Genomic DNA, 239,453 nt, shown 5'->3' with positions numbered 1-239,453 from the left:
TTTTCTGGGGCAAATAAACAAGATCTGCACAGTGTTGCAGCTCAGAGGGATAGGACGTGCAAATACAGAATTGAAAACTCTTGATTTTTCTTTAGAATATTTATGTACCACCTGTACAGAGAGCTGCTTCAGGTGGCTCACAAACAAAAAAACAACAGTTTTTAAGAAGTTAGGATGACAGAAGGAAACATTTCCAGAATATTTCTATCTATCATCATTAGGATACTCTAAAACTGGGCCCATCAGCAGGTTGCAAGCCAATTAACATGAACAGGATCAAAACTTAAACCCCTGGAATTGGCCAGTAACCGCTGGTTCTGGACAAAGTGAAAAAGGAGACTTTGTGTCACCAAAAAAGTTTCGATTTGGTAGCCGTCTTGGTCTGCAGTAGAACAGCAGCATTGGAGTCCAGTAGCACCTTAGGGACCAACAAAATTTTCAGGGTATAAGCTTTTGAGAATGAAAGTTCCCTTTTTCTTTGTATCTCAAGAAGAGAGCTTTAACTCTGGAAAGCTCATATCCTGAAAATCTTGTTGGTCTCTTAAGGTGCCACTGGACTCAAACCTTGCAAAATCTTCAAGGCTTCCTGTTTAATTCTGCACCTACAGGCTCCTCTGTGAACAAGGAGGCCTTCCCTCAGTTTCTGCTGCAGGAAAGAAGACAAGTCAGGCACAGCTGCCCTTGGAGGTGCACTTTAGCTTCAGATCCAGATTTGGGGTGGGGAGGGGCAAAGAAAGGCTGTGAGCCTGTGAGCCTGCAAAGAAGAAGGCAGCTTAAAAAAAGAAAATGAGAGAGCCAAGCTGGAGCCAAAATGGCTGCACTAAAATAAACCCCCAACAGCGCGATCCTATGCAGAGTCTCTGGTCTGTGTCCATTGATTTCATTTTAGATGGAAATGCTCGGCTTGCCAAGACAGAGCAGCCAGATCCAGTTCTTGGCTGAGTCTGCATTTCAGGCTGTAAAAGCCACTTTGGAAGAGCCTTCGAAAAGGAGGCCTCATCAACGGTAAAGTCCAACCAGCCTCCTTCAGCACCACAATGGTCTTCTCCTCCTCATCTGGCTGTCAGCAGGCATGATGAGCACCTGGTCCAGCTCTCCTGCTCATCCTTCTTCTTTCCAGCCTCCTATTGCACCAAGGCCAAGTTAAACAACACCTTCACCATGGCAGCGGGTAAGGTGCCACCTCCTCTCCTCTGCTCTTTGGGGCTGAGGGGATCTCAGTGGGGTCAGGCTGGGCCCCATCACTCGGCTCTGCTCTGTTCCCCAGCTAGACAACTGCCGGCAACTGGAGTTGCTCTCTAGCTCCACCCTGAGGGCTAAGCCAGCCACAGCCAGGAAGGAAGGAGAGAAGCAGGACAAGGCTCCATCCCTATTGGGCCCGCCAGCCGGTGCCAGCTGAGTGAGAGGGCGGGGCCACCTGAGAGTTAATACTTGTGAGCTACAGCTGAGAATCTGTGAGCAATTGCTCACGTGCTCACATTAGAGGGAACACTGATCCCATGCCTGATTCCCACCAGTGCATGCACTCACCGCACCCATCCTTCATAATAATAAAATATGACTATTGGATAGGATTGCCAACTGCCTGGAGAAAAAATTGTCCTGACCCTTTAAACAGGTTTAATAGTATGTTATTTACCAGATGATGTCTCCTCCACACATTAGGTCTCTATTAAAAGGACAGGACCTTTTTCTCCAGGCCTGTTGGTAATCCCACTATTGGACTAAGGATCCCTGTAATTCAGTATCCTGTTTCTCATAGAGACTAACAGATACCTCTAGAAAGCTCACTAACAAGGCATGAAGGTGCCCAGAACTGTCTGCCTTGTAACTGGAACTAAAGTGGCTAACTGCTTCTGAACATGAAGGTTTAATTTAGCCATCTTGGCTAATAGCCTTTGATAGACCTAACCATCTCAGGGAGAAAGTATTATCACATTATTTATCTGTGAGGAATAATCTCCTTTTATTTCTTTTGAATTTGTTGCCCATTAATATCACTGGGTGACCCAGTTTCCAATATTATTGGATGAGAAGAAAACATTCTGTTTACTTTTTCTACACCATGCATAATTGTATAAACCTTGTTTCCCCCCTCGGAACCTTTTTCTATACTACAAAGCCACAGACGAATTGGCCTTTCTGTTAGCCTGCTGATTTTGTCCTGAAATTTATTTCCCACATAAATTATTTTGAGAGGGAGGCATGAGGGGGCAAGTTCTACACTTTGCTCTGCTTACAATAGCATTTACTATATCCTTCGATCTTCTTAATAAGTAATACTTATACTAAAACATATACTTCCTTATACCTCTTACATGGTGGCTAATTTCATCATTGTTGTTTACATTTGTTATCTTTCGTGCTATAAAGTAATTTCTACCGTCTAGCTATTTCCTCTATCTCTCTTAGTCTTTATAATCTTCATTTGGGGGGATACATCAATAACCAGTGGATCTGTCTTAGGAAGTATAGGAGTCTATGTAGCATGGAATAATATATATATGAACTAATATTAACTATTCTTTATATATACCTTAAAAAAAATTGTCTGGAGCTTAGTATAATTGCTCTTTTTGCTGTCTAAATTTTATTTTTTCTTGACATTTATTTAAGATATTCTTACCCTTTTCACCTCCATTTATTTAGTCACCTAGTTGCATCTGTCTAATCTGTTTTCTTTTAATTTCTTTTTATCATTTCATCTCGAGCATATCACACAGACTATTATGTTCTTACATCTTTCCAGCATATACTAATGGTATTATTTTTCTATATCAATAGTATGTGATTTTTACAATTAATTTTCTAAGTTTTTATGACTTCCCATATCTTCAATTATCTATTACATCATTATTTCAGTTAATTTATTGTTTGCAAAGATGGGTGCCATAACTACATTTGTATATCTAATAGTTTTTAAGTCTTGGTCTTTATATCCATCATCCTCGTTCTAACGAACTTGTTGTTTATCGGGATGGGCACCTTACTTGTATTTCCTTCTTCTTCTTTTTCCAGTTTGCTTTCCATTTAATTTTCATTTTTTTCTTTTGTAATTGAAGAATGCAGTTGAATTATTCAAATCTTTGAGACAGTATTGGTTGGTGTAGCTTGAAGAAACTTGAAGTTGTGGTATAAGGTCTGGCCGAGTATCTTGTCATTTACCTTTCTTCATATCATCCCAGAGTTCCTTTGTCCTCTTCTTTATCCCTCTTCTTTTGTTTCCAGGCCCTTTAGTTAGTATAGATTTTTGCTGAGGGGCTTTCATTCCATGTCCCTGCATATCAGTTTCCAGCTCCTCGTCTACTAGCTTTTGATTTTCCTTGAATTGTCGTTGTGTATTTTTCATTATATCCTTCATCTCGATCAGTTCGACCCCCACATTAATCATTTGGTTTAAAACTTCTTCCATAGAGGTGTTTATCTGTCCCATATCTAAGTATATGATTCACTGTAGGGACTTCCCCATCTCCATCTCTCCCACAAGTGTCAGTATATGAACTGGCAAAAATCCCAAAGGTTTCCTTCGGTCAGGCTTCAGTGGTGCAGACAGTTTTTCAGTGTGCGTGGGCGGCGGGAATCTGACTGCTTTCCAAGACACACAGGCAGCAGAAATTCTCTCCTTTGTTTTCCCTTCTAGTAGATTTTAACACCATATTTAAAGCTCACATCCCCAACAAGTCTAAGACGTTAGTCTCACTCCCTCTCCTGCATCAACATTTGCAAATTCAGTATGTAGCATCACTGGCATAGCCAAATTATGTAGATACACACAGACAAGATGAGCCACAATGTCTTAAATCATAGTATGCACCAGCAATTTTCAATTAACTGTTATCTTGCAAAGTATTCCATCTTATCAAATTTCCATACGTAATTTTTCTCCGACACTTCTAAACGAAAAAAAGCTTTTAGTTAATGATATAAAGTCTCCAGTATCTTCTTTTTTCTAATCATTAAGGTTAGGATGTCTAATTCTTAAACCAAAGAGTCAGTATCCAAAACAATTCAGAGTTAATTGGAGAAATTCAGACTTACAAAGAGGAGGTTATCTAAAGCAGTTGTAAGCAGAAGATTATTGCAGTTTGAAGTAAAAATGCTTAGACCAGTGGCTAGAAGCTGATTACCAAAATGGTTCTGGGTCGTCTTGAGCGAAAGGATTTTGTTTGGAGTGATCCCTCTCAGCTGCATCCAAGAGTCTCTCTCCAACTCGCATCCCAGGCTTGGGGGGTCATCTCCAATGTCCCCCGTGGGAGTCCAAAAGCCTCTGGACCTCCCCCCCCGACAATTAGGAACAGATTATGTCTTGAGGAGTTTCTCCAGACACAACTGACTCTCGCTACTGTCGTACTGGAAGTCCCTTATTTCATGCATTTCCTCCACTTATTAACTAATATGCCAGAACTAAATTCACTTCTTCCTTATATGGATCCCCACAATCACTATTCCTTTCCATAATACATAAAACACACACAAAAATGATACATGGAATATTTATCATTACTGGTTGTCTCTCTTCTACCATCAGCCCTGGAATCTCACAGTATCTTATTTGTTCATAAGAAAAAATTTCTCCACTCAGAAAAACCTCCAGTAACATTCCTGCTAGCTAGGTTCACAAACATTTATCTAACAGTGCAATCCCTAAACAGTTACTTCAGTGAACTTAGAAGGTTATAACACTACTTAGAATTGCACTGTAAGATTTATAAGGTCTTGTGAAGTATATCTTTAAAGTCACACTGAACTTTCTGTATTATGTGGGAGAATAGTGATTTTCACCACTAATTTTCTGGTTTGGCAACACAGTCAGGTGCTGTCTCCTGAAAAGACACAAGGATCAGGAATTCCAGTTGTGAGGCACTGACCCTAATTCCACCTTAGCAATTTCTCCCCTTCAGAATGAGATAACATCACAGCAGAAGAAGAGGCAAAAGCATCTAGTGCTGGTTTCTGTCAGAAAAAAGCTTCACAAGACAAAGGGGGAGGGGTATCACACTTTTGTTTAGCTCATGACATTAAGTAACTATTGCAGTGAATAGAAACATACCTGAGGGGAAAGATAACAGGAGATCAAGGGTTAGTTGACAGAACTACAGACCTTCCAAGGATGATCGAAGCACTAGTACTAGGGTTGCCAAGAGGCCTGGAGGAAAATGTTCTGTCCCTTTTATAGATGTTTAACATGTGTAAAAGGGCAGCTGAAACTTTTCATGGCATGGAGGTAAATAACATAGCATTAAACCTATGTGAAAGGAACAGGACATTTCTTTTTTAGGTAGCTGACAACCATAGTTAGTCCTTGTCTTCAGAACCCTTCACAGTCTGGGAATTCTGTATTCGAGGACTGTCTTTTTCTCTGTGAGTCTCCCGACTAACTGTCCACATACTGGATCTCACACCTGTGTTCTGAGTGAAGCAAAAATATCAGCAGTGGGGAGGAGGGGTGTTATGACCTTTACTTTCTTTAGGGTAGATTTTTCTTTTAATCTATCCCTTAACCCTCTGGGTAGTCTGCTGCCACCAGGAATATTTTATTCCAAGATATTTCATTTAAATTTTCCCTTTGGTAACTTTCCTAAGCGTCAGGATCCTTCGTGGTTCTACGTGGCCCTGAAGATAGGAATGGGATATAGCAATGACAGCTACACTGGGATATAACAAAACAAAAATAAACTTTTATTTAGTCAAGAAGCGTATCGGTTTCATAAACGTAGTTCTCGGTTCTTAAAGTTACTTCATTTACTCTCATTCACACAGCTAGCCTCTCTATCCCTGACTGAGTGTCCTTTCACAAACATGCTCAGTTCAGGTTCCACACAGGTTATATTTCTCTCATAAACACTTCAACATATTCAGGCAGCGCACAGCTAGCCTGCTTTTTTCTGACTAAAATTTTTTCTCTGTACTCTCAGTCTCAAACTACATTCACTCCGCCCACCCTCTCAGTCCTCAACCAATCATATCACTCACTCATCCATCTCCTTCACCCCCCACTCTTCACCTATCTCATCAAGCATTTAAAGATACATGCACACATTTACTTGGAATCATTACAAGGGGGTTTAATCAATTTCTTTTTTCAGCTATTGTGACATGGGAGCCTGGAGTTGCTCTTCTCTCTCTTCTTTAGGGGGCAACAAAATAATCAGTTTGATTAATATTATCAGTGTGGCATAGTGGTTAGAATGCCAGACTAGGATCTGAGAGACTCAGTTTCACATCCCCACTCTACTATGGAAACTTGCTGGGTGACCTTGAGCCGGTCACATACACTCAGCCTATTCTACCACACAGGGTGGTTGTGATTATAAAATGGAGGAGAGGAGAACAAATGTTTTCCTGGAGAGAAATCCATGGAGTAAATGAAATAAATAAATCAAATAAAAATATTAACAAGGTTTTAACACAAACAGTTGAAAATACCAGGACACACAATTGTGTGTGTCTGTATATGGTAGCAATTCCACTTTAATGTTCAGCAGTGGACGGTAATGGCAACTATTTGACAGACCTGTTAAAATTAAAAGCTTTACTCAGATGTTATGGGTAGCCTTTACTGGGTATAAAATTCCCTCAATGAATCCCAAAGCATGTTCATGTGTACCTGATATCAGAAAATAAAAAATACAACAGTTTGCAAATTTCTGCAGCAAATGAGTCTTCATCTTGCAATTTTCCTGAGCAGCATGTGAATTCCCTGGAGTAACAAAGGCCATTTACTACACTGTAAAGTTCTTGTGAGAACTTGAACAAAGGTTATAATCTTTATAGCTTCATCCCTAGTTGCTAGCCTGTAAAGGAAATGGGGTTGTCACTAGCCCTGCTGTTCTCAGCTTGAGACAATCAAGAGATGGAATAGGACTCAGAACCCTTTGATCTTCTCAGTGAGTGATCAGAGAGAGGAAAACTTCTCAGGACCTGGAGACTAGTTTCTTTAATAGTTTTAGCAGCCCCTTGTAAAGTGTCCTCAAGAAGGAGACTGCAATGCCAGGTCTCTTTAACAGGCTAAAACTGAGCATGCAGGTGTGACATTAGTGTAACCATAACTGAAATATTAGCATACATTGTGTATATTGCTAATAGATAGCAATAGACTTGTTGATCTCAGAGAATACACAAGGCAAAATGAGCAAGAAGGGGAAAAAATAGCTCCCACTATGCCACTTTAGGGACTAGCAAGTTTACTAAGGCAGAAACTTCCTCAGGTAACTGATTGAGCTGTCTATGGCATTAGAAATAATAATCTAATTATGGTGATATGTTGACATTTACAAACTGTTCCTCAGGCAGAACAGAACTGTGTACAACAGAAGATTCTGCCTTACCATATTTTCTTCATGATTGGTTAAAATAAAAGAGTATGGAGCAGGAGACTACTGTCAGGATTTGGGGTAGGTCAAGGCATCTGGTAAGGCACTTACTAGGATGACTGAGAGGAAATGAAAATCTCTTTATTACTTCCCGGAGGGCTTATAGTTTCCTTCCCCAAGGAAGCTGCTTTCATTAACTCTGCCCACAAACTTGAGCCAAACTTCTCTTTTGTTCTTCTGAGTCAGACTGCTTTAAAGACACAATGGTGACACGTTGGACCCAAGGCACCTACCAACAAAGGGAAACTGACAGTGCAATATTAAAAACACTTTTCTGGGAGTAAACTCCATTGAGTAGACCTGAGAAGGCTTCACAGTAGACTTGTTTCAGATTGTTTTCTTAGGTACTTCTTCCCCCCATCAAGAAGACAACGTCTGGTGAAATCGAGCAAGGGTATCTCTCCAATGTTGTTTCCAGATAACAAGATTCGGAGAGGGGGAAATAGGACTCATGGCAAAAGGTGGAATGGGGTGCGCTCTGAAACAAATAGTCCAGTGGGTGTAGGATCCATTTTAAAGAGGCCTGTATGCCAGCTATCTCTAGTTTTGCTCCTCTTTGGAACCAATTCACATCACTAGGTTGGTGCAGGCATGTAGCTTCAGTTCATCTGAGGCTGCGTTTGGCAAACCGCGAAGCAGTTGAGGGATTTACCTCAGCAGCCAACAATCCAGCTTTCAACTGACTCACCCTATATTTACTCCAAATTGCGCAACTGCCTTTTGGCAGTTGTACAACAGTGGTAAATAGGGTCGTTGAGAGTTGGGCATTTGATGGAAACAGAACACAACCACTTTTTAATCTTTCACGCATGAACGCATAAATTTACGGTAATCGCATGAGAAGCCTACACCGGCGGGCTGCTATTGTCGGGTCCTCAGAATCGGCAGAGCAGAAAAGCTTTCAGCATGCACCGGCAACCCTGGTTTTGCAGGTATCCGGAATGCTGTGCCAAGAGCCGCTTCTCCCTGTGGTGGCTGACGGGCACAACTGGTGCACAACAAGTTGAAGTGATTAGGACTGAGGCCACTATGGGCAAGACTTTCCCTGCTGCCTTGTAAGGAAATCCTGAATTGGACCCCCGAAGAGAAGGGAGCCGAGGCTTAAAGTCAAGTCATAAAAGTCGGGCCCGTTCCTGAAGCAAGAGGCCGCCTCAGCTCTCCTTTCCGAAAGCCCCCCCTCTCCACCTCCAGGAGGGGTCGCTCGCCAGCCGGGCCAGGCCTGTGGAAGGAGGGGAGACAGGTAAGTGGACGAAGAGGTTCCGGCTCGCCAGGCTCAGAGAAGGGAGGGCGCTCTCGGCCGGAAGCTCCTCCTGGTCCCGGGGGTGCAAGGGGCGGAGCGGGGATGGGTTAGGTGGCTGGGCTGCGGTGAGTGAAGAGATTTACCGAGGAGCATGGAGTGAGGAGTGGCTGGGAGCTGGAGGCTGCGGGAGAGAGAGCGGGCAGAGCCGAGATGGCGGTGGCGCGGGCTTTCGGGGTCCTGCTGCTGCTTGGTGAGTCACTGGGGCGGGGAGAGGGGCGCTGAGGGGAGGGAGCTGCTCTCCTGTGCCTGCCTCGCCGACGCTGAGGCCGGGGGCGCCTCGCTTTGCCCCGCGCTGGCTTCTTTCACCCCCGCTTTCGCCCCGCGCCGCTAGGTTTATATGCATGTGTGTGTGAGAAATGCAGTGAGTGCGTCGAGGCGCTTCAAAACTTGTTCAAGGGACGAGGCAGGCTCTCCGGTGAGCGAGTGAGGAGGACAGGAGGAGTGCCTGTTTGAAGGAGCGGCTAACCCGTTCAGGGACTTCTTTGTGTCCGCCAGAGTTGTTGGAGTAGGCAAGGAAGTGGCCCCGCGGGGGCTCACCCTCACCAGCCGTTTGGTGCCAAGTGCCAATCAAGTCTCTCTGCATGCAAAAAGGGTTTGCGTCCCTCTGGGCTTCGCACCCGCCGCCGCTACAACAGTTGACCCCTCCCCCCGCCTCGCTCGTTACAAGCCCTGCAATTGCTTGGTGCCATTCAGACTGAACAGCGGGATCCTTCTCGAGCAGGCAGTCGGGCAACGTTGCTGCTTCTCGTTGCCTCTAACGTGCTGGTTTGAAAGTGCTCCAAGGAGGGCGGTGTGTGTTTAGACTGGCTGGAGCAACGACGGGAATACACGCGCCAGTACCTTTTTCTTTAAAAAGGAAAAAAAAAGTAGTTTCCAGTTGCCTTTTTATAGAAACTTACATTCCTATCCTGTCAGCGACCTTCACTTTTTGCTAGCCTCTTATTTGCCGCCCAAGGAAAGGTGCTTGCCGCCCACATGAAATTATCTGTATGAAGACAGTTTGCATAGATCTTTCACAGAGGAGGAAAGTAACAGAGGCAACGCCATTAGTTTTGTTAATCTCCCCCATTTACGGGCTTCCATGCTTTGCCAAAATCTTGCCCCCTTCTTTCATTATTGAACATTTAAAATATTAGAGACTTTCTGATCAACTTCATCCTAATCATACAAGCTATATTCAGAAATCCTTTTTAGGGCAGATCTGTTGAAATCAACTGGCATTGTAGATGTTTAGGAATGCATTCTGACTTGATGTCTATGGATTAAGTTCTACTAGTAGCAAATCTAGTCCCATTGAAATTGCTGATAATTCCTTGATTAGCTTAAATGCAGTGTGACTGCATTGTGGATCATACTGTACACTGAGCGGTGAAGAGGTTACTGACTTTAATTTGATAATGTTTAACTGAAACTTTCATCAGGCTAATGTGGGCAATAGTTTAGCTACTCACTAGTATTGCAAATATGAGACTCACTTGCCTATCCTGCATCCCTGGTTGACAGTCTAATGTCCAAATAGTTGCCATGCAGATCTGAGCTGTCGTTGATCTAGTGTTAACATCAGATGGCTACCCTGACTGTGATTGGAATCTGTACTTGGGTTCTTGTACGAATATAATTGACAAATGTGAAATAAATTATAATTTGTTTACATGTTGTGCAACTTTTGAGATGTTGCCCTCTTGCAGTTTTTCAGTATTAAGAATGAAAGGCATAGTTTCCATCTTGAGATAGTAATATTAACTGAGGGCCATTTCACACTCTAAAGAATTAATCATAACAGTACTTTTATCTTTTTTGGAGGTCTTTCATTCAAAGCGTCACCATAGGTCAGAGGCGACTTGACAGCACATCACACACACGCACACACACTTTTATCCGATAAAATGCAAGGTGAGGCAGCCTTCTCCACCTTTTTAACATTTTCTACCTAGTGCAGTATCTTGTGAGAAAAAGGATTTTTGTGTGTGACAGTGATGATTACATGCATATAAATGCTGCCTTTACTGTAAGGTTGTGATTAATGTTGTGCAAAGGAAAAATGACTGGATGTCTGTGTGCAACTTCTTTTATAAACTACATTTCTGATGAATGTCAATTGGTAAATTTCTTTGTTCTTAGTTTTTTAAAGCAAAGGTATCTGCTACATGGCCACTGGAGTGAAAAATTGATACTAGTCTAAATAATTCTGTTATTTCTTATTACTTCTAGCCTGTAATCCTTTGCTAGCAGTGTCTTTTTACAGAGTTGCTGCTCCCTAAGTAATATATCTTGTAACTATCTAAAGCTAAGGTTCCTCAGGCTTATTTCAGATGTATTTCTAAGAAGTGTATAACAACATTCTTTAATCTGTCCAGTACTAGGAAAATCAGAGACTGAGATGGAGTTCAGTATCCCTTCAAAACTCTTGTGGTTGGATGAAGGTGTTTTTTCATTTTTCTTTTGTTAGAATATTTTCTTATTCTTATTCTTAAAAGCATTTCTGATTAATGAAGGGCATGCAGAAATGTTTTAAGTGCTAATGGTGTCTAGGAAAACTTGGTTTCAGGTTACTAAGAATTTTAATAAAAGCATTATAGAGCTTGTAGTTTTGATGCCTAGTATAGCTTACTTAGGGCAGAAACATTATTTGTTCTGGAGGTAGGGAGTGGAGCATCTCAGCAAGTGTTGGTAATGGAGTGAGTACTTATGTTTAGGTAATTATGCAAGAAAAGTTTAGCCCTGTAGAATCCTTGGTCTAAAGAAGTTTTTGTTTTTAAAAAAATCTGTGAAATGTAAATTTATCATACTGTTACTGCTTGTTTTGAACTCCTAGTCTTGTTAGTTTGGTCCACAAAAAATGACAAGCTAGGTTTTGCTCGTTAATTAACATTGCTGCTGCCACAAAGGGATTGACCTGTTCTCAGGTGCAAGAGTGTTCTGTTTTTATCTGTTTGACAGATTTAGAAATAATGTTATTCCTATAGTGCGCTGATGGTGAGAGTGCTGTCAAGTCATAGCTCACTTATGGTGACCCCCTGGTGGGGTTTTCATAACAAAAGACTAACAGAGGTGGTTTGCCATTGCCTGTCTTTGCAACCCTGGCCTTCCTTGGAGGTCTCCCATCCAATTACTAACCAAGGCCAACCCCATTTAGCTTCTGAGATCTGATAAGATTGGGTTTACCAGGCCAAGGCTCCTATACTGTACAGCATAATATTTTCTTGTTGACAGTCTTTGTTGCAGGTCAAATAAATGGTTTTCATATGGCATTTAATGAAGTTTAAATGTGAAATATGAGAAGCTTAAATTTATATCAACTCAGTTTATATACTTTTTAAAATTTCTAGTTAGCAGATTATCCTCAGTTATACTTGTGGAATTTTCTAGCATATCATGGCTTAAATTTGGGCAAATTGACCAATGGGCGAAGCTTTTAAAAAGCACTACGATTTTTATTGCTCTCTGTTCTAGAGTTTTCAATATTTAACGTAGTGCTATTATCAGAGTGTACGACTGGTAATGAAGGACTGCATTGGCCAAAGAAACTTAGTAGGCTTCAATATGAGAAATGATATAGTTTACCATATTAGAAATTGAAGGGGCAGCCTTCAGTAAATAATGTATGCGGCATTATTAGCACTGTATTTAGCTAAATACGGTGTCATTAAAGAACGTAGGCATATCTGTATAATACACTGTAATATTTATATGGATTTCTAAATTATTTCCTATTTGTATATGTTATGTGTTGTCAAATCACTTCTGACTTACGGCAATCCTATGAATTAATGACCTCCACAATATCCAGTAATAGCTTTGCTCAGGACTTGCAAACTGAAGGCTGTGGCTTCCTTTACTGAGTCAATCCATTTTATGATCTTCCTCTTTTCCTGCTGTATTCAACTTTTCCTAGCAATATTGTCTTTTCCAGTGAGGCTTAACTTCTCATAATGTGACCAAAGTACAATAGTCTCAGTATTGTCATTTTATCTTCTAGGGAGAATGCAGCCTTGATTTGATCTAGAACCAACTTATTTGTCTTTTTGGCAAATAGCTCCGTTAATGTGCTATAAGAGAAGGAGTTAAATAGTTTAATCTTTGGGAAGAATGGCTTTAATTCTTGGTCTTCACAAGGGTTTGAGAGATGAGTGACAATTAGCATCTGTAAAGGTGTCTGTATGGATGGACCCTAGTACACTAGAAAGGCTGTATTCTCTTCCCCCTCCCACCCATGTGACAGAAGAGAGAACCAGCTGAATGTAACAGCAATTCATTGGAAACTGATTGCTCTCCTTCATATACAGTACATAGTGCCCATAGCAATCTCTTCCCTGAAGTGTGTTTTATCTTTCAAGAATTCTAAACTTTAAAAAATATTGTTGATGGTGGTTGCCTGCTTGTTTCAGATGCTGCTTTCGGTGCTCATATTTGCATTATTTCCACAAAATATAAAAAAATGTGGTTGAATGCACCTGAGTATTAAGTTCCTCAAAATAAATGCCAAAGGCAAGTAGGCACAGGTACAAGAATAACCCATGTAAGAAGGGTGGAAATGCATGAAAATGAAGCTGGTGTGATTAGTTAAATTATAGGGCAGCAGTGTGGGCATAGTGGATGGAATGGCAGAAGACTTTGAAGTAAGGTAGCAGTTAAGTTGTAAAAGCAGCCCTTATACTACCCTTTCACCGGAGGTAACGTCTACAGGGTGGTGCAAGGCTAAGGCTTGGCTAAGGTTCCTTGGCAGTAGCATTTGTGTAGCATTTTCTTTGTTGGTATAGGTGAGAATTCCAAAAGTGCTTGGAACATCTGCTGTATCTTATTTGAACTACATAATATAATAGCATTCCACAGGGACCTATAACATAGTTTTTATGTAAAAAAATTGGCACTTTCTCTTATGGAGAGAGTATGTCCCCCCATTGTTTGCTGTTTTGCATTGCCGTTTGCATGAATGCTATAAAAACATTAGCTTCTAATATTTTTGGGAAAGGACTTTGTGGTCCAGGTGAACACCAGCTTAAGTAAGTTAAAGGAATATTCTCACTTTTGCAGCATCTACTAAGAACAGCATTCTAGCTGCTGTACAGAATATGGAAGTTGCCATCTCTGTTTAGAGAATTTAGTTTAAAATGTTTGAATAATAAATGGCTAACCTATGGATTTGTACAGGAATGTACAAGGAAATGGTTAAGGCTTTGTTACCTTAATGGTGGGAGTTCATGTTGAATCCTGATGAGAAAGGCAGACAAATAAATAAAATAAAATATTGATTAATGTAGTGTAAGCAATTAAAACTACTGTAGGGCTTTAAACAGGTATATTTTGGAACACAGACTTGTGAGAAACAGGCCATGTTAGGGTAGTCCTACAAATAATTGTGGAAAAGGCTATAAACTGAGAGTTAGCTGAGACATAGCTTACTTAGTTCATGCATTCTTGAAACCAAATCTCCCTGTGATCCTTTGAGTAAAGAGATGTCATGATGACACACAGTGGCTCATTTCTTGCTGCTAAAATGGTATTTAAAAAAGGAAGATGTGACTTGCTATGCATACATTCACATATACAATGTGGTGAATCTATGTATTATGTATCTATGAGCGATGGAACAGAAATCAAAAGGAAATCAATTAACACTTGTTTCAGTAGGTTTTGTCACGTTAACACACTTAGCATGCTTTCTTAAATAAAGAAGGAAATGTGATCTGAGAGTAAGGAGTTGAAATGTTTTGTTTTAAGTTGATTTCATGTTTTCTGCCACACAGTTCCTGATCTGCTGTCCTGTACTATGCTGGCAGGCAGAGGCTAGGCTCTTCTGGAGTAAGGCTTGGCTGGCTAGACTGGAGTTGGGGTTTGGGGCTGAAGGTAGAGAGCTTGGAGCTTTTGCCTAGTGGACCAGTTGATCCAGTGATCTAGCCTTCCCAAGCTTCAGCCTAAATAGGTTGGGAGTTCATATGGCCCAGCTGCACTTGCTCTTGAAGCTGTCCTGTGCTTTGGTTAGGATCCTGCAAAGAAGTATTGCTCACAGAGCCCTATTTTGGATCCAGGCTTGGAGTGCTGCCAGTTTGGCACTTTACCTTCTCTGTGCTGTTTTGGCCTGGTCTACTGACACAGTTGTTGTGGTGTAGGAGCAGGTCCTGAGGGGCTCTGGGCTAGAGTTTGTGTCCTGCTTGGTGGAGGCATACTGGCTATCTCAGAAACCAGTTTGCAAGGACTCTCTTTCCGGCTCTGGCAGGGTTGCCTCTGGAGCAGGTCAGCAGGTGCCTTGGCAGCATCCGGTCCTCTGTGGTACTGGTTCCCTGGCCATGGCTTCTCAGGCTGTTCCTCTGTCAGTCACTGGGCTGGTCAGAGGGGGGGTCATCATGACAACTACAGGGGCTCTTGACTGTAAAATTCTGTGGAAGGAAGGGGGTAGTTCTGCATGGAAACCACTAATATTGAATGCAGGTATCTTGAACTTTAAACTTTAAAAATATCTAGGTATTCCTTATCTTATTGGTCAGCATCTTTGTCTGCAAAGTGTAAAACCAGTTAACAATCGACTTTCTATTCTTGCCTTTTAAAGTTCCTTCCTCAGTTGTGTTGAGCTTCCTGTTTTCCTTTTGCGAAGCCTGCTTTCTCTCTGTACTGCATTCCAGGTACTGCTCTCTCTCTCTCTCTGTACTGCATACCCCTCTTGACACCAATACTCCTACTCCATTCCATTCTTTATGCGCTTAGATGATCAAAGCATCCTTGTCTTTGCAAGCTAGTACCCCAGCAAGAATAATAGAGGCAGAAGGGGGAGGGTCATTTTCATAACAACCGAAGCCATGGACAATTTAGAAATTAATTCCTTTGTCATATCCAAAGGCCTACAGTATTCTTCATTGCCCAAGTACTTCTAGCATGCAGCTTTTAATAACTTTGCAACCAAATACAAGAGCCACATGTCCTTGGAATATCAGAGCACTGAGCATGAATAGCAACACTGAAGAACAGTGTTCCCATTGGCTGATGTACAGTGTGGAATTCCTTTCTCTTAAAGATTCATCAGTGTTTAAGCTTAAGTATTTTGCAGAGTGCTGTAGAACTTGCACCATGTCCTTAACACACACACCCCGCCCACTAACGGCCAACAAAGTAGACAAAACAGTTTCTCTTCCAGTATTTACTATAGGTATAAAATAATGTTGTGCTCTGAATCATTGATTGAAACAACTCGTTTATTTGGGTCATTTTCAGAGGCCCTGCTTTGGGTGCCTCCATCATATGAGGTGAGATGGTTGGCAACCCGAGGAAGGGACTTCTTAATCATGGCACCAATACTTTGGAACTCCTTTCCCAGGGAGATTAATCTGTCTCCCTTCGTTGCTGACATCGACCAGTGGGTAAAGATGTTTGCTTTGTTCAGCATATCCCCAATAACTGTTATTGGCCCTCCTCTGTGTTCTTTGTGTCATGTTTGTGTGTGTGTTTACCTAATTTTGTGTGTGTGTGTGTGTCTCTCTCTCTCTCTCTCTCTCTCTCTCTCTCTCTCTCTCTCTCTCTCTCTCTCTCTCTCTCTCTCTCTCTCTCTCTCTCTCTCTATATATATATATAGTGTTTTAATGTTTGCTTCCTTGGGTACCCTATTTGGGTAGAAAGCCAGCATATAAATATTTTAAATAACTTGAATAAATTAAATTGAATAAATTAAATTTTAAAAAATCCTTCAAAATGTGCATATGACCTTCATATTTGTTAGTATGCTTTGTAACTTTGCTTATGGCTATATGTGATGCCTACCACTTTGTTGTGCTAAGTACAAGAAATGAGGAGTGCACATTTATTAACAGTGTTTTAATTGGCAGGTTGTTTTGTCTGGTTTTGAACTCTAGTTTCTTAACATTTGCTAGCAGTTATTGTGGTTTGTATTTGCAGGCACTTCTGCCCATCACAATTAATCTTTTCTACTTTCCCAGATGTAGAAAAGTTTAAGTGATGGATTACAGAATTCATTGACAATTTAGTATAGTGTTTTTTTAAAAATCCAATTAAAGCTGATATGACTAGAGTTGTCATTTTTAATACAGTTTTTCTGTGTTACCTTACATTTCAATATTTGTCCTACCTACTTCCTCTTTTCAGCATACCTTTTTCTTATGAGTGTTTTACCATCTCTTTTTTCTGTGGCACTCTTCTTATTAAGTATGGGAGGGGAAGGAATGTTGGAAACATGACTCTTTAAGTGCATTTTCAGATTAGTTACCCTATGGGCACTTAACCAAAACGTGGGTGTTGCTCTCATGCCCAGTTACATAAATAATATTCAATGCTTCTGCTGGTTAGATGCCACAGGTTAGATACTCCCCTCTTCCTGCATCTTGCTAACAGTTCCAGACACCTCTTTTTTTTTAGTCACGATATAATGAGAGTCTGTCATATCTGCCAGTAGTACCTGGGCAGGGCAAGGATTCAATCCAAGCTTCAGATGGCTTTCAGGTTCACTTGTATTCATAAATATTTCTTTACGCAGTCTGCCTTGCATCGTATTACATTTTTGGCACTCCAGTGAACGCTTAGAAAATTTGGGTTTGGAAAGCATTCAGTCTAAGTGTGCATTCTTGTCCATTCGATTAAGTGAAAATATTGTTGCCTTTCATCTCTGTTTATACCACAAAACCAGACATCACCAGTAACACTGAATGTGTCTGTGGGAATGACCTTGAGGCCCTACTCTATAGATGGAATAATATTTAGAACTGTAGCTTTGCTTCTTTCTACATCCAAGAAGTGGGTCTTGGGTACTGCTTGTTATCTGACTGAAAAACCCGTCTAGTTAAGCAACAGTGTGCAGAAATGCAGCTTTTGTTTGTCCTAATTAGCAGTGTCACTGTTGACTGCCTCAGCAGAGTCATGGGAAAAAGAACTTGATGTGGGAGGAACAATGATTTCTCTGCAATGTACTCTTTAGTGACTTTTGCTCACCTATAATAGCATTCCCATCTTGTTTCTTAATTTACAGAATGTGGAAAAAGCCATAATCAAATCTCTTGCTCTATATAGCTATCAAGTAAAACCACTTCCAAGCAGTCTGTCTCCATCTTATGCATCTTAAAACAAGCCATGACAAATTTTTTTTGGCTGTAGGAGCCAGACCAAAAGCTTAGAAGCCACTCTTATTTTCCAGCTTTCATATTTTTGTATTTTAATGTCCATATTTTCTAATTATTGTTACTACAAACCATAATCTTTACCTCTTCATAGATCAAACCATTTGTATTGCTGCTGAGAGATGCTACAAGAAAATCATTAGTGAAAATACTGGGGCTGCACAGTGATATTTCTAGGTGCCTTGGTGTACTGATGCTTGGGATTTGTCAAGCCCTGTCATAGCAATCCTCCCCCCTTGCATTTTTTTGTGCCACAAGCAGAAAATTATATCTTTTTCTTAATTTTAAAAAATCCATTATAGCTATTATGTATGTTCATGGACAAAACCAGTATTTCATCCTTTAAATGTTTCTTTAGGTGATGTTGGAGAATGAAGGCTGCATTCATGAACACGTACTGTAACTCTGGGTTGTGATCAGTGTGATTCCAGCATGAAGTATGTCTGTGACCATCCATATAATTTTTCTTGCGCAGTGTTGGGAGCGGGAGACGAGGAATGTCTATACATCTACTTTGTAGCACAGCCCTCCTGTCTCTTCCCAAACATTGCCGAAACACTGGTGTTTAGTTGTATAATTAAGGTGTAAATCGCTTTCCTGTAGGCACAATGAAGTACTCTGGGTATTTCCTGCCCTAGTGTTCAGGACCAATTTGGGGACAGGGTGGGTGGGAGCCCAGTGTGCCCTTTCTTTATTAACCAGCCGCTTGGTCTCAGGATACATGTTCAAGGACAGTGAGAGAGGATAGAATTATGCATTTGTCTTTGCTTTGTATAGGAGAAGGCTATATATAGAAGTTAGAAGTAGGAATTCTCTAGTTGGTGTCTGTGAAGTGGATGCAAGAAATGACACTCGAACAGATGAGAAAGCAAGTATACCTAGTCTAGAAATTCATTGCAACTGCAAGTCCTTGGATGCTCAGTTATTCTCCATGCTAGCTCAGATGTAGGAATGACAGGGTGTGTGTGTGTCCATTAAATAGGCCTAGGATGCTTACAGACTTGCTTTTTATGGCTACTTAAGAAGTGATTCAAAAATTATGCTAAGACTAGTCAGTTGATCACCACTGGGAGAGCTACAAGGTATGAGATGTAGTACATTGCCGTGGTAGCTCATGACCAGAGACCTTCTCTTCTTTTAAACTATAACCAAATTAAAGTAAAATAAATGTGTAGTCCTCTACTTTCAGTGCTGGTGGATGCTTCATTTAATGTGATACCACATTTTCTCATTCTGTGAACAATGGCAATCTTAGATTAATGAACAATAAATAATATTGTTAATCTTCTTCATCCCAGACTTATGGCTTAAATACAATTTTAAGAAGATTTGTCTCTTCTGCTTACAAAAAGATCTCTTTTTAGTCATTTACTTGATCTTTTGACTCAGGCCTTGTCATGAATGCTTTAATAATGCATTGCCCAAATCTGAATTTTTGTGGCTGAGATACTAGCCCATTTCTCTTCCACGTCTCCTATTGAAGTTGTGCTTTCAATTACACATTCAGTTTGGATGAACTGCTAATCTCCGGGAATTGCATTCTCTGCCAAGGGCATATCATTAATCTAACATTTTGCATTTAAAACCACAATTGCCTTTTTTTTCTCATGGTCATACGAGATGTTATGGCAGCTGACTCATGTGCTAACTTTGGTTTGCCACTGAATTCTTGTAAAGAAGAGTGGCCACAAGCATAGGTGTCTTTTAGTGAACTGGACAGATTCAGGGAGGAGAGGTCTATCAGTGGCTAGTAGCCATGGTGACTAAGGATCCTCCACATTCAGAGGCAGTAAACCTCTGAATTCCAGTGCCAGGAGGCAACAGCAGGGAGAGGAATTGGTCTCTGTGCTCTTTTTGGTGTTCCTCCAGGGCAGGGGTGGGCAAATTGCAGCCCGTGGGCCACATGCGGCCCGCTAAAGAGTTTTTTGTGGCCCGCCAAGACAGCCCGCTCTTGCGCTTCGCTCTGGCCTGAAGTCTGGCCTGCCAGCTCTCCCTGGGACACGCGGGGGTGAGAGGCTTCCCCTGCGGAGCACGTGTGAACACCGCCGGCGCTTGGACCCAGGCGCACAGGCAGGCCAGGCGGGCAGGTGGCAGCTAATGGGTGCTGGCCAGGCAGGCAGGTGGCAGCCAAGTGGAGGTGCTGCCCCTGGGCGGCCTCGTGCAGCGCCTGCGAGGCGGGGCGCGGGGCCGGCCGGAGCCGCTGGTGCAGAACTGGGACCCCCGTGCTACCGCTGCCTGGTCAGCTGGTGCGCGGTGGGGCTGCCGGCCAGCTGCAAAGCGCCCCCGGAGCAGCTCTCTTTCCAGCAAGTAGGGGGGCTCGGCAGAGAAGGGCTCTCTGGGCAGTGCCGTGCAATGGTTAGGATGTGGGGCTGCGAAGGAGATGCTAGCTCGGGTGGCCGCTCGCCATGCGCCATGCGAGTTACCCCAGTCTAAGCCCATTGAAATCAATTCTTCTTTGGGCTGCCAGCTCCAGGTTGTGAAATTCCTGGAGATTTGGAGCGTGGAGCGTGGAGAGGGCAGGGTTTGGGGAGGGGAGGGACCTTAACAGGATGTAGTGCCAAGTGATCACACCCCAAATCAGCCATTTTCTCCAGGGGAACTGATTTCTGTTGCCTGGAGATCAGTTGTAATTCCGGGAGATCTCCAGCCATCACCTGGAGGCTGGCAACCCACCTTGGGCCAGCCAGGAATGAAGAGGAGCCTTGCAGCACCTTAAAGATGACCAAACTTCTTATTACAAGGGAGGAGAGCCCACTTCTTCCCATGCAGTTCTCTTTCAGCCTAGCCTACCTCTCAGGGCTGTTGTGAGGACAACAATGAAGTAGGGAAGAGCTGCGTGAAGTGGGGTGGAATCAAAATAACGTTAATCATTTTTAATGTAAGTTGGTTAACTAATGAATGCAATCATTTTAAAAGGTGCGGCCCTCCGCTAACCTCCGCTCCCACAAAGTGCCCCCCTGAGCCAAAACAATTGCCCACCCCTGCTCCAGGGCAATTGGTTGACCGTTGTGTGAAAAAGGATGCTGGACTTGAGGGACTGGTGGGATCCAGCAGGGCTGCTGTTATGCAAATAGGGATTTTGAATGCAGCATGGGCCAGGGGTCCGCCCTGCTTCTTACAGTTAAATTTTGTCTGGCACAGGCCCAAAAAGAATAACAGCTAGGAGAAAATGCAAGTATTTCTAAGAGGAAAAGCATTCAACTTGCTCAGGTCCACAATGTTCTTTAAGTTTCCAGTGGAATAAACTCAGCAAGACTTGAGGTAGTTCATCTTTTTAGTTCCACATTCAGATAGTGTTTATGCCATAAAAGAGAGGAGCAGGGATGTAATTGTTCTACCCTAGCTTTTAATTTCTTCTGTATTTGGCTAGGCCTATTTGCAGAAGAATTACTGGTTCCTAGTAAGTAGAGGCACATTCATTAAAGTAATGGATTAATTGTACTGGTTCTATTTCAATTTGTGTGAATAGGTCAATCTGATAAGTACTAACTAAATGTTAGTAATGACAATGGACAGTGAATAGCTTGTGATGAATAGGATGGGGTCTGTGATTCAGCATTTGCAAGTTGTAGACAGTTTGCTTTCTCTACACCCCAACAGTCAATTGTGTTGCATGACTTCACCTATCCTTAATTTGCCTGTCTGCAAAGCAATCTTTTGAGTGCTCTTTGAATCTACACCCAAAGTTGAAGCTATACATTGATGAAAGGCCAAGGAAACAATAAAAGTATATTTGGATTACCTTATGACTTCAGATGTAAGGACAAAGGACTCCAGCTTTAAAATTGTGACATATTTGTGGCAGAAATACCAATGTTATGGGCATTCTGCATCGGAACACTTGGAAACAGAGCCATCTCAATTTTGATTCAGTTGAAGCATATTCTACTGTGGGATCTTTCATTATATATAGTTTCTCATTAGCTTTCAAGTATTTGAAGTTTGGGCACAATAGTCACACTTATAGCTCTGCAGCTGGAAGTGATCTAATATTCAAAGTCCAAGAAATGTCCTAAGGGCTGTAAATTGTGCACTCGGATTAGTCATACCAAAAAACAAAATATAACTCCCAAGGGGGGCCTTGTCTAACCATGGTCCAAGACTTTTTTGTCCCCAGCTGTATTTTGCCTCTTAATTAATAAATTATTCCACTGGTGTTGTTTAGATACATGCCATCTGCTTCCTAAATTACAATAAGGCAACATTTTCTGAAGTGTTAAATGCAATAAATAAATTATATTCACATAAATTTTTGGCAGACATGCATCATAGACGTCTCTTAGTTAATAAGACAATGCACTGAAGAGAGGACAGCTGACATCTTTCAGGCAACTTGGAATATTTTCCCGTGTATGTAGCACATAAGAAGCACAGTAAAAGGGCAGTCAGAGGGGCATCTTCTCTTCCCGTAAAAAAAAAAATTGGTGTCCAGTGTACTTTGTTAGGATTGTTTCTATATTGTCTTAAGTGGTCAATTTTTTTCTGTTCTGAGCTGTATCTCTGGGCTGATACAAATAGCAGCACTAGGCTATCTGCTACTTGCTGTTTCCATTGAGCATCTTTGGGACTGTGCATTAAATCTGCTATATTATTTGATTTATTTACATCCTCCTGTGAGTAAGGTGCTAATGTGCTGAAGTTGCCATGTTGTAGTTTTAACACAAGGGAGTGCTTCATTTTGCTCTTGCATCTGAAAATATCTTGTCATAATACTTAGTTCAGTGTCATATGTATGTGTTGCTGAATTGGTTTTGGAGTTTACTTATCTGCCTTGTACATGTGTGAAACATTTTGACATTGCAAGGATGTATGAAAAATCCTCAAGGATTATCAAATTAATTCAAAAAGCAGCCTGAAGTTTTATCTAATGAAGGGCATGTCCTGTGGATTACTACCTACTTGAATGATAACTTGGTAGCCAAAGATGTTTCTTGAATTGTTGTAACTCAACTTCGTAGAAACTTTATGTGGATCACAGTAAAATACTTAACTTGCATAAAGTGTTAATCAGTGTTTAGGGCCCCAGGTGTTGTTACCAGAACTGCTTTTTATAATGGGGAAATTAGCTTTAGCAGTCTGTAACTAAAATTAGCGCGGATCTAACCAACGTTTACGGAGGTCCCGATTCCAGACACTCTAGTGACAAAGAGGCAGACTACAAATAGGTTCAATAAACACGTGTATTTACTAATAGTGTGGCGTAAGCCTGAACTTGCACATACACACAAGAAAGCATACAAGGACTAGGAAATACAGAGTAAGAAATATAGAGACTGTCGGATTAGCGGGTTCCCAACTATGGTAAGGGAAATACTCACTTATCCTGAAGCGGAGCAGAGACACAACAGCGAGGTGGTCCAATGCCAGCAATGGATCCACGAACAGACAGCAAGGGGTCTGGATAGGGATGGCCTGAGCACCATGTGGTCTGAGAGGCCGGCTTAAATACCCCAAAACGGACCCTGGGGCTGGTGCTGTACTTGGTGGTTCTCACAGATTAAAACAAAGGCTCTAATGGGTTACTGAATGGCTTGGATGGGCCACTTTGGTAATCTGATTGTGATAAATGACACCTCAGGAAGAAGGGACAAAGGCGGGAGGGGGAAATCCGAGTGGGCTGAATGGATGTTCCAGCGGACAGGGCTTGTCCTGATGTCATCAGCTCTGGAATGCGGAGGTTTCTTTGAGATGCATTCTCTAAGTGCTTGGGATGGTCGGCACTTAGTTCCTTCTCCGGGGCGGCTCCTAAGATATGCAGAGCGGGGCGAGGTACTCTCGCTGCGGACGTGGTGTGCCCGCTTCGCCGAAATGGCTTCTCAAAGCAGTCTTCTTCACTTGGTCTTCTGGCTGCCTAAGAACATGGATGCCGGCTGGGCATGGCAGGGGCTGGATAGCAGGCTGCCCGGTAGCGAGGGCAAGCTCGGCGACCGACCCGCGGGAGGCTCCAGGCGGGGACTGACCAGGGAGCGCCTAGCCAGGCTCGCTGGAGGTTTTCCCGGCAGGCGCCCGGCTGCTAGCAGCGGCTTGGGCCCAGATGAGGCAGGCTTCCATGGAGGCAGGGGGACAGCACATAAAACACAGTCCAGAGCAGGGAACTGGCACGGTCCGTGGCAGATGGCAATGCAGGCACGGGGCACACTTGTAATAAAGTCCAAACACACACTGGGAAGTCCAGATGCAGGTCTAGGCAGGGCTGCCCAGGAATAAGGTCCTTTGTGCAGTTTACCCAGGCATGGTGTCAGGAAACTAACACAGTCTATTGTAGCAGCAAGGTAATGAGCAAGCAGGCAGGAAACTGACACGTGTATTGGAACACACACACGTGCAGGGCAATCTTTGTGCAGCAGTAAAACAGTGATGCAGGAAACTTTAACACAGTCCATGGCAGGCCTTAAAGCAGGAGAGGGGGCCTACTTGGCAACAGTGTAATACCCAGCATTTCTAATTCAGAGGGTCTTAATAATCAGATCTAGAATAATCAGAATTGGTTTTGGCATTTGGCATTCTGTTTAGTTGTAAACTTGAAGAAGAAAACTGTTCATGCAGGTGGTCTTCTTACACAAAATGCTGTGCTCCCCTTTGGTGAAAGTAAAACTTGCAAGTTGAAAAAATAACTTAGTTGTTAAGGGAGCTACAATCTTGTTTTCTGACCCACTTTATGCTGCTCATATAAGTAGTTAAGTAGATCACTTATGCAAGATACTCCAATTTTTGGATGCCCACATAAGGTTAGGTACCAACCTTGTTGTATAAGTGTAAGTTGTATAAATGTTTTAGAACCTTGGGACCGGCATATCTTTGCGACCACCTCTCCCTGTACGTTCCCTGGAGACCGCTTCGATCAGCGGATAAATGTTTACTGGAGGTCCCCAGCCCTAAGGAAACCTGCCTCGCTTCAACCAGGGCCAGGGCCTTTTCAGTCCTGGCCCCAGCCTGGTGGAATGCTCTGTCAATGGAGACCCGGGCCCAGCGGGACATATTATTGTTCCGCTGGGCCTGTAAGACAGAGCTGTTCCGCCAGGCGTTCGGTGGTTGAAGGGGGTGGTGCCATGTCGGCCTCCCACCTTCGGGGGGGGGGGGTTCCCAACCATTGCACTTGGTTAATTTATTTCATTATTGTTTTGTATATTGATTTTAGTATTGTTGTTTTCTTGTTTTTATTGATTTTAAACTGTTCACCGCCCAGAGCCCCTGGGGACGGGCGGTATATAAATTGAAATATAAATATAAATATAAAACCTTGGGAGTACCAGTACCTGGTATTTTTTCAAGTCCTGGACATATCCAAAGGGATAGCCTTCAGTTTTGAAGCATAGAGGTGAACATCTTTTCTGGAAACACTTTTATTACACCATTAGCCATTTCTGGTATCACAAGGAACATTAAACATTTATACAAATATCACTAAGTGTTTTGTTTCAGTTGGCATTATTCCTTGTCAGTAATTTCCACAAGTTAGTAGCATAGTATGCAACTTTAAAACCACCCCAAACTGGCATCTTTTTGATTTAAAACTTTGGTGCTGTTCTTGTACTCAGTTAAATATTTTCTAACAGGTTACCAATACTACTTATGTATCCTTCATTGTATCCAAGTAATAGTGGTCTTTCTAAAGTTCTTCCCCCCTCCCCCCAATGTATCTGATAATTTCAAAATACATTTTAATTCTGCAGCGCACTCTGAGTAGGGTATTTGCCCAGTTTAAAGGAATCTTAATATGTAGGTTTTATGTTATAGGGGAAAGAAATCATTCTGTAGAGAACTTTTTCGCATTGTTTGAAAGGTTTAGAATATTGTGCTGTTGATTCTTTCAGAATTGTCTGGAGAAGATAGTAAATGGGAAATAGCCTTTTTGCTTTTTGTTAATATCAAGGATGATTGGGCAAATGCGAATATAAGTTGTTGGATCATCTCATAATCATAATGAACAGTCCACTTTTATGAAGTAGTAAATGTTCTGCTTGTGATGTGTTTCTTTTTATTAAAAAAAAAACACTTGTCACCCCTTGCTTCCTGAAAAGTTCTCTCCACTATCTTCATCCATTAGTGAACTGTAAGTGAATATGCTAAGTTTGCTTTTTTGGGCCTTCAACAGGAACTATTAAAATAAAGTTTCCTTCCTTCACATTGGACATGTTTTTCATTTTCATTATCTGGTAAACGCTCCTTTGCATTTGGCTGAAATTCTATTTTATTATGCTTCCAAATTCTCAGAGTATAAACTTTGGAAAAGTACTTGTAAATATTTTTAAAACTAGCCTATTATAGAATTGTGAGAATATATAGGATAATAATGCTTATTGCTTTTTGAACAGTAGGATAGAATGATAGAAGCTGCGTAGTTTCAGCTACAATATCTTATTTCGGCCCAAAGAAGCAACCTTTCATTGAGGTGTAGGTAACCAAGGAGTATTAGATACGTTTCCTTGGTTCCTTGCAATTCAGATTCCTAGGATCAAAGCTCAGACTTATCAGATATAGGCTGCCATAACCTAGTTAATAGCTACTGAGTAAACATTTTCACATCTCTGGAAGCTCACGGGTGGACTTTCTTCCATATTTGCTACAAAGTTGGAGCTAATACAACTTTGTTTTTTCAGAAAAACAGATGTGGAATCAATGTTACCATTGGTATCTGCAGAGAGATTCTGTAGATACTGCAAGACAGAGTGATTTAACTGCTGTTTGTGTAAAGAAGCTTTCTTTTATAAGATTAGGCATGAGAAGGCAAGATGTACCTTGGCCATTAGTGTTTTGAGAAACTTTTATTACTAAATCCCTGCAAGTAACTTTTATGTCCCTAACATGGATGGCCTAGGCTAGCCGGATCTTGGAAACTAAACAGGGGGATTGACCCTTGTTAGTACTTGGATGGGAGACCACCAAGGACATCTGGGTCATTATGCAGCAGCAGGCAATGGAAAACCACCTCTCTGTTCATCTTTTGCCATGAAAACTCTAGGAGTTGCCATAAATTGGCTGCAGCTTGATAGTGCTTTACACACAAAACTTTATGTAGCTTTTAATCTGAGGATTAAAGCTTTGAGCGAGTTTGCACATTCTAGTTTGGAGTGTTTGTCACCCACCCACTGTAAGATAGTAAACACTTAAAGACTTTTTCTTTTGTTCATGATGAAGAGATCCAACTGAAGATTAAAGTTAATATTTCAACCCTACTAGCAAGTGCAGCAGTCAAACTTAAAAGCCATTGCCTAGGAAAAAGGCTAATGGGTATATTAGAATTTTTTCTTTCTCCTCACAGTGTGCAAGAGAGTTGCTTTCTCTTTGTTTTACTGTAATTTTACAGCAAGATTCTAACAAAATGTACAACAAAGATTTTTATATTATAACTATGATTACATCAAAGAAGAGTAGTTATAAAAATCAATAGCTATACCAGTAGTTTGTTATCACAAAACAAGAAAAGGTTGCCAACTTGTAAAGAAACATAACTACAATTTCGTAATCATACCTATTCTGGTAACAGCAAGAGTTTAGCTTGAATCTGCAGTGTAATTGTAATTAGTCATTCCCCCCCGCCCATTTCTAGTGGTTAACTGTTTCACCACTGTCAGTAAATCATGAAGCATATGTTTGTTCACTATGGGTATTTGATCTCCCAACATTCTTTTTAGGAGTTTTGGGTAAAGGCTAATCTAGATGAGGTAAGGCATTTAACTTCTTGCAACTGCCTTTACTCAAAAGATCTTTGCTTTCAATTACATAAGGACCTCACGGAACCAAACCTAGAGTGAAGAATTCTCCTTTCTCAGTTATCTATAATTGGATTCCCATTATACTGCAGACAATATTTTTTCCCCTCTTCCAGGTGACCATGTGGCTCCAGAGCATTGGGCAGCACATTGCATTATAACATGTATTATTCTTTGATATAACTTGGGTGTGAGAGAACAGGGAAGCTTCTCACACTGCCTGAAAGACTCCTGCAGTGTGCTCAGAAACCTTTGCTCAAGGGTAAAACTAAATGCCTCTTTGAAAGAGAGCTGTGTTTAATAGGCATGAAAGATATGATTATTTTATAGTATATTTGCCATACTTTGTTATTGTTTACATCATAACATTTTGTATATTCATCAAATTCCTGGTCTTTTCAGAATAAACCCAAAGACAGAATAAACCCGAAGACCTGGTCGTCCTGCTTTTAGTTACCAGGAGAGAATTCTTCTCCTTTACTCGGTTGTATTGCATCTGTAGGGTTGGATCCAGATTAATGTTTCTGGGAGTTCAAGGATTTCTGGCCACAGTGATTTTTTTTTTTTTGCATCTCCCCACAGCATCCCAAACTGGCCATCAAAATATTGTTCCTGGGGGCGGGGGTCCCTTGTACCCCCAGAAATATTTAGGCTGGACCTAAGCCTTAGTCCACAAACTAGATCTTTTTAGCAGTTGCCGATTGTGTTTCAAAGGCTCTTGAGTTCTTCATGTAAATAACTTTCAGGCAGTTCCTATGCATAGCTATTTCACCTATATATCCCGAGTCCTATGCCTGTCCTTCATTACTTCACCTTTATGCTCTTGTTGGCAATTTATTTTATGAATGCACAACTACTGTAGCAAAGTTTTGTTCAGTTGCACAGTATTTTGAGAACCCTATTTTAATTTTTTCGGAATTTGTTTACATTCTTAATTCCTGTCATTTTGAACTATTTATCATACTAATTACTAAATTAGAGAGAGAGCTGATCTGTTGGCATATAGAGACTGAGATACATAAAAAGTGAACTTGTCTTGTATTAGGCTTGATTATCTATTTAAATTGCAGCCTGATTCCTTTGATGAAGCTGAAAAAGGTGTGTCCCTTGTGGAACGAGCTGTACAGGGTCTATGCTGACCCTGTACAGCTGACTGAATATTTATGGAACAATCTGCTATGGTCCAGCACTTGCAACTCTGGCTCAAGTATTTTTTCTTACAGAAATGTAAGACACGTATTCTTTGAAATTCTACAAATATGCCAAACAGTATAATTGTAAATGCTACCTGAGTCATAAATGATGTTTTTAGAAACTGTTTTCCCTGAAGAAAACACAAGGGGAAAAGTTTCCCCATGAATTAAATGTTTTTGGATATCTTATATCTTTAGGCTGCATACATGTGCAGCCCACTACATGTTTAGAGTTCTTATATAAGAACTTTTATCTTTTTTATACAAGAAGCATTATTGTCTATATGCCGTCAAATTGCAGCTGACTCATGGTGATCCCTGCTGGGAGTTCCAAGGCAAGAGACTTCAGAGGTGGTTTGCCATTGTTTGCCTTTGCATGGAGACCTTGGCCTTCCTTGGTTGTCTCTTAGCCAACCTTGCTTAGCTTTTGAGACTTGATGAGATCAGGCTACCTGGACCATTTAGGTCAGGGCAATATTGTCAGGGAGAAAACTTGTGAGCTCACAAATTTGGACCAGCTTATAGTATAGTATTGATAGATACATAAACTCACAGGCCATTGATGATCTATTCTAAATCTGACACTGATGATCCAAAAGGAGACATTAGTTCTCAACATACTTGAGTAGAACTCAACGTATTGGTGAAATTCAGTTTTAATTGGCGCTTTTCATAGATGACTGCTGGCGCTGTTGGTCAGACTCCATTGCTTTTATTACTTTATGCCGCTTTATCGATTTAGATTAAAAAGTGCTTTAGAAAATGCTTGGGTTGTTCTTTTCTGTTGTGCAAATGGCTTTTAGCCATTTTTAGTGGGGAGGAAATGACGGAGTAGGATATTACAATGAATAATACATTAATGTGGTCTAACCTGGCATCTCTTCTGGAGTTGTTCACCAATTTTGTGGCTTTTAATGTAGATTTACACATTTATATAACCCGGCACAAATCTAAAGCAGCAGGCACTCTATTCGGCCTGTATACTTGCTGTGTCCTTATAAATAGTTGATGGGGCCAAGCCTTTGTCTTGCAACCATACTTACCTCATTGTTGCTATTTTTGGAAGATGAATTTGTAGGAGCAGAAAATCTTTCCCAGGAGCTATGATTTACTTGATTCCTTGTTAGAACAATGCTGTATTAAAATTCCAAGTGCCCTTGATGATCTTGCCACAGATTTGCTAAGAAACCTTTATTGTCTCAATAAAGGGGAAATCCTGTATTAATGTCAGTAGGTGTTCTTTGTTAAAGTGTAAGCTTTCCCAGAAGTTTCCCAGACACCTTGAACCTATCTTTACTTCAAGCCAAGGAAAAGACAGATTGTATACAGGAGTGTTGTTTTGTTTTTTCAGTTTAAATGAGGAATGGATTCAAAGAAAGTTCTGGTGCCAGTCTGCGTTTAGCTCATCATCTAAGAAATAGAATGACTCTGATGTACTTCATATGGTAGTAAGATGCATGAAGAGATTAATATTGCAAAGCTCTTTAAATGCTAGAAGTACTATACAAATAATAGCAGGGACTGTATAGCTTATACTTAAGCAAGTCTTACTTAATAAGCAATTATTGTTATGTTCCCCATATCATATACTTATTGATGTGTATCTTTTAGGGAAGATAAGAGTGGACAATAATTTGAAGGGCCAAATGGTGGCATGAAAGGGCAAAGGTCAAGGTTTTAAGGAACGTGGAAGGTAGAACAGAGAAGTATATATGCCAAGATCAGATTTGTGCCATCCCATTTGGAATTTTGTCTGCCCTATTCACTCCTTCTGCCTGGATTTTGAAGGGAGAACATGTGCGAGTTTATGCTGTCACTCAGCAAGCCCAGCTGAGCCCAGCTAGCACAAGGACATTTTGCCGTATTTATCCATTAGATTTTAAATGACTCAGGGAGAAAATAGATAATTCATGTTCTTTTTTGGTAACTTTCATGAGACTGTGGCTTCCTGTTCTGAGATCAGAGGTGATCTTGTTGCCATTAAGTATTCCAAATCAATTCAGTAAAATTTGGGTTTTTATTTCAGCTGTAAATTCCTTTGATCAGACTTAAGAGACAAAAGATTCAAGATGTGGACAGGATCCGTAGGCTTGTGAAGGTCAGCACTTATATATTTGATTCTAACCCTTCCTTGCTGATTTACGTCTTGAATGAAATATGGTTCTGCTTATGAAGACTCTGACAACCTCTTTGGTTGATGGAAATTTTGTTAAAGAGTTTTGAAGGATGCAGTGTAAAAGCCACTTAAGAAAAATGAAAACCCTTCACTGGTGATGTAATAAGAACAATTATAGTCCTTGTTTTGGGACAGGTGATTTAGTGGGTAGTATTTCAAATTGGCTTCAAACCTTATTTTGATACTAAGACAGAAATGGTCATTTCTTACAAAGGGAATCCTAGCAGGCCCTCTGAGGCAGCTAGAAAGGAGACCTATACCAGAAAAAGAAAGGGAAACAAACTTATGCAGATAGTGAAGTTTTTTCTCCCTGTTGGTTCTATATATGCCTACACACCCTTTTTTCCTCTAGGGAATGGGGCCTGCTCTCCCCAGGGTTCTCAATCTCTTTTAATCAGCACAGAGTAACTTTATTCTGTAGAGACAAAGAAGAGAGCACAAGGCCTGGCAGGCCTTCAGCCAGCTCATGTAGACATGAGTAAACCCTGGACTGAGTGGAACTGCTCCAGTTTTTAATATCATGGGACCAACATAAATCATGAAACAGACTCCACAGCATTATAATTGCCTGTGCTGAGAGAGTTCTTGCCCCAAATGTGTTCATCCTATCTCTGGAATCCTTCCTGTATGACACCATTTTTAACAAGAGACAGTTTGGTGTTATGGCTGGAGTGCTGGGCTGGGATCTGGGAGATCCAGATTCTCATGCCATTCTCTTTGGGAGACCTGCCTGTTTTCCATTTGGCCTCTCTAGGGCACCGAGGGCCTTCACAAAGAATTTGATCAACCCAGTGTAAAGCTAAGGGAGGAAAAGCATTAATCTACACACTTACCTGGATGACCTGCTGATCAGGTTAAGCTCTGCATGCCTACAAGCTTACAGTTCCTGATCAATTTACAGAGAAGTTCTTTATAATCCAGACAGTGACTAGAACATCTGGAAGCCCTATTAGAACAACACACAATTGTTTGTTCCTAACTGAAGCAGTGGCAAAGAAGAGAAAGGAGATGTCAGAAGGGATCATCAAGGCCAGGTATTTATTGATAACATTGGCGAAACTGATGGGTCTACCGATTCCGAGTATCGACGCCATCCAGTGATGTTGACTACATACAAGACCTTTACAGACTTCTGAGACCCTTCCAACTACAAATTATGAACAAGAAAGGTCTTTCCATTCAGTTCCCCCTCACAGTAAAAATAAATAAAATAATATATATTTTTTTTAAAAGGCTTGTATGGTGGACAACTATGAGCAGCCTTCTGCAAGGAAAGCAACAGTGCATTCTAGTAATGGAACAGGTTCCACAGACACTGGTCTGTCCAGATGGGGAGCTGCACTAGAAGATCCACCAGTGCAAGGTTGATAGTCCAGCAGTGAGCGACCCTCTGTCAACCTACTGGAGCTTTGGGCAATTTATCTAGCCCTACTGCACTTCAGACCACAAATAACAGACAAACATGTTCTAATCAGAACAGACAGCATGTCGACCAATTTCACCAGGTGCTTCCATCCTGAGGGCAAAGTAACTGATGCGTTGATATCACAGTGGCCAAGCATTCTGCTGTTTGCGTTCCAACCACTCCGATTCTCCTGAAGCCAATCAGGAAGATAAGAGAACAAAAACAAACAAACAAAAAAAGCAGAAATCATATTGGTAGCACCCTACTGCCCTCAGCTCCCACAGCTCTCTGCTCCTCAACAGCTGTCACCACTGACTTCTCCAATATCTCTGGATATGCTCCAGTGATGCCAAGTTCCACATCTACACCTGGAATAGCTACATTTAACTGCATGAAGAGTGAGCGAGACTCTCTCGGCTAGGTTATTCTCAAGGAGTAACCAACATGCAACTGGCCTCTAGGAGACAGTCCACTAACAGGATATATTAAAAGCCTTCACAGGAGATGCAAAAGAAAAAGGGGTTAATGTCATGAAACCCAAAACCAGATCCATTCTATATGTCCTACAGGTCGGTCGTGCAAGCGGTCTCAGAGCCTCAGTCTTAAGATGTCAGGTCATAGTCTTAACAAAAGTACTGCCACGGTACTAGAGTCTGAGTCTGTTCAGACACCTCCCCATATGTAGCTCCCTCTAGTGTGATACTCTGAAGGATTCGCCACAGGTTCACCAATTTCTGACTTGGAAAATGCATACAGTTCTGTATGCTGTTACCGGACACCCCTTCGAGATCCTGTCAAGGAAATTCCTCTTAAGAGCTTGAGGACTTTGTTCCTCTCCACAGTTAGATCTGCAAGAAGAGTATTGGAACCGGGTACCTTGTTAATTAGCTTGAGCTACGTATCTTACACAAGGACAAAGTGGTCCTGAGAACAGATCCTACCTTCATACCAAAAGTGATCTCTCCCACAGATCACTGGAATTATGTCTACTATCAGTTGACCAAATATTTTTCATCCCAAAGAAGAAATGTGGCATGCTCTGGACATAAGACTTATTCTAAAAGCATTTCTTTATAGAACAGAGCAAATCTGGAAAACTGCTTCCTTGTTTATATCCTCACTGAATAAAGGGATGAGGTTGTCTAAATCTACCATTAGCAGTAACTTCAAGGCATGCATTATCGAAGCACACAAAACTAAAAAACTAGACATACCAGCTAAGATTACTACTCACTCAATATGAAGTGCGGCACCAGCGCAGCATTTGCCAGACATGCTACAGTTAAGAGATTTGCAAGGCAGCTACTTGGTCGTCTGTATCTACCTTTATTAAATACTATAAGCTGAACACTTATAACTCAGCTGATGCAGTGTTTGGCAGAAGAGTATTACAACATATTTTATGATCAGATGACACTGACCCATCCAGAAAATAGGGACACTGCTCTGAGAGGTCCCATCAAGATGTCTTCCGTTTCAGAGGGAGAACGGACCATTGGATACTCACCGTGAAGGGTCCTTCTCCTCTGAGGAAAGGAGGACATCTTGCCCCTCCCGAAGTCATTGTCTTTTCACTCTCTTCTGCCTGACAAATTTACTTCCTGTTCTGATGTTTTCCCTTAACATGGTCTCACCTTTCTCCTCGTTATTCAATTCTAGAGTGCTGTATTCATAATTATGACGCTATAACTGCTTTCAGGGTTGCCAAAACTGAAAGAAAGGATGACTTCCACTAGGAAGTCAGGAAGTAGAAAACTCGTTCCTGTCTCCCTGACTAGAAAGATGGGAATCACCCATCAAGTTGTCCTCCTTTCCTCAGAGAAGGACCCTTCATGGTGAGTATCCAATGGTCAGTTCTCTATGAATTCAAAATGGTTCTTCTAATAAGAGTGCTTAACCCCAAACCTTTTACTGGAGTGTCTGGTAAACAACTTTTAATATTTTCAGAAGATTTTCAGAAACTCCCTGCAGAAATTCTTGTACTTTCTGCTGGAGCAGGAGACAACAAGAGAGAGTTGTTTATCTGTATAGGAAATATATATGCCACCTTTTCAGACAGTCTGCTCAAGGCAGTTCACAAAAAATGATAAAATGGTATAAAATCATTAGTATTAACAAACTGTTAAAAACCCATCCATAGATAAGTCTGTTGCATTTAATGATGGTTCTTAAAACATCTGGAGTCTGGCAGAGAGGCAAATACCAACCGGAACATGTCAGTTTGGCTGCGTCTTCTGACTGATTATTGTAGCAGACATTGGATTGGATCCAGTATTTCTGTAAGTGGAATTAATTCACAGAAGTGATTTTAAAAAAATTGGCTTCCTATTTCCACACAAGCATCCCGTGTATTGGTTGTTGTGGGTTCTCCCTCTGAGTCGGAGGACATCCTGGGTGTTTCCACTGTCCAATCAGGGAGGCAGGAAAGTTGATCTTTCTTCCACTTCCTGGCTGTGCATGGGAACACCCCCTGTGCTTCCAGTTCCGGAGGTATCCCCCTTTCCTGCCTCCAGGGAGAGCAGTTTGTCTTAGGCTAGCTATGCACTGCCTTTTTGAATTTTCTACCCTTTACTTTCTCTTTCTCTTCCTTTCTTCCTTTATCTACTACAACTTCTTTATTTTCTATTCTTATTGTACCTACACTGCTTCTCCTTTACCTCCACTGAGGGGACAACCTAGGAGAAGATTGGAGGCCGAAGACCAGGATGGCCTCGGCAGCTTCGTCAGACTCGGAGGAGAGCTTTATGGAGAGGGCGAGCCACCCCCCAGGAGCTGTCTTACCGATGGCGGGGGTGTGCTCAGCCGGCGCCGGCTCACCTTGCGAGGCTGAGCGGCTCCCCGGCGAGAAGATGGCTCCCTGCGAAGATCAGCCCTCAAAGAAACGGGCCCGTCTCCAGCAGAGGGCGCCGTGAAGCTCCTCAGCCAAGCAGCAAGAGCCTCCGAAAGACTGCGATGGAGGAGGCTTCCTTTTGGCGGCAAACGACAGCGCGGCTAGCGTTTTCCCGCCTAAGCCTACCAACGCGCTTCCCAACCTCCCGGCGGGAGAAATGGGGAAAAATCGTGGATCGGGAGCCCAGGATGCCCAAGTAAGTGCCGCCCATCTATCTATGCCCCCAGAAGTGATGGGTTTTTTATGCCACACTATGAGAGAAGAGATCCTGGCCTTAAGGAGGTCCGAAGAAGCCCAGTCTTCACAGCCTTCATGCCCCAGGGGATGCCAGGATTCCCAAGGGAGAGCCAGTCTTGCAACGCCTTGGCCCACCAAGGCAGCTAGAAAGACTCAAACCAATGCCACAATGAGGGGAAGGGGCTGGATTGAGGAGATCCCTTCCCCTAGCGAGGAATCTGATGGCGGGGATTTCCTCTCGGAGGAAGAGCAGGATGAGGAGTCTTCTAACAGTGAACACTCAAACAGGCTGTTCCAGGCAGAGGAGTATCAATACCTTCTTGCAAAGACTCTATCTGCCCTCGAGCTCCAGGAGCCATCCAGGGGGGAGGAAGAGCCCTCTCCTAGGGACTCTGGGAACAGACCCAAGGGGAGTAGAGAGTTCTTCCCTAGATCAGAGGAGAAGTCCAAAGTGTTCCCCTTTCCTGAATTCTATGAAAGACAGTTAAAGGCTGAGTGGGCCACTCCAGCTTCTTGCAAGCATTTCTCTAATAACGTTAAGAAGTTGTATTCTCTGCCTAATTTTGCCACCGAGCTCTTGCAGGTTCCCGCTGTGGACGCTCCAGTAGCCGCACTGCAATCCCACGGCCTCCTGTCAGAAGATGGACAAGGGGCGATTAAAGACAGTCTGGATAAGAAGGGCGACATAGCCCTGAAGCGAACTCACGAGGCGCTTGCTATGGCAATCAAAGCGACGGCCATCGCTTCTACAGTTTCACGAGCCTCAGTGGTCTGGGCCAGGAGACTGATTCAATTGTTACCCGACAACAGCAAGCGTCTCCTGGAGGGAGCTAACAGGATGTTGAAGGCCAGCACCTTCACAGCTGACGCCACTCTAGACGCGATGTCCTTCTGTTCCAGGGCCATGGCATCTACCACCGTCACCAGACGCCTGTTATGGCTCAGAGCCTGGCAGGCCGACATTCAGTCCAAGGTCATACTATCATCCTATCCTTTCCAGGGGAAGAAGTTATTTGGAGACCCACTAGAAAAAATACTTGTGGAGACCAAGGACAAGAAGAAAGCCTTACCCCGATCTATCAGAGGAAATGAGAGACGCTCCTTTCGCTTTCAGCCTTTCAGGACAAGCCATACCTTGCCCAGATCCCGACAAGAGGCCAAGAGGAACTGGTCCTTTCCGAAGTCACAGCCCCGCAGAGGGGCCTTCTCCTCCAGATTTCACAAACCATCTACAGCCCGCGGCTTCAGATCGGAAGTGGAGGACAGGGGTCAGAAGCCCTGACTCGAGAGAGGCCCCGGTGGGAGGGAGACTGCTTCTGTTTCGCCAACAATGGGAGGATTCTCAGGCGGACGCCTGGGCCATGGAAGTGGTATCAGTTGGCTACTCAATCGAATTCTCCTCTCTTCCACCGGACCGCTTCCTCATTTCTCCACTCAAGAAGGATCCGAGCAGAAGGGCGATCACAATCCAAGCGGTGAATCATCTGTTGGACATCAAGGCCGTAGAACCGGTACCTCCACACCAGACGGGAGCCGGGGTGTACGCCATCTTTTTCACCGTCCCCAAAAGGAATGGAGACTGGAGATCCATCCTGGATTTGAAGTTTGTGAACCGGTTCATCAAACTTCGTCACTTCAGGATGGAGACCCTGCGGTCCATCGCGGAGGCGTTGAGACAGGGAGAGTACCTGACGTCCGTGGATCTGACGGAGGCTTATCTTCACGTGCCCATTACTCCACCTCACCAACGCTTCTTGAGATTCTGTGTCAAGGGCCTTCACTTCCAGTTTTGCGCCATGCCTTTTGGCCTAGCAACAGCTCCAAGGGTCTTCTCAAAACTGTTACTAGTTCCTGTTGTCCGGTTACGGGAGATGGGCATCCACCTGCATCCATATCTGGACGACATTCTAATACGGTCCAGCTCCCGAGAACAGTCTATCAAGGACACTCGCCTGACAATACAGGTGCTAGAACAGCATGGCTTCCTAATCAACAGGTCCAAGTGCTCCCTAGAACCGTCTCAACGTCTGGAACACCTGGGACTGGTTATCAACACACAAAAATGTTCCTTCTTCCTCCCAGCAGAGAAGATCAAGAAGACCAAACAACGAGTGACGGCCGTCGTCCAACATCACCAGTCTTGCATCATGGAGCTAACCAAAGTGCTAGGTCTGCTTGTGGCCAACTCAGAAGCGCTGTTCTGGGGACGCTTTCACACCAGATCCCTGCAGTCTCTACTGCGACCCTACCAACACCAGATAGCTCAAAAAAGATCCATCAAGGTACAAGTGCCCCTGTGGGTCAAGAACAGCCTTCGTTGGTGGACCATCGATGCCAACCTCAGACAAGGCAAGGGTTTCTTGACTCCCCAGCCCATACAGTTGTTCACGGATGCGAGCCTCTCAGGCTGGGGAGCATCGCTGGACGGCCTGCCCGGTCAGGGCCGGTGGTCGACGACAGAACGGAAGCTTCCCATCAATGTCCTAGAATTGAGGGCAATCCGTCTGGCTCTCATTCACTTCAAGAGCCATCTGTATCATCAGCACGTTCTCATTCGCACGGACAATGTGGCAGCCAAAGCCTACATCAACAGGCAAGGAGGCTCCAAATCGTCTCGTCTTCAGAAGGAAGCGCACAGGATTATCAGCTGGGCGGAGGACAATCTTCTATCCCTGCAGGCGGAACACATCAAGGGAGTGCTCAACGTGGAAGCAGATTGGCTGAGCAGGGAATCTCTACACCCAGGGGAATGGTCTCTCAACAGGGAGACGTTCAGATGGCTGACAGACCACTTCGGCACTCCGGCGGTGGATCTATTCGCAACACCTCAGAATCATCAAGTGCCGAGGTTTTTCTCCAGATACTTTCATCCGGAGGCGGAGGACACAGATGCCATGACATCACAGTGGCCCACGGGCCTGCTGTATGCATTTCCTCCCCTTCCAGTTCTACCAAGGTTACTGAGAAGGATCCAGGATCTAGCGGCACCGGTGATCCTGGTGGCTCCCTACTGGCCCAGAAGACCCTGGTTTTCGACTCTCCTGTCGCTGTCGACCCACTCGCCACTCCACTTGCTGGTACGTCCGGATCTGCTACAACAGGGACCATTCTGGCATCCTCACCCGGAATGGTGGTCCTTGACCGCATGGAGATTGAGAGGCGGTCTCTACTTAGAGTAGGATATCCAGCGAGTATTGTGGAGACGATGGTAACATCGAGAAAGAAATCTACAAATAGGATCTACAACTCCTCGTGGAAGGCCTTTGTATGATGGGGAAAACGTAAAAAGATCGACCCGATGTCCCCGTCCATATGTGACGTCTTGGGTTTCCTGCAAGAAGGTTTGGACAGAGGCCTGAAACCACCTACCCTGAAGAAGCAGATGGCGGCGATCGGCTCTGTACTCCCGAGATTTGAGTCATATCTGATATCCACTCATCCTCACGTTAAGAAGTTCCTTAGGGGAGCCACCTTACTGAACCCACCTACGGTACATCGTTTTCCAACCTGGCGCCTACACATTGTTCTCAAGGTCCTTACCAAACCCCCTTTTGAGCCTGTGCGAGACATTCCTCTCAAGTGGCTAAAATTAAAAACTGTATTCTTAGTGGCCATTACTTCGGCACGGCGTATCTCCGAGCTGAGCGCATTGTCTGTTAGGCCAGATCTCTGCATATTTCATAAAGAGAAAGTGGTCCTCAGGATGGATCCTTCCTTCCTCCCCAAGGCTTATACTCGATTCCATCGTACGCAAGAGATCGTTCTCCCCTCCTTCTGTCCGGATCCTAAACATCCAAGGGAAAGAGAGTGGCACACCTTGGACGTACGCAGAACTCTCAAGGCGTATATTATTAGAACAGAGCAGATTCGTAAGTTGGATTCACTGTTCGTTAATATTGCTGCGTCTAGAATAGGACAGAGGACGTCTGCATCTTCTATCGCGTATAGTATCAGGTCATGTATCAGCGAGGCGTACAGGGCTCTCAAGATGGAAGTCCCATCCGGAATTACGGCTCACTCCACCAGGAGTACAGCAGCTAACGCAGCCCTGAGACGGAACGCCTCCATAGAAGAAGTCTGCAAGGCGGCCACCTGGTCGTCTGTGTCGACCTTTATCAGACATTATCAGCTGCACACGTACTCGTCAGCGGATGCAGCGTTTGGTAGAAGAATCCTGCAACATGTCGTGGAGGACGAAGAGCATGTCCCACCCGAATCCTGAAGTGACTGCTTTGGGAGCACCCAGGATGTCCTCTGACTCAGAGGGAGAACGGCCCCTTGGATACTCACCGTGAAGGGTCCTTCTCCTCTGAGGTAAGGAGGACATCCTGCCCTCCCGAGCTCTTCATCCCCTGTGTACTACTACTGTTCTTCTTCTACCGCTGCACTAACAACCTTATCTTCTGAGCTTATTCTCCTGTTATGACAGTTATTAGTTATAAAGGGTCTTGGTTAATAGTAGCCCTTTGACAGTTTCTTTGTTTGAAGTCCCTCTCGTTTCAGGGATATTTACCTTATATAGTGTCTGGCACGTTGACTGTTGTGGGGATACCTCCGGAACTGGAAGCACAGGGGGTGTTCCCATGCACAGCCAGGAAGTGGAAGAAAGATCAACTTTCCTGCCTCCCTGATTGGACAGTGGAAACACCCAGGATGTCCTCCTTACCTCAGAGGAGAAGGACCCTTCACGGTGAGTATCCAAGGGGCCGTTTTCCGGGCTGTATTGCCGTGGTCTTGGCATTGTAGTTCCTGACGTTTCGCCAGCAGCTGTGGCTGGCATCTTCAGAGGTGTATCACCAAAAGGCAGAGATCTCTCAGTGTCACAGTGTGGAAAAGATGTTGGCAGGTCATTTGTATCTACTCAGGAGGGGTGGGGTTGAGCTGAGTCATCCTGTAAGAGTTTCCCAGGGTGTGGAATGCTAATGGCGGGAGGCTTCACTGTATCCTGAGGAGGTTCTTTTGCATATGGATTGGGGCTTGATGTGCTAATCTTCTCTGCAGGGCTGTTGTCGAGTATAGAGTGTGTTGTTAGCCTGGTGTTTTTCAGAACTGGAAACCATGCTCTGTTCATTCTTAACACCAGGCTAACAAAACACTCTATACTCGACAATAGCCCTGCAGAGAAGATTAGCACATCAAGCACCAATCCATATGCAAAAGAACCTCCTCAGGATACAGTGAAGCCTCCCACCATTAGCATTCCACACCCTGGGAAACTCTTACAGGATGACTCAGCTCAACCCCACCCCTCCTGAGTAGATACAAATGACCTGCCAACATCTTCTCCACACTGTGACACTGAGAGATCGATCTCTGTCTTTTGGTGCTACACCTCTGAAGATGCCAGCCACAGCTGCTGGCGAAACGTCAGGAACTACAATGCCAAGACCACGGCAATACAGCCTGGAAAACCCACAACAACCATCGTTCTCCAGCCGTGAAAGCCTTCGACAATACATCCCGTGTATTGTGATGGTATTTAGAAGGATCTTCCAGGTTCCCCAAAGAACTGATCCCAACCTTTTATGAAGGAAACCGAAGTGTGTGTTTGTTTTACGTATTGCATTCCTTGGGCCCAGAGGCCCTAACTGCAACCATTCCAGCAACCGTCTTATAAACTGTACTTCTGGTTTATTCTTTGAAATGGCCCTGTCTCCAAATATCAGTTCTTTACTATCTGTATAAAAAAATTTTTGTGCTCTTCCCCACTATGCACCCTGTAAAGCCACTGCTGAGTAGAGGTGGGCACGAATCACAATACAAAGCAAAAAAATGCACGAACCAGGCCGATTTGTGGTTCATGAAAACGCAGTTTGTGGGACCGCGTTTTCCACAAACTCCACGACTATTTTGACCTGGTTTGTGCGCATCATCAGCGGTTTGTATAGCCAGATAGGCTGGTGCTGCTGATCGTATGTGAAACTGACTGCCCCGTTCTTCTTCTGCTCAGGCGGCGGGAGAATGGGGCTGTCAGTTTCACAGACCCCGCGCTGAGTTCAGCCAATGGGCTGAAGCTGGTGCAGGGTGAGTGAAACTGACAGCCTTGTTCTCCTGTCCCCCAAGTGGCAGCCCGCAACAGGTTCAGCCCAGGCTTCAACCCCTGATCGGATGAAGCCTGCGCGGGGTGTTTTGAAACTGACAGACTTCTCCTGCCGCTTTGGAACAACAGGAGAAGGAGGCTGAGAGTTTCAGACACCCTGCACCGGTTTCAGAAGCCGGCGCCAGGTGTTTGAATTCCATGAACTACGAACCACAAGCTGGGTGTTTGAATTCCATAAACTATGAACCACGAACTGGTAAAAGTTCGTGGTTCCTGGTTCATGGAATAGCAACGAACAACTAATCAGGCGGTTCGGGATTTTTTCGTTTCATTCCCATGTCTACTGCTGAGCACTGGGGGACCTTCTAGAACTACCAGACATGCAGCAAGATAATGGGCACAACTTGTCCTCCATCTTTCTTGCAGGAGTGGTATGAGTTCTGCCATTTCCTTTCAGGAGCTCAAATTGCAGATCAGCCTCTGGTGTCCACAAGATTTCAAACACTCAAGAATTATTTGTGTTATTTTCTTTGTGCACTGGCTTTTTGCTGTTTTTGTTTAGCTACTTATGGCACCTGCAGTGACATCACAAGGTCTTGTAGATGGGAAAAGTCTGTTTTCCTCATGCAGGCATCTCAACTTTCTGCTGAATGGACTGGGTTATGGGGACATGTTTGGCAGGGGTTGAAAATAACGTCATTTACCCTACGCAGCCTTGCTGTGGCAAAATCAACTGTTTTGTGGACTGTGAGGCACCCTTGGCTGTGAAGCTATTTTGAGAAACCTGTATCTTAAATGAGCATTCTTCACAAGGTTTTTTTTAAAATGAAACTTTGATTACTCTGAATTCTTTTGACTTCTTTGGAATTTTGACGTCGCACAACACAGATACCTTTTTCAGATGTAGTGTTATTTGAGGGAGGGAATTCTTATCTTTGAACTTCAAAAGCAGGTAACTGTTACTCAAGTGCATCAATCTTGAAGTATTGCACAAATCTTGATATAACTGCTTTTGATTTACAGATAATGATATTTAAAAAGAGCCTTTCTAGTGTGTTTGTTCCTTCCTTGTGTTGCTGTCTGAGCACAAACAGGAGGCTGTCACATAATCGTGGTCTTTTCTAGCATCATTCAGCTTTATTTTCTGTTTGTTCATTGTGTCTATATCAGAAAAATGAAACACACAAGTGATTAGGATTTTAAAAAATACGTCACAGACCTTATTTCATATTCTTTCTCTGCCAGTGACCTGAAAATTGTTCAGAAGATACAGAAATGTTAAGTGTGAAAAATCTGGGGATAGGTGAGCAGGAGGAATTCATTTCAAATTGTATTTCTTTCATGGGAAGAGGAGGAGTTATGATAATACATGCACACTATAATCTTTATATCTAATTGCCATGTGGCCCCCATGTGTTTTTTTTTAAAAATGTAGAATGGAGCCACCCAGGGTTAAATAATGGGTTTTGCAAACTTGGGAACTGAGAGATTTGCGGGAAAACTTAAAGTTTGATTTTTTTTAAAGAAAAACCAGCGGAAAGGAATACAGCCACCTCCTCACAGTTGCCCCTAACAACTGACATTCAAATATGTGCTGCCTCTGAATGTGGAGGTTCTATTTAGCCATCATAGTTAATGGCTACTGATGAACATATGTCTGTACAAATCTGTTTAATCCACTTTTAAAATTTTCTGTCCCAATGGGTGTCATATCTTATAGTAGCTGATTAAAAAAATTAGTTCTGAGCATGTGCTCCAGATCCGTTTGGCTGTCTTGAACATACTGCCTATCAAGTTCACTATGGATGAACAGTAGCAGTCAGCAGTCAGGCAGGGGGAAAAAACCTTACAGTTTTCTTCGTATCATTCATTAGTTTATAAGCTTTTGTATTTATATAGCTCATCTCTCTCTATAAGCCTTCATAATTGTGTAAAAGAAGCAGAGAGAGCCTTCCTCGCCTCTTTCCAGCCAAAAATGCTCTCCTTTTTTGTCTGTGAAAGATTCTGGAAATTCCTCTGTTTTCTGTCAGCCCCTCATGATTCCCACTATATCATCTACTTAGTTTGTTCTGCCTGGACCTCTGAAAACTTCTCTATAGCCATGTGTCTAACACAAGCAGGGTGCACTTCTAACATGTGATAATGTGGGCTCTAGTTCACAAAAACTTCTTGTCACAAGAATGTTCAGTAAGTAAATCAGTAAGGAAGCAATCTCAGTTTACCCTCATACTGTTAACCTAGCACAAAACTGTATTGTACCATTACATAGCACAGAGGAGCAAAATAAAGGTGGTGCTTATATAGGGGATCAGCCCGAATAGCCCCTTTTGGCTCAAGCTTATCAGAGCTTGGGAGCTAAGCAGGGTTGACCACAGATAATACTTGCATGGGAGACCACAAAGGAAGACGGGGTTGCTATGCAGAGGAATGGTAATGGTAAACCGCCTCTGCTCATCTCTTACCTTGAACTCCATGGTTGGGTTTGTCATGGGTCAGGGTAGATACAGGCATTCTTTTTGATTACTAGTACTATAGTGGTGCTAAATGAGAAGCACTGCGGTTGATTATAGTGATTTACCTTTTTTTTTTTTTAAATGTCATATAACATGAGGCTTAATGCCTGTTGTAGCAAAGTTCCATTTACAAAAGGCCAAGAATCAGGTATCCAACCAGTACAATAATAATAAAAACAAATTACTTGAACAGTATTTAAAATGTAATTAAATTACTTCTAAATATTGTGGAAAGTAGTTCTAATCTCAGGTTTAATATATAAAACTGTCTAAACAAGCAAGATCTATTAAAAACTATGAATTATAGTTATATGCTTTAGCTATAGTGTTTTTGTGTTGTTTTTAATCTGGAAAGATATTCATTGTTCCATATTTATAATCACTAATACAGATCACCATATATGGAAAGGAGGGAGGGAAAAATCACCCTTTCTCTACTCTGATAGGTTATCTGCCTTGGCTTCAATGTTGTTGTAAAGCCATTTTCCCCCTGCCCTCCACAGCATTGCAGTGCATTTGTGCACCTCCTGGGGAGTTTGCGGCTGGCTTTTCTCCTATCTTTCTCAAACCTGTTTTGCTCAGAATTTTTAAGATCTCAGTAAAGCCTGGATGATTGCTGTGGGGTTATGAAACCCAGATTTTTCCCACTCATGTGACAGCCATTTTCCCTCAGATTGTCCATACAGCAGGATTTCTTCCCCATATCACAGGAGGCTTTAATTTTTTTAAAAAAATTAGCACTACGGTATCATTATATTGGTACCATGTTATAATAAATATGTATAGCAGATTCTCTGAATTCCCAGCTTTCTTTTTAAAAAAGATATGTCTCTAGCTCCTTCTTTTGTGGGGAGATATCTCCGCAATGGTAAAGGTAGAGACTTCATTTTTTAATGAAAGGTGGGGATCCAGAGAACCTAATAGACACAGGGCCCTGGAATTTTGTCTCCCTGCCCCCCCCCCCATCAGTGGCCTTGGAGGGAAGGCAGAAGCAGAAGTAGAGATATTAAGCAACTGAGGATAATGGAACAAGCATCTGTGTGGAGGCAGGAAGAGAGTGGGAGTGGAGGGGTAGAATAGGAAAGTTGACATTAGAAAGCTCTACAGGGGCAAATAGAGAAAGAGACAGTGGGGGGGAATAGAACTAAGGAGAAGAAAATGGGGAAATAGAGGCAGCTGGGAGAGTGGAGCTGATGTCTGTGGGAGATGGAATTTCCACTCTCCGTGAGCCCCTGTAGGCTTCCACTTGTAAGAATCTATATTACAGCAAATAAAATGATATGAAATTGCTTTCTGGTGGTTGTCGATCTGATGTTTAGTGCTGTAAAAAAGAATGGGTGAACAATTGAAAAATCATTATCAGGGGAAATGTGTATCTGAATTGCACTCTTTTATAGCCAGAGAAGTGTGCAGTTTTCAAGATAAGAAAATGTATATTATGAAGATACACTGGTAGACAGGGTTCTTTAAAAAAAAAAAAAAAGTTAAGGGGGAAAATACGCATTCAAGAGTCCAGGCAAGAGGAGGCCTACCTAGAAAAGTGTAGTCTCAGACTAAACTCCTGGCCTGAATTCAAATCTGCCTGTAGATCTGCCAGAGGCTTTTTATTCACCCAAACAGGAATGGAGAATCCAAGTGGGACACAACTGTCAGTTAGATAACGAAGTTCTGCCGTCATACACATGTTAACTGTGAACCAGTCATTCTGAGTAGGAGCCATGGTTACCATATCCAGATTTGTTAGCTATCAGATGCTGAATGTGGAGCCCTGGCAGGACATTTGAAAGTTTTTGTATACAACCCCCCTCTTCTCCTAATCTTCTGCTTACTTAGAATAACACAGTTTTAGGCCGCATGAGGGAATATTTTGAACCCATTCACATATTTGCCTTTATTAGTGTCTTTATAGTAGGGCATGTTTCCGTTCTCCTCAGTTTTCATGTATTGGTGGTAAATGCTGTACAGTTTTACTCTGTTGGCTATAATATTTTCATTGTAATCCTTCCATTCCTAGGTTAGGGTGAGAATGTGTGAATGGTCCAAGGTCATGCATCAAGCGTCTTTTTATTTCAAGTTACTGGGATTTTAACTAATGTTAACATTTAACATGGGTGGTCAGGGCCTATTGGATTCTGACCTACTGGAGAACTGCTCAGCAGTCTGCTGTGAACATTTTGCTAAGCACTTTATGGATAAAATGCTCACATCCATTTTGACTTGGATTCTGCATTAGCACTGGCAGGATTGTATGGTCCCAGGGTCAAGTTGTGTAGGGTACTTTTCACCTTGTTCAGACTGAGGAAGCTTGAGACCTACCACCTGCTTGTTCCCTCCTGTTTAAATCTGCCAGATGCAGTGGTGGACTTGGTGGACTGGGCACGGGAGATGGTACATGCTTCCCTGAGAGAGGGGATGGTCACTGCTGCCTTGAAGCAGGCAGTGGTTCCTCCATTTCTAAAGAAACCTACTCTGGACCCAGGAGAATTGAATAAACTACTGTCTGGTTTCAAATGTACCATTCTTGAGTGAGATGACTGCATGTGTGGGGACTGGCCAGCGTCTGGGATTTCTGAATGAAGCAGATTGTTTGAATCTGTTTCACTCTGGTCATGGGACTGAAACAGCCTTGGTCACTTTGGTGGATGACGTACAATGGGAAATAGACAGGGGGGTATGACCCTGTTAATTTTTCCTGGACTTCTTGGTGGCTTCTGATACCAATCATGGTATCCTTCTAGATTGCCTTTGGGGATTGGGACCAGGAGGCACTGTTCTGTGGTGTCTCCTGTCCTACCTTGAAGGTCAATTTCAGTGTAGTGCTGGGGGACTGCTGCTCTGCCCCTTGAGCTCTGGTTTACAGGGTCCCACAGGGTCCCATCTTGTCCTCCATGGTTTTCAACATCTATGTAAAGCCAGAGATTTGGGCTGAGTTGCCACCAGTATGCAGATGACATTCAGCTCTGTCTTCTGTTTCCTGCAGATCCCAGCGGGAAGGTTGTGGAAACTGTGAACAGGTACCTGGAGGCAGTTTTGGAAGAGATAAGAGCTAACAAGCTGAAACTTAATCTTAACAAATAGGGACTCTTGATGGGGGATGGCCTGATCTGGGAACTGGGATATCTCCTGTTTTGGATGAGGTTGCTGTCCCCCTGAAGGAGCTTGTTCATAGCTTGGGGGTGTTCCTGGCCCTGGGCCTCCTGTTGGATAGACATGTGGTCAGGGGTCAGGTGATCAGGGGTGCCTTTCACCAGTTTCAGCTGGTGAGCCCTTCTTGGACAGGAAAGCTCTTCCACTGTGGTGCATGCCCTGGTGATATCTAGATTTCTGCAGTGCACTCTACATGGGGCTGCCTTTGAAGACTGTCTGGAAGATATACTTGGTACAGAATGCTGAAGCCAGAATGTTGACTGGAGTGAGTTGTAGAAATCATATCACTCCAGTCTTGTTCCATCTACACTGGTTCCAATTTGTTTCCAGGCCGAAGTCAAGGTGCTGGCATTGAATTTAATGCTCTATATGGCTTGGGGCCAGCATTCCTTCAAGACCACCTTCTTCCATATGAACCTACCCAACCGCTCCGGTCATTTTTGGAGGCCCTGCTTCTGGTGCTCCTGCTATCTGAGGTTAGATGGGTAGCAACTCAAGAAAGGGCCTTCTTGGTTGTGATGCCAAAACTTTGGAACTCTCTCCCCAAGATGATTTATCTGTCTCCCTCTACTGTTGTCTTCCACCAGCAAGTGAAGACTTTGTTTCATTTGGCATACCCCTAATAACTGTTATTGGTCTCCTCCTGGGTTTTAGGTGTTATGACTGTGTATATAGTTTTACTGAAGTATTGTATCAATACTTTATTTTAAATATTTTAAAGTTTGAAATGTTTTAATGTTTAGTATCTGCTGCCTTTGGGACCGTATTTGGCTGGAAAGACAGCACAGAAATTTTTTAAACGCAAATAAATAAGCAGCAGCTTTGTAGACCTATATTCATCAAATGTGGACCTGAAATATAAGAAATAAATAAAATAATTGGATCTGGACCTTCAAGACTGCAAGCTATCCAGCTGGGTGGGAGCCAGTAAAAGGTCCCCAAAACTACATTTAATAGGCAGATTAAATTTAATGCCTATTAAATGCATACATTTAAGTAGTGTAGTCCAGGCAGGCGAACTGGTTTCCTAGGCAGCAACAGTTTTGAAGAAGATGAGGCACTTAGTCTGGGTAGAGGCGTCTTATTAGGAAACAAGCAGCTTAGACTGAAAAGTTGGCCTCAGGAGGACTGAGTCTTGAGTTGAGTGAGAAGGAATTCCAGTTGTTTCCCTGGGTGACTTGATCAAGCACCTGAGTCAGCTGTTGAAGCCTGTGATCACTGAGTGGCACCTCTGAGAAATACATTTCAGTCTCTAGCTCCTTCAGCAGATGTGTTGCTTTTGTGCTACAAGAGGTGATGTTTTGTAGTCTGGCCACCTAAAATCCAGGTTAGAGGTCAGTGGCACCTTAAACAGTAAACCAGTTCATTATATTAAAAAGTGTGGTGATAGTTGCAGTGTCTTTTAAAGCTCTAGAAAGATAGAAAGGTGTCCCCGTAAGTACACAGGCAGCTGCATTCTGGATCACTTGCAGTTTCCAGGTGAGGCCCAGGGGTGGCCCTGCGTAGAGCAAGTTACAGCCTGAAGGTGACCATTGCGTGGATCACTGTGGCTAAGTCACAGGAGGAAAGATCGGGAGCAAGCTGCCTGGCCTTTCGAAGATGGGAAAAAGGCAATTCTGGCATCTGTCTCAACAGTGGGCCTCCATAGAAAGTATGGCATCCAAGGTCATGCCCAGACTCTTCACCGCTGGCAAAGGCATCAACTGTACTCCGTCAACGTTTGGGAGCTGGATCCCCCTACCCATCGCCCCACAGCCCAGGTGCAGGACCTCTGTCTTCAGAGGATTCCGCTTCAAGTGAATCTGCTTCAGCCAGGTCACCATGGCCTCCAGCTCCCTGGGCAAGGCAACCGGCGCAGTGTCTAGATGGCCTTCGATCAACAGATAAAGCTGTGTGTCATCAGCGTACTGATGGCTCTCCAACCCAAAGCTACAGACTACCTGGGCGAGGGGTTGCATGTAGATGTTAACATAGGGGATGGACCCCTGAGGAACACTGCACACCAAGGAATGGCGTGACAACATCTCCTCCCCAAGCGCCATCCTCTGTCCCAGACCATGAAGAAAAGAGAACAGCCACTGTAAGGCTGTCCCACGAATTCCCATTTTGGCAAAGCAGTGGGTTAGAAGATCATAATCAACCGTATTGAACTCCGCCATAAGATCCAATAATATCAGCAGTGCCAACCCTCCTCGATCCAGGTACCGGCTCATATCATCTGTGAGGGTGACCAATGCTGTTTTCGTCCCACAGCGAGGGTGGAAGCCAGGCTGAAATGGATCCAGGAAAGAGGAATTCTCCAAGAATACCTGGAGCTGTATAACTATTTAGCATAATCTACAGTGGGGATTCTTTTGAGTTTAAAGGCAAGGTGGAAAGGAGAGAGCACTGACTTGCAGCTAGGCTTTTTACTGTGCAGCATTATTTGCTTTATCTTGCTTTTATTTCTACGAGCACTTACACAAAAACAGAGGCAAAGAAATAATTGTGCACTTTGACCTTGGCTTGTTGCAAGTGTTGGAACTGGGATGTAGATACAGATAATAATAGATGGCTTCAAAGAAACTACAGAGGTGAGAAGTTTTGCTTAACGTCAGACATTTGACTAGTTAAAGAAAATTTAGTCAAATATTAAGCCAATGTTTTTAAAAGCATTAACTGTATCAGAATTGCAAAAAGATATTTTAATCAACAGGTTTGTTGGTTATGTTAGTTACAAAACCAAATTATTTCTTTGTTTATAAACAAATTAACATTTTTAAAAACTGTAATGAGTTGTTAAAATTTTTAAATGTGAACAATTCATTGAAAATTTGTTCACTGTTGTCCTAAACCAGAACGCTAGGGTCTGCTTAAAGTTGAAAATGTAAAAAAACCAAAGAAGCAATCATATATAATAACAGTAGTTACAAATCAAAAGGCAGCTAGCAAAATGACATCAAAATTAAATAACAAAGGTGAGCTTCCATGTACTTCTTGGTTTCAAAGAATGTATGACAAAATGTTTGATTGTAATAAAATATTACAGTGATATGACCTGGCAAGCCAGCCCTAGTTTTGCTAGCCACATGATCAGAAATTGAGTACAAAGACTTATTTCATCTTGGAGGAATTTCAAATAACATTGTTGATTGGAATTTTTGGCTTATGAGTACCCCAACAAGGACCTCATGTCATGGGCTGCCTTAGAATATGCAGATACTATATTATTCAGATACAGTTAAGTTTATTCGTCTCATAGCTGTGATCAACATTTCTGGATATTCTCTGTTCCTTAGCAATTAGGCATTTTCTAGAAAATTAGTTCTCATCTTGGCAAACTTGTTGTCGTCGTGTTCCCTTGGTAACCTGAGATCTTCTACTGGAAGAGAGTTGTTCAGCAACTGTGTTAGTAATGAGGAAAAGGGAAATAGGGGAAGGGACAGCTGGTAGGATTAAATGAGTCCAAAATCAATCAACAGTTTAATGAAATTTTGATATAATTCAGATTAGTACATTCTCCACTCGGGTTAAAGAAAACGAGAAGACTGTGTATCTTTATGTTAAACATTTTAACATGTTTGAATTTCTGTTACTTGTGATAAAGTAGGAATACCCCTTTGGGCTTAATTTTTACTTGTATGAGTAAAACAACATGAAGTTGCGTGACTGCAAGGTGGAAAGAATCTTGAAATCCTTTGGTTTTGAAGTTTTTCCTTGGAGATTTTATAAAACATGAAAACAAATAAGATTTTACTTTTTTAAAGTAACTGAAGTGGAACATGAAAAGATAGAAAACCTTGGAGAGTTTCACATTGAAGTTTTGTGCATTTTTGAAGAACTGTACTGTAGACCAGTTTGAAGCGAAGTAGAAGAGAAGTTACAGTCTGTGCATTGTGATGGAACCATGCACAATGGAGCTCACATGCTGAGCAAAGCATTGAAGTAATTCTTGTAGGAATGTTTCCCGGGGCCAGTTATTCTTATGTATGCTATTGTGATGGCTGTTTCAACACTTTCTCAAGTGATCAATTTACACTGTAATCCCTTTATATGCTGCCTTTTAAGAACTGTAGTGGCTGATTAGAAACTCCAGATGGCTTATTTCACTTACAGTCTCCTTAGCATTCAAAGTACAACGCGAGCTGTGGAAAGCATTTGGAAAAGGAATGAAGCTTGGAAGCGTAGAAAAGGAGCTACCTCTAATGGGTCTAGCCTGTATATTGTACTTCTTGAGAGTTAAATGAGCTTGAAAGATAGCTGTGAAATGTTTTACATTTGAAGATATGGGGAGGGGGATATTTTCTCCATTTCCCCAGGAAAAAATAAATAAGCCTGGTATATTTATCTGTATCGTTTTCATTACCAGTAGTAGCTGAAGAATTCAGAATTTTGGATTTACATTTTTCCAGTGATCTCTGAGAACTTTAAAAATTAAAATACATTTCTCATATCTTTCACAACAAACTAATTTTTGGTGTATACATTGTCAAATGCTGGTTAGTCTATGGGGTACAGCTAAATGTGCTTAAAATGCCAGTGACTTCATTGTTAACAATGCACAGCCCTTTGTCCTTTGCATAAGTTTGCTGAAGGGTTTGCTTACCATACAACGATGACTTCTGCACAGCACTAACATAAGAAGATGGATGGAAGCATATTTTACCACATTTCACCAGCAGCAGCTTGAGAATCTCAAAAGACAATGCCAAAAAGGTGGGGGGGGGTCGGGGTCAGAGGGAGGCACACCTTGTAGATGAAAAGCCGTAATGCGTAGGCTACTGAAAATGGGAAATAAAAGTGAATGAATTGGCCCTCTTTCACTAGCAGCTCTCCTAACTCAAAAAGGCAGAGAAGGCCAATTTTGTTCACTTCACTTCCTGAATGCAACCATCCATGTTGCATTGCTTTTCATCCATGTAAGCATTCCAATAACTGGCACCATCTTTTTGAGGCTTAGGCTGATGAGCGAGACTGGGAAGATCCACTTCCACCATTCCTCATATATGTAGAATAACACACAAAATAACCAGACCGTATACGGAGAGCCATTGGATCAATGGGGGAAAAAGCAAATTCATACTGCATTTGATTAAATCTTACTCACAAAAATTAATTTAAATTATGTGTAGTAAATGTTTTGTTTCAGCGGTTCAATGTGCTTGTAAATCTCAGGAAAGTGAGTTGCTTCATGGGATAATAAACTAGCAAAACCAAGTGAATAAGGCTAAATCAGTTATGGTCTGCTTAGCATTAAAAGTAATTCATATGCATGGCTTGAGCTGGAATGTAACTTGTGCAAAATGGGTCAAGACTGGTAGCCATAATGTAACTCCAAAAATGAGGGACCTCTTTGTCTGCCATGTAGTGACTGAATCTGTTGAGAAAGTTTTTTCTTTCATTAGTGTAACATAGTCTTGCTCTGCCAGCATGAGATAGACGAGTGATTTGTTTGGTTCCATTTTGCTGCAGTGTCATCTTCGTAGCTTTCAGGAAATATAAAATTCCTCTTTTGTGTGGGCAACATGAATCATCATTATATTTTAGCAGCCATGTTTTTTCTCAGTCCAGAGTAGCACCTGTAGTGTCTCAGATAGTATTGATTACATCTGCTCAAAAATCTTTATCTCAAGAGGTTATCCAGTCTGTGTGTGACTGTAAGCATCTTGGTGGCAGAAGCCCTTCTAGCTGTCCATTTCCTTTTTTGTAAATGTGTTTTATGGTGTTACTATAACATGTGTATTACAGACATTTTTATAAGCAGTGCAAAGAGGTTAATCTTGTATTTTTCTATAGTTCTGCATCTGTTTTTAAAATAATGAGTAGTTACCAAAAACATTTTGATACTGGAGGAGCCACTGGCTGTATTCTTTCAGATATTAATCTGAAAGAGAAATATCCAACTCTTTTGTTTCTGGCCACCTTTCTGTTTTCCAGATGGGGGCCTGCAGACCAGAAGCATGTAATGGACTGCATATGCTCAGTATTGTATGCAAATATGTACTTTCACATATTATGTATAAAATCCAAATCACAAATGTTACTTTAAAAATCTAGAACAACTCCCCTCCCCCCCAATTGCCCACAGTTTACCCAGGCCAAATGTCGCCCACAAGCTAAGAGTTAGTATCCACTCTTACTCTAAAATTTGTTCTTGTTCGTTTTTAGTCAATGTTTTGGTGCTGGGAAAGCAATGTACCTTCTCGGTCATTCATGATCCCTAAAATAGAAATTCTCTTCCCTTTCAGAATGCTACTAATGCTTGCGTTTTGTGCCATTAGAATTTCTTTCCAGAAAAAGAAGCAGGCACTGGCTGTAACTTCTTACAGTTTATTAAGGGAGGCTCTCATCTTGGGTTTGCATAGAACACAGCTCCATTCTAAACTACGGTATATTCAGATTTTCAACATCCAAAGATATTTCTGTTTGAATCCTGGTGAAAACATGTCTTTGAATGCATAAATACACTATTTCATTGCAAGTTCTAGCTTATCATATAATTTACTTTTCAAAGTTCATCTTGGTGGGCTTCAGGAAGAATTTCCAGATGTTAAATTTGATTAGAACAGGTCAGCTGTATATACAGAAAACCTTCCTATGTTTAAAGTATTTCCATATGATCTAGATGTTTAAAACATTTTATTGCAAGCTTACATAGTTCTGGAGAGTTTTGTAAATGAGACAAACTTACACAAACAGTGCTTTTGAAAAGAAAACACATCAGGCTTTGGTTCCAGTTCTTTCCATTGAGTATATAGAATTTGAGATTCAGGTCCAAACTTGTATCTGATCAGATGCGGGTAACTAATATTACAGATATTACTAATATTGCAGATAGAGCAAGTGATTATTCCGTAGAGTTGTGTATTGTTAGACTTGATGGCTAGGATCCAAAGAGCTGCTTCATACACGTCAAATACCTTGGGCAGGTCCAGTGGAATAACTTCTTTCTTTTGAATGATAGAACCCCATGCTATCTTGCGTGGTGTTTATGAAAAATTCCTTTCATGTCAAAAGAAGTTTGATGTGCAAGTTCAAGGTGTTTAGAAACACAGCTTCAGCTTTCTTTTGGGTGCATGGAACTAGTCGTGGTTTGTTTGTTAGATCAAGGCCACTGTTGTCACACAGTAGAAATAATACCTGTTCAAAGCTGGGAGCAAAACCTTGTGGCATTAAGTGAAATTTTAGTAACTATGGAACTTCCAATTATCCTTGTTGTGTGTATGTATTTGGTACTATTTTAATATTCTACCTAATGAGTAGAAGCCTTCAGCCAAAGACTTGATGATTGTTTCAGATCACTATGTAAAGTCCAGCCTCCCTTGTTTCTACACATCATGGTGGTGTATATTGCCCATTATGTGTACCGGTTTTCTTTCACTTTTTTGGTATTATCCCTCTTCATCTCTGTCACTCTCTTCCTCTTCCACCCCTTCTTTGCTATACCTCCCAGCTGCCCATGACTTTTGCAGCCTTCTTTAGGCCCCTTTTGGATCCCCTGCTGCTTCTACTGTTTGTTCATTAAACTTTTCTGCCTTCCTTTGTCCCTCTTTGAACTGCTCCGAATATAATCAAGACTTTGTCTGCTATCTAGAACCAACCACTGCAAAAAATATCATCTCTTGTCCTAAAGATATTTAGTGAATTATAAATTAGATTTAATTAAATCTAAGTATTTAATTAGTTGGCATTTTGTAGCTAAACAGAGCAGCAAATGGAAATCTTGTTTTTGCAGGCAATACACCAGCATTATGGCTTCAGCAATCAGACTGAAAGCGTTCATGAAGTTTTGTAGTTCTCCCTCTGAGGCGGAGGACATCTTGGGTATTTCCCTTCGCCCAATCAGGGAGGCAGGAAGTAGAAAAAACTTTCTTCCTCTTCCTATTGGCATCTGGAACACCCTCTCTCCAGTTCTTTCCTGCCTCCAGGGAGAGCAGTCGCTCCGGCAGTTTCTCTCTCTGCCTTTTCTTTCATGTTCTTCTTCATTCTCTTTTTCTTCCTCTCCAAACCCTTCCTTACTTGTGCTAACCCCCTCGCCTTGTTAGCCTTCTTTCTGTTCCCTGCTTCCCCCCCTTTTTTCTCTTTGGCTACAATTCTCCCGTGTCCCATCTGCGATGGAATCCAGGGACTCAGACGGGAGCTTCATGGAAGCCGAAGAAGAGAGCGCGGCATCAGCGATCCCTCCAGAGAGCCTGGGCGACCTTCCCGGTACCGTCCTGCCCCTGGGGCTGGTACGGAATCTTGGCACCTTTCCGGCTAGCCAGCCGCGTATTCCATCTAAAAAGCAGCAAAAAAGAGCCCAGGAGCCGGGATTGTCGGAGAGCGGTTGCCCGGAAGAGAAAAAAGGCGCCAAAACAACGGCCGTGAAAAAGGCGGGAAAAAGCAGCGACGCCCGCGAGTTTACCCGCGCGGCGATGGACAACGCGCTTGCCATTCTCCCACCGGGAGAATTGGCCGAGAATAACGCTGGACCTCCCTCCCTCGCTCCTGCAGCTGAGAACTTCGCAGAGCCAGGTATTGTTCCCAACGATCTCGGGCTGACGCAAGATTACAGAGAGCCCCAAGCAGGGGACTTCCTCCCACTACTGAGGCAGATGATTAGGGAGGAAGTTGGAAGGATTCGCCAGCCTACCTCCAGGCCTCCTAGCGACCGGCCCCCCTGCCCCTGTTTCTCCCCCCAGCAAGCAGAGAAGAACTGAGTCCCTCTGGCCAACTAAAGCTGCCCAAAAGTCTACCCCAGCGTATGTTAGGGATGATGGGGGCCCCTGGGGGGACGCATCATCCTCTGATAGTGAGGATGGGGAACAAGGGGACTTCCTGTCTGAGGAGGAGGAGGAAGAAGAGACTTCCATCCCTGAACAAGCTTATAGACTGTTCAAAGCAGAAGATTATCAATACCTACTAACCAAAACCCTGGCAGCCTTAGAACTCCAAGAGTCTATGGCAAAGGGGGGGAGGAGGAGGATCCCAAGGGAAACAAGGGGCCCTCTAGACCAAAAGGCTGTAGGGAGTTCTTCCCTAGGGATAGTAACCCAGAAAGGATCTTCCCCTTTCCTGAATACTTTGAAAGGCAACTGAGGGCAGAATGGTTGAAACCAGCAGCTCCCAGACAGTACCAAAGCTTGGTTAAAAAACTTTATGCCTTACCTTCTTTCACAAATGAGTTCTTGTAGGTGCCCAAGATCGACGCTCCAGTGGCGGCACTCCAGTCCTCTGGCCTGCTGACCGAAGATGGCCAAGGAGCTGTTAGAGACAATCTGGACCGGAAGGCAGAGACTGCGCTCAGACGGGCGCACGAGGCGTCGGCGATGGCGATCCGAGCAGCATCATCTGCTTCCATCGTTTCCAGGGCGGCGATTGTGTGGATACGCAAGCTTATTCAACTTCTTCCAGGTAACCGTAGGCGTCTGCTAGAAGGAGCTAACAGAGTGCTGAAAGCCAACACCTTCGCAGCTGACGCGACCTTGGACGCATTGACCTTCTGTTCCAGGGCTATAGCCTCCATGACTGCAGCTAGGAGGCTACTCTGGTTTAGGGCCTGGCCCGCGGACCTTCACTCAAAGTTTATCCTAATGGCCTATCCATTCCAAGGTGACATGCGAGCCCCTGGATAAGATCCTAGTCAAGACTCGGGATAAGAAAAGAGCACTCCCTAGGACACTCAGAAGGTCGGACAGACGCAGCTACTCCTCTCAATCCTTTCATTCTCAACACGTGCTACCCAGGTTTCGTCAAGACAATAAACGATCATCCTGGAACTCATCTAAGTCCACACATAGGAAAGGATCGTTTGGTTCCAAGCCCTACAAGGCGGCCCAACACAGAGGGGACCGACAGGGATTCGAGCCCAAGGCCCCAAAGTCCTGACTCAGAGCGATTCCCGGTGGGGGGGAGACTACAGCACTTCAGTCAAGTATGGCAAGAGGCTCATTCGGACGAGTGGGCCACCAAGGTAGTCTCCCAAGGGTACGTCATCGAGTTCAAGTCCCTCCCACCGGATCGCTTTCTCAGATCACCTCTTCGCAAGGGCCTACTCAGAAAACAAATTACTATGAGAGCGTTACAACATCTTCTGGACATCGAGGCAATAGAGCCTGTGGCACTGCACGAGTGCGGACTGGGAGTCTACTCCATCTTCTTCACTGTGCCGAAGAAAAACGGAGATTGGAGAGCAATTTTGGATTTAAAATTCGTGAACCAATTCATTCATCTGAAACACTTCAGAATGGAAACATTGCGTTCCATCTCCGAAGCTCTGAGGCCAGGGGACTTTATGACTTCAATTGATTTGACGGAGGCCTACCTGCACATACCCATTCACCCTTCCCACAGACGCTTTCTGAGGTTCTGCGTTGGTGGACAGCATTTTCAGTTCAGAGTACTACCCTTCGGCCTGGCCACGGCACCCAGGGTGTTCTCCAAAGTCCTCATCAACCCCATCGCTCGGCTTCGGGAGTCGGGGATTCACGCCCATCCTTATCTGGACGACATCCTCTTACGGGCACACTCGAGAGAGAGGGCGGCGCAGGACACGTGGACAGCTGTTCGCTGCCTCCAGGATCACGGTTTCCTAATAAACACAAGAAAGTGCTCCTTGGTTCCTTCTCAAAGGCTTCAGCATTTGGGGATGATAATAGACACCAGAAAGGGTCTCATCCTCTTGCCCCAGGACAAGATTCTCAAGACCAAGACTTTGATCAAGTCTGTGATACAAGACAGATTCACGCCCCTTCTAAAGTTGGCCAAAGTCATGGGCACGCTGGTAGTGGCGTGCGAGGCCGTCTACTGGGGTCGCTTCCATTCCCGCGTCTTACTCAACTTTCTCCGTCCGTTCCAATTCTGGATCATGTCCAAAATCGACGGTCCTGTGGCAGTTCCCTGGAAAGTCAAGGAGACCCTCAAGTGGTGGACCAGAGAGTCGAACCTACGCCAGGGGAAGTCCTTTCTGAACCACCAGCAGACGCAGCTCTTCACGGACACGAGCCTTTCGGGATGGGGAGCGACCTTGGATGGACTACCAGCTCAAGGCTTATGGTCCGAGGGAGAAGCACGATTGCCCATCAACCTTCTGGAGATCAGAGCGATCCGCCTGGCCCTGGCTCACTTCTCCAACTCAATACGAGGAAAACACATCTTGGTGAGGACAGACAACGTTTCTGCCAAATCTTATATAAACAAACAGGGGGGCACCAAGTCCTCCAGAATGCACAAGGAAGCAATGAAAATCATCGCGTGGGCGGAATCGCATTTACTCTCCATTCAAGCGGAGCACATCAGGGGGACTGCCAACCTCCAAGCAGATTGGCTGAGCCGGCAGTCCATCCTTCCGGGGGAGTGGTCCTTGAACCGGGAGATATTCAACCTAGTCGCAAACGAATTTGGGACACCCAGCATAGACCTGTTTGCAACACACCTGAATCGTCAAACCCCACACTTCGTGTCGAGATACTTTCACCCACTGGCGGAAGGAACCGACGCCCTATCGGCTCCTTGGCCGGGGGGCCTCCTATATGCATTCCCCCCTCTTCCGGTTCCTCCGAAACTGCTATGGCGGATAGCGGACTCGGACAGGGAAGTAATTCTTGTCGCCCCTTGGTGGCCGAGGAGACCTTGGTTTTCGTCCCTCCAGTCCCTAGCGGCGTCACCACCGTTCCAGCTGCCCACCGTTCCAGATTTACTGCATCAGGGGCCGATTCTTCGTCCAGACCCGGAATGGATGTGTCTGACCGCCTGGATATTGAGAGGTTATCACTGTCCAACTTAGGATACTCTGCACAGGTGGTCCATACTATGCTGTCTTCCAGAAAGAAGTCAACCACGAGGATTTACGACACCGCCTGGAAGGCCTTCATCAGATGGGCAAAAAGGAAAAAGGCGGACTATATGCACCCCCATCTAAACTCAGTATTAGCCTTTTTGCAGGAGGGACTGGATTCAGGGCTGAAACCGGCCACCTTATGCAGACAGGTGGCAGCGCTGTCGTCAGTACTATTCTTGCAAAATGGACTCCGTCTATCTAAACATCCTCACATTCATCGCTTCCTGAGAGGAGCCGCCCTGCTGAGTCCTTCCACAGTCCACCGGTTCCCTACGTGGAGGCTGCATGTTGTTCTGTCAGCGCTGACTAAAACACCATTCGAACTCTTACGAGAGGCACCTATGAAATGGCTGAAACTCAAGACGATCTTCCTAGTGGCTGTCACATCTGCCAGGAGGATCTCTGAACTCGGGGCCCTCTCTGTTAAGCCTGGACACTGTGAATATCATAGAGACAAGGTGGTCTTGCGCACAGACCCCACTTTCCTGCCCAAGAGCATTTCGACATTCCATAGATCGCAGGAAATTAATCTTCCCTCGTTCTGTCCCAACCCTTCTCATCCGAAGGAGAAGGAATGGCACACCCTGGACGTGAAATGCACCATTAAAATTTATTTGGCCAGGACTGAACCGATAAGGAAATCAGATTTCCTCTTTATCAATACGTCCCCTCCGAATGTAGGTATGAAGATGTCCAAGCCAACTATCGGCAGGTGCATCCGTACCTGCATTGCTGAGGCCTACAAAGCGTGCAAACGGGACGTTCCACAGGGAATTACAGCACACTCGATCAGGAGCGCAGCAACTAATGCGGCTCTACATAACAACGCTTCAGTGGAAGAAATCTGCAAGGCGGCCACGTGGTCCTCCATCTCCACCTTCGTCAGGCATTACAAGCTGAATACCTACGACTCTGTGGACGCCGCATTCGGCAGAAGAGTGCTGCAGTATGTGATGCAAGACGAGAACCTCAACCCACCCAGTGCAAACTAACTGCTTTGGGAGCACCCAAGATGTCCTCCGCCTCAGAGGGAGAACGGACCTTTGGACACTTACCGTGAAGGGTCCTTCTCCTCTGAGGACAGGAGGACATCTTGCCCTCCCAAGGTTCTCGTACTCTGTTCCTTTATTTTTCTGCCTATATCACCTTGCTTACTACGCCTGGCAGCACGTTTGTCCTGTATGTCTGAGTTGTTGGTTTATTAACCACGTTTTTTATTGTTGTTCTAGTTCTTCATGTCCCCATTTGTTAGGGGTATGTCTTCTATTCTGTTACGAGGGCTACATTTTCTGTGAAGTCCTTACTGCTGTTGGAGTCACCCGAACTGGAGAGAGGGTGTTCCAGACGCCAATAGGAAGAGGAAGAAAGTTTTTTCTACTTCCTGCCTCCCTGATTGGGCGAAGGGAAACACCCAAGATGTCCTCCTGTCCTCAGAGGAGAAGGACCCTTCACAGTAAGTGTCCAAAGGTCCGTTACATCAGATCAGGTTTTACAGTGTGGCAGGATATGAATCTACAGATTGTGCATAGGCAGATATGAGAGGCCCTTTGGTCAGATGTACTCACAGTGTTCAATTAACTGCTTTATTATGCCACATTCAAATCCTTCTAATCTTGTCTTACTGCTGCCCTTACGTGCAGTGAAGCTGCAGAATTCCATATAGCGATGAAGCTGCCAAGCCTCTACTCTTTGTCATCTGGTCTGAGCGTAAAAGAGTGAAGGGAGCCAAAGGCTGGTGCCAGCACAAATCTCCCATTCAGAGTCAATCAAACTCTGTATTTCTTGGCTCCATTCAGGAGATCGTTTTGAATATACTAATTCTAATTTTCAGTGTGATGTGTATTGGAACAGCATATGACTGGAGGGAGAGGTATTTCCCCATAAAACTAAGAATGAAAGAATGTAAAACTTTTCTTTTTTTTCTTTTAAACTGCATACTATCAAAATATGTTTTTAAATTAAAATATTAATAAAACACAATCCTACCTGGTGTTCCAGCAGGAACTCTGCATGCATAATTTGAAATGTGTGTTATGATGTGTTGGATTTCCCGATCCTTGGAGGCATATGTGCAAAAGTCCCAGCCAAGTCTGAATCAAGCTAAAAGATACCAGATGAACATTCATTTCCATTGTTTATCAGTACTAAGAAGTTCATTTTGCTTTATGGTTTTCATTGCAGAAATTTGGAATTTGGTTTCTACTAAATTTTACAGCTCCACCATCTTCAAATTTAATTTCAGTTTCTGATTCTATGGGGTTTTCCAAACAGGTTTTTTCCTGTCACTTCTGGCCCCAGGTGTGTGTTTATGCTGTAACATCACCGATACCGCTGCTAATGACAACACCATCCCATGAAAATCCTGATTATTCAAAGCATGTTCAGAACAAAATAAACCAATTCTACAATTGTAAAACTAAAAAGGGAAGGCAGACATGTGGAAGAACCCATACCCAAACCAATTCCGGTGCTTGGGGATCAAATGCTAAGAAAATAGGAATAAGTCGAGTATGAAGGAAAGCCCGTTCTCCCTCTGAGGTGGAGGACATCTCTGGGTGTTTCCTGCCATCCATTCGGGGAGGCAGGAAGTAGAATTTTTCCTCTTTCCTTGGGTGTATGGGTCCACCCCTTTCCAGTTGTGTTTATGCCTCTGGGGAGAGCAGTTCTTCAGCAGACTAGCTCTGCTGCTTCCTTTTCTAGTTTCACACTTACAACCTCAGCTCTTCCTTTCAATCTCTCTCAGTCTCTCTCTTTTTCAACCTTCCTTCCTCCAGACTTACCTCCCTTCTATACAGAAGAAGAATGAAGAGGATGACATGGCCTCTAGAGATGCCTCAGATTCTGAGGGAAGCTTCATGGAGGAAGGCCATGGCTGTTCCCCTGGTGCTATCCTTCTCAAGGTGGGAACTAGCTTAGCTGGCAGTGGCATGCCCCAAGGGCTTGTGCAGGTCCCTGGCATGGAATCGGCATCGAAACGGCTCCAGGCCTCTCAATGGCCCTGTCTTTCCCAGTGGGATCCTGTTGAGCCAGTGCACCTCAGCCAGCTGGAGGAAAATGCAGCTGCAACGTGTTTTCCCGCGCAAAAGCAAAGACATACTTGCCAACCTCCCGGCGGGAGAAGTGCAACCCAGTTTCTAAATAGATGTTCAGAGTTCCAGCCTTCAAGCCCAAAGGGGCCACGTGAGTGTTACTGTACCCTCACTTCCTCCAGAGTTCCTGTCCCTTCTAAGACAAAACATGAGGGAGGAGATCCTCTCCCTGTGCCAGCCAGAGGCCCCAGAGCCCAGCACGGTTTCCCTCTCCTCAGCTCCCAGGACTTCTTCAAAGAACCAACTCGCAGGGCAAGTCCCTAGAAATCAGAGCAACCCATGGCCCACTAAAGCAGCCAGGAAAGTTCCACAGACAAAGGCCGTGGGAAAAACCCCAAGATGGGAGGAGGAGGAGTCCTTCAATAGCGAGGACCTAAAAGAAGGGGAATTTCTATCAGAGGAGGAGGCGTTCACAATCCCAGAACAGTCCAGCAGACTGTTCCAGTCCAATATCTATTGTCAAAAACCTTGTCAGCTCTTGAGTTACAAGAGGTCTGCCCGGGGGAGGAGGAGAATTCAAAGACAATGGGATCTAATACCAGACCCAAAGGAAACAAGGAGTTGCCAATTAAGGGCAGAATGGGCCATGCTGGCAGCATGCAAACAATTTCCTAACTCATTTTAAAAAACTATACACTCTGCCTAACTTTGCAAATGAGTTATTGCAGCTACCGGCCATTGACGCCCCACAATCCCAAGGCTTACTCTCTGAAGACAGGAAGGGGAATATAAGAGAGAGCCTGGATAAAAAAGGTGAATTCCCGCTTAAAAGAGCCCACGAGGCCATGGCAATTAAAGCATCGGCCATAGCATCAATCGTATCCAAAGCTTCAATAGTGTGGGTCAGAAGACTAACACAGCTCCTACCAGGAAATAACAAATGACTCCTGGGGGGAGGGGGCTAACAATTCTGAAGGCAAGTGCATTCACAATGGATGCCACCCTAGGTGCTCTATCATTCTCATTCAGAGCCATAGCCTCTGCAGCGCTTGCCAGACAACAGCTCTGGCTCAAGACTTGGCCGGCGGACATTCAAGACCATGCTGATGTCTTACCCTCTCCAGGGTGACAAGCTTTTTGGTGAGCCACTAGAGAGAATACTAGTGAAGACCAAGGACAAGAAAAAAGCCCTTCCAAAGTCACTGAAGAGAACAGAGAGACGTACGTTTGGATTCCAATCTCACCCCTCAGGAAGGATCAATGCAGATGCTCCCTAACACACCAAGCTGTCCACCACCTCTTAGACACCAGAGGAGTGGAACCAGTACCAGCTCAAGAAAAGGGCAGAGGCGTTTATTCCATTTTGTTCACGGTGCCCAAGAAGAATGGACATTGGAGGTCCATGTCTGGCTGAGTGAGTTGAGTTTGGTTTCTCCTTGCTGTGGTTGAGACGGTATGTTAGAAGTTGTTTTAGTTCTAGCTCCCGCTGCTTGTTATATTGGAGTAGAATGGGAAGCTCACAATTATGGGTAGTTCAGATGTTAGTCTGGATATAATGAGCAGTGTTATACACACAGACATGTACTACACCGATATCTTCTGGCTCCAATCTAGAGGCAGATCTTGTTGAATCTCGTTAGTCCAGCCCTGGGGGAAATGAATCACTTGTGAAGTGAAGCTAACATCGTTATTGCAGAGTAACTGCAACTACTCTACCAAATTTGTTGATTTGAAATGTCTGCAGGAAATGTGGTCCCAGGAGTCCAGTCCTCCTACTCATCAGAGGTACTGTACCTTTGCAGTACCAGCTGTCACAACTTGTACCAAGAGAAGAGGAAGTGAGGGTCTAGTAGTGTTTGTATTTCTCAACCTTAATGCAAATGTATGGACCCTGGAAGGTGGGTCTCAGGACTATATTCAGGTCCTTCCGAATATAGCTCTCTCCTTTGCATTAAAATCTGTGTTCCATCTAAATTCCTAAATCCCCACAGTATGAAAAGCTTTTGGGATCTTCTGCTCTTGATACCTTAGTTTTATGATTTTCTAACTCACCTTGTGCAATACAGAGATTTTAACATCAGTACAGGACCTGGCTTCTCTGATTTCTCAGTCCACATTAATAACCAAGATTCCCAACAAGCCCACTTTCTGGACTGGTCATCACAAGACCTAGTTATAAGTACAGCAGGTTTAGGATTACTAGAATTGCTGTTTCTCAATCAGTTGCATACCCTCCATGGCTCACAGTTTGATGTCTCTGGTGGTATATTTGCTTTCCTAGCCAATCCAATCATGGAGCTAGCAGAGTTGACTACATAGCAGTTTCATCCTCACTCCTGTTCCAGAGCCTTTTTTTTTGGAGGTTGGTAACAGAACCAGAGTGATCTCTGCCCATTAAGGCTTTTACTTGGATTAGAGGGTAACATCATGCTTAGTTGTGCCCATGATCCCTAAGATGGTTCTCAGCCTGATATCAGGAGAATCAAATGGTCTACATTTCAGCTTAGCTTAGTCTATGTTGAAGGATGAGCTTTGGTCTCTGTGCCAAGAACTAATGCAGGTTGGCTCTAATGTCATCAAGTGCTTTGAAGGCATAACCCAACTCCTCAAACTTCTGCTGTCTGACAACAGGCCTTCAAAAATTGCAACTCATCTTGGTAGAGGGTGGTTTGATCAGGAATGTAGAATTGCCAAAAAAGAGCTAGTACACTATACCCGACAGATTTGTCACCATAAGAAAGGAAAATCTATCGGTCATCTCATTTCTTTAAGGTCAGTTTATGAAAAGCTCCTCAGGCAGAAGAAGTTTGACTATGCTCAAGAAAAGAGGGAGTCCTGGTTTTGGGAACTCGTTTCCTTCTGTTTAGGCAGACCCCTCCCCTTATTGGAAGCTCAGATATCTGCAAAAGACAGACATGCTCACTACAGCCAGGTATTCAGGGCCATCTCTATTCTGGAGAAGGAGGCAGTGTGGCAGATGCCACTTTTAGATATGTCTACTGTACCCCAGTGGCCTTTCATCATGGTGTCTGAAATAAGAGGCCGCCTCTCCTCTGGCAAGTCCCCTGGTAACGGCCTGGTCCTATTAGCCTGTGCGCTAGGCAAAAAGAGTTTCCCCAAAAGGATCTTCTAAGGCTTAGGCAGGAAAACAGTACTTCCAGGGAGAAAAGAACTGGTCATGAAACAGTATGTACGTTTTATGATATTTTATTGGTGCATAAGCTTAACAAGAGTTTCTTCCCACCAATCACATTAAAAGCTTCCATAATTCACTAGTTTCCCCATTACAGAAAGAAATTTAAAAAATGTATCAAGTTTCTGTTAGCTACTAATCCTATGCAAATACATATGACTAGAACACCACACAATACTCAGTTATGATGCCATGATCTTACTAGTCACAAAGAGAGGAAGAGAGAGAGTAGCCTTGCAAGGAAATGGCCTGGCTACATGGAGAGTCCTTAAAGCAGCAAGTTCCTGGATTCCTCAGGATGGGTTGAAGAAGGTACCTGCACGAGGAGGTGAGGTGAACATATACTACACACAAGAATGAAGTGCGTATGCACACACCATAATCTCTGTGATCAGACCCCTTTATTCTTATACTCTAAATTGTGGATCTGCGTCTATGGCATTAGGATCAGTGGACCAATCACAAAATTCCAAATCTCTCTGTGTCAAAGCTACATGGTTATGGCATCATTTTTGGATTCTCACCAATTTCTTCTTTGGGAGTTCTCCAAGAGACACGCCAGCACTTGGCATAAATTCTTTACATGGATATCCCCTTTTTTCAGAAAACACGCAAGTCCCTTGAGCCTTCAAAAGTCCCATTTTTTAATGCCAGGTCAAGCCAGAAAGTTCTGATCTTATGTCAGGTTAAAGAAATAGCTGATTCAAGATGATTTCTGAACCCTTGATCTAATATAAGCCCAAAATAGGGTCTCTTAACTAGACTCACTAAATAGTGAAGCAGACATTGGCAGAGGCTGTAATCATAGAAAGGATGATCACAGTGAAGTATGAAGATCTTTCAGGAACGAAAGGAAGCGTGTGTTCTCTTGTACAATTTCAGATGCCATTAGAAAAAAGTTACTAACCCACACAGCTTTTGACTACTTACCACTATCCATGTGGATTTCTTTCTGAAATCTCAGACATCAAAAGGAGAAACCTCTGTTACTTCTATTATTCAGTTCTTCTTACTCTTAGCTCTATCCCAGTGCACCAGTATCACATTACCTTTAGTCCTAGAACCTTACAGAATAGGATTTTATTACTTTAAAGATAGTATTCAGTGTAAATGGGATTTCACCCCCCTTTTCCAAATTTTGAGGCTTGAATTTTAGAAGTGTCTCTGTGTGATTACAAAATATTCCTTCCGTAGGCCTCCTGGCCTTTCCCTCTGCTCAAACCTTATCATTAATGATGTGAATTACTGAACCTTCTGATTCTCCAGCTTTCTCCTAAAGCTGCTTAAACATCCATATGTGTGTCAGATTATCAGAATTAATCTCCCTTTTCTGGTTTGCTTGCTTTCCTTCTTTTCAAACTCAGAGAAAATAAATGTTCAAACTAAAAGAGAAAACAAAGCATTTTCATTACTCCAAGAACTCCCCATCTTAGGTTGGTTTGATTCTAAATCAATATTTCAGCTCAGTGTTGCTTCTCTAGACAATAATTCAGAGCAAATATTCTGCCTTAGTCAAACAATCCCCCAATCAATTGACTTCTGGAAGTTAGATGCAGCATTGTCCTCTGAATCCCATACCAATTTTGCTTTTGGGCCTAGGAGGGCCTGCTCTCTTTGAGAGCCTGCAGTTGAAGGCCTTCAAAAGCTAACACTCAGTTATGTCCTGAAAAACTGAATTTGTCGATATGTCGGCCCATACTCTGTTGTCTAACAATCCCTCATGAGATGTTTAAATTCTTTTCTGACTGGTGGGCACCCATTCTGGCTAAGCTGCCTTCTCACATTAACCTAACTGGTGTTTTTCCCTTACAGTGAAAACTAAGTGTTGTAGTTTCAGTACCCAAAAGGGAAGCAAGCCAACCCCTCATAAATAGCTCTGGCAGAAGTTGGCAGATAGAAACATCAACAACACACCTACTGTTTCTATTACAAGAACTTCACACCAACATCTTTGCTAAAATAAGGGTGGGCACCTCAGGCTCACTAACTGAGGGAATCCCAATTACCAGAGAAGAAAAACAGGAGTTTGTATTGCCCCACTGCTTTTCAATTTAAATTTAAATGACATTATTCTGAGGCTATCAGGACCTGGGTTCATTCCACCTTTCTTAGGCCCCTACAAAATATCAATTATTTTACATGCTGATGATATAGTTCTAGTATTTCTTAAAAGTATTGGCCTCAAAAGGTTGCTATGAGAGCTAGGCAGCTTTTCTAGAGAAGAGGCCTTAAATGTCAACTATTTTAAGACCAAAGTGATGGTCTTTAGGAAAAGGCTTTGTAAATTTAAGTGGACTGGGTGGCCTCCCAATAGACCAGTGCAGCAACTTCAGATATGTTGGGGTGATCATTAGTGAAACCTTTACCTTGGAGGCCTCACTTGGTAGACAAAAGATCCATAGTTTTAAGAACTGAAATTTTACAGTACTAATTCTTGATTGTTCTAGCTCTGAAAATGCACCAAAGTAAGGCTGCCCCGCAGCTTTTGTATGGAGTAGAGGTATGGGGCTAGAATGATCACCTAGTTACAAAATTGAAATCCATTCAATATCTCTTTTAAAAGAGAATTTTAGCCCTACCCAGAGGCACCCTAGCAGCCCTGATGAGGGCAGAACTCTACTTGCCTTCAGTCAGGGTGCGCATACATGTAGCCAAGCTCAGACGTTTGGAAAAAATCAAGGCTGGCACTGCCAGTCTACTCTGCACGTAATGTCTCATGAAGATGCAGAAAGATGTTGCCTGGGCAGCCTGTTACAACATTTTCCATCGATACTCGTATCTTGGATGATGGCTAGCACCAATATTCATGACTGAATGTTAAAGTATGATGCTGTCTCAAATAGACATTTAATCTCCGGCTCCAAATTTTTACCCTGGTATAAACTATTTAAAAGGGACCATGCCAAAGCTTCCTAGTTAATTTCAAAACAGCAGTTACATCTGTCTAGTTTCAGATCCAGCCAACAACTCTACTTGATGGTCACCATTTCCTGAAACTGTTTGCATTGTGCTTTTGTATATGCAGTGCTCTGGTTCCGGAGGATTTACCCCATTACATTCTGTCCATTCTACGCCAGAGCCCAGAACCAAATTTCTGGCAGGGCTTTTGAAGGGCTTAATCTTTTCCTCGGAAGCAGAGAAGCTGATTTTCTTTCTTTCAGATGTCAGCCTGTTTGTATCACACAGAGTGACACTATTTGCTTTGGCAGCTAAGAAAAAAGGAGCGAAAGTCACTTCTGAAGGGTATCATGTTTTAATATGAGAATTTTTAGACCTGGTTATTTTAATGTTGATATCTATAATTTTTTTTGCCTTTTCTTTTAACTCACTGTTTTTGTTTGTGATGATCTTTTGTACTCTACCAGGTTGGTATAGATCAGGGGTGGCCACACTTGCTTAATGCAAGAGCCACACAGAATAAACCTGAGATGTTTGAGAGCCACAAGACATGATGCATTGAAGTGACTTCAGAGGAAGAGGCGGGTTTGGGGGGAGTGCCATGAAATGACATCACAGGAAGGGGTGGGGGTTTGGCACAGTATGCTGGGAGTGACATCATCAGAAGGGGTGGAGCTTGGGAAGGACTACCACCTAACCTTTGACCTGGAAGTGACATCACAAAAAGTGATGTCATCCTTGCAAGGCACCACCTCTAGAGTATTCTGGCTAAAGACTCCAGGGTTTTTTTTAGTTGGAATTGGCAACCCTCATGTTTTATTGAAAATAGGAAATACATGGAAAGAAAGAAGGAAGGAAAAAAGGAAAGGGAGGAAGGGAAAGACATGGAAAGATGGAAAGGAAGAAAAAGACAGACATGGAAAGAAGGAAGGAAAAGACAAAAAAGAAAAGATATGGAAAGAAGGGATAAAAAAGGAAAGAAAGAAATATAAGGAAAGAAGGCATGGAAAGAAGGAAGGAAAGGAAGGCATAGAAAGATATGGAAAGAAGTAAAGAGGAAGGAAGAAGGGAAGGGAAAGAAGGAAAGAAATACACGAAAGGAAAGAAGGAAGACATGGAAAGATATGGAAAAATATTAAAAGAAGTAAAGAGAAAGGAAGGGAAAGATTTTGAAAGGTATGAAAAGATGGAAAGAAGAGGAAGGAAGGAAGGAAAGAAAGGAAGGGAAGGAAGGAAGATATGGAAAGGGAAGGAAGGAAGATATGGAAAGGTATGGAAATATATGGAAGGAAGGAAGGAAAGAAGAGGAAGGAAAGAAAAAGAAAGAAATGGAAAGAAGGAAAGAGAAAGGAAGGAAGGAGGGAAGAAAGAAAAATCAAGGAAGGAAGGATCACAAAAGCAGAGCCACACAATCTTAAAGCAAGCACATGTCCTCTGAAGCAAACACATTCCCTGCTCCTCCATCTCAGCTGTCCTGCACACACTTATGGGTGCGCCAGTCCTCCGTGCAACTAACGAGGCTTCCACCCATGCAAAAGCCCCCCCCGGCGCAGGCTGTGCTTCATGCCATGAGCGGCTCTCGGCAGCTGCGCACTTGCCTTCTCGGGAGTAAGCCGGAAAGCAGGAAGTCCTGGGCCACCTCTGCCTTGGCGCTTCCTCGTCGAGTCTTCACTCCTCTCTTTCCCCTTCCCCCCAACTGCCCTTCCCGGGCGCTCGCTGAGAGCGTGGGGCCGGCAAAACTCAGTGCTTGCAGAGGAGTGCCCAGCAAAGCGAGGAGGGGTGGGCTGTCCTCAGCCCTGGCCCGCCCCTTCGTTGCTCCAGCGTTGGGAAAGGGGAAGCATGCTGGGTGCATAGATGGGGTGAGCGGCTGGTCGGCTCTGCCCCTTAAAGGAGCCTGGGGGAGGAGTGAACTTGCAAGCCTCCGGGAGCCGCCAAATAAGACTTGAAGAGCCGCATGCGGCTCGTGAGCCGCCATTTGGCCACATACTGGGCCAAAGATTTGAAATTGATGATTGTGAGGAAGGAAAGATGTTTCTCAGAAGCTGACTGAAATCTATCAAGAAACACCTGCAAATAATGAACAGAGAATAAAAAAGAAGGCTGACAGAGTAATCTGTCACTTTAGGAAGGTTTCTGTTCAAAATGTGGTTGTAAATACAGATGATATGGCAGAATGTATCCCATCTTCATTCCATTAAACTTTCTTTTTCATATGGTTTCAATTGTTCATCTTCAATATCAAACATTACTTCAAATGCTACTATACTGTATTCAGTCATTCAGCACTCCTAGATTTAGCTTTTTAGATATTTATACCTTGTTTTTCTTGCCATGGGGTCCTTTTTTTTAAAAAAATACAATTTTTATTGGATGGGTTAACATACAATCAAGATGATAACAATTACATTTTCCTTTGTTTCCCATGGTTATATGCTTCCCACCCCCTCCCCTCCCCCTTTTCTGCATTGACTTCCAACAGCACTCCAACCCCCCGTTTTCTAATCTTATTTCTAAATCCTAGTTGTCACTTTTTTTGTTACTGGTAAAGATCTAAACTATATCTTATTTAATAACTTTTAAAAGACCATAATTGTCCTTTAACATCCCATTTTTTCTCTAAATATTTTCTCAATTTCCCCCAATCCTCAAAGTATCCCTTTGGATCTTGATCCCTCAGTTTTCTTGTTAATTTGTCCATTTCCGCCATGTACAACAATTTTTGTGTCCATTCTTCAATTTCTGGTATTTCTTCTCTCTTCCAATATTGTGCATATAACGTTCTTGCCGCTGTTACCATATAATACAATAATACTCTATCTTTTCTATTAACATCCTCTAAATACAAAGATAATAATAACGTTTCTGGATTCTTATTAACATTATATTGGAGTATTGAAGACATTTCAGCACATATTTTAGACCAAAAGTCTCTAGCCTTGCCACAAGTCCACCACATATGAAATAGAGAACCTTCATGCTCCTTACATTTCCAACACTTGTTAGATAGCTGTTTGGTCACAATGGCTAACTTCTTCGGTGTTAAATACCATCTATATATCATTTTATAGCCATTTTCTTTAATACTGGTACAAGTTGAAATTTTTAATGTATTTTTCCACAGTTGCTCCCAAGCTTCCATCATAATTTCATTATTACAATTTATCGCCCACTTTACCATTTGAACTTTCACTGTCTCATCTTCTGTATACCATTTTAATAACAATTTATACATTTTAGAAATTGCTTTGTTATCATCCCCCAGCAAAAGTTCTTCTAGCTCTGAATTTTTAGTTCTAAAACCTGTCCTCCTTTGATCTGACTCAAATAAATCTTTGATCTGTCAGTATTGTATCCAGCCATATTTGAATGGTAATTCCTCATTTAACCTAAGTTTCAACTCATTATTTTCTATTTCTACAAGCTCTTTAAAGGTAAGCCATTCTTTTCCCTTATACTCTTAAGTTCGGGTTGATTACTTCAGCTTGAACAATCCATAGTGGTTTGTCTTGATCAATGAACTTTTTATATTTTAGCCAGGTTAGAAATAAATTCCTTCCTAAATAGTGGTGCTGGAACATTGCGTCCATTTTATGTTTATCGTACCACAAATATGCATGCCATCCAAAAAGCTTGTTCTATCCTTCCAACGTTAACAATTTATGATTGGATAAAGACACCCATTCTTTTAGCCATACTAGACATATTGCTTCATGGTATAATCAAAGATCAGGTAACTGCATTCCTCCTCTTTCCTTCGCATCACAGAGCACTTTCATTTTAACTCTGGGTTTCTTTCCTGCCCACACAAATTCCGATATCTTCCTCTGCCATTTTTCAAATTGTTTTTTGTCCTTAATAATTGGTATCGTTTGCATCAGAAACATAATTCTAGGCAGCACATTCATTTTAACTGTGGCAATCCAACCTAACCATGATAAATTTAATTTGTTCCATTTCATCATATCCCTTTCGATTTGTGTCCAAAGCTTTTCATAATTATTCTTAAACAAGTCACTATTTTTAGCTGTCAGCTCTATTCCCAGATATTTGGTTTTGTGTACCACCTCACAGTCTGTTACTTCCCCCAATTCTTGTTGCTTCTTCTTGGTCATATTTTTGGTTATTATTTTTGACTTTTTTTTATTTATATAAAAACCTGCCAAGTCTCCAAATTCTTTAAGCTTGTCTAGTAATCCTGGCAGAATTTGTATTGGGTCTTCTACTATAAACATCACATCATCTGCAAAAGCTCTCAACTTGTATGAAGATCCCTTTATTTTAATTCCTTTTGTATTTTCATCATCTCTAATCTGCCTTAACAATATTTTTTTCTAAATAAAGTTTTATTAAAACTGTAAAACACAACTATAAATTGTTAAACAATAAGCACACAAAATTTAAAAACATGCATAAAGTCAAAGCAAGTAATAAGTAACAATTAAATATACAAAGATTTATAACTCACAAGAAGTCTGTTAATAATGAGTAGTAATTATACTAAGTAATGCTTATTACAATATAAGGAGTTATAGTTGATCTAGTAAAGAGAGGGAATTCTTACAAAGTACACCAGATATTCTATGAAACTAAGAGGTATTTTATATATTTGCATATGTATGAAAAACTTTTAGGCCGGGCACGGAGCTGTTATATTCCAGATATTCAAAAAATGGAAACCATTTCTCCATAAAATTAGTTGTTCTTGGGAAGTGTTCTACTTGGTAGATTTTATCATACAACTTTTCCGATATATAATGGTCCCAATTTTTTTTTTTTGCCAGTTGTCAATTGAGGGGGTAGCCTTAAATTTCCAAAGTGTAGCTATTGCACTCTTTGCAGCTACCAGTAAGGTGGTTATTAGGTTTCTCCTTAATGTGGGAATATGGGTCTGCCAATTATCCCATTGATCTAACAGGATAATTTCTGGTGCCAGAGGAATTTCATATCCAGTTATTTTCCAGATTTCCTTTAGCACTTCTTTCCAAAATGTTTCTATATTATTATGTTAAATGTTTCTATATTATTGTTGAAGTCTGCTACAGACCACCTGACCAGCGAGAAGAAACGGATGCTGCCCTCTTTGAACAGATTGGTAGAGTATCCAGACATCAGAACCTTGTAATTATGGGTGACTTCAGCTTCCCTGATGTGTGCTGGGAGACAGGCTCAGCAAAGCGTCATGAATCATGCAATTTCCTGACCTGCCTGGCCGATAACTTCCTTTTTCAAAAGGTGGAGGAAGCTACAAGGGGCTCGGCCATACTGGACTTGATATTAACCAACAGGGAAGAAGTGGTAGATGAGATGAAGTTGGTGGGGACCTTAGGGGGAAGTGACCATGTCCTCCTTGAATTCCAGTTGCTGTGGGGAGCCAAGGAAGTTTGTAGCCAGACTCGTAGGTTAGATTTTCGTAGGGCCAACTTCGATGAACTCAGAGGCTTGATGAGAGTCATTCCATGGAGGAGTGTGCTGGAAGGGAAAGGAGCGAGTGAAGGGTGGGCCCTTCTCAAACACGAGCTTTTGCAAGCTCAAGCCCTCACTATCCCAGCAAGACGGAAACATGGTAAGGGCTCCAAGAAACCGATGTGGATGTACAGAGAGCTCCAGAATAAGCTAAGAGAGAAAAAGGAAATGTTCAGGAAATGGAGAGAAGGACAGACCTCTAAAGAGGAGTATATGAGGGTTAGTAGGCACTGCAGATCAGCCATCAGAAAGGCCAAAGCTCAGTACGAGCTGGGTCTGGCCAGGAGGGCTCACTACAATAAGAAAAACTTCTACAGATATGTAAGAAGCAAACGCAAGGTAAAAGGCAATTGGACCGCTGTTGGGAGTCGATGGAGAAACTCTGATGCAGGACAGAGAAAAAGCAGACAGGCTTAATGACTTTTTTGCCTCTGTTTTCTCCCTGAAGAACTCAGGCACATCTAGAGATAGTAGAAAATGTGGCAGGACACCTGAGTGGCTAATTGACATTGACAGAGAGGTTGTGGAGAGGCATCTGGCTGAACTGGATGAATACAAATCCCCTGGGCCGGATGGGGTGCACCCAAGAGTGCTGAAAGAACTTTCTAGAGAATGTGCAGAACCCCTGTCCATCATCTTCAAGGCCTCCTGGAGGACTGGGGATGTGCCACAAGATTGGAGAAGTGCAAATATTATCCCAATCTTTAAGAAAGGGAAGAAGGATGACCCGGAAAACTACAGGCCGGTCAGTCTGACTTCTATTGCTGGGAAGATATTAGAGCAGATTTTAAAGGGATCAATCTGTAAGCATCTGAAGGACCGCTCAGTGATCCAGGGAAGTCAGCATGGTTTTGTTCCTAACAGATCTTGCCAGACCAACCTGGTTTCCTTCTTTGATCGAGTGACCAGCTTACTGGATCAGAGGAACTCTGTTGACGTGATTTATCTGGATTTCAGTAAAGCTTTTGATAAGGTCCCCCATGACATTCTGATGGGCAAACTGGAAGACTGTGGACTGGACTATAGGACAGTTCGGTGGATAGGGAACTGGTTAGAGGACTGCACTCAAAGAGTGGTGGTCAACGGCATTTCATCAGATTGGAGGGAGGTATCCAGTGGGGTGCCGCAGGGCTCAGTTTTGGGCCCAGTACTTTTCAATATTTTTATCAATGATCTGGATGAAGGAGTGGAAGGGCTGCTCATTAAATTTGCTGATGATACCAAATTGGGAGGAGTAGCAAACACCCAAGAAGATAGAATTAAAATTCAACAAGACCTGAATACTCTGGAGAAGTGGGCAGCTGTGAATAGGATTCAATTCAACAAAGACAAGTGCACAGTATTACATCTGGGCCACAAAAATGGGAAGCACAAATACTGGATGGGGGATACACTTCTGGGCAGTAGTATATGCGAAAGGGATCTTGGGGTAAGAGTGGACTGTAAACTAAATATGAGCAGTCAGTGTGATGCGGTGGCAAAAAAGGCTAATTCAATCTTGGGTTGTATCAAAGGGGTCATAGCGTCGAAATCGCAGGAGGTCATAGCCCCTCTCTATACAGCCTTGGTCAGGCCACACCTGGAGTATTGTGTGCAGTTTTGGAGGCCTCACTTCAAAAAGGATGTGGTCAAAATCGAGAGGGTGCAGAGGAGGGCAAGGAGGATGATCAGGGGTCTGGAGACTAAGCCCTACAATGAAAGGCTAAGGGCCTTGGGAATGTTTAGTTTGGAGAAGAGGAGGTTGAGGGGGGACATGATTGCTCTCTTTAAATATTTGAAAGGCTGTCATTTGGAGGAGGGCAAGGAGCTGTTCCAGTTGGCAGCAGCGGGTAGGACGCGAAGCAATGGGATTAAATTACATGCACAAAGGTACCGGCTGGATATTAGGAAAAACTTTTTCACGGTCAGAGTAGTTCAAAAGTGGAATCAGCTGCCTAGGGAGGTGGTGAGCTCCCCTTCACTGGCAGTTTTCAAGAAGAGACTGGATGAATACTTGTCAGAGATGCTTTAGGCTGATCCTGCACTGGGCAGGGGGTTGGACTAGATGGTCTGTATGGCCCCTTCCAACTCTATGATTCTATGATATACTTGCACCTCCACCAACAGTTGGCAAAATCTCCTTCTTCTCCACAATATTTCCAGCAATTAGGGGAGGATGAGGAAGAGATCAGGGATATTTTCTTTGGAGTTATATACCATCTGTTAACTATTTTGTAGGTTTGCATCTTAGTGACAATTGACTTTGAGGTATAGGCATTGGAAGACCAAATTTCCCCCCATCTGTCTGTAGACTGTTCTGTTTGACAATCCTTGTTCCATTGGGCTTGAAATTTCCATAATTTATGTTTTTGGATGGGCAGCCTTAACAATATTTCTAAGACCATAACAAACAGTAACGGTGATAGTGGACAGCCTTGTCTTGTTCCTTTTCTTATTTCAAATTTCTCTGTCGAGTCGTCATTGACACAGATTGTCGCTCTCTGTTTCTTATAAATTGACTTTACTGCTTCTATAAATTCTTTTCCTAAATCCATCTTCTCCATCGATGCAAACATGAAGTCCCAATTCAAGTTGTCAAAGGCCTTCTCTGCATCTGCAAAGAAGAACCCAACTTCTTTATCTGGACGTTTATCAAAGTACTCAATGGCGTTTATGACCTCCCTCAGGTTATCTTTTAGTTGTCTATTAGGCAAAAATCCAGCCTGTTCTTCTCCTACAAAATCCATTAGCCATATTTTAAGTCTGTCTGCTAGTATTCTTGCAAATATTTTGTAGTCATTATTTATCAACGAAATTGATCTATAGTTTTTAACATCAGTCAGTTCCTGTCTTTTGGTATCAAGGCAATACTCGCTTCATTCCACGTACCTGGAAGTCCTTTTCCTTGCAATATATCATTCATTACGATTTTTAATACTGGTACAAGGTCCTCCTTCATTACTTTGTAGAATTTAGCTGTAATTCCATCCGGTCCTGGTGCTTTACCAATCTTTGTCACGTCTATAGCTTGTTTGATTTCTTCTTCTGTTATTGGAGCATTTAACCTCTCCTTCATATTCGTTGGTATAATTGGTAAATCTGTTCCCTGTAGATTTTTCTTGCCATGGGGTCCTGAAGCAGCTTACATCTCTCTCCCTTCCTTCATTTTATCATCACAAGAACCACCACCCTGTAAGTTAGTTTAGGTTGAGAGAGAGTGACTGACGTAAAGTCACCCAGTGTGTACTAGTCTCTCTAACCACTATGACATACTGGCTCTTACAGGTTGGTTAAAGAACAAACCATCCATTCCTGCAACCCCTTCTGAACCCCAGGAAGATAATTCCATGGGTTCTGTGTTCCGTGTGGTGGAACAGTCATGCATATTGGTGGGCTGGAGTGAGGAGGGACAAAGGGATGAAATTGGCCCCTTTCCTCAGCAGAACTGTATTTGCAAAGGAGGCACAAATGGTTTTATCTTCTTGCCCTTCTTTGCTCCTTCTCAGATGTTCATAGTCAAATTTATGGTGCTTATGCTGTAAGAAGTTGCCACAGTAATTAACTACTATTTGGTTAACTGGAGCATATGAAATAACCAGATGCAAATATTCATTGGGGTATTTCTAACTTTAGTGATTAGTAGAGGTGGGCACGAATCGAATTACGGAACAAAAAAACCGCATGGAACTGGCTGATTACCGCCATTTGAGGGGCAGGGAGGCCCTTTTTGGCCTCCACCGCTGCCCTGTGGGCCCACGCAGTGGCGGAGGAGGTGAAAAACGCCCTTCCTGCCCCTTGCTGGAGGAGGCTGCAGGCCTGCAGGGTGGCAGAGAAGGCCAGAGCCAGTGCTACTGGGCCGCGGCCTCCACCACCCCAGCAGCAGAGCCAAGGTAAGTGGGGGCTGGGGCTGGGGTTTGTGGGCTTTGGGCTTTTTAAAAGGGCTCTACCGCTTGCAAGTGGCAGGAAAGGGCTCTTTAAACTATCAAATGCCCTTTTCCTGCTGCTGTTAAGCAGCTGGAAAGGGGCATTTAAACCCTATGAACTGGTTTGTGAACTTGCCCCAGTTCGTGGGGGTTCATGGTTCCTGGTTCGTGAAAACACACTACGAACCCCATGGTTTGGGTTTTTTGTGGTTCGTGCCCATGTCTAGTGATTAGCCTTGAATATATTTGGTTTCATATCACATTATTTCAGGGAGTAGTGGGTTCTGTAATGATGTCACAGTTTCCAGAATAAGTAGACCAAACGAGGACTGAAGTTAATGACATATTTGGACCACTGAAATCGTTATCGGGGGGCATATTATTTTTTGCAAAAAGGCACAAGATTTGGTTTGGTTTGGCTATTTGGCTCTGCTAGATTTTTTTTTCTTTTTTAGAAGATGAGTAAACCTCAACATGACTTCCTGGTCCTTGTTCTGTGGGTTTTGCATAGCATTAAAATAGTGACCAGGCTTTTCTTTACTCAATTATTTAAATTTTCTCTTCCGCTACTGATGTGTTGTTAGGGTTATTTAGTTCTGTGTGGCGGTGGGGGCCTCAAGTCAGTGTTGACTTATGGGTGACCCCAGGTGGGGTTTCATGGCAAGAAACTATCAGAGGTGGTTTGCCATTGACCTGTCTCTGCAATCCTGGTCTTCATTGGAGGTCTCCCATCCAATTACTAACCAAGGCTGACCCTGCTTAGCTTCTGAGATCTGACGAGCTCAGGCTTACCTGGGCTATCCAGGTCCAGGGCATTTAGTTCTTTAGGCATTGTTAAGCTGGAGACAATAAAACTGGCTAATAGTAGGGTTGCCAGGTCCAGGTTGGGAAATTCCTGGAGATTTGAGGAGTGGAGCCTGGAGAAGGCAGACTTTGGGAAGAGGAGGGGCCTCAGAATGTTATAATGCCATAGAGCCCCCCCCCAACTACAAGCAGCTGTCTTCTCCAGGGGAACTGATCTCTGTTGCCTCGAGATCAGTTGTAATTCTGGGAGATCTCCACGACCTGGAGGCTGGCAACCCTAGGAAGCAGGGATGTCTTTTTAAGAATATAAAGCAGAAGAAATCTGTGTTGATAATTTTAAAATGTGATTGTATTTGCTGATAGGGGAGAATCCATGTTTTGTTTGCATACAGATTAAATGTTTAAATGTATTTGCCTATAAAACTGGAGTACTGCTTGCAATCTTTTCCTTATAACCCATTCTAAAGTAATTCAAGTAATTTCTTATAATCCAGGCTAAAGTAATCCCTTTACTAAATAGAATTGCTTTTGAATGCGTAGCAGTGGAGTACTGAATAAAATGTGTGTGTGTTTGTTGGGAAAAACTATGTACTTTGCTTAGTGGTATGAGGAAACTCATGAAATACACAGTTCCCTCAATACAAGAATTAATTGTGAAGATTCATCATAAGGAATGCTTATGTAAGCTATTTTACAAAAGAAACTGCATGAATATGTGTCAGCAGCTGGAACGTTTCCTGGAGACAAGGAATTGTATTGGCTCCCTTATTTTCCTTGCTTAGGGAAATATACCAGTAGTATTAAGATGCTGATTCTAGATTACCTATAGTCCAGTGATAGGTTAGTGGCATTAACTTTCCAAGTTTGCAAGTTCTTTTAAAAATAATTCCATAAACTATAAAAAGGAATTCCACAAACGTATTCTATGATAAACTGGTGCCCTGACCTCCATAGCCCAGGCAAGCCTGATCTTGGAAGCTTCGCCAGGTTAGCCTTGGTTAGTAATTGGATAGGAGACCTCCACCGAAGACCCGGGTTGCAGAGGCAGGCAATGGCAAACCACCTCTGTTAGTCTCTTGCCTTGAAAACCCCATCAGGGGTCTCCATAAATCAGCTATGACTGGATGGTAATCTCCACTACCACCATGTCAACTTCTATAGTGCAATGGTCACTTCCTAATGTATCACATTTTTTTCTCTAGTTTTTTTAACCTGGTCTAGAATGATGCTTTGCTAGTTGGGGAGCTGAGGAGCAGCATGTGTTCTTTAAACTTCCCTCCAAATAGGACAGGATCAAACTGAAGAAGGGCTGAAGGCATTGGGTGAAACTGTTTTCCATTTGTTAGTCTGTGAAGGAATTCTTTACATGAACTTGAACTGTTGTCTCCTCTTCTTCCTATCAAATGCTTGCTTACTTTGGGCACAATTCCCATGAACTAATAAAACTAAAAACAGATTTTAAAAAGTTATAAATGCTGTTTTGTGTAGATTATTAAGGGAATAAAAATATCTTTTTTATATCTTATACTTACCCTACACATTGCCAATTTAAGTGACTGTGTACTCTTGAGTAACAAGGTAATATATGGTGATAAAGTAGAAATAGAATTGTCAAGTGTTCTGTACATTAATTAATAAATGCCATATTATGTATTTGTACATGATTAGTGTTTTGTACACTAATTAATAATTGCCATATTATGTATTTGTACATGATTAATACTCATGTGTAAAGAGACTCCCTCTGCCAAGGAATAGTTGATGATTTGAGTAAATTTTAAAATTGATAGTACATTGTTAAAGCTATATGAATTGCCATTCTGTATTGCCCATTAAATGTAGCGTAAGTGATATCTAATTTCCAGAGAACTGTTTTTGTTCTGTTCATTGGTCTTGCTAGCCCTGTTATAAATTGTTTTTCATCAGAGCACAATCTTGTTTTCACCAGAAATTCAAACTGAAACGTCTAATCTCCAGAGATTAATATGATGTAAACCATGCAATGTGTGTTATATGCTGTAAAGTCACTTCCGATTTATGCAGCAATACTTTTTAACTATAGGGAGCCTGCTGAGACCCCCACTGAATGTTTTAGGTGACTCTAGGGGGTCCCTGTGGAGTGTGTGAAACAACTACTGGGATTCCTATAGGAGCTGCTCTCCAACAGATGCAAAGTGTTATGGATGTACCAACGATAGTTAAGACCCAACTGCCCCGATAAAAAGATGGCCCTCTTCCTTCATTTCCTCTCCTCCTAAGATTTGTATTTCGTTATTTATCTTGGATATCTAACTCCTAAGATATAAAAGGCAAACCGTATTGCTGATGACTCACTTTTTATCCTGGCGCAGTGACTTGTCACCGACACTGCGCCTGCACCAGGGTAAGGCTGGAGAAGCAGTGGCCAAGGCCTCCATGGCACAGCCCTCCCAAGGAGGTCTCTGGAGGGCTGTGCCAGCATGGCAGCCTTCTCTGTTGCTGCAGGGCCTTGGGTGGGGTGCTCCAAGGCCTCCCTGCTGCCGCTGCAGCCACGGAGGTGGCGGGGAAGACTGGCACATTGGTATGACCCTCCAAAGGCCCAGGAAGGTCCAGTGCGGTGACAGGAATGGGGCCTTCCTGGGCCTTCGGGGCCTTGGGAGGGCTGTGCCACCACGCCAGGCCTCCCTGCTACCTGTGTCAGGCCTCTGAGGGGCTGCATTAATTATGTCAAGGGGAGGTTCAAGGCTGGGGCCAGAAAGGATGATGGCAGACTGGCTGGTGGGTGAGTGGCGAGGCGAGGTGAGGCAGAGTGGCTGCTGGCTGAGGCGATTTGGTCTACGTATGCACCTGAGGGAGTGAGGGAGAAAGAGGAAGGCCAGCCTAGGCCTGTGAGGGGAGGCAGCCTCGCTGGGCTTGGGGCTTTGGGGCGAGGCTTGCTCCAAAGTAGAACTGGAGCAGGGCGGGATTTACTCTGGAGTAACACTGGGTGTCAAGGTTGAGAACTCCGAGCTGTGGTTCACGCCTACTCCAAAGTAGCATTGGGTTTGAGGTTAAGGGGCTGCAGCATGTGGCAACACTGGCTCTGAAGTAAAGTGGGAGTTGGGCTGCTGGCACCAACCTGGGGCATTGCATACTCCAAGGGTAAAGATAGAGTGGTCTTATGTTCGAGTAGATGATCAACAGCCGATTAGATCCTGTTGTTTTTATAACGGACCTGGTTGCTAGTTCTTTTTATATTGTGGTAGGATGATAAGCCTCTGTTCTGGATTAGTGTTTTGAGAACCATGCACTGACCCTTCCCCCTCAAATACGAATGCCAAGAAATTTGTTTCATGTTGCTGTTGATTAGATTAATACATACCAAAATCATAAGAATAAGCTTTTGTGCAGGTTGGGGAATCATTGACTCAGCTGGAACTGATGCTGCTGCTCAATTGCAGGAGTGACCTTAATCCTCAAAGGGACAGGTTTTTGTTTTTTTTTTAAGTAGAAGTTTTTAGAACTCGGTAGAAATTTTTCACAGATAATAGATTTTTTTTAAAAAGTGTCTTGAGTTTGACAGGCCAGTGAACATACTACGCTAATCCACCAGAGTGTTTTGTAACATTACTCTGCCCTCTTGTAGTCTCTTCATCATTTGTTGAAACTTTTTTGATAACACCCGATGTTCATTGCACAGTTAAGGCTTGTAAGCATATGCATGCTTAGCTGAATAGCTCTCTGTGAGCTTTTCTTCTAAATAAACATACACCAGCTTTAAGATGCAGTTCTGCTGGTGACTTTGTCTGGTGTCACTAATATGAGGGCAGTATAATCTCGGCCAACCATGCTTTCACAGAAGGAGACTCTGTTCCATTCTTCTAGCCTCTTCCCAGATCTGTGCCTCTCCCTTTCCCCAAAGTTAAGGCAACATTTGGAATTAATGTGTAGTATGTAGGCAAGCTTTTATTTTACTTGCCACACAAGTTTTAGTATACTTGATCACATTTTATGCAGTCCTGAGTATAGGAAAGGATATGTAAATACATTTGTGAGGATTTGGGAGTTAAAATTTCCTTCCTGAAGTGTTTACCTGTGAAGACTTGAGTAGTTTCAGTGTTTTAATTCTTTGTTAGTCTGGCTCCAATCACATCTTGAAATACCAGTACTTGGAGTTCCCACAGAAGTTTAATGCAACAATAATGTTTTTATTTGGCAATTGATTCTTCTCTTCAGGATTGCCTCATTCCAAACTGTCTCCTCCTAAGTAACATTATAGATAAGAGAGGTCACTGCAAAGACAATGAAAAGCCCAAGTGGCCTGTCTTGTGGTAAAGGTTGCATTCTCCAGCTATGTCTGTAAGGAAGCCGTTGAGATAAAAAATTTTCCAATTGCTTCAAGATGTGAATGATTTGGTCTTAACCAAAACTGGAGCTGTACCACTTTGGCTTCTCCTTCTGAAAAAGATGGTTAGCTGTAACTGTTCATGAAGTTGCTAACAAAATGGAATATATTGCTTGGTCAGCCAAAATGAAGAAATTATCTGCAAACAACATGAAGGAAGACTTGATTTACCATTTAAATTTTGGACATAAGGTATTCCTAAATCATTTATGCTTAAACTTTGGTTATGTCATAATACATTTGTCATCCAACTATTTGTGAACCTTTGTTTTTCAAGCTAGGGATCACTGAATGAGTCACTGTGAAGAAGCAGCACTCCTGGGAACACAGTGAAACAATTGTCTGTACAACTGATATTTAAATGTTCTTATATTGCATGGTTTTCCTTCCCATCCTTGTCTTTAGTAAGCACCCACAACAGCTAAGAAAGGATACAGTGAGAGAGGGTGTGGCTAATTAAAATCTTTTGTGTGATTCTAGTCACGCTTAATGCTGTTAGCCTAGGTCAGTCTGTCAACAGCCACCTTGGTGTTCATTTATCATGTAACTCTACCAGATTTTCTGTACTACAGAATCTATCAAAGGACAGGAGCGATGATTGTGGGTGTGAGGCATAGGTACAGCTTGATAATGAAGTGTGCGGAAAGATTAGAAGGTTTGTTCTCCCAGCTTATCCAGAGTAGCTTCAAATATTTGTGGAAATACAAATGGCAGGCAGTGACAACATTGAAGGTAGAAAATAAGGCCAACATACCTCATTTGTGTGTGACAGAGTATCCTGTAAGGGAAGAGTGGCTATCTCTATGAGTAAAAAGAGGCATGGGACTAGAGGTAAAATTTCTGGAAATTTTGAAGCCATTGAACACCGCCTCCCACCCCCCAGTTGACACTTGGGGAAAATTGAAATCCATGCAATACTTGCTATCCTATCAAACCAAAACTTTTTAATTGATTGACCAGTATCAAATACATCATTTATAACTTAGTCAACATAAATGATTGTACTATTTATGGAATTTAAAGTATAAATATACACAGGACCTGAAGAGTTGCAAACTGCTGCATCCTATGCTATTCTAGCACATATATTAATTTCTGCCATTTGAGAGGTAGGAAACACTAAAGGTAGAAAACCAATTATGTTGTAAACAATAGAAAGTATTATTTGGACAGAGGCTCTCTCATATTCATAATAGTCTGGGGAAGAGATTGTGGCTCAGGAGTAAAGATGGCTAATAGATTAAAACATAGTAAAACATGTCTTAAAACTATTAAAATGAAACAAAAACATTATTGAAACAACTCTGGTGGCAGAAAATGGTAACAGAAGGGAGCAAGTGCATCTCCCTTGGGGGAGAGTTCCAGAGATTGGGTGTCATGATCGAGAGGGCCCTCTCTTGGGTTACCATCCATCTAATCACCAAAAGCGGAGGCACCTAAATACTGGGCCTTGGAAGATGACCGTAGCAGTCAGGTAGCCACTTAACATTTACACTTTAAAAATACTGTATACATTTAGAGGATTCTGGGAAGTATTGAAAGATACACATTTCATCAATGCAGCATATTAAGCAAGCCCCCCCCCCCCCCCCGCTACAGATGTGATACTCAAGAATAGTGGTTATCAAGCCATGTTCTGGAGAATCTGTAGCTTCTTGGAAACTTTTCAAGGGCTTATCAGTGGGCAAATGGGTAACAATGGACAAGCTGCTTTAAAAGACAGCTTGTCCACCATTACTAATATTCCTCTAAAGTGAGAATATTATAGGGTAGTGGTTCCCAAACTTTCCAAGTATGAGGACCCTTTTTTATCATTAAAAAATTTAAAATCTCCCATGTAATGGTAGTTATATTATTAATATGCATTGACTGAGAAAATAATGACAAAAAGATCAAAATGACAATGCTTAGTGCACACACAGATTCATGGACCCCTTGCATTAACTATGTAGCCCCTCCCATGATCCCTGGCTCCCAGGTTAGGAGAACCACTGTTCTAGGGTGCACTGCCTGATCTAGTTTGTAGAAATACCGGCCTTGACATATATACTGCTATTGTGGCTCTGGGATAAAACTGCTGCAAAACCAAAGTATGTTCCTCCCCTTTTCTCACATTTAATTTTCATAGTAAAATGTATTCTTGTTTTAGGGCATTTAATCACAGCTATCATAAGTTGCTAGAATTATTGCAGGAATGACAAGTAGGAGCTGCACCTAGCTTGGTTCTCTTTATCTGTCTTTTGACATCTACATTCATTTAGGGGTTTTTTGTTCAATGCAAAGATTACATTTTCTTCTTCAGGGGTAAGGGGCGGTATATCGAGTGGCCAAGAACATCTGGTGGGGTATGTTCTTTAAATTCTTGCCATCTTCTTTTTGCCAAGTTAAAAGAGGGCTTAGAATTATTCAAATGGCACAGAAATGCTAATGGGCAAGACTGTTAATAAAATTAGAATGATAAAATATGAATATGCACAATAATAATATATTGCAGGTCTAGGTTACTATTTATTTATTTGTTTATTTATAGTCCACTTTTCTCACTGATACCCAAGAAAGATTACACAGTACAAGTGAATACAATATAATCAATAGCTAGGACATTCACTGATCAAAATACAGTATAATCCAACAGTTAAAACATTCTGTGAACAGATACAATAGTGTACGGTAGCAGAAAATAAGCATAAAGCCGAACGCAGAGATGAAACCTTTCTGAAACAAAGCATGACTGATAAACATGACATCTTTAATAACATGGAAACTACCCAGTAGGAGCATACCTACATAATCAGACAGTACTCAATGCATAGTCTATAGTCTCTGTCCTTTACTAAGGTATTTCTTTAAGCTATTTTTTTATAACACAGCCATATAATGTGAGTCAAAGGCCCTCATGAATAATTCAGTTTTGTGTAGTTTGTGGAAAGCCCAGCGAATGGGGACTTTCCTGACTTCAAGGATGAACAAGACTAATACGGGGTTTCTCTAATGGGTTAGAATTGAATCTAGTGTATGTTTCTGAGGAGAAAAGTCAAGGGCACCACTGAGAAGTTCCTGCTCCCCAGAACAAGATTCAGAACACTGCCTCCCATATAAAAAAGCCTTATGTAGCAAGAATCGTACCGTTCAGATTCCCAGAAAGTGTGGGAGTCCACAACTTTTGTGATGAATCCCCTTCCCCGCCACCCTGCCCTTTAATCCTTCCTTATGGCTGCTAAAAAGTTAGTTGAAAAATCCCATAAGAGAAAAATCTCATAAGAGAATATGCTTAAGAGTTTAAGGGTAGATTAAAAAGTTCAAATTCAGCATTTGAAATAGCTAGGTTTTTAAATAATTCTGGTAAAGGCCTTTTTACCCTGGACATTTTGCTGGAATAGAACAATCTGTAGAACAGAGAGCTGCATATATGTAGGGGCCAGGAGACATCAAAGTAGTCTGCTGCAGCAAGAAGCAAGCCGGGAGTAGAAGTGTTGGTTTAAACTGGCTTTGTTTGGTGCATAGTCACTGCTGTGGAATGCCCTTGGCACATTGGCTGCACTCATGTATTAAAGGTTCCTTCCTTTGACAAAATAAGGCAAAAAGTTAGGTTGCACAGTTTTTAAAGCTTATGTGTATATACTTCTCTTTAAAGCCTAAAATCTCAGCACTTATGATGTGATGGTGAAAATACCAGCTCTAAATATGCTAAATGCTAAGCTGTTATCGAATAGGACTGCATTTGCTTTTTGTCTTAGCCTGGAACAAAAAGCTAAAATAACCCAAGCTTTTAAAGGCTTTCATTATAAAGTGAATATTTGAGAATTCTGGGATGCGATTCATTTTGACAGGTTATTCACAATAACCCAAATTACTATAACATTGAAAATTGAACCTAATGTATAGAAATAGAAAGTAACAATTAGGAAAAGGGACATCAGTCCCTGAAAGAGATTGCTTTTGATGTGCTGATAAGCGCAAATATGGCGCAAATAAACTCTACTGATATTGTACTCTGGAATGTCTCTTGGCCAAAATACAGAAATGCTTTCTATATTCAAAATCATTGAGGGATGGGATTTATTTTACTTCATTTATCTTCCACCTTTCTCATTCAAACTCAAGGCAAGTTACTAAATTATAGCAGTGTCATAAAGACCAGTATACATACAACAAACAATACAATAAAACTGAAGCTTCATTCTTCCCAGAAAAGTCTGCTGCCAGTACTGTCATGTCTAATGCATGTTTGTCATCATGGTTTCTGGGCAGGCATACATGGGATCTGCACATGTGTAGCCCAGCTGTGGACATTCCAAAACTCCTGGAAGTGTGAGATGCTTTCCCATCCTTTGTGTTTGCTGCCCCCTACCCTGGAGCACCTATAAAAGGGTGGGTGAGAAACTCCCTTCTTCTTTTGCCTCCTCTAAAGAAGGACATTCTTTCTCCTCTTTTCAGTTCCAGTGCACCTTTTGGATGTGAACTGATGCCTTTGGCTTCATGATGCTGAAGGAACTTTTTAAGAAATGCTCCTGCTACGGGATGAAGGTGGCCCAATCTGATAGCCAGGATAAGTGCCTGATGTGTTAGGCAAGGTACACGATACCATGAGGTGTATACAATCAATTCATGCAAAAAGCATGTCATGAAAGGCTGTCACGGCTTAAAGCAGCATTTTGGGAGTCGGCCCTCAAAGATTCTATCCCATCAGATCCAGCAGCCACCAATGAGAAACCAGAGCACCCTGAACACACTTCCTCTGTTCACTGACAGCCCTAGTACCTGAGACTGGTTCTAAAGGTGCCTCAGTTCCATCAACGCCATCCTTGGTTCCAACCAGTTGACTGAAGCCATCTGCAAAGAAAGCAAAAATGAAAATGAAACATCTCAAGAAGCCTCATTCATCCATTGCAGGCCCAGCCCTCGAGAAAAGTCCTCTTCTTCCTCAGCTCTGGCTGTCCCATTGGATCCAACTGCAGTTCTGAAGACACCATCTCCAACTAAAAGACATTGGCATCACCACCCTCTCTATCTGAAGATGAGATCACCAAACTCATAGAGATGTCAACGGCCATATTTTCACAGCCTCCATCTCCAGTTCCCACCTTGGGTGTCCAGAAAGAGTCAATAGTGCTGGCAAGCACTGACAAATACAATGCCAAGACCACGGCAATACAGCCTGGAAAACCCACAACAACCATCGTTCTCCGGCCGTGAAAGCCTTCGACAATACACTGACAAATAGTTGGAACTGTTGCACTCTTGCAGACACCATAATCAGTTCAGGTATTTGCCATATGCCTCGTCCTACTGTCACTACTATGCCAGTTCGGTGTAATGGTTAAGAGTGCGAGACTCTAATCTGGAGAACTAGGTTTGATTCCTCACTCCTCCACTTGAAGCCAGCTGGGTAACCTTGGGTCAGTCACAGCTTCTAGCTCTCTCAGCCTCACCCATCTCACAGGGTGTTTTGTTGTGGGGATAATAACATACTTTGTAAACTGCTCTGAGTGGGTGTTAAGTCATCTTGAATGTTGTTGTTGTTATTATATAGGTATGAAGGATCACTCCATATTTATCCACATCATCATTACTTTTATCACGAGGAAGTTCCTTATACACCTTCCTGCACAAATCTGAGACAAAAATCAAAGTCTGCAACCATTCCCTCTGCAGCATCCATACCATTGCCATCCATAACCTGCCATTAGAACCATTGGGCCAGTCTGATGATGATTCTGGTATCAGTTCTTCTATATTCTCTGAACCATAACCACTTGACATGTTCACTGAGAAATCTGCTGTCTCATGTAGTGAAGATTTTTGCATGTATATAGAACAGATGGTAAGGATGACAAGGTCCGTGGAGATCCAAGTCACCTATTTGGCTTCAGCATTGTCAGATCTGTTGTTTAGATAGCTGGAATGCTTCCATGCTGGAAGCAAAGAAACTTTTTGAACTCTGTATTTATTGTAAAATGAAAACAGGCATCTATTAAATCTATAGAAGTGAACCAAACTTGAACTTTTAATAACAGTAGAACATCTCTCAGGGACAACATGCAGAACTTTTTTGCAACAATAAACTGATTTAACAAACAGAGGTCAAAATAAGATGAGAACTACCAACCTTTTTGTTTATCAGAAAGCAATAGGATAAGACCCCATCTGAAATGGTGGGTGGAATTTCTTCTATGGTCCCTTAGCAATAGGGTCACAACTTCTATCAGAAGTGAGGGAGGGTGGCTTGGTCAAGGGGAGAAGCAGGGATTTTCTTGAATTCCAGACAGTAAACCTGACTCATGATGGATAGCTAGACCAGGGCCTAGCTAACTCCTCCATTTCTGCCTGCCCACTGGGAGGAAAGTCTATTTTTTGCCCAACCAAAGTGTAAATCTTTCCTTAATTGGTTTGGCTAATTGTTACCCTCCAGCCTCTGCATGCACTCCCCAGTGTGCCCTCTCGCTGTTGGTTTCAACACTTATGTACAAACATTTTGAACTCCTAGCCATATGTCTTCATTTCTAGTAGCTTTTCTAGTAGCTGTTACATCTGGCAGAAGTGTGAGTGAACTGCAAGCCCTCAGATCTGTTTAGAGGTAAAGAGATTAAAACAGTTTCTTGGTGTTTACATCAGTCCATGCATGTAGGACATCCTTTCACATAAGTAGGCCTTGCATTTTTGCCATGCTTTTTGCTTTCTAAATTCCTGTTAAATTTCAAATTTGTTGCAATTCTGTAAGTGGGTATTGAGTTTCACAGTACTGGTTTTTGACCTACTGGATTAAACTCTGTGGTTGAGGAGCTCATCTTTGGTTTTTCGTGTGATAAGGGGCCTAGATAAGATTTTGTGGGCCGTTTAAAAGAGGCAGGTCCCTTTAAACTATCCTGCCACTTTAAAGGGACCTGCCGCTTGCAAGCTGTAGGAAAAGTTTAAATGGCCATTTCCTCGGGGAAATGGTTACTGGTTTGGGTTTGTTTGGGTCGTATTGGGAAAGGGACAGTTTAAATGGCCATTTCCAAACGAACCTGAACCAGTAATGAGTTCGTGGAAGTTTGTAGAAAGGAGCTTCCACAATCTGTGGTTCGCAAACCACGAACTGGCCTGGTCCGTGCATTTTTGGGGTGGTAATTGGATTCATGCCCACCTCTAAACACTAATAAAGAAATGGTTGTTGTGGGTTTTCCGGGCTGTATTGCCGTGGTCTTGGCATTGTAGTTCCTGACGTTTCGCCAGCAGCTGTGGCTGGCATCTTCAGAGGTGTAGCACCAAAAGACAGAGATCTCTCAGTGTCACAGTGTGGAAAAGATGTGGGTCATTTGTATCTACTCAGGAGGGGTGGGGTTGAGCTGAGTCATCCTGTGAGAGTTTCCCCGGGTGTGGAATGCTAATGGCGGGAGGCTTCACTGTATCCTGAGGAGGTTCTTTTGCATATGGATTGGTACTTGATGTGCTAATCTTCTCTGCAGGGCTATTGTCGGGGATAGAATGTTTTGTTAGCCTGGTGTTTTTCAGAACTGGAAACCATGCTCTGCTCATTCTTAAGGTTTCTTCTTTCCTGTTGAAGTTTTGCTTATGCTTGTGAATTTCAATGGCTTCCCTGTGCAGTCTGACAAAGTAGTTGGAAGTGTTGTCCAGTATTTTGGTGTCCTGGAATAAGATACTGTGCCCTGTTTGAGTTAGGCTATGTTCAGCCACTGCTGATTTTTCAGGTTGTCCAAGTCTGCAGTGTCTTTCATGTTCTTTTATTCTTGTCTGGATGCTACGCTTTGTGGTCCCGATGTAAACTTGTCCACAGCTGCAGGGTATACGGTATACTCCTGCAGAGGTGAGGGGGTCCCTCACCCCCCCCCCAGTATCTTATTCCAGGACACCAAAATACTGGACAACACTTCCAACTACTTTGTCAGACTGCACAGGGAAGCCATTGAAATTCACAAGCATAAGCAAAACTTCAACAGGAAAGAAGAAACCTTAAGAATGAACAGAGCATGGTTTCCAGTTCTGAAAAACACCAGGCTAACAAAACATTCTATCCCCGACAATAGCCCTGTAGAGAAGATTAGCACATCAAGTACCAATCCATATGCAAAAGAACCTCCTCAGGATACAGTGAAGCCTCCCGCCATTAGCATTCCACACCCGGGGAAACTCTCACAGGATGACTCAGCTCAACCCCACCCCTCCTGAGTAGATACAAATGACCCACATCTTTTCCACACTGTGACACTGAGAGATCTCTGTCTTTTGGTGCTACACCTCTGAAGATGCCAGCCACAGCTGCTGGCGAAACGTCAGGAACTACAATGCCAAGACCATGGCAATACAGCCCGGAAAACCCACAACAACCATCGTTCTCCGGCCGTGAAAGCCTTCGACAATACTAATAAAGAAAATTGGGAAGAAATACTTCTATTTCTAAAGCTACAACCAAATAAATATTCTAGTTTACTTCCACGTGTAATTTCTTGAGCAGATAGATTTACTCTAGGATGAACTCTACCTAAAGTTAAGGCTGTTTGCTTGGGTTTCTTTGTTTTACCTGATGTCAACTTTTGCAGAGTTTATGGTATAGTTGAATATACACATATTCTGAGAGCCATTTCAGAACATGCCAAAATAGCTTAGGATGTATGGTACAGTCCTTCTTGCAGAAATGGCACAGTCTGACTGAAAGTAGATGATCATATATTCATATGTCCTTCCTCCCATATGAAAAATTCTAAATGTAAAAAGCTACAATGTTATGGAAATGGCTTTAGACAAGTTCTCCCTGGTGTACTAATTTTAATCTTATAGGAAGGTTTTTTAACATAGAGAAGACAAATGTGTCTTCAGCAGGAAATGGCAGTTTCTAAAAGAGCTGCATACCATGTATTTTGTTATGATCAGTTGTTAGGTTGCTGCTTGTTGGGTAATGGTGGCAATACTAGGCTTGTTAACTTAACTGTATTCCTTGATAAATAAATGCAGATAACGCACATACACACCAGTCTGTTACATCATTTGAAAACTTTACAACCCTGGGAAATCATTGTTCTTAATTCTAGAGCCACCACAGCCAGAATTTGGAGAGTGCAGGATATAAATCTTAAATTTTTAACAAGGATTTGAAAACTAAATTGCTCATTGTCATGGCTTCATGCAGTCCCACATGGGAATCTGTGCGTGCTCAGGCCAGTTATGGACATTCTAAAGCTCCTAGAGGCACAAGATGTGCACCTGAATTTTTTGCCTGCTTTCACCCCCCTCCCCCCAGCACAGCTATAAAAGGGTGGGTGAGCAGCTTCTTTTACTTTTTCAGAACAAGGACATCTCTCAGTCTGCTCCCCAGATCCTTCCCTGAATGCGAACTATGGTCTTCAGTTCCATGGCTTTGAAGGTTCTCTTCAAGAAAAGTCCCCAATGAGGGACAAAGGTGGCTCAATCTAATGACCATGAAAAATGCCTTTTCTTTTTAGGGATTTGAAGTGTGTGGTCTGTAACCAGTTTACGCCAAAAGCATACTATGAAAGGACATCATGGCTGAAAGTGGAACTTTAGGAGTTGGCCCTTAAGGCTTCTTTCCCTTCGGATCAGACAGCCTCTGAACCCCTGGCATCAAAGAATGAACCGCAGTGCCCTGAGTGGACCTCCTTGGTTTTGCCATCATCGTCTGCACCTGAGTCTGGTTCTAAAGACCAGTCAATTCAGTCTGTATCATAATCGGTTCCTCCTCAGTGCTAGTCGAGATTGATGATTAGACATATGGAGAAACCCACTTCATCCAAGTCTCATAAGAAATTTTTGGTTCAGTCACCTCATATCCTTCGAGTTTGACCATGGTTCCAAGAACTCCACCTCCAAGATGACATTCTTCCTTACTGCCATTTTTTTCAGGTGCTTTGTTTCTCCCATTGCTTTGAGTGCAGCTTTTACTTCACTTCACTTTTTACTTCACTTGCTAAGATTTCGCCAAAAGATTCTTCTTTGAAGGTATCCGTCATCCTTTCATCTCTTCTATATAGTTCTTCAGTGTATTGTTTCCATCTTTCCTTTATTTTGTCCTGGCCAGATACTGTATTTCTGACCTGATCTTTCAGCATTCCGAGCTGTGGCTTGAATTTTCCTTTGATTTCCTGGATCTTGTGGAACAGATATCTTGTTTTTTGTTCTGTTTCTTTGCCCTGGTTATTATAATAGATTTCATGTAAGTTGCTGAGAAGCTGCATTTAGAATTCTGACTATTTCTGTCACCTTTTGCTTTTGCCTCTTGTCTGTCTTTAGCAATTTTAAGAGTTTCTTCAGTCATTTATTTAAGCATCTCCTTTCTTTTGGCTACAGGAATAGTCTTTACACATTCTTCCTTGATAATTTCTCTGGTTTCAGTGCAAAGTTATGGTTCACAATAAATTAACTGAGCATTGCAAATCTGTTCTTTACATGGTATTTAAATTCTTCAGGAGTATTATATGGTATTTGGCACTATGCTTATTTTAGTGTTTCTCTTCAGCTTTATTCAGCTTTTATGAGTTGATATTAGCAATTCATGATCTGTATCACAATCAGCCCCTGGTCTTGTTTTAGCAGAGAAAATGGAGCTTCTCTACCTTCTGCTTCCAACTATTTGGTTCCTATATTGGTCACCCGGTGATTTCTGCGTATACAATTGTCTTTTTGGTTGTCTGAAGCATGTGTTAGCAATGAACAGGTTGTTGACTTCACAAAATTCTTTGAATCACTCTCCTGCTTCATTTCGTGATCCTAGTCCAAATTTTCCAACTATGTTTGATTCTGCTTTGTCTCCTTCTTTTGGTTCCAGTCACCTATGATTATCAGCATATTTGTTTAGGTGTATGATCCATTTCTTTTTGGACAGTTGCATAAAAGATTCTGATTTCTTCCTGCTCAGCACCTGTAGTTGGAGAATAAACTTGAACAGTGGTTACGTTAACAGGCCTTCCATGAAGTCTAATTAATATTAATTGGTCAGACTTTGTAGCTCTTGACTGTTTGTGCTATGTCTCACCTCACTATTAGAGCAACACCGTTTCTTTTGAATTTGTCATTTCCGCAGTAAAACCCTTTGTTGTTTTCTGACTAAAAATGTCCTGAGTCAGTCCACATTAGTTTCACTCACACCCAGGATTGCAATGTTTAAACATTTCATTTCTTGTTTTACAATTTCTAGCTTACCTGGCTTCATACTTCTCACATTCCGTGTTCTTATTATATGTGTCACACAGCTTTGGATGTTCCTTTTGCATCTATTCACATCCACAACTGGATGTCCTTTTGGCTTTAATCCAGTCCCATCATCAAGAATAGCGCAATTTGTACTTGTCCTCAGCTCCTCCCCAGTAGCCAATTGAGTGCAATCTGACATGGGGATCCTGTCTTCCAGTACTAGATCTTCTTTCAGTTTGGATTGTCTCATCATAGGGTTTTCAAGGTAAGAAATTAGCAGAAGTGGTTTTCCATTGCCTTCCTCTGTGCAGTACTAACCAGAGTTAGCTGAAATGACGCTACTGTTGCTGGCCAGTAGCTAGCCTTTAAAAAATTCCTCTGCTCCCATCACCATTGAAACAGTCGGTTCTCTTCTGCTGATGTGACTATTGATTCCTGAAGGGGTGGATGAATCTTAGTCTGGTGTCTCAGCTTTGACCATTCTGCCTTGAGTGACTCTTCCAGGAGTTTAGACTCTTGACCAAGCCTGCACTTCTGACAGTGTTGCTCTCAGCTGCACTTACACACTCAGACCCCCTCACCACTTTATGGTGTGTGTCCAAAAGGGAGATACTTGAGGTTAGGAGCACAGAAAGTTAAGACTTTTAGCCATATTCTTAATTTCTTGTCTATCTTGCAGATGTACTGTTGAGATTTTCCTCTGAGCAATTCTATAAATGTCTGTTGCACACTGTGTTTTCTTCATAACACACTGTAGAACAGTTGCTGTTCAATGTAAAGAATTTGAGTAGAGTTGATTGTTAGGAACGGCGTGAGTCCACCTTATGCTTCAGCTTTGCTGGTTTAGTAGTGGTGCCTGTATGTGTTTATTTTATATAATCAGTTTAAGCTGCATGTAAGTTGCCTCCACAGATTCTTATCATGTAGTCATTTTTAATGTCTGACTAGTTGGTTATACCAAACTTGAGCTTTTTTTTCTTCTCACACAAAAATACACAACTTTTATACACACACACATTGTTCTGGCAAGGCTGTATGTAGAAAAAAATGGAGCAGACAGCCCCCTGCCCCAAGAAACTGGAGCACAAGGGGCAATGGTGTACTTGAGAGATGGACTGAGGCAGAAAACTGTTTATATTAGAAGGTTGCACACTTGGTTGCTTATGTAAGCAGTGTGAACACAAGCGGTACTCTGTCTTGCTGAACTTGGTATGATTTGTTGTAGGTCAGGAAATGGGTTCTTGTAATTTGCTTCCACAAGTAGACAGAAAGCTGTTCCCTCTCCCTGTCCAGGAAAAGTTGTGTATGCAAGGACTGTTGTTTTTGGTAGTATTCTCCCTTTTCTGCTATTCCATCCTTCATCTTCTACTCATTGTCCCTGGGCAATACTTCAAAATAGTCCGCATTGCTTGTCTGAGAAGCCTAAAAGGATATGTTGTAACCTAATGATATTTCCTGTGAGGCTCATAGTCTATATATCAGCCATGGGAATCTGGTGTCTTTGTGAGTCTCTTTGCAATTGCTACTTGAGCTGGCATTACCTCTACAGTTATTCTGATGGTTGCAAAGTAGTCTTGGTTTTGTTTTCTCTTTCTTTGTAAAAGTCTTTCAGGTTTGTTGTTATTTTTACCTTCAGGAAACACTTTTATATTGTCTCATCTGCTTAGGAGCTTCCCACATATCTGTCGAAGATTCTGGGGCATGTTCTAAGGTAAATGTCCAGTTTGTTTGGGGTTCTTGTCAGGACTGATGGGTCCCCCTATTGCTTGAAATGAGAGCCTATTGAAAGCCCAGTATGGTGCCCAAGACTCTTGTAGTGCACATGGCTATACATTGCAGAAAATCAGTTGTGATATGCAAGCTCGTTTGGAATTTCTCAGTGAGACAATCCGTAATGGCAGAATTCCTTGGAACACCGTTTCAAAACCACTGCCATATATTGTGATCTTAAGCGGTATAGCAGAGGTAGGCAATATTTTAGATCCCAGTGAGTTTTCTCTGAAAACTTTTGGATTGTTGTGCCAAGTTTTTAGCTCTTGTTCTTATGGGGATACAACTAAAAATATGACTCAAAGATGTTTCACAGCTCAGAAGAACAGAGTGGGAACCTCTCAAAACTTATTTTCAAATCTAATTATTTCCAAATCTGTCTTATGATTTTAAAGTTGAAATAAATTTAGCTCTCAATTCCACCAATAAAATGAAATGCTACTGTATAAGATTTTTCTGGACAATTGCTCTCTACTGTGTATAGTCAGGGCAAAAACGTAACCATGATACTTTTCCGTTCTAACACACATCTGAATGGAACTTGGTCCAGAAAATCCAGCTGATTAATGGAAAATATATTTTTTAAATAATGAGTTAACTGGTTAAGAGAGGTGAAAAATATGGCTCTTATCTGTGGCAAACAAGTCTCACAAGATATCTGTATGTTTAAAATTGTAGCCAGTGAGCTTTAGTACTAGTAGTTAAAGGGTACATGAACCAACACTTACTGCAGTGTTTCTGTAAGTTTAACATCCTTTATTTTTAATCTTTTACTGTATTAGATGGCTAACATAACATTTGGCATGTGACAATTTGTGGTGAAACTGATATGCTGCATTGCTAATTTCACAGATGAATCTTAATATGGGAACATGTGTTTCTGTTTGCTGTCTAGCCTTGAGATACTTAAGCAGCCTTTGTTGTTTAGATAGCAGCTGTTCTGAATTGATGGATAAACAGGGGCATCATTGTAAGTCATCATAACAGTATTGCAAGTGATGATGGAAACTGCCTTTGGCATTCCTCTGTCAAGAAGATGAGAGAAGTAGACCCATGTAGGTTGGGGGGAAAATTGACTTTTTTGGAACACTTAGCAACCTGGGATTGCAGGGGAAGGGGGCTGTCATGTGGCTCAGCTCTCTTTTCTTGTACAGTTTAGATGGTTTTGCTAAAATACTCTTTGCCAGATTTGCCTGTCAATGGTACTTTACTCAGTTTTCTCAGTGTGGCATGCTGTAACTGGGATTGGTACATGGCAAGATTTGCCACAGGCAAGGGTTTACTTTTTTTAATGTAGCTTTTTTTTTAGTTTAAAGTGGTTTTACGCAACAAAATCCATCCAATAATAACACAGGAAATGTTCAGGTCCCTCTTACTTGCTTGATAACTGTTTAAAGAAAGTATACTAAAAGGTAAAAGCTTAAATTGCAGTCCACTCCAGTTCTGAGCAACACTTGTTATGTGGTGAGCTAGGAAGAGATGTCCGGTGACTGAGAGCCTGCCTGTTATCTTGGCTTTTAAATATGTTACAACCTCTGTTTAATTCTCGGTTTCTCACACGTTGTGAAGTTTCTGTTTGGGTATTACAACTTGTGCAGTCTATTTGGGTATTACAACTGTTGTGCAGTCAGTAATGGGTGTGTAACTCAACTGGTGTTTCAGAAGTGTGAGGACTGCCTCATTTAATAGATCCTTTTGTTGCTGAAGTAACTTTCAGTTGCTGTTTCTTACCAATGAGGGTGGCATACATGAGGCAAATATTTGACTTGTATTGCTGTAAAGAATACTTGATATAAACAGATACTATCTGGAAGTTTTTGTGATATTTGGCCCTGTTGAGAGCCTGTCTGCCATCTTGAATTTTTTATAACATGCGTCTCTGGTACATGTATTTGACATACCCAGATAAGTGCATTTTTGAAACTTGCAGAAAATTTCCAGAATTCCTTTAAACTGTTAAAGAGATTGGACATGCTCTTTCTAATATGGTATACTTTTCCTAATTTGCTACCCTGTATGGGAAGTGATATAAATTTATGCAAGGAAGTATGCAGCTTAATAAATTCGAAACATGAAAGTGAGGTGAATTTCCTTCAACATATCCAATAGTTCAGCTAAACAGTGGATTTTCCATTTAAACACTATCACATCAGCAAAAGTGTCATTCCATTTTTCACATTTCTAAAGCTTTGACTGTAAAGCAGTGTGTCCTTCAGATAGTAAGGCTGGTAAAATTTCACTAGGGAACTGATCTGTGTGCCAGCACCCCCTCTTGATGAACTAATGGCAGGAGCACTCTGAGATCAGCTATATAGTAAGCTAACATGTACTGAACTCTGGTTCACAGGCGTTTCAGAACTGGCAGCTGTGACTGGCATTGTTAAGGAAGCATTAACAGTAAAGCCACATCTCATGAGTACCTGTCATGGTTACGTATTTGTGGCTCCCAGTCAGTTACCTTTCAGCATCTATATTGTAATGCACTAAGAGATCTTGTGGTTAAAGTTCTGTCAGCGGTTGTCTGAACTTCAGTGATGTTGTTAGATGTGCTAGGGAGAGAGGGAAGTAGGCTTAAGAAAAGAGAAGACAGAGGCCTCCAAAGATCCCCATTCTGTCATGAAGCTACTTGGGCCAGTCATTCTCTCTCAGCTTCACCCACCTCACAGGGTGATTGTGAGGATAAAATAGGAAAGAAAGAATCAGGTATGCCACCCTAACCTCCTAGGAGGAAAGGCAGAATAAAAATATACTAGAAAGAGAACAAGTAGTGAAGGAAGAAGTCCAAGGGAAGAATTTCAGAGGGCATTTGTTGGAGGATTATTATTTATTTATAGTCTGCCTTTCTCACTGAAATCCAAGGTGGATTACACAGTGCAAGTGAAAATACAATATAACCAACAGATAGGACATTTACTGGGGAAAGTACAATAATGAACAACAGTTAGGACGTTCAGTGAAAGAGACCTCATAGGGTATGATAGCAGAAAATTTGGGGGGCGGGAAGCATAAAGCCAAGCACAGAGATGAAATCTTTCTGGTAACAAAGCATAACCAATTTACATGGCATGTTTAGCAATGTGGAAACTCCCCAGTAGACGCATATCTCTGTCAGCAGACTGCACCCAAAAGAGTATCATATAGTCCCTGTCCCTACCAATGCATCTCTCTAAGCTATAAACTGCTTTAGAAAATTTGGCTGGAGTTTTAATTTCTGTATTTTTACTCTGTGCAGTTTCTAATCTTTGTTTCTAATTTGTATTGGTGTGTAATTTTTGTTTTTACCTTGCATGTTTGTTTTTATCTTGTTAACAGACTTACATTTTAGTGTCCTTGCAATATGTTGTGCCTTAAGTCCAAGTAGAAAAGTTGGGATATAAATGTAGTAAATAATCTGTCTTAAATTGTGGGCTGTAATTTCTAGTCTGTGTGACTCCTAAAGAAATGTGCAATTGATAACATTATTTGGGTCCTGCCAAGTCCATTACCACATGTGGGAACTGAAAGGCATTTGCACTGTGTATTATTCACCTTAAGAACATCTGCATTTTAGAACTTACCCAGAATAAAATACCTCCAGTTGGAATACAAAGAGACCTTGATCCTCCTTATTTTGTAGATAGATCCTCCAGAATTTTAAAAAAGCAAAGTATGTACTATGGGATAAGTAACACTGAGAGATTTTATTCTTGACTACATTAACTTCATTTTATGCAAGCAGACTCTTTGCTTCATTATTCATCTGTTCATGGGAGCATCTTGCTTCGTTGTCCTGGGAGAGCTAAACAAAAACTAGAGATGCCACTTCTGAGTACAATTCATATGGAATGAAACCATGCTCAAACTAACAAATATGTAACAGGAAGTTTAATTGTACATTGGGAAGACAGAAAAACCTACAATATAAAATTTAGGGATATGGTTGCATCATAGAATACAAATTGGTCCCAGAATGGCCTTTAGTGTCTGGCAGATGCGGATATTGTGGGAATGGGACACAAAAGACTCATATAAAAGTTCTTTTAATTGCAGAGTGGCAACTATGATAGCCAAAGAAATATTACTGAATGGAATCTGGTAGCATGCTAAACAGTTTAAGAGCAACTGATTGGAGATAGAAGTTGTTTTGGGAGTTCCTCGTGCAATTCAATAGTAGAAGAATAGGCATCATTTAGTAAGTTGTTTACTTTCTTGTATGCATGCGTGAGCTGCTGTAGCATAGTGGTTAAATGTTTGGGCTGCGAGTCTGTGTTCTGCTGGTTCGACTCACACTGGTGCCATGAGCTCTGCAGGTGGCCTTGGGTAAGCCACTCCTTTCAGCCCTAGCTCCTCAGTTGTATTGTGTTGTAATAATAACACTGAGTTTGTTCACCACTCTGCGTTGACACTAATCTGTCCAGAAAAGTGATATATAAGTACATTGTTATTGTTGTTATGTCTATGCACATGAAGCTTGGGCTGTCAAAGGGAGACGTTTTTCACAATTTTGGCATTGACAAAGCTCCCCTTCTCCTGGTGGTTTGTGTGATTTGAGATGATAGTGCTCAAAGTATCAGCCATTGTCCTCAACCTGAATTGAGTTAGTTTGTCCGTCACCACATAGCCATGATTGTGACATCATTCTGTTTGCTACATCTCCCTGATTGGCTTGGAGTAACCTTTGTGACTATTCACAGGAAGTAGAGCATAAGGAAAAATGGCTCTGAAATGCTGGCAAATCAGGAAAGTTAAGGTAGTGAACAGAACCCAACAAAACTAACATTCACACTTCTTCAAGGCTTTATCTTGGATGTATTCAAAGACAAATTGTGTGGAAAGGTTTTTTGAAGTATTTGTTGTGATTATTTCTTTATAAAAGCTATAGCAGAATTGTCAAGTTACTGTGCATACACTGCTCCCCTCTACATTTTTAAAAGGAAGATTTCTGCCTGTAATGTATATTTGGTACCAGGGTGGATTTGATTTAAATCAAACTGATTTAAATCACGATTTAAATCACTAGTCAGTAAGGCTTGATTTAAATCATAGTTTTCTACATAAAGACTAATTCTTGCTGGTATAACTTTAATATGCAAGTAGATGAAGATTTTTAGAATAACAACTTTTCATATAGTTTTACAGTTGTATAAAATATTGATTTTAATACTATTAGAAACACATTATAGTTAATTTATTGTGAGATGAATTATCCCTAGTTTAGGTTAATCATTCATATTTGGACAACTGTTGTACTTTATTGGAAGGAGAAAAATAATCATTACCTTAATAATAACAATTTAAATAGTTTTATTTATTCAACTGAAACAATAACATTACGCATATGTTATTTGCTTAAACAAACATCCATGTTTGTTAACTAATTTGGCTAAACAAAATATATATATTTTAAGAAACTTAGACTGTCAGCCCAGCCTACACATGAAAAACTTAAATACTGTCCTCTGTAGCTCACTCGTCATCTTCATCTTCTTCTTTGTTCATAATCTGGAAAAGAAAAACAAGCTTTCCTGCTTTATCGGGTCCCAAACGATTTCTCAATTTAGAATGAATGAGTCCAGAGGAAGAGAATATTCTTTCAACGCCTGCAGAAGAAGCTACTGCTGTTAAAAGTGAAATCATTACTTGAACAGTCTCTAAATCCAAGTGCTTAAGTGACTTCCACCAGTTCACTGGTGTGACTTTCTTTAAAATATCTTCAGATATTTTAGGGTTCCCCCTTAGCTCTGAAGTTTATTATAGTTGGCATTACAGATGGATAATTGCTGGATACCCATGTCATAGCTAACTCCTCTTCCTCAGCACTTAAGTTTTGACCCTGGTACTGGATATTGACAATATTTGCCAAAAAATGAGCTGGAGACAGTGCTTGTCCCATTTGTTTTTTTAATGCTTGTAATTTAATTCTGTCCATGTGTAGTTCTGTTTTTAAGTGTTCACTCGGTTCCTTCCAAATTTCAACAGCATCAGCAATAAAACAGCTATTTTTCTGTATTTTGTTTAAAGCTTCAGAGATGGGTTTCAGGATGCTCAGCATATGTTCAACATTTCTCTTAAGCCCAATGTTGAGGATTTTGGCCGTGACAGTGCCATCTATTTTATCTCGATTTTGTTCACAAACTGTCATCAGAATAGGCCAGTTCTTGATATACTGCTCGAAACAGTCCACCACAGAGTTCCATCTAACATCTTGTGGGAGCGTTAGCTTGGTTCCACCCATCCTTTTCAGAGCTGCTGCAGCAAAATGATTGTTACGGAAGTATTTAGCAATTTCAACAACATTAGTCTTTATTTCTGGAACACTTAAGTCTTTGGCTAAGAGGTGCAGCAAATGAGCACTGCAACCATATGTTATTAGCTTTGTATTCCCTTCCTGCTCTTCTAAATTTCTTCTCATCTTGGATACATTTGCAGCATTGTCTGTGACCAAACTGCGTACTAGACATTTGAATTTTTGTTTACATGTTATTATAGCTTTTACTGCCACTTCTTGTAAGTATTCTGCTGTGTGTGCATTTCCTGACGTATCAGTTGTTTGTGCAAGGAAGACTTTCCCTTCTTCTGTTGTTATACAAGCACATACAACAGGATCATTGTGGACATTACTCCACCCATCAATACTTAGGTTAACAGTTCTACCCTCCAGAGCTGTTGCACATTGCTCCATTTCTCTGTCATACACTTTATCCAGCAGTTTCCCTGCAACATCTGCTCTGCAGGGTGGACTGTATCCTGGTCTCAGTGACTGAACCATATTAATGAAATGTGGGTTCTCAGACGGAAAGAAGAGTTCGTTGCATAAACAAACTGGGCATTTTTTTCATCAATTAACTCTTTTTCTAATCTGCTAGTTTTTATCACAAACTTATCTATGGTGGTTCCAGGAGGGAAGGGTTTTTTCTTTCTTTTAGGTGATATACTGTGGGTGTCTGATGATGATGCAAATGAAGCACTATCCGGGATGGATAACTCTGAAACTGTAGAACAGGAGGATGGTGATCTTGAAGGTGGATAGTTTCCAGAATCCTTAATGTTGACGATGAATTCCCCTAAACAAAAAAGTCAATGCTGTTATTTTATTGTTTATACAATTTCTGCTTATTGTACAGCACTGCCCCAAAAGGAATATTTGCTTTTCTTCATAACTGTACCAAATGACAGTAACATGCAGTAATAATAAGAAATATAATTTTGCTCAAACATGACAGTTCAAGGCAGTCTTTAGAAATATGATTCAATACAAATGTTTACCAACCTGAAGATCCTGCCTGTTCAAATGTGTTTCTTTGGTCATCTTCATCACAGCACTTCTCATGATGTTGCCTCATTCGGGCCACCAGGCCTTGCATTTCTTTGTTGCAGTGTTTGCATTTTGCACGCATGCCTGCCTTACCGATCTATTCCACTCCAAACAATCAGAAAAATATTGTTTCTATTCACTGAACTTCTTGAAACTTAGCACTGAAGGGGTTGATTCTGTCTTCATAGGTTTGTAGAACAATAGGATTAAGGTCTTTTTCTCAACTCTGTTCATGTTATAACATTTTTGCTGTGAAGAAGAGGCATGTGATCTCTGCTGAGCTGACACAAATTCAGTTTTGAGAACTGCAAAACCAAGCATCTGTGATAATATCTTGTAGGCAGAGAAACTGCCCAATAATCTTACAAAAACCTCTGGAAGAGCATGACATTGTGAATGGATTAATGGAATTTATTTACCAAAACAATTAAACATATACAGTCTTATTCTACATAATTAAACTAATCTTTATTTCATGACGGAATAACCTTTGGATGGTAATATATTTTCCTCAAAAAGCATTTTATTTTTAAAAAATCCGATTTAAATTTAAAAAATCCGATTTAAATAAAAAAAATCGATTTAAATAAAAAAATCTGATTTTTTTGATTTTTTTAAAAAAATCATTGATTTTTATCCACCCTGCTTGGTACACAACTCCCCTGAACAATAGTAACTCAGAATGTTGAACACATGAGCGTTCTCACACTTACATTTCCTTTATCCCTGAATGCAACGCTGACCAAAATTAGAGAGCTTACTCCAGTATAGAAGAAACTAACCCAAAGATAAAACAAATATGGAAAGTTGTTACTTGGATACTCTCCAAATCCCCCCTTTCCAGTTTCCCTCTCTGTGTTCCTTGTGTGAGTTGTGAATGATCAGCAGATACGTTCCCTAGATGTTAGGTGATGTGATACATCATATTATCAGTGCAGCAGATTATTAGTTTCACGTGAGGAGAAGTAATGCACAAAAGGATGCATACATCCAGTTTTGAAACCAGGGATAAACTAGACAGCTGCATAGTAGAATGATCTGACTGCGGCTCACGTTCAAAAATGGAAGGGAACAGAGAGGAGGAAAAGACTGAGCTGCTGATATTTACCAGCTGTCTCTGAAGAGCTGGTCACCCAGCATCTCCAATGCTGACTGAACATTTTAAAATTGCTGTCACACTCTTACTATCTCTCCTCTATTTTTGCAATATCAGGCCCTCCGTAGACTTTTCAGTGATATCAAACACAAACTCTTGGTGTAATGCATTATATGGCAGCAGCATTTCTAATTCTTTGTATTTTTCTTTTAAAGTGATGCATATTTTATGTATAAGCCTCTTAGCATCTGTCTTGTATCAGACTAACCCTGAAATTCCAAGCTGCTTTGGCCTTGTTCCATGCGAGAGCTCATTCCTGGGGACCAAATCAGATGGAGAGCAGCAACTGTTGAATTGCCCTTTGTTTCCCTTTCTATGGCCAAGCTTGTAACCTGAGTAGTGAAAATGTGCAGCTATATTTGCAGACACTGGCTGGGAATACTAGTTACAAAGTCTCCTAAGTTTGTCTGATTCTGCTAGATCACAAATTCTACTGTGGTATTGTCAGTTGAGCATGTGGCCTCAGAATTATCCATATGGCCCAGCTGTGCTCTGTGTCAGCAGCATGACCCATTACTCTCAGGTGGCTGTTTGATGAGACAGAAATTGTTCAGCCTCTACTTCCTGTCATTCATTGATTCTTTTCCTATCTTTCCATTCCAGTTGTTATCACTCATTCATACAGCTGGAATGCTCCTTCCTTCCTGCAGTGAGGAGAATGCCAACATGAACCATTCTACAATACCTAAATATTTCCTGCTAAGGGCTCATAATCAGTACCCAAGTAATAAATGGTTTAATTGAATACCACTGGTAGTTCATCATACAAATATATTGATGGTAGCACTGCTATTATAACAGTAATTATAATAATGCTAGTGTTAATTGGACCACCTATCTTTGTATGAGGCCCTCAAGAGCACTGTACTTATCATAAGGAAAGCTAGAAAACTTGTCCCATTCCCTAGAAAAGTGCAGGAAGTGACATCTTGTGTGATCTTCCAGAAAAAATGTGAGGCTGAATTATTTAAAAGAGCCTTTGGAAATTGCATGTGGTTGTGCTGATTGTTTGAATCCATTGTTATTGGTTTTGATGTTTAATATCATCTGGATGCCACTTTGAGTGCATGTCAGAAAAATGGTGTGTGTGTAATTTAAGTCAATTAGATACAGATGGATGAATCTATTTATTCAAAGTTGCTCTTTTCCATGTACCCCAAAGCCTTCTCACTTTATTTAAAGTTAACCTGAACTATCTACAGTTAAAAACCGTGGATGATAAAATGTAGTCACAGATAAAATGTAGTCATAGTGGAATTGGAGCCCTTACAAATCTCTGATCTGCAGGTTGCTCTTGACAAATTGCAAGTAAAGCCTTCAGTGAAAAAGAACCAGAGATTAAGGCTCTTTAGTCCATGCTGGAGATGTGTTGCAGGATTATTTTTTTCCAAATGTTTGGTTATTTCATCACAAAATACCCCAGCTCAGCCAATGATTTCACTGGGTGCCCTTGGAGACGATGCACTCTCAGCCTCAATTCTTTAATCTGGAAAATCAGTTTAGGGAATTAGAATGACCCATTTCAGAGAGGGAGCAGAAAAAAATACTACTTTATACTATAGCACTAACTATTAGTTGGGTTTTGTATAAATGATAGATTAGAAGCATTGTTTAAATAATTGTATCCAGACCTGTTTGCTTAATGCTAAGTAAAGTTCTGTTCCCTTGTGTGCTGTCTGCATGCCCTTTGTGGTTCTGCTCCTGGCTTGCAGCTTCTTCAGATATGTCAGGTTGCTCTCTTTGGCCCTGTCTTGGTTCTGCAAGGCCCAGTCACTTTAATAGGTCCTAGGTGAACGTGTTGCCTCATTGATATCTGTGTTGTTTGCCTTTTGTCTATAATTTTTTAAAACCACTAGTTAAAGTGAGTTCTGAAGCTCTGACCTTATGATTATAAAAACTGCATTAAAGTGACCTTTGAGCCACCCCTGCATGAACATGAAAAATTTGCTATCCAGACTACCTAATATATTCAATTTCCCTGTTTTTAAAAAAGCCTGGCAGCTCAGAGATTAGTTTTACTGGTATGTCAGATGGAAAAATGCTCGCCAGATAAGAAGAGACAACCAATATTTTTGCAAAACCCAGAAATATACTGGGGTACTTCTGACTTCATGCTTCTGAAACTGTAATTTAAACAGGATTGCTCAAAAATGAGTGTGTCTGCAATTCTTAGTTTTCTGTGGGTGAATCTTGATGACTATTTCAAATCTTTGGGAGTTTCTTCCAAGGAAGTTTTGTGTTCAAACTCCAGTGCCAGTAAGAAAGTAAAGACAGTTGATCACTTGCGTTATATATCAAAACAGCAAATCTAAACAAAAATAGATTGCATTGCTTGTATTGGGCCCAGGTGGTTGTGGACACACATCTGCTTACCTGTCTGGGATTTTGGAGCACTTACGCTGTGCATTGTAGATTCTTATGAAAGGGTACAAAGAACCCCCTCAGCTTTTATATGTCTCTGAAACATCTGCTGTGTATGTCTCTCTTGTAGTCTTCCAGCACAGATTTTTAATGTTATAACTGGAGGGGGGGGGGAGCCACAGGCTGTGCCCACCCCTGTTTTATATCTGTTTATTGACCAGATCAAAGCATTGACTTTCAGTAAACTTTCTTCAAAGGATGTTACATGCACAGAAATGTCACCTTTCCCTTCTGTTATGTGGCCCTCTTTTGAAAATGAGCTTTAGGGGTAGATAGATCCAAGTAGCCACAAAGTTATGGAACTCAGATGGAGCAAACCTTTGGAATTTGCAGACCATGCAGTTTGAGGCCTCTGTGGAATTTGCAAATTGGCACTTTGAGATCCAGATGCTAGTCCTTGGGCAGATTTGGGGCTGCAGTAAAAAGTACTTAACTATTTTCAACAATCTGTAGGTCCAGTCTCCCTTGGCTCTAAGATCTTTTTTTGGTTTGCTTTTAATCTAAAGAATAGCCTAGATGTTCGACACAACCTTATGTTCCTATGCTTCAGAAGAAGATGAGCATGGATTTTCACTTTAAGCTACTTTTGCCCATGTTTTTGTATTAGATCCTTAGATTTTCTTCTAATGAAAGAATTTCATTCTGGGTGGTACTCTGGGAGCACTCCTGGGTCCTGCACGATGACTTCACTCCTGAGAGTGATGTTGCCATGCTGTGTTGGGAGCACGCCCCAGGGGGCCCATTCCCACACCTTCCCCCCCCCCCGACGGCCAGGTGAGTGGGGGGGGGGTGAGGCTGGAAGTGGGGATCCCCTGCCCCCACCGGGGAATAGCAAACCTAATCATTCTCCTCTCCCCCATTTTATCCTAACAATAATGCTAAGAGGCAGGTTGGGTTGAGTGAGTATATTTGACTGGCCCAAAGTCAAAAGTATTAATGCTGTAGTTTTCTATGAGCAAAAGTGCAAATGTACTCAGTGCTTAAGAGAAAGCTACTGCAAACTGTTGCACCCTATTCTACCTTAGCACAATTTTTGTCATCTCGGGTCTTGTCTATTATACTTTTGCTACTGGGAATGCAAAGTTAATATCTATGGCAAGCCTTTTCCATTTGCAAGTGGTGGGCACTAAATATAAGGCTGGATTCATTTTGCAAATAAAGAAAAATACGGTTGAAGGATCATCTCAATAAGCTCTTGGATTCTTGTAGCATATCTGGCATGTGTGTACTGGAAACATTGGGAAGTTGCACACAGTAAATGTGTGATCCGCTGAGTATAAGAGAGTCATTTACAACCCAACTATGGCGCCTTAGCTTTATAGCTTAGGCTATAAAGACTCCTGCTGTTAGATCTGGCAACTCTCAATTTTGGTGTCCAGGTGGTGGCCATCTTACAAGTGCTTCAGGGCCTTGTTAATATATATATAACAATAAAACTCTTCTTTCCACATAAAATTATTCCATTCTAAATGTACAAGTTAGAATAGAATGCCTTTGTGTAGGTTTCACATTACAGCTATACATGTACACCTAGAGACAGCCGTTGTTTGTGCCCTGGATTGGAGAATAGCAGATGAGAGGAGACCAGTCCTTTCTTAAAACGATACCCCAGTTTTGTCCTAGATTGCTTTCTTGCTGATAAGGTCTTTCTCTTCCATGTAGTTAGGTATTATTTGATCATATGGTGTAATTCTAGGGATGAAAGTGTGAGCTCTAATTTTTTTTAGGCTTCTTGTAGTGTATTGGTAGCCTGCTGAAAAAAGGCCGCTACAAGTCTATTTATGTACTGTAAGAAAAAAGATACGTAATTTAACATAGCTTTTATCCTGTTTGGCTCTGGCAGTAAAGTCTGAAATCTTCAAAAGACCTTTATGCCCCATGCTGAGAATGGACTATTGAGTAAACATTTTTGGTGTTCTCTGGTCTCTTGTTTTTAGTGAATTTTTTTTTGTCTTTCAGAGTGCTTTCTATGCACCATATCTTTTTAGTAGTTTAGCTCTAAAAGAGGTTGAGAGAGACCTATAGCTTAAGGTTTTTTAAAACTATCTTCAGAACCCTAAGTTGCTGAAAGTTAACTTCTGTCAGTTTTTTAGGAGTTTTTTAACACTGTTCTGGGTGGCTGCCTTAAAGCATGCAAAGAGTTTTAATCCAGCTTCTCTTTTTTGTACTTTAGAGCAATCTATCTTGATTTCCCCCACCTCCCCTCAATATTTCCAGCACTAAAATCTGATCTTTTCTGTTCATTCATTTCAGCTATTGGGACTCAAGCTAAAATACTGTTCACCAAGGAGCCGTATTCCCAGGATGTTTTCCATGGCCGCGGTGCCATCTTGCCCTGTGAAGTGGAACAACCCAGTGACATAGAATTTGCGTGGCTACAGAATGGAGTACCTGTTCAGGACACGGAACGTCGTTTCAAGGAAGGAAGCAGCCTGCAGATCATATCAGTGGATAGGCAGAAAGATGGTGGAAACTTCCAGTGTGTAGCCAGGAATGTAGTGACTGGAGAAGAAGCTCGCACAGCAAATGCATCTTTCAATATAAAGTGTGAGTGTCCTTTTTGTGCTACCAGCTGGGGACAAGGTGGTCCAGGAGCTGGTAAGGTGGGGGTTTGCCCTAAGCTAGGGAGGGGTTGACCCTTTATGGACATTCATTGGAAAGAATCTCATGGAGACATGAAGTAACTGAATCTGCAGTGTTTATTTGGTAACCATAACTCAGGTAGCGTCGCTGATTGCCCCTACATGGCCTAGTCCTCCCTGCCTATTCCTGACCACCCCCAGTTGTTGTGCAGCACTGACTTTGAGGCCTACCCCAGCCAGGCACCCCATCCCCTTTCTGGCCTTCCAGTTACCTTACATCTCCAGCCCAAAGGTATGCCTTCCCTGGTGAAGGTAGCTCCTGCCACAGCTGCCCTTCCTCTTTGAGAAGTCAGTGTCCTTCTCAGGACTTGGCCCATTGGGCATTCTGGTGATCACTTCATCTCCAAGTGCCCTTCAAACCATACCTGGGTAGGGTCTGGCTCTGACCCTTGCCAGGCCCTGTGGGCCTGCCCATCAGGGAAATCCCAACTGTAACTGGGCTTGGTCACAGTCTCAGTTACAAAGTCTTAGTTGTTCAGGTATAAGCAATGCAATCTAGAGAAATTATTTGGAGGCTGGGAGGGAGCTGACAACAAATCTGTTGTTGAGTATGTGTCCAGTTTGCCCTTACACTTAAAAGTAATAAAATTAAATGCACTTAAAAGCAATAAAATAAAATGCACACCAGAGCCAATTGCAGCTCTGTACTATGTGTACAAGCTAGAACCTAAGCGTATGTAACTCTTTCAGATATGATGATACTTCAGGTTGTGTCTACTTTTGATTTGCAGCCCAAATCCTAATGAAATAAAATTTGGGAATGCCATTTTGGTTTGCATTCTATTTGAAGGTATGTCAAGCATTACTAAAGACTATAACTAAGAAAAGCCAGACTGATGGCAGAACTCCTGGTAATTGCCTAAAAAAGAGCCCCTCATTATTTGTGGACACAGAGAGGTCCAAGTACAAGCAGAACAATGTAAACTAGTCGTCAGGAACGTCTTGTTTTTGGGGTCTGGATCACGTTGTTCGTTCTCCCCTCCCCCCCCCCCAGCTTTTCCTTGCATACTTGCTCACAAAGGCAGATGTGTAGATTGTGACATATTGGTATACTCTTCCTACATAAATGGCTGAGTAGGCACATTGGTGCAACACTCCTGCCTACTACATAAATACATCTCTGTGTGCCATCTTTGCACTCAAATAGTATGTGTACTCACTGGTGTTCACATTTTCTCCATAAGCATGCACATTCTCTGAATCACTCAAACACAAGAATGAAAAGGTACTGTTCTGAAACCACCGTTCTGTCTCAAGCAAGCAAAAGGCAGATGATGCTGGAATCTTGCTGAAGCTAGATATGTTTGGATTTGGACAATACCTTGATGGAAAGGTTCCTGGGAATTCTATAAATGATGCCTTGGGCTTTCTAGAGGAAAGACAGGATGTCAGTTAATTGAATAAATACCTGTGATGTGCAGTAGCAGGTTTTTCCTTTGGATACATTGTTATTTAGGAAAGCAGTTGATAAAGTAATAATTTTGGGAGGGACCAGGATACTGAAACAGAACTCTGTTGCTATAATAGAGTTCAGACTATCTGGGGAAGTCTTCTGAAGCATCTGATCCATTCCTGATTCAGGATGGGGCCGGAATGAAGGGAAGCACGGGAAATTTGTAAGGAGCCAAGTGTAAACATGAAAAAGTGTGTCTGGCTTGGTCTGCTAGCTTGGGTTTAGTATGCCGGGTGTAAATCCTCCATCTGACACTGATAATCCTTGCCTTTACTTTCTCTGCCATCAACCCTTCAGAATTCTGCTGCAGAGCCATTAGGAATGTGATGTTCTCATTAATGGCGCTTGAAGTGTGATCAAATAACTCATGCAATAGATTCCAGTACTGTTTGCAGGCTAAGCAGAAAGTCTGGCTTGGCAATATGCAGGACTCGTGTAACATTTTCAAATGCTGGCAAATGCTACATGTGAATGAAGCATTTGTAAATACAGGAACTTGACAAGAAAGCCCAGAGTGTGCCCCATATTCTACCCATGATAGGGGTAATTTGGTAGCCATGCAGAATGGGTAACTTCCTCTGTTAGGAGTCCTTCACTTTCCTTAAACTCATTTTCCTGAGTTTCCTATCATATAGGGTACTTGCTATTTTTAGCTGCTATTGCCTGACAGTGCGCCCATTTCTTTTTAGTACTTTTGCCCTAGAATGAATAGAGTTGATGGCACCATAGGATGTCTCCTTAAGTCTATATCTTGTATCAATACCTGCAAACACTAAGACAAAAGGGACTGGAACTTTTTAGCTTCCACTCAAGACTGAATTGAAGCTTCCACTGTAGGCATACATATATTTGGTATGTAAATATTTTTATGCTATAGAATGCCCGTTGTAGTTGAGTAAGTGCTTTACCTTATACTAGAAATGCAGAAATGATGCAGGTTTTCAGCTCAAGCACGCATCTCAGGTGTGCGTTTCTAGTAGAGGTCAAAATGAGGTTGTGGACAGGAATGACTTTTGACACCTGGTGTTAGGTATACAGATGCTTCAGTTTCCAAAGTTTTAGAGAGGCAGAGGCTTCAACTTGATCTTTAATATTTCTCTCTTCCCCTCACCTTTTTTGGAAGGGATTGAAACAGGAGGAGTTGTTTTGAGGAGCCCAGCCACAATGGAGGATATACAAAGTTCTGCCACAGTAACATTGCGCTGCCACATTGATGGGCACCCACGGTAACGAGCAATTGTTCAGTTGTAATCACTTTTGTTCTTAGTTTATCTTTTCGTCTTGCTTTCACCTGTGATCTTTTTCCTGCAATAACTTTTTAAGTGCTAAAGAGAGTTAAATGTCCAGGGGATGTTCTATGTATCTTTAAGTCTTACAGCACTGTTTCTGCCTATAATTCTATGTGGTGTAAAGATGCTGCAAATGTTTGCATGCAGATGAGGCTTAGTGGTTTACTTATTGATCTCGGTACAATGAAATTTTGTGTTTCTCAGCCCAACAAGTCGGTGGTTCCGAGATGGCAGCTTGATTGAGAGTAATCATAACAACTACTCAGTCATTAGCAAGGAGCGAACTCTGATTCTCAAGAATGCTGGTCCAGATGACAATGGCATCTATTATTGCTGTGCTCGGAATGCGGTGGGCTCTGTTTGCAGCAGCAACAATTTCACTCTCAACATCATAGGTAAATTGGAGTTGTGCTGTCTCAGATGACTTTGCGGTAGCTGCTTTCACTTGCAATAGGCACAGGATGAAACCATTAAGTGGTATGGGGAAGTATTCATTGTTACAGTCATTCAAGTATTCATTGTTTAGAGACACATACAGGGCCAACATAGGCTTAGAGTTGTTTCACACATTATGCCAGAGAAATAAATGATTTCAGCATTGGACATATGTATGCTACAACTAATATCTCCCTGTGTCTTTTGTCTGTATCAAAGCTAATATGTTTTGGAACGTAAAGTATTTTTGAATGTATGTAATACATAAGCATGACATGTGAAACAGCCCTCTTTTTATGGGATCTTCAATCAGTCTTGTCATCCCAGTCTTGTGCAGCAGTTCTGTAGAGACTGCCTCTGCAGGACTGGGTGCAAGAGGGGTATTTGGTTCCACAGTGCCCTTATAAAGGGAATTCAGTATTTTTTAAAAGAAACGCAATTTGTTCCTGCCCCAGGTACAGGTTCTTTCCATTGTATAGCTTATTGAAAAGGTACTGTAGTGTGATGAATTTCCATATTTAACTTGTGGTTTGTCTAAGTATGATACTTACGGCTATGACAAGCTGCAAGCCATTCCGTCTAGCATTTCATCCTTACTAACGATGGACAATCTTTTATAGCCTAATCTCTTCAGTTTTGTTTTTTGCAGAAGAATGCTTTTTAACAGTAAATTAATGACAGCTAGCTTAACGAGGACTCCAAATTAATAAGCATTTACCTTTCTTTGAGTTCTGTGACTTTTTAATGTGCGTTTTGCACATGTCAGTCTTGCAAATACTTCCATTTTGCATTCAGCATTGGCCATCTGAGCTTAATGCCTAAAAGCAAAACATTTCATATTGCAAAGCAAGCCTCTCAAAGTGAAATATCTGTCTAACCAATGCCATTCTCTGCAAAGGAGCAAAGCCACTCAGACAACTATGGGAAAGGCAGGAACTGGGCATGGTGCACACAAGAGATATGTTGGGACTTCTGCAGATAGAACTCTATTTGTATACATTTCTGGGGGGCAAGGAATGCAAATGATACATCATCAGTTTCCTGTCCCCCCCTCCAATAGATGACAGCTTCCCTCGCCCAGTAATTGTGCCTGAGAACCAGATTGTCAATAGGAACGAGGAGGCCATGTTCCATTGCCAGTTCACAGCAGTGCCACCACCTGTTCAGGAATGGATGTTTGATGGAAAGGTTGTTTCCAATATAAGCAGGTAAGCAGCCCCTTTCAGGATGACGCAAATAGGAAAAGTACAGTACAAGGAGATGAATCTTTAATATTGCTCAGTGCACAAAGCAATTGATCCATGTTTTGCAGTGTTGCTGTTTAATGGAATGGCTCTGAAAGTGTTCTAGATACTAACAGTGCAATCCTAAGAACAGTTGAAATCAACAGGCTTAGACCAGAGTAACTCTTCTTAGGACTGTACTGTAAGTGTTGCTCATCTGGATTTTGAATGGTATATTAGGCTACATGATGTGTTAGTTGCCAATGAATTTGGTTTCTGCCTCTTAAAATTTTGAGAGTCTGTCCTAAATGAAATTTCATCTATCTTGTCTACATTATAGAGATTCCCCCCCACCCCCACCCCCGCCATCTCCTTTGGCTTCCTTTCACTGGTTTACAGCACAAACCCGAGTGTTCAGAGACATTGTGATGATGGGCAGCATTATTATGTGGCAGCTCCCTCTTGCTTTCTGCGAGCATTTCTGCTTTGCTCGGTGGCTGACCTCAGTCTTTTTTCCCCCCTCTGGCTTCCCAAAGGACGGTGGTGTTTTCCAATGGCTCTCTCCTGATACCTCAGGTGAAAACACGTAATGCAGGAGTCTACAGATGTGTTGGCCGAGGTCAGAGAGGGAAACCTGTCATTTTGGAAGCCACTCTGCAGCTGGCAGGTATGAGCTGGTGTCTTAGAATGGCTAGTGGACTAATTTGGTAGGCATGAATCTGGGTGGGCATAAATCTGGGTGGGACTGGGCTGGTTGGGCTATTCCCCCCACCCAAACCTGGATATCCCACAGATGGAAATGTAGCGTGTGTAGGAAGCTGCTCTCCTACATATTTGGAAAGAAGTATGCCTGCTTCTCTTTTGGCTTTCTGTTCCCCAGCTCTCTCCCAAGCACTTTCCAAACTATTGGATTCTAAACTCTAAACGTGTATTTTCCTCAGAAATTGACGACATGTTTCCCCTCAAGCCAAAGACCTTCATAGACAATACAGAGCAGCGTGTGGTCTGTTATGCACCTCGAGGAGTCCCTGAACCCCATATGTGGTGGGAAAGAAATGGTGTTCGGATCCCCACTTCTGGCCGAGTACGGCAAGAAGCGGAGGAGCTCATCTTTGAGAACGTCGTTGAAAAGGATGCGGGGCTCTATACTTGCCATGCAGCAAACAAAGCTGGAGAAAAAAAACAAGACCAGATCATCACAGTAGCCAGTAAGCAGCTCCTGTTGTGTGTAAATACAATGGCAGAGGGGGTACTGTGTGTTTTGTGTTAAATAAAAATCATAGTTAGAGTGGGGTGATGGGAAAGAAGAATTAGCTACGTTCTAGTAGTTAGAAGAACAATAGAGAGGAAAAGATAGCAGAGCTGGTTTATTCTCTGGAGACAAGTGAGCCTGATGATGGAGTTGAGGGCTGAAGCAACTGATCAGCAGCATGATTTTAAAGATGGTTTTCTGACCATGTGCAGTGATGATCTTTATTTCAGACTGAGAGCTGGATGCTATATAGGGCTTGGGCTCCCTATTCCGTAAGTTTTTGTGCCCAAAAGGCATTTAATATGTGCTCGCATCTTCTGCCACTGAGTCAGTTTGAACCTGTTATCTACTGTTCTTCTCAGCAAAGCCGACGTGGGTGATAAAGCCCATGGATGTTCAGCTAGAAGAAGGTAAACCAGGCTATCTTCACTGCCTCAGCAAAGCTTCTCTGAAGCCCACTGTCACCTGGTATCGCAATGGCAACCCAATTTCAGAGGTGAGCATGGAAAGGCCTTGTGGCCTTCCTGTAGAACTGGCTGCTCTCTTGATGTGGTATTGAATCTCCTTAATTGATCTTTGCTAGTCTAACCAGCACGTGTTCTCCTATCTCTCCCATCCCTAGTTTGTTCCTTTTCTAAGAGCAAATTGCCTTCTTTGTAGTTTTACATTCTTTTGCTTTTGGTTTAAAACTAGAGGTGAAGAACCTTAGGTCCACAAATTCTATTAAATTGTCTCCATTTTTCTCTGGCCCTTTCCAGCTTTTTTGTGGGGCCCTTTAATTTGGCTGAATTTTGTTCTTAATTTGCCACAATTCTGTCTTAAAAGGGGATAGACCTTGTTCAAAGGGTTTTATTGGAAGGAAGAGTGGTGGTAGAAAGAGCTTGGATACACAAAGTATTAGAGCTGGGGCAGAGTCTTCCACATCCAGCAGCCTCTGTCACTGGTTGGTGAGTGGACTCTTAAATGCACAGTCCAAGGGAAGAGCTTCTGTTGCTGATGTCTTTGTGAGTTGTGTATGTCTCAAATATGTTCTGTTTGTTTTTGAGGAAGGGAGGCTATTCCTACCCACAAGAGAGTCTACACATATATTTCAGCATAGCTAAGCAGACAAATTAAATTGGCAGTGTGGCTCCAAGTCAGGCCTCCTCTCCTGCGCTCACCCTTGTGTGGTCCTGCAGTTTAACAGCTGAGTGTGTCCTGTGGTTTTACATATCAGGTTCCAACTAGCTTAATCCCATTAGGCAATTAAAACCCTTTCATAAAAATGCAACAAAAGGGAGATGAGCTCAAGCAACTGACATGGTACTAAACAGGCTTTCGTTTGCAGTTTTCTTTTAATCCCCCCCTTTTTTGTGTGGTACTTTTGGAAACGGTGGGTTGGTAGGGATTTTTTTGCAGACAAGAATCAACTAGAACCTTAGATACTAGTGGAAGGAAAAGGGCCAGGTAGAGAAGGGGCACTTGAGGTTCCAGGAACTTTTGCCTCGGGGCCTGAAGCAGAGGGTTTTTTCCTACTTCAAAGCAGTCTTTCAGCTTTTTATGTTCTGCATTTTATGGACAAATTGTGTCAAGTTTCAGAATTCCTGCATAATTCTTTCCTGAGGGTGGTCAAGGGGCTCTGATTTACAGATCATCTTGAGGTTCTGGAAAGGTAGAGGTTGAAGGGCTGCTCTGAATCAGTAGGGCCCAACTGCAGTTCTGGTTACCGCAAGCTTGACGGAGTAAACTACTGACAAAACCAACTCTGAAACATGTTCTTTTGAGCCTTTAGAGCCTGAAGGCCTTCATGCCCCACTTTTCTTCCTGGCAGGATTCCCGCTTTGACATTGCCGAGAATGGGACGCTGCGCATTAACAATGTAGATGTGTATGATGTTGGCGCAACATACAAATGTGTGAGCAGCACACCAGCAGGGAGCATTGAGGCACAAGTTCGTGTGCAAGTTCTCGGTATGTGATACTGTTAGGGATCTCATTGCTGCAAATGAACCTATAAACCCCCACATACACCATCTACCTGTCTTGAGGATGGCAGGAGAACTGAGAGCCTTTGCAAACCATGGACTTGCTCTTGGGCCTGTTGTTGCCTCAAAGAACAGATACTTTTGCAAGAGACGTAAGAGTGAGTGGTTTTCATAGCACTTGCTTGTTACATTCATGGGGGTGATTGGATAATTCTGCTTGTTTCAGAGAACTTGAAGTTCACCCCTCCTCCTCGGTCCCAGCAATGTGTTGAGTTTGATAAAGATGACACAATATCCTGCTCAGCCACGGGCCTGGAACAGCCTACGATCCACTGGATTAAAAGCGGTGAGGGGGCATGTTGGAAGGAGAGGATACTTACGATTTTTGAAAAAGTCTTGGCATATTGCACAGTATATTAATACATTTTTAAAAAGAGAGTTCATACAATGTGTTTTGCAAGGGGAAGAAATCAAGCTGAGTTTTGTTTGATTTTACTCTCCTTTGAGAACATTGATAAATCTCCCATCCTTTGAAGTGAAGCTGAAATCTCCAGTACCTGGACTGCTTTTTAAAAGTATAAATGCCTTTAAAAACTTAATGCTGTCTCTGCTACTTTACCCAGATGGAAGCACCTTGCCAACACGGGTCAGTGACAATGCTGGGATCCTGCATTTTCATAGAGTGATAAGAAGCGACGCTGGCAACTATACTTGCATTGCCTCCAATAACCCACAGGGAGAGATCAGAGCAATGGTTCAACTCACAGTGGCAAGTACGCATCAGATGAAGCTGCATATATTTTTAGCTAGTGATTGGGGACTCCTTCTGTGGCCAGTCTAGTTTTCTGCAGATGTTGAGGCAACAATATTTGGTGGTGCTTAAGAGTTCATAGAGCTTTCAGTATTAAACATTCCTTCATGTATAGTGTCTTGGAGGCTTTTACCAATATACGGTGCTTTTAGTAGTGACAAAAGAGAGATAGGGAGTGATTTTCACTGATTTCCCACACACACAGCAGATCCCCCCCCCCCCCGTCCCATTTTAGCCCACACTAGTCCATCAGTCTCAGGGTTCAGGATTTTGAGAGACATGGCAGGCTGCAGCAGGAAAGGAGAGATCAGAAATGTCCCCTTTCTAAGAACTGCTGCACTGCATAACATGCAAGGCATTATCTTTAAAACAGTTCTGTAGGGTATTATCTCCATATTGATTGGGGGAGGGTGCGGTGAAGCTGGACGAGAGTTAAGGTTATGACCTAAGGCTACCTAATTGAGTATATGGCAGGAACTGTAACTGGGGACTTTCCAGGTAATTGCTTATTGTCATTGCCATTATATTACACCAGTGTGCTGTTTAGACTTTGTAGAAGATCCCTCTGCCTAATGGCTGCTACCTACACAAGTACCCAGCATACTGCCAGATGTATTGGGTTGGATCCAGCAATTCACAAAGATTGCAGATGTTTTCTGCTTTCCCTTCCTTCTCATCCCAAGAAAGTTTTAAAATTCAATTTAATTGAACATAAGCATTTTTAGGCTGCTTTTCTCCTGAGAATGGCAACTAGTCAAGGTTGAGCACGGATTACTCAAAACACAGTGGTTCCATGGCAGAATTGGAACATGAACCCCAAACTTTTCCAAATCTAAACCTAATTCTTCATCTGTTACACAATTTCCATAATGCACGTTTCCCATGTCTGTCCTTATGGCAGGTTCCAAAGGGCAGGATAAGGGGCCGACTGAGTAGTCTGGAACCGGACAAAACCGCTACATGAATCTTCCTTTGCCTTAGTATGGGACAGGCTAATGGTTGCGCTTGCATGGTTATCTGAGGTGCTTTCTCAATGCTAGTGCTCTGCCTAGATCAGGGATTCAGTTGCAGGTTTCCTGGGGAAAGGAGCAAGGTTCACAGCAGAGTTCAAGGGCAAACTCACAGACCCATTTCAGATTTTCATTGCAAAAAGCAGTGTGTGATGCACACATTTGTAGTTACTGATGAGACCTCATCAGATATAGATACTCACAAGGGATCATAGTTGTGCCCTTGCCCTCACTGGTAAAAGAAGCTTATCTATGTTTTGGGAGTCTTAAAATCCTGATGCTGAGTCTGCCAATGTTTTGTTTTCCTCCTTTCAGGGAGGGGGGATGTGTTACAAACTACACCTTGTAGCCTGTGTTGGGCTACAAGCCTGTGTCCTTGGTATGGATTAACACTTGAAGGAATCTATCTGTGAGATTCTTTCGACCCAAGGGTGTTCTTTGCTTTGCATTTTCCAGTGCTCATCAAGGAAACATACAGTTCAGTGTCTGTGATTAAGGTGGGGTTTTGCTTTGTGTTGTAGTTTTCGTAAGTTTTAAGCTGAAGCCAGATGACACCACAGTGTATCAGGGACACACAGCCATGTTCCAGTGCCAAGCTGAGGGTGACCCAGTGCCGCAAATCCAGTGGAAAGGGAAAAACAGAATTCTTGAACCTGAAAAATATTTACCCAGGTAATGTACCCCCCCTTCTCATTAGGCTGCTTTGACCCCATTAATGGAAGACAGTGTTGCAAGCGTAAGTCATATGTTTAGGGTCAGCTGCATTTGAGAGTGAGGGTCAGTTGTACATGTTCTTTTTTTTACCCTAATGGATTCATCTGGGAAGTTGCATACAACTATAATATGCGTAACGTTCACTGATATTTTAAACATGCACATGCCAGGGAGCTGTGCATTTTGTCCATTGATGTACTTAATTTCATTGTGCTTTCCCCTTAAGCGCCTCTCTTTTTAATCATGAATTGGGGAGGGAGGATTGGATCACATGAAGTGTGAGAAGAATACATGTGTTGAGGGTAAGTCAAAATGTTCACCTGTTGGACCTTCTCAGTAGTATCCTGAAAGCTCCACTATCATATCAGTATATCTAATAGTCATGTGGTAATCTTGTGCAGAAAAATCCTAAAACTTAAAAAGGGGGTAGATTTAGCAAAGAACCCCCAAAATGGTGTGAGCTGGGCAGGAGAGGAGCTGCTATGGGAAGCAGGTAAGAGTCAAGGCCATACATACACATTTTACTGCTCAGTGTCAGAATTTGGTATTGGGCTCAGGGTACAGCATATGGACAATATCACCTTTCACATTAAAAATATATTTCTAGTTCTTAATGGCTGTACAGGTAGGATTGAAAGTATATGGTTGATACGTGGTGTCATCTCAGAAGAGATATGAGCTGACTGATAAAAGCAGAATAAATTCCATAAAATAAGCCAGTACAAAAGCCATATCACACTGAGCATATGAAACTATGCTTTGCTGAAGAGGATGATGCCACCCCAGTGGTTCTGATGAATTTCTATAATCAGGCACATACTTACTTGTTTATATATATATACATTAGTTGACTTTCCTGCAAAGGTGCTCAAGGCAGCTTACACTGTAAAATATCAAAAACCAGCAGTTAAAAACAGAGTTAAAATACATTTTAAAAGCTGCACTTAATAAAACAGTCTTCAGTTATGGGGCTGCCACAGAAAAGGCCCCTCCCCCTTGAACCCACCAATTAAGCATCTTTGGTTGATCAGAGAGTCAAGAGGGCTTCTTCCCTTGACCTTAACTCCTGGGCAGGAATGCATGGGAGAAGGCAGAGACCCTGGTCCCAAGCCAGGTAAGGCTTTAAAGATAGAACCATAAATAGAGCAGATGGTGTATTAGACATTTCTTCTGGCAGACCTGTGTTATAACCAGCATCCTGATAAGAGCATATTCTCAATAGTTTATCAGCAGAAAACTTTGCAAAAGTATCACAGCTAATTGTCTGTTCCTGAGACTATAAAAGTTCAGATTTTGGAGTCAACAGATGCAGGGTTACCTTGAACAATTGGAATGGTTGTGAACTAGATGATAAAACAATAGCGCTGTCTCTTTCTCTCTCTCTCTCTCTCTCTCTCACTCTCACTCTCACTCTCTCTCTCTCAAAACAGTGTTTGAGTTGTAGATCGACTACGGGATGTCATCCTCTTTCTGCATTTCTTGCAGGATCCAGATTATGCCCAATGGCTCTCTGATAATATATGATGTCACTACAGAAGACGCTGGCAAGTACACCTGTATCGCTGGCAACAGTTGCGACATCAAGGATCATGACGCCTTCCTCTATGTTGTAGGTAGGGAATATCCATTTGGTGGTGCTCAGGCTACTGTGTCTGGAATGGAGGAAAATTACTTCCACAGGAATAGTTCTGCATCAAATTGTAACAGCTCATATAGTTCACAAGAAAATTTGTATGAGGATAGTGGGGCAGAGCATTCTACGTCTGTATATTTTGAACTCACTGAAACACTCTATGGCAGCACCGGGAAAGTGGAGCTGTTAGGCTGTGTATATATATATTGTTACAAGTTTTAATGCAATCTGTCTCAAAACACCAATATTAATCACAGGTGAGTACCGCAAATCATCTAAAATGGCCAATAAATTAAATATATATTATATTTTAAAGCAAATGTGATTTATTTGTCACTATTCAGTAAGAGGATCAAATCTGAATAAAACAGTTACCTGTTAAGTTAGTCGTAATAGAATACACCTTCATGTCCCCATTCAGAAGTTATTAGTAAAGACAATATTTTTGAATATTTATTAGCACAACAGATTTCCCAGAGATTTTTTCCTTTTAATAACATACCTTTATTCCTTTTACATTAACTTGAACAATCTTTTATGTTTCTGTTTATTCTTTTAAAACACAAATATATATAAAATGATTAAGATACAAATCTAAGTAGATTCCTTATTTCTCTTTTAAGTCCCCCCTTTTCTGTTTCATTTCTACATATTTCCTCCATGTTTCTTTTATGTAAATAATCATATGTTTTTGTCCATCATTTGTTTATCCCAAGTGCCTCAGCATTAAACGCTATTTATTTTTATATCAGTCCCATTTGTTAGTTACATCACTTGGATCTCAAGCATCTCAAAATTCTACCAGTGTTCAGTCAAGTCATCAATTAATAGATAAATTCAACAACTTACCATACTAACATAAAACTAATCCTCTGAGTTCAAGTAAATTGCCCGTTACATTTCTTAAGCAATCCTAATTATCAATTAGACAAGCCTGCATAAATTAAATCAAAGAGATTGATCCTCTATTCATTTAAACTTATTTTCGCCAGCTTTTCATATAGAAATTACTTTATTTGCCCAAAAAGAGGACTAGTTTCCCCCCACCACCACCAGTGTGCCATCAAAAAAAAGAAAGGGTTGTCTTACATTTGCATACAAGTTACAAGTATGTACAATAATATTTGTGTGTGTGTGTGTGTGTGTGTGTGTGTAACATGGAGGGGGGTCATCTTATATTCTTTTTGGGAAGATAACCCTGAGTATAGTTACTGGACCCAATACAATCCCTGCTGTGTAGATAGAACATTGTCTCTCTCTTCAGTATCATTTACTAATTTAAAGCAGAATTTTTCCACTTGGCTCTTCAAAGGGACACACCCTGTGGCTGCTTCTTTCTGGCACTGGCAGGCAGCTCGAATGCACTCCAGTGCTGCATTCCAGCCACATTTGGATGTTACAGTGAACCTCTGTCTGTGATGAGCATTAACCTGACTTCTTGTGCTTGTGCACCCCTTCCCTCCTCCCTAACACATGGAGTGCGATTAATTCCCAGTTTGAGGAAACAGACTGTAATTTGACCAGGCAACTGCATTTGGATGTCATGGCAAACTGAAGCTTGATTCCTAGCTTTTGGAGCTAGGGAGCTTTCAGGTGTCCATAAGGAGGGAGGGGAGTGTACAAGCATGACAAGCCAGCTTTGTTCCCTTCGTGGACAAACAGAGGTGTCATGATGTTCGACAATGTAGCCAAAAAGGACTTCACTGGAAAATGCTCTCTTGTATCGGACACAAGGTTTGTCTTTGACAATGTGGTGTGAAATGGGTTGATGCAGTTTTTGCTGAAGGGACAGATGCTGAAATACTTTAGATCCAGAGGAGTTAGCCGTGTTAGTCTGTAGTAGCAAAATCAAAAAGAGTCCAGTAGCATCTTTAAGACTAACCAACTTTATTGTAGCATAAGCTTTCGAGAATCACAGCATCTGACGAAAAGAACTGTGATTCTCAAAAGTTTATGCTACAATAAAGTTGGTTAGTCTTAAAGGTGCTACTGGACTCTTTTTGATTGAAATACTTTAGGCTCACATTGCTCACTTGTTGCCTCTTGTCAGTAGCCACTGTTGTAGATGGTCAGCATACTAAACTAGGTGGCCTGAGTCTTACAGTTCCCCTAATTATTCAAGAATAAGGAACTTCCAAGTTCACATCCTTGTCTATAGGCAGTGGCTCAGTGGTAGAATATCTGCTTGGCATGCAGAAGATCCCAGGTTCAATCCCTGGTATCTCCAGTTCAAACTACCAGGTGGTAAGTGATGTGGAAGGCCTCTGCGAGAGACCCTAAAGAGCTGCTGCTAGTCTGAGTAGACAATACCAGTGGTTTGAATCAGTATAAGGTAGCTTCATGGGTGTGCAACACAGCTGATTAAGTGGGGGAGAACTCTTGAGCCTAATTCTGTGCATGCAGAGAGAGTGCTGGTCATGAAACAGTCTACGTAACCAGTCAATGTGTTGCTTAGATGTGGAGGTAGCAACATGCTGTATCTCATGTAATCTTGGTATTCCACCTCCAGACAAACCAATTGCAGAACGAGGTGATTCGCCCAACAACCACACCCCATACAAGATGATTCAAACCATAGGGCTCTCGGTCGGAGCTGCAGTGGCATATATCATCATTGTGCTGGGGCTCATGTTCTACTGCAAGAAGAGGAGAAAGGCAAAGAGGTTGAAAAAGCAGCCAGAGGGGGAGGAGCCTGAGATGGAATGTCTGAATGGTAAGATGTGGCATCCGGATCTGTGTTGGGAAGGGATTGCATTGAGTTATAGCCTCCTAATGGGGAAAAAGCATTATTTTAGAGCTGTTGGGAGGGCGTGGTCAAAATATCTTTTTAAGTGTTGTTCCACTGTGGTGACTCATCTTTATATTGAGTCAATTTTAGGCATTGACTGTAGCTCCATAGTCCTTCCCCCTGCCTGTGCTGGTTGTCTGCAGGTAGTTTCTGCCTTGCCAAACTATTCAAAAATATTTGAAACATCGCAGTAGTCAAAATTAATTGGAAGTAACTAAGTGAGGACAGAGTTTGAATTACCTTGGGTTTTAGTGCTCTGCTCTGAAGGACCCTCTGGCTTTGAGAATAAACTACAGAAAATAATAGCTTTGGGCATGGAGCGGAGAGCTGTCTGTCACACTCCAGGCTTGTCTTCCTAGATTGCTCCCTCTTGCCTTTAAGTAACTTATGATATAGCTCCAGCCTTTTTTATTCAAGGCTAATTTAATTGGTGGGCTCCTCTGAGAATGCAAGAGCTGTACAGAGTACTCTATTAGTCTGTTGCTGGTGACAGCAAGATGTACCTGCTGCCTCTACTGCAGAGGAACCACCGTGAATTCTGATCAAACTGCTGGAAGGTTATGAAATAACCATGAGGGGTATCCATCAGGAATGGCTCGTGATAGGCTGAATGGCAAGAGAAGGTAATCAAATTTCAGGGATGGGAGGGCTGCGAAGCTCTGGTCCACTGCACATTAATCCCTGAATGGTGTGGCTGCAGTGCCCTCTAGTGACCAAGCCAGGCTGTGTTCTAGGAACTTTTCGTTTTGCGAAGAAAGATTTCTGCTCCTTCCGTTGTCCCCAACTCCTTTAAAATTAAAATTGGCTCATTTGTGGAGCACTGAGGTTTCTCTCAGAGGCAACACAAGATTATGGCTTGTTGATGGCATCCAATCCTGCTGTTACTGGTTATCATCCTGAAATCTAAAAGAGTAGTTGTGATAGTCTCTTGGTTTTATTTTATCTTAACTTTGCAGCAACGAAGAGGCTGCTGGCACCTTTATTTGAAATATTTATTTAAAATATTTGTATCCTACATTATTTCCTTGGACTTCAGAAAGGTAATGATGCCACTACAAGTTGCAGAACACAAAACAACACGAAAGTCCATTAAGAAATAAAAATCATGAAAAGATTTAAAAATGTATACCTAAATCTTCCGAGGCAGCTCCTCCTCCTCTGAATGCCCTCTGAAATAGAACTTCCTTGTATGTCTTCCTAAATGTAGCCAGGGAGGGTGTTCTCCGTGCCCACTCTTAGTAGGCCATTCCAAAGGCTAGACCTAAAACAGAAGCAGCCAGTGTCCTAGCTGTGGCTGTAGAGACATTTCTTTAATGGAATTATTATAGCATGAGCTTTTGTGGCTGAGAGCCTTTTAAATCAGCTTTGTAAACATAATCCACAAATGGGGCCCAAGAGTGGGAGGGACTGTCTTGGTAGGAGAGGTTTAAAATATATGAAGATACTAGAAGTGAAGATCCAAGTCGGCCAACCGAAGGGAGGGACCATGTGGTAAGCTGCTCTGTGTCCCCTCTGGGGAGTAATTCTGTACTTTTCTATAGCTCAGAAGGTGGTGGGTGAAAGCATGTGACAAAAAGAAATGCAGCCGTTCTAGACTGGCTGCTACATCTGCTGGAATGTTAACAGAGCTGTAGAGTTTTTGAAGGATTGGCAAGACAGCAGCTTTTAAACAAGCTTTTCATACATGAATTGGTTGAATCTGGAATTTAGATAGGAGCTTTTTAAGTAGTTTTTCAGAGCAGGAATTTTATATTGGCTGCAGTGGGCTTCTTGATGGTTTTGTATGGTTTCATTATATTATGGTATTTTTTTCCTCTGTAAGCTGCCTTTGATTTTAAGATAAGGCATGATATAAGAAATAATAAATTACCATGAATCCTTATAGCAAGATACATGAGTATCAGGATGTGCTCGCCTTAGTCCTTAAAATGTGTTTCCTTCCTAGGGGGCACTTTACTGCAAAATGGGCAAACTACTGCTGAAATCCAAGATGAAGTGGCTTTGACGAATCTTGGCAGTAGTTCATCGGCCAGCAAGAGGCACAGTACCAGTGATAAGATGCATTTTCCCCGCTCCAGTTTGCAGACAATCACCACCTTAGGTATGCTGTAAAAAAACAATTCCACTTCATATTTGCATGCCAGTGAGTGATAGTGATACATCTGCTGCCACCTCCCCCTCTTATCTCCCCTAAATAGTTGCACGGTCAGGTTAACCTACAGATTTCCCGTAGCCTGGGATGAGGTCCTCTAATGTGGCTGTCTCTGCCTCCCTCCCCACCCAGTTGTTTTATATCAGCGCTTCTCAGACTGGGTATGCTAGGGAGTAAGAGTATTTTGCAAGTCGCATTTGGCTACCTGGAGAGCCAGTGTGATGTAGTAGCTAGAGTGAGTGGCTAGGAGCTGGGTGGCCAAGTTTCAGTTCCCCTCTCTGCCATGGAAGCTTGCTTGGGTGACCTTGGGCCAGTCATATGCTATCAACCTAACCTTTCTCACAGGGTTGTTGTAAGGATAAAGTGGAGAACAGGAGAATGGTATAAGCTGCTTTGGGTCCCCATTGGGGAGAAAGGTTGGGATATAAATGAAGTCAATTTGAAAAACAAATAAACATGAGAACAGAGTGTTCTAGAATGGCTGTAGGGACGCTTTACCTCAAGGGGGATGGAATCTGCTTCCCCCTCTTTCGAAGAACAGGAGCTCTCATTGGTCATCTAGTTTCCAGACAACCTCACTAGCCAGTAAACACATTGGTTGGCTCCAGGATGGAACTCAGTGCACTCACTGTGAAGCTGGTGAAATATACTCTATGCTACAGGCACCCCATGTTTCTGATGCTCTTTCACTCCTGCCACTTACGTAATCCAAAAACAGTAGCCGTGTGTGTGTGTGTGCGCCATCAAATCGCCTCCGACCTATGGCAACCCTATGAATGAAAGATCTCCAAAACGTCCTATCCTTAACAAACTTGCTCAGATCCTGCAAACTGGAGGACGTGGCTTCTTTTATTGAGTCAAGCCACCTTGTTTTAGGTCTTCCTCTTTTCCTGCTGCCTGCCACTTTTCCTAGCATTATTGACTTTTCCAGAGAATCTTGTCTTCTCTTGATGTGACCAAAGTACAATAGCTTTAGTCTTGTCATTTTAGCTTCTAAGGATAATTCAGGCTTGATTTGATCTAGTATCCACTTATTTGTCTTTTTGGCTGTCCATGGTATCCGCAAAACTCTCCTCCAGCACCACATTTCAAATGAATCAACTTTCTTCCTGTCAGCTTTCTTTACCGTCCAACTTTCACATCCATACATGGCAATGGGGAATACCATAGTTTGGATTATTTTGATCTTGGTTCCCAGAGAGACATCTTTGTCTTTAAGGATCTTATCTAGCTCCCTCACAGCTGCTTTTCCAAGTCTCAATCTTCTTCTGATTTCTTCATTGCCACGTAATACCTATATTAAATGGCTTTTGTTCTCAGATTTTGCTTTGGGGCAATGTGGCAACTTGCAAGCATTTACATAGAGGTCTTATTCTTTCTAGCATTTTACTACTTGATGTTTGTTGCTCTGTAACTTAAATAATGCTAAAAACCATTACACCATTTGTTGAGAAATCATTCTTGATGATTGATCAAAAGATTTTTGATCATTCTTTTGGAATAATGGGTAAATACTATTCAGAGCCTTTTGTCAGGCTAAAAATGGTATTTTGCTACTTACTTCTTATATTGTGTTGGCTCTGATCACCAATTAAACACAATTTACCTCTTCTTCCAGGAAAGGGTGAGTTTGGAGAAGTCTTCCTGGCCAAGGCAAAAGGCATTGAAGACAGTGAAACGGAAGTGCTCGTTCTAGTCAAGAGCCTTCAAACAAGGGATGAACAGCTGCAGCTGGACTTCAGGCGAGAGTTTGAGATGTTTGGCAAATTAAATCACAGCAATGTGGTGCAACTGCTAGGCCTCTGCCGGGAAGTAGAGCCTCATTATATGATTCTGGAATATGTGGATCTGGTAGGTAGTCTGCTAGGTGTTCTCATTTTCTACAGGAGCTTTTTCCTGATATGATTGATGATAGTAATGGGGAAGAAATTGGCCCACGATTTTGCTTATTGAATGCATTTTATCTGCTTCTTAAAGCAGGCTTGGGCTGCATTCATCTATCACAAACAAGCCACAGTTTGTGACACGAGCAAGCCTCAAATCCTTCAGCTCACATTCCCTCTTCCTTTCCCTTTTCTCAGCTCCCATGTGGAGCCATGATTGATGTTTTGCTAGCATTTAGGTTCAAGTTGGAATTGGATTGCTAAACTAGGAAGTCTTCAATTGCAGCCATGTACAAGGTCACTGTTGTGGGGGATCTATAAGGACAAAATTCTGGGGACTATGGGAGCAAGTCAAGTCAAGTGATTTATTTTCATATGACATTTGTGATAATGGGGAGGCTCAGAGAAAATACCTTGGGAGTATGGCAGCTCTTAGCTGCATGTGCAAGGATAGGAGGGACAATCCTAAGGATTTGTGGCTCATTCACATCAGGAACATGTGGCTGGCTTGTGATATTTGAATAGGACCTAACTTAGTGAAAGAGATTGGGAGCTTCGAAGGGATCTTGAATTCCAGAGTATAATGTGTGTTAAGAAGATACACAATTTTGTGATCTCTTATAGAAGATAATGAGGATATCGTAAAGCAACGTGGGTACTAAGAATGCCCTAAAGGTTAATGTGAATGATAGTATCTGAACCTGTACAGATGAGATGTGGCTGCATTCATATTGAAGCTGGACGATGTGTTTTTTTACTGTTTCTGCACTCAGCTGCTTGCACCAGAGAAGTGGCATTTTGGTCCTGGGCACAGAGCCTTATACCTGCCCTCCCTGCCACCCCTTTGGATTTCCTGTATGGTTATGAAAATGGTGTTGCTTTTATTTCCTGCTAGGGGGACCTGAAACAGTTCCTGAGAATTTCTAGGAGTAAAGATGAGAAACTCAAGCCCCAACCCATCAGTACCAAACAGAAGGTAAAGTGGGGGGACAGCAGTTCACCTACAAACAGTTCTCTCTGAAAATGTAGTGAAGCATCTAGCTTGTGAGAGGAAGAACAAGACACAGCTAATTTTCTGGGAGACAATAAAGAGAAGTTGACTACACAACGTGCAGCCCTCTACTTCTTTTCTACTTTCTTGCTCTTTCTATATCCTTAGTTCCAAACAGCTTGTAGTGGTGCATGTAGCTAGACTCTGGCCCAGTCTAAGTGTTACTTTAGCATTGCAACAAGGAGCAATGTGTGAAGCAGCTGATTTTAATTATGACCCTTTATTTTTGGAGGGCTGCTGGTAGGATTGAAGTCTGGCTTAAATAAGAAGAGGCCACTTCATACAAACTGCTTCTTAAAGATGCCCACTATGACTCCTCCTTCTCCATGTGGGCATCACCTATGCTGTTGAAACAACATTTGATCATATACAAGGGAAAAGGGACAAGTTAACAATGGCATAGAAGGTCCAGGTGTTAGGAGGTCTGTGGAAGAAACTGAGGGGTTCCAGCCTGCACCAGAGTTGTGGGGAAGTTTGTATAAAGGCAGAGCTGTGGAGTTTGAACAAGAAGCAGGTAATACTTGAAAACATATTGGATTTTTGGCATTATAAAAACTGCAGATATCTGTGGCTTGTCTAGGGTTGCTAAGAGAAAAACGGCCTGTCCTTTTTTTAAAAAAAAAGGCTTAACGTATGAAAACAGGCAGCTGAAGCTTTTCATGGCATGGAGGTAAACAACATCACCTGGTGAACAATTTTCTGTTAAGCCTCTGGTAAAGGGATAGGACGCTTTTCCTCCCGGCAGTTAGCAATCCTTGGCCTACTGAGTATTTCTCTTTGCAAATTGTCCCTTAGCAATTTTTTAAAAGAACACCACTGCCAAAGTAAATGCCCATGAAAGCACAAAGTGCCAGTCTTCCTTTCTCCTTGGAGGGCTGGGGTCACTTTAATGTGTCTTCTATGATCTGGAGCACCTGTTATGTGTGGGCTCTTCATACAGGTATCCTTCTGCTGCCAAGTGGCACTGGGAATGGAGCATCTCTCAAACAGCAGATTTGTACATAAAGACCTGGCAGCTCGGAACTGTCTGGTCAGTGCCCAAAGGCAGGTCAAGGTGTCAAGCCTGAGCCTCAGCAAGGATGTTTACAACAGGTAAGGAATGCAGTAGATCCTTCTTGCTTGTCTGGTAAAGAAGCCCATTCCTGGCTCGCTCTTCAGGGCTGAATCAATTGTCCTCTGCTTCTTTGTGAAACAGTGAATACTATCACTACCACCAAGCCTGGATCCCACTCCGCTGGATGCCGCCTGAAGCTGTCTTGGAGGATGAATTCTCCACCAAGTCCGACGTTTGGTCCTTTGGGGTCATCATGTGGGAAATATTTACACTTGGGGAGATGCCGTATTCCAAATTGGCAGACGAAGAGGTGCTAGCAGGTGTGTGGATCCTCACTGATTACTATTCCCTTGGCCAAAAGACTTGTGAAGTGTCCCTGCTGGGTACCAGCAAGTGCCATCTGTCAATCCATGTCCATAGCAATCTTGCCAGCAGAATGGTGTTGTACAGCCAAATAGGACAGACTAGTTGATGGGGAGGCGGTGAACAAAAATGTAATGGTTTTAGAAACAAGTGAGGATGTTAACATAAGCATGGGATGCAGTACTTGTTTTCTGGGAGCCTACTTGGCTTTGGATACCTTGAAGGCTGTTTGGGCAGTTCTTGGAACTACCAAAAATAAAATTCTGCAATCTGTGTAACTTCCAAGGCTAGAAATATGGTCCAAATGAAAGCTGAAGTTATCAGCTTTAATACCGTTGGTGGGGGGGTGGGGTGGCATTTCTATTGTGAGGTGCACTGTTCTGCCAGAGGCAGGGTTCTTTAAGGGATTTGAGAGGTCAAGGAAATACATAGAGGTAAGCTATCTTTTTTGACACAAAGGGGTTTTAATTAGTAACAACAACAACATTCGATTTATATACCGTCCTTCAGGACAACTTAATGCCCACAACAACAATCACCCTGTGAGGTGGGTGGGGTTGAGAGAGCTCCTAGAAGCTGTGACTGACCCAAGGTCACCCAGCTGGCTTCAAGTGGAGGGGTGGGGAATCAGACCTGGTTCTCCAGATTAGAGTCCCACCACTCTTAACCACTACACCAAACTGGCTCCCTTTCAACACAAAGCAGTTAATTTATGAGGCACGACAATTCACAATAAATGCACCAGCGAGGTAAGACAATAAACTATATATCCAGTATTAGGGTTGCTGGGGGCTTCCTAGAAGAGAAGCCATGCTCCTGTTCTGATTCTCTGGCAGCAGCTCTTGGCTTCCAGTGAAGCCCAAATCCACTTCTTCCTCTTCCTTAACCCCTTATTGGGAAGGCTGAATGGCTAAGGGAGGGAAGTTCTGCAACTACTTATGATCATAGAACCTGGCTGCCAATACACTTAAAGCCAGAATAGGATCACCTGACAATGCCATTCCCTCTTCCTCCTCCTTCTCAGGGGTTCTTTCACAGTGACACAGCTTGGGATTTTGGCAGTCTTTAGGACCATGTAGTTTGCTGACAATCCATCCTATAGTAGTTCCAGGGACAGCCCAGTCATCATTTGAAAAGACAACACATATTTAGGGTTCCTTGGGCCAGGAAGAAGTATTTAAATAACACAACAGACTAGGACAATGTGCAGAATTTGAATTCTGCTCACAGAATGCTGGGATTTGCAAAAGTTCTTACATATGTAATACTGAATGTTACTTTTGCTAATGCCACAAGCTTAGCTGAGCCAAATAGAAGGCCTTACTGTTTTTCCTGCTGGCCACTTTTTCCGTTAAAAAAGACAAGTAACAGTAACTTAAGAGGCATGCTAGTGAGGAAGTTTTAATCTCTTCACATCCATTTCCTTGCTAGGTGGCCTTAGGCAATCCATCCTTTCTCAGCTTCTTCCATTTACTATTTATTTATTTAATAGGAAAATTATCTGCAGCCTCCCCAGAGATCTGCTCAAGGCAGCTCAGAAAGTAAAAACAGAACTAGAAGATAATGTATGTTGGAGTACTTTGACCACTCTAAAGTGCTATATGATTGCGAAGTATTTTATCTGCCTTGGCAAGCGGTTTTAAGGTATCATGTGATGCTGTACGTAGCCATAACTGATCCATCTCTGTGATGCCTGTGCTGGGTGTTACATGGTGAGGGGAACAAAAGAAAGGAGAAGAGGACAGAGAGGGCCACATGGAAGGCATGATATGGTCATGAGTTTGTGATGTATCTTCATGACTGTCATTTGAGAAACTCTATCTGCATTCCCTTTCAGTGCCCTTTCTGAAAAAGTGCTCTCACCCACACCAGACTTCAGTCACATATGGTGTGGAACATGGGAATTGCTCACATGAATGGGCTTCATGTCTCAGAGAGACAAAAAGGACAGATGTTATGAATAAAAGTTAAGGGTGTTCACTGTCATATTTGTGGCAGACTGAATTAAGCAATCACAAATAACTGCTACTCTGTCACAACCACTGAAGTGGTTTAAAATTGCTGCTTCACACAATATTTTTTACCACAATTGTCATGCTTGTGTAGACAAAACTGATGTCTAAATAGTGTCAAGGTTTGACACAACGAATGCACATATATCAGTACTTTTAAGTGTACCCTGTTGTGTTGCTTCCTTTCAGTGATTAGCTGTACATTCTCCTAAATTATGTTTCATGTTATTAGAACATTGTTGTGCAGCTACCATATGTATGCACTGAGCCTCTCCTAACCCTTTAAGACTGGAAGAAGAAGCATGTGCAGCCATGATATTCATGAGAGCCAGTATGGTACAGTGGTTAGAGTGTCAGACTAGGATCTGGAAGACCCAGGTTCGAATCCTCACTTTGCCATGGAAGCTCACTTGGGTGGCTTTGGGCCTGTTGCACACTCTCTGCCTAACTTACCTCACAGCATTGTTGTGAGGACAAAATGGAAGAGAAGCAATATAAGCCACCTTGGGTCCCCATTGGGGATAAAAGTGAAGTATACGTGAAGTAAATAAATAAATAAATTCTCCAGGCCAGAAGCAGTACTGAAGGAACCTGTTGTACATCTTGCCCTTCTTTTAATGCTCCCAAGGCTCTTTATGGCCCAACAGAGGGCAGAAAGGGGAATCAGGAGTGGAGGTGGATGAAGAGAATGAAAAAGAGTTACTTGGAAATATTTGCATTGACTTCCATAAGGGTGTCACTGGCTGAAGGGAAATGAACTATTCCATATCTAGAGGATATGGTGAAGCATTTGTCATATGGGGCAGATATTTCTTTGGAGGAAAGGAGGGGAGGAGTGAAGTAGGAACCATCACAAGATCTAAATTTGGGAGCATGGTGAGTGAGAAGCTTCATACTGAGGGGCAGTGGAGCATTATCTCACTACCAAGAACCATGCTGTTCAGCCTCCTTTTCTCCTTGGTTTGACCCTCTGCGTACTGTCCTTCCTCATCTTCAGGTTTACCATCTGGAAAGATGAAGCTTCCCCATCCAGAGGGTTGCCCTTCCAAGATCTACAAAGTGATGCAGCGTTGTTGGGCCCCCAGCCCAAAGGACCGCCCATCATTCAGCGAGATCGCCAACATGCTTGGGGAAAGCCCATCTGAAAGCAAAGCCTGAGCAGGGAAAGGTTGGCCCTTTTTGCAGGGTTGGGAACAGCCGGAGAGCAGTTTTGGCATTTGACTGTTACAGACTCTCCAATGAGACCCAAAGTCCACGCTCACAGGGACTGTGGATTTTTACACTAATGGACAAAAGTTATGGACATTGTCCCTTTACCAAGAGCCTCCTGATCAGGCCCTGTTCTCTGCCCCTCACCAGGCTGCATTCCTCCAGGTTCTACCTCCGATTTCTGCGGGGCTAATCAACATCCATGAGCTGCAGGGGATGCTGGAAAAGCGACCACAGGCCACTTTGGCAATAAAGGCCTAGGGCAAGTTTTGGAACTCCTGGCTTGGCACGTCAGGCATTTTCTTCTTCTGTCTGTCAAGGTCACTGAGGTCTGTTCCGACTGGCAGTGGCTCTCCAAGATCTTAAGCCAGAGAGGTCTTTCATATCATGTATACCTGGGGGTGCCTGGGGCCTTCTGCGTGCCAAGCAGGTGCTCTACCAATGAGCCATGGCTGCACCCCATTCAGGTCTCAGAATGCCTTTCCTAATAAGCACAAGCAAGTTCCTTTCATTTGAGACAGTCTTCATTTGGGGCAAGGTATGGATTTTCTGCTCATGAGCATTTTACAGTGTTCAGGAAAGGAGGCAACCAGGTATTTTGGAGTGAGGCCTGAACAAGGCATCAAAGCATCTTATAAACTGGAGAGAGAATAATAGTCCGTTTCCACATGTATAGTGCGGCATCTGGCCACTGCCCAGATTGTCTGTTGGGAAACAGCCCTGGGCCACACAGTTTACTGCAACGACTCAGTCCCCAGTTACTCTACATTGGATAGTTTTTGGACTTCATCCATAACCTGACTGTGTCTGAGGTTGAGAGCTGCCCTCAACCTCCTGCTCCTCGCTCGTGTCCTGGATGTAGTATCCACCCATTGGAAAAGAAGATTCTTCCTTATCCCACCATGTGCTGCTCTCTTAAGTCAACAAGGAACCTGTATATTTATTAAGCAGTTATCTTGTGTCTCTCCTTCTGGTATTGTTCATCAGGCCTTCTTGTGCCTCACTACATATCCAGAAGGAGCAAAGAAAACTAAGTGCCTGGCATATGAAGGAGATTTTCACTTGGTTTCCTGGCTATCCTTTTTATACAATTATTTTGGGGCAATGTTTGTTTACCGTTTGTTTTTTAAAAAATGTTGACACCTCTCAGCCTTAGTATTTTTTAATTATTATTATAATTATTATTACAGGAATTGCAGCCTAGAGTCATTTTAGTTTCAGTTTGCTTGAGCGGAGGGTAAAACAGCCAAGAGGTTTTTTTTTTATATGCTGCTCTCAATAAAAAAAGTCCCTCTCTTTTTAAAAAAAATAATCAACTCTGTGTTGCTTATCTAATTTTTCCATCCTCTGGATAAATTACTGGTTGATTACTGGCTCTTTTGCCTGGGTGTTCTGGAGCATAAGGAGAGCTTGGTGCAGGGTAGTGTGTCATTTAAAGTGCAAGTAGCATAGTCTTAAAATGCTTTGAGGAATCCATTTGTTTAATCACTTAAGGCAGGAAGATGTGGTCCCTGTCACTTGAACCTGTTAGCTGCCACCTTTGGAACCAACTGAAACTTCTGAACAGACTTCACAGGCAGCCCCAAGTGCAGCACATTTCGGTTGTTCAGCATGGATGCAATCAAAGCATCGTATGGCCGAATCATACCTCTCTAGGGAAAGGCACAGCTTATAGAAGAGGAAATCTGCACCTGGATCAAAAAGCACCCCCAAGCAACACCCCTGCGCCTTAAGGTAGAATGCAACCCTGTACAGAACAGACTCTTCAACTGGCTTTATAAGCCAGCTGAGCCTCAGTCTTATTTGGACTGAGTTTCAGTGTACTGGCCCTACTCCATCCCGTGACTGCCTCCACACTCTAATTTAGGACATCCAGTTTCTCTTCTGAATTGGTAGAAAAGAGCTGGATATCATTTTGTACTGCAGCCCCAAAGTGTGGACAACTTCGTCCAGCAGTTTCATGTGACTGTTAAAATACGGAGATTCTGTTTCCCCTCCTTAATTGTTTGTTTAGAGAATTTATGCCCCCCAATTTGCCTGCCTTAGGTAACCAGTCTGGGAGTATGCCATGGCCAATGGCATTAAATGCTGCTGAAAGATCCAAAAGAATCAAGAGTCTCACTCTCCATGTCTCTTTTCTGGCAAAAGTCATTAGCTAGAGTGACCAAGACAGTTATCTCAAAACTAGGTCTGAAACCAGTTTGCAATTGGTCTAGATAAGCAGTTAATCCCAGAAAGCCTTAAATTGCCCAGCTGTCACACCATTTCCAAGAAGGAGGATATTTTCTACTGCCAATAATCTTTGTTTGAGGGTCTCTTTACAGCCTCCTTTGAGATGGCCAGAACTACTCGCTCCCTCAATGAAACATTTACCACTCCAGAAACCTAGCCATGCGATCCTGTCTGGCACATTGCTATATGTCAAGGTAGGCAAGGGCAATCCATAGATGTAGTAGACCGCACACTTCCAAGCAACCGGTCGTCATCCCTGAGCAGTAGCAACTCAGATTTGTCTCAATAACTGGTAGGGCTGCACTTCACTATGGGTCCAGAGATCTACACAGTCTGAAAATCTAGCACTATTTTTGGTTTGATTTATATTTCATGGGCTAGGACTATATAACAACCATAGTAACATGGATATCTGCCATTTGTTGTTAAACTTCATACAGCATTAAAACATCCTACACAGCTATTTCTAGAAAAAAATTAAAAGGCAGGCTCTCACAACCTTACTTTCTGTTACAAAGCCAAAATTTCTTGCTACATGTGATAAATTAGGAAGTACAACAAGGCAATTGCAACATGCAGTCATCTATAATCAAAAGTACTGTATCTGAGTATCTCATTTCACAAAGCACAAAGCATCTTGTCTGAAGATTACGCCTGAACTCTCTGGAGGCTACAAAAGCAGCTCACAATGCATTTTAAATTTATTTATTTAGGGTGTGTTTTGACTGCTTCATAACAGGTTCTCGAGACAGTTTTCTAAAAATGAAAATGGTAAAATGATGCAATAAAATTAGTAAAATTATTATTTATTGTTATTTAATAAATGACTAATAAATTGTAGTAATTAAAAAACAGTAGTTAAGTCCATTAAAAGTAATTAACAGGAAGGACTAATAGCTGGATGAGTGTCTAATTATAGCCAAATGCCTTGGAACATTGCCTTACCTATTGTCTAAAACTCAAAAGAATAGGCACTGGGGGGTCCCATAAATGAGGTACCACAAGAAGAAAAGCCCTTCTGTGGCCAGCTACCTTGGCTGCTCCAGAGGGGGGCATGCAAAGGGCAGAGCAGCTAGGCATGTTTGTGGTCCTTGCTAGGAAAAGGTGGTCAGCTTTATAGTCAGCTTTTCTCACTGACACTCAAGACCGATTACACAGTGTATGTTAAATACGATCCAATAAACAAAGCAATAGGATTTGAATTGCAGAAATTTAAAACTGCTGAAACAAAGTATAAGCTTTTACACATGAGATGATAAATGATGCCGAAATAGAAGCATGCACATAGCAACAGACGGTATGTACTCTACACAGCAGTATAGTTCACTGTTCCTATCCCTTGACCAAAGCATCTTTCTGAACCATTTCATTACAGCACAGCTCTCTTACCTGTGTAAAAAAAGGTCTAAATAATTCAGTTTTGCAGAGTTTGCAGAAAGTCAGAAGCGGGATTCTCATAAGACAGGCTATTTCATATGGTGGAGGTTACTACAGAAAAGTTGCCACAGCAGAACATAGAGGCGGTCCTGCAGATATGAGGGACCAAGACCACAAAGAGCTTTGTAGGTGATAGACAACACCTTGAATTGAGCCCAGTAGGTGACGGGTAGCTGGCCAGTAGAGTGACTGCAGAATGGTCCCTGAGTGAGTGTAGACTTCGTAATGGGAAAGCACCAAGAGGCCCATAAGTACTTTTGACCTAGAGGAGCCATAGATACAGAAAGAAATCTATGTAAAATATAATTTTTATATGTTAAGATTCCCAACATGTTTGAAGTAGGGTTGGTTTCTTTGATGGGAGGGAAACTTTTTCAGTGTTGGAGAACTCTTACTGTCATCCTGTTCCGGAAAGTTTGGTTGAAAGATGCCCACTATAATTTAAGAATTCTATTTTTAAATGTTTATTGATAACTTCAGGTTCCATTCTCTAGTAGGCATTACATTAAATCAAGAAGATCTTGACTCTGAAACCTAAGGTGAGATGGGCAGCAAAGGCAGAACCCCTAGGGATGTTAGTACATGTTAATGAGAAGATGCAAGTACTGTTTACGTATGTATTACGTAAAGTAGGACTGTTCCCTACTTCAACCAAAGGACAGAGGGAAGAACATGCTGTCAAGTTGCAATTGACTCAGGAGACTCTATCCACAAGGTTTCCAGGCAAGAGATGAGCAGTTGTTAGCCATTGGGTGTGCTGTCCTTAGTGTGACATCCATGCACTAAAACAAAGACAGAACACAACTGGTTTTTCCCTAGCTTTAGAATAGTCTTTGCCAACTTGATCACCTTTGAATATTTGGAGGAAGAGAGGGTATGATTAAGTTATCTATGATGGTACCAACCCAGAATGGTCCTATGAGATTAAATTAAGCAAGCTGCTCTCTCCCTTGACCTTGGTAATGTGCAAATATGAAATATCGTGAATGTAGAAGCTTGCACATCAGAGAAAAGGATTCCAGTCATATGCATGAAAACTGAGATACAAGGCTGATTTCAGGTAGATTCCCTACATGCATTCTGAAATAGTACAGTTAAATGATTTGGCCTCTCGAAAACAGTTGATATAGTGCTGGAAGTCTTTTGTGTTCTCGAAAGCATATAGTGGCACAAAGGGAGACAATAGTACGGTGGTATTGTATTTTCATTTAGTGATTCCTCCCCTCCCCCATTTTCTTAAGAGATACAAAGATGGTTACCCACCCTAACCCTTCGGAGTTGGGATGTATCACTCATAGTCTTAAGGTGAGGTATTCTATAGAATGTATGCAGTGCAGATACAAAACCAGCATCAGTACCACAAATGCAAGCGAGAGGCTGTCAGAGGATCTCTTTTAGGTTTTACTTGGAGAAATTTAAGTATGAAATGCCTTCTTTACATGGAATTTTCTGCACTTAGTCTGCATAGCTTTCTTATTTCCTCTACCTCTCGTAAAAAGCAATCTCAAATGGGTGGCTATGTTGGTCTGTAGGTGTTAGTATGTACAGGACTCCAGTCTTGCTCTCCTAAACATTTGTTTTGAGGATCTCTCTCCCAGATTTGCTCCTAGAGGGCACTGTGCTGCTGGATTCCCCCCACACCTGATCTAGGCAGCCTTTTTGGTTCAAATGCGGGGGGGGGGGGGGTGCCTGTAATGATGTTGGCCTGCTAGCATACAAAAGGGGAGGAGGGGGATAAGGACTGAACTTGGTTAAGCGTACTGGGAGCAAGCCAACCTCCAGTGGCTCAGCCAGCACTTGTGGGGCTTGTCACAGACCCATCTGGTGGCTGTGCAGATTCAGGTGGCAATGGTGGGCATAAGCCATGATCACCCCCTTCTCCCACACAGCCAGTCACAGTGACATTGCCAGCCCCTCAAGGACTCACCTCAGTTGCCTGGGCAAAGTTGCCTGTTCACCGAGTCTTGCATGTTATTGTTCAACATGCGTTCCAGAGGATGCCTAAGTACACCATTCATACTAGCTGCACCAGAGAGAGTGACGGTCCAGCTGTGTAAGATACTAATACCTAAGTACACCTCTTTGCCTGGTTTCTGTTATTAAAGGTGACAGTGTGTTTGCAGAGATTAAGCAGCAAATTGGTGAGTAGAACCTGACTTATTCGCCAGCTAGAGGTTACTGAAATCAGTTTGCTAAATGCATCCCCCCGAGTCATTGCTCTCCATACCACCCCCATACAAGACCCTCTGTAGTTTTCCCTTGACAACACCCTGCCTTCCCATTCTATGACAGCATTCTATTGGGCAGTGAGAGGACAGGAAGGGGGCTACTCCCAGATCAAAGGCAACCGGTTCTTACCTTTGTTGCATTGTTTATAAAAGAACTTATATATCCCTTTGTTGTGAGTTTTATTACTTTACCACCTTAAACTTCTTTTCAACTATGCTAAGCTGAGAACGAGTTGAACAAAGGGGGCCAGTGTTAACTGGGATTTTTAACCCTTGTTTCTCCCTTCCCGGTCCTAACCCAACATGTTCTTCACGGCATGGACAGAGCTGGAATTATAACCAGGCTTCTTTGCTAGATGGCGCTGACACACTTCCAAGTGAGGGTCTGAATCGCAGGAAAACCAACAAACGTCTGTAGCCTTGTGGCCGAGCTCCAAGATCTGTGTGTTTGTGTCTAGAAACTGTCAGATGCGTACAAAAAGTTGGGTTTAGAAGCTTGTACCTACTTCTACTGTGTATCTTCCATAAACATTCATCTTTTAAAACACCTCCCTATACTCACAGTAATAGTAGCTAAAAGTGGGATTTAGGGAAGTAATCACACAACTATGGTGAGTGATAATGAAACACCCACCTTGAGCCAGGAAGACACTTGGATAGGCAGAGGTGGGGACGTGAGATGGGTCAGGTTTGGAAGCCACAGCTGATTCTGATTAAGACACTTCTTGGAATATTTCTGGTTAACATTTCCCTTCTAAAAGTAACGTAACTATTGTTTAAATGGAAGCTTATTGGACAAGGTAGGGCGACGATGCAGTTGGGAAGAGCATTTGCTTTGCCTGCAGGAGGCTTGAGTTCAATTCCTGGCATCTCCAATTAAAGGGGTCAAGAAAGCAGTTCCTAGTGAGGCTGGCGAGCATTGAGCAGGACTGGCCGTGGGTGCTGGATGGCTGGAGGAAGAAGCAGCTTTCTTAACTGCTGCTGTTGCCTCCAGTCAGGATTTTTTTTTATTTTTTGCACAGAGGAACATTCCTGTTCTGTGTTCCCCTGAAGCAACCAAAGTAGAATGTGGGGGAACAGGGGCTCCCTTCCCTCCGTTTGTTTCGGTGGGTTCTGGGCTGCATCCTTATGGCAGCCTTACTGGAGAAGGGGAAGGTGGGGAGCAAAGGTTTTCAGAGCACCCCTTTAAACTAGCTTGGGTGTCAGAGGCAATGCATGTGCATGGGATCAGTGAGAAGGACAAGGCCCAGAAATCTGTTGTAGCTTTTTGACAGCCAGAGCATTTTCTGAAGAATTGGTACATCAGCTCTGACTTGGCTCTCAACAGAGAAAGTACAACCTCAGATATTATAGAACTCTGCAGGTTCTTTGAAACTAACCAGTCAAAAGGAGCAATAATTTCTGATTTGATGGACTTTTAAGATCAGTACTTCTGATGTCCAGTGCTTAGCCCTCTGTTGGTGAGTGACATGTGAAGCAGTCCTGCTTAGGGGTTTTTTTTTTTGCCAAGAGCATGTCTTCTGGAGGCATGTTCTGCACATATTTCCATGGTAGCAGAGCCACAGAATTCAGGCAGGAAATATTACGAAATAAATTTAGCATCCTGTAAAGTGACATTCTCTTTGGAGCTCCTGATGGTTGCTGTGGGAACCAGATCTTCAAATCTCAATACATTTGTGCACAAAATTCAAGCAAGAATGGGTGAGGTTGAAGAGAGACTTGGTTGGTTTGCAGAGATCAGAGGGCATTCTTTGCCTGAAAAACATTTCCAGACTAGCCAAGCTTTTAGGAAATGAACTAACACAGATGATGGTAGATATAATGCCTTCCTTGGCAAGTTGCATTGATCTTATATTCTGAAAGTACTGTCCCCTCTTCTTATTTTTAAAATAAGTATTATTTCTGTTCTATCAACTTGCTAAGGTTGCTGGAGTCTTCATTCTTGGGCCATTCCCAATGCAATGTTTTTAAGGAACCTGCAAAGTAATTCCTTGATATATAAAGAGTTTATCATGGATCTATTTCCCAAGACAGACATGAGTGCTGCCAAGCTGTTACACATTCTTGGCAAACCCATGTCTGTCTTGGAAGTAGATGTGTACAATACATAATAAACCGTCTATATTTTATGGTATGATGTAACTTTGTCCACAGGCAACTGGGTATGTGTATGGATATGCACATCCAGCTGGTTCAGTGGAGCCAAGATGAGTGGTATGGTATGTATCCAAATTTGACTGATTCTACCTTAGGCAGACCAATGGATGCATATTACCCAGCTTAGCTAAATGGACATTCCATGTAAACAGGCATGTAGCTGCCTTATACTGAGTCAGGCCATTGGTCTATCAAGGACAGTATTGTTTGCTCTGACTGGCAGCAGCTCTCCAGGATTTCAAGGTTTTCCCCAGCACTTTCTACTTGTCCCTTTAATTGGAGATACCAGAGACTGAACCTGGCATCTTCTGCATTTTGTCACTGAACCATGGTCACTCCTGACAGACAGACAGACAGACATGTTTGAAAATCCCTAAATATTAATAACCAAGTTTCCTTGAGCTGCTCCACCCGTTTCAGATCATGTCATCTAGCATTTTCAAAATGAAAGGCTGCTAAGGCTGACCCTTTACAACTGCGATAATTTCAGCATGTCTCTCTGAAATCTCAAATCTGTGCTCCTAAAAAGAATGAGTGTTGTTAAAGTCAGGCATGCAAGCATGTACTTGAGCTACAAGTTAGTGGGCCATATTTTCAGTAAATCATACTCTGATATACTGAATATATAGAGAACCAAAAAGATATTTTTTCATATCCAGCTAAATAAGGCCTTGTCTGTTATTTATTGCACTAATAAAGCTGTCCAGAAAGACCCATCCATGGGGAAACTGGAACATACTTTCTCCCTACCCCCCCCACCCCAAGATTGGGAAATGAACTTCCCAAGGGAGGTGTAGTTGGTTTTTCTTTATTTTTTTGCACTTGGCAATCATGAGCTACTCCAAATTCCAGACTTCAGGCAGGGATAGACTGCAACAACTTGGAAAAACAAATGTATGTCAGCTAGGGCAGGGGGTTTACTGCTACTTTCTTAACCTCTTTAAATTCCTATATAGGATATGAACTAGATTATTATTATATTGTCGAAGGCTTTCACGGCCGGAGAACGATGGTTGTTGTGGGTTTTCCTGGCTGTATTGCCGTGGTCTTGGCATTGTAGTTCCTGACGTTTTGCCAGCAGCTGTGACTGGCATCTTCAGAGGTGTAGCACCGAAAGACAGGGATCTCTCAGTGTCAAACTCTGAGAGATCCCTATCTTTCGGTGCTACACCTCTGAAGATGCCAGTCACAGCTGCTGGCAAAACATCAGGAACTACAATGCCAAGACCACGGCAATACAGCCCAGAAAACCCACAACACCCACAGATTATTGTTGTAAATTAATTATATTCCTGAGCACCATTGGTTTAATTTCTGTTCTCTATTTTTTCTTTAACCCCCTTCCTCCCAAGTTTCTAGTGCTCATGATTTGAGAGCTGTATTCAAAGTCTGATTCTATAGAGAAGCTTCACTCGAAACCAGGGCTTTTTTTCTGGGAAAAGAAGTGATAGAACTCAGTGTGTTGCCAGCACAGGGGGCAACTCTTGGCAGGAGGTGGTGCCCCTGGTACCACATGTGCGCGCACAAAGTGCACGCATGCTCCCAAGACCAATGAACAAGGGGGGAGTTTTTTAAAGTTTAAATGGCCCTCATTGAAAATGGTCACATGGCTGGTGGCCCCGCCCCCTGATCTTCAGACAGCGGCCCTCTGCGCCGCTGGCACTGAGCAATCTAAACTCCCCTCTGTCTGGAGATCGGGGGCGGGGCCACCAGCCATGTGACCATTTTCAAGAGGTTCCGGAACTCCATTCCACCATGTTCCAGCTGAAAAAAAAGCCCTGCTCAAAACAAAGGTTAGCAACATATCAAAAGTGACCATCCATCTTTTAACGTTTAAACTGTTCATACTTATATCTGAAGAAGGAAGCTCTGGCTCTCAAAAGCTTATACCCTGAAAATCTTGCTGTTCACTAAGGTGCCTCTGGACTCAAACCCTGCATTTAAACTGTTAGAACCTTCTTTACTAACACCCTTGATGCCAAAATGCTGCGAGCAGCAGCTCATGAGTAATCATTCCATAGACACTACCCCTTGGCATTACGTACATGCCTGATTTCCTTTCTGCCCCGCTCCATTTCTAAAACACCCTTGCATGCCATTGTTTGATGCAGGAGTTCTTACAATTACCGTTGGGGTTCTTGCTGTTGAAAGGAATACCATAGCAGTTCCACCATTCATGCAAATGATGAACTCAGTTTGGATTCAAACTTGACTTAAACCTCCATTTATTTAAGCAACGTCTGCTGCTGCAAGGCAGACTTAATGGTGTCTTAGTGCTACTACATGGAGGCTGTTTACAATGAGTAGAGTTACATTCTTTTAAATCTACTGAAGTCAATGGGTGTACAGGTGTGCAACTCTGCTTATAACTGCATTGTTGCAAGAATTATCAGTACTGGGAAGATGGGTCCATCTGCAAGATTTACAGCAAGGTCCAAAGGCACCGGGAAAATGTAAACTTTTCCACATGCTCTTGTGGCATGTGATCTGAAACGAGGGTGGCGGCGGCTGCTGCCTGCTGTGTCTAAATGGTGATTTTGTATCACTGACCTGGGAACAAATTTTAGTGCATAATTTAAACAAGTCAATGCATGGTATAGCTCAATAGATGCTTTATTTGTGACTTCCTACCCCCAAGTCTCATTTAACTGTACCAAATGTTGTCATTTGGGCATTCTTCCCATAGTGACATCTTTGATATGTAGGTAGGTAGGTAATACTTGAGTTTGCTGTTGATTATGACAGCTCAAATGGAATTTCCGTTTACAAAAGGAGTGTCCCTCTGAATACAAGATGCAAAGGAGGGGCAGCTGTCTCCACGATACTTTCATTGTGAGCTGTTCAAGGACATGGCTGAAGACAGGATCCTGGACAACGTGAATCTTTGGTCTGAACTTGCAAGGCAAATCCTATATTTTAAGATACGTTTTAAAGATACAATACAGAAAACTTGATAGAGATATTTCTTGCAATAAGATGGTATTGGAATAGTGAAACTAGGATCCTTGCACTAATTTCTGGGCTTCTAACAACGGCTTGTGCCATGATAACTAATCAGACCAGCAATTTTCCTGTAAGAAACACATACTACATAAGAAGAGCCCTGTGGGATCAGACCAGTGATCGATCTAGTCCAGCATCTTGTCTCACATAGTGATGAATCATTTGATGTGGGGGACCCCAAAAAAGGGATGCAGGAGCCAAGGCCTTCCCCCTGGAGCTACCTCTTAGTTCTTGTATTCAATGCTTTTAAAGCTATTCTCTCAGTGAATTCCAGAATTTAATTGTTGGTCGGTAGAAAAAAAAGTACTCATTTACTGGGTTCTCCTGAGTTTTAGTTATTACTGACAAAAGAGAATATAACATGTATCTGTATAGGAGCTTTAAAATATTGGCTGTTTTATTTTCAATTAACTTCCTAATTGCAACATGGAGCTTGCCTTTTTTTTCACTAGTGCCACACACTGAGTCAGCATTTTCAAGGCACTTTCCCTTTCTGCCTCCACTAGTTCAGAGTTCCCATCAACATATATTTAAAGTTAGGATTTTGTCATTGTTGTTCTAATACTGATAACCTTATAGTTACTTACATTCAACTTCATTTGCCACATTGATGTCCATCATTTAGATAGCTCTTCATAATCCACCTTAGTTTTCACTATCCTGAATAACTGGTATCATCTTCAAACTTGTCTGCTATGCTACTTGCCCACAATTCCATACCATTTATGAATTAAATAGCACCAGTCTCAGTACTGCCCCTTGTGACCTGCTTGCCTCTTCTGTCTCTCTTTCAGCACCTGTCAAGTCCTTTGCTTAGGACAGGACTCCTTTAACCAGTGGTGGGCTGGACCACATGAATGCCCATGCAGCTACTTTACACTGAATCAGAACATTGGTCCACCAAGGTCAGCATTGTCTACTCAATGTGGCAGTGGCTCTCCAAGATTTCAAGTACAGGGTCTTTCGTATCACCCACAGTTGAATCCTTTTTTTTTTTCATTTGGAGATGCTGGGGATTGAACCCGGGATCTTCTCCATGCCAAGCAGATGCTGTACCATTGAGTCACATCCCCTCTCCATCATGTCAAGAGCCACACTCATGACATAGTATTTTATAAAGATGTGTCTATTATTTTTTTTAGAAAAGTGGGGTAGGGTGGGAGACTTTGCAAGCCAGATTTTGTATGCATGAGTGTTGGGCTGGTAGGAGTTTTGTTCCTCATCTTACCCCTATCTCCTGGGGCCTAGCTGGGTGACTGGTAATCCCTCTGGCTGCTGGTGTAGCCTCCTGCATCCTAAATAGCATCTTAAGAATGAAATGAAAGGAGTTAACTCTACTGACCCTTCAGATTGTGCCTTCCTTCCACTCACCTCCTGGTGTGCCAGCCCTAGCTATGTGAGATGCTGGCCTTAAATACACAGTTGCACTGAAGGCTCGCCCCAACCAGGACCAGCTGGCCAACTTCACTGCCATGGTGACACAACCAGCCATGGCCAGCACATGGTCCACCCCTGAGGGTGGCTGGGGTGGGAATCTATGCTGCAGGTTCTGATATGGTGTGGGGAAGTGAGTTGGGCAGCATTCCTTCTCACCTTCTATGGGACCAGGATCCCTTTAGGGTCGGCAGACATAGAATACTCCTGGTAGCAGGTAGACTGAATGGGACTTCTTTGCCAGCCATAGGCCGGCAACTCCTAGTCCAGGATGATTTTTCCTGCAACTCCAATGATTTAGGTGTATAAGATTAATATCTGAGGCAGTTTTGGAAGATTATTGAGAAGTGTTTTCCTTTCTGTTGTGTAACCAGTAGAAGAAATCATAAAGCTGCCAACTGTACAGAAGATGATATTACTGTGTTTAGTCAAAAGGAAGACAACCCTGAATGTAAGACAACCACCCTAAAAATGTCAAACACGCAAAAAATTATTTCTGGATATAACTGATCTTGGAGTCTTTATATCCCAGTAAGAAGGTGGGAGAGGTATTGCAGAGAAGTAAGAAAGGATGTAAAGATACCATGTGAAATGTAATTAGCTTGATTAGGACAGAAAGAAATGCAGAAAATTAGCAGCTGTAGTGAGAGAAGAATCCTATACCCTATACAACTCCCCCAGGGGTGGGGTCCACTGTTCTGAATCTGTGAATGAACTCAGTTTCAGAAATGAATGTAAGATGACCCCCTCTTTTTTGATGACATACCTGGAAAAAAGGACTTACTCTTGCATTTGAGTAAATACTGTTAACTGAATTCTAGGCATGCATCTTTATCATGTTTAAACTTTATGGTGACAGGGATCTCTGTTTTTTTTTAAAGTAGACACTTATTCTTATTTTAGATGGCTGGAAGAGATGTATGGAAGCAAAACAAATCCGATGTGAAGTAAGGCAAGCAAAATTCATTTCAACAAGCCCTAAAAGAGAGATTTATGCTGAAGAATACTGCCGTTTACAGGCGACTGAGACTGGAAATTTTGTGAGCAGAAAAAATAGGAGGGGAAAGACAGAAGAGACAAAGATACCTGGAGGCAAGGAATAAATTTAAAAAACAAAACCCACAAAACCTGTTTGCAAATAAAATGAACAGAAAAGGTGAAGTAAAACTTGTGGCCCTGTCCACATGTAAATTGCCAGCCAATTTCACCTGGGGCAGAATCAATATATCTAATTCACAATACGGCTGCATCTGTGGATACTTAAATCTGGAAATTGGAACCATGAGCCCATAGGACATATCTTTCTACCAGGGCTTTTTTTCAGATGGAATGCGGTGGAATGGAGTTTCAGAACCTCTTGAAAATGGTCACATGGCTGGTGGCCCCACCCCCTGATCTCCAGACAGGGGAGTTTAGATTGTGGCGCAGAGGGCAATCTAAACTCCCCTCTGTCTGGAGATCAGGGGGCAGGGCCACCAGCCATGTGACCATTTTCTCCTAGGACAACCCACTGAGTTCCACCACCTCTTTTCCCTGAAAAAAGCCCTGCTTTCAACAAACCTGAGAAAAGCCCCAATTTTGCAGAAAAATGTGAAATCTTAAAAAAAAAAAAGGACTTGGGAGAGGTTAAAACTCAAAATAATAGAAACAGCAACTGTAGCTTTAAAAAATGAATGCTCTTAGTGGCCATTACTAAGCAACTATAACTGTACTGTTAGCCTCTATTTCAGATAGGAAACGGCTATGGGAGGGGCAGGGCCCTTTCCAGGACTGTTTGGGCCTTTGAGGGAGGACTCATTAGGGCCTGGCCTGACAACAGCTTCAGGGTGACTTTCTACTAAGTGACCTGCGTGACTCACCAAAGCACCACTACTCACTACTGTGCAACAGCAGCCGCTGCATGAAAGCCATTAAGTTGCAATGGTTAGAATTTCAGGCTAGGATCTGGGAGACCTGGGTCCAAATTGTTATTCTGCCAGGGAAGCTCACTGGGTGACCTTGGTCTAGCTTCACACTCCCCAGTTAACCTGTCTCTCAGGGTTGTTTTGAGGATAAAATGAAGGAGAGGAGAACGACGTATGCTGCTTTGGTTTCCCATTGTGGAGAAAGGTGGAATATAAATGAAGTAAATAAATATAGCTGAAGATGGGGGTGGGGGAGAGATAAAAATTGGTTGCTTGGTGGAAAGAAGGAAAGGTAAGGATATGAGGGTTGCCAGGAGGAGGGAAAGAGACAATAGTGGGGGAAGAGGGAGGATAGAGGGGAAAGTGACACACCTCCTGCAAGTCCTTGCAGGTTGCTACTGAGCAACTAGGTCTGGCTGTCATCCAACACCACACATAGTTATCCCAAGGACAGGCTGCCAGAGAGAGGGGAGGAGGGAAAACTGAAAGTGGGCAGATAGGGTGGCTGGTAGCTGAGAAGAAGAAAGACAAGGAAGCAGGGAAAGGGGAGAGGCTATAAGGGCTTTCAGGGAAGCAAAAGAAGAAATAGCGAAGGAGAAAATGAGATGCCCCCCACAAATCCTTGCAAGTTTCCTACAGCACAGTAATTGTATATGGAATAGTGTTTTAATGTTTTTTATAATGTTTTATTGTTTTTAAACTTTATGTAAAAATTAGATGTTGTTACACTGCCCTGAGCCTGCCTGATGGGGAGGATGGTCTAGAAATGTAATAAAATAAATAAATAATCAGATTATGCTTTTTCTCCTTCCCAGCCACAAACCAACCTACCCTTTGTCTGCCTCTCATCTTCAGCTGTATTTATTATTTACTTGATTTATATTCCACCTTTCTCCCCAATATAGATCCAAAGTGGCTTACGTAAGTCTCCGCTCCTCCATTTTACTCTCACTACAACCCTGGGAAGTAGGTTAAGTTGAATGTGTGTTGACTGGTCAATGTTTCATGGCAAGGAGGAGAATCAAACCTGGGTCTCCCATATCTATTACACCACACTGGCTTTTGTGTGGCAGCTGCTGTTGAACAGTAGCAAACAGATGGGCCTGGGTGAGTCAGGCAAGTTGGGTAGTCACCCAGTTAAGGCTGCCACCTCTAGATGGTGCCTGGAGTTCTCCTGGAATTACAAATGAGCTCCAGACCACAATCATCAGTTCCCATGGAAAAAATGGCTGCTTTAGAGGATGGACTGCTGAGGTCTCTCCTCAGACCCTTCTGTCTCCTGGCTCCATCCCTGAATCTCCAAGAATTTCCCAGCAACCTTACATCTGGTGATGGTTGGTGGGCCTGGCCCCAATAATTCCTTTCTTAAACTCTAGCATTGCTGTGGAAAAGGCCCCGCCCCTTCTCCCTGTCTTTAATGACAAAAATCAAGGCTTGAAAGCTGGCAATACTATATGGTTGCCTCACCATGGCAACTAAAGACATTTCTTAAAGCTACAGGAACTGCTTCTATTATCTGGAGAATGGGTTAATGGCACACATGATGCTGGCACTTGCCCATGTTCCTGGGCCCCAAGTTTCCGGTGTTTGCATGGTTTGGCAGTTGATTTTGGCAACTGTATACAGGGTGCACCTCACCCCTGTAACCCCCTTCTCATATTACTTTCCCCTCCTTTTGGTACTTCCTCCCCCCTCCATATCCTCACCTTGAAGGCTGGCAATATTGTGTGATTGTCTAGCAAAGACCACTGTGGGCATTTGTTTCTTAAATGTATAGGTGCTAATTCTGTTATTGGGGGGGGGGGGTTACCACCCAATGTTTTGTTTTTTAAGACTTCAGATTTTTCCAAAAACATAGGGCTTTTTCAGATTTGTAGAAAAATCTGTCTTGTCTCTTATGGCTCCAATCTCTGGATTTAAGTATCCACTGATGGGGACCAAGCTGAGAAGTAGATATATTGATTGTAAATCACTTTGAATACAGTGGCAGAAAGTCAGTATAGTATATAAATATAATATTGTTCTTAAATATTTTTGGTTAGGGGGTTGGCACAATGGGGCACCTGGCAGAGGGACTCATCCTCAGCTGAAGACACTGATCTGAATCTAACCATACATGCAGAGAAGGCACATGGAGCTTCCTCTCCATTCCCGCACTGCTTCCAGTGCCTGGAAAGAGCACACCTATGGCTGTGGAATCTATGATGAGAAATAGCCATGTGGGTCAGTGGGCTGGAATGGGGAGGGACAAAGGGATTCAATCAATTCCTTTCCTTAGTGAAGTTGCATTTGCATAAGAGGAAGGAGGAGCGATTTCAGTCTCTTATCTTTCCTTACTCCACCTCCTCCTCCAACACATGCAGTCCTGGGAATGATCTGTGCAGGAACACAACCAAATTCTGTGTTCTACACATGGCATGGTTAGATACATGCCATTGGGTTGATCTCCCATTTCCCAGTGGAGGCAGCACCAAGGACCAGAGAACAAGAGAGTCGTGCTCTGCTGCCTGCCTCCCAGTGGTTTCTGTAATGCTGCAGTACCCTTCTTGATTCTTTTAGAGAGGCAGTGTGGCACAGTGATTAGAGTGTCAGACTACAATATGGGAGGCCGGCTTGAATCCCCACTGTGCCACAGAGGCTCAGTGGGTGACCTTGAGCCCATCACACAACTCTCACATGGTCATTGTGAGGATAAAGTAGAAGAGAGAAGAACGAGGTAAGCCCCTTTGGGTCCCCATTGGGGGGAAAAGCAGGCTATAAATCAAGTAAACAATAAATTTTGGGCCACCAGCATGGTTTTGGTTGAAAGGAGTACAAGGAAGTCACACCAAGTTCCCTTCAAGGTACTTGCCGTGGTGGCAAAGGAAGTAATGGGGGAGGCCCACAAAGCCCTGTAGCTGGCCCTGCTTTTAATTCCAAGTATTTTTGCATCCAGTTTATGTCCAGTAGAAAATAATGTGCACATTTCATGGATGTGGGTGGACTGAGTAGGAAGGAAGAGAATCACACTTGTGAAGTTATGCTCACAGAAGGAAGTAAGGAGGAAATAACGAGGAACTGGTTCGCTGCCACCTAGTATTTAAAACAGCATTTCAGGCCTCTAAGAGCTTAGAACACTGCCTGTGTTCTGCTTATATTGACAAAAGGGCTGGGACAATCCTGTGCAATTGATTCATGCAACATTATACTGCTCATGAGAGTAGAACCCTTGTGTAAGTGTACTGACTACAGCATCATTGGAACAGTCTTCTAGTCCCAATCCACACATGGGTAGGCATTCAGGTTACAATTGCAGTGTGTGTGTGAAGCAGGTTCTGGTGATTTTCACCACACAAGTGCAAAAGTTCTTTTTTTTCCATTTAATGATCTAGTAGTGAAAATTACTGGAGTTGCATTAAAAGCTGCTGTTAACACATGATTTTAGGTGTGTGTGCATTAACTGATGGGAGCAGCCATAGCTCTGGGACAGCTTAAGCTTGTCATAAGTAAGAAAGCACAATGAAAAATGTTACATAAATACTACAGAATGTTACGTATTAATTTTGTTAGATATATATCCTTCATGTTGACAATAGTGTCACATTTATAATCAGCTTTCCTACTCTGCATTTAAAATGTAACTATATAGTTGTGCATTGCTGTATGGCGATCACAATAATCTTCTTGATGGTTCTACATAGCTTCCTAGTGAACTGTTAGATTGTCTATACCACAAAAGTTTAAACCAGCTGTAAGAAATCTTCATGAATTTTTGGTGGAAGGATGCTGGGATTTGTGGGTTAGCAAGGTTGCTAAGAATTCAGCCAGGCCCACAAACTGAACAATAAAAAAACTGGATCCAATACTTTATAGATCTGCCATCAAAACTGTTTCCAAAGGACACTGTCCGGAGATCAGGAGGTGGGGCCACCAGCCATGTGACCAGTTTCTAGAGGCGCCGGAACTCCATTCCACCACGTTCCTGCTGAAAAAAAGCCCTGGGAACAACTGATCCGCATGGTGCAGTCACTAATAATAATAATATTTGATTTATATACCGCTCTTCAGGACAACTTAATGCCCACTCAGAGCAGTTTACAAAGTATGTCATTATTATCCCCACAACAAAACACCCTGTGAAGTGGGTGGGGCTGAGAGAGCTCCAGAGAGCCGTGACTAGCCCAAGGTCACCCAGCTGGCTTCAAGCGGAGGAGTGGGGAATTCGACCCGGCTCTCCGCGCTCTTAACCACTACACCAAACTGGCTCTCAGTGATAGAAATTTCATGTGCCCCTCCATGGGCCACTGACCCTGTCTTTACAGTTATACTGCCCAGTCCTACCAGGCCTATTGTCCTCCCTATAATGGATGGTTTGTTACAGGTGACAACTGGGCTATGGCTTAGGCCTGCCTTTGGCCCGAAGAACAGAAAAGGTAAACAGAATGAAACAGGAAGAGTGCCCTTTTCTTTTTCAGCATCCTGCAGACAGTTCCCTAGTGGAAGCTCTATCCGGGGCAGAAATAAAAGTACTCAACATTCAGCCCTAACTGACAGGGAAGGTTGGAAATGCGATGGAATGGGTCACAAAACGTCTGCCTCTTCTGTCTTGGAGTTCAAAATTGCCATCTATCAGTGCATTATGGCTCATTACCATTGCCCCCTATTTAGAATTTCTCTACGAGGACAAATGTAAGTTGGTTGCTTGAGGCCTCAAAAGTTTCTAAGCAGCAAATCTCTTCCGCCAAGCATGGCTAACTGCTCAGCTTGCAGTCTTGCCACAGTCATCTCCTTGAGGTGTTACTCCAGGATACGCTCCGTAGCTCTTCCAAATGAAACTCGCTGTAGAATTGAAGATCTTGCTTTTGAGGGGACTGATCTTTTTAGTGTACTAAAATGGATAAGGTGCTAGAGCAGTGGTGGCCAAACTTGCTTAACATAAGAGCCACATAGAATAAACGTCAGATGTTTGAGAGCCGCAAAACATGATGCATTGAAGTGACTTCAGATGAAGATGTGGGTTTGGGGGAGTGTCCTGAAAGTGACATCACAGGAAGGGGTGGGGTTTTGGTGCAGTATGCTGGAAGTGACATTATCAGAAGGGGTGGAGCTTGGGAAGAAACATCACCTGACCTTTGACTTGGAAGTAAAATCACAAAAGGGATGTCACATCCTTGCTAGGCTTTACCCCCAAAGTCCCCAGGTATTTTCTGAGTCAGACCTGGCAACCCCTATATTTTTATTGAAAATATGAAAGACGTGGAAAGAAAGAAGGAAGGAAAGAAAAAAGGAAAGGGAGGGAAAGACATGGAAAGAAGGGAGGAAAGGAAATAAAATGTATGGCCTTGGCGATACTCAGAGACCACTGGGAGCCACACAATATGTTTAGAAGAGCCACATGTGGCTCCGGAGCCGCAGTTTGGCCACCCCTGTGCTAGAGCATATGAGGAAAAAAAGCTTAGAGTCAAAACCTTGACTGTCATTCCTACTGTCCCACCTCCTCAGGGGTCCAGGACTTATTTTAGACTTTTCTGTCCAAGTTACAGAGATGGGGGATCTCAAGCTTCACACCCTCCTACTTTCTAAGGCTTCCTTTCCTTTCATATGATCAGCTGCCTCTTGAAACAAAGAAAGAGTTTCCTTCCCAGAGAGGGAAGTCACCCAAACCATCACATCCCTCTAAACGGGGATTTTTTTACAACTAGTCAGTACCTGTGATGCCCCAGTTCGAAGGGACCATCAGATTCCCCTCTCACTTGGTAGAACATTTGTCAGGACCAGTGTGTCCTTTCTATAGTTTCTGGAAGGTATGTAATATAATTTAAGACCAACTCTGGCAGTCTACTACCTCTAGTCAATCCACCCACCCCTCCCTCCAACTTCAGATTGAATTGGTGTACTTCTGCGGAAAAAAAGCTGTAACAATGGTCCCTGATTTTCGATCTGAGAAACCTGAACAAGTAAGTTCTTGCTAATAAATAAATACAGAATGGTGACCATTTCTGATGTTCTCCCTCTGTTACGCCAGAGCATCTGGTTTGTTTCCAGTCCTGTTTGATGCCTAGTTTCACATCAAGATCAGACCAAATTTTCAGAAATGTTTCTGCTTCCAGGGTGGCACACTATACCTACAGTGCACACAGTCCTCCCGTTCAGTCTAGCAACAGTCCCCAGGAGCTTAACCAAGGTTGTAGCTATTAGCATAGCTTTTTTATGCAGAGTAGAGTGCAAGACTTACTCATATCTTGATGACTACTTAGAGGTGGCAAACACCAAAGACAGGAGGACAACCTGCTCCAAAGCCCCACCTTGGCAGATCCCTCCTGTCCAACAGGTTCCTCCATGTCCCCCAAAGGGACCCTGAGCCAGCAGGGAACTCAAGCCAGGAGGATCCAGCATGGATCCACCCACTGCCAGAGCCACCATGGTCTCCCAAAGGACCCCAGGAGCAGAGAATGGCTAAGCCAAAAGCCTGGAACAGGTGCAAGATTGCAAACTTGGTGGCCTGAGTTCTCCCCACTGCTGAGGAAGTGCCATGAGAGATCACTGAGTCATTGCAGCATTTGGGTCCCTGGATTTTGACCTGTGAGGCTAGAGCCATTGCTGTCAGGGGCCCTGTTATTGCTGGGCCTTCACTCTCTACCTAGTAAGTAGGACATTTTCACAGGCACTGTGTTGGATTCTTCCTTAACAAGGTCTTTCCTGCCCCTTGAAAGAATCCAGCCAATCCAGCTTGACATTCTGTGATTCCAATGGCACAGGCTCCAGTTAGCTATTCCCATTCAGAGAGTGATGTGCCTTATAGCTTCTACTACAGCTGCAGTCCCATGTGCAATGCTGCAGATGTGAATGCTACAGCTTTGGTTCCTAAAGGTATTCAGTCCTTTCTGCCATTCCTAATCCAAGAGGTTAAACCTTCCAAAAATTGTTCTCGGTTGTCTCCACTGGTAGACTGTACGGCACGATCTCCTAATAGGAGTGGCCTTCGCAGAGGATATACTAACAACAGATGCTTCCCTCTGAGATTGGAGCACTCATGTCAGACTCTCCTCAATCAGTACTTGATCCTACCAACAGAGCGTACTCCATGTAAACATTCTCAAACTCAAAGCAGTGTACAACTTCATTCTCATGTGGCAAGGAAGACTATACATGGAGGTACCGGGAATGTCACGACAACATATTATCTGAACAGGAAGGAACAGCCTTGGTGGCTTCATGTCACCTAACCATCCAAGTATGGGACCAGTGCATTTCCAGCTATGCCATTATAGAGATTCCTGCGACCACTTCACAGACTTCCTGAGCCGCACTTCACTGTCTTCTCACAAATGGGAGTTGCATACGGATTGCTTCTGGTCTTCCAACAGCAGGTCACTCCTGTCATGAACCTGTTTGCCACCAACACCAAGAAAAAGTACAGGGTTTTTTGCTCCCAGGCAGAGTGGGATCAGCATCCCTAGAGGACACACATTTCAGCTCCCATGCACTTGGGTCCTGCATTACGCTTCCCTTCCTTTCCCGCTCATTCTATGGGTGCTGTGCAAAATGAGGGGAGAACACACCAAAGCCCCCCTCTGGCCTAGGCAAGCCTGGTTTCCCATCCTGCCAGCACTGTGTCAAGCCCACTACCACATTTTTCCTTTGGAGGACAAACTCCTCTCAGGTGCCCATTCCTGTACTTGAATATTTCCAGCCTTCATTTGACTGCATGGCTCATTCATTTTTGAACCAACCTTTTCTGAACCCTGGGAAGCAGGTTATTCTGAATGCTAAGAAACCTTTTACCTGGCATTCCTAGTCTTTTAAATGGAAACATTTTCTAATCTGGGCTGAACAAAAAGGTATTAATCCCCCTTCTTGTCTCTTGGAACATACTTTCACCTACTTTCTGCACTTAGTTCTTGGAGGACTGTCATCCTCCTTTTGTATTTATATTAAAGGTCAGTCTTGGTTAGTAATTGGATGGGATACCACCAACGAAGACCAGCAGTGTAGAGGCAGGCAGTGACAAACCACCTCTGATAGTCTCTTGCCAGGAAAACCCCACCAGGGGTTGCCAGAAGTCAGCTATGACTTGAGGGCACTCTCCACCACCACCATTTTTGTCTAAAGAGTCATTTTTTTCCTATGGGGTCTACTTGCTCAATTTCCTCTGGTTCATCAACAGTGGAAGTCTCTCCTTAGTATTGGCTAAATTAATGAGCAAGTTTTTGAGCCCCTGGCCACCTGACCTTTCCATCTACTCAACGTGAAAGCTATATTCCTTGTAGTAATAACATTCACCCACAGGGTCAGTGAGCTTCTGCCATAACACTTTTCTTTATGATTTTTTATTCCAGCCTAGTTCCATTTCTTCAGTTTCTACCTAAGGTGGCCTCCACATCCCACATCAACCAAGTCATTACCCTACCAATATTTTTTCTGTGTCTCCAGGATGACTGTGTGCTCTTCATACATTCAGTGTATGCAGAACTTTACTTTTCTACCTGAAGATTTAAGAAAAGACCCAAACCTGTTTATTCCTTGCTTAGGACCCAAGTCAGGCCTCAAACTTTCAACTCATTCCATCTCCAAGGGCAGGGGTGGGCAATTGTTTTGGCTCAGGGGCCACTTTGTGGGAGTGGAGGTTAGCGGACGGCCGCACCTTTTAAAATGATTGCATTCATTAGTTAACTTTGCATTTCAGGAAAGGTATAAATTATATCATAAAAATCAATAAATATAAATTAAATAAAATAGTGGTAGTTTTATTCAATTTATTTATTGTGTGAGGAAGAAAAGCTGCAGAGTGTTGCTCTTTCGGTGCCAGGTGCCCAGTAGGTGACTGGCTTGGCGGGCCGCATGTGGCTCTGTAGTGGGTCGCATGTGGCCCGCGGGCCGCAATTTGCCCACCCCTGTCCAAGGGGATTGTTGCCTGCATCCATTTCTGCTACACACTCACACGAGTTGACTGCCTTTTGCAGCTCAATGCTCATTTGATTTAACCACATGTGACTTCTGCTGCTGTTTGTCATGGTGATGCAGTCTGCAAAGCAGCAACCTGGTCCTCATCCTGCACATTCACAAAGCACCACTCCATTCCACAAAAGATGCAGAAGCTGAAAGAGCCATACTCCAGTCTTTGTTCAGCTAGAGTTCACACCTGCCTTCCATAACCTGGTAGAAGTAGGGAACATCGACTTCATCACTATGTTGCTTTACGCCCTATCTGTTGCTTTAAGTATGTGCTCCTATGTGCTACCTGTGCTTCAAGTATGATCCTATTGGGTAGTTATATGTTGTCTAATGTCAGTCCTAGAATTGCTTATGCTCTGTTTCAGCATTTCTTCAACTCTGTATTGGATTCTTGCTAATGCTATGTCAGTTTGGTGTAATGGTTAAGAGCGTGGGACTCTAATCTGGAAAGCTGGGTTTGATTCCTCACGCCTCCACTTGAAGCCAGCTGGGTGACCTTGGGTCAATCACAGCTCCTAGCTCTCTCAGCCCCACCCACCTCACAAGGTGTTTAGTTGTGGGGATAATAATGGCATACTTTGTAAATTGCTCTGAGTGGGCATTAAGTTGTCCTGAAGGGCGGTATATAAATCGAATGTTATTATTATTATTTATAAACTTGCATTTATTTACCCTATGGCATTGTTTACAGAAATGTCCTTGATATTCACTGTACTAATCTCACACTGCGTAATCCACCTTGAGTATCAAGTGAGAAAGGTGGACTATAAATGACACAAATAAAAAATAAATAAAAAGTCAACTCATTATTTTCCCATGTGGGACTGCACAGGTACCACAATGAGGATAACATGGCTGCATTTACCATTAACTGTTGCTCATTGAGTGGTTACCTGTGCCGTCTCTCATCCTTCCCTCCTGCCCTGCTATGAGCTCTTTTGCCTGCATTTTAAGTCATGGTACCTCTCTCCAGTGGTGGCTTTGAGGAGCTGAGGGAAGGGTGCTCCTCCCCCGCCCGGCTTTTCATGCTGAAAAAGGCAGGAAAACAGTATGGAGGAGGGGGCAAGGAGTACCCTTTTCTCCAGCTTCAGAAATCTCTTTACTTCTTCCCAGCATCAAAAATGGTTCTGCAGACAAGCAGAACCATGTGGACAGGTGACCATTTGATGGCGAAACCAATATGGCTCCACCATGGTGGCACCACAGTGTGGTGGATCTGTTTTGTGTGTGCATATGGTGCAGTCTGTGGTCCTGCCTCTCACATGTAATTTGATGGTGAGTTTTGAGTGACCACACATAAAAATCATGAAGATTCATGTTTCAGATTTGTTTTTGCATCATGGTGGCACCACCAGGCAGTGGGTGCATGTTTTTTCTGTTGCAGTCTGTGGCTATAGAAATAAGTGATTTGATGGTAAATTTGACGTGACCCCATGTAAAGATCATGAGGACCCATATTTTTGTGCCATAACAGAGCCAAGAACCAATGGATCGGTGATTTTTATGGTGCTGCCTGTAGACCAAGATATGATCTACAATGCGATGGAGGTTTTCTTTTGTTTCAGTATAAAAATCATATGAATTCAAGAGGACCCACTTAAAAGAATCCAGATCCCGACTCTTACCCAGTCTCACCAAAATGTAACCATTATTATTATTCTTTATCTATCGTGTTTTGCTAATTTTGTGGAGGGAGGTGTGTATAACTCTCTACAGTTTCTAACAGCCTGTTTTTGGAGATTGAGCCTCAATTTACTCCGAAGTAACCCCCTCAGGATTCAGTAGAGCATGAACACAACGACAACCGAAGGGTTCAAAAGCTTTGAGATTTTCAGCTCCCGTTCGGGAGTGTAGCAGCAGGGTCGTGGCCGTGCCTGCTGCACAGAAAAGCTATTGCTTACTAACTGTAAACCCAGCCTCTCTTTTTGGGGTAGCAGGGCGGAGGGGAGTTTCTCTTGACTTCCCTTCTTCACACAAGTCAGTACCATTTCTGGGACGACGGAGATTTTTCTTTGGTGCATTTCGGAATGTACGGAACGCAACAGTCCCGTGCCGCCTCGCGTCCTGCCTCCCTGCAGGCTCCGCCATTCTTGCCGGACTTCAAATCCGCTGCGCGCGTTCTTGAGTGTGGAGTGGAACTTTACTTCCTGCATCGGCGCTGCCTGCCGCTCGCGTAGCAATCGGGCCCTGGATGCTCCCGCCGCCTCTCTTGCTCAACCTGTATTCTCCACCCCCTCCCAGCCTTAACAAGCTCCGGCGTCGGAGAGAGGCTCTTTCTCTTTAAATGCTGCTCCTCCAGGGTGACGTCGAAGCAAACGCAGCTCTTTTGGAATGTATGCAAATGAGACCCGCGTCCCTCCGACCAATGAAAGGCCGGCCTCGGTCTTCCTCAGCCAACGGCGTGAGCGCCCTGCAAGGGGACGGCCAATGGATGCAAAGCGCCGGCTCTCACCATATAAGGAGCCTTCTCTCCATAAAAGGCAACATTGTATCGCTTTATATGGGGGAAGGTAGCGCGGGGGGGTGTCCCGGGCCGGCGCAGGGCTTGACTGTGGAGTGAGCAAGCGGATAGGCAGGCAGGAAGGCGGGTGGCGGCTGTCCGGAGAGGGGCCGGGCCGGAGCAGCCGGCGCGGGGGCCCATGGCAGCGCCGGCCTGATCGAAGGCGCAGTCCCGTTTGGCTTCGTGGGAGGCGGCGGCACCATGCTGCCCAGCCAGGCCGGGGCCGGGAACGGCGCTGCTGCCCTGTCTCGGAGCTCGGTGATGGGCATGGCGCGGACATCCTCCGGCCGGCCCGGCCCCGGGATCCCGCGTGGAGCCAACGGTGGCGGCGGCGCAGGGATCCGGGGCCCCGGCAACGGGACAGGCCCCCCTAGTGGGCAGGGGCCGGCGGGGGGCCGCTTCGAGCGGGACCGGGACGTGGGGGCGGCAGCGGCGGCGGTGGCTAGCGGCAGCGAAGGCGATTCCGACTCGGGCGAAGAGGAGGAGCTGGTCGGCGATCGGCGCGGCGTCAAGCGGACTTTGGGCGATATGGACCTGGGGGTGGTGGTGGGAGCGGAGGCGGCGGCGGCCGCGGCGGGGGGCTACGGCGGGGTGAGCGGCGCGGTGAGCGGCGCCAAGCCCGGCAAGAAGACCCGCGGCCGCGTCAAGATCAAGATGGAATTCATCGACAACAAGCTGCGGCGCTACACCACCTTCAGCAAGAGGAAGACGGGCATCATGAAGAAGGTAGCGCCGGGGCCGGAGGGGGCCACCGACTGGCGGGCGGGAGGGAACATGCCGGGCTTGAGGCTGCCTCTGCCTCGGAAGCCCTCCTGGCCGCACCGCAAACCAGGCGGGATTTGCGGAGCCGACAAGGATACGTCGGAGTAGTTGCAGTACTGAGAGTTGCTGCAGCGCTCTAGCTGCGCGTTTCTGAAAACAGCCCCTTTTGCCTCTGCACTCCTTACATGCTCAGTGGCGCTCTTCGCCTTTTTAAGCGCACGTGTCCCGTCCCTCTCTGCAGACCGGCTTCGTAGCAGTCCTGAGGCTGCTGCAGAGTCAAACTGGGAGGGCTGGTCTCGTTGACACCGGAAGGGCGACAGGCACGGGCCTAGCGGTCGCCTGCTCCGGCCGCCGGAAAGGCACGCCCCGCTCTGGCCCGGATTCAGCTCGGGGGCGGCCCCCGTGCAGCCTGGCCCTTCTCCTGAGTATTGCGGGGAAGGAAACGGGGCTGGCGCTCTTCGACCTCGGATGTTTTTAAAGCAGGTTCGGTGTAGGTGAAAGGTCGCAGCCGGTGTCAAACCCGCTGCCGCATCTGCAGAGGAAAGAGGGTAGAGTCTTTGGAGGAAGCGCAGATGAGTTCAGAGGGACTTAATTCTGGGTTCACGTGTATAGGATTGGGCTGCATGAGAGGACTGGGTGTTTGCTGGGTGAGTTGGCAATTAGTGTAGCGGGTGAAGCAATCGGCGTTCATGACAATGGGGTGCCCCTAGAGAATGAAATGCGAGGCTTCTCATTGGACCCCTGATTTTGTGTGCAACGCATTGGCCAGGCTAAGGAGCTGGATGAAGGTTTAAAACTTGGCTATATCTTAAATTTCTCAAAGTAGAAATTCACTTTACAGTACAGATCTATTTGAGTAGATACAGAACTGGAGATATTAAAACATGCTTGCTGGTATGTATTTAAAAACATACATTTCTGACATGCTCTGTCTTTGTGCCATCTATGCTACATTGTAATTTACTGCATTTACTCAAGAGGAAGGCAACCATAAATATGAGATGACCCCCACCACACACATTTAGAAATCCCAATTTTTTAAACTGGACATAACTGTAACTTTTATATATATGTAAGATGACTACACATACCCATCCCTGTTTTTTTTATGGCACCATTGAAAAATAACCTAGTGTTGGCATTGGAGTAAATACTATATCCGTTGTTTTTTTGATAAAGCAGAACAACTTTCTTCTGTTTTTCAGGGCCTGTCATGTTCAGTATAATTTGTTTCTAATTTTTTGCATGGTATAAAAGATCAATAACAGAAAGCATCAGGAAGCAGTATTTTTTATTGCAGCAAAAACAACTAAAAGTTTTGTGGCTTCTTAAAAGACTGCAAACTTATGTTATAATAAAATTGTTAGTATTTGGCATGTCAAAAGGGGCTGTGTTTAAAGACCAATATCATCTTGATATTATAATGACTGAGGTGTCAATATTGGGCTTTGTTAATGTTTTCTCATCTGTCTTAATCTTGATCCGAACAAAATATCTTTGTTCCCCTGTTAGTTGCCACCAGCCTTGTAAATTAAGTCCCTGATAATAATAGGATTATAAAAACACTTTCTAGTTTGCACATAATGGTATGTATGGCTGTCACCTGTGGCCTAAAAAATTAATTTTTGTAAAATTACAGACCTGGCTATTTGAAACAAATTTGCCAAAGATGAGTGATATTTTACTAGTTGTTCTACTGGGTGAATGAAAAGAGGACATACAGCATCCTATGTCAGACTGAGGGACAGAAAGCTGAAGGATGAAATTTGTGAACCAGTGTGGTATAGAGTGGGAGAAACGGGGGTTCAAATCAATATTCAGTCAGTAAAATTCATTAGTTGGTCTTGGGCCAGTTGCTCCATGGCGGTTGTTGACAAAATGGGAGAGATTAACCAGATTTTGTCACCCCTGAACTTCTTGGGCAAGGAATAGGATAAGAATGTGATGGATCAAATGCCATAAAAAAACCCATAATCCTATGTTTAAGTAGTTGTTAATTTAGTAGTTTGGAATAAAGAGCAGATGTATTATAGCTTTCTGTGGCTGCAATTTTGGGCATGCTTATCTGAGTGTAAGACCCACTGAATTTAGTGGCATCGAGTTTGAGCAGCCGCGTATGTGCTTGGACTGCAAGGTTCCTAATATTTCTGGCCTTCAGTACAAGAAACAAAAGGCAGGTTCTGTTTGTAGTTCCTTTAGACTGTATCTTCCAGAAGCAGCATGCCCAGATTGGCATTGGCGGCCTCCAGGAGTGTTGGGGAGGAGTCACCTTGAAACCTGTCTGTATGCATATTTGTGTTTCATGCTGTTTATGTAGACAGGCACAAGCATTCACCACTAGTGAAATGTAGAGGTTATTATGGCACACAGGGATTCTCGCACAGGATGGATGGAGTATCCTTTTGCTGCTGCTTGATAGAGTGATGGCTGATGTTTGTCAATGACATGTTTATACAACAAGCTTAAAGTTGTTTTACACTTACTTTTGCTGTTAATGAAGTCTGGGAATTGTAGTTCTGTGGTGGGGAATAGAGTTTGCTAACAGATTTTCAGCGCATCCTGAGATTACATTTTCCAGAATTTTATGGATAAATTGAATTGATTTTAAAACATATTATAGGTATGCTTTTTAACTTTCCCCACATCAGTCCTGATGCAACTGTGGCTGCTAAGAACACAGTGACAATTCACACAACGGTGGTGGTGTCTTACCCTAACATGTGAACAAGAACTACAACTCATAACTCTGAACATGTGCCTCTCCTCCTTCAAAATTTCGGCTGCGATCCCTGTTGGATCAGACCAAGGTTTGTTTAACTAGCATCCTGCTTACAGCAGTGGTCAGCCTTATGCTCCTGCAAAATCTACAAGTGCGGTATGAAAGAGAGAGTTCCCCTCTCTCTCCTACAGCTGATATTCCAATTTATTCTGAATCTGGAGGAACAATGCAGCCATCATGACTAATACACATGGATTGACCAATGATGATACTTAGCACTTTTACAAAGACCAAATGTATGTTTTTATTTTATTTATTTACTTAATTTATATCCCACATTTCTCCTCATGGGACCGAAAGTGGCTCACATGATTCTCCTTTTCTCCATTTATCCTCACAACAGCCTTGTGAAGTAGGCTAGGCTGAGTGGGTGTTATTGGCCCAAGGGTGAGCTTCCATGGCAGAGTAGAGATTAGAACCCACCCCCCTGATCCTAGTTTGATACTCTAACCACTCTGCAGTGCTGGCATTTGATAAGATAATACATTATTATAGTCTTTATAAACATGATAAAAGTCAGGATTATTACCCTCATATTGCAATCGGGGGCCAAGTTGGAGAGAAAGTGGCATGATCAAGTTGACTTGCAATATGAGCCTGTGCATATTTACTTAGAAGTAATTCCTGCTGTGTTTTGATTGTAGCCTTTAGTGAGTGTGAATTCAGGTCTCTTTGATTCCTAGCTTAGACTCTTAGCTATTATATCACACCAGAGAACCTCCATGGAATACAACACTCTCTTTTTTGGAGTCACTTTTCCTTGTGAAAGTCCTTTTGTTACTGTAGTATTTGGAGCAAGCCATTTCCTATTTGAGAGGGTTTACAGGGTGTAATCTCCAATTTGCATTTCATGTCATTAGTTAAAGTGGTTGTATACAGACTAATTTTGAAGCTTCCAACAATTTCTGAGAAATAGCAAGTCCTAGGAAGACAGTTTTCAGTTTTTAATTTTATAAATTTACATTATAGTCCACCTTTCTCACTGCGGTAGAAGCAGTATACAGTGGCTACGAAGTTAGAAAACAGTGCAATAAAAGCAGTATAAGACATGTGAAGAAATGGAAAATCTGGATTACAGTAATTAGAAAACAAGGATTGCATCCAGTGAACAGTGTCATAAACTGCAGCTATTATCCCTTTATTAAAGCACCTTCCTGAACAATTCTAATTTTACTGCAGCCCATTTTGCTTTTTAAGAACACCCTCGTGAACACTTCCATTTTACACATTCTGGAACGACAGAAGTGTGGGAGCCTTTATGGCCTCCTCAGGTGGGCCATTCCACTAAGTGGGAGCCTCAACACAGAGTGCATGGGTACGGGCAGCTGCTCATCTTCCCATTCGTAGGGTGTGACCTTCTGCACACTTTGCTTAAATGAGCACAGCTGTCACAGTGGGCCATGTTGGGAGAGGCAGTCCTTTAGACATGTTTGCCCTAGGCTGTGAAGGGATTTGTATGTGATAGTCAATATCTTTAATTGAACCTGGAAACCAAGGGAGCAACTGCAGAGTAGGTAAAATATGCATACTTCACCTAATTCCCAATAATAATCAAGCTCCAGCATTCCGTACCAGATGGAGTTTTCGGGTTGTCTTTGAAGGCAGACCTCATAGAAAGAAGAGTATAATAGTCTAGGCTTGAGTTACTGTGGCCATGGGTCCATATGACTGGATCAGCCAGGTTGTCAAGACCCGCCTTTAAAATCCTATATGGCTGACATGCCTGTGTGACTTTGGTTCAGGAGTGTAAGTTTCCACAGGCCCAAGTTCAGACTGGTCTTTGAGAAAGAATGTGCAGGTCAAGAAAGGCAGCTGTACGCTGAACGAAATGAAGCATTTTTGTTGCTAAATTAACTTGCTTCTCCAGCAGTAATACTGGGCTGTGTCTAGTAAGACCCCATGACTCTTAATTGAATCCGTGAGAGTCAGCTGGACTTACAGGTCAATGGGGGGGGCGGATTCTGTGGAAGGTCAGAGGAACAACCTGAAAGAGAGGCGACATTCGAGGGTTGATTTAGCAGACTCAGCAGAAGAAATGCCCAGTGGGAATGACTCACCCAGCAGGACCTGGCTGGCACCCTCTACTTTCCCAACCTGACCAAAGTGCTGAATTTCGCTTAGTATCTTGGGCCAAGCATATTGTGTGAATGTGGGCCTCCATACTCTGTCACCATTTCAGGAGAGTTTTAACAGCTGGTCTTGCTTCTCCCACACCAGTGGCGTGCAATGAAGAATATGGCAGCTGTCTGTCATATGGGACACAGATGAACAAGGCTCTGTTTTCCCTCAGCTGTCTTGTTTTCTGGTTATAATACTTCGGCATACCACCAACCGTATTGCAACTCTGTTCAGTGGCTTGCAGGCAGTCTGACCAAGCAAGAATTAAAAGAGAAGTTCCGCTCTTTGGAAGCACCGATCTGTTCCAAATTCTGCCTGGCAGCTTGAAACGGCAGCATGAGGGGCTGATGAGCAGCTGCAGGCTGAGAGTGGCAAGAGAGCACAGCTGCCTTCTTGTGGCAGGTGGGGCAGGCCGTCTAGGTTCAAGCTACTTGGGGAACCCATTGGAACAACTGCGGTATCAGCTTGTATTGAACAAGCCTGCTCAACTTTTGACCCACTAAGACAAATGGTCAGCCAACCAATACATGAATCTGCCTTATACTGAGTCAGACCTTTGGCCTATTAAAATCAGTCTTGTCCACTTTGACTGGCAGTGGCTTCTCGGTGTCTTGAGTAGAAGTCTTTCATATCACCCTACTTTCAGGTCCTTAAAAAATCCCGGAACTGCCAGTGATTGAACCTGGGACCTTCTGCATGCAAAACAAATGTTCTGCTGAGCCATAGACTTTCCTCATGCATAGCAGTCCACAGGGGCTTAATAAAACTGGGAACTGCAGTCACTTGGGAGGCCTTGAGCACTTGGCAGGTGGCAATAGATGGCAGTTGAACTTTTTGGCCTTGGTGGTTCACAGATTGCGCTTGTAAACCTTATATTTTGAACTATGCCAGAAGCATTGAAAGAGATTCAGGGTGAAACCTCCATAGGTGAAGGAGGATGGAGAGGCAATGCAGGAATTTATCTGTCTCGAATTTCTGGCAAGTTGGCATCATATTATGTTGTCTTTGGGTACAGCACTATCATCCACATTGCTTGCAACTGTTACACTGAAGGGCTGGGTCCAGACATTATCTGTAGCCCTGGATTTTATGGTACAACATACATTGACCGTGAAGTTACACACTCGTGTTGTAACTGTCCCCTAATTAGATATAGAGCTGCATTGATTTTGCCTGTGTCTGCATACACCTCTCTACTTCAAAACACCTGTACTTCCAAAAATCCCCTCAAATTGCTTGAAGAGGCTGTATGGCCTTGGGCCAGAAGAATGTGGAGGAATAACTACTCATGGACACCCAGCTTTGCTATCATCATACAGCTTTATTTTTATTCATTCCTCCAGGCATTCCCAGTTTGCTTGTTCCTTCTCTGGTTATGGCATTCTATGCTTGGATGATGTGGAGGATTCCTAGTGGAGAGGCATGCGTGGATACTGGGCTTAAGTGAGCTTGAGATCTCTTTCAGGATGGTTTACAATTTTAAGATCCCCCACCATGGGGAAGAATGCTGGCAATTGTGGAAAATACCTTAAGCTTAAGATGGCTTCCACATCTCAAGGAATTCAGTGTTTCCTACTTGATTCTTTGACTCCTTTGAACTCCTTGCTGAAGAACCCAATGAATTTGGGCTTTTGAACTACTGGTGAGCTCTCCCTTTGCTTTGACTTCAGTCTATTTTTGCATCGTTTCTTGATGGATGCAGATTTGAAGACTGCTTTTGGTTGCTGCCTTGCATGGAAACCACAGGTTCTTGGTGAAGTTTGCATAATGATCCTGAGGTTGTTGAAATGATGAAAAGGCCGCCTTCCAGATGGGTAAATAAATGTGTTAAGTCTGTAACAGCAAAATCAAACAGGAGCCCAGCTGTACCTTGAAGACTTAATGCCATTCTAGTGTCAGTTTTCATGTGTTGGAGCTCAGATGTATTCCATGAATTTACTAAGTGGATCTGTGCACACTGTGCTTAAGTTACTGTTTGACAAAGATTTGCCCTCTGTGGGTATATTGGAAAGGAGAGATTGGCCTTTTACATGTGCCAGTACAAGAAGCTGCCTGTCTTCCACTTGAGTCCTCACTGAATACTGAGTTTGTTTTGGTCTGCGCAAGACGAGCAAATAACTTTGTGTTTTGGCCTCAGAACTTGGTGGCAAGGCTGGGCAAGAGAAGTATGAGCAAGTGTGCCACCCTGGATGGTTTCAGAGCTTGGGAGAGTAGCATGGATATAAATGAATACTTTTGTGTGTTAATCAAGTTAGAGGGCAGTTTATTGAGGAAAGGTCTATCTGAGGCTATTTGACGGAGTAGCTCAGTTTAATCATTGTGCAAAACCTAGCATTAGTAAGATTGTTAAAATGCAAGATGAGTGACAACACTGTCGTAAGCAGCTTTTGGATTCCCATTGGGAGAAAAATGGGTATAAATATCGTCTTTAAAATATCCTGGTTGTTTCACATGACCCTCCTCAGGCTCCAGAGAAGAAGTAGTGAAACTGGCATTTGTCAAGACAAAACAAAATTTGAGTGATTCACCTGGGGGCTGAGTCCTAGTTTATTTGTTTATTTAAAATATTTGTTAGCTGCCTTTCCTCCAAAGATGCTCAAGGTGGCTTACAAAGAAAACCTCAAAAAAGCAGTTAAAAATGGAGTTAAAATACATTAAAAAGCAGTCCTAAATAAAACAGTTTCTGAATTAGCCCCACCTAGTTTCACAAATGAAACCATAGTTAATATAAACCTATGATTTGTGTCTGATCTGTGAACTATCCATGAGCTAATTAAAACTTCTGTGGTACATCCCTAAAAGCCAGTGTTAGGGAGGGAAACAGCAGGGGACAACTGTTATCTTCCCACTGTGCTTACGAGTTTTCCAGTGGCCAGTGTGAGAAATAGGCTGATGGGACTACATGGACCTTTGGTCTGTTCCAGCAGTGTTCTTCTTCGTTCCAAGCTGTGCCACGGCAGGACAGTGTCTTAGCAGCAAGATTTGCCAATTAACTGCTAGACTTGTTGCCTTTCTGCTCCCTGACCTTGTCAGTGCTGGTGGAGTAAAAGGGCACCCTCAGTAGGCAGCTCTGCTTGGGAGGTCAGTGTGGGCTTCAGGAGGTCAGGCTGCGGTGTATTGCTTGGTGATGACTTTGGCTAATGTTCTCAAAGCTTTACTGACGGCATTTCCTCTTGGTTGAATGATAGTCTGTGTGGAACTGCCAGTTGGAGTACATGTCCCCTGTTCATTCTGTCATTGCTTTTGGCCCAGAGACAAAAGGCCTGGTGGGCTGGGAACAAGGCTGTTGTAAATTGAGAGGATGGGCGGGGGAGAAGAATTACTGTTGCATCTAGCTAGATGCTTGTCACTGATTTGGGGTATGTGGAGGGGATGATACGAGGTAAGAGATTTTTAGCAAGTTTGGGTCATGCGCAAGCATTGCAGTACCTGCGTAGGTGGAGGAGAGGTTATGTTAATTCCCTGTTAAATAGTAATATTGTCTAAAGCAGGATTTCTGATCCTAGCATGAGTTTCAACTATTGATGGGTAGAGGGCTATAGCTAGATGTCTTACAGAGTCAAGTAGGGGTCAACAACATTTTATAATTCAAGATCCAAACTACATTAAAATTCAGAACCAGAGATCAATCAAGAGCCAGTATAAAAATGTCTATTTACATAACTAAAGCTTTGCAGCTTAATACTACTGGTAATTGATATGTTGATTAAAAACAATAAACATTTCTGCAACCCCAACACTGGTTGGTGTTATTCTTTTCTTTCTTAGGAAGTGATATTTAGATGTCTGACCAGTAGTAATAAATATACGCAAGAGGACACCGCACAATGATTTTAGTGCACTGGGGTAAATCTGTACATGAATGCACTTGGATTATGGCAACTGTTCATTTCTGTAACTTCTTTTTTTTTTTTTTACAAAGGACCTCTAAGAAGCCCTTTAGTCCCATAAGAATCTTTCCCTGATACTCCCTTAACATACAAGTTTTTCAGTATTAACTGCCTACCCTTCCAATATACCTTAAAGATTTTTTTTAAAAAGCCATGTTTGGTTCCACATGAGCCACATTTGACTTTATAGCCATAAGTTGCAGATCTTTGGAGTGCAGACCCTTTCACACTCCAAGGTGAAAGAATATAGATTAGACATAAAGCTAGGGCTTAAATTTGGAACCCAGAACCAGAGGTAAGACCTGGAACAAGAGAAATAATGAAGATGGTAGTTAGGTGAGTAGCCAAGTTGGTCTGCAGTAGAAAAGTAGGATTTTTGTTTGAGATAAACAAGATATTCAGAGTACATGCTTTTGAGAGTTAGAGCTCCCTTCTTCAGATGATGAAGATGGTATATCTGAGCATGTGCAGCGTATCTTTACTTCACTACTGCGTAACCAGAACCAGCCTTCCAAATTGGGGTATCAGTAGTAAAGCCACAAGGTTAAATTTCTATGTATACTGGAGTCCTATAATCTCTCATTTTTTAGAACACAGCCAGCTTCAGAAATCTTCAGTATGTCCGACTGAAATAAGTAAACAAAGTAAGATGATGTGTTGGATCCAGCAAGCCATAGACACAAGGATTGCCAATATTTCCTGTAACCTCTCCCCACAGCCATTCTGTCCCTAGGAAAGTTTATTCCCAGGTTGCAGGACCCCACAGAAGAGAGAAAAATTTATCTTCTCTTTCCTTACTGTCCAGGGAGGTTCCTTGACCCCAGTGTTAGCTGCTTGGGGGTGAGGTGGGGGAGGAAAGATCCATAATGGTCAGTGCTTTTTGACAGAAGGGGAATTGATAGTAGCTCTTGAGTAAAATAGTAGTTTTAGAACCTTGTGTGGAATATGTTGGGAGCTATTTTGCGGTAGTGCATTTGGGTGCTTTCCTGAGAGACTTGAGACCTGTGGATCAGAAACCAGGACTGTTCTAATGATTTAAGAAACTAACCATGCAAATCCGATTTCTAGAGGCCTAAAGGATAAGAAAAATGTGGATAGTGAAAATCATTACCCTAAGATGTGAGTGTGTATATATGCAAAGTCAGTGGAAATATTAACAAGCATAAAGTCAAGCTATTAAGTTCACCTGAGTGAATGCTAGGAGTGGGAAGTGGCAGGAAAAGGTTTACTAATAATAACAATAATAATAAGGACATTTGATTTATATACTGCCTTTCAGGGTAACTGAACGCCCACTCAGCGGTTTACAAAGTATGTTGTTATTATCCCCACAACAATCACCCAGTGAGGTGAATGGGGCTGAGAGAGCTCTGGAAGAGCAGTGACTGACCCAAGGTCACCCAGCTAGCTTCCAGTGGAGGAGTGAGGAATCAAACTCGGTTCTCCAGATTAGAATCCTTCCACTCTTAACCACTACACCAAATCGTAAACTGAGGGGACAGCCACTGACTCTGCTTAGGATTGCAGTTAGAGGAAGGTGAAAGGTATTGGAGAGTTCCATTGCAAGACCCAAACAGCTGGCTGGTCTGGGAATTGGGAGGGAAACAGCAAGGGTCCACTTGTTCACTCCCAAGTTCCCATTTTTGTTTCTGTTTGTACAGGTTGAACCTGAGTAGCTTATTCTCTTCAAGGTATTTTCCTACCAGGTGACTGTAACCATACGCTTCCTTGGTGGGTAGGTGGGATGCAGTTCTTATCGGACCTCAATAGCAGCCTTTACAGAGGAGAGATTCGTATACAATTAACTCTGGTGGGTTTGACTTAAAGAGCAAGGTGAAGAGCCTTGTGTTAAGTTGTTGGGTGGAATCCACTGTGATTTGCGAATTGAATGGATGTCGTGCAGGAGCTCAGCTGTACCTTTACATAACACTAATTTCTTTTCAGTTGGATTTGTGCAGGAAAGGTTCCCAGTTAATTGTACCCCTTACAGTCAACCTGCCTTTTGTTCTCTTCTTCCTACAAGAAGAAAGTAACAAACAAAAATCTTCTGACATCTAAATAGAACCTAGCACAATTTTATGTTTCCAGGATGTTGTATTCTGCCCACTTGTCCAAGTCAAGTGTGGGATGCAGTCTTGGTTTAGTAGGGTGGGAGGGCATTTACTTTGAGTGCAGAAGGTTCCGGGTTCAATCCCCAACACCTCTCGTTACAAAGATCAGGTAATAGTTGATGGGAAAGACCTGTGAGACTTTGAAGTGCTACTGCCAGTCAGAGTATACAGTACTTGATCAGAGGTCTGATTCAATATAAGGCGAATTCATGTGTTGTAATGTCTATCTTGGATTCTTCTAAGTTGTCATCTTATGGTAAATACTGTTTTGCTGCTTATAAGTAACTGTTCCATAGTATTGAGGGAATTAATATTTGTGAATGAATAGTTATTCTAGGAAGGGATTAGCCAGGGAAAAGTTTGGTATGGATCTCCTTTCCAGGTGACAGTACTGTGTATAACAGGGTTGTCAGCAGATTCAAATGTAGTTGGCTTTAAAAGAGTATATTTGTACATTGATCTTACAGGGCAACTATCAGGGGTTTTGCAACCAGAAAACTCATTAGGTTGAGCTTCAGAGTTGATGGGGCAGCGGGCTTTCACTTGGTTCCCATCATCTTGTCTTTTACTCAATTAATTGGTTATGGTTCAGATAATTTGCATGTTGCCAAGGCTTTACTTTTATGTACCTTTTTGAGGGATTGAAGGAAACTTGAGAACGTTAGAATTTAGTAAACAAAAGCCATCCCTCACTGTTAGCGGCATAAACAGTCTTTAAGATTTTCATTTTTTTCTTTCCGTATCCCAAAGCCCACCATATTCAGAATAGTGCCAAAAAATTAACAGGTGTGACCTTGAGTCTCTCAGCCTTTTAAATTTTGCCCTCACCAATTAAAGTTGGCTCCTGCCATTTAATCAACTGAAGCTTCAGTCAGTTATTTTACCAATTAAGCCTGCTAAAGCCTGTAGCTCTATTTTTGAGTCTCTTTTTAGTCATCAGTTACCACAATGCCTTTATTATGCCTGAATGTACACCAGAGTTTAGAACACCGTGCCTCTGTGTCATGAAATCTTGCCTGCCTACCTCACTGTAACTTTGTGGCAAGACTGATTAGCGTTGTGCCAGCTAGGATTCCCACAAGGCTGCAGTTGTGAAGTCTGAGCTGATCTGTCCAGAATTCCAAATACTGTACTTTCTATAAATAATTTTTCTTATAATTCCTTGACTAATCTGGACTATTAGATACAAAGGGAAATCTCCTGTGAAAATGAGGGTGAGGGGAAATGTGAAGTCAATTCCTGTATTTGTGTAATCACATGAGTAATCCGAAAAGTTAAAATGTTCTTCCACAATATGAATATATTTCCTTTGTGTTGCAACTTTTGCATTTGATGGGTTTTTTTTTGGCTTACTTCAAATTCAAGAATTGTTGCTTCTGCTTCAGCAGGGAAAGCTACTGCTGTCTGAAGGGGGCCAGTGCTTGCTCACGTTCCATCAAGATTCAAAGCTGTTGTCTTTGCTGTTAGTAATATGACTTTGTTTACGGGGAAAGAAATATTTTGAGTGCAGTCTCTTCCTACAGAGGTCAGTGAGTAATTTCAATTGATTATAATGTGTTTAATTTGTACCCTAAGTCTTTATGGGGAATGATAATGATAGAAGTAGAAGTCTTTTCTTCAGTATTTTAACAGGAGACTAGTATAGGTTAGTGTTGAAAGGAATGAGATAGGATCTGTGAGATCTCCCAATTTTACCTCAGCCATTAGCTCATTTTGGTGGCCTTAGGTAAGCCACTTTTTCTCGAAAAGGTGAGGTAAGAACAAGCATTTTGAATTGTGCCTAGAAGCAGATGGTCAGTCCGTGCTGATCTTTTTACAACACAGGGGTGATGTGGTCCTCGTAACCCTTCCCCCCCCCCAGTAATAGCCTGGCTGCTGCATTTTGGACCAGTTGAAGCTTTCAGACAATTTTCAAAGGCAGCCCCATGTAGATAGCATTACAGTAATCTATCCTGGATGTGATCAGACAGCATGAATCATTGTGGCCAAATCACGCTTTTCAAGGAAGAACTGTCAGACTGTGGCTTACTAAAAGTTGCAATCCAGCCTATCTCTTGCAATTAGACACGAGTCCATTGGTTTCAAAAGATTTTACTGAATATAAACAACCATTATAGTCCACTGACCAAGATGCAATATCTTGGCTGGTACACGGGTATTGTTACGAATGAAGGTAAAGGTTAAGGTACAGAATAGCATAGCCCAGCAAATCCCATCCTCCCCCCACAGTTCTCAAAACAAACGGCTTGAAGCTTAGAGAGTGAAACTTTCCCAAGGCTGGAAAGACTGTAGTCAAAACATTCCTCTTCTTTGAGATAACTGTTACTGGACTGCTCGTCACCTGCAAAAGAAGAGCTTAAAACACTGACAGGATTAAAATGGAGTCTCTCTGGTTAGATCACACAAGGAACTTATGTCAGACCTGACAAGAACTAGTAGCGTACCAGTCTTTTGCACTGCTGTTCTGTTGAAAGTGTTTTTCAGTTTGCCATCAGCAAAACTTTATGCACCCTGACCCAGATGGCCCAAGCTAGCCCAATCTTGTTGAACGCTAAGCAGGGTCAGTCCTGGTTAGTACCTGGATAGGAAACCACAAAGGAAGACAAGGGTCGCTATGCAGAGACAGGCAGTGGCAAACCACCTCTGAATGCCCTTGCCTTGAAACCCCTACTGGGTCACTGTAAATCATCCGTGACTTGACAGTACTTTACATTACCACCAAAGCTCTCTGGAGCAGGCAGTCAAACTTACTTGAAGATGTACATGGGTGTCGTGGTAAGTGACTTACTCACATAGACACACATGGACGTCGTGGCAAATGTGGGACTTGAGTCTAAACCTTGATAAGAACATTAGAGAAGCCACGTTGGATCAGGCCAATGGCCCATCCAGTCCAACACTCTGTGTCATGCAGTGGCCAAAAAACCAGGTGTCATCGGGAGGTCTGCCATTGGGGAAGGGACGCTAGAAGCCCTCCCACTGATTGCCCCACTCCAAACACCAAGAATACAGAGCATCACTGCCCTAGATAGAGAGTTCCATCTACACCTTGTGGCTAATAGCCACTGATGGACCTCTGCTCCATATGTTTATCCAGTCCCCTCTTGAAGCTGTCTATGCTTGAAGCTGCCACCACCTCCTGTGGCAGTGAATTCCATGTGTTAATCACTCTTTGGGTGAAGAAGTACTTCCTTTTATCCATTCTAACCCAACTGCTCAGCAATTTCATTGAGTGCCCACGAGTTCTTGTGAGAAAGGGAGAAAAATACTTCTTTCTCTACCTTCTCTGTCCCATGCATAATCTTGTAAACCTCTGTCATGTCACCCCTCAGTCGTCGTTTCTCCAAGCTAAAGAGCTCCAAGCGCTTTAACTTTTCTTCATAGGTGAAGTGTTCCATCCCTTCAGTCATTCTAGTTGCCCTTTTCTGCCCTTTTTCCAGTGCTATAATATCTTTTTTGAGGTGTGGTGACCAGAATTGTACACAGTATTCAAATGAGGCTGTACCATTGATTTATACAGGGGCATTATGATACTAGCTGATTTGTTTTCAGTTCCCTTCCTAATAATCCCCAGCATAGCATTGGCCTTTTTTATTGCCGTCACACACTGTATGGACATTTTCAGTGAATAATCTACCACGACTCCAAGATATCTCTCTCTTGGTCAGTCTCTGCCAGTTTGGACCCCATTGTGTATTTATAGTTGGGATTTTTGGCCCCAGTGCCACGTTGAACCTCATTTGCCATGTTGACGCCCACTCACTCAGCCTTGACAGACCCCTTTGGAGTGTCTCATAATCCTCCCTGGTTCTCACCACCCTGAACAATTTATTGTCATCCGCAAACTTGGCCACTTCACAGCTTACTCCCAACTACAAATCATTAATGAACAAGTTAAAAAGCACCGGACCCAATACTGAGCCCTGCGGTACCCCACTGCTTTCCACCCTCCACTGTGAATATTGCCCATTTATACTCATTCTCTGTTTCCTATTCATTAGCCAGTTTTTTGATCCACAAGAGGACTTGTCCTTTTACCCCATGACTATTGAGCTAACTTAGCAGCCTTTGATGAAGAACTTCAGGGTTACTTGGAAGGGGTTTGGGATACATAGATTGAAGAGAGTGCGTAGCAAGTGGGATGAAATAAAATGGTGTGTTGGTTTGTCTTTTGGCAGCAGATCTGTCTGTCCTTATGAGCCCACCATACTGGTGTACTGGAGAGTCAGCTGGGATTGTCATTCAGTTTGCATGTCTGCCCTTTGATGGGAAAGATGGCACCTGAACATTTTAATTTTAATACATGAACTTAATGGGGTTGGCCCCTTCATTAGATCTCTCTTGGCCCCAGTTCTCCAGCTGCAAAATGGGAATAATAGGAAGTTATTTCAGCAGACAGGGATAGATGAACTTAAAGGTTTGTGTTGACAACTAGAGCCAAACTGTGTCGTATGTTGGAGATCTGTGATCATATCTAGCAACATGTATAACATATCTAGCAACATGTTTAAAAAGCAATTGAGAGAACCTGCTTTGAAGCTGCATTGCAAGACAAGGGGAGACAGGTCAATTTCTCCCCTTCTGCCATTTCTCTGCTCTAATTATCCCTCCCCAAGCTGCAGTTAATATTGGTGAGGAAAGACAAGTGCCTTGTCTTGTCTGGTTGCCCTTACCTGCTTTGGGTAATTGCAGACTGGAAGGAGTGGGAGTAGTTTTAAGTGGGGAAAATGGGGCAGTGGGAAATAAGTAAACCCCTTCTTGTCTACCACTTCAGCCCTGATCCAAAGTGGGGACCCCCCCAGTTGTTTTTAGGGTAGAGAAACCCAGTGGGAGATCCAATCCAGGTTCCTCTTCCATAACATTGTTTGACCCATAGAGTATAATACCACTAATGCAGTCTATATGATGATTTCTTTGCAGGAACAGGAGCAACTTCCTCTTATTCCGACCGTGGGAAACTTTCTTTTTTCATAGAGACAAGACGTTGATGAGAGTAGTAGCTTTTGTAGTATTCCCCTCCCCTTCTTATTTAAAGAGCTGTGTGAGTACATTTGTGGCTGTGCCATCTTTTCGCATACCAAAAACTCTTCAAAACTCTTTCAAAAACACTTCAAGCATCCGGTAAGGAGGGGATCATTGTCATCCTGAAGTTGCTTGTGACAGTCATGTCAAAATGCATGTGCCTCTTCTTTAACAGCACTGAATGCATTTCTGGAGCAAACTGTGGCTTTGCCTCAGAGGGCTATGAAAATCAGTTTGATCTAAGGCTTTGGTGGGACACGTGCATGTGCATTATTGGACAAAGGTGATCGTGCAGTGGTTCCTCAACATCTCTGAAAAGCTGCTTTCATTACATAGAATGTATTTCTGTATAATGTGGCTTCAAAAACCTGGACCAGCAGTTGTGCATTTTTTGTAATAGCTCAGTGGACTTGGGTACAGAGAGAGACAATGTAGATACCATCTGATTGATTGAAGTTTTGGGAATGGAAGGTTCTCCTCCTGGCTCTCTATCCTTTGATCAAACCCTGTCTTCTCCTTTTACATTTCACACCTGCTTACTTCTTGATCTGCTACTTTCTAAAGTACAGACTGTGTGACTTCTGCATAGCTCCCGGCCCTTGTGCTGTATAAATATTTAACAGAAAAATGACACTGGTGGTGTGAGATTTGAGTCCAGTAGCATCTTAATGACCAACATGATTTCCAGGGTATAAGCTTTCAAAAGTTCCCTTTATCAGAGAAAAGTAGGAATGTAGATCCCTGAGCCCTTATGTCCCAGTCAGAAAGTGGGAGGGGATATTACAAAAAAGGGAGTCAGGTTGTAAAGGAACAATGCAAAATGTAATCAGCTTGATTAGAGTAGGGGAGGAAATGCAGAAAATTAGCATTTGTAGTGAGATAAGAATCCGATGTCCTTATATAGTCCCCCGGGGGTGAGGGGGGGGGAAGGTTTCCATTGCTCTGAATCTGAGAATGAACTCAAGTAATCTTGCATTGTAATCTCCCCTTGAAGCTTCTCTGTTTGAGGACTGCCACTCTTAGATAAGCCATTGAATGTTCAGAAGATAAAAATGTTCTCCTGCAGATTTTTGAATGTTGTGATTTTTAATGTCAGATTTATGTCTATTTATTCTTTTGCATAGGGACTGTCCTGTTTGTCCAGTGTAGAGAGTAGAAGGGCGTTGCTGATACTTGATGGCATAAATAATGTTGGAAGATGAACAAGTGAATGGACCTGAGATGGTATGGTGTTAGGTTTGGTGATTGTGTTGTTAGGATGAATATGGGGACAGAGTTCACATCTCGATTTACTACAGACCCTGGTCCCAGAGTCTATGTCCATGTTAGGAGGTGTATTATTGTAAATAATAAGTTGTTTAAGGTTAGGGGGCTGTCTGTGGGCAAGAAAAGGTTTGCCTCCAAATTCCTTTGACAGAGGAGTATCATGAACTGGTTTGAGCCGAGAGTTGTATGTGACCACCAGTGATAGTGTTTTGTTGTTGTTTTGTTTGGGCTTATCTTGTAGCTGGTTATCCCTTGGTATTAAACTGGCTTTATTGGTTAGTTTTCTTACTACATCAAGTGAGTATTGTAATTCAAAATATGTCTGTTATCCTGCAGGTGAGAATCTCTGTCAGAGGGATTGGAATAGACGCAGCTGTAGCATAGACCTTGGCTGTAGATGATTGATTTTTTTGGTGTGTTTAGGATGGTGACTGGAGGTGTGTAGGTATGTTTGGTGATCTGGTAGAAGATGGTTTTTAAGCTTCCATCATGTATTTGTACAGTAGAAAATGTGCTTCTTGTGTGGATTGTTTCATGGTCAGGTTGATGGGGTGGGGGGTGGGGGGTGGGGTTGGAAGTTGCTGAAGGCCTGGTGAAATTTCTCCAGGGATTCTTTCCCATGTGTCCAGATGATAAAAATGTCATCAGTAAACCTCAAGCATAGGAGGGGGTTTAACGTGGGAGCTGAGGAAGTATTGCTCCAAATCAGCCATGAAATTGTTGGTGCCGTGCTGGTGCCCATGGCCATGCCATTTATCTGAAGGGATAAATCATCACTAAATCTGAGGTAGTTATGGGAGATGACAAATTGGCAGAGAGTGTTAGCAAGACCAGCTGTTGTGTTGCCAGGGATGGTGCTCCTAATGGCTTGTAATCCATCTTTGTGGGGGATGTTGCTGTATAGAGACTCAACAGCCATGGTGGCCAAAATAGTGTTACCTGGAAGATTGTCAATGGATTGCATTTTTCTCAGAAAATCTGTGTCTCTCACATAACTGGCATAGGGTCTGAGAATGGAGTCCGTATTTTCAGACACCCCATCAGTGATGGTGCCTGTGCCTGAGACAACAGAATATCCTGAGTTGTGTATTTTGAGCAGAAGAGAGAAAGTGCCTGGTCGAGGTTCCTGTGGTGTGTCCACATAGATTTGTTCTTACATGTATGTGAGTAATTCTTTTATAATCCTATTCAATTCTTTTTGGTATTCCTGAGTGGGGTCTGAGGATAGTCATTGGTAGAAAGTGGTATTGGAGAATTGTCTTTCAGCCTCCTGAATATAGTCAGATTTGTCCATGATGACAACTACTCCTCTTTTGTCATCTTCTTTAATCAGGATGTCTGGATTGTTTCTGAGGCTATTTATTGCATTTCTTTTGACATGGATGAAGTAGTGTTGTGAAAGGTGTTTCTTGATCATGCCAGTTTGGGCTTAGCAGTGAAAGCATTCTATGTAGAGATCTAACGTGGCATTTTGACCATTGGGATGGGTCTATATCATATCCTTTCCCCTGTAGCATTGAGTGGGTGGCAATTTGCGGTTATTGTGTTGTCCATTGGTAGGTTGGAGAGATGGCAGCTGTACAGCAGTAGATGATGAATTGTGTTGTGAAGAAGCTGCCTGCCCATCCATATTTTGTTCCAAGGCTTCATGAAAGTACTCCTTCAGATGCAGATAGTGAAAAAGGCCCCCGGGCTACCACAGAACTTTATCAACTGTGTGAATTTAGTGGGGCAGAAGGATAGTCCTCATGAAAGAACAGTGTGCTGTGAAAGGTTGACAGCGTTGCTGGAGGAGTTCTTATTATGCCCTGTAGCATAAACGGGGTGTGTGGAAGGCAACTTAATGTATTGTAAAGCCTCCCATTTTGAAGTACAAAACTTAGGTTTAAAATCCAATCTGGTACCATTTTCATATGTTCGCTTGAGTCAGAGCATATCCTCAGCCAAGCCTGTAAGGAGCATTTAGCAGCCCCCAAAGCCGGACTTGTGTTCTGCTTTGTGCAGACACGAGAGAAGAATGCTGTCTCTCTCAGTCTGAGCAGGATAACAACAGGGTGAGGAGAGTGAGCCAAGAGTGAGGCCTGGGGCCGAAGAGATAAGTAGCTTTGAGGGCTGTTTCATGCTGTGCTAGTACAGAAAGTATCTGGCTCTAATGGCAAAGTAGATGAGTGGCATCATGAATGGCATGCACAAGTTTTGGGGGAAGCTTGGTTTCTGTGCATTAAACACAGAAGCAGCAGCCCTCTCCTTTCTAACTGTTGGCCAGCAAAATGATGATGTCCGAGGGCAGAAAGCTTAGATGAGTTTTAAAAAGGATTAGACAAACATCAGGAGGGAAAGGTCTTTTAGCTGTGATAAGTAAATGGAATATATATTTATTTAAACCATTTATTAGCTGCCTTTCTATGTTACGGCATTCAAGGCGGCTTATAGCAGACATAAGAATACATTAAAACCTCAAGTTAAAGTCACTGTATAAAACTATCAATACATATTAAAATCAATTGAATGCAGTTCTATATAAAACTATTCAGCTGCCTCCTAAGGATCGAGAGTGATGGGGGGGTCCCTATTAAGAGGGATCACGGGAGAGCTGCTGCTTTCTTAGTGAAGAGGTAGTTAAAGTGTGGTGAATGGCGGGGCACGAAGCTTGTGATACCTGGTGAACAAAAGATGGAGTTGATGAGCAAGGGCTTGCTGTTGTTCTAACTTTGAGTTTGTGGTAGAAGTATGTTATCAAGTATTTCAGAGACTGCACTAGGTAATATGTCCTGCCTGGAACTTTGAATGGTTGCTGCCAGTCATTGGATAGCGCAGGGCAGTGATCTGGTGCCATGCGAGACAGCACATTCTTGTTTTATATCCAGCAGCTTTCAAACCAAATTTCACTGCCTTATGGGGTAGAAACTTGAAACTCAGGGTGCAGAATTCTGTGCCAGAATCCGACTGTGTGCATATAATGACACAGTTGCGGAATATGTACAACCTTAGACACTGGTATAAAACAAGCTGTTACCAATACTGTATTCTGTAATTGCAAGTGTGGGAAAGGGTGCTCGCAAGGAATGCTGCACTGGAATCCTGTTTAATATTGTGGTGGGGAGATAGACAGGCAAACATCTGAACATTCTTAATAGCCAGAGGTTTTAGTACATATGTTCCTTAAGACCCCATGGAAAACTTTGTTTGAATGACCTTGCAGTTAAACAAGAAGGCCACAAGTTCTCCTGGATAGTTCCAGGTTGCTAAAACAGTTGTGGTGTTTAAATGCTTGTTTGTTATTTTATTAGTTTTTTATTCCACCTGTCCTCCAGTGAGTTCAGGGCAGGGCACGTACACGGCGGTCTCCTCCATTTTATCCTCACAGAATCCTGTGAGGTGGATGAGGCTGAAACAGCAACTGGCTGAAAGTCAGAGAGGATCATGGCTGAGTGGGGATTTGAACCTGGGCCTCTGTGATAGTAATCTTTACACTGTTAATGACTATACCTCTGACTTCATGACCACTGTTGTTGCTTTTAGAGGGTTGGCTCAGAATGAAGTCAAAGGAGAATTATGCATGATGGCTAATGGTGGAGTCCTTAATATCCTGTCAGCAGTGACCCTCCCCCCTTTCCCTCAGAATCAGGATCTTGGTTATGGCTAACTGTTGCTCCTCTCTCTCTTGCTGTCCCTGTAGGCCTATGAACTTTCCACTCTAACGGGCACTCAAGTGTTGCTGCTGGTGGCCAGTGAAACAGGCCATGTCTACACATTTGCCACAAGGAAGCTCCAACCCATGATCACCAGCGAGACAGGGAAAGCGCTGATCCAGACATGCTTGAACTCTCCTGACTCTCCTCCTCGGTCAGACCCAACCACTGACCAGCGCATGAGTGCTACGGGCTTTGAGGAGACAGACCTCACTTATCAGGTGTCCGAATCAGACAGCAGCGGAGAAACAAAGGTAAACTCTTTTTTAATTCAGTGTGAGATTTAAGAAAGTTATTCCTATAGATGAGGGGGATGGGGAACTGTGCTTGCATCATCTTCTTTTGCACAGGAGTAGATGTTACGGTATAAAAGTCTGCATTTGCTTTCATTTTCCAGGTTTGTATGTCCTTGGTGCCTTGGCAAGACTTTTAGGGATTTGATACAGCTATACCACTCATGCTGAAATCTACTCTCGTGTCATGGAGAATGAGGGTCTCTAGCTAACTAGGCACCATGCTGAGAAGAAGGAAGGCAGTCTCTTAGAAAGGACCCATTTCTCATAGGATGAAGAAAGAGTTCTTTCACTGAACGTACCCCTTTCTAGAAGTGGGGCTCTAGAAACAAGGCAGTTTGATCATTAGGAACACAGGTGGGGTTGTAATGGATATTTCAACTGCATGATGACTTTTTGTTGTTGTGTGTATCAAGTACTATCTAGGTAGGTAATATGTGTCGCAGGAGTCAGCGGTCTTGGTGCACATTGGCACCAGGGCTGTTGTGGATTCTAGTCTTGAAGTCCTAGAAGGGAAATGTAAGTTGTTAGTTCCAGCACCCCGGTGCACCGTGTTCTGAAATGCAACCTGTTCCGTGCGACAGGGCAACTAGACGTGTGTTGATCGTGGGGCTCACTGTGTGGTTGAGACAATGGTGTTGAAGGAGGAGTTTAAGTTAGAACTTGTGAGACACCAAAGTACGTGGTCTTGAACCAACTTCCAAGCTGACAAGAGAAAGTACTTCCTCACTTATAATCTACTGTAAACTCGTGGAACTCTCTATCACAAGATGCAGAGATGGCCACTAGCATAAATAGCTTTTGAAAAGAAAAAGATAGAGGCTAGATCAGTGGTTTTATTGAGCCTCCATGTTCAGGTGCTGTATACCTCTGAGTACCAAGTGTCAAGGTAAGACAAATGGAAGGGGCTGTCATGTTTATATTTTGCCTGCAAACATCTAGAGGCGCATTATTGGCTATTGCTGAGAAGAAAACGCTGAATGAGATGGAGCTCTTAGTCAGATAACAACAACAACCGATTTATATACCACCCTTCAGGACAACTTAATGCCCACTCAGAGCGGTTTACAAAGTATGTTATTATTTTCCCCACAACAATCACCCTGTGAGATGGGTTGGGGCTGAGAGAGCTCCAGAGAACTGTGACTAGCCCATGGTCATCCAGCTGGCTTCAAGTGGAGGAGTGGGGAATCAAACCTGGCTCTCCAGATTAGAGTCCCGCGCTCTTAACCACTACACCAAACTGGCTCTTGCAAGGCTGTGGTTAATTTTCTTATGGCTTTAGTTTGGATGCCAAAAAGTGGCTAAGTCTGAAGTTCCAGTAAGAAGGGGGTCAGTGGAAGGGTAGGAGACTCATCTGGCTTTTACAAGGAGACAGCTGTGGGCTGAGACTGCACTGTATGTTAGGATTCCTCATACTGCCAATACTCCTGCTTGTATTGTGGAGTGGTTCCCCCCCGCCCCCGCCTGCTCTTCCCTGGGCCTTTAGTAGTTCTGTGCTGTCAACTGTGCTGGATATCTGCCGAATTGGAAGTAGGGTTGTGCCTTGCCTTGTTGGCAGCAATATCGGGGTGGGGGGGCTCCTTTGGGATTGGGGGTGGGATTGAGGAAGGAGAATGACAGGTGCTGTTAGTCTTGCCTGTACCCTTGCTTGAGCAGCTTTGCTTCTCCGTTATCTCTCTTTGGGTGCCTGTGCTCGTGTTCATTGATAAAAATTTGATTCTGCCTCCATGGCCATATATAGCCTTGTTTCCCTCCCCGAAATCCCTGGCTGGGCCCCTCACATTCCTTATAAGCTGCAGCTGTCTCTTGCTTTGGTACTGTTTTAGAAGGGGGCAGGGAGGACATGGGGAATTGAAACACTTGGCTGAACAGACTATTCCTTCTGTCTCAAATCAGCTCTTCTCCTGGTTTAACTCTTGACGTAAGGAGTCTTAGCATACGTTTGGGGGGGGTGGTAATAATGCTTACAGTACAAAGCAATTGCTTTTCTACCCAGGGAAGCGGCAAGGGATTGGTCTGTTACTTGCTATTTTCCCTTTATAATAACTTCACACATATACAAGCACTTTAGAATGTTCAAAACTACTAACAGATTATCTTTCAGTAATCTTTAGGACAGTCTGGTCAGGTGGGTCTGGTTTTTTTCCATTCAAAATAGTAACCAGAGTTCCCAAGGCAGATTACTATGTATTTAAAATACAATAAAACTAGCTATCAGCACTGGAATACAACATAATACAACCCACCAAAAGTAACAGCAGCAAATTAATTGTTCACTTTACAGATTAATCTGAAAAATGTCCTGGTAAGTAGCAGGTAGGTACCAGACAGATGGACATGGGCTAGGGGTGAGTTGCACAAAGACGACGGTGTCATCTAGGAGGTCCTAACCCTGGTTAATCCATGCATTCTCAAAGGGTGAGCACACCCAGAGCGGGCCAAGTATCTTAACAGTTGGGTAGGCTTGTATGGCAGCAGGCTGTCCTTCAGATTCATTGCATTTTATATCCTAGTTTTGTTTTGCCATCTTCTCACATGGAACTCAGTGCAGCTTCCATTGTGTGTGTGTGTGGGGGTCCCTTAGCTCTCCCATCTTTGCACTGGCCTTACCCAGAACAGCTTAGCTTCAGCAAGGTGGTTGCATCATATGTTTTCCAACCATACCTCTATAACCAGATCCCAGGTCACTTTGGATTGTCCATGAAACAAACCGGTAACTATCAATGCTTTTAAATACTAGTGAGATATGTTTCCTCCTAGCTATACTTGTTAACAGCCTTGCAATTGCATTTTGAACCAGCTGAATTTTCCAGGTTTTCCTCCAGGTAGTCTTCATAGACAGTACATATTCTACCCTCGTGGGGAGGGCGGAATAAAAATCTAAAGTAAATAAATGAATAAATAAAATAAATATGGCAATAATTTTATTTATTTTGTACCGTTTTATCCTGCCCTTTCTTCCAGGGTGTGGACAACTGTGGCCAGATCACAGTATTGTTAACTCTATACTGCAGATGAAATAGTTGAGGCTAACAAAATAGCTTCTTGACTGAGATCACCTGGCTGAGGTGATATTTGACGGAGGGTTTTCTGGCTCTCACTTGCTCCACTAGCACCTTTTCCTTCTTTACTAGCTTATCAGCACTTTCTCCTTTGTTGCTGCTGTGGTGAAAAAACATCTCTGTTTGATCAGGTCTTAAAACCTGCCTGTGTTGGTTTATAGGTCCTAGTATGGGGAAAGGAGCAAGCAGCTATATATATACTAAGCAAATAAATGGTCTTTATTTGGAAAAACTGCATCTGCGTGGTCTCTCCAGTGCTGCTATAGGATATCTTTGACTGCTAGGTATCTGAACCTCCCCTACAAATCCTTTTACTGTGGTGTTACCTCCTCATATACCTATTCTTTGTTTAAGAACCCAAAGTCTAAATATGAATATTGTTGATCAGGGAACTTGCTGGGTGTGTGCCATCTTGTGGTACTGTTCCTAGATTTGTGTTCAGACCCATTAGGGCTTTCATATTAGCACTACCCAGCGAAGAAGGCGCATTGCCAAATAGTTCAGGAACAAGTATGCAGCCCTCCATGCATGGAAGTGTACCAGAGTTACTCTCAGTTCTCACAGCCCCTTCCAACCCCTAGAAAGATCATTTTTTAAAAAGTATTTTATTGATTCTCCATAAAAAATAAGAATAGGAAAGGGGAAATTGAGAAGAAAAGGTAGGAAAAAAGAATACAAAAAATTCATTGAGTCTGCTTACATCAACATTCTAGTTCTTCATACATCATATTTTATCCTAGCGAATATTCGACTGTGATTACTGGTAACAAATTACCATAGTGCCATTGTATATTTGATACGTTTTAGTCTCTATATTTATTTCTAATTCAGTTGTAGAAGGGGGTCCATGAAACAGAAGTCTTCTTCCATTTGTCCTTTCATTAATATAGTTAATTTGTCCATTTCTGCGATTTCCATGATCTTCGTTATTAATTCCTCTTGCAGAGGTATTATTTGACGTTTCCAATAACATGCTAATAAAATTCTGGCCGCTGTTACTACATGAATTGTGAAGTACTTCTCTTCTTTGTTCATATCTGGCATACAGTTTAACAAAAATGTCTCTGGTTTGAAGGGAATTGAAGCCTGTAGGATAGTTGTAACAATATGTGCACCATTGTCCAAAATCTATGCACCTCTTTACAAGTCCACCACATAAGAAAAAATGTCCCTGTATGTTTCCCACATTTCCAACGCTTATTTGACATGTTTTTATACATTTTTGCGAACCTATCCTGTGTTAGATACCATCTATAAAACATCTTATATAAATTCTCTTTAAATGCAACAGACTTAGTTGTTTTAACATTCACTTTCCATATCTTATTCCATTGTACCAGGTCAATACTGTATCCTAAATTCTGTGCCCATAAAGTTTTTCATTTTTCCACCCCCTCATTTGTCTTCATTTGCATTAAAAATAGGTACATTTTCTTAATCAATTTTTCATCTGAGTCACATAACATTTTTTCAAAATCCTTTTGTTCTAAGTAAAAATCTCCTGCTTTTTTATCTTTATTATATCTAGATTCAGTCTGAGTTCTTGTCCACCAGTCTATGTTAAAACCTTGTCTCTGTAGTTCCTCTTTTGTTTTCAACACTCCTTTATCATCCATGAGTTCTTTATGTCTAATAATATTATCTGGGGAAAATACGTTTGGCTGAATAAACGCTTCTAGTGGGGAAACCCACTGTGGGATTTTGGAATATATTAGCGGTACAGTTCCTTCCCATGTTGCTATAAGAGATTTTCTTATCAAGTGATTTTTGAAGTATTTATGTCCAGTTGCTTTTCCATACCATATAAATGCATGCCATTCTAACTGTAAATCATGACCTTCAAGAGCTAGAAGTCTTGAATTTTCCAGCAAGATCCACTCCCTCATCCAAACTAGACAGCACACTTTATGATAAATTTCCCAATCAGGTAGAGCAAGGCCCCCATTCTCTTTCAAGCCTTGAAGCATTTTCAGTTTAATTCTTGGTTTCTTTCGTTGCCACATAAATTTAGATGTAATTTTATTTAGTAATGTAGATGTAATTTTATTTAGTACAAGGATGAAATCGATCCCTTGTGGGAGGAGAAGCAGCAGCAATTTCTCCCACCCTTGTCCTTTCTCACTCCAGCCCAGCGCATGTAGCTACTCCTCCTTGCTGGTCCGATAACCTTGTGAATTATTTTTCTGGTGATCAGAAGGGGCTTGCAGGAGCATTTCCTTCAGAGCAGTAGGATACACATCAGGATGCCTGTGTACTTGTTGCCTTAGATTTAAAAAAACAACACCACCAAAATGTGAAACACAGCAAAGAACATACCTCCCCCCCCCTCCCCCACATCATGTTCCAACCTCAGGCAAATTACTATTAATGCAGAGACTTGATATTGATGGGCTTTGTGCTTGGTAAGGCTGCCCTTGACCTTTATGAGAATGGATTGTGATTTGGAGGAGGCACTTGTTACTTCTGCAGTGGAGAGTTCCTGAGCATCAGCTCCTTTCTCAGTGTGTGGTTTTTATAAGTAATGATTCGAATCTAAAATTTTTTCGACTGAATGGCTTTGACTTGGGAAATAGTGGTGACGGGATTAGAGAAAGGTACATTCCAGCGTTACCACCAGGGATTTGTTCAGTTGGAGGTGGTAGCTGTTAAACTTGGAGCCTCACACACATTGTGTGAACTTCTGAACTTCAGCGTTTGAGTTTCGAAGGACCACAATTAGGTTTGGCCTGTCCAAAAAATGAGGCTGGCTATACCTACTGTGGCAAGAGATGGTAGAATGGGTGGTGCCACTTCAAAGTATAGGTAGGGCGTACTGTTTTCAGTGTTTCCCCATTTTAAATGCAGAAACATTAGCACATTTGGGGGGGGGAGAAAATTCGAGCAGCTTGTTGTCTCGCATGTTTTCAGTTTGCAGGAGTTTGTGTGTGTGTGTTTGGATGACAGCATTCGACAGTGTGATATTCTGCCTGTTGACTGAAGTGGTTTGGCCTATTTTACCACCACTAAGTAGCAAGTCTTGAATTAATTCAGGGAACAGCCACTGCCTCATCTGTGTGATTGTGTGTGTAGTTGGTGGTTTAGGAGCTTAAACCACCAGGGTCCTTCTCTGCGGGTGGAGTGGGGCTCAGCTGAGCTTGCTTTCCTGCCCTCATCTAACCAGCTCACCTATGCTCTGGGGTTTCACTGCCTTCCAAAATGCAGCTTGTTGGGCAATAGTGCATAACTTGCCATGGAAAACATTTTTAGCCAGTCATATTCTGGCACACACAATAACATAGCAACGGAAGACAACAGCTTAGCAACGGACAATATCTGCTAAGACATGGAAGGTAGAAAGTGGAGGTTGAGCGGCAGGGCTCAAACCCCGGTCTCATGCAAGCTGAGGTGACATTCCATGTTGAGGTATAAGCATGCTGTCTTCTTTGTAGACACAGAGAAAACGTGGGTATTTTTTCCTGATGCTGCTTTTAGGTGTGTTCTTTCTTTTTAGCTGTTTTGTGGGCCTGTTTAAACTGAAAAAGCACGATAGAAATACTTTAAATAAGTGAAATAAAGATGGCAGCTGCACTGTAAGATCTGGCTTGACCCCTTCCGTCAGTTGGCTGGGGCTGCGGAGGAGGGAAAACATCCTCATTCTGGAGTAGGTTTGTGCATCTTGCTGACGGTTGCATCAGTGTAAGGGGTGAGTGGGAATTGTTGATACCAATTATATTCTCCAAATAACCCAAGGTTAGTAAGAGTCCTTAGTATACATGTACTTGAACATTACTGGCACACAATCATTGAAATTACTCTCTGTTCCAAAAGGTACTCCACTTTACAGATACATTGTCTGGAAGCCTGTTCTTCCACCTACCCCTCTTTTGGGAGGGTGTATCTTTGAAGGAGCCATAGGCTTAGGGGAAACTTTCTGATCATAATTTGCACTCTCCAACAAACAATTCATTTTATGAAGTTGAAGTGGAAGTGAGCAAAAATATGCACAGTGTTCTTTGCTCCCTCTCTTCCTTCTGCCCCACAATTTATTGTGAATTCCTATTTGGCCTACATATATCTCTATGCGGCAACATACAACTCTCTGACATCAATACTTCTTGGGGGGAAAAAACCCTTTAAAATATACACAATATTTGATATGCTTGGAAAAACTGACTGCCACTGTGCCATGCTAATACATTAGAAGAAAAATTGAGACAGGGCAATTAAATGAAATATATTCTTGCTCCAGAAAGAAGGCAGCTTCTACCCTCACAAGACTTCCAAAAAGTGAAATTATGTGCCCCCCCTCCCTTCCAGGGATGACCTGGCACTGTGTTTTGGAAGTTGTGGAAAACTGTAGATACTACTCCCATGGTAGCTTGGCCAGATAAAACAGTTCTGCTGAACTGATGCCTGCAGGCAATGAGTCACCATGTGACAGCTGGAACAAGCGGGCCACAGGGAATGAGACTACACACATACACATACCTTCTGTGGTCACTTGATTATGGATGTTAAGTAGATGTATATGGCCATAAGTGATTCCCCCCCCCCCCACCACCAATTTTATTCCCAGTTAGAAAGTGTGGATTTTGCAGATCTTGAAATCGGTGGGCAGAGATGAAAGGAATAGTGGAAAGAAGTGGGGGTGATTGATGAACAGTGTGTGTACAGGTAAATTTTATTTTATTCGTTTACTGCCTTTTTCACTGAGACTCAAGGCAGATTACACAGTGTCAGTCAATACAATCAACAAGATGGGGCATCTTTGTGGCCTCTAATCTTTTGCCAAAGGAAAGATCATTAGCAGTAAACGGTGTAGCAGGAAAAGGCACTGATGAGATTGGAGGTCTACAAGTGGTTGTCTCCTGATGAAGTTTCTTTCTCTTTTTTGAGGTTTTAGCTAGAGCTTGGTTGGGTATCCTTTTTAAAAGCCCTCCCCCACAACCATGAAGGGTAGAAAGATGGTTCTCCTAAAGTGACTGTTCTGTGTTACTGTCCTGTGGCTGCATTGTGATGCTATGGCACACCTTGGTTTGACTGTGATGGACATAAGTGCAACTTGTTCTCTTGCTTGTGTTGTCCCTCTTACCTCGCCTCATATACAGAGAACAATTGAAATTGCCCTCATTTGGGAAGCCTTGCGCTCAGTTAGCTCAGATGTCCAGATGGGGGTGCCAGGATGTTGGAATGCTTTTCCTTTCTTCAGAGATTCTAAACTGGGATTATACTGAGGTTTTAAATCCTGGTTAGTGGAGAAGAAGTTTCTTCAGGAATTTGAATGTCACATCAAATTGGAACTTGATTTCAAGACTTCCCAAACCAGGAAGTGTTCAGTTGCACTTCAAGCACCATGGAAAGCATGTAAGCTCAACAAGCTGTGTTTGTGCCAGTCACTGGTAAACAGAAGTTGGTTTGTAGCATCTGAACATGGCCACTAGGTTATGAGTGCCTTCAGAAAAGAGGATAAGATCTTTTGCATAGCAGGATGGGAGACTCTTTGGATTTATAGTAACCATGGCCAGCCTAGACTATTTATCTTGGAATGGTAACAACAACACATTCGACTTATATACTGCACTTCAGGACAACTTAACAGCCACTCAGAGTGGTTTACAAAGTGTTATAATTATCCTCACAATCACCCTGTGAGGTGAGTAGGGCTGAGAGAGCTCTGAAAGAGCTGTGACAAATCCAAGGTCACCCAGCTGGTTTCAAGCAGAGGAGTGGGGAATCAAACCTGGTTCTCCAGATTAGAGTCCTGCCAGTCTTTACCACTACAACAAACAGTGATGGAACTGTTTCTGATAAGTGAAAGAAAGACTGGTTCAGCCTAGTGACATCTGCTGCTGCTGCTTCTCCTTCTCCTAATTCTGCATGGATAAACCTTTAACCCCCCATCCCACCCCCGAGCCTCATTTCACTAATGTAAAATGTTGACAGCTTTAGCTGACCTGTGTAGAGAAAAACATGCAGCTTTCTTCCTTTCTTCTTGCTGCTCAGTACATCATCCCTATATAATCAGCTGGTTTAAGTTCTATTCATGTTATTGCTCTTGATGTGAGGAGAATAGAGACCATTTCAGATAGATGATTTTCTTACACAGAATGTTCTGTTGTGTAGCAAAATGCTTAAGAGCTTGTGTGTCAACCATCACATCTTTTCCCCTGTTGTATGCATGACTTTGCAAGTATGACTTTGCACATGTGGCTTTTGTGCACTTTCCTATACAAAATGGTTTTTTTTGTAGACAGATCAGAACTTTAGAAGAAAGTACACTTATGGTTATTTTGTTTTAGCAAACACTGGAGCAGAGAATAGTGAATTAGATGCCTAAGGGCCCAAATTAATCTTATATAGCACCTTTTGGAGACCATTGATAGCCTTACCAAATCTTGATTAAGGTGCAGTAAAATATTCTTGCTTACAGCTTCACTTGAATGGAGAAGGTGAAATTGCTCCTGAAAATTGGAGGGGAATATTTTCATTGTAACCCTGTATCTCTCTGAGTTTTGTACACAAGCCCAAGCATGTGAGCTCCATAACTATGAGGTGTTGCTGCATTAGGTTGGAAGCTGAATAACCCATATAGATGTTGGGTTCTCTGGGAAAACACAACTTCTTGGTTTTTGGCCCCTGAGAATACAGGCGTCAACCATCCCTACTTTGGCGTACTGAACTTTTTTCTTTTTTCTACTGTGAACACCGTAACAGTTCTGGAATCTCTGTTTCATAAAGCAAAAGATTACAGGATTGGATAGCTGGACCCAATCCATTCTGTTCCCACAGCTGCATACATTTTTGAGGAAACATGTCTCTGCTCCTTTTCCACTGCAGTTGTCTGATATGCTGAATTCATTGCAGCAGCTGAAGGGAATGGAACAGGGTTAGTGTTTCCACAGATTTTACTACTTTGGCTTGAGAACGAACAGTGTGATCAAGAAGTCCTTGATTCAGATCCCATCTTAACTGTGAACCTACTAGAGGGACTTCAGTTTTCCCCATCCATCTTCAAAATGGGGAGGGTCATACTGGTGTGTTTATATGGGGTTGCGTACATTACTGAGAGACTGGATTTGAAGTACTCTGAACATTGAGAAATAGTACTATGTACGTGTATGTGGTTGTTGCTGCTCAAGACAACACCAGATCCCTTTAGGTGATGTTGAAATCGAGATGTTTTGTTTCTCTCTTCATTTTGTCTGGAGAATTGCCGTCTGTTATGCATGCTCTGGGATGTATTGTTCAGTGCTTAATCTGGTAATGAGAATCAGAAGACTGGCTGCTCTTAAATCAGAAGCAGGATGGTTAATGTTGAGTAGATGAGATTATTGACCTGACCTGGCTGCTGGAGGAGACTGGTAGAGCTTTAGTTGTTCTGGTGAGCAGAAACAACAGGTAAGGTTTTGTGTGTGTGTGTGTGTTGCGTGTTGCGTGTTGCAATTCTATGGGAGAACAGTAAGTGCAGAATGCAATCAAGGGTTATACAGGTCAGGTTCCTGAGAATCTTATTTTTTTTAAAGCAGTAGATTTCTTGCCTTTATGTCTGCAAAGATGTTCTTGAACATGTGTGGACAATGTTTGCCAAAATGGCAGAAGCTAGAAGGATGGCTAATGAGATTTTTCAGTGATTAGGGGCAGAGTTTCAAAGTCTTTGCTCTTTCTGTAGCTAGCAATATTACAGTGCTATGCAAAATGCAGATTTGCTCAATTGTCATGAATCACAGAATCTAGATTTTTAAGTGCAGAATTTAGATATGCTGTGTAAATTCTTTTTTATTCTGTCAAGTATTCTCCAGCCAATGTATTCTCCAGCCAATCTAGTTAGCCAGAGGCTTCTCAAAATAGATTGGTAATGTTGTCCTGTTGTTCTTATTTTTAAAGCATATTTAGTTAATATATGGAAAGAGCAGATAGGTCTTCTGGCTTTTGCTGTATTAATAGGGTTTCTTCCCAGTGTTGGAGTATTACAGAACAGTCCTAAACAAAGTTACACCTTCTAGGTCCATTGAAGTCAATGGACTTAGAAGTGCAACTCTGCTTAGGATCACACTGTTAGTCATTTTATGGGTAGTGCTAATTGCAGCATCCGTTTGCTCTTGAGAGTTGCTGTTGCCCAGTGTTTATGTGGTTGGGATGCAAATTGGCCCTCTGCTGGTTCTAATCCCACTACTGCCATGAGCTCAGCAGGTGGCCTTGGGTAAGCTACTCCTCTCAGCCCCAACTCCCCGGCTGTATTGTGGGGGTAATAATAACAGTAACTTTGTTCACTGCTCTGAGAGGGACACTAATCTTGTGTACAAGGGCAGTACATAAGAATCAGTTGTTGTTATTATTTCCTGTTTAAAGGTATCACAGTAGGATTCAACAGTCCTCCTGTAGGGTGGGAGGGTGGGTGAGAAATAAGTCTATAACCAACACACCTAAACAGTAAACCAGAGATGGTTAAGGAACAGATCAAGTATATTCCAGAAACGTATGTAATCCAAATAAAACAACTGTCCTTTAATACAAAAAGTTTGTAAGTAATAAAGAATTCACAAGAGTCATGAAGGCCCTGAATTTTTCTTCAGTGGCTTCCAACACAAATGCTTTATTGCTTTCATAAATTTTTGTATGCACATGTATCAGTACAAAGAAAAGATAACATATTAATACATAATCTGTATTTTACTGAACTATGACGTTTCAATCATTCTTTTAGGGCTTTGTGGAAACTGTAACTTCCTATTTCCAGGGAGTATAAAAAAAAATACATTTACAAACTTCTTCTCCTACCACCTGTTTCCAGTGGGTGGTTCTGTGGATGGTCATACTCTCTAGAAGGTATATAAGGCAACCTCTGATCCAGGGTTGGGCTTGTCTTGTGACAAGTGTGCCAGCCAGACTTGTCATCTCGAGAGGTATGCTGTCTACCAGGTGCACTCATCCAGGATGTGACAGAAAATGTAGGAAGATTCATCAGGCTAGGAGTGTGCACCCGAAAAAGATTTGGGTGTCCCACTTTGAGTTTGCCTGAAGCGGGAAAATAATTTGGGGTAACCCAAATCCCAAAGCGGCAAGCGACTTCGGGATTTGGGTGTTTAAAAGCTTTGGTATGCTCTGTAAATATTAGGAATCTTTATGGAGCACACCAAAGTTCAAAGCAACCCTTTTCGTGCAGCTCGCAAGTGGCAAGAAAAGGGTTGCTTTAAACTTCCCTCCCTGCCGCTTGCTTCCATCCGATGGGGATGTTTTAGAATAAATGATCAAACAATCAGTCCTTGAGCATTTAGAAAGGATGGCTGTGATTACTAAGAGCCAGCACGGGTTTCTCAAGAACAAGTCATGTCAGACTAACTGTATCTCTTTTTGAGAAAGTTACTACCTTGCTGAATTGAGAATGCTGTAGATGTAGTTTATCTCGATTTCAGTAAGGCTTTTGATAAGGTTCCATATAATATCCTTGTTGACGAGTTGGTAAGGTGTGGTTTGGATCCTGTTACTATAAGGTGGATCTGTAATTGGTTGACAGATCGCACCCAAAGAGAACTTGTTAATGGTTCCTCATCCTCTTGGAGAAGAGTGACAAGTAGAGTGCCTCAGGGATTGGTCCTGGGACCTATTCTGCTCAACATTTTTATAAATTATTTGGATGAAGGAATAGAGGGAATGCTTATTGAATTTGCAGATGAAACTAAATTGGGAAGGGTAGCAAATACGGTAGAAGACAGAGTAAGGATACAGGATGATATTGACAGACTGGAAAACTGGGCTAAAACAAATAAAATGAATTTCAATAGAGATAAATGCAAAGTTCTGCATTAGATAAGAAAAATCAAACGCATAATTATAGGATTGGGGAGACTTGCCTTGGCAGTAGTATCTGTGAAAAGGATCTAGGGGTCTTAGTAGATCATACACTGAACATGAGTCACCATTGTGATATGGTAGCTAAAAAGGGAAATGCAATTTGGGGTTGTATCAACAGAAGAATAGTGTCCAGATCACACGAAGTATCGCTCTATTCTGCTCTGGTTAGACCTCACCTAGAGTATTGTATTCCTTTTTGGGTACCACAAGTTCAGAAGGATATAGACAAGCTGGAATATGTCTGGAGGGGGAAAGGTTGAAGGCGCTCAGTATGCTTAGCTTGGAGAGGAGACAACTGAGAGGTGATATGATAACCATCTTCAAGTACTTGAAGGGCTATTATATAGAGGATGGTGCGGAGTTGTTTTATGCTGCCCCAGAAGGTCGAATCAGAACCAACGGCTTGAAATTAAATCAAAAGAGTTTTCGGCCAAACATTAGGAAGAACTTCCTGACGGAGCCGTCCCTCAGTGGAACAGGCTTCCTCAGGAGGTGGTGGGCTCTCCTTTGGAGGTTTTTAAGCAGAGGCTAGCTGGTCATCTGACAGCAATGCTGATTCTGTGAACCTAGGCAGATCCTGAGAGGGAGGCAGGAAGGGTTACATCAGTGCTTAGTTTTCGTGCCCCCTTCTTATATGCCCAGGGTAAGGCTGATCACCACCTTGGGGTCAGGTAGTAATTTTCCCCAGGCCAGTTTGGCTAGGGATGCTGACGGTATTTTGCCATATTCTGGGCACGGAGCAGGGGTCACTGGAGGTGTGGGGAGGTAGTTGTGAATTTCCTGCATTGTGCAGGGGGTTGGACTAGATGATCCTAGAGGTCCTATCCAACCCTGTGATTCTAAGCTAAACTCCAGAACTACAAAAGGAGGATTTCCAAATGTAAAACTTGCTCTAATCTAATATGGCAGTTAGTGCAAAAGTTATGGTTGTCTGCAGAGTCCAGCTCCCTCCCTTTTTAAACAGTGATAGGCTGTGGCAAGTATGGTTTTGCTGACTTTTCTGCCTCTGGCGACTGGAGATTCAGGGAACCTTCCCCGAGCTGTCTTGACCAATAGCTCCTAATACTCTTATCCTCATGTTCATTTCAGATTTTTATCCTCCCCTGTTGTTTAGCAGATTATTACTGTTGACTTTCAAATGTCTCATGAATTCCTAATTTTTGTTAAAATGAAATGTCCACTTAGCTTGTCTATCCCTGTTGTTTGTGTTCCTTTGATAGTTGTCCCAGTTGCCTCATGATATTCCTGCTGTTCAGTTAAGGTTTATGACAGTGAATTTAAGCTAATAATATGCCAAAGAAATATTTCCTGTGAATTTGACAGTCAACCTTGTCACATGTTGCTTGTTCTTGTATTTTGGGAACAAAGTAATAAAAATTTATATATCCATGTTTCCCACTCTACTCTTAGAATGGGCTCTGTTTCTTCCCTTTGCTTGTAGATGCTTTGGAGAAGGTCCGTGATGCTCTCGAGGAGTTTCTCTTTCCTACTCTGCCATCTGGGAGGAATTTAAGCTACTGGCTAGATAGAGAGAGAGAGACATGCTTTGCAGAATGTGCCTCTTTCATATTCAGTTCTCTTGGTGAATGCAGATTTGTGCTACAACCATGATCATCATATGCATCATCTATGGATTGTATGAAAGAATTTATTGTTGTTTGTATCCCAAGGATTGCATGTTGGATTTGAGCATACTGGTCTTGGCTCAAGGGGGAGACCTGACCAGTATGAGAATCTTGTAATGTTCTTCTAAATTTTACATCTGATAGGCAGGCCACAAAGGAGGACACTCCAGCAAAACATGCTTTTCTACAGTTTGGCCTCCAGAGTGAGGGGAGGGGCGGGAGAGAGAGAGAGAGAGAAATAAATAAAAAATATTTGGCTGTTTCAGTGTGAGACCTTGGAGGTTATAAATTGTTAAAAGAATCATAGGCTGGTTCCCCTGGCTTTCCCACTCTGCTATTTAACTTGTGTCTTTCTTTAGCAATTACTGCAATCCCTTTTATGGTGTCCAAATATTCACTCGTTCTGCACATAATGTGACCTAGCTGCTTCAAATACTACCCCCCCCGCCACATCTAACTCTCTGGGTTTGAGGCAGGCAGAGGTACCATATACTAAAAACCATATTGCCTTTGAACCAAGCAGAGATACTATATACTAAAAACCAGGTGGAAGCCCTGTTGAGCTGCTCACTGTTGAATCCTTTATGGGCCCCAGGAGATGGAGTATGTGAGCGTGAATTTTTAAATAATCTCACTTTGTCAACAACTTGCTGTATTCATGGGGAGACAAGCAAACAGTACTTGATATTTCAGCAAAGATCATTGTAGAAGATATGCTTTTCTTTATACACAGATGTTTTCAGAACTACAGTATACCATGATTCTTGTTTTCTACCTCCTGCTAGGCAGAAGATGTTTCTGTAAAGTGTTAATTGAATTTTAAAAAGAAAGAGTATAAAAAGATTTTTCTGATGTGTTATATCAGAAACCAGACTGTTGCTTCTTGCTGTTCTCTTTCCCCCAGTAGCTGATTTGCAGAAATGAATTAAATGCTAACCGCAAAATGCATAACAGAAGGAAGAAATCAAGTGAGGGAAGTCAATTAACCAGTTGAGGGCTGGGAAAGGGGGACTGATACACCGCGCAAGATTGGTTTGTTGATTAATTATATTTGTGTGTAACTAAAATCTCAGTATGTTGAAGTGTGCAAACTTATAATTTAAAGTAAAAAGGTACAACTCATTGTTACTGAATGTCTTGTGTTCTCTGACTGAATTTTCTCCGTTTTGTAATCCGCCTTGAGTCTCAATGAGAAAGGTGGGCTATAACTGAAGAATAAATAAAATTATTAGAAAGAACTCATATGGTGTAGTGGTTAGAGTGTTGGACTGGGGTCTGAGAGACCCAGGTTCTAATCCCTACTCTGCCATGGAAGCTTGCTGGGTGACCTTGGGCCAGTCACACACTCTTAGCCTAACCTACTTCACAGGTGGTTTTAGGTGGGTAACCTTGTTGGTCTGCAGTAGAAAAGCAGGATTTTAGTCCAATCCAGTAGCACCTTAGAGATCAACAAGAATTTCAAGGATAAGCTTTTGAGATATCTGAAGAAGGGAGCTCTGACTCTCAAAAGCTTATATCCTGAAAATCTAGTTGGCTTCTAAGGTGCCATTGGTCTCAAATCCTGCTGTTCTACCTCACAGCGTTATTGTGAAGATAAATGGAGAAGAGGAGAATAATTTAAGCCTCTTGAGTCCCCATTGGGGAGAAAAACGGGATACATGAAGTGAATACATATCTGCTCTAACACTGACTCAGCATAGCCTCACAAATAAAAAGTGATACTCTAAATTCGGCAATCAACAGATTTTTAAAACAATCTAATTTATAAACCAGTCCTAGTAAAGTCACGTGAGTTTCTCCCAGTTTTCTTTGTACAATGTGTGGTGGGGTGAGGCACTTGGAAACAGGGAGAATAGGCCTTATTTCTGTCATATCAACAGTGCAGGAATTGGGAGACTATTTCCTTATATCCAACAGTGCCTTCATAGAATGCTGATTTTCCTGCATTCTTCTTCATTCCGGTAATTCATTCTTAACTCCAGAAAAATCATTCCTGGAATAGTGGAAGAAGTGAGCTGTAGGGCTGCAGTAAGGAGAACTCACCCTTCTTGCTCCTCATCCTTCTTACAGTTTCCAAACTCCTGTGGCTCTTCCTGTACGTGAGTCCTGCAACTTCAGGAGTGATCTTTCTGGGAATCAGAAAGGGCTGCAGGGACATAAGGGAATGCAGGAAAACTTTGGACATCTTCTGCGCACACCTTGTTGGATACAAGTTGTTACTCTTTTAAGAGAGGAGTCTGTGCTCTGCTTCTGGGCTCTGTGGGGAGAGAGAAGCTAAAGACTATTAAGGACTGCACTGTGTCATCTTACACTATTTAAAAATGGTCCATACCCTAGCTGAAGGCTAGGCATGTTTCCCGGTGGCCAGGTTGCTGCTGTTCCAGAAAACCTGCGTTATACTACTTGTATTCTGCTGATTTGCTTCACTGGCAGTACTGAAGGCCGGTGCCCCAACCGAGCTTTTAATAGTTGTGGGCTTAGCAGCTGCTTAAGCATAGCTGATTGGCACTGTGGGTGGAAAGCTGGATTTTGAACCCCTATGCCTTAGGGTGAGATGTACTTCACGGCCTCTATAGAATCCCAGAATCCAGGGTGAAATCTTACAGATCAAGCATGCTTTAGTTTTAGAGCTGGGACTCTGCGTCTGAAAGACACCGTCTTCTGTCCCTCTGTGGAAAAAGAGTGCTGAAACCGAGGTTGCTGATTCATAGGGAAGGCCAAGATTAATTCCAGAATCACACAGAATCACAGAGTTGGAAGGGCCATACAGACCTTCTAGTCCAACTCCCTGCCCAATGCAGGATGAGGTTAAAGCATCCCTGACAAATATTCCCGTCCAACGGTTCCTTTAGGGCCTTTGCACAGATGTTTGAGACAGTGTCACTGGATCTCAATGGAGCAGTTCTTGCCTGTGAAATTGCCCCCCCCCCCCGCCCCAGACATGCAAAGCTGCTAGCAGCCTGAGTCTCTTTATGTGCCACTCTGCTCCCTGACAAATGGAACAGCTGCAGAGACTCTCTTGAGGCAAGCTTCTGGAATGTCCCATGGCAAGTGTATGTGTGGGACCATTCTCTTAAGGCTCTGGGGTGCCATCTGGTGCTGGCCTAGTCTAGCCCTGTTCTTCTGCTTGCCCATTTCCCTTGCTGTCTTCTTTCAATTCTCCGCACAACCTGCATTGTGCATACATAGCCTTATGGCAAAGATCTTTTAATTTGCATGATGGACTTACCAAATAGTTTCCATAGTAGGACACATGACTACCTGTTGCAACTTAGGATGGAGATAGAATAACTGCTGATTTGTAGGTATGGGTCACTATTCTAGCTGTAGCAGCTGCAGTGCAGAGGGATCAAACCTCGCATACATCATTTGTTCTTCCTTTTCCCTTGGAGTATTGTCTGCATCTTCCCCTTTTTAACAACTGCCTGGGATCCCCCCCCCCCAGCTCCTGCTTCACTTTAGGGGTGTTACAGTAAAACTTGGCAGCTTTAGCTGCTGTTGCTGAGTTGTTCGGACATGTGGCTTCCGGGTTAATCCAGTGAGAATGACACCCTCTAGAGCAGTATTACATGGGAGCCAATTTAAACATTGTAGGCCCCATGTGGAGACAGCTGACATATTTGGTGCTGCATGTGGCTTGGGTAATATGTAAAAGGTGCATATCTTCACGCACTGATTCATATGTATGCAGAATCAGCATAACATTGCAGCTCCCTGGAGCGTACATGCCCCACTGCATGGTGTAGGCACCTTTTAAATGTTAAGCTAATCATATGCAGTTCTGTCTTGGGGCTGTTTCAATGAGTCCTCAGTTACCTTGATGGGCAGATTCCACTTCTTTGGCCTAGAACTGACTTTCCATGTAGGTCCATTTTTTATAAACCATTGTGTTTACTTTTCACTGTGAGCCAGCATTTGAGGTCTAATTTGTGCATTAGCTGTCCCATGTGGCCTTCTATAGGGATGCAGTGGTATATACTGGCACTTACCTTCCAGCTATTCACCATTGTCTTAGCGGACTGACTATTTCCACACCCTTTTCCCCTAGAGTTTAATGAAAGGATGAACGGTTCAAAAGCTCTCTTGGAGGGAGAGAGTAGAGTTGAGGCTGTGACAACCTGTTTGGGGAGGGTTAGTTCCACTATGCAAAAGTGTGGCATTTTAGTGGGAAGAACTTAGGGTCATTCGACCTATTACTAGTGTTTCTCAACAGAAAAGCATAATATGTGACTGTTGCCTACGTGCATGCCTATATTCAGCTTGTCTCCTGTTATGACCTGCAGTTTCATTCATGGAATTGATTTCAGAGTGAAAAATGCTTGTAACTATCCTTGTACTTAAAATTTTAAATGTGCATTTTGTAACATGGTTATAGCAAGTTACGCTAGTGAGCCTCTGTGGGTTATAATGTCTAACATGTTCTGTGCTGCCCATATGATGTCCAGTTGGCAACAAACAGATGCCAAATCTCTGAAGAATAAGAATACATCTAGTGAACTTGGGGCATGGTCTTGAAAGTATGCTGAAGCTGAGCAGATCTGGTCAACACCTGGAATGGAAGAGCCCCAATTATTCGGCTTTGAGTTCCGTGGAACATAGGAAGAGCCCTGTTGGATCAGATCGGTGGTCTGTCTAGTCCAGCATCCTGTTTCACACACCGGCTGACTATACACCCTGGAGTGCCAACAGAGCATATATATAAATAAAATTTCCTAGCTTGTTTGCTGGGGTAAGGAAAGGCTCTTGCAGCTCCAACTAAAGAATATAGGACTTTAGACATAGACATAATGTCAGAAGAGGGGCAAGATTATGATGTAATGTGCTTTCTAGAATGTACATCATATAATCTCACGTCTGCTCTTAAAAAATTAAGACTTTGGTCATGTACTGGCAGGACTTGTCTTCTACATTCCCAGAACAGAGTGTTCTCCAACCATTTTCCTGCTTCAGTGCAATATAGCTGCATGTATATTTCAACAGTGAGTGCACTGTTTTGTTTTTTGTTAAATCTATTTGCTGTGATTTCTAGGATCTGAAAAAAGCCTATATTTTATGAAATATCATGGCAGTAAGAAGAATATATAGAAGCTTGCTGGGCCTTTTTAGAGGCTCAGAAAAGGAAGGTGGCTTCTGTTCCATGTACTCTTCTTGGCAAACGTGGAGGGGCACATTTTTTAAAAAAATTGTCTTGCACTCTCAATGAACCTTTCCTATGCTTAGCTCCCCTGTACAACTTGGGCTGATCATAATGGACAACTGAAGTGTGTGATGCAATAAATAGCCCCCAGTGCACCAATATTTTTTCACCTGATCTACTGCTGTTAGAACCCAGGATTAGTTTCTATACTCACATTTTTCATCTCCCGCCCCACCCCCCTCCGTCTTTGTGTCTGTGCGGGACGATGGGACTTTATCTCTTAACTAAATATAAAGGCAACATTGAGCTATCTTACCAAGTGTGAACCCCACTGAGTAGTTGTAGTACTCTTGGGTGGTGTGATATTTCTTCCTTTGCTCATCCTTTTCTCTTCCCCTTTACATTTTTATCCTTCTGTCTTTTCCACCTTCCCAGTGTCCCCTCTCCACAAGCCTCTTTTTTTTGTGTGTGCTTGTGTGTGGGGTGTGTGTGCACAAGAACAGCTTTGTCTTGCATAAATGAGCAAGACTTTTTTAAAGGCCCTTCAAGCAGAAACGTGTGCAGTCTGTCTGGTTACAGGCGATGTATTGGGTGTGTAGCTGTGTGTGAACACAAGCAGATCTATTCATTCTGGAACAATTCTAAAGGAAAAAAAGGTTTGTATGTGAATAGACTCTGAAACAAAACATACAAGGCAAACTTAAAGGAGATGAATTCTAGAGGGGTGTGTTGTGGCAGGAACAGAGACTCTTAAGTCAGATCTTGGGAGAATTGGGATATAAATTCCCTGATTAAATAAATGTGCCACACTAAATGTTTGAAGTGCCACAAGATTACTAAAGAGGATTATGTGACCATGCCATTAGAATTGTCTTCTGGATCTTCCTTGCTATGTGGTGCAAAATGTTGTAGAGAAAAGTGTCTTGTAGCATGAATCGTTTTACCTCCTGTTCAGATGTGTAGAGATGGGACAATTCCTGCAAGATTCCTCCATAAATCTTTGCAGAAACTTGCACCTTCAAAAACATGGCCAGGGGGACCCAAACTCTTGCCACTGGCAAATGAATTTGTGGCTATTTAGATGTATATCTGCTGCTTTCCTCTAACCATGACATGAGGTCTGTCAGGGCCAGGCTTGGAGCTGTGAGCCAACAAAATCCCAGTCCAGATCTTGAGTGTGCATTTTCTTTCTGTAGTTACTTCACTGGAACTGAACATGTCGTTTCTGTCTCTGCCTCTCCCCCCCCCCCCCTCCACCAAATGGTTTTAAAAACCATTTGGGTTTTAAAACAAACATTTAAAACAAGGTATATATAAAATATTTAAATCATTCAGTAAAAATATAGACATCCAACCAGGGGAGGAGAAAGTATTGCTGTCTTGGGCAGGCTGCTGTCATTTATACCAGGGCCTGCTAATCCAAGGCTTTGTACTGCTGGCCAATCACAGAGGCTAATGTTGCATATGCCTGTCCCTTCCTGAGCCTGGAGAGGGCGCTGAAGCCTCAGCCCAGCTAGGCTCCTAGTGTCTGAATCTTGAGCCACAAGGTTTTGAATTCATGCCCTTGACTCCTTGACCGTAGGCGGCTACATGTTTTCTTCTCTGCAGTATTGTAACCTGTGAGGGTGGGTGCAAGAAGCTGAAACTCTGCGCTAATTCCTTGATGCCAGACATACAGCCCCCCTGCTCCTTACAGGAAGGAAAAGCATTTGCTGGCTGCTTGTACTGTGGGGTGCTCAGTGGCTCTTGGTCACCATGATATGGTGTCATGGCTTGTTACTTTATCACTTTTCTTGTGGGGAATTTGGAAGGATGAATCAGTAGTCTGCAAAGAGGGATTGTCTCAGTTTCAAGTTTATAGGTGATCCAGCCATAACTGCAGCCAGCTTCTGCGAGTACTGCCCCAGGAAAACAATTAAAAGCAACACTGTGAAGGCATTCTGCTCCAACCTTGCAAACAAATCTACAAAAATTACTAGCAGTCAAAAATTTCCACTAAGGCCCCTTGTTTGCATTTGTTAACCATGTGGATCCTTAAAAGAAGGAAGCCGTGCCCCGCTTTACAATTTGGCACGTTTGTGTGCCTGATCACCTGGAGATGATGCTTACTCACTGCAGATGAATAGCTGTTTGCAGACCTGCACTAAACACCAGTTGGTACTTTTGTGAACAAACACAGGCAACTTGTCTGTCCCTCTGGGAGAGCTGGTAGATGACCCATCATTCCCCAGTTTCTTAGTGCTCTTCAGAACAGATACCAGTCCTCCATTCCTGCTATTTCTGAAATTTTGATCTGACAGTATTTGGACAAATTATTCAAATAGTTGTCCCTAATCACTATGGGAGATCCTGGTTTTCCCTAACCACAGTGATTGGACTTTGTACGTGTACAGAATACCAGCCTGTTCCTGCTCTTCCTTTGGGGCAGGCAGTTGTCCCCCTGTTCTGGTGAGTAGTGTGTTGATGGTGGGTAGCAGAGTCTGTCTTCTCTAGCAAAAAGGAGTCTGCAGCTGAGATAATGGAAAGTTAATTTTCCCGACTATGCACCGTTATCACATGCTCATCCTAATTCCATCTACACAGATCTCGGTGCCAGGGCTGGAGAGGAATCAGGGGCAGGCGTCTGCTGCCCAGCCCTCCCCCTTCTTCCCCCTTCTCTAGTGGAGCTGGGAAGGGTGCTCTGGATTGGTTGTCTCTGTCCAAAATGGGCTGCCTTTCCTTTTTTAGATGTTAGTTGAGCTGTGAATTCCTTGTTTCTGGCAGAGTGTCAGGTCAGGAGCCTGGAGAAGCACATGGGAGGGCTGGCCTTTCCAGTCTGCATGGGGGTGGTCAGAGCACTGACAACATAAGCGCATTAACCCTTTCCAGCCGTGAAGCTGCTGATCAGCTTGGTGGACTAAGGGACTGAGTTGCTGGGCATATCTGTCCCAAGGGGTAGCTTCTAATCTAGTTAAGCAACTGTGCTCTATAAAAGCAAACATCCCAACATTGTAATGTGGCTGAGAAAGCAAGCCAGGATGGGCTTGGGAAAGAGGAGCAAGTTGGATTCTCAGTGGCAAGAGCAGGGAGTGGGCCTAGCCCCCACTCCGATGGCATTGCAGAGTGCACTGCTTTGCTTTCGTACATGGTTGCCACTCATCACAGTGGAAGAATGTAAGGGTCTGCTCTTGGGGCACATTACTGTTATGAGGACAAACTCCTTCTATATGCCCATGTAATGTGCCAGTACCTCCTTCTGTACTTTGCGTGTGCCTGGAAGCTGATTCTTGCATCTCCTTCCAGATGCATTTGCAAAGCTGTAAGCTGTTAGAAGACATCAGAGTAGCCATTCCTGTGTTTCAGAAATATGTGTGTATTCGAGTATGTCCCACCCCTCCTGCTAGATGCTCTGGGCAGTGAATGTGACGTTTCCTTAAGATGTAGTGACTGGCCTAAGAACACCTAGTTTGCTTTTTGGTGATTTAGCAGAACCACTAAACCAGTGATAGTCAGTGGCTCAAGAGATAGTCAGTGGCTCTTCTCAGCACAGTTCTCTGTTGTGGCCCCAGTTTCCAGGAAAGTAAATAAGGCCATTACCCCGTAAGGCTGGTGGCTGCCTTATTTCAAACAGCCACCAACACAGGGATTGGAAGAAGGGTAAGCTATGAGCCCCCCTGAGCTGCTGAGCCCTATCTAGGAAGGCAGATAAGGAAGCTCTTCCCTTCACTTCAAATGCACAAGGGCTGGCTGAGGTTGGGCAGTGGTGGGGAGAGAGAGTCTCACACTGTCTGTCAGAAGTACGCTGGTAATTTAAAAGATTATAGTTACATGCTTAATAGCTGTATTTTACATTATTGCATCTTTGTGTGTGGTGGGGTGGTGCAGAGGACATACAGTAGTGATGTGGCTCTTTTGGTTGATGGTAATTACAAATGTGGCTCCCCACAAGCCACGAAGTGAGTATTACTGCCCTAAACTGTGCCCTCAGTGTGCCTGCTGATTCCTATCCCCTGTAGGAAGAAACAACAAGATATTCTACCTGTCCTTCCTTCCTGTCTAAAAGTATTAGAATGGAGGTATATTCCGATGATATTCTGCAGCCCTAGGGGATGTTCTTCTTTTCTTTTGGCACTGGATAATTTGTATGGCTGGACCATCACCGGGATGTTGACAATGCAATTCTGAATTTCACTCTACATTTTTAGCACAATGTGTATTCTAAACATGTTTCATTTTTGGCAGCAGCCATTTCTAATAGCAGGTGCTTTGCAAGCAAAGAAGAAGGTCTGGTTTTTCTTTTCTTCCTAGTAGACGGCTTTGATGTAAAAAAAAAAGTTCACTTATTCCTGATAGTTGCATACTTTTTTTTTCATGAGCAGTTTAAGACTTTGCCTTTTAATTAGGGGTTTTCTTAGAACCCCTTGTGCTCAGCAATAAGGGAAGCATTGGGTCTCAAGAGCCATGCTCCATCCCACACATATTTGGCTTCCCTTGGTAGCCAACCAAATTTGTGTTCATCACAAATCTTTCTTTGAGGTGATTGCGAATGGTCAGAGGGTCTGCTTGGCAAGTACAGAAATTGCTTCTGCAGCTGAATGCAACTGCTTTGATGGATCCCCCCACTCTCCTTCCTGAGTCTGGGCTGAGTCGTGTACCTTTTTGTACTGGGGTTGGACGCTCACTTTGATGATGAGTACATTTGTGGGTCCACCCCCACCCCCCTTACCCTGATTCTAAATGGCTGGATTGTAGCTATAGTGATTTTGTCTTTGTGGAAGAAAATTGTGTGCGTTTTTCAATGTATTTTTCTCTTCAGATACAAAGATCCCTCCTGTCCCATAGTGAAGGCAAGTGTCACCAATATGAGCAGAGTTGTATAATACTCCATACAAAACGAAATCAAGCATCCTTACCAAGGGAAGCTAAATTAATGTGATTTGTATAAACCTCCGTTAAGCAAAAATATGAAAATTTGCTGTGGGCCTGATGATTTAGAAACTTACTTTAAACACTGAGATTTGCGGGAAGCAAATCTCCCCTAAGCTGAAGGTGGCGTTCTGCTGTGAAAGTGTAGCATACAGACAGACTTGACAGTGGGAATTCCTCGGCTGCTTCTTTTGAGCGTGTTGGGCACTAGTGAAATTTTTTTGGATTGTCTCCTAAGAATTGTTCTAATATAACTTATTCTTCAAATCTGTACCCTCCCCCCCCCTTGCAGAACGGTAGTTTTGTTTGTTCTGATTTCTTTCCATATATGTGATTGATAAGGATGGGTCATTCTAGTGCCATTACTTTTACAATGGAGAAGCCCTGTTCTGTCTGGGTTTTTTAAACAAAAAACTTGGCCAGTCCCAATATCTGTTAACTAAAGCTCTGTTCACATCTTGCATGTACATACATATACTTGTTCATAAGAAAGATCCAGCACTCATTCACTTTGCAAATGAAACTGGGGACCAGTACCTGGATAAATGTGGAGTCTCAACTATACATGGGTGGAACATGACATGGCAATTTTTCAATGCCTGTATAAAGAAAAATTGTTGTGCATGGGTTGTACGTGCCTTCCCCGCAATGTGAAAAGGGCTTAAGTCTGATCACAGACCTAACCAGAACTATTATTGCACCCCTTAGCAGCTGCAAATAACCCCTCCACACATATGCATATGCATGATTTTCAGAACTGTGCTGTGTTACAGGTTTTATGCTTCATACCTTTTAAAATAGGGTCCGTGTTTCGAGGTCTGCTGTGGAAGAGAGCCGACCTTTCTAAACACAGGGGGTGTTTAGAAAGGGGGGTTGCCTCTTATGATGTGTTTTTGCTGACTCCTTTTCAAGAGTCAGAATTCCTTTTCAAAACAGTACTTAAAGGTTCAGCAACCTGGGGTCTAAATTCTAAACCAGGACACTCCGTGTCCTCTTCGTTAATTGACCCACCGTCCCCAGGTGGCCAAATGTCCCTTGCATGTTCATGTCTGTCATTCTAATTGCATGCTTCTGTTTCTGTCTCTCGGCCTTATGGGAGGTTTCATCCCAGCATTCCTTTCTGCATCTCCTGCACCTGTTATTTCCTCCAGTCCCTGCTTTTGAGCCATACTCCCAACTGCCATGTTTATTTCTTGACTAGCTTCTACTAGCATCCAGCCTCATAACACAGACCCCTCCCCCACTTCAGATGCGGAGTGGTTTTTCAGAATTCCGTTTTGTCTTTTCCATGCCTCCTTTGACCCTTTCCTCGAGTCTCTGCTTTTTGGTCCCTGTTGTTGTCATTGTTCCTTTGTCAGTTTCTTAATCTGCACCCCTTTTTTGGACTAACTTAGCTTTCCAAATTCCTGGGATCACTACCTAGTCCTCTGCTGCAGTTCTGGAATCTGTGTGGGGTTTTAATCCACCTTTATGGGAAGAAGTTGAGAAAGTTGGCTGCAACACTCTGTCATCTTTGTTTTCTAAATGGTTGGAATGTTTATGAATGTTCCATACCATCAGTTTGCCCCACTAATCAATGTCAGAGTCTCGGCTTTCAGAAAGTACAATACACTTATTTCTCAAGTGCCATTATTATATATGCCATTTTGTAGTGTAGCCCAAAACTAAAAGACATGTACCTGTCCAAAGGACCTTATAGTCTAAATGTTGTCAGAGGGACTAGCAATAAATATGTACAACTGAACTTACACTTGTTTGAGTCTGAATTTTGGCCTTGGTTTATAAAGGACCGTTTGTGTGGGACTCTTTTCTGAACAGAGAGGGTTTTTTTTCTTGAACCCCACCCCCTCCCCAATTTGTGAACTTCAACAGTATCACTGTGTGAAATGCTAGCTAGAGCCTGAGGGGAAACTGACAGCTCTGCTGAGTGCACTGCTTTCTGTGAGTGAGGCGGTTTGGGATAGCCCCATTAGGACTGTGCTAGCACAGTGGTTAGAATGTTGGTCTAGATTGTGGGGAACCCAGGTACAAATCCCTTTAGTTTGTGCCATAAAGCCCACTGGGTGATCTTGGACCAGGCACGCACTCTCTTAGCCTAGCCTGTGTCATAGGTTATGCGGGTAAAATGGGAGGGGAGAGCCATGTATGTTGCTCTGGGCTCCTTGGAAGAAGCATGAGATAAAAAAGCAACAGAAGTAACAGAACCAATAACCTACTGAAGATCTTCAGTAGCTCTTCTAGGTGCCGTTTCTGAGACCTTTGGTAAAATGTAAGTACTTGGTAATATACAGTAGTTTCCATATGGATCCAATCTGTCAGGTGTGACACCACCACTGCCTCCCACTTCTGTGTCAACAGGCCCACTAGTTGGAGAGGCAGGCATTCCAAACCAGGACACAAAAGAACACTTTGGACCCCAGAGGCTTTCTTGTTCTGGGGATCGCCTCCTCACAGGGAGCCAATCCCAGGACAGTGTTCAAAGGCTTACTACTTCCCCTCCGTTTAGGCAACTTGTTGCTTTAGGAAACCTCACAATGGCTTCTTTGCCTGGCTGTTATCCCCTCTGCTCAAAGTGTTTGTCACTTCTCTGGCTGCTGAGTACTGAATCTTGCTGCCGTTTGGATCTAGGTGCCTGGAATTACTTAACTTGGCCTCCATTTCCTGAGCTCTTTGCTTCTTCCTCTTTGCAGGTTGGCTGTGCCTATAATCAGACTGTGCTGGTCTGAAATGCCAGTAAGAACCTGCTGACCTCTTCTTATTCTCCCTTGATGTTCGAATGCTACAGGGCAATTGCAACTAGGTATTGGCTGGGGTTAGATTTGGATTCTTCTTACTTGACCTTCTTTTTCAGGACACATTGAAGCCTGCATTCACAGTCACCAACCTGCCAGGGACAACGTCAACCATCCAGACGGCACCCACCACCTCCACCTCCATGCAGGTCAGCAGCGGTCCCTCGTTCCCCATCACCAACTACCTAGCACCAGTGTCTGCCAGCGTCAGCCCCAATGCGGTCACCAGTGCCAACGGGACAGTGCTGAAAACCACTGGCACCAGCGCAGTGGCTTCTGGAGGGCTAATGCAGATACCCACCGGCTTCACACTCATGTCAGGTCAGTGCTGTCTTGCCAGCCAGGGCATTTCCAGACTCTCTCTGTGGATTCCTCCAATACCATGGGCGTGCCTTGACCCTATCGTCATTTGCAAGGGGCCAGAATTGGAATGCTTGAAGTTGCATTCTCTTGAGTGTGATTGGTTCTGAGCCGAGCCTGGCTGATGGTAGGAGCTGGTAAGGATCAACAAGTGGTAAATCCCTGGAGTGCATGAAGTTCCGTGGAAGTTTAAGTGTTGCTGTCCCTGCTGCCAGCCCCCATGGCTCCTGTTGGAGAGAGGAAAGCGGGATCACGATGCTTTCCCAAACCTCTGGTTGGGAGAATTGTAGGGCTCAGAGCTGGGACATGGAGCTAAGTCCCCTTCCTCTCAGTAAGGGCCTGTGGGAGGAAACTTGGCATGAGCTAGGGGCTGAAGGAGGTTTTAAAAAGAACTGGCCCTGCTAAAGCCTTTCTCTCTTCCTCCTTACCGGCAGGTGCTCCACTCCCTTCTGGGACCCCTACCATTCCTCTCACTCAGTTACAGCCGCATGCACTGGCTCTGTCCAGCCAGCAGGGCCAGGTGGCGGTCGCAGGCACACCTGGACAGCTGCAGCAGGCACAGCAGACAGTCTTCCGATTTCCAGCCACAGCCGGAGGGCAGATTGTGTCTCTGACAGGTCAGCGCTCTCTTCTCTGCTTGCTCAGGGGAGGTTGGTGGGGATGCTTGGTTTGGCTGCAGTCTGTTACCGCGTGCAGAGATGAGTTGCCTGAGAGTCTCTACTGGGAGGGGAGAATAGCGAGCGGGGGCGGGGAACAGCTTGCAGGTGGAGATGGAAGTGTCTTCCATTAGGTGTTGAATTAGGGAGGAATGAGAAAAGGAGGTTGACTTCGGGAATTGGCTTGCTGTCAAAATGGACAGTGATCTATTTTAAGAAGCCACACTTGTGATTATTTTCCAGAGTTTCAAATAACTTAGTGATAACAGTGAAAGTACTCAAAATGGGACTAGCAGAGCATCTGAAGCTGGTGTCCTTTGTGTGAGAACCATTTATCAAAGCAATTTTGGCTCGTAAAAGAAATCGAAATACGAAATTTCAAGCTGAGTGACAGAAATGCTACTGATCTTTCTTGCTGGTATTGTAATGGCAAAGGGACTGAGATATGAATTGAGAAGTCCTCCGCTTGAATCCCTAGTCACATGTACACAACATGCTCCATCCCCCAATGTGCAAAATGGGAATAATACAGACTTATATTACAGAATTAAAGGATTACAACCGAGTAACACATGTGAAGTGCTTTAGAATATAAGAAGAGCCCGCCAGACTAGACCACTGGTCCATGTAGTCCAGCATCCTGTCTCATACAGTGGCCAACGAGTTACTCTGGAGGGCCAACAACAGGGCATAGAGGCTGAGGCCTTCCCCTGAAGTTGCCTCCTGGCACTGGTATTCAGAGGTTTACTGCCCCTGAATGTGGAGGTTCTCTTGAGTCCCCATTGCCGGTAGCCACTGGTGGACCTATCCTCCATGACTCTGTCTAATCCCCTTTTAAAGCCTTCTGTGCCTGTGGCCATCATTACATCCTCTGGCAGAAAATTCCACATTTTAATCACTTGTTATTTGAAGAAGTATTTCTTTTTGTCTGTGCTGAACCTACTGCCCATCAGCTTCATTGGATGTCCCCAAGTTCTAGTATTTTGGAAGAAGGAGAAGAATTCTCTGTTTTCACTCTCTCTATCCTGTGCATAATTTTATGAACCTCTATCATGTCATCCTTAGTCATCTTTTTTTTAAACTGGAAAGTCCCAGAATCTTCAGCCTTTCCTCATCGGAAAGGTGCTCCAAACTTCTGATCATCTTGGTTGCCCTCTTCTGTCCTTTTTCCAGCTATGCAATGTCTTTTATGAGATACAGTAACCAGAACTTCATTTATACCCCACTTTTCTCCCCAGTGGGGGACTCATTATTCTCCTCTCCTCTCCTCCATTTTATCCTCACAACAACCTTGTGAAGGAGGCTAGGTTGAGAGTGTGTGACTGATCCAAGGTTACCCAGCAAGTTTCCATGGCAGGGTAGGAATTCAAACTTGAGCCTACAATAACCATTACACCACACTGTCTCTTTATACAGGGGCATTAAAATATTGGCTGTTTATTTTCAATCCCTTTTCTAATGTTCTGCATCATAGAGCTTGCCTTTTTCACTACTGCAGCTCACTGTGTCGATCCTTTTATTGAGCTGTCTGCTCTGACCCTGAGGTCTCTTTTCCTCTCAGTCTCAGCAAGTTCAGACCCCATTAGAATATACTTGAAGCTGGGATTTTTTTGGGTTCCGGTGTGCATCACTTTGCACTTGGCCTACATTGATCTTCCTTTGGCTCGTCGTTGCCCTCTCCTGACACTCTTCACAATTAGCCTTGGTTTTTCTCCATCCTGAATAGTTTTGTGTCATCTGCAGATTTGGCCATTGCGCTGCTCACCACCAGTTCCAGTTTTTTGAACACTTGAATTCACTATCCAGAAACTGAGTATTGTTACAGAATGTGAATGTCATGGGAATCCACTTGTATGATCAGGGTAGCAAAATAATAATCTGGAGCTAGGATTGGGGCTATGGATTCTTTCCTGCTCGTATAGCTTTTGGGGCTTACTAGCAGGAGAAACTGTCCCCTTCTGAAGCTGTACTACAATGTTCCTTCATTGCAGGGGTCGGCAAGGCAACCATTTTTGGTCTGAATGAAGAATGAAATGCAACCTCCACCGGTGGTGATGGTGTGCTGGCAAACAAAAGGGGTGGGGAATGAGGGTTGGCCTGGCCCCAGAGGCAGCTCCGCTTGAGGGGAGGGGGCCACAGTGGCAGCAATGGCTTCTGCTCTTCAGAGAGTTGGTGGCCCCACATGTGTGGCTGGCAGCCCCCTCCACCTGTTTCACAGACTGAGTCTACTGAGCAGCAATATCTAATTGCACCTGTGCAGTACTGCACCAACCACTTACTGGGAGGTGCCCCAGTTGATGACATTACTGCTTTAGGTCCCCCACCCCCAGTCCCAAGAAGCAAGCTCTGGTCTGGCCTGACTCAACTGCATCCCTACTTCTGGAGTGGAACAAGGAGGCCACTGTGCCGAACAGAAAGGTCTGGTGTGCTCTGTTTGCACCTGCGCCAGGTGTTGGTTACTCCTGCTTTAGCATACTGCTCAAATTGTCAATTATTATTTTTAGGGGCATGTCTACTTTTAAAAACAAAAATGAAACTGCTGCTGTTGCAGTGACTCCACTGTTCATGGGGGGTGCCAGGGAGAGGGAGATCTGAGTGATAAGACAGGGAGGAGGAGAGGCTTGTGGTTTCACTGATCTGTGCTGTGATCTGCCATATTCAACAATGTGCCCCAAGCAAGCAGCGGGAGGAGATGTGGCAGAGAACTGGGAAAAGAAGGCTGGCTTTGGTTGGCTGCAACTGGACCCAATGATCTTTGGGAACAGGGAAAGCTAGAAAGTAGCCTTGGGACTGGAGTAGGGCTCCTTGAGGCTTGTGCAGCTCTATGCACAAGAAACAATACCTGCTTCTTAAAGTAACAAGCTTGCGCATAGAACAGGGGTCACTGGATGTGAGGGGGGTGGATGTGAATTTCCTGCATTGTACAGGGGACTGGACTAGATGACCCTGAGGGGATACCTTCCAGCTTTATGTTTCTAACAGTAAAACTGTTATATTTTCAAGCTGGGCAGCATTTGGCTTGTCATTAAGAAAGGCTTAAGTGTTTTTTTTAAAAAATCCTAGAATTAGGCACTGGATTTGGCTTTCTTGCAGAAATAGCTGAGGAAAGACTTTAAAATATAGTTAAGGGTCTTCTAAATAGCAAACAACAGCCACTGATGTTTCAAAAAGAGTAATGCGATAATCAAGTGGTTATAGGGAGTGTCTCTTACATTTCTCTGAATGATCTCTGGTGATGTCTTGTGTGGGGGACCTGACATCCCCCCCCCCCGAGCATCCCAAGAAGTTACAACAGCCCTGCCTGCAACATTATACCCAGCGGGGATGGGGGGAGATTGAAGGCTAGTTCTCATCTGAGTAGCTGTACTCTGGTATGCACACGTATGTGTGAGAGAGAGTATAAAGCACATGCACCAACTGCCGGCTACAAAATTAGCATGCATGTGCTTTCAGCAATAGTTTTGTTATTGGGAACTCATGGGGAATGAAGATTCTCAGTTAATCAAAAGTGCCAGATGCATTGCCCTGCCCTGTTCCCTATCTCTAGGAATCCCCACCCTGTAGGGAATGCCATGGCAAAATCCCCCACATGTGGCAGGAACCTTCCCCTTGCGCCAAGACATGGAGCTGTCCTGCACAGCAGACAAATAAGTGGGCCAGCTGCCCTGTGGCCTTCTGGCAGAGCTGGCATCCAACAGCTAGAGGCAAGCTGAAGGGGAAGGAGGTGCCCAAGGATGACTTCAGCTGGCAGCGCCAGCTTTCAAAAGCTTGGCTGCAGCGGGATGCACCAAGCTGACTGGCTGGAGAGGTGGGAGCGGAGCACGGACACACCTGAAGGCACAGGGATGTGGTTGCTGAGAGAGAGGAGCTTGCCTTCTGGGTGATGCTAGTTAATTGCGCTTTTTGGATTATCAGATGGTGGATAACAAAGCTTTTACTGTATATAGGAGTGCTGATTAGACTGATTTACTTGCTTGTGTGCATACGAGCACGTGCTGCTTGCTGAGTGGTGTGTATGAGTCCGTGCCCATTTTGTTTTTGGCTTTACATACCCAGAAAGGAAAAGCTTAGTAAGAACTGATTTTAAGGCTAGCAAGCTGGGAGAATTTCTCTTGAGTAATCTTGGAAAAATATGTTGCCACGGTTAATGTCTGTTTTCCTTTGCCATCAGATTGGCTGGTAACCTTAATTGAGTTCGGTTCTCCTTTAATGGATGACACTGCATGGTCTCTATCTTTAAAATAGTCCTTGAGGGCTGATTGGGATGTCCAATATGTGGGACTCTTCTGCTCTTAATTGGTTTGAACCAGATAACCCAATTTGCTGTCCTTAAGATGCTACTAAGGGTTCAAAATGGGTGGCTAGATGCAGCACGGCAGTGACCTTTTTAAATACGTCTCGTGTGATGACTTTAACCATCTGGTTAAAGTCATCCTTTGTGTACAGTTTACATTGATGTGCTGAGCTATGTCTTCCTATGCCGCCTCCTTCTTAGATTTGGGGGCGAGGTATAGCAGAAGAGTGATGAAGCTTGGCTTACAATGTGGCTAGATGATGCCATCAGCCTGCCTTTGAGTGGTTAATGCGGTAAGCGGTTGATTTAATGGCAGAAATAAGTTCAGCTGAAGTTGTGCAGGAGAGGTAGAAATTGCTCCAGTTTCACAGGCTAGTGAAGCAGAGGAAGGAGTTTTCTAAGTTGCAGGAGGACACCCCAGAGACTTGTAATGGAGCTGCTTTAATAGCTTGAATTTGAGGGGAAAGAACACCACTGCGTCGGTAATGACTTCAGAGTAGCATAATGAATTGGATTAGGCAAAACCGAGAAAGACCACAAGGGAAGAACTTGGTGACTGGACAGAATAATGACACTGGAAAATCAAGGCTTACTGACGTATTTTTATATATATGCACGGGAGCGTTCTCTCTTTGATGGCATGAACTCTCCGTGGTGATTGTTTTAAATCACTATCTTTCCAGGCTGACTTCTGATTCCTTTCATGTAATGGCTTTATGTGAATTAAAACAGCTGCCCCGTTGTTTCAAGATCATTTGATTCAACCCTTCACATGGTTTTTAACCACTTGTTCATATTCCACACAGTTTAAGAACATAAGAACCCTGCTGGATGAGTGGCCTGTCTAGACCAGCATGCGGTTTTCCACAGTGGCCCACCAGATGGTCTACATGCAGAGCACAGGGAACCAAGCTTTCCCCGGTTGTTGTCTCCAGGAACTGGTATTCAGAGGTGCTCTGCCACTAAACATGGAAGGCCCATTTAGCCATCATGGTCGTTAGCTGCTGGTGGACAGGGCTTTCATGAAGTAGTCTAATCTCCTTTCAAGCCAAACTAGCGGCCATCACTACATTGAAGTGGCGTGAGTTCACTGGGTGCCATACATTTCAGTATCCGGTGAGCAGGAGAACAGGTTTTCTGTACCATTTCTTATTGCCGTGCATGATTTTATAGATCTTTTTTCATGTCTCCCGTTAGTCGTCTTTCTTTTAAAATGAAAAGCCCTGAACATTTTAGCCTTTTCCCATAGGGAAGATAAGAAAGAGGTTGGGTATGTGAAGAATATTTTGTGGCTTTGGTTCCAGATGGTGTGGTATCCTAACTTTACCAGGGAATAGGTGGAGTGGCCTGTGAGCTATAGAAGGAAAGTTAGTTATCTGTAAAAAAAAACCCAAGTTGCTTAAAAATTTGTTCAGTTTTATGCAGTTCATGTGTTTCAGTAGCCGTCATGCTACCTGCTGTCAGGTGTTTGGTGTGGCTCCTGTAATATATATAGAATACCGGAAGTCTTTATGCTAGTGCCTTACCTTCCTGAAAATTCCCAGAAAGTTAAAATGCTGGAATGACAATCCACATAGCGGGTTGAATCCTGCCTAATATTTCCATGGACAGGAGGGGGTGATTTCTGCCCGTTCCCCCCCTTCCTGCAGCAGACCGCGACTCCTTCTCCAAGCTATTCCTAGGGGTTCCCCTGGGGCAGCATTTTGGGTGACGTTTGAGACTGCAGAGGCAGGAGGGAGTTGGGAGGGTGTTGTACTGCACAGATGGGAACGCCTCTGTCCGTGGAAATGTTAGACGTGATCCAAGCCCATGAGTGAGTCCCTTGCATCCATCAGGGCAATCAATATTTGTAGACTTCTCTACAGCTGATGGCAGCTGTGCTTCTTCCTTAATGTGTGAAACAGCTCATTACAATACTCTTAATCGTTAAAATCCAGCACAAACTCGAGATTAAGTCAAATGTGGTAGGAGTGTTAGTCTGAAATATTTTAATTTTTTTTAGATGAAGTGTGTGAAATTTCGATAGTGCCCTAGTGATGAAACTACCCCTTAACAAACACTGCATTAAGTGCTGTGAGGCATATATCTTGTGTGACTCTCTGATATGTACTGTGCTGCAGACATCTCATTGGATGCATCCTTGTGTGTGTTTTAAGAAAGGGGAAGAAAACAAGAACTTGTAAAAAGAAAAAAAATCTGAAAAAGATACTTGGAACAAGGGATTTTCATGCTATTCTCTCAGCATTCATTTGCCTTCCAACATTCTATAGACCAGAGTTTCTCTGTCCCTTGTGACTGCTGACCTGTTGAACAACACAACTGTGGGGAGGCTGGAAAGAATCTGCTTCAGATAGAGAGAAAATCTTTTAAAGTGGAGGTACATTAAAGTATAGAAGGCAAAACGGGAAACAGAGCTCTGCATGTCCTGTTCAATGTGCCTGGTTGAAAAGGGCAAAAGTCCACTTGTGCTGTGCTGAAAGACAATAGCAAGTCTCTCGTTTGACCTCCCACCGTGCTGTTTGTGTGTACAAGCTCTTGGTTGATGCACGGACATAGAGAATCCTCTTGATTAGGGCAGTAAGTATAAATATTTCTTCAGATATAAACATCCTGTGCACCAAATGGGGTGGGAGTTCCGATGGAGGAAATCAAATTAGATTAATGCAGTCCCTTCCCCTCAGCCAGCAGTTGAAGTACAATCCCCAGTTTCCAATTTTCTGCCCTGTTCTGCTCTTCCCTCTGTGTTCACAGGCAGCCTCTTGCTAGGTGATAAATATCTCTTCTCAGGTACAATATACTCTGAAGAGATAGTATGGTTGTGGTGGTTAGACTGTCAGATAAGAAGTGGGGAGTCCCAGGTTCAAATCGTCATTCTATTGAGAACCTCCCTGGTGTGACTGGGCCTCCTTCTCTCAGCCTAATCTGCGTATCTGATAGAGAGGAGGAAAGAACTCTGTATACTGTCCTGAACTCCCTGAAAGGACAGGAAAAAAATTACAGATAACACTTGAACTAACTATCGAATCTATCTTAGTGTTATGGTCAGGTTTCAAAAGAATCACTTGAGTTTTTGCAACAGCCAGGAAATACTGCTGCATATGACAGAAACCCCCTGACAGAAACCCCCCTCTAGCTCACCCCGCCCCCCCATAGATAGATTTTAGTCCCAAGCTACACAATCAGCACACCTGTATAAGGTATAGATGTAACGATTCACACTGTGGATGGGGAATCAAATCTGTGGTTATTTCCCATATTAAAGAAAATAATCTCCTCCTTGCCCATAAACACATCAGGGGGAAGTCTTGTTGGAAAGCTTTTAAAACAAAATAAGGGGAAGTCTTCAAATATTTGCTCAGACTGCAGGTAGAGGAAAGTGCTCCAGTCCTTCACATATTATGTCGAGGACAGCTCTTTCATGTATGAACTCACCATACAACACACCCTAGTGTTTTGCCACTATTGGAAGATTGGTTGGTTTACACATAGCACAGCTTTTTTGGTGGTAGCTCCAAAACGAGTTTTTCCACCAAAAGGCACATTTTGCTTCATTTATTTTTCAGAAAATTAGTAAAAACAGTTCTATTTCAAAAGCTTTTGGCTTGAAAGTTAATTCCTTTATATAACAATAGTATCATGGATTGGCTGTGCTCTGTTATCTTCTATGTGCTTTTTATGCCTTAAAAATTATTGCACTGTTTGTTATGCTTTTTAATTGATAGTTGTTGTCAGCGGCTTTCTTGGTTTGGAGAAGAGGTAATTAACATGTCTCCCCCCAATAATATAAATCTGCTTAGATCTTAAACATTCTTCCTGTGCTGGGTTTTGCTTTATATTACTGGATAAAGTAATTACTTACAATTCAAGGTTTAATGGACAGGACTTTATGTATTCTGTAATTTCATAGTTACGCCGTGCAAAATTTAGCATTTAGCATCCAGGGAATTTGTTCTCTTCATCTTACTATTTTTAGTCCTAATGGCTGCAAAGAAAGAGTGGGAAATGTGTAGATGAAACCAGAAAAACTTGGGGTGGTTGGAGGCTGAGGCTGAAGAAGAGTTCCAGTCATTGGTGTCTTTGCTCCTCCCCTAATTGGCAGAAGCAAAATAAGCAATGCAAACTTTGCTTTAAGAACCATTATTAGACACTTCTCTGTTCCTTGTAAATGTTAAACTGTCCTCCTTCAAACTGGCCTTCCTCCCTGCGCTCATGTGCCCATGGCAGAGAGAATACATTTCAGAAAAACATTTGTTAGTTGGATATGCGACACAGATAAACATCTCAGCTTTCTAACATCTTGTTCGGTATGGTTGGGGGGCCGTGAAAGCCTTCGACAATACATCTTGTTCGGTTATGTTTGAGTGAATTGCATATATTACCATTTACATTCTGTGGTATTGCTGAGACCAGTGGTTAACAGCTGCTGGATAAATTCAAAAGAATTTTTAAAACTTGTTTTTAATATATGCTTGGCGTACAGTTCCTTAGTGGCACTGGGAAGTTGGCTTAATAACATGCAGATAAATGAACTTGATTAAGCCACAAGTGAAAGCGATGCTGTCTTGTCTTTTAGGTAGTACCGTGGCTCAGCAAGTTCCTGTGCAAACCATCCAGCTGCATCAGGCCCCCCAGCAGACGTCGCCCACAACTGACAGCAGCACTGACCTCACTCAGACCTCTTCCAGCGGGACAGGTGAGCACCAGCCCTCCTCCCCGCCCTAGCTGAGAGTCAGAATGGTGGAATGTTTAGAGTGTCCAGCTAGGGTCTGAGAGGATCAGGTTTGAATCCCCACTCTGCCATGCAAACTCTCTGACCTTGGAACAGTCATGCTCTTTCATCTAACCTGCCTCATAGGAAGATGATGATGTGAAGTGCTCTGAATCACCCATTGGGGAGAAAAGTGTGCAATGAGTTAATTAATTAATTAATTAATGAGCCTTCCAGCCAGCCACCTAGATAAGAGGAAAGTAACCCCTTCCCGTTTTTTTCTTTCCATCTGTTGGACCATTGCTGTCCTTCTCCTCACACCCATAGAAACGCTTTAGAAATGGGTAATATGGGCTGCCTCTTAGAGCCGTTCCTTTTACTGCTGAATTTGTAAGTTTCTATGGTTTTAAGTGGTAATTTCATGTAGATGCAAACGTTATCCGCTCTGAGCCCGCTTAAGGGAGAGTGGAATATAAGTTAAATAAATAAATAAATAAAAATGGTTTTAGGCTTTGTAGCATGTCTTTCCAGAGGCCTAGACCTTTCAGCCTGTCCTTTTGCTCTTGTGGTTAAGTTGCTTTCATCTGTGTCGATGGCCCAGAGTCTTCTCTTACTCCCACCCGCCATGGGAAATCTCTTGGTATCTTGTTGCCTTCAGTTAGGGACTCATGAGAGTGTGGTCTAGTCAGTGATAGCTGGAGCTTGCTTTAAATCATTTCTGTTTCTGTGCAAAAGTGGATCACTTCCTAGAAGACTGTGTTCCCCTTGAGCTTAGCAGCTGTTGTCTGGACCATGCTGAGAAGATGGCAGAAGAAGGCCAGTAAAAACATAGTTGCCCTAACACAGCATTATTCTAGTGCCATCTAGTGGGCTTAAGAAGAATCTGTTGCTTATGAAAATTCTGTACTGCCTTTCCAGGCATGTTATATAAACTGATTTTCCAAATTAATCTGTTCATTCTGTCCTCAGATTGTTCCGTATATGTATAGTAAAATGTAACAACCAGCACCATAGGAGTAAAATTGGTAGTAAACTGAGACGTGTGACTGAATGAGCTGTGGCCAGCCCACAGCTCTTTAAAGAGTAAAGAGAAAGGGTACCTGCTCGATGCGCATTTTTTCAAACGGGTATTTGCTGTGTTAATTCTTTATGTTTAGGTGTATACTGTACACCTAAAACAAAGTAATATACAGGACTGAAAAAACCCTGTTAAAAACCTTAGGGAGCTGGCTTGGAAACAGGAAGAGATGGTGGTCTTTGTGCACAGAAGAGAAGGACCATGTGTATCTGTACACACTTAGTAAAATGCATCTGAAGTGATCAAAAGAATCCCATTATTAATAGTAGAGCAGCATTAAAACCTTCAATGAAGTCTATTCAACGAAACGAAGCAGTGGAAAAAAGTCCTTAAAATCAGCCACATAGTCAACTGTAAAACAGCGCAGTCTAAAATGAAGTACATAAAATTGAGTAGGTTAGGAGCTGACCACAAGACAAGTAAAAAGGATGAAAACTCTTAGTTAAAAGCCTGAGTAAAGAGAAATGTTTTGTCCTGCCACCTAAAAGAGAGAAACCAGATGAGCCTAAAGTGAGGGATTCCCATGGTGAGGCACCTTATCTCAGGTTGCCATTCACCTTGCCTCTGAAGGTAGAAGCACAGAAAAATAGGGTTCTAGACAACATGGGAGGAGACAGTCCTTCAAGGACCCCAGCCCCAAGCTATTTTGGGCTCAATACTCCTTCCAGCCATATTGAACAACTGTCCTGGGTAGAAGGGAACTGTCTGCCAGTACATGTGTGGAACCCTTCATGTAGGAAGTGTGCTTGAGGGGCTTACGACAGGCCAGGGAATACCATGTGACAGTCTCTCATTCTCTTTCCCCATGGCCTCCCTTCCTTTTGGTTGTTGTGTGAATAGGTGTTCTGATACTACATTTCAAACAAGCAGGGCAGATGATTGCAGTGATGCAGAGACTGAGGCATTGTAGGGATTAACACCAGTGTGGTTTGTCTTGCCAGTGACCCTGCCAGCGACTATCATGACGTCATCAGTGCCAACCACAGTGGGAGGCCACATGATGTATCCCCCTCACACGGTGATGTATACGCCCACATCCGGTCTCACAGATGCTGGACTCGCAGTTCTTAATGCCTTTTCTCAGGGGCCATCAGCAATGCAGGTTTCACATGGACAGGTCCAGGATCAGGGTAAGTTCCAAATTAGGACAAGGGCATATAATAGCTTTTTAAATATAAAGAGTAGTCTTCTTCTGCCATTTGTTAATTATTGGCTGTTTCAGAGGAATGAGAGTAGTGCCAAAGATGAAGAGGTTATGGAGTGTAATGGAATTCTTCTGTAGCAGTAGGAAAGAGCAAGATCCCAGAAGCACCTATAAAACTAACAAAATTTGTGATAGGGTATGCGCTTTCGTGAGTCACAGCTCACTTCTTCAGCTGAAGAAGTAGCTGTGACTCACGAAAACTCACACCATGCCACAAATTTTGTTAGTCTTATAGGTGCTACTGGGATCTTGCTCTTTCCTACTGCTACAGACAGACTAACACGGCTGCCCATCTTGACCTATCTCCATGGAATTCTTCTGGTTGTTCCGTGCTAAAGCACCTGCTTTGCATGCAGAAAGTACCAGGTTCAATCCCTGGCATCCACTGAACAAGATCTCGGGTAAGAAAAGGGAGGCTACATAAGACAGATGTCACTGAATTTAAATGGGCTACTAGAATGGCTCTTATATTCACATATGGACTTACATTGGATTTTATTTAACAAAATATTACTCACTTTTTGGCAAGGTGGCTGATATTTTTTGGGTTGTTCCCAGCTGATCTGATGAAGTTATTTTAATGATGCTTGCTTCAATACAAAAAAAAATGCCACTGGGACTGTGCTTGGGTCATTCTGAAATGTGTTTTGTAAGTGGTGTTAATTTTGAATAACAGCCTCTGGTGTCTGTGACTTTCTGTCTGTCAGGTGGAGTCCCTCAGGTGTTTTTGACAGCGCCATCAGGGACGGTTCAGATCCCCGTCTCAGCTGTTCAGCTTCATCAGGTAGGTACAAAACAAAGGGCTCAGTGCTCCTTCCAGCCACGTCCAAGGACTCCTGTTTGGGGAGCGCAGTTTTCACACCTCTCCCTTCAGGCTGAAATCCCCCCATTCTGTTGCTGTCCTCCAAAAACAGGATTTCTGGGGATATTTTGGACTGCCGTGAGAGGGGAGAGGGAATTGCTCTCCACAAATGAATGTCCTTGTGCCCACAGAACCAATAGTTAGGATCCAAGCCAGTGGTTTTCTCTGCAGTGTATTAACGCGTAGGCAACATGCATATCTCCAGTGTCTGGGGTTTTGGCTCTTTTGTGCATAAGCCACCTAAAATGCATTCTTGTAGTACTCCATACCCTGTTGTTGTCTTAAGAATTACGATTACCTGACTTTTGTAAAGACACCCAAAGCATGAAGGTCCTTTGTCCTCATATATTTAGGATCAGTGGCATTCAAACATCATAATTAACTGTAGTTAATACCCAGAGTTTGATTGAGTGCTAGTTAGTTATGATGTCTGGTTTTTAGTTAATTAGCAACATTTTGAGCAGATTTTGTTTTTTTAATGACATCTGAATTCACAAATCAAGTTTGTTGAATAACACTGCTCCTTGCAGCCACCTGACCAGAGAGCATAGGGAGGATAACCAATCTGCCAGAAGGGGGCGATAAGTGCTGGGGTTCTACAACAAGAAGTGGGGTTCTGCACACCAGCTAAACTTCGTTATTTATAATGGAGCTTGTTGTGCGAATCAGGGTTGGAACAAGTCCAGGATGTCTGAATGCAGCCTGTGTTTCAAGTTGCATGAATTATTTCGAACACTTCAAAAATGGGAGAATATTGGGGTGTATGTGTTTTGATTACATACCTTTCCTGGAGTAGTGGAGAATGCCTTCATGGTTTCAAGCCTATTTGTTGAAAGCCTTAGAGACCACAGATGGAACTTCACGTGGGCAGGGGATAAAGACTTCTTTCTATATTCCCTGCATTTCATCCAACCTTCTATTTTGTTTAGTAGTCCTACAAAACTCGTACCAACCCAGTATGCAAAGCATGTAAAGATTTACTAATTGCTTGACCCATATAAGTTGCAATTTGTCTATTATGGCGCTGAATTCTGGATCTCTTTGATGTACAAGCCAGTCTGTTACTACGTTTCACACCAAAGCAGAAACGATCTTGGTCTTCATTGCCTCTGTGGTACAGTGCCACACTTTCATTTTTCTCCGTCTCCGGGAGTGAAGGGATGGCAAAGTCATCCAGTGAAACTGGCAGTGGGTTCAGGATGGACAAATTCATGGAGGATAGAGCCGTCCATGGCTACTAGTGGAGATGACTAAGTGGACCCCCATCCTCCAAAAGCTACAGTATACCAGTTATGGACAAATAGAGGAGAGTGGTCATCTCCCTGCTCTGTTTGCTGTTGGAATAATAATAACATTTGATTTATATACCACCCTTCAGGACAACTTAATGCCCACTCAGAACGGTTTACAAAGTATGTTATTATTATCCCCACAACAATAATCACCCTGTGAGGTGGGTGGGGCTGAGAGAGCTCTGGAAGAGCTGTGACTAACCCAAGGTCACCCAGCTGGTTTCAAGTGGAAGAGTGGGAAATCAAACCCGGTTTTCCAGACTGAGAGGGTGCAGAAGAGAGTGACGAGAATGATCAGGGGTCTGGAGACTGAGCCCTACGAGGAAAGGCTGAGGGCCTTGGGAATGTTTAGTTTGGAGAAGAGATTGAGGGGGAACATGATTGCTCTCTTTAAATATTTGAAAGGCTGTCAGTTGGAGGAGGACAAGGAGCTGTTCCAGTTGGCAGCAGAGGATAGGACCTGAAGCAACGGGTTTAAATTACATGCAGAAAGGTACCGGCTGGATATTAGGAAAAACTTTTTCACGGTCAGAGTAGTTCAAAGGTGGAATCAGCTGCCTAGGGAGGTGGTGAGCTCCCCCTCACTGGCAGTTTTCAAGAAGAGGCTGGATGAATATTTGTCAAGGATGCTTTAGGCTCATCTTGCATTAGGCAGGGGGTTGGACTAGATGGTCTGTATGGCCCCTTCCAACTCTGTGATTCTGTGATTAAGAGTCCTGCCACTCTTGGCCACACAAACCAAACGGGCTCCCTGGGCTGGTATCTGACTTGGCTATGAATATGCCCATGTGTCTCCATATTGCACCTTTGCCCAAAGAGTGATAGATGGTGGAAGAGCCCTGGAGGCTGGGTCTCAGAAACCAGTGAAGTTGCTTGCATATATATCATTCTGTTTAGTGGTGAATCTCATTGGAACGATGTGGCTGTCGACTTGCAGATGAAAGGCTGTTTCTCCACTAAAAGATATTTAAGGCTCTAACATTGCATGAATTTGCCTTTTGGCCATTGAATTTGCTTCTTGGCCATTGCAGTTTCTGATGCCTGTCCAGCTGTGATGATAATTTTGAGCAGATGCACTCTGCTGGTTCCTCTCTTTTTTTTTTGGAGCCCATAGTGTTTATGTTATAAAGTTTTCTCTGAAGAAAATGTCTCCACTAGAGGAAAAATCCATGTGAGTTTTTATGGCTACTCCTTCTGCCTCCACGTGATGAAATAGAGAACCACATAAAATTAGAATTGAGTTGGGTCATTTCATCTGGTTGCATCAGACAGTTGGGCTGTCATGTGACAATTGTAGTCATCAGGCAGATCTCTTCTGCTGAGCTAATGTTTTCCTAAACTTTTGAAACTCAAGCCACAGGATTTTTTTCCCTCCTTGATTAAAGTGGGAGGCTTGCTTCACCCTTGTGTTCAAAAAGCGACATGCATATTTTCTCCCTGGACAGTTCCCGCTCTTCCTGCGATAGTAGGATACATAACCCAATTTCACTGCCTCCCACCCTCTTCTTTGCCCAACCAGGCAGGGCTCAGGAATGAGACTTTAGCTGTTCTTACTGGGATTTTTTGAGTTTCCCCCCCAGAAATGGTTACCATAAGTTGAGAAACAGATTTTTGCCTTGCACCTCTCAACCTTGACGATACGATAACTTTTGACAGTTGTTCAATGTGTCACCTTGCATGAGTCATTCATTTTTTATAGTTGGGAGGTTGTATCCTTTGAGCCATGAGTGGAAAGTACTTCCAGTGGTGTGGATCTTTTCCTCCTTTCCCCCTGCATCTCCAAAGCCCCAAACAAAATCAGTGCTGAGGATTAAGGGTGCTTTGTGGACAAAACGTTGTGAAGCACAGTGGCCTGTGGTGAGGAAGGAAAATTGTGTAAAATTGTCCCTCCTTCCTGTTCAGCCAATGGAAAATTTGCTCTACCATATTTCCACCATCAACAGAAGAAAGGAGGTAGAGATGTAAAAGTTCCCAACATATGGAAGACTCGGGCGGGAGGGGGGGATCTTTTTTCCAGGACAAAAATAGTAATTTGGGGGGAAATTGAAATATGTTCAATATTTACTTTTATATTAAATCTAAACTTCTTTTTACTCAAGGAAATAAATAAAATGCATAATTTTTAAGTTGGCATTAAAATGGTACTATGTGGCATATTTATGGAATTTAAAAGTTTAACTGCAATCCTGCACAGTTACTCCAGTCTAAGCTCATTGATTTCAGTGGACTTAAACTGGAGTAACTATGCATAGAATTGCAGTGTAAATATCTTCATTTTCTATAAGAAAAACTCTTAAGTATATCCAATACTTTAGAAAGAGTTGCAAACTGCTGCATCCTATCTGGTTTTTAAGGTACTATTGGATCTGGATCTTACTATTCTATGCTATCATAGTATTTATTTTTAATTTTTGGCACCTGAGAGGTAGGAAAAAATAAAAGTAGAAAATAAGTTCTGTAGAAAACAACAAAAGGTATATTATTTGGAAAGAAACTCTCTCATGTTATAGCATTTTATTACCAAAACTATTTACATTTTTAATGTCCAAGAGGTTTTTTTTTTAGTACTATCCACAATTTCCCAATTTTTCCATAGGAAAAATTTAGAAGGTTGTTAGACTTTTTCATGTTATACATTTGGAATAAGTGAAATATTTTATAAGAAGAGATTTTTCTAATTCAAAAAGAGAAGATTTTTCATAGGTTTTTTTTTCAGTGCTTTGCCCATTCCAGCCAAAGAATTTCCCAATGTTTCCATTGAAAAAAAACGGAGTAAGTCCTCAGACTTTTTCATGCTGTATATTTTAAGTGTGAAAAACCTTGCCTTGAGAAGAATTTTATTCATTCTAAAAGACAAACTATTTCATAAAAGTTTCTTTACAGTGTTCCTCCAAATTTCCCAGTTTTTCCTTTGGAAAAATTGAAGAAAAAAGCAGGGTATAAGTGAAGTAAATAAAAGACACTCGGTTGGGCTATGGTTTCTTCATAACGTTTGATGATTCCTGTGACTCAGCTCTAGCAGAGGGTGCTTCATGGAATCCTGGGTCATGCTTATCCCTGGTAATAATCTCCGTGCCCCTTATGAACAGGAGGGATTTTTTAAATTTACTTTATATATACCCCACCTCTCTCCCCAGTTGGGGCCCAAGTGGCTTACATCATTTTCCTATCTTCCACTTTATCATCACAACAACCCTGTGAGATATGTTAGGCTGAGTGTGAGTGACTGGCCCAAGGTCATGCATTGAGCTTCCATGGCAGAGTGGAGATTCAAACCTGGGTCTCCCATATACTGCTTGGATGCTCTAAACGCTACATTACACTACACGGGCTCTCTCTGTGCAGTGCCATATCAAGATTCCCCTCCTCTGAACACCATAGTTGAAGGCACGATGGCTCTTCAAGACATGATGGCTTTTCTTGTGGCATGGTTTGGGAATCACAATCACTTATTCTTTTGATCTGTTTTTAGTTATGTATTTATTTTGCTTTACTGAAAAGAAGAGGTACACATGTTGTGAATGTATTTGTCCTTGTCTAGAACATCTCCTGACAGTTCTGATTTCCCTCAGTAACTCCACTGGATACCTAGTCCAGTTCTGCTGCATCCATTTTGAGCTGGGCCGGCTGGAACTAGTCATCATCTGCACCTTTGTTGATGCATAGTGGCTGGATTCTATTATTTGTGTGTGTGTTTGCATGCAATTGCCTAAGGCCTATCCTGTTCCTTTTTGTCTCTGCAGATGGCTGTCATCGGGCAGCAGTCCAGCAGCAGCACCAACTTGACAGAGCTGCAGGTGGTCAACTTGGATACGTCGCATAGTTCCAAGAGTGACTGAAGATGGCTGAGGACCTGGGAAGGAAAAGGGGGAGAGTGTATACCTGGCACCCACACCTGCAGCCACCACCGCCAGCTTTGTGCTGTGCATGGCCCAGGATCAGCGTGTTCCTGAAGCTGCACTTGGCACCAGGATGTCGGCGGTCCCTATTTTTGTACAGACTCCGTCACTTATTTATTGTTGCCTTTTTCACGTTTTCTTCTCTCACACTTGACACTCACCCACACGCACAGACATATACACACACGCATATTAAAGGCCAGCAGGCGGGAACTAAGCATGGGCTAAAGGGGTGGGGGTGGCTTTGTTGTGTTGCAACGTTGCATTTACGGTCGACTTTTCTCCCCAACCCCTCCCCATTCCAGCCAAAGAAATTCTGTCGCACAGGTGGGAGAGTTTGCTCTGCCATGTATAAAAGCCGCCTTCTGTTTTCCATTATGGGAGTGGGAGTGTATTCTGTCACTCCCCCTCCCCTCCCTACCACTGAGTGAACTTCCCTCCTTGGTTGATTGCCTCTAGGCAGAGCAACAGAGGCTGTGGGAGAGAAGATGGAATACAGAAGGCCTTGAAGGCAACATCAGAGGGAACCTTTGGTCAGAGGCAGCCATCTCTATTGTCTTTTTAAAAAACCATGATGGGGAAAAAGGGCTCCCCCCACCCCCCACCCCCAAAGTTCATGTCCTTCAAGCTGGCTGCAGCCTTGTGCCTTCAAGCAATCAGTGACTGCATTGTGGGCTGGCCACAGTGTTGGTGACCTCCCTTTATTTTTAGCATGTTTCTGCCAGAATCTACCCAAGGTTTCTGCTGAGGTGGTTGGAAATGGGGTGGGTATGTGGCAGCACAGAAGGCAAAGCATCTTCAGCATACCCCTAAGTTGCTCTTCTCTCAGAATGGTTGGTTGGCGAAACAAAAACAACCCAATAGTTGGCTGTGTGATATACAAGTGGCAACTTTTTGCCTTTTGAATCTGGCAACACAACACATTTCACTGCCAAAAAGGGTGTTTGTAAGCTTCGCATTGCTCTTTCTGGAGACACATTTGGCCGCTCTGAAGTCCAGGAGCTGCAGTTGCTCCTAGCCTTTGGGTGATGCTTGCGGAAAGCATCCCCCTTGGACAGGTTCTGTTGTTTTTGCTGGTATTTTCCTCTGGGAAAGAGGAGGAATTGAGCCACAGTCCTTTTTAATTAGGGAGGGTATAAAGGAAGGGAGTGGGAAACAAATAGAGAGAGCTCTATTTTTGTAACTTTTAAACTTGATTAAATGCCTTCCCAAACAGTCGCGCATGGATACTGAGACATCAGTAGCTAGGAGCGCAATAATTGAAGTTGGTCCACAGCTTCTGTTCAGGCAGCCCTGAAACAAGACAGTGTGTTGTATTGTCAACGAACATGTTCAACATGTGTCTGCCAGGCAGCCCTCTGTCCTTACTTGGAATTGGGTGGATGGAAAAGGATAGAGCCTAGGCCAGGGGCAGGTGAGGGAAATCTGTTTCCCTTGTGACAAAAGTGGGAAATACTGGAGCGGTGGCAGCTACTGTTGAGTCTGTTTTTTTAAAAAAGAACTCCCTGTCACGTTGCTTCAGCATGCGGCTTGGGGAGAATAAATGCAAAAATGGGAAAAAAGGGAAAAGCCACAGGGCTACTGAGTCTGCAAGGGAGAACAGGAGAGTACTTTGTGCCTATCAGTGGGAGGAGCAATGAACTCTCCTGTTGGTAGAGAAGCTGTGCTGTTGGATAGATACTTGCACACAATCATGCACTTCATTCTAACCACACAGGAAGCAGCGAGGGGAAGGAGTCCTTCATCCCTGTCACAGGAAAACAAGGAGTAACTTGCAGCAAGCAGCTTAGTGGTTTTGCCCCTCGAGGGCCAGCTGCGGAGCAAGGAGGCTGCAGACTTTTTAGGGAAAGGAAGCAGCTACTGTAACTTTTTTTCTTTCATTTTTTTTAATTAAAAACAAAAACAAAAGAAGCCTTGAAAAAAAGACTTTATTTTTCTAAGTGTTAAACTCAGTATTTATGTAATTCTTAAAGGAATTAAAGTCTGGCTCCTGTACAGTTTTCATGGGGTTTGTATGGGTGGGGTGGGGGAAGAATGGGCCATGGAGGGTGGGGAGGGGAAAAGGAGAGGAAAAGGGGCCTTTGTATTGTAACCTTTGGAAATTATTTCCATGAACATTAGCGTTTAAACTGGTCCTAGATCAGGCTCGATGGAAGGCTTGAGCCAAAGCCAGAAGGGAGTTGTGTGTTGCCAGTTGGATTTAATCAGCCAGACGAAAGCTCAAGCCCAGCTCCTGCTCCACATCCACCTTATGAATGTTTAGTAGCAATTCTCTGGCATCCAGGGGAGAAAGAGAGGTAGAGGGAGGCAGCAGAACATCCTTTTGGTTACTCCCTCTCCTTCCCCCCCCCCCAAGCATTATGAGCCCACAGAACCTCTGAACTCTATAGAAATGCTCTTTCCATTTGGCAAAAAGGGGCAGTACAGAGATGGTGGCAGCTACATAAGAACTGATGTGCTGTTTGAAAACTCTCTGTCATGTCATTTCAACATGAGGCTTGCCATGAACAAATGCCCCCCAAATGCATTTAACAAATTCCACTGTTACCTAACAGTGTTCCTGTATAATGGTTTAAATGTCATTATTTGCACACTCCTAGATTCTTACAAGTTCTACCAAATTTTACTTCTGCCTGCCCACCCTCCAGGCTGCAGCCTTTCCATAGAGCTGTCTAGTTAGTATCATGATTGTGCTTTGAGCTGAACAATCTCTTTCCATTATTAAAATATTCTTTAAATGCATAGATACTATAAATTGGGGTTTTTAAAAAGTTTTCTGGTGCTGAGTTTATTGTTCAGTCTTTTTAGATGAGTTTTGGGGTTCAAGAGAACATGACATCTTGGGCAGATACAGAGTAGTTTTACCAAGTAATAGCTTATCACTGTGTATATGTAGCCACTTTGTAAGGTAGTGATCTGTGTACCAACCTGTCAAATGATAGAGTTTTACTACATTTGTATATCTGACGAGAAATCTTGGGAGGTAGGAGATGGGTAAAATTTTCCTTGCAACAGGTTGATTTAACATTTAACTAGTCCTCAAGCACAGTGGTAAGCATGTCTCTTGGTAAATAGTCAAAAGTATTCACCCATTGTGGAGTTAATAAGCATGAAGGAAAAAGACATTTTGAGTATGCAATCCTTTTTGTTTCAAGAGGAAATCTGGTGGAAATATTACAGTGATTCTACCTGAGATAGAGGCGCAATGTCAAAGAAGTGGTTCTCTAATCATGTTGTTAAATGCAACGTCTGTGTTCTGTTCTGCATTTCTCTGTTGTACTGTTGACTTCCAGTGCTGTAGACCTTGCTCTGGGGAGTCTATATTCCCTCCTTCTCATTCAAGAAGTTGCTCTTCTACAAAAAGCACCTGCCAGATAAACGCTAATGTTGCATGTAATTTAAAGTGTTGACTTGTAAGAACACTTATCAGGGAAGAAATGGCATTTATTGTGTGGTGATCTTTTTTTAGTTCACTTTACAGATTGTTTGGGGTTTTTTGTGTGTGTGCGTGCGTGAGTGGCAGTGTGTGGGGTTTGTTAATTTCCAGGCTTGTGTTTCTGGAAGGATGTGACAGTAATCGCAGTACTATGTACAGAGCTTTCTTTTGTATTAAAAAAAATACTCTTTCAATAAATGTATCATTTTGTGCACAGACTTCATATCTTCAGAGTTGCCTCTGAGATCTAGAAATTGGAAACAACTAAAATTCAGATTGCTAGTGAAGGACTGCAAACCAAAAATTATAGCAAAAGTTTATAGGTTTAGAATGTGTTGGTTCACTGTTTAGAAACCCAGATGCTATGTGGAACTCATGTTCCCAAGCACATGTTTCTTTAGGTAACACATGGAAAGGCATTATAATAGAGAAGAATCAGTGACTGAGAAAGTCCTTTTCCAGCCAAATTTCCTTCTAGGTCACTTTTTCTCTAGCTGGGCTAAAGCCTACCTTTATACACACAGACCAGGGCCTACACTTAGGCCCTTTTCACATTTCCATTTTAACCTGGTTGTTATCCATTGCTGCCCTGACTTTGTGTTAAGCAATGTGGGGGCAGCAGTTTCAAACAATCATATGTGAATCGCTGTTGCCATTTCAAACAGCACTGCTTGATTTGGCATCAGAAGTGGCTGCTGCCCCCCCCCTTCCTGGCCTTTACAATTAAAAAAAAAATCACAAAAATATTGATATAGCATGGTAATGACAGGTATAGTAGGTTCTCTCTAGCCCCTTCCCTTGCAGAGATATAAGGGAAAAGGCATCTTTCCTGGGACTTCTTTTGATAGGACAGTGATCAGTAATATTTTTGGACCTGGAACTTGCCAATACAAAGAAAAGGACTGAATCTTCCTCTACTTGTTCAGAGTAATTAACAGATATACTAAAACTGCTTTGACTCTGTTTTATAAAGTCAGTTATTAAGCATTTTTGCTGCAGTACCAAAAAAAGATTTATGCACTCATTTTTCTATTCTACTGCCTTCACTGATTTTGAGATGGGATAGACAATGACTTTCTTCATTCTTAGATATACAAACATGCATTGGATTGCAATGTCATTCACATTCTGTGAATGTGTTTGAAATGTTTAGTCCTATACTAGTGTGTTTGGGGTGTTGCAGCTGCCTTTAGGATAAATGACCATTTTGAAAAATCCAAAGGAATCAGTGCTTGATCCAGTTCTACTTAGTTCTACTGGAAAAGAAACAGGAGTATTTCAAGGACAGTTAATATGTTGTATTGTCGAAGGCTTTCACTGCCGGAGAACGATGGTGGTTGTGGATTTTCCGGGCTGTATAGCCGTGGTCTTGGCATTATAGTTCCTGACGTTTCGCCAGCAGCTGTGACTGGCATCTTCAGAGGTGTAGCACCACTGTGACACTGAGAGATCTCTGTCTTTTGGTGCTACACCTCTGAAGATGCCAGTCACAGCTGCTGGTGAAACGTCAGGAACTACAATGCCAAGACCACGGCTATACAGCCCGGAAAATCCACAACAACCAAGTTAATATGTTAATTATATGACAAACAATGAACCGCTATCTTGATAAACCACATAACCTGGGAGTGCCATGTTAGGGTGCAGTGTTGGGCTAGAATCTAGAAGAAGCAGGTTCAGATCTTCACTTTGCCAGGAAAGCTTGATGGGTGGCCATGGGTCATTCACTCTCAGACTAAACTACCTTACAGGATTGTTGTTGTTAGAGAATGGCAGAATGACGTTGTAAGCTGCTTTGGGTCCCCATTGGGAAGAAAAGCAGGGCATACATATCCAAGTAAATGTAAGGAGATCTCTTACACTTTAAACATTCCCTGCCATTGATAAAACAATGCCATGGCTGTAGCTACTTTGTAGTTCTTAGGTTTGTTAAAGTTTTATCAGCTAGGTCCGCTTGAAGTACTATTCTTGAGCTATCAGAAGAAAGGCAGGCATATACATCCCTTTTAAATAAGTACCATGACAGTTTGCATAGTTTTGATAGGAGTGAGTAGCTCAGGGATAGGAGGTCTGAGTTGCATATAGAAGGTCCCAGGTCCAGTCCTTGGCATCTGTAGTTGTAAGGTCATTGGATGGATCATTCTTCACTTGAGAGCCTGGAGAGCTGCAGCCAATCCAAGTAGGCAGTACTGACCTAGGTGGACCAACAGTGAGAGCAGTTTTGTATGTCCATTGGCAAAGGGGAGTACGATTTAAAAAGCATAAAAACAGCTTACTGTATTTGATAGGGTTTTCACATCCCTTTACTGAACAAGATGTTGTTTGTTTGCGTTTCAAATCTATCACAACTCAAAGTTCAGGTTAATTAACTCCTTTACTGGCTACACTGTCAGAATTCTACCAGATTGTTATGGGATGGTGTCCACGGCACTAACAAGGGCAGTAGCCTCCATATTGTGAGCGGCTGTCTGCTAGGCTTATCTATTGTCCCTAAGAAAGATATCAAACTACCTGTATCTCCACATCTATCTGCATACTGGAGGCCTCATAAGTAAAGGTAACCAAAGGTTAACTAAACAGATTCATATTACTGGGGTATGTAGATCCTATCACTTGTATAGACCATAAGTGGAGCTGTTTCCAATGCTGGCTGGTGAGTGCCACCACAAAGAATGCCGATTACAACTCATCTCTACAGTTACCAGTTCCCCTGGAGAAAATTGCAGCATCAGAGGGTGGGCTCTATGGCATCATATCCCAGCTGAGCTCCCTCCCCTCCTCAAACTCCACCCTCCTCAGACTGCATCCCCAAATCCTGAGGAATTTCCCAACTGGCAATTGAAAACCCTAGTGCAGAGCTATAGGAAAACTGGTATGGAGATGAACTGTGTGTGAGACAGACGGTAGAAGCTTGTTGCACTCCTGGCAAGGAGCAGAAAGATCCTTGGGCCTGGCTGTACCAAAGTTAGGCCTTTACTCACCCTTGATTCTTTATGGTCCTACTGCTTCCTCTGTAAGGAGGACAGAACAGAAAGGTAGGAGGAGGGAGTGGGGGAGACAAGTGCATGTGGATCTGAGGGAGGTTGGTTTGTTTGTTTATTAAAATGCCTTTACCCTGCTTTTCCTTGTGGTTCAAGGCAGTTTACAATAGTAGATTAAAACCAAAATAAAATACCTCTCAAACCTCTCCCCCTTAAAAGATGCCTGCCATTCAGCCGTGCTGGGAAACAAGCAAGCCTCGCAGAGCCTCCTGAAGATCTCCAAGGTAGAGCCTTCCCTGTCCTCTTCAGGGAGCCCATTCCACAGAGCAGGGTCTCTGGTCGATGCCAGCCAGGTTACCTGTGAGATGGGATTGCCAAAAGATGGCTGCCTGAAGATAGTAGTTGGCACGCAGGAATGTATGGAAGGAGATGATTCCTGGGGGGAAGGAATGTGCCTAGCACCACCTGCAGCAGAAGCTGCTGCCAGCTTTGTGTTGTGTGTGGCCCTAAGACTGGCATGCTTCCGAAGCAGCATGAGGCCCCAGGTGTTTGGTGATCCCCATTTTTGTATGGTAAAATGTTTTCTAGGTTATACTTATTTCTACCCCACTTTTCTCCACAATGATGACTCAAACCATTTTACATTGTTCTCACCTCCATTTTACTGTCCCATCAAGCCTGTGAGTTAGGTTAGGCTGAGACTGTGACTAGTTCAAGGTCACCTGGCAAGCTTCTATGGCCGAGTTGGGATTTGAACCTGCATCTCCCATGTGGTAGTCTGACATTCTAACCAGTACATCATGCCAGCTGTCTCCAGTTAGCAACTTTAGATGTTATTCTCTTGCCTGGTTACTACAACAGAAGTATGTAAGGAAACGAATGCTGAGATGAGCAGTGTTTCCCAGTTTTCCCATAGGATAATTATTTTGAAATGGCAAGTAACTGCACATACTCAAAGCCACTATCACTTTATACTGGATATCTAAAAAGCTTTTCCAGACACACAGGGAAGGCTGTTTGTAAACGGACAGACACTTTTCTCTTCGGTCTTTAAGGCTTGAGAGGCACTTGAATATGTTCGGCGGCATGCCAGGAAACAGTAAGTTTTACATTAACATATAATACGTCGTACAACAACATTACTCCTACATCAACATAGTTTTGAAAATCTGCTGGTAACCGCATCTGATGCTGTACATACGCAATTTTCTTTCCACCTCCATTACACTGTAGCAATCCATCTGTTGAATGTTAATAGCTTCATCACATACTTGTATATTCTGGAAGCAGAGCCAGGCATCTAATATATTTAGGCATCAAAGATCCCATCTCAGTAACTGGGAAAAGGAGTATGTGCTTCAGCCATGATAGAATCCGTGCAATGTACAAAAACTAAACTGAACAAAACTAACATGCATTAATCTGATCACAATTTCCTTTTCTATCGATGAGGAAGTCCAGGAGGATGCCAGCATGGTTCACAATGAGAGTCGGAGAACTATAAAAGGCAAGGCGACTTCCCTTAAAATGTAAATGTTTTGCTCAAATTAGAACAGAGGAGGCAAAAAAAAGTGTAAATTGACAGACCAAAAAAAAAAAGAATTTTTAGAAGCATATTGCTCAAATTATTTGCTCAAACATTATTTAAATACATCAGAAGTAGGAAACTAGCCAAGGAGGCAGTTGGATTGTAAGACAACAGAGGTGGGAATGGACTGCTGAAAGATGGAAATTGCAGAAGAGCTGAACAAATTTGGTTCACATTAGCGTTCATTTTATAAGATGCTGAACAGCATTTCTCCAGGAAGATGATGGAATATAGAAATGATGCAATCATATTGTACAGCTAATTGACAACCTAAAAATCAACAAGTCACCCTGTCTGGATGGCATCCATTTGAAAGTACATAAAGAAATGAAATAGGAACTTGCTGATAACCTGACAATAATAGGCCACCGTCATCAAAATCATCCTCATTACCATATTATTGGAAAGAAATCAGTGTAACTCTTTTCTAGAAAAGGATCCAAGAGAAGCCAGAAAATTACAGGCCAGTTACCTAAGATTTGTTCTGGATAAATTTATGGAAAGCTTTATTAAAATGTTTTTTAAAAATCCTTGCTAAGAGAGAATCAGCATGGCTTCTGTAGTTCAAATGCCTGCCTGTTCAATCTTCTGCAGTTGTTGACTGTCAACAAGCATTGTAAAGCTAGGCTTCCAAATAGCATTTGCCCAAGTCTGCTGTTGAGGGACAGTGTGCTGTAGTGTTGGATTAGGATGTGGGAGACATGAGTTCAAATCCTCACCATACCATGAAGCTCATTGGGTGATCTTGGGCCAGTCATCCTATCTCAGCCTAATGTATCTCTCAGGATGGTAGCTGGATATGACATGTACAAATATTAAAGAGAACGTTTATAAAATGATATATCGTTGGTACCTGACACCAAAGAAAATTGCGTTAGGAAATACTAATATGTCAAATAAATGCTGGAAATGCAAAAAGCATGAAGGATCTTTGTATCATATGTGGTGGACTTGCGAGGTAGCTAAGCAATACTGGGGAGGAATAATAGAAGTGATTAATGAGATTTTACAATTTCAAGTTAACAGAAACCCAGAATTGCTGCTACTGAGCTTGGGAATGGAAGATGTTCCAGCACAATATAGAACATTGTTATTCTATATGACAACAGCGGCTAGACTTTTATATGCGCAGAAATGGAAACTGCAAGAAGTACCAACTATTGAAGATTGGATTTATAAATTGCTGTACATGGCTGAGATGGACAAAATGACAAGGAAGATTAGAGATCTTGATCCAGGACAGTTTAACATGGATTGGGAGAAACTGAAGCAATACTTGGAGAAAAAAGGGGATGTGGAAGGAAAACTGTGGCAGTTCGAGAATTACTGAGACTCTATAAAAGAAGAGAGAAGTGGCTTTACCGGGAAAGGGGGATTTAACTATTAAATTCTAAGCTATTATTAGGGTTAAGACAAAAATTTTTTTCTATACACAGCATTAAATAACAGATGCATTATTATGAACATATATTATGAATATATATAAGTATGCTAGCTAGGTATTTTTTATTGTAGTTAAGTTTCTAGTATAACAGATATCTTATATAATTAAAAAAGATTGAGAATAAGAAATGTTTAAAGAAATATATAGAATATAAGTTAAATTGATTAACTTATATGGGGGAGAGTAAAGAGATTAAGTAAGGGAATAGAAAATGGATAAAATGTTATACTAATAATATAAAGACTATTAATATATGCTAGCAATGTGTTATTTAGAATATAAGATTTAGTAAAGGAGGGGCTAAAGGAAATTCTGTGTTATAAAAAATAATAAGCTTAGAAAAGAGTTTAAGTGTATGCTTAATAGATTATATGAGGTATTAAGTAAGTAAGAAGATAGACAAAGGGTTGGAAAACTGTTGGAAGTCAAACAAAAGGGGGGAGGAAAGGGAGGGGGTTAGAAGTAGATATATATAAAGGGGGAATGTTTGTATTGAATGATTATATATTCTAATCCAATAAAATTTCTTTAAAAAAAAAAGGATGGTAGCTGGATAAAGATGAAGGAGAGAGAATCATGCATGCTCCTCTGAACTCCTTGGTGGAAAGATGGGATAAAAATGTATGAGGTTAGGCTTCTGCATAGATTTAGCACTTGTGGGATACAAGAATGAGGTTTGCTCATAGAATCATGGGTTCAGGGGTTAGAGGCAGAGAACAGGAGTAAATGAACATTTCTTGTAATGGAATGACGTAATAGGATGCTGGAAGACCTGAAATGGGCCAGGTGCTATTTAATGTATAAGTGATCTGGAAGAAGGGGTGAGCAGTGAGGCAACCAAATTAGTGGATGACATCAAATTATGGTTTGAGAACATAAGAAGAACCCTGTTGGATCACACTGGAGATCCATTTGGTCCAGCATTCAGTTTCACACAATGGCCAATCAATTGTCCTAGTGGAACAACGAATAAGGCATAAAGGCCAAGGCCTTGCCCTGATGATGGCTGCCTCCTAAGCCCTGTTATTCAGAGGTTTACTCCCTCTAAATATGAGGTTCCCTCAGTCACGGTGGTTAATAGCCACTGATAGACCTATCTTCCATGAATCTGTCCCATTCAGTGCCATGCATGCTTGTGACTGTTGCTATGTCTACTGGCAATGAATTCCACAATTTAATTACTTGTTGAGTAAAGGAGTTCTTTTATCTGTCCTGAACTGATTGCTCATCTTTTTAATTGGATGGCCCTGGGCTCTAGTATTAAGGGAGAGGGGAAAAGGGTTCTCTATCCACTATTTCTACCCCATGCATGATTTTATAAACCTCTCTCATGTCATGGTTCATTTAGCTGTCTTTTTTTCTAAACTGAAATGACCCAGACTTTCCAGCTTTTCCTCCTAAGAAAGGTGCCTCAATCTCTTAACTATCAGGGTTGTTCTCTTCTACTTATCTTTTAGCTCTGCCAACCTTTTTGGGAGCAATGAGGGCCAGATATGCACACTACATTCCCAATGAAGCCATACCATAGGAGCATTACAACATTGGCTATTTCATTTCCATTCCCTTTCCTTTTCATTCCCAGCACAGAGTTTGCTTTTTTCCCCAGTGGAACCGCACACCAAACTAACATTTTCATTGTATTATCCGCTACAACTCCAGTCTCTGCCAGATCAGACCCCACCAGCATGTATTTAAAATTAGGATCTGTTGTTTCCATGTGCATCATCTCACATTTACACCAGAACAAGGTAAAGCGAACTGTGAGGAACTTCAAAAGTATCCCTCCAAACTGGGTGAACAAGGAAAATTAGTATCAAAATGTATACAGCAATATACATTGGTGCAAAAAAATTTCCAACTTCATAAATATGCTAGTGGTCTGAACTCTGGTTATGAAGAGATAAACTTAATCTGTGGAGGTGAAATGTTAACAGTAGGAATAATTAAGAAAGGGATTGAAAATAAAACTGCCAACAATGCTATTTGGAATATTGGTTTGGATTTCCTACCTTGTATTTCTGTGGGCATGGGGGGTGGGGATTTTCACTGATTCTACTCTCATGTCAGAAACCTCTGATCCCCTCTTCCAAGTTATTCCTGAGTGTGCCACACACACCCTTCCTCAGGAGCAGCATCACAGGGGGTGTTCTGAGATGCTGTGGGAAGGGGGAATTGGCAACCCTCCCACTTTGCACCTGTGGAAATCCTACGCAGGATACAAGCACTGGATTCAGTTCTGGTTGCTGTATCTCAAAACGGATAAGGTTAGGCTTATGTATTCACTATTTTCCTAACATTCTCACGTGTGTTTTTAAATATATATGTGTTATTTTCGAACACACACACACACACACAGATCCCCCTGACAAAGCATAGGTGAAACACATAGGGGTTGTCAAGTCTAATAAAACTTGACATTTTTGCCTTTTCTTGTTTTTGTTTTAACACAAGGTAACAAGTAGCTCAAAGTACCATCACATCATGTTTCATACAGCACATAACTTCTCAAATATTCCGAAGTGTCAAAAGCTTGTTAGTTATATCACAGAACAATACATACGTTCATAGTAATAATAAAAACAAAAAAGTGGGCTTTGTTCCTTTAAGCAATGATCGTTCAGAAGTGGGAACATCCAGCCTTTTCTCGTTCTTATTGGTGCAGGCCTCTCATCTGGATATTTGTATAGGATGGAGAGACGTTTTCTATTGGAATGTGGAGATCCACTGATGAAACTGATTGACAGTAAATTCGGCACGCAGAATTAAATGCTACTTTGTGCAATTAATATGTGGAATCTGAACTGTAAGAGCTATTGGGCACAAGCTTTAACGGGATTAGAAAAAAATAGCGGACAATAGTGTTATTCTTAAACCAGTTGCTATTGCTTTGGAAAACAGGACGCAAGACTAGATGGACCTCGTTCTAGTACAGCACTAATCATTTTCTGTTCTATTTCTAATACAAATATAAAGGCTAATTGCAACATCGGGAGGGGGTGGGGGAGATTTTAAGAATACAAAAACTCAGAATCGACCATTAAAAGCAGCAACAACTCTACTTTCAACAGCTGGAGGCAGAACCCTGCCTCGAGATTCTTTTCAGTCTTACACGCAGCTCCAACTAAAGCGCAATCCTCAACATATATTTACCCAGAACCAGATTTTACTGTGTTCAATGAGATTTATTCTCTTCTAGTGCACAAGATGCAAACGATTTCAGCCTTCGACAACGGTCAACTGCTCGGGACTGGTGCTGAGG

General features: G+C 42.7%; 2 protein-coding genes across 3 annotated transcripts; both read left to right on the top strand.

The window, feature by feature from the left end:
- Positions 1 to 8,738: 8,738 nt before the first annotated feature.
- On the top strand, positions 8,739 to 134,585 carry PTK7 (protein tyrosine kinase 7 (inactive)). The gene is made up of 20 exons (XM_054984237.1): positions 8,739 to 8,863; positions 108,592 to 108,885; positions 111,557 to 111,659; positions 111,927 to 112,117; positions 113,218 to 113,365; positions 113,917 to 114,047; positions 114,322 to 114,588; positions 114,995 to 115,128; positions 116,443 to 116,581; positions 116,822 to 116,941; positions 117,219 to 117,368; positions 118,938 to 119,088; positions 120,616 to 120,743; positions 123,273 to 123,476; positions 125,497 to 125,652; positions 127,322 to 127,554; positions 128,482 to 128,562; positions 129,578 to 129,729; positions 129,833 to 130,011; positions 133,064 to 134,585. Exons 1-20 carry the CDS (start codon positions 8,824 to 8,826, stop codon positions 133,222 to 133,224), a joined length of 3,162 nt encoding a protein of 1,053 aa, XP_054840212.1. The 5' UTR covers positions 8,739 to 8,823; the 3' UTR covers positions 133,225 to 134,585.
- A 24,569-nt stretch (positions 134,586 to 159,154) lies between these two features.
- Positions 159,155 to 230,391, top strand: SRF (serum response factor). Of its 2 annotated transcripts, XM_054984183.1 has the most exons (8): positions 159,155 to 159,830; positions 180,732 to 180,998; positions 208,452 to 208,713; positions 209,187 to 209,369; positions 218,276 to 218,395; positions 220,430 to 220,618; positions 221,400 to 221,476; positions 226,590 to 230,391. In XM_054984183.1, exons 1-8 carry the CDS (start codon positions 159,306 to 159,308, stop codon positions 226,683 to 226,685), a joined length of 1,719 nt encoding a protein of 572 aa, XP_054840158.1. In that variant the 5' UTR covers positions 159,155 to 159,305; the 3' UTR covers positions 226,686 to 230,391. The 2 variants fall into 2 exon arrangements, with proteins under 2 accessions (XP_054840158.1, XP_054840166.1); XM_054984191.1 differs by lacking the exon at positions 209,187 to 209,369.
- Positions 230,392 to 239,453: the final 9,062 nt, after the last annotated feature.

This window comes from Eublepharis macularius, chromosome 1 (genome assembly GCF_028583425.1).
Source record: "Eublepharis macularius isolate TG4126 chromosome 1, MPM_Emac_v1.0, whole genome shotgun sequence".
Taxonomy (NCBI): domain Eukaryota; kingdom Metazoa; phylum Chordata; class Lepidosauria; order Squamata; family Eublepharidae; genus Eublepharis; species Eublepharis macularius.
This window is presented reverse-complemented; position numbering and strand designations above follow the sequence as displayed.

Coding starts and splice junctions, on each gene's coding strand:
- PTK7 (XM_054984237.1), top strand. CDS start 8,824: ATGGCGGTGGCGCGGGCTTTCGGGGTCCTGCTGCTGCTTG. Junction 114,589..114,994: donor CCAGATCATCACAGTAGCCA/GTAAGCAGCTCC, acceptor TGTTCTTCTCAG/CAAAGCCGACGTGGGTGATA. Junction 129,730..129,832: donor AGCAAGGATGTTTACAACAG/GTAAGGAATGCA, acceptor TTTGTGAAACAG/TGAATACTATCACTACCACC.
- SRF (XM_054984183.1), top strand. CDS start 159,306: ATGCTGCCCAGCCAGGCCGGGGCCGGGAACGGCGCTGCTGCCCTGTCT. Junction 208,714..209,186: donor CGGCTTCACACTCATGTCAG/GTCAGTGCTGTC, acceptor CCTTACCGGCAG/GTGCTCCACTCCCTTCTGGG. Junction 220,619..221,399: donor TGGACAGGTCCAGGATCAGG/GTAAGTTCCAAA, acceptor TCTGTCTGTCAG/GTGGAGTCCCTCAGGTGTTT.